Raw genomic sequence first — 213,232 nt, 5'->3', positions numbered from 1 at the left:
GCCCGAGGAAGGCAAGCCTCCCCTTAGCAAGTGTGAGCTGCAACCGGCTCAAGGATTAGCAGCGATGGAGGAAATTAAGCAAGCGTGCAAGAGAAAGGACAGGCCCTGTGTTATTGCTATGACTAATAACTATGAAAACCTGCAGCAGTTTTGTTAAGCTGTTTTTCTTCTGACCTGTGGTAAGCTGGTTATTCCAACTAAGCTGTTTTGAGCTCTGAGATGTGAAAGCAATACATGAGCAAAGCCTCGCGTGCCCTCTAATCAATGCAGAACTAAAGAGCCACTTAGCATAATCTCACCGTCCCCAGTAATAATGATGGCTGGGAGGGCTTTGCTGGTAAAGGAGAGGGTTGGGGGAAGGATGTGTGCGTGTGCGCGAGAAACTTGATTACTACAGCTTTGCGGTAGCCATTAAAGCCATATACTACATTTGTCAAAATTACTTGTAAGCTTTGTCAGCCATCGCATGTCTGTCTAGCTCAGTTTCAGAGCCACCACCTTGGATTTTTTTTTTTTTTGTCATTGCAGTCTTGTGACTTTTAGGATCCATCAGCAGTAGTGTGCCCCCCTACCCCCAGACTAGAAGTGCTTTGCCTTTGGTTCAGAACGGCCAGTGTCTGTCTTTGGCAATTTGTCAGCTGTTTCCTCGGTCCCTTACCCAGCTCTTCCTTAGCATTTTCAAGTCTCGTTTTCCCCCTCCCCTTCCCTCTTTTTTTTCCTTTTGTAAGTGGGCTGGCTGCTTCAGTCTTTTCCAGATCTGCAAACCCCCACCTCTCTAGGACTGTCACAGAGGACTTGCTTGGAGGATGGCACTAATGGTTACTACACAGTTACATCAGGTGCCATGTGATAACAAAGACTCAGTTCTCAGGTCACGCTGGGGAACGTGTCTCCAAGCTGGAGGTACAACCGACTATGTGCGTGTGACGTGCTCGAGCTCTTAACAGGGCCGCGTGCCTGACCAAGCGCGCCCCATGCCTTGCCTGCTGGTGCTGTATGGGCAGGGTGGAGCAGGAACTGTGTGAGTGGGCTCGTTCTTGAAATGTGTATTTCAAAGTAGCAGGACAAAGAGCCACTGGAAAGACTGAAAGAAATCTATTTATCATATGATAAATATTTACGGTGTAAGAAACAGTATCTATTACTTAAATTGCCTTTTTTTTTTTTTTTTTTTCCCCCTAAAATTGTGCAAACACTTCATGCTTCTGACTCTGGACTGCAACAGCAAGAGTCTAAAGGGAAGCATCATTTGACCTGCATACTACTCTTGTGAATGCTGAAGTCTCACCTTAACTGATCTACAAAAGGTGTATTTGCTTTTTAAGCTCATGCCATTAGGGAATGTATGGTCCATGCAGTGCACATGAGGGACAGAAGTGACCAGTCCGCACTGCACCCATCCTGCAGGCTTCCAGTGCACAGCAGTGGAGCACTTACTTTTCTTACACCAAACCGTAGCTTTTCAAGACCATTCTCAAGCCATCAGTCAATTTCAGCTTTATTTATAGAAACAGAAAAGGATACAAAATTATGAAAGATGTATAAAGCACTGAAAAAAACCCAAAATAATTTTAGTTCAAAATAAGCATACTTTAGATGACCTCAAGGTCATTTCCATATTGGAGAAGGAAGTTTTTGCATGCATACAAATTGGAATCTAATCACTTAGTAGCCTCTTGTTTCATGTAATAATGGTAATTGATAAGATAAGAATAGACTCGACTTTTTGCTTTAATGCTAATTCCACTTCATTAGAAAGTTTGAATTAAGTTTAAGAAAGTTCTTGCCCTTAGCTCAGGTCTACTCCAAAATAGAGGCCAATCTCAGATCGTTTTAGTAATTTGGAAGCTGAGAGTAATAAACTTCTTTGTGGCTGAGAGGATCCCTGTAATCATCGTAAGACAATCAGGAGGGCCACGTCTCTGGCCAGGCAGCATTCAAGGTAAGTCTGATTTTTAACAGTCCATGGTATCTCCTAGAAATTACTTCCAGGGGAAATCATGGCTTTCTCATGGCGGGAGGTGGGAATCCTTCCCTAAACTTAAACGGCTGGAGCTTCTGCTCTGAAACAGCAAGAGATGGGCTTCATCTCCAGATGGGTAGAAAGCTGAAACCTCTGCTCTTATTTCTTCAGGAATAAATGAAGGGGAAAAAGGCAGCGGCCATAGTTCTGAGCAGCAGCGACACCAGGAATGCATGCACTAACCTGAAGCCTCTTAAAGGGACTGAATTCCTTGTTGAAGGGATAAACTTTATCAGACTTGGCTGGAGCTGCAGGAGTGATGGGCAGCAGGATGCTAACTGTGCCAACAGGCTGAAATGGCTGCCGCGGGGCAAGGAAGAAGTTTTGACATGAGTCCTGCTTTGGGTGCAGGAAGCTGCTCTGGAAGAAGCCCTCTCCAGCACTGGTGGCCTTTTTCCAGGCCTAGGGGGAATGTCTAACTTTAGAAAGACTAACAGACTTCTGGCTGCTCTTCAACATCAATTTAAAAAAATAATAGCCTGGAAGACACCACTTGGCCAGACAGGAGCAGGGTCTCCCCTTCCCTCAGAAAACTGCGTGCTGAAGCACTCATGCAGCCCTGATGCTGGCAGGCAAGGCAGGACCTTCCCAGCTCTGGGCAGCCCAGTCTTTTGGCCAAAAGGCTGTTGTAACAGGTCTGGCTGATTTGGTGCCACTATATTGGACCATTCAGATTTTTTTAAAGTTCTTAAAATGCCACTGTGTCTTTAATATTGCAGGAGCTGATTGCCTGGACACTGCAGGATGAAGCGGAGTGAACAGATCTGCCATCCAGCCAGACCTGGGTTATCTCCTTTCGTAACATAAAAATACAAGAGGCAGACTGAACAGTTCCCTTGAAGGCGGGATTCACCCCATAATGAAGGTAATATTATATGCTTTAACACAAGGCAGAGAGTGCTTAAAGCCCAAGGAGCTGTAAGATCGTATTTGATCAAAAAGAAAAGCTGTTCCTTAAGAAATGATCTGCCTCCCTAATCCCCCCTTTTAAACAAACAAATAAAACCATTCCCAAGACTAGCAAAAAAGGGTGGTGTTTTAAAGGCAAAATTTTAAATGAAGACATTAAAGAGAAAAAGCAGACTTTTCTACCTACTGTAGCAAAGTAGCTTAAGGCTGAACTACTGCAGTAGTGAGAATAGCAAAAATGTTCTTATATTAGAAAGCAATCAAGAAGAACTGATGAGCATCACACCCTTTATGGAATAGTGTAAGCGCAGGGCACAGCCCTGTGTGCCCCTAGGCAGAGGCTGTGAGAGACTGGGCTTTTTGAATTCTGCAAGGTAGGAAAATTATTTTTGCTCAATGTCTCAAAAGAGGCAGCAAAATATTGGAAGAAACAAAACCAATCTTCAAAGTATATAAAATACCTATTATGAGATGCATGCTTCCAATATACCCAGAGTCACAGAGATGCCATTTTATAAAAAATAACATAATTGAAAATGCTTCATAATTTCTCCCAATCCCCAGCTGCAGCCTGTCAGTGTTTCTGATTCAATTCCTGAATTCACAGTCCAGAATCAACTAAATGAGCTTTTTGTTTTAATACATCCACCAAAGACTTGGTTTGGCACATCCTTCTGCAGATAGGGCATCCAGTGTAGAAAAGCCATCAACCTGTCTTAAAAAAATCATTGGTTTGTGTCACTCCTAATTCACAGCGTACGTTTGCTCCCATTCAATTCCAACGTGAGAATAGCAGTACAGGAAACCAAGAACAGTCAGTGTCGCCCATGGCCAGCCTATAAATAGAAAGACAGACAATCTTAGTCAGAATAATTGATGAGTGCTTCAAGTAGAAATACTCTTGGGATGACCAACTTATGATGCCTCTAATTAATTTTATTAGCAATTCAGTCTCATAAGTATGTAGAGCCAACCCACAAAATCTGAAAGGGGAAATCTGCATTGTCTAATCTTCAGGGCTGCGTGACCCCTGCAGCCCTAGTCTTTTCCATTTTCAGGGAACCGGACCAGATTTATTCCCACTCTGCACCTAAATGATACTCTCCTGTTTCAGTCCTGTCCTTTGTAGTGGGTTGCTCTATCAAGCAGATCCCCGAATGAACCCTGACACTTTAAGATTGCTACAGTGCTTCCTAGGCACAAAGGGATGCATAGTCATAATGCAGGTTATTAAAAATCAGAACAAATCCAGTTAGCTGTTCTGCACAAAGAGTTTAGGGAAACATCTGAGCAAGACTGTTTTGGGTACCCTGCAGCTGGGTGTAAAAATTGCTGTATGTGCTCTACAGCCCCATAACAGCTAATGGGGTCAGAACACCATTGTGCCAGTGCAGAACAGACAGCCCTATTTGCCTTATGTATTCTTGCTAGACTGCTTTTTAACTAAAAAACCTGACTCCTCCAATATATAAAACTTTTTTTGGGGAAATGGCATGTTTTGCTATTACTTCATATTCTTTTTAGTGAAAGTCACCATCTTTTTACTTGAACTTTTAACAGCTAAAAGCAATACGCAGGAGGTCACAAGCCAAAAGGTCTATTGCTTTCCAGTGGAGTTGTGGATCAATTGAAAAAACAAGTAAATGATTTTGCTTTTCTTCATACCTTTTATGTCATCTCTCTTCCCCTTCTCCATCCTCCTCCTCTCCTTAGAATTTATGAAATTAAGAGTTTATAGGTTGAAACCCACAGCATTAGTCCCTAATGTTTTTCAGTGCATTTTGTCTGGGGGAAGGGGGCGGGGAGGAAGGTGTCTGAGGGTTTTTTGGTGTGTTTTTTTATTGCCATTGTTGATGTAAGAATTTCAGTTGTGTATGACTGGTTTTGTGCACACCGTTCTCAAAATACCAGCACCTGCTTTTGAAAGAAAAGCTTCAGTGCTCCCTCTTGGGCAAAATTCTGCTCTGAAGGAACCTGCTGGTAGGCATGAGATGACCCATTGGTCTGGAGAAGGGGAGGAGAGGGGTTGTAACCTCTCCACAACCCGATACTCCTGGAGAAGCGCTTTCTGAAGGTGTGTTTACAAGGTATTTTGCAGGCTGGCTTTGTCCAGGATTCAAGCCAATTCCAGCCTGGAGGCTGCTTAATTGTGCTAATGTCCAGCTGAGCCTTAGCTTAATACCCTGCCCGCAGCAGGGCTCGGGCTTGGTCCTGCGCTTCTGGGGACCGCACGTGCTGCAGCCCCTCCTCTGTGCTCTGGGAGCCTGGGCAGTGTAACACTTCACCCTGGAAAAAGTTATTTTCTTCCCCCTCCCCCCCATAAATAGTGTGTTTGCTCCATGAATCTCTAATTGTTCTGGCCTTGTGTTGTGGTAAAATACAGTCTGGTAACCTGAATGATTTTCATGGAGACATTTACAAATAATAATCACTCCAAACACCCTAAGTGAAAAGTATACTTTCTGTTTAATTATTTGTTTCACAAAAACAAAATTGCTGAGGTATCTCCAAAGGGATTTTTAACAATAAAATAATCTTGTTTGTTCTTCGGTGAAATTAGGCTCCTGTAGATTGGATTTCACCTTCAACAGCAAGCTAAAGCCCAGTTGTGCTTTGTCTCCGATAAAATTGCACGTGAAAGTCTGTCAATAGATGTAATAAAAACATGTGTCTTCTGGCAGCAATATTGTGGTGGCTGCTTTATATAGACAGAAAGTTTAAAAAGGACAGTGTCCAGAATGGCCTTTTTTTTTTTTTTTTTTAAGAGCACTTTTAGAAACTTTGCTAGATACATATTTTGCATTTTTAAATACTTTAAAGCTCTGGTACACAGAAAATGTGCCAACAGTATTCTTTAGTGTGACTTGCTGGTTATCCCCAGCCAGTGTTAAGAGATCTTGTCAGAATACATAGGTATGCACTGGAACTCTTTTCTAGATGCTTTAGATTTACGATAAGATTCCTCCATAGTGTCTGCAGCTTGGGTTCACAGGGCTCTCATGCCCCTGTAATCAGGCTTCTGTTAATCCTCCAGGAACACAGGGAGTCTCTCCTGTACAGTAAGAGGTGTCAGGGGTTGCATTCAGCAGATTACCTCCTCCTGATCTAATTAAGATGAAAAGGAAGGGGGAAGACAAAATGACCTGCTTTGGGAGAGGGAAAAGGGGAATATTTTTAATTTAATCCTGTTACATGTATTCTAGGAAGATCCCAAAGCATTTCTTGCTGCACAGGCGGTAGCCAGCTCCAAGGGAGGCTGAAAGAGAAGGCACCTCGGCCTTGCTGGCCCTTTCCTGCCATACAGGGACCACGTGCACTTCTGCCAGGTGTGGGGAATACATGTAGTGCTTCCACGGCAACTGAGCAAAGCAAAAGCAAAGGTATGTTTTGCATCCTGCTCCTACGCAATCCTCGATTAGCTCCGGTCTACTCAAGGCTGGTGCATTTGCACAAGTGCATTCATACCCGAAAAGTGACCCAAGGACCGCCTGAAGCAAGCAGGGGATCTAGACTGTTTTCACTCATCTCTTCCATTTTAGGATTGGATAGAAAATAAACCTGTTGAAAAGACTGAAGCATTTGGTCTGCAGAAGGTGATGTTGTAGGGAAGGACACATCGAGCAGTGCTAATCCAGCAAGGACACAATTTCAAATTCTGTGTAGCATGTAAATGACCTGCGTATTGTCCTGGTGTGTGACCTCGATAATCAAACAGCAGCACGAGCTTCTCTTGCAAGGTAAGTTCACAGGAGCCTTCTCCTTGCTTAAACACTTTCTCCTTGTAAACCCAAACAATGAAACAGCACTGATGGTCTCAGATCTGCAGTTCCAAGGAAATCCCTCCTTTTGCCCTGGGCCAGCAGTGTAACCTATGGTCTTCTCTTGGCCTTTTGCTGACTCCCATTCTGCTCCTACTCTCAAACACTATTCAAGGGGCTTTTCTTTTTGGTGGCTCCGCAGCTTTACCTTATCACCCTAAAACAGTGTCCTCGCCTGCACTGTACCGTTCCCCAACTTCTGCTTGGAAGGGTATGTGCCTGTGTTCTAGATCAGTAGCTCTCTACAGAGTCAGACACATAAAATGTACTCTTAGAAACATTACTGGGGTTAAATCAAGCACTAAGCTGTTAGGAAATGATTGAGTTAAGTTTGTCTATTCAAAAATGTCACATACCACCTTAAATCTTACAATTTCTTCACCGTCTTCAGTAATTTGATTTTAGTCTTGAAAGCCAAGATTCATGAGACAACTCAGATTTTCATAACTTTTTGTAGTGGAAAGATAAATTAGTATTCATTAACATATATACTATTTGTAAATCCAAGGACAATTTCATATGCTATTTGCAAATCCAGCAATATTTGTGAGCTTTACCTGCACAGATTTCTTTTAAGGCAGCTGGACCTCCCTCTTAACAAAGGAACGCTGGGTGAGAAACATTAAGCAGAGAACTTGGTCACGATTCTATTATACAGGTATGCTGCTCCACAAAAAAATCAAGCACAAACTCCTTTGTGAAGAGGACAGTGAATGCTGTGGTGAGGTAACAGCAGTGCTTTATTCATCCATCCATATGTTAACCTCCTCCCAAAGAAGTCTCCAGTCCCAATTAGGCACGGGGCAACACAGTTGCACACAGATTATCTACTACCCAGTAGCCTTGCTGGTTTAAAACCATGTTTTGCTATGTTATGTACTCAGCTTTCAGCATAGTAAATAGACTTGTTTTCATTACAGAGCCAAGACAGAAGTAATACAAGCTAGCTGCAACAAGAACAGCTTTTGGAGTTACTCCTTCCTTTGGACTTCCTACTCCTCTTCAAGAATGCTTCTGGATACTTCGCAGACACATAGAGAAAGTTGTTTCTGGCACACTCTGGATGTTCAAGCGAGTGGGGTAAAACTAAGCTTTAAACTCAAAAGTAACAGCCTGGATCACAGCTCTCAAAAGACCAGTTATATCCTCATTACCTCAGTTCAAATAATTTGAACCAACATGTATCTATAAGGAAGCTCTTTCAAATTTCCTAATCAGCTATAGAACTGCCCAAAACATTACTTGTATGATTCTTTTTCATATCCAAGTTTCACATCATCATCAAAACAACTAGGAAGTGACCCTATTTTCCTTCCAATGGGTGAGATGTAACAGAAAGGGGCCATAGCTGCATTTTCCAAAACCTCCTTAGCAGCTTTTGGACCTTAATGTTATTCTCAGATGTGATTTGACCACAGCCCTCAGAAGTCTTCAAGTACAGAGCAGTTATTAAATCAACTGATGTCAGAAGAAGTAAACTCTTTGAAAAGCTTGACTTCAGGAGTGTGCATCTTACTCTGACTTTGATTTGGAAGTGCTATAACACTTAGCACTTGGGAAAATTTATCCTTAAACAAAAGTTCACATGTGACGAGGCACTGAAGCAGCTCCCCTGTAAAGTGGAATTAAGGAGACACGATGGCGGGGAGTAACACGCACCAATCCATCAAGCAGAATAAAAAGCCAAAGCAAACCAGCATTTGAAGCTATGACCTCTTTTGCCTACAATTACTAACATCCTTAAAAGACCAGTAAAACCGCTACATTTTCAAGAAAAATAACATGTTCAAAACTAAAGCTCAGTTGAAAGAAACCTATTATCTAGCCCAATGTTTGAAGCGCAGGATAAACTCTGGATTTTTTAGTTTTAATTTCAGGTCTGTTCACTTCCAGGTGGACCCCTGCTGACCGTTACAGCATGTATTACAAACACTGTGCAGTCTGATACCCAATTACTCTTTAAGTATTTGGAAAAAGAAACCCTATTATTTTCAGCTGCGTTAGCATTCAGCCCGCAGATGTGGGACTGGATAACTTCAAAGCACATTAGAGGTGATCTAATTGGTTTACATAAAATTGCTCCATGCGTTGTGCATCAAGTTTTCCAGCTGCTCTGTACACACAGACATGATACGTACAGCCCTGCCTACTGCTGGGTCTGGGTAACGCTGCATTATGCACTGTATTTGCACAGCTGAACAGAAACCTAACATTCATTGTACTATCTTTTCACAGATACCGTTCTTCCAACAGACCAAGCTCAGTGTTGCAACGAAGAGAAATGGAAGAGACTTCTGGTTCTCCCGGAGTTCATTCCTCCTCTGAAGGTACTAAAGCACAGTATGAAAGGAATCATAATTTCCAAACCTTGGTTTAAAAAGTTCTTTCTGAGGGCTATTCTTGTCCTTAGAATACACCCTTCAAAATACAGCACTCAGATGATAAATAGCAAATTCACCTTTTATAGAGGAGAGGCTTCCTAAAACCTCCTTTGACGTGCCTTAGATGCTAATTCCTTCCCATCTGCCTCCCTTTACTCACCTCTAACCAACCCAGACAGGAACCTGGGTATTTTCAATTATCAAGTGAAGAAAAAGAGCCAAGAACAGCCTTCATTTTCTAGCTTAACTAACTTTATCATACATTAAGCCAAACATTTAAGAAATTATATAGTAATTAGTAAATAATTAGTAAAATAAATAGCAAACAACTCTGTTCCCAGGTGTAAAGAAAACAGAAGCAATTATGGAAGCATTAGACCTATTTGGAATTTAGTAAAGTCAGCTTTCATGTTTTCATATGTATCTATGTCTGTCTCTCTACATATATATATACCTATTGTCCACTTCTTCAGTTTCTAATCAAATGCTGCTATTGCTGGACTCACCCTTAGCAAGCTCTGGGGTGGTTTATTAGTGGCTGACAGCATTGCCCTAAGCACTTTAGTGTTACAGCTCATCCAAGAACAAAATTCAGAGATGGGAGATACAAGCAGAGCTAGTACAAAACTGGGAAAAGCTCTTCTATATATTGAATTATACCCTCTCTGTGGTAAAGTAAACTTACTGTATTACTATATAGTAGGGCCAAAAGCAGAGAAGAGTAGTCACGTAAGATAACAAATGAAGACATGTAATTCACTTTTTGTGTGGCTGCAGCATATATGCATTGCTTGCTATACTGAGGTACAGCAGCTTAATCAGATCAACAGAAAATTTATTTATATATCTAAATCACCCAGCTGTACCCCATCCCAATCACATCTGCCCCATCTCCACTGATCTCTGTATACTCTGCTTGAGCTGGCGAGAGTAGGCAGTGATCTAAAGCTGATTTAAAGAATTTTCCCCCAGTTTATCCTCCCACAGCTCTGCAAGCTCTATACCACTTAGAGAATTTGATTAGAAATGCAGTTATTTTCTTGAGCAGTGCTATTAGAAGACTTTTTCTGTGTGCATCAAGTGCTGCAGATACAAGACGTGGCCAAGGAAGCAGTCTTCTAATTATTTAAATTCTTCCTACTCTCCTGGCATTGGTGATCAAATTTTTTCTTTTTCTTCTTTTTTTTTTTTTAAATAATCCATATTTGAGGATAGGCCCTTAAAAATAAAGTGCTTGCAATACTCACTGTAGCTGCTCCTCTTCAAATCCAGCAGAATTTTTAATACTTGAAATCTTAGCCTAATGACTAATTAAGGCTCCCAGTTTCTGGGTTTAAAACATAAAATGAAGGGGCTACAAGTTTGTATTATTCAAGTACTTAAATGCAGCTGGGGTGATTTTCTAAATTAATGACCAACTTAGGCATTACTGTCTGTGAACACCCTGTATCCTTGTGCAGGAGCTTTTACTAATAAGCATTTTATTTTTGCATACTTCTAGTTCAGCTGCTGATACATAAACTTCTGCTGCTAACAAACAGGCCTGGAAAGAAGAGCCAATGTAGAGAATTTAACTTCCACTTTACTGGCTTCTTGGCTGTTGTGTGGGAGCACTCAAACCAAGGATATCAAATCACATCTAGAGAACAAGTCCTGTGAGGAGCAGCTGAGGGAACTGGGGGGTTCAGTCTGGTGAAGAGGAGGCTCAGCTGGGCGGTCCTTATCTCTCTCTACACCTACCTGAAAGGAGGTTGTAGGCAGGTGGGGGTCTGTCTCTTCCCCCAGATAAGAAGCAATAGGACAAGAGGAAGCAGCTTCAGGTTGTGCCAGGGGAGGTGTAGACTTGATAATAGGAAAAATTTCTTCACTGAAAGGGTGGTCAAGCACTGAACAGGCTGCCCACGGAGGTGGTAGAATCACCATCCCTGGGGGTGTTTAAAAAATGCATAATGTGGTGCTTAGCGATATGGTTTAGTGGCAGTCCTGGATGAATGGCTGGACTTGATGATCTCAAAGGTCTTTTCCAACCTAAACAATTCTAGGATTCTACTTCCAGACATTCATTCAGGGATAACTGCAAGGATAGCGAGGCAAGATCCAGTACCTAGAGGATAATGAATTAAATTGCAGAAGAAAACATAGGGCAAGGAAAGCCCTAACCTGAACTGCTGCTACTTTCGGCCTCCTCATTGCACACGTTGCCAAGGACAGGCAATAAAATCTGCCAGCAAATGCACAGCCCTCAAAGTCCCAGCTGGGCATCTCCATCCTCTCACCCCACGTACGGCAGCGCAGATTCACAGGGTCTGTATATTCAAGATGCCACCTTCTCCCACTATTGGCTCCCAGCAAACAGCTCCCACATCTTTCCACTGCATAGCCTGGAAGCAGAGCAGCAGAGTGACGCAACCAAGGGGAACCAGCCTGGGAGACTCCAGACTGACCTTAATGCTGTAGATTTCCAGGTGCTGGAGATACTTAAGCTTCAAGTGTGGGTAAGGTCCAAATATTCGGGAAAAGTATTACTGTACAGTAAGAAGTATTTCAGAGGAAAGCCAGAGAAATGCTGTAAGACTAAAAAAAGCTCTCCCATACAGCATCTGGAAACAAGACTGAAAAGGACAAAATCCTTAGCTGCCAGGTCTAGATCTGAACCTCAGCCAGGTATACCGGCAAAAGCTTCCTCTTCAGTAGACATGAAGTAGTTTCCAGCTAAAGACATTAACAAACGTATAACATAGTAGTCTACTTACGTGAATTTAAAATTATACTGTGCTGGAGAATACTTACAGCTGTGGCTTTCTGAGGAGTACTTACCACTGCTGAGAAAAACTGAAAATGGATCAGTAGCAGTCCAGGACCATCGTTCGCAACACAGGATGACTGAAACTTGCCCCTATCAGCATTACTGAGAGCAGAAAGCTGTAGTCTCTTAGTGTTTTCTCAATGCAAACAGGTTTTATTTAGCAGAAAGAAGTCACAAAAGTTGTGGCTGTGTGGAACCACACTTTATCATATCTAAAGTCATTTTACTTCTGTGCTTGATGGCACTGAAGAAGGTTATGTGCTGACAAGGACTTTCTTAAACAACAGGAAATCAATTCAACCTATGTCAGGGCTAGGGATACCGAACATACTTTTTCCTATTAACTAGCTAAGGTGCAAATAAACAATTTCATAGACAGAGCTCAAAAGATAGGCCTATCCTATAGCTTTCATGAAGCACCTCTCCCCACAATTCAGTGATGATGCCAAAACTATTTGCATTGCATTAGATATGTACATAAATAAATAACCTGCTGTGTTACTTAATAATGCTGGTATCTGCATGCATAGATTCTACATTTTGTCTTTGGAGGCAGAACCTCATTTACTGCTAACTAACCATAATACTAGCACCTCTCCAGGCACTGTACAACATAGATCATTTCCCCTGTATGTATCACAGAATGTGAGCAGGATGATGCTGGTAACTTTATTCTGTATTTCTTGAGGATTTTTTTTGTGGTATTATCTGACCCTATTTCTACCTTAGGCATTTTTACTTCTAAACATTCTATAAAGCACAAAAGACTCATAGGACTTATGCCTTCTGCTTCATGTTTTAAAATAAAGCTCCACCCTCTGCTATTTTTTCCAGCAGAGAGAGTTCGTGGAAAACAGCCTGAGATTTTAGCCAGTAATCCTGGTCTCAAGCATTTCAGGTTGACCCTGGAGTAATTCAACAGAAATCGAAAGAATCAAATTCAGCAGTAGCACAAACATGGATTAAGTGTAAGGAAGACTGCTAAAAACTGCCTGGAAGAATGTTTCTGCCACAACTGCTAATAGGAAAGGAAAACTAAACAAACAGCTTTAGGTTTCAAGATTAAGAAGGGGCGAATCTGTAAATCCAAAGCAACCCTCCTTTTCCCTCCCAGGTCTTTAGTTGAAAGATTACACACAGCTAATGTGAAATCAAAGCCCACAAAATATGAAATCTCAGTGTTGTTCATGTATTTTTAGAACAGAGACAAAAGCTTTGAAAAGCATTATTGTAAATAAAGATGCATTTCTACCTGGAAACAAGGCTAAAGAGCTACCTTTTCAAAGTGTTATGCAAAGAAAACATTTTAGAGTAATACATCTGACTTGGCATGCATAAAGACAGCACTGCCCTTATCAAATGTCTACTCAAGGTGTTCCCAGAACAACCTCCTTAAATACAATGTGAACAATTACAGAAAGATAACACTTGCAAAGATTTTAGGGCATTTTTCACTTGTAATTATTTGCTGAGAGCATTATAGGCGCCAATCAAAACATCAGAGCCACAAGCCTCTTTTTGTCACAGTTGCAAGATGAAACAAGAAAATAGAGCTAACTCCCCAGAAGAATATGAGCATCCCAAAAGCAGAACTGGGAACACTGCTGCTGCCTAGCAGGACCCTGAGGCGAGCCTGTCTCTTACTGAGCAGAGATACTCGTGTTACACACATTATATATATATATATAAAGACATGCTGAGCAGAAGGGTGACAACTTCCTCTCCACTAGAGCTTGAAATTTCAGGAACATTTCTGTATCAATCTAATTGGAGTTCTTGGATTTAGGTTTGTATGCCAGCCTTTTTGCATACAACAAAAACTTCTCTAACCTTTTGGTGCTAGGGAGTTCTTGAGTATTCTCTCAAAAGCAAAGGATTTAAACCAGGGATTCAGACAGGTATCATCAACCATCAGCAAGCAAACATTTGGGTAAAACAGTGAAGTACTGTAATTTATTTCCCAAACCAATTTCTAGCCAAGGTACCCTGGAACAGTCATGAATATAAGATGCTTAAATGATCATAAAATAATTATTTTTTCAATATAAAGAATTACTGAAGGATGAATTATTCACAGTCCCCTTCCTACCTGCAACACACTTTTTAATCTACAATTTTTCCTTGTCATCCTCAAAAACATTTACATTCCCAGACTGTTGCAGCAATTCTATGGCACTGCCTTGTCCCTTCACAGCATTAAGAATAAGAAAAAAATCAGACAGTGTGACAAATTTAACAACTGTTTACAACCACCTACACTAGCAATAAACAAACTGCAACTTCTTATCACAGAGCTCTCTTACCTGAAATGTCCTGCGTAATGAAAATTATATGACTTGCAAGAGCTTAATGCAGTAAGAGAAGGGCTGAGAGCACATTGGTAATTTACAGGAAGACTGCATTTGAGATAATTGCTGTATCAATGTAAAGCTAGCACTACAAGTGAGGTCACTGAACAGAGTTCTCACTTAACCGAAATCCACACATCTTGAGGGATGGAAGTGCACAGATAAGGTAACCAGGCAATCTTGCAGTCGCTCACTGAACCACAGCAATTGATTCAGGACTAAAGCATTTTTAATGCTGCTAGTTGCAGGTTGTACGCAACCTGCTTGTGTCTTGTTTTCACAGCATCACCAAAAGGAAAATGGCTAATGTGGAGTTAAGGCAGGCAGCCCTGGAAGGACAGGGGTGCCTGAAGGCAGTGTTCAGCCAACAGAAAACATTGACAACAACCAATCTCCATCACATTAGTGGCATGTCACATGAAATGTAAAGCTTGCGTGCAGGTTACCTGCAGGAAAAGGGTCACACAGGGCTGACCTCAGTTGACCAGTTTCTAATAAAATAATCGTTTCACTTCTCACCTGCACAAGATGGACCCACGCTGCTGCAGCCCATATAATCATAGCAACTGAACAGAAAAATCACAAGTAAAATAGTTCAATTACAGATAGTTTGTGGGTAAGATTAAATACATTTTAATTTTTGGGAAACAAGTCTGTGTTAGTCCACCCCGAAACCATTTGAAACAAAGAAACTAACTTAAAATTATTTGAAAGATATCAATATTTAAATTGACTTCAGGGTCAAAATTAGACAATATGCTTGTGTCAAGAGTACATCTAGTAAATTTGGGGAGGAAATACCTTATTCCTTGCTCTCTGTGTGAATTAGAAATGCTCTCTGTGACGCAGAGGCCAGGGAGTATCTGAAAATACAGGTCTGCCTATGAGAGATGTGTAAACATGCAGCTTATCTGGAGCAAAAGCTAGCAAACCCATTATCACCTACATCAGGAAACACAGATTAGAAATACCCAGGTAGCTACATCAACATGCTAAATCTGCCAGGGAGCTCATTTCCTATGCCCCACTCTGCTTTCCTGGGATCTGGTCTCAGGCCAGTAAGCAGCCACCCGAGGGGAGGAAGTTTGATTAGCACAAATCTGAGCGGGTTACCTACCAGTGTGGTAGCGGAGATAAAAACGATTCCGCCAGCCTGAGCCCCTTCATCTGCACACTGAGGGTAACAACACTTCATTGCCTTGTAGGTGGCTCAGAGGAATGCACATGGAAAAATTTAAGTGTTGTTATAAGAGCCTAGCTGCTTTCCTAACTTTCCTGTTTTAAGAAAGCTTCCTGAACAGCTGCTGAATGGGGTCACTCACAACGTTCCTTTTGGGTAAAGTGGCTGCACTGGTGGAGCAAAGCATATACAGGAACAAGCCTGCAACTGCAAAAAGATTTTGTAAAAAGAATCCCCCACCTTTTTAAAAAGTTCTATGTTTAGCAGCATATTCCCTTTTCTAGAAGAAAAAAGCCCCTCACAACCACCACCTCTTTTACATCAAACTATTTACATCAAACGTTACATCAAACTATAACCAAGTAAAACAGTATTACTATGCTTTACCAGAAAGTTAGTGCTTATATTTAAATTCATTTAATAAATTGCAGTTTAGTGCAATGAGGTAGACTCCTTCTATGTGCTCCCCTGGCCCACTAAAACTAGCAAGGAGCATGGTCTGATGTATGGCTGTTATATCTCTGTCCCACCTGTGCTCTGCAATTCAATGTAATAAAAGCAGTGCTGCAAACCTTTAACAAGACTGCTGATAGCACTAATATACACATTTTTCTCAAAACAAACACACACATACACATCTCCAGGGGAAACTAGTGAGCCATTTATACACATCAACTTTGTAGTGTTCAACTAGATACTTGTCTCCTTGCCCAGGTGTGCAATGAAGTGACGCTTCAGTGATTCACAGCCTCGATCATGTTTGCTGTTGATGTAAAGCAGGAACAGATTAATTGCAAGTCAGCTGTACAACCCCAGGCTAAGCGACACGACCCTGAGGGCAGCAAGGGGTGAGGGGTGCATTTGCTCCACACCCTCACCAGAAGATGGCTGGCCTTATGTGGCTGTCAGGGACATGACGGCACCAGCAGGGTCTCATTGCCCTGAGCAGACCTAGCAGGGGCCTCCACGTTGCCCCTGTATTTAACTGTATAAAAGTATATTGTTTACGCATATACTGTATGCATATTGTGCCTGACTGCGACTTAACTTTCCAGCTCCACCTCAGCCCTGTCTCATCACCACCGCCTTGCCCAGCCCTCGCTGCCCCCTTGGCCAACCCTGGCTGACCCCAGTGAAGGGCTGGGTCCTGCCGGCCCTGCTGCTCCTGTGCTTCCCCTTCCTGGTGGAGCAGCCTCGACGGCAGAGACTAGGCTTCAGCCACTGTGGGATCTCTCCTAGTGCCAATTTCACATCTCATGGGAGAGAAATATAATGAGAACTGGCTATGAAGCATCATTTCCATTTGTAAATGGGATAGCACAAAGGAAGAAATGAGAACAAATTTCCATATGTACAGTCCCTGCTAAACAATCATCTCTGCAAACCTCTCCACAGCACGCACGGTGCACGTTGCCTTCTTTACAGGATCAGCCACACAACCAGAATAATTAATTAATATAGGCACCATCACATCAGCTCAGAGGATCTGATATAACAAAGCTGGATCTGATCTGTTTTATTTCAAAGATCACAGTTCATGCGAAATGGCGTGGCCACACAGATTAGTCATATTAAATATAATTTGGGGATAATTAATGAATATTGCATCTCAAGTAGGACCAGACCATGATCAGACATCTTTGTTTACAATCACTACATGTCCAGACAACACTTTCTCACGTCCCTCTTTTTAGACTAAAACACTAAGGTGGAGAAGTAACCCACCTGAGGAGGAGAATCCAGTGGCTACAGAGGGCTGGCCAGGCACAGGCGAAGGTGCTGTTGGAGCAGGATGGAGCGCTGGGCTCGCAGGGCAGCACAAAGCCTGGCCATGTGGGCACGCAGTGCCTTGGCACGGGATGGAGCATGCGCTGGGAAGAACAAGACATGAGGAACAGCTCTACAGGTGACAGATCAGTGGTCCTGTTCCTCTGTTAGCATCATGCCTCACGTCACCATTATGGTAAAAAAATGACCCAACGGTAATTGGGCTATGCAGCTAATATTTTTAGCATGGCATAAGAAATGTGAAAATGGTGTATTTTAAAATCTGAGGTGAACAAAGTATCTTATTTGATCTGATCTGGGTGTGGTAAGGTGGCAGAAGGAAAGCCAGCAATGGAAAACAAGCTACTAAGAAAGGCAGCCATGATTTTGTGTAGAGGACGCAGTAAAAACATGAATGGGGTTAATTGGACTGGGAGTGGCTTCATTTTAGTTAGGCTTGCCAAAGCTAGAGGTTGGCAACCCTTGGTAGGCTGGTGAAAGCATACTGCCAAATGAAGATGCCAAGGTGTCCATCATTTACACTGATTAGATGGAGAAGATCCAGAAGATTGCCATTTTGGGAAGGAAGAGACAGGGAATATGAGAGACAGCTCACCCTGCTGAAATAGGCTATCTTTCTTCTGAAGGCACTATTAGTCCTGACCTTGACAAGGAGATTAATGCCAATTTCTTTGGCAACAATTAGGATACCTAATAGAGAGGACAGAGGGTTCATACTCTTCCCTTCCCTTTTATTTTCAGTTGGATCTACTACTGGTTCTACATGAATTATTACTAAAAATCAATGCCTCATGCTGAACTACATATTCTGGATGACATGGAAGAGTTTCTCAAAAATTTATGCATGGTCACTGGATGCAGCTGGTTTTTGCACAGGAAAATGGATATTTAAAAAGTATCCATTTATTTTATTGGTTCTTTACTCTATTTGGAAATTTAAAATGCACAAACTGGTTGTTCGGCCACCATATATTGCCTTACTCATTTCTTTTAAAAAATCTTTTAACTAGATACTGGCGCACCCAGTATAGATTTTGAAAGTTCTGCTTTTTGGATCAATTTTTCTGACAAAGTTTTAGAATCCTTCATGTCTGCTCACACTATACTCATTGTATGGGCCAAGGCTGCTCAGATGACCCTCTGTTTCCCCTTTGAAGAATTATTTTGCACTGGGATTTGTCTCAGTGTTCACTTTGCTACAGAAATGCAAGACAACTATGGTTAAAAGACCTTCCTCTGTCCTTTAGTGTTTCAGTGAGTTCTGGACTCAAGTGAAGAGCTCGGCTGCAGTCAAAAGTTTGTCATAACAAAGAAGTCTGATTAAATAAGAGAAATTTATCATTTGGCAGGATCCTTCAGCCATTCATAAAAGAAAAAGTCAAACACAATAGTTAATGTTTTGATCAGAACGCTTAAGTCTTTGACTTGCATGCTTGATGACCTTTAAATTGCATTTGAATACATTTCAGTTACCAAGGCAGGAAAATTACCCTGGCAGATGGACCAAGGTCATTACCAATTTACTAACAACTCTACCTTCCCTTTTGCTGAAGCCCCTATATCTTCTATGACTTCAGAATAACAAATAATGGAGCTTAATTTGTTTTAAATCCTAATCCAAACTGCAACAGATGTTATAATGGTTGGGTAGAATAATTAAGAGGCTGTAGCATGTCTCTATTTTGATTTGCTATTGGAGGCCTCAAAACACAATGAATAAAAAGTACAGAGGAGGACGGAAGCAGAAAGGTGACTCAAATGTGTTGGCATCACTCTAGATAAAGGCTGAAAAAATAAATATCAAAGGGTTAAAGTGAAGTGCACAGAGTTCAATCCCCACTCCCAGCTAAAAATTGCAGCAGGAGGACTATGACATAGTTGCCATCACAGAAACATGGTGGGATAACACGCATGACTGGAGTGCTGCAACCGATGGATACAAACTCTTCGGAAAGGATAGGCTAGAAGGGCAGGTGGTGGGGTAGCCCCTACGTCAGGGAGTGTTTCGACTGCCTAGAGCTTGGTGACGCTAACAACAAGGTCGAACGTTTACGGGTAAGGATCAGGGGGAAGGTCAACAAGGCAGATATCCTGGTGGGAGTCTATTATAGACCACCCAACCAGGATGAAGAGGCAGATGAAACATTCTGCAAGCAGCTGGGAGAAGTCTCACTATCACTAGCCCTTGTCCTCGCGGGGGACTTCAACTTACCAGATGTCCGCTGGAAATACAACACACTGCTCATGAGCATGCCTCAGCACGGACACTAGCTCAACTTGCCTTGTGCCTTTGGTGTGTGCATGCATCCTGTACATGCAGAATGGATATCGAGGGTCATATAGCAATAGACACCCCTAAAAATCATCGCTTTGTACACTGCAGTTACTACTGACTAGGGTAGCCTTTACCTGGAAAAATGGGCCCAGTCTTTTGAGCCTTCTTTCACAGCTAATCATGCCAATTTTGTTTCAGTCTGAAGACTGAAGTTAGTCAACAGCAAAGAGTTGTAGGCTTGGTACAGGTTGACCAGCAGCTTCATTATAGCTGTAATCTTACTACTGTGGAAAAATTTTATGTCTTCCCTCTTAGAGATGTAAGCGGACTTAACCTTCTATCTCAGTCAAGTTTATCGGAACATTACATACAAATGCTGCCAGTAGCCAACTTCTTTAATGAAGGCAGCAGTACATAAAGCTGAACTGAAATATTAATTACATTACTCCTGCAGAACTCATATGATGGTAGTAAAAAGTGTTTAGTAAACGTTAACTTTTTCTAACAAAATAACCACTATCTTTGATTAATGGAGATCTGATCAGACTATAAATTAATTTTGAATTTTCTATAAATTGTCACGGAAGTAATTCATGTCATCTTTCAAAACCAGTACGAATTTGTCAAAGTACTACATGTAATACAAGGTCTTGATGTAATTAACTTCAGTGACTAAAGTGCTCGTAACACGTCTGTCCTTGGCTAAGTACTGCACTGCCATGGTCTCAGTTTCAAGAGAACTGATGGGTCAGCACTTACTATTGTAACAGAAGTACAGGAGGGTTACTGTAAGCAGTACAGTTGTTTTATATAGTTTTACAGCTATTTTATATACTACTGTGCCTGCACTGAAATGAAATCATAGATATTTTATGTAACACCATAGACAGCGTGAAGATACAGAAAGTGCAGAAGTGTAAGCAGGACAAAAGACCCCCAAATCCACCCTTATTTTTTCACAATCATGCTGAAGACTCAGCATTTTAAGATGTGACACCTGGGTATTCAGTGGGTTTTTTTACTTTGTTAGTGGCCATGCTTATAGTAGTGCCTGCACACCATATGTTGTAGCAACAATACCTATTGCACTTGCTGGGGTGATAATTATATTAGACTAGATTCCCAAAGGGAAACATGCTTTGCCCTGGGAGGCTTCTGCTGGAGGCTCACACTGGAGCTGTTCCTCATGCTGGACTCAGCTCTGCCTCCTTTGGATGCTGCTCTATGGCTCAGAGAGTCACTACATAAAACCCCTAGGATTTTCTGTATCCTTGTGCCTTGCACACTCCACTGTGGCAGAATGGGAGAGGGGTCCACTCCCTGCTTCACAGACTACGTTTTGTTTCTATCCAGTAATTGTTTAAAGTAAATCATACTTTCCATCATGGCCCGAGCAGCAGAAACTAAACCGAACGCATCCTACAGATCTTCCAGCTCATCTTTAGCATTCCCTAGGAGCCATCAAAAGCCCAGACCGTGCAGAGGACTTCTCAGTACTCCACTTACCTGAGCAGTGGGCAGCAAAGGTGAGGGCAGATTTTCGGAGGAATGAAAAAACCCCACAAACACAGACAAGAGGATCATAAAGGATCCCTAATCCATGCATGACAGATACATACACCAAGACAGACAACCCTGGAGGGAAAATGGAGGATGGGACAGAAAAAGCTATTTCATTTCACAAGATACATTTTGCCATTTCTTCTAGACTCTCAACGCAGGTAAATGCTGACTCTCCTAGTTTCTCCTGTCCTCATCTCACAACCTTTCATCAGCAATAATGTTACTTAAAAAAGAAGCATGAGATAAAGCTTGTGTATTTGACTGTAATGCATGAACCAGATTCACTGAGACAGATCAGCAATGCTTACTGCAATGTAGACACCTTCGCATTAGTGCATGATCATGACTTTTTAAACAAGGACTTACCTTTCTAAACTTGACATAGGTCAAACAAATTGAGAGATGGCTAAGTGATGGCAACCCTTTGTATATACAATACAGTGGATTTTGCATGCACTGCTCTCACTGAAGACTTTTTACTTTCAGCTCAAGAAGCCAATGCAGCCCAAGAATCTTCTAACACTCCTGTGTTTCTGCTTCATGATCACTTCTGGTTCTCCCTTCTGTGCTACTGAGCTCCATTCACAAACCTCAAAGAACTTGGTGTCTAAGCAGTGCTGTGAAAAAGCACATCACATGGCGGAATGAGTGCTGACCTATTAGTGACTGACAGCAGGCACGACAGCCAAGATGTATTCCCAGTTCTGCTACTGACTTGCTACTTCTCTCTGTGCCTCTGTTTCCCTTCGGTATTTGTAAAGCAACTGGAATCACAAAATTCTTCAAATGTTTAGGTCATAAATACAATACAGGACAACAAAAGGACACACCTGTCTGTTGTCTTATTTTACTGTTCAGAAGCCTGGCAGCTACTGCAACTTTGAAGTCAGCCAAAGCAGATTCAAATGACTTTAGGAGAAGAAACCATGCTCGCTTTCCTCAGGAGCAGCAATTAGAAACAATGCAGGTTTATAAGAATAGGTGTTTTGGGATGGTTTTGAGCGATTTTGTCCAACGTGTTGCCAGCACAACACAGGGTTTACTGCAATAAAGACAGGTTCTATTTATTTTTTTTTTCCATAAATGGCATCATGATGTAAGATTTGCATCTCATCAAGCAGGTTTGCTCATACAGTGATGTGCACAGAGCTTCACAACGGTGTCACCTTCAGTCAACATCAGGCTCACTGGAAAGGATGCTTTAGCAAAACCAGAATGATCTTGTTGCTGCAAGGAAAGGTCTTTAACCCCAGTGGCTGCAATGGGGCCTGTGATTTTACTGTTCACCATAAGGCAGCAAGATGCTATCAAATGCCCTAGCAAAGCTATATGTCCCTTACAACTAAGCTGCACACATCAGGTAGCTGTATAATAAGGTTCAATCACTGTGTTACATCATTTTGCTGGTAGAAATTACAAGAGTATTCCTGCCGTTATATGCTGTTTCAACCCAGGGAAGAGTTTCACTGAACTGGTACAAAGCATGGATTTATGTGAGATGTCCTACTGGTACAGCCTGTGGGTATTCCTGTACTTGCAGAGGTGCCCTCTGCATAGGTATGGCCCCAAGCATACGAATTGAGAATACAGAACCAAGCATCAGCTAGACAGAAATCCCTTTGTGGTTTTTTCCCTCTTCGAAAAGTAGTCCTCCAAAGAAGTCCCAGACTAACTCCAGACATTCTTTAGGAAGTCGTTAGTCCTTGATAAACTTTGTGTCTTGAAGTTACTCTGCATCCCTCAGGGCTAAACTCTCCTAAATGCAGTGGACCAGAGCTTAACTACTATGGCTCTCACTCTGTCCCTTACACCAAGAGGGAGCCATTAGTAATTTTCCCCCAGGAAGCACAGTTCATTGTATGTCAAGTATAAAATATTTTTTGACTCCTTTAGATTTTTTAGTTTTGTTTTGTTTTGTTTTGCAGCATGACACAGAATAAAAGGCAATGTGCATTGAACTGTTTACGTGATAAAAGACAGGACTGCCGCTACAGAAGTTGAAGCAGCTCAACAGCTGAAAACAGCAGCTTCCTGCAGAGAATTGATGTTACAAAACTTGGACTCATTTTTGGAGTCAGGCAATTGATCTTCAGCCCAGTACAGAGCAGCAAGTGTATCGAACACAGGCTGTGTAAAATTCAGCATTGCAGCTTAACCAAAATTAGTTTCTTGTGAGATGGCCTCACCACTCACTTGGAGAAAATTTCTTAAGAACACCACCTTGATGGTGTTTTCTAAGACTGAAAGTGTATATGAAAGAAATAAGGCTGACTGCAGTAAAGTTTAATGTATCTGGGATAAGCTTCTACTAAAATTTTCATATGACATAATAAGGCTCAGATTTAAATACCCTGGTCTTTGTAGAAAATCAGTTTACCTGAGAAAAGAAGATCCAGACATTTAAATCTGGTACTGACAAAATGGTAAGGATTTTGCCACCAACCTTCAAGGAAATAGGACCTGGTTGCCAGGGCATGATGTTCTTTGTTATATGGTGATGAACACTCCCAGCAACTCAGGCAAAATTTAAAACCACTCAATAATCTGGGGGACTTAGCTTGAAAGCAGCTGAAATATTGATGCCTACCTCACCTTGGAAATACACCGTTTGCTTGCCACAGTTATTGGGGAGCTTCACATCTATGAATACATGACAGGACCGTCTCTCACAATCCACTGGCCCATCTGCCAAACTATCCTCCACACCCTCCCATTTGAAAAAAAGGAGTACATTTAGTATTTTAATAAATAGAAACACTTGAGTATTAAAGTTATGTCTTTCCCTAGCAAAATAGTTGGGAGTAGAGGACAAGAAAATAAACAGAACTTTTTATCTACTTCAGTGAAAAAAAGAAGACACAATTTTGCATAGACAGATCAAAATACTACCGCAAAATGAAACTGTTTAACAAATAACTTCCAGACTTCTGTAAAGTATTAATCTCCTACTCTAACTTTCATGAAAAGCATTTAGAAAACAGAAGGTGACACGTGTGTCTGCTCTGAATCTGTAAATTGCCCTTGAAAAAATTTTGCTATAATTCCTCCATCTACCAGCTTTTTCACGGCAGCATTTGGTTACATTACAGCTACTGACTTAATTTACCTGCACGATCATTCAGTGCATGGAAACTGTCCCACCCTTTCACCATCCCCACTGTTCTTCTCCAAACCCTGTCAGGCTCTGCTACGTGCTTTCTGCTATAGGGAGAAGGCTGCAGGGACTACAGAGCTCAACAGTAGCTTGAATGTAAAAACCAGAGGGTTTAACAGTTGCCTGTATGTCAACCCTGTGGTGTGTAAAAGTCCCATCCAGGACTGATAAATGTGGCCAGGTAAAGCAGAAGAAGGAATTCCAAATAAAGTAATAGGCTGTAAAAGGAACAAATTGTGGCAGCGACAGGAACAAATGCAGGTGGAACTGTCTACAGAGCAGATACCACAAGAGGAACAACTGTCTGAGAAGCAGGCCCATATAGCAAAGCTGTCATGTTGAAATCAGTGAGAAAGACTGGTGCAAAATAACACGACATCAGAGCAGGGGCAGCAGAAGGGCAAAAGCTACTTTCCATATTGTGCAGACAGAAGTCTGCTATGCTGCCTCAGAGCTACGCAATAAATCCATATATGCTTGAGCCTTATGCTTACAACTGATAAATGCTTATATGTGATGCATTTATGAACTTGCATATGGTAGGCTCAAGCACTGCAGGAACCCAGCCTAGAAGAAGATGAGTCTCCAAGCCAGATACCACTTTTGGAGCTTTTTGCACTACTTCCAAATAAAGTCATAGACAAGTTTGCATCTATAAAGATGTGGGCACTGCACGGCCTCCTACCAAGGGAAAATGGCATTCCCAAGAATGGACAATGCTCAGGCTTGCTTTTTTTTTCTGCTGCTGAGCTGATACCTTCATTGGATTGTCACTGAGATAATGCCAGGCTGTCTCCTGGATGGTAATAGTCAGCTGAGAGATAGGAAGACTGGATTTTGTTCATGCAGTTAACATGTTAAGTGAACTGAATTTCATCTGCCATTTTGATGCTATGCCACTGAAGATCCTCATAAGATCCTCCTGCACCTATTCATGCTTGCCCCATACCTTTTTTATTATTAATATTCAGTTACCAGCAAAATTCACCACCTAGCACAGGATGTGAGCGTACATAATGATTAATGTGTGCCTCCCAGGCACCTGGCAAAGATTTCTTTTTCCCCAGAAGCAGAGAGAGAACAGGACAAAATCAGTCACACTTCCTTTATAGTCCAGTTCAGCTCTTGGGGAAGCCCAGTGGTGCCTGCTCTGGGCTGCACCTCTGCCTAGACCAGAGTGCCCAACCAGCAAGCACTAACAAGACAGAAGGATGCAAAGAAGCCACAGCGTATACCAACGTTAAGGCTCTGCCCTGCAGTCCTGACATAGTTTCAGATCAGACTCCATAAATAATTTAAATAACATTTACATATCAAAAAAAGCACAACTGCCCTTGTTAACTTCAGCAGGAATTTCCAAGTAAGAAAAGAGTAACTGGTCAGTTCCCATACAACAAAAGGCTAAATCATGACAGAGGCAGTTCTTCCTCACCTGTGGGGCAAACCTAAGTCCTCCTCATGCTTCCCTTCTCCTTTTCCTCATCTCCGACCAAATGCCAAATCTTGCCTCTAGCCTTTCAAAGAAAACTGCCAACCTGGTTGTAAGTACTTCAGCCCCGCACCTGAAGATGCCTGAAGTGTTTTAGCTGAGTCTTTTCTTCTAGGAATTGGCCTGAGGGAAAGTAGAAATAAAACCTCCAAAAAACACCCAAAAAGCAAGAAAAGAATTAATGGTCTTGTAGTGAGAAACCTGAGGTGCTCCTCACCCTATTTGTAACACATCAATTTAATTTCTTTCAGGATTAATATAATACAGAAATGTTAGTATTAGTCTTCAGTCTCCTAATCTCACCGTTCGAACAGAAGTATGCAGTCTCATTTTAGCACGAATAAGTGCTCAGGATACAAATGTATAGAAACATTTAGGTAGATACTTAAACGTATTCTCTAAAACTTATTCTGCCTCTCAGCTCTTATTCAGTATCTATTTTTAACTAGCAGGTGGGAACACTGCTCACTGTTATCTTCCATCATGTCCCACTGGAACAGATTTGAAAGCCACAGAATTTCTAAGCAGCCTGGTGTGGTGGTGCCCTCCTTCCCCTTCTCTGGGCTGTCCTATGACCTTGGGAGCTGCTGGCTGGGCCTCAGTGCCATGAGTAGTGACTTGGGCAGGTAAGCACCCCTTGGCTGTATCAACAACTCTTGCTCAGCTAAAGCAGAGAACAGCGCTGTCCGTGCTGGGAACTGGCAGCCGGGCCCCAGTGCCTGGAGTGGCGAGTTGGGCGATCAGGCACCCCTTGGCTGAACCAGTAACTCCTACTCGACTGAGACAGAGAATGGCACTGCCTGTGCTGGAACTCCCGTTGACTGGTCAAAGCAGGGAAGAAATATAGAAATAATCAGTTATTCCCCAAAAACCCTGGAATGTTCCCACCAGATCATGGCCTGAGTGGTAACCAAGTGGAACAATATATTGTTCCTGGAATTTCTGAGAAAATTACCAGCTCAGGTTGTGGTCAGGATGGAAAAAAGCCAATCACCTCACAGCCTTATAAACAGTGGTCCTAAAGTGAGACCCTTTGAGCTCTCCTGGACCACAGTGGGCTGCGACCAGCATCTCCCTCTTGAGCGGGACACTGTTCAGACCTCACAAACCACTAACTTTGCAATAATAGGGGAACCATCGTGGTAAGTTGACGACAGGGCCTGGGCCGATTCCCCTGTTCCTTGAGGCTCAACCCTTCACCCGTTGACGAACGCAAAGGCATAAGATGTATTTCCCTGAACTCAAGGGCAAACTTTTAGTAGGTAATATGTATTTGCTGTAATACATATTGCAAGCCTGAAGATGTTAATTATGTAATTTTGTGACTTAAACCAAACCGATTTGCTTCTGAAATCTTGTTAACTCTGAAAAAACTTTCTCTTTCACCCTCTCCCCTTTAGATCTAATCTGCTCTCCAAGTCTCAGACTAGGAATAGATTCACCCACACCTAAACTCTGCGAGAGTTTAGAAAGGGGGTCTATTCTGAACCTCGTGACTCAACAGCAGAACGCCCCTTACCCTTTAGAACGCCCCTTACCTAGATCTAATCCGTTGTGCACGTCTGAGACTAGGAATAGGTCCAGCCACACCTAAACTCTGTGAGTTTAGAAAGCAAGGTGGTCTACTCTGAACCTTGTGACTCAGAGGAAAGGTCTCCTTTGCCCTTTTATATCTTTGATCTTTATAAACTATTTCCAACTCTGTTCTGACTTGATTTCAACTTGATTCATCTCTGTATATTTACTCCATGTGATAAATAATAGAGTGAACAGAATCTTGTATAGTCACATTTCCACATATTCATATTAAATCTATTTCACTTAAATTCTGTGGTGGTAATTCTTTAAGCAACCTGACCTAACCACTCCTTTCGTGACACCTGGTAACTTTTTTCATATGGCAAAAGGGAAGACCGGCCCAGGGTGCCTAAGCAGAATTCACTGAGTCAGTGAGACATGACAGAAGTACGCTCGACTCCATCACTTTGCTGGCCATTTAGGCATCAGCTCACCTGTACATGGGCTTTTGCCTTAGTAAGTATGTTTCAGGCATTTGAGGTACTTTCAATTTGGAAAAAAACAACAAAAATAATTATCTAAGAACCAAAACCTGCAGCTTCTTTGGAATCTTCTTTATAGCTTGTATCACTCACTGATTAGGAAATAGCAGTGCAGAAGATGGGGCAGCCTTGAGAAAACCACCACACACACACTACATATTGTTGTGAACCCAGCTTCCTCTCCATTGTGTGCACAACACACACAACTCCACTAAAAACAACAGAGCGACACAGATTTACTTCTCCAATATGCTCTTGGAATTTCCATTAAGACATATTTCACACACACACACACACACACACACATCTTTCTAATCCTCTTTTTACTTTACAAGATCTCCGGGGGTGGCAGCAGCAATCACCATCAGACTCTCCTAAATGAGCAGCTCCAGACTTTTGAGGTTTTGCTGACCACAGAAATACACCAATACAAACAAGCTGCCCTGGGAACCCAGACAGAACTAAAAGATGGCTCTTAGCAAAGAAAAAAGGGCTTTTCAGGAAATACCACAAAAGTGTACAAAACAACCTCTACCCAACATTGTTTCCAAAGACTTAACATTGCAATAATAATAATGCAACCGTCAACATGGAAAGTGTATTCTCTATACCCAAGGAAAAAGAGGTCACTTCTGTTAGTTTTACGAATTCAGGTATGCATTAGTTCAGCCCCCACCTTGGATGGACTCTGCAACCCGGCATGCAGCATGCTGGTGCAGAGCAAGGAAGGGGAGCTCTCCCAGTTCCATGTTAGGAGGATTTTCCCTCCGTGTGATTTTTATGGTAAGCCCTGATAGTTCATCAGCCGCCTATGGCTAATAGTCACCTTTCCAAAATCCCCTTTAATACTTACTTCTGCACTTTATAATTTTAAGCCAAGTCCATGCAGCAGGAGACCATGTGTGAAGAAGATAAAATGGAAAGCTTAACAAAAACCAGCCTCCCCGTGTCCACAAGAACTGTTAAACTAAAAGACCTGAAACAATAATGCCTGGCATTTAAATACAGCTCCAACATCAAAGTGCTTTACAGACCCCACATACGCTGTAATAAAAGACTCAGGGAATATAAAATACTCCTCTGTCAGGACGACCGTGTCAGTAATTCCGGTTTAAATATACCATGTCAGGAGACTTCCACCAGATTCCCTGAGGGCTTACTCCTAATCTCACAGTCTTCCCTGTAAAAATCTTTCAGACTGTAACTAATTGAGCAACCGATGTGTGTAAAATGTAGCATTGCAAAGATTTAGACAGAGCATCCAAATGGACAATGAGCATGTATAACACATACTGCTGGCAGAAAGAAGCCACAGACTTGCTGAAATTTGCTTCCATGGTAGAAAGGGAAAGAGGAGGCGCGGGCACAAGGTGTAATGCAGCAGGAGATGGAAACAGAGCAGTGGAAGGACACACAAAGGAGGAGCAGTTCAGACAGACTGGAGACACCAATGGAGCAAAACCAGCAGCTATCAGCATATGCTGGTGTAAATGTGTGGCACAGGGCAGGGTTAGACTCGGGAGCTGGTAAAGAGGGAAGATACAGTCCAGCACGCAAAGAAATTTTAATAGTTGCATCCACGATTGATTGGAGATTAAGGAATTTATTTAGAATGATTTTAATGTATGTAATTTACATTTGTATGTAAATTAATTTTCATGCATTTTCCTTTTTAAACAAACTTCTATAAACATTAATAAGAACCAATGATGACTTTCCTGAATATCTGAGGTTTTTGTAATTATTCATATAATTTATATAAGAAATATTGCATTATTGAATCATGCTGTGAAGTTTAATAGGCTAAAAGGTGACGATTTTATATGAATGTAGAAATGGAATAAATAAGAGCTGTAGCTGTGGATGTCTATTCAAGTTCTACAAAAAATGCAGCAAATAATACTGTGACAGAAGCATCTGAGTGAACTTCTGCCCTGTTTTAAATACTTCTCTACTATAAATGCAAGTATTTTTTACTTTGTGCATGAAAATGAGGAAGTTTTGTCCTAACTAATTTTCAATTTCCATTTTCTTAGGAGATATGCAAGAAGATTTTCTTTAAAGTAGCTACAAGTTGGAAACGCAATCTGAATCTAAACCCTGCATTTTTTATCTCCCTCTTCTCACCTACAAACAAAAACTGGCAGACAGTCTAAGAGCTCTGTGCTAAAGGACTCAGTATAGGCCAGACTTTCTGAAGGTCTTAGATATCCAAAGGTGCTGACAGGTTCTTCAGTGCTATTGAAAATCCTCCTACACACCAAGCCTCCTACTGTCATTACATTTTGTTTTGTTTAGGAAGAAAACCATGAATTTTTGTACTGACCATCAGAAATATGTATCTTTTTTTTCTTCTCTATTTTTAGGAAAATAACAAATGCAACAAAAAATTAAGATTGAAATTAATTCCTTCAAGTTTCTTCCTCATCTACTGTAAGCATAAGGTCAAGCAAGGATGTAGAAACTCTAATTTTAATCAATTCACTTTGGACAGAAGCAGACTTTCCATTCTTCCCTTGTTTTCCTACTCTTGTTAAAACCCATGAAAACTTAATGACTATTAGATCTAACAGTACTCTAGAAACATTAACGTTTCAGAGAGTTGTCTCTTTGATTTGTACACTCTTCATCCCAAGTAGAGGCCACTTACCACCCGTTGCTAGCACATGCTTCAAGGCACCTCTGCCTACGCCCTCCTCCCTGCTGAGGTCTTCCCCTTCCTGCCAAGGCTGCAGTGCCTGAGCACATCCTGGTCTTTGCCCAGGTGATTGCCCGTCAAATAAACCAGGATTACAGCAGCCCTGTGCTGCTAAGATGTAGCACTTCTCTTGACTTCCAAGGGGCTGCCTGCAGGCAGCCTTTCCTGCTCCCTGCCTACACGTACAGCCAATGGCCCAAACACTGCTACTGTGGCAACGCAGAGAAACACTAAATCCATTTTAAACCCAGCCTTTAGGGGCTATCCATCCCTCCCTCTTCTTTTTAAATGGGACCTCACTGCTGTCCATACTTTACCTTGTACTAAAAAAAACTTCTCTATCAAACTAGTTCTGCCCAAGACAGTAAACAGCATTATAAAATTGTAATCTACCGATACCGTCTCCCACACTTCAATTAAATCCATTCATAACAGGACACACTAGATCTTCTGCTAAATATAACTCAAAAAGTAATGTAATGAAACCACTGAAAACCAAAGTCAGTATCTGTGTATAGGGAAAGGCAACGTGGTTTTATTTATACCAAGGAACACTGACTCGGATCACAGTATCAGGTTATGTTTAGGGAACAGGCATGAACTGCAGCATTCTGTATGAGGCAGAAAGCTGTACAATTTACATCTGAGTGGAAGATCTGTGCAGCTTGTCAGCACTGAACAGCAGATTTTGGTATTATCCTACGGCATATTTAAAAACGTCAGTTTCCCAATATAACAGTATTCATATGTACATCGTTAAAATATTTGAAGCTTTTCATAGAATTTACCCATACTTCCAAATCTTCCTTGTTGCCATGTGTAAGAACCATAAATGAAATACGAATTGCCTTCCTTACCTTGAAACACTCTGAAAAGCACTTAAATCACAAATTCCCTAAATTTTTAATGCATCCTTTTAATTTCTGGTTTCAAGAAAGAACAGTGAAGCTCTTAGTGTTGACACTAAGTAAAATTCTTGTTTACTTCACAAAATCTGTCTTATGACTTGCATGGGTGTAGTAATCTTTCTATATTCAGATCAGGAGCAAAGTCCAAACATCATTCTAACCTTGAAGCTATGGAAAATCAAAAAGCTCATGTCTTCTTTCCAGTGGTAATGAGTATCTGTCCTACCTCTATCATATTACAAGATGCTAAACAATACAAATCACACTACTTTTAACGACCTCTGCTTATCACTACATTAGAAATACAAGATGGTTTTAGAGAAGGTAAAAAAAAAGATGATCTCAAACTCCTGAACTCTCCTTTCACTGTACAGACCTCTGGCATGAAGAGACAGTAAGATTAACATTATATAAGTAATAATGTAATGAAGGGGATTAGAGGATGGTGAAGATATAGTGTTCAGACTTCACAACATTTACCTAAGTGTTCATAATAATATAAGATGACATAAAACTTCTGCTTTTTTTTTTGCATGATTGCTCGAATTTTCTTACAAAACAGCTTGTTTTTCCATAAAATCATTTCAAAGGGAAGTTCTGTTTCAGTGAGGAGGTATAAATATGACAAAGTACAAACTGTTTATCCATCTTCTATGAGGTGATATGTGATATTTATTAATTCAATTATGGAAGCAAAGTGTACTGTTTAGTTTATTTAAAACTCATAATTAGATTTTGATTAAACAGCCCAAGAATTGAAATAGAGTGCTCAGACACTTACAACTTTTATGAACATTGCTTCAAAATATTTTAAATCAAACTTAGCAAAGACTATTTTCTTCAATAATGAGTGGAACTCCACATCAATGGTTATTGCCTATGTATGTTTGACCAAATTCATATAATTTAATACAGTCTTTGCATGAAATGCATTAAACTGGCTTGCAAGGGAAGTTCAGCTAGAAAGCCGAATCTCAGCATTTCATTTCCAAAAGCCTGAGTTCCCATGTCAGAAGATCTGAAGCAAATCTGGAGAATTTAGTTTATAATAAATGGAGGCAACCAATAAATATTACTGCAACTAGTCAATTGTGTGACTAGAATGTCAAACTTCATAGAATACTGGTAGTTAAATTGCCTCACTGAGCAGAAATTATGTGGATTTGAAAGGATTATAAAAGGATAAATTGTCCCAGCTGTTCTCATTCTCTCAAGGCACTTTTATTAAAATATTTGCTGGAGGCAGCGTTGTCCCAATGCTTGATTTTTCACAGGCACTTTACAGCCACGTATAACAGTAAAGCTCTTATTGAGTAGATACTGTTTACGTATGGCAGCAAATACAGACAATCAGTATTACATTTTTTTTTCTCTTTTTCAGGAATCAAATTAAGGGGTTACTGGTCTTAAAGCTGTTTTGTTTGGTTTTTTGTTTTTTGTTTTTTTTAAATATATATTATCGGTAAATAGGCATGCAATTCATTTCTGTGCCATTTGAGGAGCAATGTAATGTACTGGTGGCTGGTTATTACGCACTTGGAATGTTAAGCTTTTCATTACTTTGGTTTATCTACTTAAACTGAGAGTTTTGTTAATACCATTAGAAATGAACTACTGGAAAAAGGGCAGAAAAAAGGTGAGAGAGGTGCTGATGCTCTGACCTTCAGCACTAGCACACACAGAAGGAAAAAAGGGCAATACCTTGTGATGCAACATACACTTGCATTTCCTCCTTTACACCATTCTCTAGATAAAACTGTGCTCTGGTTTTCTATCACATAAAAAGGAAAAAAAAAAAATGAGGAAAAAAACCCCAAACAGCTGGATCAAGAATTTTTCGTTCTTTCTTTTATTCTCTTATGAGATTGTGCGAAAGCTCATTACCATCTTACCAGCTATTTTTGTAGGGAATAAGCTAGGGATACTCTTGATTTCTTAAAGTCTACCTGGTATTAATCAGTATTGCCTGGAATGAGATCGTATCACAAATAACAGCGGAAAGAACAAAAATGAGCTGCTTTCTCATTAGTATAAAGAAAGCCTCTGCCAGCTGAGTTTGAAACAGGTGAGCATGAGCCTGCACTGTTCCACCTCTTGGGTTGACAAACAGCTTTTCCATCTTCAAATCAGATGCTGCATCTAATGTGCCATAACACCAAATTCATTCGTGTGTGCACACATGTGCATACACCTGCACGTAGAGATGTTCTTTGAAACCTGAACAGCTAGATACACTCCATTATAAGAGATCATTTCACCATATTTACTGATTTTAAAACATGCCCAACAATCCTGAAAAGTAAAATACTTTTCTTTCTCTGATGAGGAAAGACACTATCTTTTAAAGTGAGAACTGTAACAGAAATATTTGGTGTATTCACTACTACATAAGAAAAAAAAACCAAACCACATTAGCAGGGTGAAGTGGTAAGGCAAGAGACAGGATAAGAGCCCTCTCCTTCTCAGTTTAGCTCTTCTGTTATATTAACCACATTCATTACGTATTCAAGGCAATTTTAATCAATGCCAGACCAAGAGAAATAACTTCAATTACTTTAATTAGTTTTCCTTCAAAGCTACATATAAAAATGACAAATAGGAATGATGAAACTGATTTCCATATACTTGCCTCTTAGTCCTCAATGAGTGTGAGTTTCTCCCTCTCTCTCAAATTTCTTTTTCCTTTCAGTTTTATTTTATTTTTTATTAAACCTGCAGCATGGAACAGATTGTCCTGAAAAGAACTATTATTCTTCTATGTCACTGTCAGGGATACTGTATTCTGGTAAACCCAATAGATTAACTAGTGAACTGGCAATCCATTCTCCAAGTATGGCTCTCGTTCACCTGCTGGCAAGTTAATGAATTAGTATATATTTACACTTACTAGGGAACACCTGCTTTTAACTGGGATGCTTCTTATGATCAAAAAACGCAAGATCAAACCAAGATAACGCTGAAGGCTTTTTTCCCCCAATGGTTTCCTCTCCACAGCTGTATATTTTCAATCTTTTCTGTGATAATTACACTAATTTTTTTTTGCGTATAAATACACCGAGTTTTGATTATAACTCAGAGAAAATGGATCTCATTATTAAATAAAAATACACTGTGTTTTTTTAAAATGTCCTACTTCTGAATATCCTGCCTGGATGCTTGTGGGAGGAACAGGTCAAGGAAGCTGTTCCACATCCTTTGCTGAGGCATTTTAATGAGAAAGGCAGCAGTCAATGCAATGCTGTCACCTTAACACACGAAAACTGCTTCTGCTGCACACAAAAGAACTGTAGTTTTTAACTATGGTTTTCAGTGTGCTGCTTTCTGGTAAAGAAAAACTGCACTTTGATGCCAATCAGTACTATGGTGATGATGAGTGTCCTCGTTCATCACAGGGGCCTGGAGGGCAGCTGTGGGCTGCAGCAGAGCTGGTGGACTGATTTTGCCCCCAAAACACTCACTAGTGAGTGCACAGCTCCTCTGCTTTGAGACTCAAGCCTGGCCAGCTTTGCAGCATCTCCAAATTCTTTGTTTCTTTAAAAGCCGGACACCTGCATGAACATTTTGGTCTCCAGCAAGCACAGCTCTGGCTGCTGCTGTGTGACCCTAGGGCAGGCTGCAGCTCGCAGTGCTACCAAATGCACTGATGGACACACGCTGCTTGTGGTCTTTCCTTGATCTGCTGCACAAGCACCTGCTGCCAGCATGGACTTATTGACCAGGTCACTGTTTGTTTTCAGGCATTTTGAAACTACTGTTAAACTGACTCTTTGCATTTGGGTGTGGGGACAACAGCTGCCTCTGAGATGCATTATCACTTCCTATTTTAATTAAACATTTGTATGCAGACAGCAACGAAAGAACATATCTGTCTGCCAGAAAATTAGCGAAGTGAGGATAACAAGATAGAAGAATCACAGAAAGTACAGTGAACTTCAGACCTGCTGAAATCCTCCCTCACTGAATGATCATTTAAAGCCTTAACCAGGTAAGAAATCATCCAGCTACTTGAGTCAGAGCTCACAGAGAGTCAAGGCACACAGTGGAAACACTCACTAGCCATATGCAGCATTCAGAGTATGAGATATTAAGAAGCCAATTATAGACAGATATGTTTATATTACATTGTATGCCTGTAACTGATCCAATTTCTACTCTTGAGTCTTCTACAGAGCTACTACAAATTGGTACGTTTTGCTACAGACTGAATATGACCAGCTGGTAAAACACTGAATTTGTTGCTAATAGTTAGAGGCAAAGATTGCCAAAGGACTGCAGTGGAGGAGGACTACAGGTAACCCATGGTTTTTGCCGTCTCTTGTCTATATCTAGGACTTCTAATTCTTTGTAATCCTGACCAAGCTTGTCTCCTTTTAAAGAATCTGGTGCTGAACTTGCAGGAAGAAATGTTCAAACTTAACATGTACAAGTATGTTGCAGTAGGAGCCCACTGAAATGCCCTGGTTTCAACACAAGTTATTTAGATAGCAGTAGGTGTCTGAGAACTTTTCTGACCCAAAATACACTGTCACGCTGACTATCAACTTCAGACAGGGAAAGCCAAATTTATACAAACATTCTGTGTATGGTTTCTCATTTAAAAAAAAACCCAAACAACAAACCACCAATGAAACAGAATCTTTTCTCATTTCACACAGGAGGGAAAAAGAAAAAAAAAAAAAAAAAAGATCCTTGCCCCAAAAATCTTGGTTTGAAATGCAAGCTAAGATTTTATTTTCCAAGTTAAAAAATTCAAGTCTAAATGAAATTTAAACATAAGTCAACTCCCTGGACCCTATCTGACAGGTAGGAAAAATTACTGGGGTTTTGACTGTCTGTTTTTATCCCATATTATGACAGGAAATTTTTTTGAGACTCAATACCTCCCCAAGACAAGAAAACTATTTCCTGTCCTGCTCTGGTTTCCAAGACTTTGCTGGATAAGGACAAGTCTATCACAGGACACTGGCCAAAGACTGTCCATTTGAACTGAAAGAGTGCCCACTGCCTATCAGGAGGAGGAAAATTCAGGACTGTTACCTCCAGCCTTATGCCATCCCAAAAAGTCCAAATAGTGGCTACAAATCTGGATGCTCTCTGCATCCAGGCCAAAGCATTTGCTATTGCTGCTGAGGTGGCTCCAGGAAGCCAAGCAGTCAGTCCTTGCCAAAGCAGAGAGAATGAAGTGTCGCAACTGTCCTATCTGATTGATCATGCAGCTCTTTCAAAGCTGTTTCTTACTCACTTCTCTTATATCACAGCCCTAACAGGGAAGCTTTCGCAGTGCTTGCTTCCATCAAGGATATAAATAAACGTGACAAGCTTTTAGGAGCAACCTGTTAGCACTGTCCTTGCATTAGCAGACTATCATGAAGAAATGGCCCTCCAGCTTTTAAAGATGAGCTAAGAAGTGCCTCTTCAAAGAACTGAACTGTTCAAATGTAAGAATTTAATTTCTGCTTAGTGACGTTCACAACACTGTGTATTAAGCATGAATTGAAAAAGGCCTTCAGTTTGCAGCTATGCCATTTTTCAGTCCATCCCCCAGCAGAAGCTTGGGAGTGAGGATTCCTTGCAAAGGACTGAAAATCCTTCAAGTTCTTTTACACGGCTCTACCCACAAAAAGAATATTAATAAAGAGAAGCTTTACAACAGGCATGGAGTCTTGCAGCTTTAGCAGGTCTTTTATATTTACAGACCTTTAGACTCCACCACTGTATTTTCAGTGGTAACAAGACTTAGGAGGACTTACTCCCACTAGCTGCAGTGCAGTGACAAAAGCAGAACAACAAGGCAACGCACTAGCTCCCAGCTTTACTTTGTTTCTAGAAAGCGAGAGTGCCTTGTTGGATGGCTTGATTGACTGTATAAGCAATCACCTATGAGCACACTGAAATGAGTTCTGATGAACAGGTGGGTACCGGCACTTTAGGGAACTGCTGATACAGTCCATTATTAAAATGCAGGCCCAGTGTTGCAATCCCCAAGCGTGCAGGTGTGCGCTTGCTCAATGTGCTCATCACCTGAAGCTTCTCTCATTCCTGTCTTGAATACGCATTTTGATCACCTTAACAGAAGAGCTGACCTTAAGAGAAAACAAGAACAGAACTGCTTGAAAGACAGCCACAGGCACACAAAAGCTTCCTGTGCAGCAGTGTTACTCATAACCAGCTGCTTATGACGAGCATCAGCACTCTCATCAGCTCATGAGTCAACAGTACCCGCACCACATCACCTGCCTGGAGATAGGTAACACAGCAGCACCATGCTCAGCAGCCCTCAGCATCCAGCTGTTTGTGGTAGGACCTAGCCCACAGGAGCTATGTGCAGGAGACACTGAGCAGTTATCTCACTAAAGCATCGCATTTAAACAGAATTAGATTTGAACAGAACTAGTAAACTTTGAAGATACCTGAGGAATTTTTAGTTTTTAAGAATTCAGTACATAATACTTTAATCTCTGTGTAGTCCTGAACCATTGTTTCAGTTTAAGCACATCTCTACCAGCATACACAGAAACCACATACAACTCTGCTATTCTAGCCAAAAGTTTCTCTTATTCCTATTGTAAGACCACATGATACTATTGTGTGTGGTGTTCAGTTGAAGCAAAGGGGAATAATTTAAGAATCCCATGTGAGACTTCCACACAATAATAATTCACGTGCATTACAGTTCGTAAGGAGTGCTCTATTCTATACATCAATGGAGGCAACTCTTACAGATGTGAAAAGTCTTGACAGGTAACAGCTTTATTGTATTTTCTGACTACCTCTAGTGATCAGTAAATTACCATCCATCCAGTAAAGTTATGATAAACCTAATGTCCTGTTGCTTATTAATTATCAGCTCAACAAGCCATTTAAGCAGGAAAGAAATGCACAGCAAGCTGCTGCCTGCCATCCTGCTTATTTGCTGTACAAATGACTGCAAAGTTTACAACACACCACCTTGAGCAAAGTGGGCAGGATTCTTGAACACAACGTTGTTCAAAATGCATCCCCACAACTAACCTAAGCATATTTCTTTTGGCACTGTGAAGTCTTCCTTCCTTCACCACAGGAAGCAAGGTGGTCTAAGGAGGTTGCTTTAGGTGACTGAAAGAAAGCCTCCCACCCCTACGCAGCCCTCCCCCAAAGTAATTCCCCTGTCTAGAGTGTACCAACAAAGCCAGAGCTAAGCTCCCAGCCTCAAACAAGAGTAACTTTGCGTTTTCATGGGAACTGAGTCCACTGGAATCACTGTATTCCATAGTGTAGATACTGACATTGAATTCTTTTAAACTGACCTCATATTTGCCTGTCTACTTTGGAGACCATAGTTTTAGGTGGAATCCTGACATCACTGAAAACAGAGAAAACTTCTCTCATGCTCATCATTCAATCTTGTAATTTTAGGTGCCACAGCACAAACCAGGTATCCACCTACCTGACCTGTGGACAGTCAGATAGATACTTGTGTATCCAGTTTGACGTAGACTACACCTGCACAACTTTAAAGCTACATTGAGCTCAAGTAAGTATTGCCTCTCTTAGCTTTATTTGTTTCAAAGTTGCCCTGCAGAATTCCAGAGCTGCAAAGAGGAAAACCAGAACAGGCAATCCATGAACTCTTTCTGGCTCTGCAGCAGCCACACCAAGGAGCAGAAACCTTCTGATACCTTGTTTCCTCTTCTGTGAAATTAAAAATAAAAATGATCCATTTCACCAGATATCGTAAGAATTTCTGCACCAGCTACAAGATTTGTGTTACTGGTGTAGGGAGTGACTGGAAATGTAAGATGTAAACAGCACACTACAGTCAGTCACATATGCTGCAGTTCGTATACAGATTTCTGTTCCTGCAAGACTTCCCAAGTTACCATTGCTCCTAATCACTTTGACAGCTCTAATTTGATTTTTGTTCTGGAGCTCTCTTTCTAGAGTAGAAAATGGCTATGATCCCAAAACACTTTCCCCACTCTCTAAGAAGCCATTCTTTCACAGATGTGGTCTTTACTTGACAAGCAGGGGCATGAGATCAAGCAAAGCAGACCAGAGTTGACTTTCAATTCAACTCAACAGCTTTTCTTGATTCATGTTGGATTTGACTCCAAGCATAAGACATCTGGCACAAGCTTTGGATGGTAGGATGTCATGTTTACTTATTTCTTTCCTTTGAATTCACACAGATATACACATATGGAAGTGGCACGAGAGAATTTTGTTAAACCCCCATTTATTTATTTAGTGCATTCCCTTCCCACCATTCATTACTGCTGCTTAAAGTACTTCATCTCAGGGAAAACCTTATTAGAGCTCAATGATATAACATATGGTCATGTTGCTGCTCTGTACACAGACTACTTTGACAAAAGAGCAGAATCATCACAAGATATAAAAAGCACAGGTTCAGAAGGTGAGTTTTGTTATGCATGTATGAGAATCTGGGTGTGTGTGGGGGGTGGTTTATACTCACCCTGTACAGAATATTTTGCTCAGAATGACTGTGGCTTGTGCCATAACTGTATCACACATTTTCTAGCATAATATAGCTATGCAACCAAAGCCAAGGGATGAATGCAGGGTAGTTTCCATCTTACATGTGACAATGACAGCCCCTAACGTTCTGCATGAGCCTATTTTCTATCACTTTTATATAAAGTTCCCTGCAGTTTAGGGACCACAAGATAGGTCTGGGGGAGCAAAGTCCCTCCCACTGTAAAATTATCAGGTTCATAAACACCTGAGAAACGTGAACATACATAAGTCTATGGGACCTGAGGAGATGCATCCCAGAGTCCTGAGGGAATTGGCTGATGTAGTTGCCAAGCCACTCTCCGTGATATTTGAAAAGTCATGGCAGTCAGGTGCCTGGAAAAAGGGAATCATTGCACCCATTTTTAAAATGGGTAGAAAGGAGGACCCTGGGACTGACAGGACTGACCTGTCAGCCTCACCTCTGTGCTGGGGAAGATCATGGAACATATCCTCCCAGAAACTATGCTAAAGCACGTGGAGGACAGGGAAGTGATTCAAGACAGCCAGCATGGCTTCACCAAGGGCAAGTCCTGCCTGACCAACCTCGTGGCCTTCTATGATGAAGTGACTACATCAGTGGACAACAGAAAAGCTATGGATGCCATCTATCTGGACTTCTATAAGGTCTTTGACACGGTCCCCACAACATCCTTCTCTCTAAATAGCAGAGAGATGAATCTGATGGGCGAACTGTTTGGTGGATGAGGAGTTGGTTGGATGGTCACATCCATAGGGTAGTGGTCAATGGCTCAATGTCCAGGTGGAGACAGGTGACAAGTGGTGTCCCTCAGGGGTCCATACTGGGACCAGTACTGCTTCATATCTTGATCAATGACTTAGCAGGATCGAGCGCACCCTCAGCAAGTTTGCAGATGACACCAAGCTGAGTGGTGTGGTCGACACATCTGAGGGATGGGATGCCATCCAGAGAGACCTGGACAAGCTTGAGAAGTGGGCCCATGTAAACCTCATGAGGTTCAGTAAGGCCAAGTGCAAGGTCCTGCACCAGGGTTGGGGCAACATCCATTATCAAGACAGGCTGGGGGATGAAGGGATTGAGAACAGCCATGCAGAGAAGGACTTGGGGATACCGGTGGATGAAAAGCTGGATACAACCTGGCAACGTGCAGTCGCAGCCCAGAAAGCCAACCATATCCTGGGCTGCATCAAAAGAAGCGTGGCCAGCAGGTCAAGGGAGGTGAATCTCCCTCTCTACTCTGCTCTCATGAGATCCCACCTAGAGTACTGCATCCAGCTCTGGGGCCCCCAACATAAGAACATAGATCTGTTGGAGTGGGTCCACAGGAGGGCCACAAAGATGATCAGAGGGACAGAACACCTCTCCTGTGCAGACAGGCTGAGTTGGGGTTCTTCAGCCTGGAAAGAGGGGGCTCTGGGAAGACCTTTCAGTACCCCTTCAGTACTTAAAGGGGGCTTATAAGAAAGATGGGGACAGACTTTTTAGTAGGGCCTGTAGCAATAGGACATGGGGTAATGGTTTTAAACTAAAAGAGGGTAGATTAGACCACTTGTAGGGAAGAAACTTTTTATGATGAGGGTGGTGAAACACTAAGGTTGCCCAGAGAGGTGGTAGACGCTCCATCCCTGGAAACATTCATGGTCAGGCTGGATGAGGCTCTGAGCAACCTGCTCTAGTTGAAGATGCCCCTGCGCATTCCAGGATGGGTTGGACCAGGTGATATTTAAAGATCCCTTCCAACCCAAACCATTCTATGGTTCTATAACAAAGTTTCATCAGAATCAACAGCTTATACGATCAGCAAAAGCTTTTGTGCTTTTCTGTGCACGTACTACTTTAACTGCAAAATCCAAACCAGGGTAAAAGCATGGAACATTAGACCAGAATCACAGAATCTGATTTCCATTTGTGGCTCCACTACAGTCTCAAAAGGCGACACAAGAAAGATCATTCACCTCTGCGTGAAGTCTACTGAAAGCAGGACTTCTCTGCAGGAGTGGAAAAAAACAGAAAGTTCATGTAAAGTAACATCTGCAAAACACAGGAAGGTAATACGTTAAAGGCTCTCAGCCTTTCAAATAAATAAAGGTGATGGCCAGAGCCCACCTTCATTAAATATTTTACCGTGTCTCATGAAATGACCAGACTGAAAATATTCAAACACTTTCGGCAAAGCAAAAATTTGCAGGTCATATCTGTCCATAAAAAAAACAAACAAAGAAACCCTACTGCTCTTAAAATAGCAGTAGGAATCAACTGAAAAATTATGTACTTAGGAATGAGAGAACTTAACACTGGCCCATAGAAAGGAGTACATTTCCCCTATGGCCTCTGCAAGTCAATTTGCATGTTCCTGATATGATTACTCCCACCATCAACTTCGTATTTTCTGTCTTTCTTTCTTTCTTGAGCTGGAAATTGCATTCAAGATAGAGTAAAAAAGAAATAGTATTGCTCAAATTCTAGCTGAAGCTATTGGAACCAAAATTCCTATCTTGGGAAAACAAGTTAATTTTTTTTTTAAAAAAAAAGCGCCCCAGATGCTGTAGTTGCATAAAAATTTCAGCTCTTCCTTAAAACTAGAGTTTGTATTCAGCCTTCATATTTGTTGAAAGCTACCTGAAACACAATTGGACTGTAGCCAAAGGCCAAGAAATCAAAATTATGACAGAAAACATAAATGAAACAAAAGCTGTAAAATTATTTTTAAGGCACAGATAATTTTTTTTGCGATCAGACTTCTAATATTTCGATATTCACATTTGGCAACACCACGGAGGAGATCCACAGTGACACCAGTTCACAGTCCACTGTAAAAACAGACTGTCTTAATCTGTGGCCAAATTAGTTATTTCATGACATTTTTCTCTTTCACGTTTAATAGTACTTACTTATGTAAGGAGAGGAAGGTTGATGGGGACTGCCTCAGCCATTTGAAATAATCCCTGCAATTTTAGTCTATTTTGAATCACCGCTCTGCAAATTCAAGGTAGCTACTTCAGAAGGTTAATACAACAAAAAAAGGAGAGGCTGTTCTTCAGGAAAACCAGGCTAGTACATTTAGCAGGCAAAACACTTAACAACAACAACAGAGGAAGAGGAATTGTATAATTTTGTTTTACATCACATCATGTTTCCAGTTGCATTTATAATTAGCTACAATTTATTCAAATTTGGCCTTTACTGGATTTAATAAACTACAATGTTCCCTACTACCTTTTAACAAAACTGTATGGCAACAAGAAGTAATGGAGTTAATGAGAGACATCATGAAGATAGTTCTAGACAAACTGACAAACTCACCTGTTCATCATAATACAGCTATTTTTTTCCCAACACTTGATTTTGCTCAATTAGAGAAGAAATGAGAGATGTGCTGAATGTTATTGGAAAGCCACTGCCAAACAGTATAAAACAAGATACAAAGTTTGGCTCACTAATACAATTTGCATCCAAAAATCAAATGCCAGGGAAGCAAGGGTTTCAGCAGGGTCAACTGCTACACCTGAGCTGGCAGAGGCACTAGGACAGCAGTCACTGCTTCCTAAGCTCCAGTTCTGCTAAGTGGCATGGCCACCTGCCCATCGCTGCCTGCCAAATGTATGCTGCTACCAATTATGACTAGTTCAAATACGAGTGAGTGAAGACAAGCAGGGAGCCCATCATTGCAGAGAAATACTACAAAGCACGGCCTTATTTTACCTACATAAAAGGTAGAGTTTTGTCACTCGATAGCAGCATGAGCAGAATCCCACTAATTTCCATGTAGCAAATCCAGTTACTCTCAGCAACAAAATTGCTGCGGTTCCTGCACTTTCTCTCAGATTAGATTATTAGGTGCTACAGTGAAGTCTCCTATTCTTTTTATCTTTTTATCACTATAATTTGGGTTCCATATCCTGAATATTGGGTGTACTGGGTGGCCTTGTTCTGTTTTACCCAGTAACTTGCTGAATTCTGTAATAAATACATCTTTGCATTCTGAATTTTATGGATCTAAATCTTCTACCTAGGTGCCAGCCACTGAAACACTCACCAGTGTTTCCAGGTATTCAGTTTCCCCTCATCTGTAGCTTCTGCACTCTGAGTCTCATTTGAGGATGACAGTGCCAGACCCCTGTCTCTAGGGACAGAAAAGGAAGACAATGTGCTGCGTGCACATTGTCAATACATGTTTTTGTTTGCTTTTCTACAAAGAAGGAACAATTTCTAACAAGGCTCATTTCCTCCATCACACTCAGAACCACAGAGCTGCCCTTATGTCCTTGCAATTGTATCCTGTGGGCAAGACACAATCGAGACAGGGACAAAGTGCTTCTCAAAGAAATGTTTCCAGCAGTACAGTCCGTTCTGCTGAGTCTTAAGCACAGAAACACAGCATTCCCACCAATTACTTACAACAGTACAGACATAACAGTGTTGAGACACTCTGTCTCACTGCTTTTCCCTAGCTCCTTCCTTTATAGGAGGGGCCACCTTCCTGCTCAGCACCTTCTACTACGTCACCATTTCCCTCCATGTCCTCAGCACTTGACTTGATAGGACCATCGGAAGCTGGCGCTGCCTGTCGTAACAGGACCTGCATTTAGCTCACCCCCTGTCTCTCACAACTTCTTACCACTACTTTAGCCCTTACAGCAAGACTGCACAAGCCTAGGATGAAAACCCAAGATGTATGTACTGGGTTTGTGAGGCAAGGTTTGGTGGCAGGGGAGCTGCAGGGGTGGCTTCTGTGAGAAGCTGCTAGAAGCTTCCTCTGTGTCTGATAGAGCCAATGCCAGCCAGCTCCAAGGCCAAGCCCATCAGTGACAGCGGTAGTGGCTCTGAGATAATGTATTTAAGAAAGGGGGAGGCAGTGGGGTTGGGGGAAACCCCTGCACAACTGCAGTTGGAGAGAGGAGTCAGACTATGTGAGAGCAACCGCTCTGCAGCCCCCCAGGTCGGTGCAGGACGGGGGGCAGGAGGGGCTCCAGGCACCGGCGCAGAGATGCCCCGGCAGCCCGCGGTGGAGCCCACGGTGGGGCAGGCTGTGCCCTCAGCCCATGGAGGTCAGCGGGAGCAGATCCCCACCTGCAGCCGGGGAGGACCCCACGCCAGGGCAGGGGGTGCCCAAAGGAGGCTGCGACCCCGTGGGAAGCCCACGCTGGAGCAGGCTCCTGGCAGGACCCGTGGCCCCATGGAGAGAGGAGCCCAGGCTGGAGCAGGGTTGCTGGCAGGGCTTGTGACCCTGCAGGGACCCACGCTGGAGCGGTCTGCTCCTGAAGGACGGCACCCCGCGGGAGGGACCCACGTGGGGCAGTTTGTGAAGAACCGTGGCCCCTGGGAAGGACCCATGTAGGAGAAGTTCATGGAGGACTGTCTCCTGGGGGAGGGACCCCAGGCTGGAGCAGGGGCAGAGTGTGAGGACCCTCCCCCTGAGGAGGAAGGTGCAGCAGAGACAGCGTGTGATGAACTGACTGCAGCCCCTGCTCTCCATCCCTCTGCACCGCCGGAGGGGAGGATGTAGAGAATTCAGGAGTAAATCTGAGCCTGGGAAGGAGGAAGAGGTGGAGGAAGGTGGTTTTAAGTTTAGTTTTATTTCTCATTATCCTATTCTGATTTGATTGGTAATAAATTAAATTAATTTTCCCCCAAGTCAAGTTTGTCTTGCCTGTGCCAGTAATTGCTGTGTGATCTCCCTGTCCTTATCTCAACCCACAAGCCTTTCAATACATTTTTCTCTCCCCTGTCCAACTGAGATTTGCGGCACCTGGTGTCCAGCCAGGGTCAACCCACCACAGCGTACAGCTTATTTTCTTCCCTAGAACCCTGTCTGTGCAACACACCCCAGGAATACACACCAACACTGATCAATACCCATCAATGAGACGGGCCATTTCTTTAGCAGCAGAGCTCTGGAGGTACCCTCTCTCACCATGAGCTGGCTGCATGTTAGCAGAAGCTGCTCTCCATTTCATCCCCTGTAACTTGATACATCTTGGCAGACGACACATGAAAGGGGCAAGTAGACTGTGTTCATACCATCACCAAATTTACTACTAAAAAAAGGCAACTTGGAAAATGAAACATTTCCTCAATTTCTCCTTTTAATATGTGAAATTCAAGTCAAAAGCTAGAAGGTTTTCTAGCATCGAAGCCATATAACTCAAAATGAAGATGGCAAGCACTGTTGATGATAGGACTCTGGCACCTTTCAATATCACTGTATGGGCAGTGACTTAGCCCATACCACAGCTGAAGCTACAGCCAGTAAAACCAGGAGCTGAACACACTATGCTTCTCTGCTTCCACCTTTCTAAGTACCAGGTTCAGGAGCCAAAGCCATAACTCATTTAAGCTCTACCACTGGCCTGTCATTTAGATGACTGTGCCAAGCAAAGAGTATCAGATAATGAAAATTTGTGGAGGTGAAGCAGTGATCTATAGAACTAAGTCAATGTGCAGAAATCAAGTGGAAAAACTAAACTTTAAAAAGGCTGCCATTGATCAGAGTCAATCAGTGGCAGTCAGAAGAGCAAATACACACCTTTTTCTGGCTAATCGGAGGTGACAAAGAAGAGAAACCTGCCTTGGAAAGGACTCCTGGAACAGGTCACCCTTGACAGCCACAAGAGAAAGCATACAGTCATCAGCACAGCACTTTTCTGCATACAAGGGCATGCTCAGGAAAGCTCAGCAACACAAACCTCACAGGTAATTCCTTGCTCCAAAGACCCCTCGATCTCTGCAGACCACCAGGACCTGCACCCAGTTACACACTTATCGCTATTTCAGTACTATTCTGGAGTTGGGAGGCCTGAGGTCTGTGTGATGATTACTGTTAGCAAACAGCCATTTCAGTGGACTGCTGGGGATTTAACTTCTCTGCAGAAGCAACATCATATCCTTGCATTCTTGAAAATGGAATAAAGAAGAGAATACACAATTGTACAACAATAACTAAGGGTACAAATGGAACTGGGGTGGTGCACAGGTAAGGCTGATGATTGTTAAAAAAACTGGCAGAAGAGGTATCAGGAAAAAGGTAGCAAAAAAGAAATAAAAAAGGGAAAGGAGGAAAGACCCACAGGATAAGCAGATAAGGACACAACAAAACAGAAGTTCTGGGGACATGGCATGAGATAATAGTATGTGCAAAGGGAAAAGGAAAATGGGAATCAAAATAGAAAAGGATACAAAAAAAAAAAAAAAAAGCAGATATTTGGGCCAGAATAAAAAGAAACATTGACCTGTGTGTCAGCATCCTTACATTGCACCCATCTTTGAGATATCTTAAACAATAAGTTTCAGCCTGGATGCCTCTGCATCTCGTTTGCACTGTTGTGTTGCATTTTTAAAGACAAAGCTAAACCTCTCTGTATTGTTCCCATTTGAAATTAGAGCAAGTTTTTAAAACGTTGAACAATACAGTAGGAGAGAGATAAGTGTTTTACCTGCCATAGTCAGCTGCAAGCCTCACCAAAGAACACAGCTGAAGCAAATCTAAAAGCTAAACTGAAATCTCCGAAACCAAAAATATATAACAGTACCAGGGAGCATGAAAATGTATGCGTATGGGAAGCAAGCTGGAGTTTTTCCAATCTGCTGCAGACTGCTGACTCTTCCAGACTGTTACACAGAGTGGTTCTGCAACAACAGTTTTTCACCTGTGATTCATTTTAAACAATAGAACTGATCCTAAGTAAGTGTTACTTACCTAGTTCATGCTAGATGTTCCTGACACAGTGCATTAGGGAGAGTTTAAAAAACCATAATAGTAAAAAAATAACTTTAAAAAGGAAAAGATGGACTTTGGAAGTGAATCCTCTGATTACCCCTGCTTGCAGTACTTTGATCTGCATCACAGAGCTACATGATCTGCCTGAACCAGATTCGTCTCTGCTGAAATTAAAACCTTAAAATGCTACCCAACTAACCCAGTCTGAAGTAACCTCTTCTCTTCGTGAAGCACACCGTGTACGGATGTGTGGATGTAGGCTAGGACTATAGATTAATTTAAATCAGAAGGGACCTCTAGAGGTCATCTGCTTCAGATGCCAGCAGCACCGGCTTAGGTTGCTCACGGCTTTGTTCATCTAAGCTCCACAACGTCTCTGGCCAATCTGTTACAGTGTTTAAATATCCTAATTCTGAAACATTTTTCCATAATATTTAATTGGTTATTCCTTTGTTGCAACTTATGACTGCTGCCTCTCGTCCTGTTACCATGCAACTCTAAGATGACTCGGTTCCTGTCTTCTCCATACCCTCCCCTTAGAATAGCTGAAAAGAGCAGAAAGATCTCACTCCTTCAGCCTTCACTCCTTAAGCCTGAGATTTTTAACATGCACCTAAGTTACAGTATCCACTCCAAGACTGTTACACCATGTTAACATTTTCATTTTTCTTGTCAAAAGCATTTTGTAATCAGGAGACCCTCAGCATCTACTGCTGCTTGTACAGATCGGCTCCTGCCACACAAAGCTACGTGCTGGCACAGATACAACCATACCTTGCCGGTCTGCATACAGTGAGTGCAAGGACAGCATGCCCAGGAGCACTGCAGTGTACTTAAACAGGTATCTTTTGGCTTGGCTATAAGCCATAAGAAGCTTAATTACATTAGCCCAAATAAGTCATTCAGCAAAACCTTTCCAGCAGATGGCCAGTAAACACACCCTTGAATACAAACTCATCCCTCCAGTATTGGTTCTGGATAGGAATTAAGGCGAATTAAAAATATTTCAGCTCATACAAATGTCAGTCTGAAAAAGCTGAAAAGTCTAGATGGCTGGTGGGATTTTGCCACCGTCAATTTAATGGTCATTCTCAACCGCAACACTATTATAAAGCTAATACGACACAGTTCTGAGTCATCACTACTTTTTTATACGTTTAAAATCTCAGTTGCTTCCAGCAGCGACTAATTGTTTATTAATTCCACCACAGAAGATGCTGTAAGGGATTTACAGTAATTAATAGAAGCTAATCTGCTTTCTGCCCTGAACTGTCAGTCCTGCACATGAACTAATGAAGCAGTGACTAACCCTCAAGCTCCAGAGTTGCAAATACAAAGCTGAGGTCGTGCTATCTTTTCCCTGGTACTCAGGAAAGGTATTGGCTTTGTGCAAGACGGTAATATAAAACAATTCTTTTCCTCTTTTTTAAAAAAAAACCGAGAGATGACAATTACATCCATCCACTCTCCATGCATCACCTTCCTGTCATCTTTGAATTTATTTCTGTCACTCTTTGCGGGAGGAAAGGTGTGTAAATGCAGCTTGCAATCACGAACCCTGGCGACTATTCATAACCACAACCCACTGCATTGCTAATTCTTTACAATGCCTGTTCTGGACTTACTTACCTCAGCGATAAAGCTAAGAGATTCACAGAATTGGCTGCATTTGCAAGGCATTCTTTACTCTGTACTGATAAATCTCATGAGCAGAGTGATATATGGGGAAAACCTCTTGTAAATCAGAAAGTCTGAAATAGCTCAACTTTACATTTTAGGTATGCAGACAACATACATCCCACCATTCATCAGATACTGCATCACTGAGATGCACTCATGGTTAGTAAGACAGGAAACAGTAAAAAGAAGCCCTCCTTTCTCTGCTTGACCCAGCCTGTCATCCAACAGGCATACCTTTGTTAGCATACCCAAATGCTTCTCCATCGACACTAGCTCAGAGTTTCCAAAGACCTGGATGATACACTTGCTAGGGTGCCAAGTGAGTTGATCCCCCTTCCAAGTTACAAACCAATTTTTCTTAAATGATGAAAAGGTAGTTGCAGAGCAGTTAGGCTCATTTTAACGGAAAGCAGCTGTAAATGCCGACATGTATAATTAGTAAAAGAATGCTGCAAATATTTAGATAACAAAAACTAAAAACAACCTCTGTGATGACAAAGTAAGAGTGATAAGCAGCCATGATTTAAAACAAACTAATTACATCCAATAAATCTATTCTCTTTCTGGATAAAGAACATAGGAAATTTACTAAATCTGGTCATGAGCAAAACATAGTGGGATGGAGTGCAGCTGCAAAAATGTCAAACTATCCTCACAAGGTTATACTTGACATTCTGGGAGAAATGCAAACAACACAAACTTGGAAGATGAATTCCTAAGTGTCCTTAAAGAACTGTAATTAGTTATTGCAGGTCAAAACTATACCAAACAACAGGATGCTGACCAAATTTGCAGGATAGAGAACAAAAGGAAAGCGGATCTTGCCTCTTAAAACTTTACCATTAAGTAAAGGCAATAAGTAACAGACACCCCAAAATTCAGATGCTAATACAGTATTCTAGAGCAATCCTAACGTGGTAATGATCATATTGGTATGCAAAGCCATACAACTGATTTTTGCTTCTTCTTTTAAGTAACGGAATGAAATCTTGTTCTTAAATGCAAATTCTACTTCAGCTTCAATTCAATGCCATGTACGCATTTTAATTTGAATTGCCAGGAAAAAAACACAGATTTTTTACATAGTAACATTTTAATAGTCTAACAGTAATTGTTGCCTGCTTTAAAAGTAAAAAAAATACCAAACAAAAAACCAAACAAAAAAACACCCAATCCCAAAAAACTCGCAGCAAAACCCCCAACAAAACAACCAAAAAAGTATTATTTTTGCTATGAGCTTCCTGCTTTTTTTTTTTTTTTTTGCAGCAACACAGACTGGATTTCAAATACAAAGACACCATGAAAGTACAGCCTCAGAACGACTTCCACATACCACACTTGTGTACAGTCATTTGTTTAACATACATTTAGAATAATGACAAAAATGCATTTTCCCATCCCTTACCAAGTTTTTCTTTCTGCACTACAAGGAAAGACAGTATGTGAAGTTCAAACCACAGCTAGTGGGGAGCAGTTCCAATGCCTTAAAGCTCCGCTGTCAACTGTCTACATGCCTGACAGATGTACGACAGGTAAACAGAAACTGTTTTAAAAAAAACAAACCGTTTGTAATTATTTTGATGTTAAACTCCTATTTCAAAAATAATTACTGTATACTTGCAAATCTAGGAGGGAAAAAAACCCAAACCAAACCAACCTGCTTCATTACCACAGACACCTATTTGTGATGTAGCTATAGGGTTGCTTCAATATTACTCCAAAAGTCAGAATAGAACTTTGTTTTACAAGAAAAATGTACTTGTCCTCTATCTGAAGTGACAAAGAGGACAATATTTCTAATGAAATATATTTTAAAATGTTTTTTAGCAGAAAGAACTCACTCCAGAGTCCCCACAAGTTTCCAATCACCTGCCCCTCGCTCACATCTAACACTGTCAAGCTATTTTTTCGCTTGCCATAATCCAAGTTGTCTAAGACATCAGTTCTATATGTCCTTCCGAACTCTTTACTGGGATAAAAAGCTCCATGCTGTGTCGCCACCAAGCTGTTTTTCCCTCCTTTTTCAAGGGAGGAATGCCACGCTATTAGAACTAGATTGAAAAAAGCCAGAGCTGAATTGCCAGACAAGTACTTCATATTTAAGATGTGGAAGCCAAACAGTGTCTGTGCTTCACTTGAAATATAATAAAGAATACAGAGGCTGTCTGCTCAGTAGCATTGACCAGGAATATGCTATTCTGTAGTAACTCTGGCACTTCAAATTGAGAACTCCTTAGTTTGGAATTTTGTCACTACTTTTTTACACAGACAAGCTGTAAGAACCACTGACATTAAAAACATTGCAACAGAATTATTATTTTAAGAAACAGAAACTGGTAGCGTGAAAAATTAAGAGATAAACACAGAAAACTAATTACTCTCATAAAGGAAAAAGATGAAATCCTGGAGTATGCCTGTAACACTTCAAATAGGTAGAAACAGCAAGAAGAAGAGTGAATTCACCATTGGCCACTACTCCCTGTGAGATCTGGAGACTAGTAATAAGAGGTTACAGCTACCAAAAGAAACCAAACACAAAAACTACAACGTAGAAAGTGCAATGCCAACACATCAAATCCAAACAAAGTTACGTATAAGAAAGTTTCCTCAGGGCATCTCATAAAGTACATTTAGCATTTTAACACTCCTTTTCTCTGTTTGAAAATGTGAACATTAAGAAATTTGTCAGACAATAGTCAATGCAAACTTCTACCCAACCTAAGCACAGAGGTAATCTCAGACACACCATCAGCCCCTAAAAGCTGCTGTGTCTAAATTAGCGTGTGATAGTTATCTCATGAGTTTTCCCTCAGTTTATGCAGAGCCATTTTAGTTTAATGTTTTGTGTTTTTATAAACATATGTATCTATTTGCATCATAGTTACATCAGTGCTAAAATTGAATGCCTATTTAATGTTCTGCTTTTACCTAAACAAAACTGTAGCTTAATATTACTCTAATGAAAATGTGTATTTTCAGCTCATTTTAATCAAGCAAATGCAGTAATGACTATGTGAGCACTCCTACTCTAGCCCAGTAAAACTGATGCTAACAACAGCATTAGCAAACCTGTTTCTGATCTGTTCAGGGCAAACTGAAATAGCCTCTCTTTACAACAGCTCTGGGACAGTGATTAAAGCTTCTTCAAAACCAAGCACCTGACTGCACTCATAAAATAAATCTCGTTTATCTTCACTACCTAAAATCAGCTTATGGTAAAATGATGCCACCTAAGCATTTTAACTTTCTCCTTTAGTCAACAGGAAGACAGCTGCATACAAACCAGTTCTGTGTGGATAGATATTTCAATGAATTTGAAATTGAAACTCTGAACTTGAAATTACTCCATTGTAACTGGAGCCAGAGCGTATCACTGAGATTTTAAGGAAATATAAATACTGCCTTTCTGCAGCATCACTAGGTTTGCCTAACCTGAGCACAATGGAAAGCATCCAGTAAGAATTATAAGAGACCTAGAGACAACAAAAAAGAAAGAGTGATGGAAAAAATGGAGGGGTGCAGCTGAATCTGTACAAAGCCACTTAAAAACAGAAGGAAAAAATGTGTCCCATCAGCTTGTAGTGGTCAGGGAAGGAGAAGAATTCTTCATGTCAGCAAAGCTCGGGTTGCCTGACAGGACTGCCAAGGAAGGGCAGGCTCTGGCAGCTTGAAGAGCAGCCTGGAAGCACAGCGCTGGAGGGCTGTGGGAGTACCTTGTACGAGTACCAGTGCCAAGTTACCTAGGTATAGGATGCGTATGCTGCCCGGGGGCAGCAGGTACCAAGAACATCTGCTTGAAGGTCTTGCCTGGGCCTGTTTAGCCAACTCCACCTGTGACACAGAGAGTACACACAGTTACAACCATCTACTCAATGTATATTTTCAATTACACTTTCCGGTGTATGATGGAGTGTCTGCAGTCAGTTCAGTTCTACCTCTCCTTGCCCAGCACATTCATGTATAACAAGGAGGAAAATAACACATGTACAATCTGCAGAGTCACAAAAATCAACCCTATGTTTGTACCCAGCGAACGAGTGAAATGATCCTATTGGTTCACTGTTTTCCAGATATTTTCAATTAGTAGGGCAGCGTAGTTTCATATAGGAAAATTGTTGTAATTATTACAACACCAAGACAGTAAATGAAGGAAATGCAATTACCATACTTCATGTGTATAGGCTTCCAGAAGTCTTTTAATAAGGTAATTCACAAGAAGGTACTGCAGAACACCAAGTAGTCCAGTAGAAAACCAAAATATTTTGAAAACAGAAAGAACTGTCCAGAGACAGAATGCAAAGAGGGAAGATCTACCCCTTTCTGTGAAAACTAGCAAGTTGTGGGGCTTGAACATTTCACATTGGTGGTGTTTGCTTCAATAAAACAATCTGGAAATTTGGTGAGGAGTGAGACAGATTATTTCAGGTGCCATGAAGTTATCAGCTTCTTCCTGGAGCCAGCAAAGCACTAGTGAAGATCTCTTACTTCTTACAGTGTGGGAAAACCTGTTCAGTTCCCTAAAGGAGTAGGGTGAATGATGAAAATAATGCAAAGTACCAATGCCATCTTCAACAGATACTGTACCAATACAATGCTCAACAGTTAAAAGTCTGAGTACGCTGTTTGCAGTTCACACAAAAATCCACCCTGCTGCTGTAGTATCTATAGACATTTGGTAACAACTTTGTGAATGTAATTGATTATGCTGAGATCTCCTTCTGTGCTTCTTAAATCCCATTATGGATTTACTTCCTCCTGAATACATTGTCCAAAAAATAACGCTAGTAGTGCCAAATGCATCATTTCATTTGTCATTTGTATGCTACTCAGTCTCCTCAGGCAGTTGTCTGCTCTTTGATGTCCTCAAACCATTCTTACTCTCCTATATCAAACATGTTTATGCTGGTACTGGCACCGGGAGGGGCACAACCCACAAAATCCATGATATCCTAAATGGTCACTGATCTGTGACAGTTATTGCAGAGCTACTGTCAGTCTGCTAGTCAGCCAAGAGTGACAGGCCACCCTCAACATGTACTCTAGCCCAGAGTGAATTCTGATGTCTTTCAGTGACCGCCAGGAAAAATCTGAAACTGTCAAAAGAACAATCTGACAAAGAATCAACAGCTAAAAGCAATCACTAAAATAGTCAAGTATTTAATTCTTCTCTGGAAAAGACTAAAAAAAGGATTTAAAAGGATTAAAATATGAACAAAAGAACAAAATAAGGGCAACGTGCCTCCTTTCATGCCTTGCAAGTACACTATCTGCTAAACACAAAGCCTTACTAAGTCTTGTGGTATTTCAGTAAAACGTGAGTGTTGATGAAGTCAGACTGGTGAATGTTTTCCTGGAGCCAGATCTGCTACTAATAATGATAATAAAGGCTCATCCCACTGGTTGGTTGGTTTGTTGAGGGAATTAGGGAAAAAACATACAGAAAGGGATATTGCCAGGGACAGTACGTATCTGTAAAAATTTGAGATGACAATACAGTTTGGGTTTTATTCCAGATTACATATTTTGTAGGAATTTACATACTTTTTGATCCTTTCTAAGGGTTTTGTATCTTTTTAAGGTAAATGAAGGAGAAATACAGCCAAACGGTGTTCTACTTTATGATGTTTCACTTCGAAATGGTGAACACATTCTCAACACAGCAGAGAAACAAGTCACCCTATATGTAATAAGTAGGTATTTTTTGGTTTAGAAATGAAGTAAAAGAGTAAAAGAAAAAATGGTCAGGGTAGCACAGCTAGAGCCTGCAGGCTTTACATCTTTGCTAGATCTTAGCTGGACTTCATTAAACTACAGTAGTCTACTGCATTCTGCAGTCTACAGCCTGATGACCGCTGTTGTAGGTTACCAGTTTCAGCAGAAACTGGGAAAGCTTTACAGGTGCTCTAACCTCTACTAGCAATGAAAAAGTTGTCTTCATTACTGGAGAGCCCAAAGAGCTGTTTCTCTCCTGTCCACCAAACTTCTTTTCAGCAAATCAACACTGACAAGAAAAAACCCGATCTGTTTCCAGCTGTAACAGACATGAGAGTTTTGATAGCTGAAGCAACTTTCACAGGCTATGTTTCTCTATGTGACATTAACAATGATCACAAAAGATTTAGTTTACACCTCAAATCAGCATGTGTGTAATTCACAAGCTGCATCAATGCACCCTGTGCTGTGGCCTCTCTGTACAAACCAACAAAGGTGTTGCCTCTACAACACCAACAAAGGCTGTGGTCCAACACAAAACCCAGTATTAACCCAAATCAAAGTTTTTACCACAAAAAAGTGATCTTAAAAACAAAGTGTTCTTGGATATCTACTGGATTTGTTAACTGGCATTCATGGTTATGTGCTGTTATACATATTGAAAAGGATTAAATCATGAACTGCCTTGATGCACTTCCTCAATACTGGCTCCACAATCCTGCAGCCTTGGGAGACGGCCTTTGCAGCTGACTCAACTATGGAGAGCTGCCAGCAAAGCCAGTCAGAACAGCAATGATTGAAAGTGTTGAAGAAGAAAAAGAAAAAAGAATAATTTTAAAACTTGAAGGAAAGGGGATGAACAAGAATTTGGTCAAAGTCAGAATAGCACTTCCTTGGATGTATTAGTATCTCAGATAGCAGATGCCAGTAATTTCACAGATTTAGATCTTCACCAGAAGCTCTGAACCACCCCTGGTGCTACAGAAGGCGATCTGCACCTACCCTTTTACAAAGCATTAAGAAAACCCCAACAAAACAAAACAAAAAAGCAGAAAGAAAGAAAAATGCCCCTAACTACAATTTGTACTAGCTGCATTACAGTGCCAAGGCCAGTTACCTTGCTGAGGTTATCCCTGGCAGCTGTGTCAGTGCCAGCCATGCAAGCTGAAGCAGCTACCCGTGAGATGTGAATCTGCACTCTGCTTTTATAGATTTAAAGTGTTGGTCCATATTACATTTTTAAGTAGTTATAACTTATTCATTCAATGGAATGTGCTCTTGCAGCAAGCTGCTGATCCCTCTGGTATCTTGTGCTGCACAATACAGCATCCATGTTCCTTGTGCTACTTTGCAGTGTGACTGTCTGCTCCACAAACCAGTGAAATAAAAGGAAATGGGCAACAGCTTTTCTCCACGCAAAGAAAGAGTGAAAAGCTTATGCAAAAGCCATGGAGGAAATATGTGAAGACAATGCACGTCTCTCTTCAAGGTTTATTCTGCATGAATTTGCAGTGTGGAGAAATGCTTAGGCCAGACCTTTTGGCTGGATCTGTGTTTCCATTTATTTTTTTCTGTCCTCCTTCATAGGCATCATCATCTTTTAATCTCCACTGGAGCTTTAGGAGGAACTGAGAATACAGCTCCATTCCTTCAGAGCAGCAGTCAAAACAATACTAATTAGCTTATGTCTTTTGTTGTTCTCATGCTTTAGTTGTTAAGTCAAAATATCTGACTCCTCTGTCAATAGTAGAGTGCAGAAACTAAACCCATATTTGTAAGATAAAGAAATAATGACTGCTTCCTCAGTTCCATTACATCCATCACAGGAATTAAATCCTGCTGTTCCAGAGAGGTGTAACATTATGTACTACCCTATGCAATTATGCAGTACTGCCCAGAAATTATGTCTTGCCCTATGCATGAGGGTATTCACCATAGTCAAAGTCAGCAACAAATTAACTGATCAGATTTGTATCTGAATGAGGCCCAGGAAGCTTTCATTCCTGCCAAGAACTTCCCCAGTCCTGCTAAAAGAGAAGCAAAAGGACCGTATTTACACAACCTTGCCCCTTCTAGCTTGCACTGCTCAGACTGAGGTGTACTGGTTCTCACTGTAACAAAAGCTTTTGCATTCCTGCACAATCCAGACCTGCCCTGCTCCTTACACATTTTTTCCCCAAGCATCTGGTACTGAGTGCTAGCATGATACATGATACCACATAAGACAGCCCTTTGAGTGTGCCAGAGCTGGCCAACGTGCTAAAACTCGGTCCACATGACAGTCTGCCACAATGCTGAAAGAATATTTGCACTTTTTTAAAAGACCTTTGAGGGTCTTCAGCCACAGCTTACTTGTAAGAACTGAATTAGTCCCAGCTAACTAACCAATACTGTTTCCTCTGTTTCTCCTGCATGCCCATCCAAGTAAAATGCAGACAGACCCTCAATGTCTGGCGTGAAACCCCTCCTCTCCACTGGTAAGGTTAGCCATTATCAGTGTATCGTACGGCTGCCTGCAACAAGAAATTAATTCGGGAGCTCAAGTTATAACCATTATGTTTTCATGGAAGGAGGATTTAGTGAATAGGACTCACGATTCCTGATTTTGCCATCTAATTGTGCCCCTGACTTAATATGCAACACTGGCCAAATCACATTATGAGGGTTGTATTAAACTGGGCACAATACCATTTACACACCTCAGTGTGGTTTCTGGCATGTGGACAAAACCCAGCTGCTAAATACAGTAATCTGCTCTCATAGAATTATGAGTCAATTAATGTTAAAAGGCTCTTTGGGGAATACTGATGGTTTTCCATCAGGGCTCTAGTGATGGTTTTCCCCTGAGGGTCTCAATTGATCCTTCTTTGGGCTCTACATGCCAACTCACAGGGGCACTTCCCGTATTAGTCATGCAGATGTCATGTTATTTCTGATGAAGCTGTAACCAGTCTCTGTAAGAAAATACTGGAACAGAGAATCTCATTCTGTTAGGATATCTTTAGTAAGGGATCAGAATAGGGATAAGGAATAAGATCAGCTAGAGTGAGACTGCTTTGGCTACTGGAAATAATATCCAAACCACCATGTGAATGCTGCTTCAGGCACATCTGGCACATGACAAAAACTGAATCCCTAACTTTTTTCATAGCTTTTATGCAAGAGCTCTGGTTTCAAATGACCAAACTATTGACAAGAGCGAGAGTTCAGTCTCCAAGCTTATTCCACTGCTAAAGCAGCCTGCAGACCTACCTGAATACTGCTGAATTCCTGCTAAACAACAGCAATTCTATGTGAACACTTCTTCCCAGTTTGTATACCAGAGGCACAGAAAAAACTATCGGGTGGTACAAACCCTCAGTTGCTCCTGACCTGGAAAAAAATTGAACTTAAGCTAAAGTGGAAGAGTGTACATGCCATTAGTAATTCTCTAGTTTTTCAGCCATTTAATTTTCCATGTACAGGCAGAATGTTCTTAAACATTTAAATATGCTATTTAGGCAAGAATGAGCAAGTTTTCTCCTGTCTCGATACTGGAGTAAAAAGTAAGATATCCACACACTGGACTTCATCTGTAACTAATGGTGCCCATGTCTTGAAGACTATATTGTTCCACATGTATGTTTTAATTTCTGATTTGCTACACTAAAAACATAACTGAAGCAGTTTTTATACACAGAAATGAAGGAATATAAAAACTTTCTCAGCTCCGTGCAACAGACATGCTAGAATAAGGATCACCATTTTAAGCATTTAAAATTAAAGGTAATAGCAACTGGGATAGCATCAAGAATATCTGATAAGATGGTTTTCAACTATTTATGTACAAATCATGAAACAGAAGATGCCTTCACTATAAATATTACTAACAGACAGAAGGGCTGGCAAAGCATCACAATCACAAGGTACAAGTTTGAAATATTTTCAGTTATTTGCAAACTATTCCTCACTGCAGGATGCATATTAACCTGCAGGTAATAAACCAACACGCTTACACTTTTCTTTCAATGTTAAGAAATACTAAAGATGATGGCTTTCCTTCTGAACGATGCAACTACTTCAATAACACTTTACTACTATTTCTAAAGAGACAAACAACCCTCTCCCACAACACACCAAGGTTTGAAGGTTTCTCCAATCTAGATGCAAGATAAATCTTTATGCAGACATAGAAGTCCCATCATCAGAAGAATTTTTATTGATACTTTGTATTACAATACAGAAGTCACTCTTCTCCCAGGACTGCTTCAAAGCCTAAGTTAGCATTTACAGAAGGATTATTATATTTGATAGAAGGCTTACCTGTGGGTCTAACAAAAACCACATGAAAGAGGACAGAAGTAATAAAAGCCAATAGTCCAATGTTATTATATGATTAGGAGCGTGAATTTTAACAATACAATAAACCTATGATGTTTTTTTATCGGGTTTTGCATGCAAGCTGCAAAAATAAAGAAGCAGCTTGAAAAAAAGGTATCAAAACAAATCAGTTGTTAGAGCATGTTTTCTACTTAAGACACTTAAATACTGGTGTGTTACTCCTTAACTACAAATGACTCACACCATTTATTGCTAACTAGTAGAATGGGCAAGAATACATGGGTCTGGCAGCTTGACAGTGATTTGTGGAAAATAAACTCGGGTATCTATCTCAACAACTCTCAGAAATAAAACGGATCTTGTTAAAGCATGGAGGACTCAGATATTTGTATCAGGCTTTTAAGCTAACCTACTAACAATGAAAATTCAACACCTAGGCAGATATCCCCAACCTAATGAGTCACAACTGGGTTTCAGTGCATGCTGTCCTTGTATTAGGAAATTTAGAAATGAGAAAAGGGAAAGATAAAATGGAAGACACTTTATTAAATAAAAACTACCCTAATATTAGAAGTCCATTACTTTCTTGGAAGAAACATTCTTGAAGGAATTTCCCTGCTCTGAAGTTTATAACTATTTCACTACAGAGTGAACAGCAAGCATCAGATGTCATCTGTAACAATAACTGGAAATACTTACAATGACCTCCAACTTTACAACTGCATTTAAGACATCACTATGTTTTGCTTTTATTTAGCCTAGTATCTCAGCTGCATTCTGTTACTTACACACACACATACACGCACTAAACAGAAAAATGTAATCTTTCTGGAATTATTGAACTTGACTCTGGGAACTGGGCCATTTAGTACTCCAAATCCAACTGGCCTCACAGAGCTTAGGCAGTCCTGGCCCGTGCATTTCAAAACCGTGTATTCAAATGGTCACTGGAAGTCACACACATGATAGCACTGGAGAGCACCGTATACCAGGGATGCAGGCAGCCTCTGCAGCCCACAGAACTGAGGTTTTAGGTTAAGAGACAGATATTTCTCCATTTTCTCAGAGGAAGACAGTGCCCAAAGAGATCAAAAAAAGTAGTAGAGACTCATGTTTCCCTGCTTATCCATCCTTTACAGGTGCCACACTGAACAGCAAGATCAAAAAATCTCAGCTGTTTAGGGGGAAGACACACTTCTGCCCTCCTGGTGCTTCCTTTAGGACATCAGAGCTCAGTTTGCTCCACTGTATGGTGCCGTTTGCCAAAGGGTTTGATCAAGTCCACATAAAGTTTGATATATTCCATGTTGGGCATGAACTTAAATCCCAACTCTGCACAGTTTCAGAGCCTTGTAGACCTGGACCAAGTGCACTAAAAAACCATGCCACAGCATGCCATTTAGTAAGAAACCTAATGATGTGAGCTAGTTTCACAGAATTGCCAGCATTTATGCAGGGGTAAGTATATAAATCTTATCAGATATGGGTACAATGTTTTGCTCTCTCCCTCTCAAAAAAACACCAACACCCAACCCAAAACTCTACACAAAAAATGAACAGCCAAGACAGTGAGACACAACCTAATCAAATCAGTCCGTTTTTGCAGGATTCTTGTACTTTTAGTTCTTCTATTCTTTAAAGCAGTGGCTATTTAAGGATAGTTGAAATGAATTCATACAGAGATGAAAAGAAAGATGCTAAAATAGTATGAAACAACTATCTTTGCTTGTGAACCCAGAACAGAATCATAGACAAAACAGCATTAGTGTAAAAAAGTTGCCTATTTATGCAGCAGAACTCCACTATAGCGTAGCAAAAACTCCTGTCAAGCTTCCTTGCTGAGAAAGATAAGCTCTTAACTGCTTTTCATTCCTGTTGCACAGGCAATGCAACTTTTAGAAGAGGATCAGCCTTCTCTGTGGCCCATGCACCTTCACAACAGAATTGTTAAGAGCATCTCAGACTTTGCTGCTAGACATGCAAGAGCCACAATGAACACAGCTTGAATTTCCAACCTCAAGCTGATATGCAGGGCTGGCATTTGGAAAAAAAAGTGTCTTTTTTTCCTGTAAGCTGAGAAAATTTGATCTAGCAGGCTCCAAGTGGCAGTAATTGTGGAACCCCACAATGCTGTGTTAACACCACTTTTCAGGAAATAAACAATTTAGAAAGTTGTCATGAAAGTCTCAATGACTGTAAAGTTAAATACAGCTGAAGTTCCAGTTCCTGCTGTTAGATAGTTACTTTCTGTATTTGGGAACTGTTCTCTCAATAAGCATTTGAAAAAAGTGAAAGAGTCAGGACTAGTTCACATTTGAAGACAGATGAAAGAAGCTGACAGAAGAAAGAAATAGGATTCAACAATGGGATAGAAGTAGCAGCTACAAGACTGCTCAAAATTTCTGAACAAGGGAAAAGAAAAAGATTGCATCATTCTTCAGAGAACTTCTCTCAATGGTTGCAAGTCTTAGCTGAAATTATAGCTCTTATTAATCAGTTACATACGTGCCACCACATCCATGAGTTAATTTACGTTCAAATTTCCCAATAAGCATAGTGATAGAGTAAGTACAAAACAGCAATTCAAGTATTTTATACCAGGCTATGTTAGTGAGACTTTTTCTGTGTATGGCAAAAATACAGGGGAATGAGAAGGCAAAACTGTGAGCATCCTCTGCCCTCCTAAGGCTGTTGGCTGGGCTATTTTTCATGGCTCTTAAGTGCAATGGCAGGGAAGACAAACAGCCATCACTACTTCCTCTGCAATATATGGCCAAAATTGTATCTCTCCCCTTAACAATGAGGACGAGCAGGACCTGGAGTGGAAAATAAAGCTAACTATCCTCAAAAATTACTCTTGATGGTAATTGTAGCAAAAAAGAGATGACATATCCACAGCCACATTCCCATCTTCCACTGCTGCTTCTGGAAGCAACAACACTGCTCCCTCTGGCAGCCCTCAGCCCCAGTCCCTCCTGTGTAATCTACAACTCACAGGGGGAATGAGGAGTCCTATTGCTGTCTTGTTAGCAATTCCCAAAGAACAGTTGCAAGAAAACGTGGTTCCAAGGGTATTCTTACATGGCCCTTTGACACATCTGTCATTGTATATTATACGCATAAGGACCCCAAAGAGAAAGACATTTTAGAGGTGTTACAAGGTATTTTTTAAAAACACCCCAAACCCCATTCTCCCATGAATTTTAAAACCATTCCCATCCTCTCACTTCTTTGCTGAGATCTGCTATAGGAATTACAAGCTGAATTACATGTTGACAAGCAGTCATGAAGTCATGGCAATTTTAAGCTTTTTAAGACAAAAACTAGTTTTATATTTTATGTTCATGCTGTGTTTAAAGACATGAAGAGTCTACACATTCAAGCAGCTAAAGAGTATGCTAAAACAGCGCATACTGATCTACTACACCAGCAGAACAGGCATGTTTGGCAGTATCATTCATTCCAGCTTCCACACAAAACATTGCTACCAGCAAGGTTACAGCTGTATGATGGACTTGGCCAACCCACTACACCAGCTCATCATACCATCCTACACTTCACTGGCATCATTACAATGATAAGAAAAAGGTTGTACAAACCTTGCCCAAGTCATTGAAGATCTGGGGATGTTTGGACTGTGAACAGGAAAGCTCATTAAGTAGCAAACTTATCTTTTATAAAAAGAGCTGCAGATTGCCAAAGAGGCATTGCAATGTAGGAACAACTCCTTATTTTCTGTGTGCGTTGTAGTTTACTTAGTTCTCCAAGTCACACACAACATAATGCACAACGCTGAACATGCAGTCACAGTGTAGACTCCCCTGCATTTTTGTACTTGGAAATGCCATAATTAAAATAAAAGCTTTTAACATGGTATATGGGAAGTTTATTCTTTGTGACTGATTCTGACCCTGCAATCATATTGATCCTAGCAGACGTGTCTGCACATGTTCTGGGACTTTCTAGATAGATGGATCTTTCTGCATCGGTACGATTGCACAATCAGGTCCTAAGACTGTAAAGATAAATGGTAAACTACAGAGATTGAACAGCAACAGCTGAATTTAAACATAGCAATGCTCCAACAGTTTTCACATAGAATAGAGGCTCAAATTGACATGATTCAACAGAAAATGGCAGAACATGCTTTATTGTTTCAACTCTAATGAAAATCCCCCCAAAATCATGTGAATATTTGCTTTTATACAGCTCCCATCCTTTGGGAGGTGAAAGAGAAAAAAAAATAAAAATCACTGCCTCCTTATTACTGCAGACCAAAATTCATTTTTCTTGGTATTTTGCCAGTTCAGTTCACAATGAACTGCACCCACCAAGCAAGGTCATATAAATGATTGTAAAAACAAGTTTCCTTTGTGCATGAAAAGGAATGAATCATTTGGAAAAATGTGACAACTTCAGTACTATTCCTGCCACTATGTATTATTTTTCTAAATTATGCAATCCATCAATATAGCATTCATAAATGTATTTTTGGGAAATATGACCTTAAGTAAGTTTCTGCATAACAGCACTGAGTGGGATTTTTCAGTGAAAGAGAAAGTCTGGAGGAACAGGAATGCTGGAAGTCCATATGCCTGCTACTCTACAGCAGAAGCTTCCAAACCAAAACAAGGGCCACATGAAAAACAAATGATGACAACTCTGCACAACCATTAAGTAGCCCTCTTTTTTCTTTCAGCTGCAAAGAAATCTGAATGAAGGCTTTGCAAGAGATGCACAGAATGGACAGCAAAGTATCACACAGTCACAGGGATGTCTCAGCTGACAGGTCTTGTGGCCTCCTTTGAGGTTCTTCAATACATGATTTCATTCTTCCTGCACGTTTAAGCCCCTTCATAGCTAGATGTTTACAGATATTGCTGCTACCAACCTCAGAAGTTGTTGAAGTGCAATATTGCTCCTAATACATCATTATACATAACCTGGAAACACCTCAGAGTCAAAAAGTCCAACAAATCCCTGTTTAGTAACAAGTTCTAACTACTTTGCTCCAACTCCTTTTGTTAGCTTCCTTCAGCTCTTAAAATGTGTCAAACCTGTTAACTAAGTCAACTAGCAATATTCAGATATTCTGAAGGGAGAAACGGTGTTGTATGAACTGCTGATCATTCTGAGCTGTTTTTCCTACACTCATTATTGCAACAAATGAGGCATATGATCAGCAACATACCTAATGTGTAGACATGACCTTACATGAGCCAGACAAGAGCATATAGCAACTGATACAGGAGTCTCATCTTTTTTTGTTATTGGCATCTCATACAGCGCTGGAACTACACAATAAGTAACTCATGGTTTCTAAATAATTTAGTTGTTGAGCATAGAAAGGCATCTCAACCACTAGTATACAAGTGACTTCTTGTAAAAAAAGGACTTAATTTCAGAGTCTTCAAAATCAAGGGCAATACTTCTAAATGTAACAGCAGCCCAGGATGATGCCTTGAAGGATCCTGAGATAACCTTTCCACTCTCAATTCCATTCACTAAATTATTTACATAAAATAAATATAAATCCTGAGAATAATCTTCAGCAGTGTGATATACTGTCATTAGCAAACAGCATCATTTTAATTTGATGTCGTAAGATAATGGTCTAGTGGTTCTGCCAAAGCAAGCCAAAAATTACACATTTATGCATGTTACACCAAATGTGTTACACCAAACTCTTTGGTTCACTCAAAACTCTGAATCTTGTATGCCATTATAATGGAAATTTCCACATGTAAATCCATGTCTTAAGATGTTCTGTGAAATAGAGTTTGAGATAGTGCTGCCCAGCTGTGAAGAAGTCCAAAGGCTTTCTGCCTCCATAAAGTAGGTCAGGTAATCACGCAGTAGTATATGAGAAAGTCTTTTCTTTTCCCTGTGAATTAACCAAATAACTGAATTCTGATCAGCATAAAACCTGATTTTGCTTCAAAGCAAGCCAAAAGGGAAAACTGGAGGCAAAATAAAGGCTTTACCATCCTCAATTAGTGCACAAATATTGGACACTGAGAAATAAGCTTTAGTTTTGCATAGTACAGTTGGCTTTAAATGCTCTCAGAAATTTATCTAATGAAATATTCATATACAACACGATGCATTTAATCCTAAATGCTAGAAGAAAAGAGCAAGAAACTGCAAATAATTTCAGACATCTCCATGACAGTATTTGTTGGTAGTTTAAAACTGCACCGTGATTTCCACTAAGCTGCACCTCAGCCGCAGCACTATGGGCTTTTTTTTCCTCATTCAATCATCGAACTTCAAAAAGAAACTGTTACAAAATGTTACTGAAACTGCATTTTTGCACATTACCATGGTCCTTAACTTACTGAAGAAATACATAAATCTAAAGAAAAATCCTGCTGTGCTGTATGCAGATTTCTCTTCTACATAAACAGCTGTATCTGTTGACAAACCACCTAAAGAAAACAGATCTTGGAACAGGTCTAGAGGCCCATCAGAGGTTCCTCCTACACCACGATGAAATCAGTATTTTCTACATTGCTTGACAGATTTTGTCTACCTGGAGACTGTCCTCCGAAGATGACAATCCAACAGCTTACCTAGGTAACGTTTATCAATACTTTCCACGCCTTATGGTTTGAAAGTTTCTCCCACCTCAACTAAAGCTTTCTTGCTACAATTTACAGGGATTTTCTTCTCCTGACCTCCCCAGCAATACAGAACAGCTTGTTAACATTTTCTTTGTAGAAGCTTCTGTGTACCTATTTCTCCCCTCAATACTTTCAAAACAAAACAAAACAATGCCAGGGTCATGGCTCCTATGCTTCCAATCACTTTGGCTGTACATCCTTCTCCCTGTCAGATGATCATTATTTTTTTAATATGCAATAACCAAAACCAGGCATATTTTAACTTTAACCTTCAGGACATCACGTAGGAGAAGAGGTTATTTTATGCATTTTACACTGCTGTCAATGCATCTTAGCGTATGGTCTATTTTTGTTTTAAGTGGTATGACACTGTTGATGCACAAAGACTGCAGTCTGGTAGGACAGTCAGATACCCTTCATTGCAAGACTTCTGCCCAGCCAGCCATTCTGTACTCCTGCGGTAAATAATTTCTAACCAAGGGTGAAATTCACTCTTAGCTGGATAGCTACTAAAGGACACTCAATCTAATCTAAACTACCTGGTACAAAATGCCTCTGAGTTCAGGGAGGAGTGACAATGCATCTCATCCCGTGCTAAGACAGATGTATGTGGGATGCACTGTCCTCAAGAGAGGCATTCCTCACAATTTAGCAAGGTAAATCAGAAAGCTAAAAGTACTGGTTTATAATTAACTTAAATGATGGCTGTCCAACTTCCAGACAGCTTTACGAAGTACAACACACCTGACATGCACTGTGTGCTTTCCTCGTTGATCTGGGCTCTGTTCCTTGCAAACCAGAGAAAGGGCAGGAAGCATTTTATACTTTTATCACCCAATATACTTGTATCCCCGGCCCAGCTTAATGCCTTTGGCCATGCTTGCTAGGATAATTCAGCCTCTTAACTAAAAGCACTGCACAGTGCTGGTCCCAGGAGAAAGCCCAGCCAAAGAGAACCTCCCTCATTGGAGTCTCTCATTTTGAAGTGAAGTATCACTTGGAATACAGGATTAAAACCAGTTTGTTACACAGAAGATATTTCTCCCGCTTTCTTATTAGAATGACACTGTCTCATATGAGAAAAGCCTTAATAAAAAAGTCAAAGCAAATGCTTGCTGTGGGAACTTTTCTCTTTGTAAATGGCTTATGGGGCCAAGTTAAGTTTTAGAAACAAACACTAAGGCTGGTCTGAACAGTTTGAGAGCAAATTTAAAAAACAAATACTCGTGCATGTAAGACACACATACCCTGCTCTCATTTTAAAGGCAAATAGATTTAATTTCTTTTTCACAAGAGTAGAGCAAATGCTAAAAATTCTACCTGGCATATTCAAATATAAACTCTCATTGTCAGTGGGAGTCGGAAGCTGTGGAAAGCACTGCCAAGGCACTGCAGAAGAGTTCAAGTACCAGTCAAGCAAGAACTCTGGGAAAAAAGAAGGGATAACTATGGCATAGCAAGTGGCATTGCAGCATCCAAAGCTTACCACATATGAGAAACCACCTTATCTAAATCCTGTTCCTAGAAAGCAATCCACAAAGCTTTGATAACAAAGGTAGCTCACTTGCACGGTCCTCCTTGCACTTACTGTGCTGTCCTGGGATTTAACCGCTGTCATACCCACGTCCTCTACTCCCCACCCTCGGACACCTGTATAGGTTTTTGGTAACACTCAGTCTTTGCAAAAGAACACAGCAGAACCTCTTCAGTAACCAAAGAGCAAAACTAGAAGTGCATCGTGTACATCTTCAGCTTCAGCAAAAAAAAAATCCCTTGCCAGATTTCTTGACTACTCTTGACAAGACACTGATGGGAGGTTGTCATGGGTTTGCATGGCAACGGTTTGGTAGCAAGGGGGCTACAGGTGTGGCTTCTGTGAGAAGATGCCAGAAGCTTCCCCCATGTCCAATGGAGCCCATGCCAGCTGGCTCAAAGATGGACCCACTGCTGGCCAAGGCCAAGACCATCAGCAATGGTGGTAGCACCTCTGGGATAACATATTAGGAAGGAAAATAAATAAATAAATCTGTGCCAGCAGAAGAGAGGAGTGAGACTATGCGAGAGCAACCGCTCTGCAGCCCCCCAGGTCGGTGCAGGACGGGGGGCAGGAGGGGCTCCAGGCACCGGCGCAGAGATGCCCCGGCAGCCCGCGGTGGAGCCCACGGTGGGGCAGGCTGTGCCCTCAGCCCATGGAGGTCAGCGGGAGCAGATCCCCACCTGCAGCCGGGGAGGACCCCACGCCAGGGCAGGGGGTGCCCAAAGGAGGCTGTGACCCCATGGGAAGCCCACGCTGGAGCAGGCTCCTGGCAGGACCCGTGGCCCCATGGAGAGAGGAGCCCAGGCTGGAGCAGGGTTGCTGGCAGGGCTTGTGACCCTGCAGGGACCCACGCTGGAGCGGTCTGCTCCTGAAGGACGGCACCCCGCGGGAGGGACCCACGTGGGGCAGTTTGTGAAGAACCGTGGCCCCTGGGAAGGACCCATGTAGGAGAAGTTCATGGAGGACTGTCTCCTGGGGGAGGGACCCCAGGCTGGAGCAGGGGAAGAGTATAAGGAGGAAGGAGCGGCAGTAACAACATGTGAACTGACCACAACTCCCATTCCCTGTTCCCCTGTGCTGCTCAGGGGGAGGACGTAGAGAAATCAGGAATTATGTTAAGCCCGGGAAGGAGGGAGGAGTAGAGGGAAGGTGGTTTTTTGTTCTGATTTGAATGGTAATAATTAACTAATTTCCCCAAGTCGAGTCTGTTTTGCCTGCGATGGTAATTGCTGAGTGATCTCCCTGTCCTTTTCTTCTCTCCCTGGTCCAGTTGAGGAGGGGAGTGATAGAGTATTAAGTCAGGGTCAAACCACCACAGAGGTCAACATCTGTGCTTATCAAAGTTCTTCAATATCATAGTGCACAAGAGAAAATCTTCATGCATGGGAACTTTGTATTGCTTGCATCACACCAGAAAGTGTAAAAATAAAAACTCAAATGAAACATCCCCTGCCCCACAGAACTTACCCAGTACCACCACCCTTACTTCTTCAAACAAGTCAAGCAAATCCACATTTATTTTTTAATGAGGGTAATGATAAAAACTTGAGTTAAAAGCAAGCAACTAGATCATTTCATCTGTCCTTGGGCTGACAAAAGAATGACCAAGGAGTATATATTGTAGTATTTAGTTTGGTCTGAATATATTGCTGAATTGGATTCACCAAAACAGTGCAGACTATACACAAATTTATCTTTATCTTCTAGCACTGCACTCTCCAAATATATGTGTAGATTTTTGTTGCATTTCCTACAGACCAGCACTTAAATTTACTTTAAATTTAAGGCCATAGTTCTGGATAGTCCTTCTGGATTTGACTAGCCCTCAAATCTCAGCATTTGTTCCACAGCAGAAAAAACACGATGGAGCAGGCGTGCTGATGCAATAAGATCTTAAAGGATATTTAAGTTTGTACACTTGCGTTGTCAGAACCATAATGCAGTAATAGAATATGCTCACAGTCATTTGTGTGATCTAAGGATACAGGCATATAAAGCTTAACACTGAGATTTCTACTAGTAGAGTATAAGCTGCACTAAGCAAAAGCTTTTACATTCTTAAAATAATTTGATTAACATCTCATGGAAACAAAGTTGCAAATAACTAAACTAATTTGCTATTCCCATCATTGACAACCTGTTACCTAATACCGAAGTAACTATAAGTACTCAAGCCATATGCAGAGCAATAGACCAAAGAACTATTAAAAAACCTCCACCAAACCAAATCTAGAAAAACAATCAATAATTGATCTGGTTTAATTAAATACTGTTCTACTTGATGAAACATTGTCCTTCATCAGACACAAACCCCAGCATTCTGTCAACTGCTAATCCTTCCAAAAAGGAAGGCGTGCTTTCTCCATTTATAATACACAAATTGCATTAAGAAAATAATATGCATGAAGCTATAAACCTGAAATGGACAATTTCACTAGTGCTTTTTTTTTAATAGATAAGAAGTGATGTCTAACTTTACTTCTAAAGTTAATCCTGCTGCAATTTTTTTCTACTGAAACTATTAGCCAACTAATTGGGAGGAAACAATTTAAGAGAAAATGAAGACTTTTTAAGAGAACAGAAAATAAATCTCACACTTTTTAAAACCCAAACATTAGCAAGTATTTTACCCCATCTCTGTTTAGTATTAACAAAAAGCTTCACTATATTTTATGCTGAAAATGTATCTTTCTTAGGGCTGTTTGTATGGGGTTTTTTGCTTGAACTCAGAAGATAAATCATTCAATTTATGTACATAACTTCCTCTTAAAGAGTTTAATTATTTTAGGTTGCTTAAGTAGGACCTTGGAACTCCAGAGCTAATCTCCAAACCCTTGCAAGAAAGAAGAGGAAAAAACACTGCATGAAGGAGCAATAGACGAACGGTGGTCTTTGTAGGACAGTACTTCTGTGCACAGAAACCTATTAGTACCTCCCTCATGAGCAAGAAACACACCTTTACAAGATCTTTATTTGACAAGGTGGGGCTCTGGCAGCAACAAGAACCTAAGAAGAAAACTGGTCCTGCTTACACTGAGCTCTGACAAAAATACCAAAGCTGGATTTGTCTCCTGAGTCAGCTCACAGCACAATGCTGCATACTGCTTATTCAGAAACACCACAGACTGATATTGGCAGCAAAGTTCCCCTGTCCTCAAATCTCATCCTCAAGTTAGGAGGTCCCTACACCCTTACAAAAAATCCACTACAAAAAAACCCCTTAATTGCTCACCTATGCCGTAGTATGCAGAACTCATTCACTAACCTTCCACAGAATCTATGGGGTTGGCTTTAACACACCTGTTCTTACAGTTGTACATGAAATGCAGAGCAGGAAGAAAAATAAGAAATTCAAGCTGACTAACTTGTCACACACTTATTTGATCTTTGGTGATTTCACTGACAGAGAAGCCTGATAACTCTCTTTATAGACTCGATGGGAGAAAGGCAATGTTTCTTTGTAGTCACGCAGCCTGCACAGTTATTTAGATTTTGTCCAACATATTTTTGATGGTTTTGAACAGGAACAGAAAAAAGGTTACTCCCGGTTAGTGCACTGGGAGAAGAACCTGGCTCAGCCCACTCAAGGTAACATTTTCAAAGTTCTGTTACCTAAAAAGCACATAAAAATAAACTTGCCTTCCATAAAGATCCTGTTCCAGTAGATTTTTCCAACATGATTTCCTCCAAGAAATATTAGATTTGATAAAATCAACATTGAAGTGCTAACAGATGCTAGGACAGCATGAAGTCGACGACGAATTCTTGGCGAGAAGAAACGCTCCTGAGGGGCAAAACAAAAGCTGCAGATGAAGTTAACAACCCCTACAATTTTTCAAGCAATGTTAGAAAAAGACATTGTAGTTACAACAAACAACATTTACACAGAAGTGCAAAACCTTATAGAAGAGACCCCAAAGATTTTAGAATATCTACCAGAACTCCTAACAATGCCACTGAAGTTTTGGTAAGACTACATGATAAAAAGTGATGTTGAATCATAGCTGAGGTTGGAAGGGACCTCTGGAGGTTACCTAGGAAGGTCATCAGAACAGGGCCAGCTAGAGCAGGCTGCTCAGGACTGTGTCCAGTCAGGTTTTGAATATCTCCAATGATGGAGGCTGCACAACCTTGCTGGGCAACCTGTGCCAGTGTTTAACTACCCTCATAACAAAAGATTCTCTTACATTTAAACAGAATTTCTTGTCTTTCAGTTTGTGCCCATTGCCTTTTGTCCTGTCAGTAACTACCACTGAGAAGAGTCTGGCTTTACCTTCTTCACCCCTACAATTAGGTAATTATGCACATGGATAAGATCCCTGCCTGAGCCTTCTCTTCTCTGGGCTGAACAGTTCCAGCTCTCTCAGCCTCTCCTCTTATGGCAGATGCTTCAGTGCCTTCACCATTTTTGTGGCCCTTTGCTGCACTCACTCCAGCAAGACCATGTGTATCCAGTTCTGGACTCCCCACTACGAGACACAGTTCTATATATTCTATGTCTTAACTCTTTTCTTATTAAATGTACTCCTTGATGAATATTTGCTGATGGACATAAACAGTAACAACATGCTTCTGGGGTGAATAATACCATCCAATAGGTTTCAAGATGGAGCAAAGCACTTCAGTACAAAACAAACAGCATCAAACAACTTAATGCTTTGGTTGATTAATAAGACGTTACTGAAAGATTCTAGAATCAGATCAGAACTGGTTATAGCAATAAATCTTAATAAATAGATACCTCCATATACAAAAAGATTTAAATAAACATGCAATCCCAAATTTATTTCGGTGCAAATATTACTGTTCATGTTCAAGAAGCGTCAATACCTGTTGTAAAGTTTTTGGTATGGTTATTCTAATGATACAAATAAAGTAGGTCTCTCTCCACTATTTACTAGTTTACATTTTTCTGAATCTATATTTTGCATTATCACCTGAGGCAGGACTGCAGCACGGAGACTGCAAAAAGATGGTGAAAGAAGGATGAGAAAATTTTAGCTTCCTCTAGTATTCAGTTGTTAGAACAAATTTTAAAGAACGTTATAGCACATCACAAGGAAATACTGTCTCATTACTGCATAAGGACAAATAACTTGTTCATCATGTCCCCAGGCTGAAAGCCTCTTTACATAGTGCCTGAATCTGCAAAAGACCGAAAGCTTTGTGTGAAGTGATAAGCATTTGCCAGGGCACAGGAACTAAGGAAAACACCAGGAGCTGCTCAGCCTTCATGTCATAAACAGTGATGTTGCAGAAAACAATGTCTTGTGATGGCAGCATCAAAAAAAAAAAAAAAAAAAGAAAAAAGAAAAAAAAGCAGCAATTAATCCTTAATAGCTGCAGCCAGAACCAGAATTCATGTTCACATACCTGAAACAACATAAACACATGCTCAAAACAGACCTACAAAGGCATTCCTAGACAATTAAATTGCTAGCTTTGTAAGCATCAAAACAAATGTTTCCACTGCTAGGTTGTAAAGTGACAAATCTTCAAATACATGACAGCTACAAGCATAAAAATGTAATTTTAACATATTACAGCAAAGTAGATATCTGGTAAATTTAATGTTAGCCCCAGTCAGAACTATATCTATTGTATGATTCAGTCTGAGTCAGCACAAAAATGGGGATAGATAAGCTTCAAGGAAAAGTACTCTGTATCAGGCTGTATGCACAATACAGCAACAGCCAATCTTCCATACATTATGGAAAACATTCATGTATGAAAAGAGAGAGATTTTTCTCTGAAAATTCTGGATGAAAACTAGGGCATCATAGGAGAAGGGTAGATAATATAATTACAAAAATATTCACAGACACTGACAGTTACTTAGTGAAACAACTTTTTCCCTTTCTAATACTTTGCATCTCCAAAGCTGCCCAAGGACTTCCAAAACATTCTTCTTCAGTTCACACACAGGTAGAGGATATCTTGTCTCCTCCAGAAATGCACATGCAGGAATGTGTGGTCCAATATATGAAAAACATAAGCCTTTTCAGAATGTTTAAGTGTATGTGCACAGAGAAAACGTTCAAAATCTTGCTGCTGCATCCATGTTAACAGCCAAGTTTAATAAGGAGCAGTTATGATCATGCTAGCTTGAACTTCTGTGTTAAGTCACCAAACTTACCCTCTTCTTACACCATGTTCATTAATTCTAATTGAGCTGTAGCTTATCTACAGGGAAGTCTCATCAGATCTACCTTTCACTCTTCCTCTGTCTACCAAACTTATTTGTCAACTCTATAGAGGACCAGTTTTAATTAGGAAGGGGTGGAATAATCTTCTGGTAAAGCTGTAGAAAGTGTTAGAGATGGACAACCCATCAGACCGGGTGAGTTTGTGAGGTCTGCCTGGTTTACAACCCAAAGCAGTATGACTAAGACAAACAATATGAAGAGCTGAAAGAGCTCTGCCACTTTTTTTTTAAAAAATGAATACAGTTACTAACTAAATAAATAAAACTGTCACATAGAATACATCATCCTCTACAAAAGTTCTGTATGTTAAACAATACAAGTTAACTGTAGTACAGACCATAAAAGCCTTTAGTCATTTATAAGGTATAAGGGAGCAGTTTAAGACAGAAACAGCTTAGACAAACACTGAACCCTTTCTGGATTTTGCTGTAGCTAATTTCCATTAACTTTGCTAGGCACGGATCCAAAAAACTGTACACATTTTCCTGAGGGTCTTTGATATCTACACAGCTTTTACCCAGATGCAACTGAGGTAAAAAAACCCAACCATTCTTCAAATATCTTGTCATCCAAAAAAAGCTAACTATGAAAATACCTGAGCAGCTATTGTGCTCAAATTAATACACTGGAAGCATTAATTTACCCATGAAAAAGGAATGAGGCTGGTCTAGATAATCCATAATAACATTTGTGATTTAAATATCTACCAGCATGTGGATTTTTCTGAATATACAGCAAGTTGTTTTCATCAAAGCAGACAAAATTAAAAAAAAACCTCCACGCCCACAACTCTTCATTATGCTATTTAATGCTTTTAACAGTATGTTCCATTGCAACAATACAAGCAGCTGCTATGGATTTGTGGTGTTTCTCTGGATTTTACTGCTGCCTCTTTCTCGTCTTTTCCTGTTGGAAATACAGCCAGAAGATAGAGTGACAAAAGAGCACCTAGTGTTAAAATTACAACGAAGCTGTGGCTGCCTGGCCGAAACCCTTACATTTGCATCCTTCCTCAATGCTCCATCTTACTTGTAATCTGGCATCAATTCTTCGTCGTGGTTTACTTTTAGTAATCACCGCCACCTCCATCTCCCCACACACTGTGAAATAAATGGACTGTAGCATTTAAACTACAAAGAAAAAAATAGACATATTGTCAGGATACTCAGTCCAAAGGCATGCGGCATGACGTAGGAGGTGACTTATCAAAGGTTGGCTCAGGCTACCTTTCCTGAAACTGAATGAAGTTTGGGTTATTATTCCAATCCAATTCCTGCTGTAAATGAAGATTAGCCTCAGACATTTTTGCTAGACATTGGGAAAAACCTCTCTCTGCACACTATTGGGTCTAGCAAACCTTGGTGCCATCAGATCTCTCTCAACTGGGCCTTCTCAGTCATCTTACAAAAGTAAGTGATACTACCATGTAGCGGGCTACCTTGAAAAATAAATCTGTGTATGTGTTTGAGAGGGGTAGATGATGACAGGTGTGAAGAGGATTTGCATGGTCCAAACATTCCCATTCCTAAATCCATTTCCAGTTACACATGCATGCCACATTTAGCCTCTGAGTGAAAACCAAGCCAGAAATAGGAAGCTTGTATAATGGCTGTTTCTTGAGAAAGATAGCTTGTGAGAACAACATGCACCAGAAGAGATCATTCAGGTTAGAATTAAGAGTCAAATTAAAGGACATGATGGAATTTTGAGTTCAGAAAGGTTGAGAGAAAATACTTATTTCGTTTACTTTGCAAGGTAATTACAATACTACTAAGTGCAAAACCAACAAACGTGACAGAAGAAGTGGCTTCAGATAGCAAGCATCATTTAAAAGAACTTCCCTCTAAGGTGAGTTGGAGCTAATCAAAATAAATTTGCCTTTTCTCTTATTTACAGGACCATGTACAATGTTATTACTGAATGGCATAGAAAGATGAAATAGAGGGTCCAGAAGTGTTTTTCCTAAATGCCTTTACATCTCCTAGCTAGACAGAAATACTACAGTGCTACAGAAAATACATTGGGGAATACTAACGAGAATAAGTCATCCACCCCACTACATGGAAGTTGAGGTGGCACCCAAGACCGAATTCTGTACAGCAGTCAAAACTAGGCAGTCTTATACAAAATACCGCACTGAAGTCTTTTTTTTACAGAAATATATTCCCTAGTATTTTATCAGGGACCCAATCCCACATCTTCCCACAGCTACCATTCTTAAACTTCTTCTAGCAACAGTGGCAGCATGGCGATTTGGCATGTCCCAAATGCTTGTTGTTGAGAGGGCTGATTAATACATTTGCAGTAGCTTGTTCTGGGAGCAGGTCACATGTGTCACACTGTTTTAGAGAGGGCTCAGGAACTGGGGTGCATATTTTCCACATACTGCAAACCCAGCATAATGGCAGAATGACATGTGTCAAGAAGCCTCCCCTGACAAACAGTAGCTGCTACATTCCTGGCAAGTGCTCAGAAGATGGGAAATATCTGTGTGTGCTGCATTTGCAACACATCTCACTTACATAGCTGCTCTGGGACAGATTAAAGAAAACTTCTACATAAAGTCATTGACATTATCAAGCTTGCTCATACTAAAAATACTTTAACAAGTCCCATGCAAGGGAATTAAATTTGCTGCAACTTCAACAAGCGTCCATTATCGTGGAATAAAATAGAGATTCACAAGATTTATTCCTTTTTGAACTACCTTTCCAGACTTGACAACCCAAGCACATGGCAAAATAAAAACGTATGGTGAAATTGGAGAAGCAGCTAAATATTTCTTATGGGAACATATGCATCGTAGAATAAGACTGTCAGATACTATGGCCAGTGACATGAAACATGTGCTTGATACTACAAACTGCAACACTACAGGTTACATTATTTATTTCCATCTGCCTTTGGCTTTTGAAGGGTCAAAATAATCCAGTAAAATTTTTAGAAGCATTGTCTTTTTTTAAACATATAATATTTAATTACTACCTGTTCTGCAGATTTCAACCTCCCCCCACCCTTAAACATATCAGCCAACTTATCCAGACTATATACAAACTGCACTACTTCCTGTGTTGAAGAAATCAAGAAAGTTAATGAATATAACACCTAGCCCTACATTATCTTTCACTGTCTCTCCTAGTGTATGAGAGGACATTAAGCATGCTTTCTACCCTTACTAAAGCTCCATCTTTTCAATTTCCTGAAGGTTTTTACTAAGGAAGCAATACTTAAAAGCTAATGTAATGTTGACACCCATTTACACCACAAAATCTAAATGAACTATTTTTTGCAACGGTCTGTTACATAGAATTTGCAAGAATTGGGGGGGGGGGGGAGGGGACAAGTGTGTAAAATATTTGTGGGTAAAGTTGCTACACTACAGAACGGACATAGGTGGTGCCATTATGCGAATCAGGAAGATGCGTGGAAAAAAACTCAAGTTGTTTGCTGGGGTTTCTTTTACCAGAGCAATTTAAGGATCTGAACTTTGATTTTCACCCCGTTACATCACTACTGGAGAGTAAGGGCTGAATTAGTTTACTTCTCTACAGAAGCCACAGACACCACCTAATCTTGTGCTTCTAAGTGCTTTCTTTTAGAAAAATGTTCTTAGGTAAATGACAGGCCAACTCTTCAATGTCTATCCCTGAAACCTGGTAATCATCCCATTACTGCAAGGGTGAACACCTCAATGCATGCCTTGAATCTGGGTCATCCGCAATGCAGCCATTTGCCAAAAATAACGGGACAGCATAAAAACAAGAGCACGGGTGAAATGCTGAAAGACAGCGAGGAGCAGATGGGACGGTGGGAAGGGAAGCAACACATCCTGACTAACAGTTACTGGCTATTTTATCTATCTGCAGTTAGGCACACTGAAAATGGAGGGCAGGGTGTGACTGAGCAGCTGGGGGAGCAGATGGGATGGAGGAAAGGCTGAAAATTGTGACAAAGCTCTGCCAAACAGAATGTCAATTCATTTCATTTTTAAAGTGAGCAGTAGAAATTAAGATGGGTTGGGTCCAAGCAGTGGGGCAACTTCTAAAAATGTTTGTTAATAAACATGGTCAATGGGTAATAGTGACAAAAACGTGTTTGAGAGTGCAGAAATGAAGGGAGGGACTACATGTGCTAACTAATGTTGGTAGAAGTTAGGGTCAAAGAGCAGCAGGAGCAAGGGAAAGGCAGCTGAGAGGCTGACATGTCAATATAATACCTACACCTGCACTCTGAAGCTCAGGGGCAGATGATGAATAGAGTACAAACTGTACCACAGAACAAAAAAAAAATCAACAGAAATAAAGAATTCTGGTTGAATGCACATGCAAAATATCCATTTATTAAATAATCCAAAAGAAATTGTGGAATCCCCAGAGCTGTAACAGTAACAAAATAAGGAACACGCTGGCAAGCAGAAAGTGAACAAGATGTGCTACCAGATCTTATCCATCAACAACTGTCACACCAAATGGAAGAATAAATTTAACTTCCTATCAACACATACTATACTCTTCAGTAATCACGGCTATCATTCCCGTTTGCTCCGTTCTTCAACTAGCTCTAATAGCTCTAACCCAGAATCAGTCCCCTTTACTTTGCTCTATTTTTCTGGCGTTTTATTTTGCTTGCAGTTGCTCCTTCCCTTCTCCCCAAGTTAACCTATGGCCTGAGATCATCTTCTGTTTCTTTTCAAAGTATATACTTCTCTTCCAAAGCAAAGGTAAAAATTAGCTCCTGGAAGGTTCACACAAGAAGGTGGGAACTGACATTTTTCCAAGAAACAGGATGATGCAAATGACCTGTAATTCCCTAAATCCCTCCTATAAAAAGAGGACCACACTAGTAAAATCAAGCAGCTGTCAGTTAAGAAGTATTTTCACAAGTAGAATTTGTGTCTGAATTTAGGAATAAATGCTATATATAGTGTTTGAGAAGATACTCATCTTCTCTATTGATGTCTTACTAAACATTCACTCAACAGAACACTGTCTTGCACTAGCACCAGTTCATTTTTAGATTTTCTAAAAGTTCTACATTTAGAGCATCTCTCAGCAAACAGCCAACCCCGCCCTTCTGTTTGAAGAAAGCCTCCTACCAGCTCGTATGTATGCACTACACTTACAGATGCATGTGTCAAAGTTTGACATACACAGAAGTAAATTTCTGTACTTGCTCCTACACTTACTCTTCACCCTCAAAGAACCTGCACAAACATTTTTTTTTTAAAGTGGCAGCTTGTGCAAAGTGCAAAATGAACAGCATTGGAATGCACCATCCTCTCTTCCGTTTTATGTTTATAGCTGAGAATTTAACCAAGTAATGGTAGTGTATGTACTCCCTTCAACGCATCTCAGCTCTCACCAAGGAGGATATGCTGAGAGTGCCATGCGCTGTGTCCAGGTCCTTGACATCCTTATTTTTGTTCTTCTGATTCCTATTCTCCCCATTCTGGTTGTCTCAGTTCCCTCATTCACATTTTAACATTTTTACCTTTTAAAAGGACCTAACTTCACCAGTCATTAGTGCTGCATTTTGGTCCTGCCCTTACGGGCCTCCCACACTGTCACTGCGAAACTGTTGACAAGTAAATAATACACAGTTATAATCCTCATGGAGACATCTGATAAACACTCTCAGCAAATAGAGACCTCGCTTTCCCTGTGGCGAGCTTCTGTAGCTCAAGGCATGGCAGAAAGACAAGAGTACACCACTCCTCAGTACTTATAACTTGTATTTCCATAACTGCTGACATCTATTGTCTGAGCTAATTCTTGGGGTGAACAGAGGGAGACTGTATTCATGTACCAGCAACAAAGTGCATAATCAGCACCACTGTGCCTTGTTTTCATTGTGTAGTGTGACTTACTTTCTTTTCAAACTGTATTATGGCCTGAGCACCAGAATACTGCCTGATGTCTCCAGAACAGAAGAGGAAGTAAATAATGCTGGTAGGTGGGAGAAACTTTTTTTGTTATGACAAATGAGCAGCTATGCAAGGGGGTTCCCAGCTGACACTGTGGTCTGAAGCAGAGCAGCAATCATCTGGTTAAAAACAGATGGGAAAATCACAACAGTTTCTTCACTGCTGTCATCAAAAATAATACTTCTTGCACAGATTTGACAAAAAAGAGATGCCTGTACTCAAGAGGTATGAAACAATAGAACATTATCTCTGAAATCTTACTGCAGCCACTTTTGTCATTCACTGTATAATAAACCTGGATCATGTTTGTCCATCACACAAAACACCACCTACTAGATTTTTCAGTCTTTGTTACTGAGCCTGAGGAAAGAAGATCCCCCAGTTAAGAAAACCAGAGCCTGAGTGCAAGTCTGTGTCCGTGTGTGTACATGTGTGTGCATTTTTAGCACAGCTCTCAAAACGTTTAGGGATATACTTCCATGAAGACAAATGAACCCTGAAAAGAGGGTGAAGAAGAGAAAAAAATAAAATCAAACAAAAGCTGAAACATGTAAAAAATTATGTGAGTCAGAATTATTGCTGGAAAAGCTAAAAGTCAGAGGAAAAAAACCTAAGATGCATCAGCCAGCCCATATTCACCCTTGATGGTCATTCAGCAGCTCCGTACAAACAGCACCTCAATACTCAGCTTGCTGCTCCTAGGTACCATGCACCCAGACCAGTTGTCACAAGTCTGCCCTGGCTAACATCCACATCTAGGGAAAGGGGTATTCATTGATTTTGGGTCAGAGTACACCTACTTTCGATAGTAGAGATTTCTGGTGAGAGCAATAATATGGCTGAGCTCACGGCTGGGGATGGAGTCAAGCTCCCATCCACTGGTCTGGGTTTTGACATTATGGGTGATAACCTATATCTCAAAAACCAATTCTGCACTCTGGAAGAGTCTGATTAAAGGACTTTGTTCAACTACCCCAGCTTACATTCTTACAGATTCTCAGTGGAGTGACAAACCCAACAGAAGTCTACAGCAAGCACATAAAGAGGTTATGAAGAAAGCATCATTGGCAATTCTTGACACTTAATTGAATCAGCATGTTGAAATAAAAATACATATGAATTACACAAAACTAAGGGTAAAAAAGAAAAGGCCAGACAGGCTTGACATTAGTAGATCAGTGATACAAATATTCTTTCCACTAAATAAAGAAAAATTAAGATCAAAGACAAGTGTGTGCTGAAGAACAGCTGAGAAGGGTCTTTATTTATAAATACAAGGATCTTATGAAAGATCTAATCTTGCAAGGGAAGTATGTTTGTTGACCACCTTGCACAAGTTCCTAATGTTTGGTCAGATATTGCCTCAGTCAGCTGCAGAAGGAAGCTTTACAGTTATCTCATGACAGTTTAAGTTATACTTGCAAAAATAAATTCTGCCATTAAAGGAGATAATTATATATTTGTTCAACATACATAAGATGTGGCTGTGAAATTCACAGGAATCTTTATCTGGCTAGGCTGAATTTGGGCCCTAACATAGGGCTGAGGAATTACTGCAGCAGAACACAGCTGGTTTCTTTTTCCCACTGAGTTTAAATATGGAGGGTCTGCCTCCATTTTATATATATATTTAATATAATTTTATATAAAGATTATAATATGAATATAAAATTATATAATAAAAATGCTGTATTGCTTATGTACATTTGCAAGGGGGAGGAGGTTCTAAATAGTCAAGCTCCTCCTCTTCCACTTCCTTTCCTTGGCTTTTTTCTCTTACATGGTACTGCTTTGGGTGCTTTTCAGATTCCTCTCCATGAGACAAATCATCTAGCAATAAAATAACCAGAGGAAGTAATGCTTTCTGCTGGGGTGAAGAGCTAGGTCAGCTCAGCAAAGATTCCAGCAGCAAGGCACGCAGAGGAGGAAGTGGTGAGACTCAAGGAAGGGAGGAAAGAGAAATGAAACTTTGACCCTTTCAATAGCAGTGAGCTCTTAGCTCTTAATTCTCTGTCAAACCACAGCCCAGAGGTCAGGCTCACCATTCAATACCTTTCCATGCTCCACACCAGCTGTCTGCAGGATCACTGCATAATACACAACCTATTATGAGTAACTAGTAACTTTAATGCACACAGCAGACGAAACAGAGCAGACAAACGAGGGAAGAAAACAGACCAAAAGCCCCTTACCACACCTAGCTTTTTGAAAATTCTGTTCTCTGTGAAGCTATGCCAGTTGTCACTGAACACATCTCTGGTACCTAAAACAATGGTGAGTTTTAACTACAGACATAAATGTATGGAGTTCATTCTTTTGGGGAAAACAAAAATAACCTAACACACTAACCTAAAACATGGTCATCATACAAAACAGTTCCGCTTTCGCAAAGGGGGCTCGAAAAAGCAATTATAGTGTACTGAAATGGACTTAATTAGTGCACCTCATTTCAGTCATAAATGAAAATGTAGAAATCAAAGTATTTCATACTTCAAAAAAAATCAAAACACTTACAAGGATAGGACAAATCACTTTAAAAAAAGCCGTGCTTAAAATTAGCCGGTTTGTCAAATTGAATTGTTTATGGTATACTTAGTTTCTTACTAAATAAAGCTAGAAATAACATCTTAAACTAGAAATCCATCATAACATGACTTTTAGAAGAGAGATCTTTGTCTCAATTTAGAAGATTCATACTAGACTGAATAAGATCTTTTCACTTTACGAAAGAACGAAGATGATAAATGTTGCTGTTTCAATTTATATTAGAATATTAATTTTAACAGTCTTCCAACTTCACCCCCTTTGCTACATCTTCTTTTGGATGATTTCCAAATACTTATATTTTTAAAAATCCATTAATTTAAAGATGTTGTCAGGTATTCTAAGGTTTAAATCATTCTAAATCTATTTTTATACCAAGATCTAATTTCTTATATAGATCTGTATCTCATTTTCAAGAAGGAAAAAAAAAAAAAAATCACTGGAAGAATGATAGCCATTAGCATTTTCTTTCAAAAATCTTACACATTATTTATTAAAAGTCAATACAAATTCTGTCATTGATTTTGACCAAGTTACTACTGGAGTCTCTGTTCATGTGTAAGAAATTGATACAGAATCAGTGGTACAAAGCACCACTATGGGTCTAATGTCTCTGAAAAAGTTTTTAAAAAAACGCCACCAAAACTGATAAAAACACAAAGAACCTTCTCCACTTTAATATAAAGTTCCCAGATATACCCTAGCTTATGTTGGTTTATATACAATGTTTTAATGAAAAGACAATGTTACTTAATTCAGATTTAACCTACTGATATCTACAAGTAATCTCTAGGGGAACAAAGATATGCAGGTAACTTCTCACAACATGACTCACTGAAACATTCCAGTTCAGAGCAGCATGAGCTGAGAAGAATGTAGGAAGGAGCATCAGCTCTTTTAGATCTGAAATCAGGAAGCCAGACATGGATTTGCAACCAGTACAAATGAGGTTTCAGATCCATTTTTTTTTTTTGGTCAGGAAATACACTATTTTCAGTAAATATTTGTTTACATGCTGATTTTACGTTTCACAAAAAATGCCCAGGCTTCATTGTGCATTCTAGTTCAATATGCCTGAGATGACATTTAAAACCTGTCAGACTGCTACAAAAGTGTTATTTACCCATACTGAGCTATGTTTCAAATGCTGAGGTTTAAACTACTATCAAATAGGCATAAATACAGGGTCCAATTCTTTTTATATATATTCTTAGTCAGTACAAGGATTCAGTGAAAGACTCAAGCATACTTTATTTAGATTTCTAAATCTTTCTTTTGCAAGAGAATTGAGGCAATACAGTGAGGGGGGAAGGGATGCAGTTTTGAAGTTGATATAATCCTTGTTTTTCTTTGTGAGCCATTTTAAAAACAGAGCAGAATTAGAACTCAATTTATTCTTTGAGATTCTTTTTATACTCTACTAATTAAATGCCTCCTGCTCAACTGAATTATGTAACTCAACTTTAACAACAATATATGAGGAAGTTTGGTAAATAGAATGGGTTAAAAAAAAAGGATGAACCTGTGCTTTGTATTTTTTCAGAAACTCATCTGCTATTCTGGAGACAAAAATAAACTTTCCTTTTCAAAAATAGCCTTCAAGAGCCAACACAGCAAGTGAGTGAAGCACAAGAATGCAAAGGATTTCAGCTTGTCAACAGATGACAGTTAAGTGAAAAACCTATCTCCCCAGAATGGGGTTCTCAACCCCACAGTGACTAGGCTTGCAGCACACCTCTCACTGGGATAAGATTGTGGGAATGCTTCCAAAAGCCAGATTACAAGGGAAAAAAAATGAAATTTATAAAGGGCATTAGGGAATTTGCAGTTCATTTTAAAGGTAACTGATAGTTCTCATAGAATGTCACATCACTCCACCCCTTGATAAGAAGGGTCAAAGTCCAACTACTCATCTGCTCCCCAGTCTCAACATTCAAGAAGAAAATTAGTATTTGTTAGAAGAGTGAAGAGCAAGCAATGAGGGGCAGTTTGCAAAGACTGTAGCTCATGTTGTAGAGAAACCTTCAAGGCACAAGGCAAAGCATGACTCAGACATAACCAAATGTAGCAAGATCTGCATAATGCACTAATTCTGATGCCAAAACTATTCATATTAAAAATGCTGGCTTCAGAAAAATTTCAGGGAAAGATGTGAAAGTGTCTTCTAAGGAAGGTCTGCAGTCATGTTTCCAAACAGAAATGGAGAAGAGGGCAGACATGGAAGACATTGGATAGGCCTTTAAAAACACTGCATGAAAACAAAGAGGAAGGAAAGGGGTAAAATGCACGTGGTTCATTGTTAGCAAGTTAATTTATAAAAAGAACACCACTACTGCCAGCATCAGTTAACTCTACTTATAACTACTTGTTAGAAATTGATCCACATATAACCCCATATTCATAATGCCACAACCTTGTCATTTCTATGTTATTTAACCACTTAATTCCTTAAGAGTTGCTTTAAAATTTTTGATACAGCCCCTACATTTGTATTTCCTCATACAGCTCTATGCCTAAAAAACTGTCGTCTTCCAGCCCAGAGACAAACATATGCAGCCGGTCAGATGGCAAAGCTCAGTTTCACCCTAGAGGGAGGATTAATGGATCTGATAAACTCATTCTCTAGGAAGGAAAAAAGCTGCAGCCAGACTGTTACTGAGTTTGCAGTGATGGACAGTTGGATGATACAAGGTAGCACTGACTGTTATTGGCTGCTAAATTACTTAGCTGTATCATTTGCCACACATGGGATGCCACAACAGTGAAAACTGAGATGGGTGGGATGGAGAACAAGCATAATTACTTGAGCATCAGGACTTCATCAGGCTGCAGAGTGAGTCACCACCACCACATTATATAGGAGTACAAATTTTGTGTACTTATCACTACTAAGGAAGCAAAACTTAGGCATTGTTCATTCTTACAAACAGTGATTAAAAGATTTGGGATTTAATATTGAGCAAACCTGCAGAGTAAAATGACCATCAAAATTAAAACAGTACTTTTTGCATATGATTGCATGTCAAAGAATTTTTTCCTTTGGAAATGACAGTATAAAGAACAAAAGAATAAGTAAAGTGAAAATATCAGAGGTCTTCAAAGCAAAATAATATTTTCTTTACTTGGCTCTTCAGTGGCATAAGATTTCCCAGTGCAAGCTTGTTTCCAGATGCAAGCAACTGCTATACAAGCATTTGTCTAGGAAACAAATGGCTAGAAATGTACACTCCTAATTTTAGTGAAGATTAATATTTTAAGGCCATCCTGAGTGAAATCAGAACACAAACGTTAAAACTGGCTTCTGTTCAGCCATATAGACGACAAGCAGTTGCTTACGCTAGGACTGCAGAGGAAGACCATGCATATTGCAGAGTTTGCTTTGCTGGTATTTTGCAATATTCTATTTATATGGCTTACCTCAAATACTGGAGTGTAAGCAAGGGAATGCTAACTCTTTTAACTGTTATCCACAACTTTTAATCTAGATTAAAACAAACTAGTAACCAGGAACTTCAGAAGGGCATGCTGCCAGGAAACAAGAAAGTCAAATGAAGAGAGATTCAACTTACAATTAGATCTTGAATAAATGAAATAGAAAGTATCCTCTTGACGCCATTTTCCACAATTACTCCAAGCCAATTAAGTGCACCCCAGTACCATAGGTAACTCTGTCCTCCATGCCAATAGCTTACAAAGGCAAACGTGAGCGCTGTGGAAAAGAGTGTTCCCAGCAGACTGGACTGAGATCCTCCCATCGGAACATAAATGTACCTGTAGGTGAAACAACAGATAACAATGCTATTAAATAGTTCACAGAATTCTCAGAAGAACATCCACTACAGAACTAATCTGTTATTTTGTGGCATCGAAAAAAATAATTTGAATAATTGCCTGACATTCTCTATTTACAGAGCTTGCCCTAGTTTCGGGAAAGCTGTAGACAACTTCACGAAATATGTGCATGCCACCATTCTGCAAAAAGACTATTTTGTGGTCACAGGAATTCTGCATTAGCCAAATGTATAGCACAAACTATATTCTCAGAATTGCAAAAGACAAGTGGTTCAGGCTTTTTAAACTCCAGCAGTTCTAAGCCAACTTACATACATAGAAATTACATGAATCTTCATGTGAATTTAATTTTAGGAATCTTAAAAAAATTTAAAACATTATATAAAGTCATACATATAGTCATTGCCCATAGAATGTTTTCCGTTTGTCAGAAACGTAGACATATATAAGCTTATTTTTAAAACCTTGTAATTTCTTTCTTTTTAAATCTTCCATTAAAAATTATATGAGCTGAAAATATTTTCTATCTGGTTCTCGTATTATACTCTCAGGATCATGCCTGCCTAATAAACTTCAGAGCGCATGTACCAAAAAAAACCCTCAAAACCTATATGAAGCATCCTGCATGCAATTATATTCTGTATTTAAACTGAATCCAGGAGTCAGAACCTTAGTCTTTAACTGATGCTTACAGATGTCCAGAAAGCAGCGCTTGTTCAGTAAAAATACCAGAAGCAATGGGATTCTGAAAGCTGGCACTGTTTTGTGGGTCACTTCCTGCCTGCCTGGAGAGCTACTTCCACTCCTCGTATTTTCCAAGTAGGTTTGGCCACTGGCTAGCCTTTATCTGAAAAAGTCAAATGTTTCTGTCAACACTTAGAAGAAGCTCATCAGAGAATGTAGTCACCATCCAGCTCATTGGTACCAGCAAGTAGATGCAATATACAAGAACTGCCAGTGACAGCTCTCCTCAGCTGTCATTCCTTTGGCACAATGCACTGTACTTATATTTGAGACTATTCCTACTTGCTAAGATAATTAAAGGTAATCTTTTTGCAGTGAAATTTTTATCTCTGGTTGTCAGTTTTTGCAGAAATAAATACTACCTTAAAAAATTAAAAGGGAAATTAACATAGTGCTTTATTTCTGATCTTAGGAAGTAAGAAAATACAGTAACAAGGTAAAATAAAGTAATGAGAGTATTTAAAAGGTAAACAGAAAAGTAATTAAAAAAACAACAGTCAAATGCTCCAAATTCTCTCTAGAGCATGACATCAATGCACCTTTTTAATTCAAACTGCTACAGGGAACATCTGATTACATTTATAGTGATTTTCAGTATAAGTGTGCTTTTTACTAAGCATATGAAAGTAAATAGAAATTAAGATCAATAGTTTTTATTTATGTTGTGCTTTTCTTCTCTTTCCCCTTCCTGTGTTTTTCTTGAGTCTAGTCTTTTCTCATTACATATATAAAGAAACAGTGTGGCAATAATAGACACTTGGATTTGCAATCAATTTGTCTTACAGCAGAGAAGTATGTCTTAGCAGTCTGTAACTCTGGCATGGAAGGTAACGTGAGCAGAGCCATAGATTTTGCTGCTTTAGCCAAATTCCTCCTATGCAAAGGACTATAGAAATTAAAGACCAAAACAGCTCATCCCCTCTTAGGACATACTTTCCCAATATCTTCCCTCTCTCTTTTAAAAGCCTGATAGTTTTATCCTTTAGGCAGGGCCCATTGCCATTACCAGTTCCTCTTGCAGGCTGGCCAGAGGAGGGCTGGCAGCCCCGCTCTGCAGCCAAGAAGCCACCATCCCAAGCACCGCAGCTCTGTGCCCTTGCGGCCCTGCAAGCACGGCAGTACCTTGTTTCACAGAGCTTCACCCCAGAGGAGCCTGAAACGGGAGACTGCTGGCCCTGCCACTCTCAGATAAGCTCACTCTCCGTTGTGCATTTACTGAAACACAGCATTTCAGAGTAGCCCAGACACCATCAAAGAGACACAACCCTCTGAGACAGAGACCTTACTCTAAGCCCTAAGGAAACCCTTCTGATGACCTCATAGGGTTCTGGGTTAAATCCATGGCACAAGGTAGCTTTTTTACTGCAGAAGCAGCTCTGGGTTTCTGTACAGTCCCTTTCTCCGCACTGAGACAGAGGTATTGTGTAGGCACCAGCCACCCTGTCAGCACTGGCAGCCCCTGCTGGCACTGGCACTGCCAGGAACAGCCCCGCAGCACCAGCTCCATCTGCAATCGCAGCTTAGTTTAGGTTGGCCTAAATGGCTTTCATATTACTGTGCAGATAAAAAGTTATTTTCTGATTTTTAGTATTTAACAACAGCAGCTAGATAATTGAGCTCCAATAACTCTTAATTCTGATGAATGTTCAAGGTCAATGAAGTTTTAACTCCTAGTGAGGCCCATGGAAAATGTGCAACTGAAAATTCATTTGTGCTATCTTTTTGAAGACCCCTATGAAGAGGAAGCCGAAAGGAGTCACATAACTCTTTCATTAAGACTTCAACCTTCCCCTCCAGAACTGCGGAGGATCTGCTTCCTTGCCCAGAGAAGAAATGCAAAGCAGAAAGCAACGCCTCTCTCCTTCCCTGCTAGCTACCATAATGCAGCTGGCTGCCATTTCTTGTCACAGGGTCACTAGCTGCTCTCAGACTGCATAGTCTTACTTCCCTTGCCAGGGTATTCCCGCTAGCAATTCTAAAGAAGATATACAGGACTGATGGATGCTGAGTCATTTCTAACAGCTGTGAAGACAAATCTGTATGCTCCCATGTTTTTTACGAATTAAAAACCATGAAAAATCCATTATTACATTACAGAACACATCAAGAAAAAAAGTATTTGCTACCTCATCATCCATGCACATGACGCATCCACATCATCTACTTGCACATACACGCTTACATTGGCAGGGATGCATACAAGTAATGGGCAACTCGGACAGCACACAGCCGGGGCAGATCCTGGCTCCATGCCAGGCACTTTGTGCTCTCTGATAACACCAAAACTGTCTTGCAAAAGTACCACTGCAAGAGCCTTCATCATTACAAAAATGCACTTTGTTTGTTTTACAGCATCATGGTAGTTCAAAATCTAATTTCTCAGTCTGTATGAGGGGATCGAGTGCACCCTCAGTAAATCTGCAGATGACGCCAAGTTCAGGGGAGTGCTGATCTGCCTGAGGGCAGGCAGGCTCTGTCAGGGGGTCTGGGCAGGCTGGACCGATGGGACGAGGCCAGTTGTAGGAGGCTCAACAAGAAGTGCTGGGTCCTGCCCGTGGGTCACAACAACGCCACGCAGTGCTGAAGGCCTGGGGAAGAGTGGCTGGAAAGTGCCTGGTGGGGAAGGGCCTGGGGTGCTGGTTGAAGGCTGGCTGGACATGAGCCAGCAGTGTGCCCAGGTGGCCAAGGCGGCCAACAGCATCCTGGTTTGTATCAGAAATACTGTGGCCAGCAGGACCAGGGCGGTGACCGTCCCCCTGTACTCAGCACTGGTGAGGCTGCACCTCGAATCCTGTGTTCAGTTTTGGGCCACTCACTTCAAGAGGGACGTTGAGGTGCTGGAGTGTGTCTAGAGATGGGCAGCGATGCTGGTGAAGGGTCTAGGGAACAAGTCTTATGAGGAGCGGATGAGGGAACTGGGGAGAAGATTCAGGGTGGACCTTATTATGCTTTACAGCTATCTGAAAGGAAGTTGTAGCAAGGTGGCTGTCAATCTCTTCTCCCAGATAACAAGCGACAGGAGAAGAGGAAACAGCCTTGAGTTGCACCAGGGGCGGTTTAGATTGGGTATTAGGAAAAACTGCTTCATCGAAATGGTTGTCAAGCATTGGAACAGGCTGCCCAGGGAGGTGTTTAAAAAATGCATAGATGTGGTGCTTGGAGACATGGTTTAGTGGTGGACTTGGCAGTCCTGGGTTAATGGTTGGACTTGATGATCTTAAAAGTTTTTTTCCAACCCAAATGATTCTAGAACTCTCAATACTTTCCCTGTGTGTTTACACAGAAGAGTACTCATTTGATTACAGAAAATTATGTTTACACTAAAGTGTGAGGGAGAATAAACCAAAGAATAGTATTATTGAACCAGATGACTGAAGAAATACATTACTTCTGTATTATCATTTACAACACACATGTACTTTGTAATGTAACAGTTTGTTGCAGTTTAACCTCAGCCAGCAGCTAAGCCCCTCTCAGCCCCTCACTCACTCCCCGCAGCAGGATGGGGAAGAAAAGGAGCTTCTTGCAGTACATGAGGAAAGTTTTTCTGGCCTCCAGTTCATTAACAAAATCCCTCAGGAGGGAAGAAGGGAGGCAGGGCAAGAGATATTACAGGGCAATGGCTACTACACTTTGATGTCTTACATATCTGCATGCTTTCCAACTTTTTTCCTTCTTACCAATACTGTCTACCTACAATCTATCCTGCAGTTCCTCTGTACTGAGATTAGAAACTCGGGGGGTTACACAGAGAGCTTGCTGTAGAGTATGCTGATCTGCTGTGCCATATGCAGAATAGCATTACATAAATATCTCATTTTAAGCATCCACACAGCTTTTAAGACTATTCCCATCTCTAATCACTGAAAATCCATGGAGAAGCTCAAAATCCCCAGTTCAGGGACTGTTAGCACATAAAAGTAATCATGGGTCCTCATGGCAGACTAACAAAACTCAAAGAAACACCCTCTTAGCAGAATGTCTTAACAGCTCATAAGTAGATTACACATTTACTGTTGATGTGCAAGGAAGGCAGACTAAGCAGAAAAATGTGGTGTCCAACAACTTATCTTAATGTGCATACAGAAAAAGAAAACTCAACAGTTATTTGGTGGTCAGTGAGCCAAAGACAGATACATGAAGGAAAGCAACACAGCATTCTGCAAGGAGAAAAGGATGTTAAGGCAAGTAGATTTGAGGATAGTAATTGGTCATGTACCTCCAGGTTATTTTAGAGGAATAGGTAACACTGGTGCCCCTTAAGATCCATGAAATTACAGACAGGAAGATTAGACCTGTGGAAGACGCTTAGTATCAAAAAATGCAGGCCAGTATTTAAAAATAAAACATCAATTTCAGAGATCAAAAGTCAATCCCTGACAAAACTTCAGAGGTAAAATTTGAAGGTAAAAGAACAAAAGAATTCTAGGCAGGCCGTCAGAGAGGAACTTGTGAATGCCACAGGCCAGGCTCTGCCAACCATTCCTAGGCTGGGTAGACCTCCCTTAAGGACAACAAGTAACAACACTTCATGTTGTTAAGAAGAAAAAGTTGTGCATAGTAGGTTAAGAGAAGGGGGAAGAGAATTCCATATAGATTAAATATCTCAAAACATCTGGGGGGCATCTAAGGCACATAAATACAAACCAATATCGAGAGAACATTATACAGTAAAAATTATTTGGACACACACACCTGCCATGACCAAAACATACATTCTTAGCCTTCCCTTCCCAAGGCAAAGATGCTCTCAGTTTTAAACACGTTTCTATAGACTCTGCTTTGATTTCAAACTAAAACTTACATGCTATTAAACGTGTTACTTTCACAAGCAAAGCATAACTGTGTATGTCTTCTGAATAACCAAGTGCCTTACTTATAGTCATACTTATGGTAACTTAAATCAGTTTATCCACAGCCAGCAAGCTGTTCCATATACACAACTTAATCTTAATTTTAACTCACTTAGTGAACATTAGAGAATTAGATAAAATATGTAAATGGTAGCATTTAAATCCCTAAAGTAACATAAAGACAAACACAGTAGCTGAGGTATTCAAAAGTGACATTTACTTACAGAGAAAAACTTTTAAATCCAATAACTTACATTTTGTTAGTTTTCTTGAAGTGGTAATCTACACAACAATCATAAGAGATCTGACAATCGTTCCACTGGAAAATGCATAGCTTCTTTTCTTTCAGTGGCATATACATTATAAAGTTTTTATTCTGATAGCTTCATAAAACCACTAAGAGGAGCATTTTATAACCAGTTAAGAATCGCTCTGAAGGGCTTTTATTCCTTAAGGCCTCTCAATACGCTGCTCTTACATCCACATGGATGTAATTTTAAACATATTTAAATCTTGAAGAAAGTGCACCCTTTTAAATGCTGTTCTGGGGCTTTCTTCACCAAATGTTTAAATTTCTTCCTGAAGTAAGGACATACAGCAAGAAGCATGTTATCCATTATTCTTCTTCCCCTTTCCTTAGCTATTGTCTTGGAATGTCTTATCCAGAATGAGGTGAAATGTAAATTAAAAAAAAAAAAATATGTTGATTTGCTTGTAATGGCAAACTTCTTGTAAATAAATTTATGAGCTTTTTGTGGTTTATTTCAGGGAACATTTGATTCTCAAAATTCCAATGCCTCTCTAAATTTCAAAGCACTCAAGGGTTAACTAGTCATACTGTTTTGAGTTGGACAGTTAAACAGCCAACACAATAACAGTTAAAAAAGTAGTAATAAATCTTGCATCTTACATTCTGACAACACAAATCACTTGAGGTTCTGTACAGTGATGGTGTCCATTTGTGGACATGTACACAAAGTTTCGTTGAGGCATCATTATGCCTGGAGAATTTGACCCTTTAAGTCAATAAAAAGTCCATCATTAGTTACGAAAACGGTGCTCAACATCAGCCTAAATAATTTTGAGGATAAACTTAATATCCAAGTCACCATTCATTGTGCTTCTAAATTATCCCAAGAATTGTCACCACAAAAGAGATTTGAGAGGGGAATTCCACGTAGAACTGGAGTTGGGCTTCCTTTATTTATTTCAAACTCTTTCTTTACTGCATAATAAAAAGATTTAAGGCCCAGTTCTGCAAATTCTTACTTCTGGGTGAGCTGTTACAATTCCTGTTTTGCCGGTTCAAGCTGTCACTGACTTGACGGAGCTATGCAGAGTACGTAATTAAAGCACATCAGTAAATCTTTGCAAGACTGGGTCCTAGGTGAATATATCTGTTTTAAATCACAGAAATATATGCTGTAAACATGACTTTGAAGACTGAGCCCCACATATTTGCACCTGAAATAATAATAATAATAAAGAAAACCCCACAGTGTCATTTGGAATACCATTTGACAAAATTTCCATTAGGAGGGCTAAGCCTTGCTCTTGCTGTGAAACCCAAGTTTCTTAGGCCGTCCGAATAATTTTGCTGGGCTGTTAGCATAGTTGTTTAAGCTCTGTAAGATTCTCTCACCTCACCAGCTTAATGTAATGTTTAGAGAGACCTTGACAAATGCAGGTCCTTTAAAATGTTTAAGCTAATGTTGGATCCAGGCAAGCCTTGTTAAATTACCACAAAAATGTTTAATGAGATATTAAGTCCATTTGGGTTACAAAGCATTAATGAGAACATTCATATGCAAGAACATTTGTTTATACAAATATGACCTGAATTTTGGCTCACTTTCCACTTGTTAGCATGTTGCCCAGCAAAGACTGAGTGTGCAGTTTCCTACTAAAAAACTGAGAAGTGTTTGATGTATTTTTCTTCCCTTGCATTCAACACAAAAAAGATCTGACTTAAATCCATATGTCAATATGCAGGTACTGGAGAATATTGAACAAATCATATAGAATTCACTTTTCCAAGGAAGCTCATGTTTTTTAAAAAAATCATTTATTTCAAATGAAATTTTCCTCTAAATCATAGTATTTCCTTTTAACAGAGAAACTTTCATTACCGATGGACTGCTGTGTTTAGTTTTCTCCTAGCTGCATCTAGGAAAGAAAGAAATCCTGAGTACCAACACCTGTTTGCAGTCAAATGCAAAACTAGCAGTCAACTACATTTGATCGCAATGGAAATGGAAGAGGTTCCAGATGACCAAAGCGCCAAAAGACTGGTTAAATCACTAAGCCCAAACCAGAGCCCCAAACATTTTGCTGACAGTAGGAAACTCTATTTTATTGCCAAATCTGCCCTAGAGTTAAGTGCCTATAGCTCGGCTACTGGGCAGGAGGGGGCTGTGTCTGCAGCTGGCTGACAGAGCCAGGAAGCAGGTACCTCCTGCCTGCTGCCTTGTAGAGCCTGCAGAGCTCCCTGAAGCTGTTCCGAACTGAACTCGCCTCAGGGGCCCAATTCATTCCTGATACTCACAATACACCTACCATGTGCTGATAATATCTACGCTCAGCAGCACAGCAATCAGGCTATACTCCTTTGAAAAGCCGGCTGGAGGAGGGATCTATTAATAGCACTGTCACTCTTCGCTTATAAAATGGTAGAGGTCAGGCTCTTTGCCAAGGAGACTGACATATCTTGTCTCCCAGAGGAGTGCTCCAGCTGTCTGTTACCAAACTGCCACCAGGCAGAAAAGAAAACTAGATTCAATGAGTGAATATGCAAGAAAAAACAAGTCTGTGGCTAGGGCATTACCCTGAGACACACAAGAGAGCCCAGTCCTGCTCTCTGCACCAGGAATTCCTCAGAGTGCCCTAAAGAATCATCAGATAAAATGCATAAGCAACACCATGAATAAAAGAACTAATTCTTCATCCTCATTTTCTTTACTTCTGACTCATATTGGAGGGCACAGCTCAAAATTCAGAGATCTGCATATCTGCATCAGAGCCTGCATAGGCATCGTTTTCCCACACAAATAAACCCTTTGCAGCAAACCTCTTCCCTTGCCATCTCCCCTCTCAGATGCAGCATGCATTCACAACAGCACATTTTACAATAGTTTTCAACTACAGCTAAAGCAGCAGAGATCAATTCTTCCTGTGTGTGTAAGCACACATATTGAACTATTTGTGGTTCAGTTCGTGAAAAACTGTTAAGTATGTGTCATTTGTTGCTTTGACTGTGCCAAGAAGAAAGCGCTACATTTTCTCCCTGCTCTTAGAAAGCCACTTCAAATTCCATAGGTGCAAGCACAAGTTATTTAGCCATCCTGCTAATCTTAGTATGTCAGGTACATCAGACAAAATGCAGATCCATCTGCATCTGTGAATTCAGATGTTTAAAATACACTCATCACCATGTACTTAACAGCTACCTTTACAGCATATCTCTGCCAAAGGAGCGCATTAAATGTACTTACTACAATAGAACCTATATTATTTTCCTAATTAAAATATTTTTGCTTAGAGACAAGGTGATAAAGCTAAACAGTCCTCTGCAATTTGCTAGGTAACAGAAAAGATTGCTTAATCTTAACAGATTACTTTGCAGAGAGCTTGATAATTCTTTTGCACTTATGTATCACTTCGTACACATGCATGTCAAGGGGCTTTGTTAGTATCCACAGACCACACAGCAGTTTCACCAAACCATGCAATACCTTTGCCTCACTGGGCTGTATATTCTATAGACAAGCAGAAACCAAAGCGTCAGAAGACTTTCACCTGGGTACATCAGAAATACAAATTTTTGTGAGACCAGAATAACGTTCAAGATACAAAGTTCCAAAGTCAGTGAAGACTCAGTCAACATTACAACCTTCAGATTATAAACCAATGTCAACAAAATGTAATTCAAATGCATCTCTTAAACAAAGTGAAGGCATGTAATTAAGGAAAAGCAGAAATATGGAACAAAGTGAAGGCATGTAATTAAGGAAAAGCAGAAATATGGAAGAGACATTGCTTAAATACTGCAGGGAACTTGATGAATATCAATGTATCTGCTTAAGTACTGAATAGCATATTTCTCCAAATTACATGTGCATTAAATTTGAAGAGTTAACTTCTGACGCTACTCCAAGCTGTGTAATTCACTCACCTCTCCTAAATTCACACTTCTTAGAAAATACTGTCTGCAGTTCTGGGAAAAGACTTTATAAAATGCAGCCAAGGCATAGACATGCCTAGGCAAAGCTGGAATGACTTAAGATCATACAGCACTTTCCACACTAAAAAACTTCTATGCACTCTCCAGCCTGCGTCAAAAACCCTTCACACACCAGCAGAGTTAAATCCCCTCTGATACAGAGTACAATCCCTATTTATCAGACAAAATCTACGTTGTCTAATTGTTATAAAAATGAGAAAGGATATCAAATTAAGCAGAGTGAAGCAAAATATTTACTTTTCTTGAAGCGACAGCCTTAAATAACAATGGTCTCATTTTTTCCCTCATTTATAGAGAAAGCATAGACACACTCTCCTAACACCAGTTGGGAACAAATTTTTATCTGGATTGAACCAGAAGTAGGAAATGTCAGTTCCTGTAAAGTCAGCATCACCAGGGGACCAGAGCTACAATAAACCAATCAGCTTTAAACATACAGCAACAAATTATCCCAATATAAAGGTAATACTTGAGAAAGAAATGCTGTGGCTACAGCTAGAAATTTAAATGTAAATGTAAGAAGGGCAAAGAAATGGGGGACAAAAAAGGGTGCATGCTTAAGGAAAAAGGAACTGTAACAGCCTGTCAGGGGAAAAAAAATCATTTAGAATATCACAGAAAGGCAAGTAGAAAATGTACTATAAATCATCCTATCCTCCTACAACACTTAGCCATATATCTGTCCAGTTGTCTAAGGGTAGTTTGTTAGAAAGAAAACAAATAATGATTGATAAAAGAACAACTTCACATTGATTTTCACAAAAAGCCCCAAGACAATTAATCAACAAAAATAGTTTTAACTGGTAAGTACAAATATAGGCCAGAAAAGGTAGAAAATAAGTTAAAGACCATCAAGACTGTCAGCGGCATTCCAGTCTGTGTCCCTTCATGAAACTCTCTGAAAGGTATTCAAGGAAGCATCTGGTTTACACACTGGGTCACCAGTGACCGTTTTTTCCTGTTTTCTGCTTCTTGATATTTCAACAGACTGTAAAAACCAAACAGACACCTCTTCTTTCTTCAAAAGTGGGGGGAACCAAGCAGGAGGAAGAAAACTCCACCCAGCTAGGGAACTAGGAACTGCCTAACAAATTCCTGGTAGTGCTTGGGAACAGACTATGAAACAGCAGCTTGCATTCACATCACCCTTAGTACTCAGGGTTAATCAGCCAAGAAATAGCCATGTAGCTTCAAGGAGTTAAATAGAAACAGCAACACCAAACTGGCATGTTTTCCCTGAAAAACCTCAACTAAAACCAATTCTGTCAGTTAAAGTATAAACAGTAATCTAAAGAAAATCATGGTAGGATAGCTACATTTTAGCTTTGAAACTGCTTGAATTATTCACCAAATACTGAATGAAACATTTAAACTGCTTCAGTTTAAATAACTCATATCCCTCAGCAACAGGGTGTGAGTACCTTCCCAGGGCTGTAAGCTCCACAGATGGAAGAGTATCAGACAGGTCAAAAATACCTCCACCCTACTGTAGTTTTGCCATGAAGGCAGTGGAGACAAAAAAAAAAAGGAAGCACATGCGCAGACAACATCCCACCACACTGAATGCAACCATGAGACTCTGCACCCACAAACCACCACTTGCGCAGGTATCACTCGACTTGGAGAGCTGCAAGAGAACACCAATGTCCAATGCTTTCTGTCTCCAAGCTGAGACAGACCCCTGCCTCCAGGAGCACTCTTTCTTTCCATAGATGGGTTACTTCAAAAAGAAGGACGAGGGGGGTACAGCATTTACACAGCTCCTCAGCATCCATTAACTCCTGGCTGTGATCAAAAGCTGAGAGGCAATGAAAAGGAACGCGAATGTCAGGTGCACCCTTACCAGTGATTTGACTGTTTGCCCTGAAGTAGACTAGAAATGCTCAGCCAGATTAAGGAGTCGTCTCCCGTTTTCCCCCAGCTTTTACCTAAAACTCGATCCTCAATTATGAGCTCATACAGTGGCAGAGCATAGCCATAGGGACAGAATTCACATATACCAAAAAGTCCAATATAATTATCTGCAGTCAAGTGTGTTGATGACATCCTGGAACATCCGTTTAGATTTTAAATTTTTTGTTTAACAGCATCACTGCAGAGATTGATAATGATGATCCATCTCTACAGTACTGTTAAGTAATATTCAATGAGAACCGATGTGAAGTTGAGTGTGCATAAAGTTATACTTTCTCACTTTTACTTGCTCACCTATTTGATTAGTAGTGATGCTAGCCTTCTTCGTTTGTATTTCTCACCTTTTTCTATAAACTAGAGAGCCCCAAGCCCCACAACAGCAGCCCTGTCTTCACGACCATCTGACAATTCTATGATTGCCTCAGGCTCCATTCTATCCTGTACACTTTAACACCATTGAAAAGAAATTAAATACAGTAATGTGACAGTTTAGGGCAGATCCACTAGCATAGAGACAGTAACAGGCTGAAACTGCTGGCCAAAAAACCATGAATGATGATTGATGGCTACGAACACTTCACCAGACACCCAAATCATTAGTTCAGTTTTCTAGGTTATTCCCAAGACAAAGGGAAAACACAAGTGCTCTGTTGATGCACATGCACCAAATTATTGCCAAGGTGAGCACTCAATTTCTTAGGCAGTGATAACTAAGATCAGTTTATTTGCTCCTGAGAGAAGAGGCCAAACCATATTTTCTTTTATTGACAGAAAGATTTTTTCATCAGTTTCAGATGGATAAGGATCCGAGTTCTGTGCTCGTTTTCATTGCCAAGGACCTCTTGCACCAAGCCTCCTCTGCTCTACCCCTGAAATTAGCAGAAACAAACCTTTTCAAAATTTGAGAACCGAAGAATCAGAAAGATTTCTTGACCCTTCCATAGCTACAGAGATGATGCTACAACTCATTGCTATTTTAAGAGGAAAAAAAAAGAACTGAATAATTGTGTGTTTATATTTTTTTCCTGTGTGTATTCACACAAATGCTTTGGCTGGATGCTTGCATGTTCTGTGGGTTTTGTGGATGCAGGGGTAGGGTTCATTAAGCAGAGCATGCATTTAGCAGAGCAGCAAGACAAAAATTCTTTCACCACTAGCAGTCTTAGATCAGATTTAGCAGAGTGAACTTGACAGATACTTCTTCCAATTTTAATGTTATTTCAGTTTCTTCAGTTTCTGGAGTATACACATTAAAGGATTTCCATTTTAATGTTAAAAACAATGTTTCCTACATTAAAAGTTCTTTATTATAAAAACCTGATACCACATGCAAAATGCAATGATTTTCTTGTCTTACATGCTAGGCAGAATAGCTGTACATTTACAGTTATGACCTGGCTGTCCAGTTTTAATTATCTAAGCTTTCTTGTATGAAATCTTACTATGCTTCCACGATCTATTGATACTTTTACTTGTATATTGATTGAGAAGTAAGTATCTCAATAAGATAGAGAAATCATCAAGAAAATATAGCGCAAACTAAACCGCAGTCCTTAACATCAAGCTTGCCAGTTAATTCTTTTTCTGAGCACATGCACAGTACTAACTTTCAGCTAAGCTGTGAGGTGTCAGCATTAAGCTCAAATTTTATTTGAGGAACAAACATACACACACTGTTCTCTGTACCTCTGACTCTCTTCTGTGCCTTTATGGGATAAGCTGAGTGTATGAAACAGCCTCTTGAGGTAATCCCTCTTGGGCAGCTGTTGTTCCCTCACTCCCTCATCACCTCTCCTCTGAGCTGGAAAGCACATGCTGCTGGTGCTCCTCCTGAGATACCAATAAGTAATGGCTTTTCTGCTCCTGCCTGGCATTGATGAGAAAGCAGTAAGGTTGGAAGTCAAAGGATCTGATCAGAGACTCATTTAAGAAAGCTCCACCATCCGCTTAAAGCTACAGGGAACAGCATAAAGCTGACTGTAACAGTTGGTGTTAAAATCTTTAAAGCATCTACTGCTGGCAGAAATTGGAGGATTTTAGGTGGGGCTGCTGCCATTCAGAACAGAAGGTGTTTTAGCTCCTAATGTAGTAAGAACAAGGAGTGGACAAAAATGAATACAAGCAAAATTCAAATTGTAAATTAAGGTTTAGACCTAATTCTAGTTCAGTAATACACATTTCTTAACAATCGCAACCCCTGTGATCAACAGGATAAATATTTTTCTTTGCTTACTGTATCTGAGCAAGAAAATCTGGTCTTAGTTATCATACAGCATTTTTTAACCTCATTAATATGAGTTCAATATTAAATATGAGTACATTCTGCAAAGGAAGCCAAGCTGTGATTCTTGTGACACTTGTTTTGCTGAGTAATAGAGTTTAAATTAATAGCAAGGGCATTCTTCTCCATCTTCAGCCACCTTTGATGCCCTTTTTCACTTTGTAAAGGAGAGCAACAATACAAAAAACCACCATGCTGCTCCATTTTAACTCAGAATTTTTGAAGGGTAAGATTATCAATAAAATGTCTTTATGACCAATCTTTGGTTTTGTGAACAAAACATGTATCAAATACTTTTTGCATGCTTCAAAGACAAAGAAAGTAGGGGCTGAGTCCACTGTTCAAGAAAGAGAGAGAGAAGAAAAACAGAAGTAGCAACCACTGGTGCTTGACAAACTAACACCACTTAGACCATTGCAGGGAAGAGTCAGGTTGGCAGTAAGACAAAATATTTTGCTTATTTTATGCTGTCTGCTGGAAAAGAGGCAGAGAAGACTTATACCATGCAGGTTTGATTCCTGCAACTTGGTGCGTTTTGCACTGGGTTCAAACAAGATAAAGCAGCAGACTGCATCACCTGTTTACTGTAATCTATTAACAGCAACTGATCCACTCCAGTACTGTTTTAGTTAAAATTCAAGTGCAATACAAAGAAAATTAACATTCCATGCACTATTTCAGTACCACATCTAGTCATTGAGATTCAGTAATTAAGAAACTGTTCTCTTTCCATGTTCCTTATAGCAAGAAATAAAGCAGCAAAGAACCATTTTCTGAATCCAAGTATTTTATCTTTTCTGGCCATACCCATGCAAGGATCAATGACACCACACAGCCATGTCAGACAGAGGAAGGCTGGCTGCAGATAGCATCCAAAGTCAGGCAGCAGCCTGTACAGCGTGCTTGACACGTAAGACAAGCCTGTCCTGTCCAGGTTTCACAATTTTGCAGCTGATAATGCTACTTAGATTTAACATTTTGTCAGTTCAGACAACATCATTAGAGTACAAACACTGTTCTGCTGTTACTGGCTCTGAAAGCCATTAGGTGAATGAACAAGACAAATTACATAATTACACAGCAATGGCATATTTAAACTCTACTGATCCCATGTTAGGCATAGACCTACTGTCTTACTTAATTGGGACAGTATGCACATGCTAACATGTACTTAAATAGCATGTAGAACCCAAACCTTTTGAAGTGATCCAAAAAGCCTTCCATTACATATTCATCTTCTTTTCAAATGAGTAGTAACTAACACTCACCATTTTTTTCCTGTTCATCACAGGCTCCTGGATTACACATAGTATTTTTTCCAACATTTTCCATGCCACAAATGTGTCTCTTAGTTACAGTACCTACAGGATTCTCTCAAAAACCAACGCTGCTCTCAGATTACTGGTCACCAAATCTAAAGCATGCAGACTGATCCAGCTCTTAGTGCAAAGTATTCAAACATCACATCTTTGCCTCTCGAAAAGGTCACAAACTAGGACAATATTGTGACTTGCACAAGTGCAGCTATACCATCCTCAACACAATATCCAGCGTCCCTGCCTCAACACTCACCGTATCTCATGCTTTGGCAGGAAATCAGTAAGCCCTGGGCAGGATTTTACAACAGCATCCTGGTTTCATTTCTGAGGAAGGCTTAATAACTTACTGCCAGGTAATGCTGTACTGGGCTTATTAGAACACCTAGGAGCACAGCAAGGCCTGCATCCACGCAGCTAACTCCATGTGACTTTCTGACGTGCAAGAGGAAGAAAGGGCCAAGAGAAAAGATTAGAATGCTTTACTGACAGCACTTGACCAGTCCAAAGGAAGGCATGAATCAGTATCTCTCATTTTTGTTTGCTGTTCACAAGATATGAAAATATTCAAGTTGTCAAAAATGACCAAATGATCACCATAAGAAAATAACATGTTCACCTTCAAAGCCTAGGCTTTCTTAAATTGTTGTGATTCCAACATTAACAACAGACAAAACATGATTAAAAAAACTCCGAACACCATATTACATACACTCAAAGTTTTAACCCCTACTACACTGCATTGGGATCAACTTTATCTAATAACTGATTGAATACATATGCTTCAAAGCAAACACAGATAAGGATCTAGCTAACTGTGCTGGCATCATTTGCAAGCACCCTACTACTTGTTTTGATCAGTAGGTTTGCAGAAGTGGAGTAAAGATCATGAAAAGAATTCTATGTGGAAATGAACTGCATAATGAACATCATGCTTTTTGTTCCTATTCAGCATCTTTTTATTCCTATGCAACTAAAATACAAGACTCAATTTATGAAAATCAAAGCAGAAAATAAGAAGAAATGAGACACAGAAGTTAAGTGTATCTTAGAACTTTGCCATTTGACCAGTAATGATGGAAATGGTTTAATGCCCAGATGGCAATTACATTTTCAAATTATATTATAATTATTCAAATGCAAGTGACCTTGCCATGTGTAAGTCTTAAAAACTGCTTGTACACTAGAAAGAACAGATTTTAGACTGTTTGCAAGCCGAGTGTTGATTATGCTGAAACATTGCATACTGAGGAATAATGTTTTCTGACTTGGTGAGAATGAGCTGACTGAAAAATCTGTGCAGTACCCGGAAATTAGAAAGGGATTTAAGTATAAAGTGTCATTACTATCAATGTACGAATATGTGTCTCTTCAAGGGTGAAAGAACACAGCTAGTAGTCCTTTAGTCTCTAGATCCTTCAGCTTACATATACTCTATACTGATGTGTCTGATGCTAAAGATTATTTTAAATAAGTTTCTCATGACTTTTCTAAAAAGATACTATTTCCTCCTGCATACTTGGGAAGGGAGAGTTGCTTTCAAGGTAGATAAATTTACCATGTCGCAATCACTCTTAAAATGCATAGAAAAATACCTTTAAAATATGCAATCTAATAGGGTTCAGCTGGTCCACATTCTCTCAACAAGGTTCAGTAAAGCTTCTCATACATCGTCTGCATGAAATAGATACATGGAAAGCCATATTAAGTCAGATAAAAGGTAAACAAAAAAAGATTTGTAACAATTGTAATGGTTAAAAATGCAGATTCCATTCTTCCTACTTCCCTTGCTGAAAGTTTCACTGAACGTCTCCTCAACATACTATTTATTCTCTGCATGTCATGTGTGATCCAGGATAGTATATCTATTCAAAACAATATTCAAAAGATTTCTGTTTGTTCCAAAGTTATTTTCAGGCACTGGTAAGTGTTCTGTATTTTATTTGAAACCGTCTGCTTGTCAAACCACATTCTTGCTTGTTCTATAAAAACTCATCTAATCTCCATCACTACAGTATCTAAATGCATTCTGGTACTGTGTTAAAAAAGAAACTAAACACAAACAAACCCACCATACTCTGTGGTTTATTCACTCACCAGAGAGGGAAGAATGTGTGTGCAATAAAGCATAGCAGTATGGCACAGAGGGAGACCATGAATACATTTTTCAAAGTGCATATGGAAATGAAGTAAGGTTTGAGAACCCTGCTCTGTCTATGGACTACGAGGTGATACCATGGCCTTTAGTCTGGGTGCTCACGACAAAACTGTGGGCTATATTACCAGGTAAACTCCCAAAAAAATCATCTTTAACCTGCATGTAGAAAGATGTGTTACATTTGAGAATTAGGGTTACTGACCCTGGTCTGCCTTCTAGATCTTTACAATGAAATCTTTTGGGTCTCTGTGCCCCGAAAACCTTTAACTTGATTAATACCTAGCAGGGGGAGAATTCTAAAGAATGCAGATTAGCTTTCATGTGTTTCCACATTTCAGTAGTAGCCCATGGCAATGAAAAAAAAAAAAAAATGCACCAGAGTATTCAGTGCCAAGTGGACCGTTTGATGTACATCGTCACACTGTGGCACTATCTAGGAACAACAGAAGTTTCTCAGCAACAAAAGTTACAAAAGACAGCACTCTCTGAACACAATACTGTTTCAAGGGCACACTACATTGTGTTGCTGAAGATAGCTAAGCTAGAAACTATCTGCACAATCCAGAAAGCAATCGGGGGTGGGGGGGGTGGATGGACGGGGTGGACCAAACTATATAAAATCAGGCAACGTTGCCCTAGAATGCAGTTCCAAATCCTGTCCTGTCCTCCAGTGACACTTGAGTTGTATGAGCTGTACTTAACTGCACCAAAGAAGGAAACTGCTTATTATATTACCCATTATACTTCTGTAACTGTGTATGAAAATAGGGATGCCATCTATAGATATGAAACATTGCACAATGACAGCCTACAAACATACTATGTCACCAAAGGAAAAAAAACCAAAGATGACAAGAAGGTTGTAAACAACCTAAATCAATCCATTGCAGGGATAACAAGAATCATCTTCAAAGTCACCCTTCAGGGGTAAAGCCAATGGTTCGTAATTTGTAACTTAATCTAAAACACTTACCCTGGAGGCAGGGAAACAAGTGAAACACCTTCTGCTCACAAAACAATCAGAGCTTGCCCCTATTATCCCACCCAAACAAGCCCCTGCAATGAGTAACAGTGAACAACATGCACAAACTATATGGAGCCTAGTTTACGTTTTCAATGTTTGTGTGTGCACTGGATGTATTTGTATGTATGTTGGTCAACACAGATACTTTTAAAGAAACCTTGAACTGTTTATCATAATACAGGAACTCTTCCCATAGGACATCACGGAAATGCAGGGATATGACAAATACTTCCAGGACAGCCACAATATGCTGTCCATCAGTGCTATGGCTGTTCCAGCTACCCACATGGAAATTAATGAGACAGACTTTTGGAAGGTAAGAAAACAGACTAGGGAGAATGCAGGGTAGGGTGATTGACAGGGAGCAGACACTGTAATTAGCTGGAATTACTGGTCATTGTTGCTACTTTTTTTTTATCATCATCTATTTTGAACTATTTTGAGACGGCAGCTTGGTAAGGGCACCACAGCACTAAGCAGGCTAGCTGAAGGGGCAAAACCAAAAGTTAAGAGTGGCAGAAATTATAAAGGCTAGCAAAAAAATCAGCTGAGAAAAAAAGAAAGGCAGTGATAACATGAATAGACATTTTAAGAAGAATCATAGCAAAATTTACGCATCACCCCAAAATTCCAAACCCTTAAATGCACTGGGTGGCAAAGGTTATGCTAAAGAATTGAAATTGATTTAGAGGTAGAGAGAGACAGCAGCTAGCAGAAGAACACAAGCTACAGAGATAACTTAGGCATAGCCCTGCAAGATGCAATGTGCATCAGGTGCAATGATACAAAAGCTAATTTTCAGTAATTTTCCTGAGCATTTTTCATTTTTTAGGCAAAAAGCCTCAAAACCTGTCAAAAATCTCAGGTGTATTTTGGGATTGACAACAAAAAGGCATAAGATGATAATGCTTTGCTATCTACATTTCTCTATCACATATCATGTAAATGCGGTATATTTTTTTTTTCCACAATCAAAACCTACTGCATTTTCTACAATTCCATTCATTAGATATATATGCTGCAGATAAGATGTTAGAAAATGTTGGTGCTGTACCAGAAAAATGTGATTGAGACAAAATTTTATGTAACTAGTAATAAGTGAAAACAGCCTACCTATTTTAATGTTAAGTATTTCAGATATTTACTTATTTATATTATAAAAACATCAAGATGCAGGCTATTGAACCTACAGTTCCTAAACCCAGGTTAAGGTATTTAATACGTATCTCCACCATTTACAGTATGTATATGGTTTTTGGAGAAGTCTAAGAAAGGAAAGGATAATTACAAAAACCCATATACCAAATCTACATACACACTTCACAACACAGTCACATTTAAAACATCCTTCACCTTAAAGATAAGTGTCTTTCATCACAGTCTTTGATATATACCATAAAAACTTCAAAGGCTAAGCCACAGCAATCTGAGCTTGAATTCAGTGTAATTATGTAGGGAGCTGGCAAAGATCATGTTACCGATTTCTTCACCTTTTCTCACAGTGGTTGCTGCACTGTGGTGACTGGACTTCCCTTTTTGTGCAAGTTGCTGGGCCAACAAGGAGAGGGTGCACAGATGACCAAAGGAAAATTGGTCATTGGAGGTCTTCCCAGATAATTTAAGGCAAATGGCTGTAAAGGAACTGAAAGACAACAAAAGTTTCACTGTCAGCTTCAGCTAGCTTATAGCAAAAGTGACTGGTATGAACACTGAGTTAATGTGGGCTAATGCAGTAATCTGCTTAGAAGCTACCTTCTTTAGGATACAGTGAGAGGTTTTAAATGAGTAATGTTACAAGTAATTAATGGATTGAGATCCTAACACTAAAAATAACGAAGTAATACAAGACCTGTACAAAAAATCCTAAATCAACTTATGAATCCTATATGATTCGTGGTGCATCCACAGTAGCTGTAGTAGGAAATGCAGTAACAAAGAGACTCCATCGGCTTTTCATGTTTCTTTGTCCAGAAGATAGTTACATGGACCAGTGCACTGGCCTCATCATATAGGAATTCTGGCTCAAAATAAGGGTTTAGGGAGGAGACACCCAAGATGGCCTAAAGAGCAATCATAATGTATAGGATAAATTAAGCACCAGGAAGGAAGGATGAACAGAATTTTAACAGCCAGACTGGTGAAAAATGGACACCAGAGCCAAATATTCCTGACACAAAACTGTCTCATGACACTTATTTGAGACAAGGATTCACAGCCAAAAACTTGTTTTAGATTCAGATGCAAAGTCATGGCCTTCAATGTGTTGTGTTATAAAAAAGAACACCTATAAGAAACTAAGTAAAGCAGATATTCATCTACAGGCACATATTACAGAGCATTTTTACCTTCACACAGAGACATCTATTACTGCAATACTCCGGAGGCCCATCAGTTTGGGTAATATGTAGATAATGCACCCAGGAACACAGACAGCTAGGACTCAGCACACAGTGCTTAACCCACTGGTTTTGTAAGATAAAAGCAACACATGTCTCTTTATATAGTGCTTTATTGGCCAGCCTGTACGATTTACCAGGACTGCAGAATCCAGACATGAGCAAAATAATGACAACAAAATACGTGAACATCATTCTTAGGAAGTGGAGTTTTTTTTTCTTTAAGGACCAGGAAAATAGATGGCCCTGCTAGAACAGCAAACGGTGCAAAGATGCTGGACATCACTTTGAGGAAGAATATTCTCATGTAAAAAGATCAATGGGAACCTATCTCAGAACAGCTCGAGTAACTTGGAAAGAGACTTTCTGGAGACCTTTTCCATGCAAAGAAGGTTTTTATTTCCCAGTTCAGAAAGGCAGGATTGGAAAATTCATTCATTTCTGTCATTAAGTAATTGAGAGTCTGTTAACTAAAGTGGTTGTAGCAGTCTCCTGCCAGGGCTGAAAGACAGGGCGATAAGCCTAACACAGCTAATTACAGCAGCAACCGTCCTAAATCCTCTCAGAATCTGTTTCATAGAAATATCACTTTTCTGTGGAATAATTACCTCTTACATGCCCAATCCTATTCCTGACATGCATATTTTAATGCTCTGACATTTTAATGCCATCTGCCACTAAGAAGCCCAGCCTGCTGTGCTGTCAGAACCCAATCCACGCACGATCTTCCTACTCCCCATCATTTCAGTCTTCCCCTGAATACAAGAGAATTGCTTCTCCAATGCCTGGTGTTATGATTTACTCTTTGGCAGCATGGGTAGGAGACACTACCAAAACCAAACCACAGCAATTTTCAGCCTATTTGTACATGTTCTGGCTATGGTTTGTGTAAAGCAAAGAGCTTTACATTGCTCTTGGAAGCACCAACTGCCTTTAGATCATGTCTTCTGAGGCATTTGTGTATGCAATAGAAATAACAAACAGTTCCAGTTCCTCCTCCTCAACCCATGGCAATAGAGGAAAACACCTCCTCTAGTATCATTTACCTCAAATCAGTGAAGGGGCAGGTACAATGAAATTATAAAGTGCCTTCAATCAGACGGGATTAGTTGAGGCTCTTATCTTTACTTTCCAGTATCTTAAACACTGGCAACATTACCTTACAGCAAAGCAAAGAGAAACAAATACATACACCACAGAGACACAAAGTTTTGTCTCTGACAACTTGCATAGTAGGAACAGATTTTATTTTCTTTTTCCCCTCTGATTTGATAAGTCTAAACAGCATGGCTTTACATTTCAGATTAAACCAATAATGCACTAATAGTATTTAGGAATGAGTTACAGCCACTAAATATTTTCCCCTATATTTGTGCATCTCAGTAGAGCCGAGACTGTGCGCATACAGGTAAATATGCGGAATACAAGGAGGAACAATGTTTATGTCCCTGTGCGTGGTAAACTAGTTATAAAACCAATAGACTTAATTCTAATTCTAGTTACATCAGTTGTGAGATAAGAGCGCTTCTACAAAGCGCTTCTACAAAGGAGGAAGACTGTAAGTAATCCTTAATCACTAAGTGATTGAAAATACAGAAGCATTTTCCAACACAACTATATCGCAAATACTACATATGAGACAAGTAAAATTGAACTACTGTCCTCTGTTCGTTCTACCTTTGTGCTCCCCCATTATGTATTCCATACTTCCTTTTCTAGGTCTAGTGATTGACATGTATTATCCATTCCTATCAGGACTGAAAGATCATTGGCACTGCCATGTCAGAGCTCCCCTCCTTGCACACTGCCACTAACAACTCTTCTGACCTGAGATTTCCCACAAAGTCAGCAAAACTGCACAACTGGTTGCCAGGTGCTCATGTATAAATATTTCATTGATACCTTTTTGTTTAGCAGCAACAACTCTAAGAAGTGCAGATGGAATCATATTAAACCCAGAATAAACTAATACAGATCGCAAACTGGTTTATTACATATAAAAGAATGCAAATAAACCATCTCTCTTTAGAGCTCCCTTTTGTTTCTTTGTATTAAATAAAAATGTTGATTAGACATCTTTTTAAAAAAATCTGCTCTCTGGAAATTACAGCCAAGATAAACCAACAAAAGAGAGGAAGCCATGTTCATTGTCCAATGTATATGTAAATGAAGCAATCTGGGAGCTTCCTTCATTAACATAATTTCCTCATGGTGAGTACTAAATTGATTACATAGAGAAAGAACCCCACACCCCCTTAATGCTGACCATAAATTAAAACCAAATCAAAATGTAGGAAAACCAGACATGCCCAACAGAGTATATTGGCTTTAAACACTTTTGTAATTTGTTTCAGCACTATTAAAGTACATCTCTGTATACCTTACAGTACATTTTGTCCACAAGACAACAATAAAAACATGGAATGTTCTTATGGGGAAAGCTCTCAAGCCTGCTCTGGGGATCCAGCATGCTTGGACGGCTCTCCAAAACACCTCTGCACTAATGCAGGCAGCATGGGGAACGAAGTCCCTGTGCAGCTACATGACTGGAGCGCTGTCTTCACATACAGATACAGGCTCTTCAGGAAGGACAGGATAGGAAGGCCAGAAGAGGGACTTGCCCACTATGTGCGAGAGCAGCTGGAATGCCTGGAGCTCTGCCTAAGGATGGGTGCCACTATACTGGGTATCTGCTAGAGACCTGATCCTGAAGAAGATAAACCAGAATAAGCCTCATGTTCACAGACCATGGTCCTCATGGGGGACTTCAACCACCCCAGTATCTGCTAGAAGGACAATACAGCAGCCCTCAAAGAATCTAGCAGACTTCTGGAGTGCACTGATGACAAGTTCCCAACACAGACTATCAAAGAACCAACAAGGACAGGCGCTCTGCTGGACCTCATACTCACCAACAACAAAGAACTGGCTAGGGATGGGAAAGTCAGAGGCAGCTTTGGCTGCAGTAACCATGAGATGATGGGCTTCAGGATCCTCAAAGGAGGGAGCAGGGCAGAAAGTAGGTCCACAGCCTTGGATTTCAAGAGAGTAGACACCACCCTGTTCAGAGATTTGTTTAAAAGAACCCCAAGGAATATGGATCTGGAGAGAAAAGAGGTCCAGGAAAGCTGGTTGATATTCAGGGATCACCTCCTCAAAGCTCAAGAAAGGTCCATCCTGACAAATCAGAAATCAAGAAAAGGTAGCAAGAAGCCTGCATGGATGAGCAAGCAGCTCCTAAACCTACAAGAGATGGAATTACTAATTTCACTGTTAGTCTTCGGAGGCCTTATGAGTCTGAATTATGGGATGTTTTGATTGTGGATTTATTTTCAAGTGATCCTTCTGAGAAGACTAGGATCTACTGCATGCACCTCAGGGCAGACTTTTGCATCAGCAGTTCTTGGGGACAGCATCAGGAGCTAAAGTCACATAATCCTTCAGAGAAAAACAAAATCTTTATTTCTATATAACACAGAAACAGAAAAAAAAAAAGAAGTCTGTTGATCTCAACAGAAACACAAGGATCTTCTTGAAGAAAATTGTATGTATTTTCAAAGTCTGAAACTGTATGTCACGTAGACACAAACAACAAACCACAAAATGCTGACACAACATCATGTCATTAAAAACTTTGTTTAATAATGAGGAGGAGAAAAATCACTTTACTCCTGTGGAAAGTGGCCTAACACTTATTCATACATATGCAGTTATTCACATACTACTACACTTTAAAAAAAGTTCTCTTCTTACTATAAGCTGGCATAAAATATCAAGTCAGCAATTCTGTGGACCGATATAAATATTTAACATCTACAAAATAAGTCACAACAATATGCTTCCATTGTACTGCCCTCAAGAGATTCCATAGGATACATGAGACAGTCAGCATGCTGTGACCACTCTGGCACAGGTTCTGGAGAGTCTATGCTACTTCAGTAAAGTGATAATCATCACCCAGTCAAGATGTATGCTGCCTCTGAGACACTGATTATAATCAGCACAAAGAAATGTCAGCTTTCTGTGATGAAGCGATTTGTCAGTCTGATCCTAAATACAATTAGTGTATCTACAGCTCTAGCAAAAGCATGTAACTCCAACACATTTGCTTCCACAGCTGAAACATCTTAATGAAAGCAGTCATAATTTTTGTAATTTACTTCTGAACTCTTCAGAGACACTGTTAGCTGAAGCGAGACACTTCTGCCTGAGTATTGCTTTCTGAGCCTTTTGTTTTAAGCCATGCTTAAAGTCAAATATATTTGAGAAAAATAATTTCAGGTCTTCCCCATTTATTTGGTCAGTGCACTTGACAGCACTTCATAAAACATTGTGTCATTGCTGCTTGTTTGAGATGGATCAAGTTTTCATTTTCATCCGTTCAACATGAGGAAGAAAAAAACATCTAAAACAGCAATGTAAAGCACAAAAGAAAATTTGGAGAGGAACTAATGTCACGCATGGTACTAGACACTCACTTTTTGAAACTCACTTTTGAGCACTATGCCTCTGACCTGCACACTCTTCTCTAAGCACTGTCCAAAAAGCAACAAAGGTTAGTGTTCTGTAATAGATACTTGCCTCCTAGCACCAAAATATCTTTTAACTTGGCAACATCATAAGCAAATAAGACCATGCCTACTTAGAGCAATCTATGTATCACTGTATCACATTTGCAGTTTTTTTACAGAACTTGCCATAACTCTTCTTTACAGATTGTGCCCAGAAATTCAACCATGGACAATTCAATCACAACTTTTCACTTAGTTATAGCTATGCTAACTTGCCAATATTAATTTTTGAGAATCAAAAATCAGAAGAGCGAGCTTGACATCACATCTAGAGGAGAGTACAAATAACAGAAGACTGGCCTGAAGAAGCCATTTCTGCCTGGTGTATTCAGCACTTAGTCCCTATTAAGGCTATTCTTTTTTATACAGAATTGAAATACTGATGGCTTCTATACAATTTCTTTACTTTAAGTCTGGGCTTAATTCCTACCTTGTTACAACAACTCCTGTAGGCAACTGGAAACGTGCACAAGACAGAATGCCCTGCAGTACCACAAACCAAAACCGAGGCAAAATGATTAGAAAATGGCAAAACTATTCATTATAACTTTTGCTCCTTAATCACTACTAGAATCATGCAAAGCTCTGATCAGTCTGTTCAAAACGCCAACAAATCTTCACTTCTGGAGTCAGGAATCAGAATTCAGGGAAAATCTTGCAAAGGTAGGTAGCTCAATGAACTAGAACTGTTGCCCATAAAAGTTGGGATAAAAAGTGATGGAAATCCTGGCAACAGAAATTCTTAAAACCAGATTGAATGCAGCATGACCAGTACTGTAATAAACAGCAGAGTAATGCTCCAGACCACCGGAGGACCACTAAGAAGTTATTCTCCAACTCCAAATTACAGAAACCAAGGGACAATAAAAGCATTTATTTCTCATTGTATGTAATCACTGCAACTAAGTTAATCCAAGAGACAAAATGTGGTTTTATATTACCGAAATCAATTGTTCATCTGACAAAAATTAAAGACCACTAACCCTTCCTGCTAAGCCTAAGCTTAATTACTTAACGTCATGCCAACATACAGAGAATCATCTTGAAATAACAGTCCAGATTTAAAATATTAATCTGAAGCACTATCATCAAATTCTAGCATGCTTAGGTGTTTCTTAAAATTGTCTCAGACTATGCAAAGTATGTATTTTGTATTTGCAATTGTTACTTTGTGAGGAATTAATTGGAAAAGTACATTATACTTAATATTGGTGGTCTGTCTTCCAGCACTTCTAATGCTAAATAAAGCCTAATGATCTCTAAATGTAAGTATTATCTCCTTTCACATTCCTTTTTGTCAGTTCCATAGATTCAGGGATGATTAGCTCTATGAAACCTGTCTGTATTTTAACAATAGGCTATATGATCTAAAAAGCAAGCAACACTCCCCCATTTTAAAAACTGCTATGTGACTGCAAGTGCCATGAGTGAGAGTCTGGCTCCTACTCATCGTTCAAAAAGAGCAAAGTGCTGCAGGTAGCCCCTTCCTCAGAGGGCATTTCACCTACACAGTAGTAATTCCAACCCAAACCCACAGAGTCCAAAAGCTAGTGCACACTGCAAACCATCACACATGAAGATGTCACTCCTGACCCCAAAAGTTCATGAACTATAAATTGCTCAAGACAGTTTGCCAACAAGGCTTGACCCAGCTGTACACACCTCCTCACTAGCTACTCTCTGCTGACCACCAGCAAAGACAGAGAGTGCTTGGCCAGGGTGACCTCTGCTCTAATCACTCACAGCTACTCTTATCTTAAATTTAAGTCTTGCCCTAAACTACCAGGTCCCCAAAGAAAGGTCTCCCAAAATCTGAGGAACTAAACATGACTTCAGGTGAGCTTCATTTCTTCGAAGCGGACACGCTGTCTCCAATTTAAGAATCTCACCCCTGAAAGCTATAATTCTGTCTAACAATGCTTTGATCTTGTGCAAGTTAGCACTCATATACTTGAAATATTAATTAAAAAGTCAAGTGATTACCTATTTTCCTCATCCAGTACTTAGAATGAAAAAAAGCCATTGCAAATTTGAAGATCCCATTCTTCAGAAACATATTTTGTCCAGTCATGGCTTGCAACTAGTATTACATACAGTTCTTTGGTACCACTTACTGTATTCTTGCAGCACTACCCCAAATAAAGAGTATAAATGCAAATTCTCTCTTTACACTGATCATACAAATATCAGTCTGTTGGTTGTGACTAGATAACAAACAACTTAAAATACAATTTTTGGGGGTTATTTTGTTGGTTCGGTTCAAATTACAGCGAGGGAAAGAAATCATAAATGTAATAAAAAAAAACATTTCCACAGAGAGGGAGAGAAAGAGGATAAAGCATGTTTCCATGGTTACTTTGTTAACCATCTCCATTTTGGTGTTTACATAGTTTTAAAACTAAAAGACACTATAAACAAGAAATGAAATATTTATTAATATCTATGTTACAGAAAGCTCCCACCATATATCATGTCTGTTTCAACAGCTGACTGTCCGATTAAGCTCTAAGAGATGCACTGACATCTACTAGTTGCTGGTGCTATCAAGTACGTTATAAGGGACAAACCCTTACTCAACATGCACAGAGGAAGCCCTTGACTCAAGCTCATTTACTAATATTTCATCTGTAATTTATTTGCAATAAAATATGATGCCCTGCTTTGAGACCAATGATAAAATTGCAGGTGTCTCACTCATAAGTGAAAGCTCTTGCTTGGCTGTCAGGAAAAACTGACTGACCACCAAATGCTGCTCTCAAGCTCTATTTGCTTGAACAGCTGCAGTTTTAATCACTTCTGAGGCAAAAGAAGTTCCTCTTATCTTGTGTCATCACCCTAAATGAAAGGTTAATTCTATGTAACAGCACTTTCCAGCAGAATTGTCATATAAATCAAGTAGTTTGGGGTGGGGTTTTTTTCATTTCCTGGAAACTTTTATTTTAGCTATGCTTCTTATTGCTTGGGTGAGGAATGACAAGCAACTCTGTGACACCACTAGTACTAGGAAGACTCCATACTTGCACTTTAAAGCCCAGAAGTTCTATAAGGAGTCCCCAGCACAGGGAATTCTGGAGGTATTTTGGAGTCCTTGGTATTTGGAGATCAACTTCATTCAGTTAAGAGGCAAAACAGCCTCAAGTTCTGTATGCATAGTCATCACACAATGAAGCTAATTCCAATATTGAAAGCAGTCCTGCAGTACTGACTTCAGTAAAAGGTGCTAAGTAGAATCATAGAATCATTTAGGTTGGAAAAGACCCTTAAGATCATCAAGTCAAACCGTTAACCTAGCACTGCCAAGCCCACCACTAAACCATGTCCCCAAGCACCACATCTACATGTCTTTTAAATACCTCCAGGGATGGTGACTCAAGTAGTACAGTACAGTCTATTTAAGTACCACACAGTGACTGAGAGAGACATATTTTTCTAAGCAGCAAAATTTTTCCTGCTGCGTACTACCCAAAGTGTCCTGGAAACTGTTGTGCAGCTTGAACACTGTCAGCCTGTCTACCATCCTACAGGCATACTTCTGCGTTTCAGTGGTGCTTTTGAAAACATTTCTATCGGTGAACACATTTGTTATTCTTTTGGACAACCTGTGAATCTTGTAGAGGGTCAGCTAATCTCTCCTCCACAGCAGGATCAACTCTACTTAGGTCACTCTTGAACAGCATTTGCTCCTGAGTTGTTGCTATGCCCTGAAAGCATTCAAATGAGAAAATTTACCTGAGCACCTCATGGCCTATATTTTGGCTTCCTTTTCCCATCCATCCATCCATCCAAGATATTTTATATATATAAATAATATAATTATTATATTTTTTTAAGTCTGGCAGAACTCAAAAAACTACTGGAATTTACATTCTAATGCTAGCTCCCTATTGCTGGTCAAAAAATTAAGTTCAGTATTTAAAACCACTCTGTCTCACTACCAAGTTGTAAATGTCTAATATTTAATATTTTCAGAGCAATAGTCTAATCCAGATTTGAAAAGTAATTCATTCTACCAAAATACTAGATATATTTTGAAATAATCTCTAAATCTACTAGAACTGTCTCTGAAAAGCACTAGCACGTGGAATGCCATTATCCTTATAGCTAGAGAAGATAACATTCATTATATAACATCAATATTGACAAAAGATAGCAGAGCAATACTTTTTACTTACACATCCTGATTCTCTTTACATTAGTCAAGTGGAATTCTGCTTTATTTAATGCTTTTTAAGTTTGGGGTAACATCACATAACTCAGGCAAGCAAACTGCATTTTGCTATTCACATAGAACAGAACAGCAGAGTCTGGCTGGAAAGTGGAGTTACTTTTCAATCAAGTGTCCAGCTATGTTGCTTGCAAGAAAATGCTAAATCTTCTCCAGGAGAAAACAAACAAGAATTGTATGACAGCTGATAAAAAAATATTATCCTTTGATTGCCATGACCTTAGCTTGTTCTTCAGCACTGCATGGAGGTACTGCAATTACATTTTTGGGCTATACTAGGAAGCCTACAGCATGTTACTTTACTTTCTTACTTCAGACAGTAAGGTAAATAGAAGTCTGAAGGTTCTGACCCCTTCAAAAATATGAGTACTGCCCAATTATTTTTTTTTGGGGGGGGGTGACCTTTAAGACAGAAGTCTGCATGAGATTTTGACTCACACAGCCAAATTTCTTTAGGAGTGTTTCCCCTTAAACAGCATATCATAAACAACATATATTTGCAAAGATGTTAACTGACAAGAGTGTACACATGCTGTATTGATTTTACCTTAACTGCTTAAAAGATCACATTTTACTACAGTTCCCTATTTACATTTATAACCTGACCAAGTAAATGCAATTAAGAGCACATACAGACCACAATTATTTTTTTTACCCTAAATTTGTATCTGTAATAGAACGATTCCAAATCCAATAGTTACTCCCTGTCCTGTTTTATCATCTGTTCTTGGTGTTACGTAAAGAGCTTACACTAAATATCAACATTGAGCTCTTATATAGCATTCTTAATCCATAGATCTCAAAGTATTTTACAAAGGATGATCATCATCCTGCTTCATCTATGAAAAGAAAAAACACGGAGATCTTCAGGTTGAAATTCGGATCTCGTTGAATTCCCACAGTCCACGGTGAAGCTACAATTGCACTTTACATCACAGTACCACCAGTCAGCCAGAACAGCATTCGTATCCACAGACAGACCCCAGAGCCTTCAGTAACACTGGTGGCCTGTGATTTGCAATAAGGAAATCCACACACCACTTAGGCATCAATCCAGAGAGAATATGGCTTTCAATATGGTATCTTATTCAGCTTGACATTCACTAAAACGCCTCCCACCCCACATAGGCAGCACTTTCAAAAAGTGTACTCTACCTTCTCCCGCGTATCCTGCTTACAGCTATAAACAACTAACATTGCCATCAGTGCTGTAAATAACTACAGTCAAGTCCTCTACTCCGGCTTTGCTACTGAAATCAATACTGCTGCACACACACAGATACCAAAGTCTAATGTCACCATTCGGGTGTCTCAAAGTATTTTCACCTGCACACTGTAACCCCCAAATCACCTGATCTGTGGGTAACTAGATATGAGTTAGGAAGCCTCCTGCCTTCATCCTTTCCTCTCCTCTTCGAGATTTGTTTCTCATGTCCACCCTTTGCACCTTGCTCTAAGGTAGATGTTTAAACTCAGACTTCCTTAACTCTATAAACTCCCTTAGACCATTCAGAAAACCTGGAACCAAGTATTGGAGCTTGGAGGGACAAGGACTGGAAATAGACTGCCTACTAACAACCACACAGGTTACTGGGGTGCCAATCTGATTGAACCTTCTCCATGCTACCGCATGGCCATAAAATAAGCAGTAATGCTATCTACTTCTGTAACGCATCTGATAATGTACTACCTAGATGTGATGATCTGAGAAAACTTTGTCATTTATGACTTTAGATTGAAGTTATGGGGTTATTGTTTTGACATGTTATATCACAGCCACCTCAAAAACACTTTGGACCCAGACAAAGTCAAGCAAGACCCTCAGCACAAAGATGAGCTGAAGAGCTGTGACCTTCAGGAGAGGATATGGCACACCTCAGTCCCCAGAACACTCCACACCACAAAGTAACCAAGGAAGAGAAGTGCATGCCAGCTTTCCTGCCTACGGGGACAAAGGCAGTCATTCTGTATTCCACCGTGCTAACCCCGATGGGTCATTCTGAGGAGCTGTTCCTGGAATCCCATATGTTACATGAACTACTACTCTCTGAACTGGTGTTTTGAGGAAGACAGGGCACAACAGCAGAGAAGGTCTTAGAATAGATTGCTTCCTCTGGGACGCACGTTTCCTAGAACGGGACTGTCTTCCAAAAAACATAAAGGCAGCCTTATGGACTCCCATGCCATTCCCTGGAACATTTGCCACGCAGAGCAAGACGTTCTAGAGAAAGCACAGCTTAAACACGCAGTTTCCCTCATCGCTAGGTGCGGAAAGCCCACCTGCAGCTCCGCGGCTGGCGCCAGGCGGCTCCCGGTGCCCGCCTTTCGGCTGTCAGGCCAGGGGCCTGGCTGTGAGGGCCCGGCCGTGAGGGGCCGGCGCGGCGCTGAGGCAGCGCAAGCCCCCGCAGCCGGGCAGCGGCCCCGCCGGCGGGCAGCACCGGGGCAAGGCCGCCCCCTAGCGGCAGCGAGCGGCCGCCAGCCCGGCTCGCCGGGGGCCGGGACACTTGGGTGCCCTTCTGGAAGCACGGCTGCTGCCAGGGCTCGCCCTCGGACTGAGGCACCCAGAAATAAAGCCATTGTCATTTAAAGGCTTTATTTTCTCCTGCACGAAAAACAGGGCGGGAGGTTGATGACACGTTTCTTTTTAAGGGGAAGGATGACAGGTAACCTCAGAGCAGCAGCAATTCAGATTACAAAGGTTTAGCCTGAATCACATGCTGGCTAAAATGTAATTTACGGCAGCTGTGCCGCATACAACTAATTTACCAGAAGATGGGAGTAGAAAAGAATGCTCCTTTCATCCTATTTATTTTTCCCACATTTTTTCACAGCACTGGCCTGCATCTTAACAGTTTCAACAGACTAAAATAGCATGTGGCTTTCCAAAACACATCTAAAACATAAAACATAAAACAATTTTGAGACTGAAGTTTATGCCAACCACATCCTACTATTTGGAAGCTATAATTGTGTCTCAGCATGACAAAGTAAAAATAAGAACCACAACACGTGGAATAAAAACAAAAAGAGACAACATGAAAAGTGAGAAAGAAGAATTAATAAAAAAAGAACAATGTTAAGCAAAAACCTGTAAATGCATACTCTAGGTCATATGAAACCTTTATACGTTTAGCTTCAACTACAATTTCTTGGTGGAACTAGAAATATTACATAAATAATATTTTCACATAAATGTTTCTTGTGTGTTCAGTTCTGTGACTGAAATACAAGTTGCTTCAGTTCTAAAAGATGCAGTTACCCAGACTAAAATCACATGTGAACTCCAGCCAAATTCTGGACCTTATATCAGAGTCAGGGACAAAAATGTTCCCATGATACAGTTTCCTGGACTTCACAAAGAATAAATTCAGAATCCTTCCAAGCTCAGGTGGTTCAAGACTGCTGAGCACATACTTTCTTCTATTATACTGAAATACAACCTTTGATCCAGCTCCATTAAACTACTCAGTAAAATTATTTAATAGCAGCCTGCACTGAATCTCAAAATACTTTACGTTCCACACAGTGTATTTCTTGCTTATAGATAGTAACTCAAACATCCTACAACAAAACCAGCTGTTTTAATTCACAGCTGCAACACATAAACATGGTAAGATCTGTACCTTGTTAATCTTGACTTCCCCACTCCAACAGTTTAAGTGAAATGTCACATTTACATAACATTTACATAAAGATTCAGTTTTGTTTATACAAACCCCAGCCTTATTTTTGCAACATGCTCTATGCTAATTCATTATGTAACAACAGATTGTTTGCTCTATTAAAAAAAAAAGGGTTTAATTCTGAGAAGGTGTTTGAGAGACTGTAGTTGCTCTGAAGTAATTTAGCATGATTCTTCACTACTCCTTGATCAAGTTTTTGCAGGTTGTTTTTTGGGTTGTTTTGGTTTTTTTTTTAAACAAACGAGTTTATTGGACACTCTAAGTGAGACACTTAGAGTTTTTATGGTTTTATACATCATGATCACTTGGTATAGTTCATATTTACACCCAGTACACACACAGCAGAACATTCACAGCACCTCCCACTGCAATCCACAGGAGTTTAGCTATGGACTTCACAGTGGTTAACAGTGGTAAGGCTGGATCTTGTAGTTGGGAACATTTCAGAAGCTTCCAAGCACTATCCAGTTTGATTATTTTTTTTAAATATCACTTCAACATTATCACTGCTTTCCAGAGGAACACAATTAGACTGATGCTAACCCATTCAGAAATTCCCAACACCAGCAAACATTGCAAAACTTCCAGCATGTCTGAAAGCAGAGCTCACAGGAGTCTGCAACGTGGCCAGACATAACTGCAATATTTTCTAGAAAGAGCTATAACTTTCAGCTCCTCTGTGCTGGGGTCTCTACGGATAGATTGATTGTTGTTATCTTCTGTATTTGAGAACTTTAAAACAATTTTTGCAGAATCCTTGAGGCCATGTATTGAAAGTACATCTAAACAAGAAATAATTACTAAGCTAATACTACTACCTCTTCACAGTAATAAACGCTTTAACCTTAAAACTACTTAAGTTACACACAAAGCCATTCAATCACATCTAGTAATTACTACAATTGCTTTTATTAGCAACAAGACTACATGCTTGGGTTTTCAATGTGCTAACTTAACCACAAAATTTTAAAAGTCTCTACAACGGCTGTCTCCAGCACCATCACACCTGCATCACAAGACGTACAAAAGATGGCAAGAAATCACCTTTTGTTCTTCTTAGGTCCCTGGCTAAGGAGGTATTGTTAGTGGGGCTTTTTGGTCCAAAAAGATGGTTTTGTAATGTAACTTGGAAACTGCCTGTTTCTGTGTTAGCCTGCTCTAGAAGCTTGTTTCACAGCTGGACAATCTTTGACTGAAAATAACTGCTTCTGCTACTTCCACTGGCTTTATCTGCACTGCTCCAGAAGAGCACAGGGATCCAAGGGAGTCAAGACTAGTGAACACTTGCTACAGTCATGTGCCCTACTAGTCCTCACAGTTTAAAGGCTAGATTAGAGGCAGAAAGAACCCAAAAGAGAATGTAAGTACAGTAGCTACAGGTATCCTACACACAAGTGGTCTCACCTGTATATGACAGACTAAGTACCAGCATCACTGGATCTTTCCCCAGGAAGCCTACTGGCAGATTGAAGTGGATAGATGGAGTGCACCACTTGCATCTTTGGCAGTTTTTACCCTGTATGTTACTTTGATGATTACAGATCGATATAAATTGCTTACCATCATCCCCATGCGTTGCTGCTTCATCAATACAGCACCTTTGGGCCAGCACTGATGCAAGTGAGAAGAATGAGATGGGGATAAAATTGTCAGAGATGCCACAGGTAACACTAAAAAAAGGGAGTATTGCTTATTCAGTGGGTGTCCCATAGACACACAGGCTACATATAAAAGTTAAACACATATGCTCCAACTAGCCACCCAGGACTCCCGGGCAAAGCAGTACAAAGATTTGGCAAAATTGGTTAGGATTAAACCTCATTTAGAATAGATCTGCCAAATCCACACAATGCAGAAATTGCCCCTTAGGTGATGTGCTCTTCTCAAGGTGCCTGAAGGAATGTGAGGGCAGTGCTGTAGCTGTTTTTTATGGCAAAAGACTAAGGTTACATGCTGACTAAAAGCACAGCCTGAAAAGAGGAGGGAAGTCCCGAGGTTAAAAGCTACTGGTGAAATACTAGGGGACAGCATAGGGCACAGGAAGGCAAGGCTGATGTACCTGTCACCCACATCACCTATCAGAAAGGGCCCCAGAACCCCACTCAAAATTTTGTTCTTGAGGAAATTATTTGGTTAGCTCCAGGAGACAGCTTGAGCATACATTGTTCTAATAATTGGGGTTGTTTAGCTTGGAGAATAGAAGGCTGTGGGGAGACCCTGTTACAGTTTATGTACTTAAAGGGGGCTTATAAGAAAGATGGGGACAAAATTTTAGTAGGGCCTGTAGCAATAGGACATGGGGTAATGGTTTTAAACTAAAAGAGGGTAGATTAGACCAGATTAAGGAAGAAATTTTTTACAATGAGGGTGGTGAAACACTGAAACAGGTTGCCCAGAGAGGTGGCAGATGCTCCATCCCTGGAAACATTCAAGGACAGGCTGGATGGGGCTCTGAGCAACCTGCTCTGGTTGAAGATGCCCCTGCGCATTCCAGAGCCAGCTGGACTAGGTGATCTTTAAAGGTCCCTCCCAACCCAAACTATTCTGTAATTCTTGCACATGTAGTAAAGATTAGGCGCCTAAGACACAGTGTGAACCAAAAAGTCAAACTTCTTGGCAGAGGAAAAAGGATTCATCCTTGTAGGACTTTACATCTCACAATTTGAAAGGCAGAGGTAGTTATCCAAATACCTCTATCAATCCTGTTCCAAGAAAAGTGGAATCTCTTTAATACTGTGCTGCCTAGCCCAGCTACATTATATTAGATCATCAATAGCATTTTATGGGCAGCCACATTCAAAGCAGCAGCAGAGACTGTATAGCATTAGCGCTAGTATTTGGCTCCCAAAAGAGAGCCATGCTTTACACTGCATCCCATGTGGCACCCCATCAGGGAATCTGTCTGCAGCTGTTGGACCCCAGAATCACCTCTGATCTCACCTAGCAATGGAGTTAGAAGAGGGATACAATACAGAGGGAAAGGAACAGTTGCATCAGATGACTTTCCAAGACTTGGGTGCATTAGAGAGAAGGGGAAAGTTCAGAAGTGTTGGTTTCTGTTGTTGGGAATTTTTTGGTTTGTGGTGGGGTTTTTGTTTGGCTCTTTTTTTTTTTTGACAGAAACAGTGATAAGTGCATGTTTTTTTTAAGCAGGGGCATAGATCTCTTCAGCTTGGAACAACTTGAATATTGTTGAGCTTTTCAGCAAGTCTACGCTTCTCACAGAGGTTGTTACTCTTAGTGACTTCTCACCATCTCAGTGAAGAGTTGTGACGTCTTTTGGGAGGAGATATCTGCACTTTAGAAGAAGTGTGACCTCACAGGAACTTACCTCAGTGGTACCTTTCTGATCAGAGTAGAATCAGAAGGGAAAACCCTGACTTTTTTAAACATTTACTTAAACCAGTTATCAGATAGTTCATTAACATAATTATTCTGTTATTCTTTTGGATAATATGAAAATATGTGGAGTTCTACAGGATTCCAGAAATGAAAACAGGAGTTGAGCAAGCTGATGAACAGGTTTTTCCTTATCTCCTTTCAGAAATACATCTTGTTTAGAAGCATAATCTCTCTTTCACCATGGGACCATTCTGCCCTTACACAGAGACGCCTTGTTTTTAACTAAAAAACCCCAAATAATAATGAAAAGAGGTGGCAACACATAGTAAATTTTGATCCCAGAGCTAAACTATACCTTGCCTTACCTGAGAAAAGTAGAAAAGGGGATAATTTTCAAGTTTTCTATTTGGAGAACCTTTGTACTAGATAATAAGCTAAACCTAAATAGCCTACAACTCTAAACAAGCTAAAGTAATTGCAAACCATGGGGTGAGCTGTGAGCACTACTAACAAACACCTTTGGGAGAAACTGGGGGGATGTGGTCCTGCAGCTCTTTTCAGAGCCATACAAATGAGTAAGTTTCACACTTTTTCAAAGGCAGTACTGAAAGTGTGGAGATCTTTCAAAAGGATCATGCCTCCAGGAACTCTCATTCTTCTCCACTGCCCTCACCAGCGTTGCCCTAAAGGAAGCACTGTTTGGCATTAGGACAGTATATGTTCTTATGCGTTCACTATTCTATTTCATTCAATGCCCTGTTCCCGACACTGGATGAAATGCCTGGATAAAACAGCTTCAGTGAGCAAACGGCACGAGGCAGCCTTCTCTCTTGCTCCTTCCCATCTAAACTGCTACCACAAAAGCTATTTTTATGCATTTTGAAATCTGAAAATACACTCATTGCTCCATTCTGATAATGCTTAGATTTAAAAGAAACAGGGTTGTTTTTTTCAGTAGTTACAGTGAAAAAAAAAATTACTATGTTTGTATAGTACTTGTGTGTTTTAAATAACTGATTAATTTTGCTGATCCTAAAAGTATCAACAAATACTTTCTTTTATACTATTGTGTCAAAAGACTCAGCAAATGACCTTCCAAGTACAGTAGTATATTTGTAATGGGTAGTATCAAAACCAGTTTCCATCATGAAATTGCTGACCTTTCCCCCACAAATTTATGGGGTCCCTGCTTCAAACACTGCAGTGTAGTTAACAAATGTTCAAGGCCAAGACCCTGATGTACTTAATTGCACTCTAATTTCACAAATAGTAATTCCATGATGCCACCATATTTCAGCAAGTGATTAGAAATCTAGTCCTACAATCCAATTCAGCCCAAGCCAGTAAACACCACATAAATAGCCATTTCATTGAAAAGTGTATATTACACTAACAAATCCATTTTTAAAAGACTTTTAAACCTTTTCTGAGCTATCTTAAAAGTCGTATTAGAAGCATAGTTCAAAACACACCTAGAGAGATGGACAGAAATTATTTTTTTGCGAAGAATACAGAAGAAGCTGTGTAGCTGTAATTCTGTCATACTTTGTATCGTGCATCACTTGAGCAAGCCATTGACTCTGTATGCCAGGCTACATACAGCCCTAGTCCCTTCAAATCAGCATTTTAATAAGTAATTAGGCACAGACTGTTCTTTTAGCAGAGACTGGTTTTAATGTTGTTGGCCCCACATTTTATATTTGAAAGCATCATACTGGGTTCTCTGTTCCACTGTGGCATCCGTATATTTAAAACAACATAGTATCTCTTGAACATTTCAAATCTTAATTTATAGATTTTCAACACTTCCTGCAACTCTGGTTTGTTTGGGTGTGATTTTTTTCCTCCCCACTGTTTGTATTTCACACTAGAAACCCAAACTGTGAAGAGGACCGTTTATGAGATACTATATGAACACAGAACATCTGCAAGTTCTCAGGAGCAGAGATCGTCTAAATAGGCAAAACCAAAGGCAGTAACTTTCTAAAGGTCACATGGCAGACCAACAGCAGAGATGTAACACCAAGTCCTCTGTTTCCTAGTCCAAAATTCATCTACTAAACAAATGATTGTTGTTTTTTTCTAGTTAAGGAAACCCAAGCAAAACTCATGCTGCTACAACAGAAGGGAACAGTATCTCCTCCTTAGCAGTACAGTTACAGAGAAAGTACCCGATGGCTCCCCAAGTTGTTAAGCATGGGTAGATTGACAGACTGAGAATGAAGTATTAAAGCTGTCTAAGGTTAGAAATAGAACCCACAGTTGGCTTTGAAGATATGACACATTAGTTAAAATTGACCCTCAAATCATTCACATTCAATGGCTATTTGCAGTCCAGGGATTGCATGAGCATACAACTCCAGTACCACATCTCCACAGGATGTAAAGCAATGCAGTATAAGAGAATAATATCTGATTACATCCTTTATATGAAACAAGTGAAAGCATATTTTATGGCAGAAGCAATACCAGGGGCTCAAACTTAGAACACCAATGCTGACCCATGATTCTATCCTTGGTTAAGTAGCTGTCAGCATTCCCAGGAGACCTTCTTGTGCACTGTATTCCCTTTACAACAGCAGCATATTTTTAAACCATTTATAAGCATGATGATTTCCATTTCTTATATTATTTGAGAAAAACAATCTACTGGTCAAAATACAGATGTGACTAATTTTGTAGAACTAATACCAGAACTTAAATACATTCAGCAGTCTAAAACCTGTATCTACACACTGAAATACATATATCTTCAGCAATACTGACACTGTGGCTTTAGTGAAGACAGCTATCCATTAAAAGCTGTCGTGTTACATGCAAAGAAATACATAAAATAACCCTAATGTTACAAAGCCTACTACTCAAATGTTACAAGATGGCAGGACAGGGGTTTGCCTGGGCAACCTTAAACCAAACCTGATTTCCCCTGTGATATAGGCTTTGTGTGATGTCTTGTCTTTCATGGTTTTTGTATTTAGTTTAAATCACAAAAGCATGGCATTCAATATGATATTACCCAGTATTCTTTCCTTTAAGATATACCTTTTGTATTGTTGTCCAACTGGCACCCAAGACCTTGGACAAAGAATTACCATTTTTTCTTGGATTTAGCCACAGTACTGATAACTAGAGAACCTGAATCTGGAAGGGGTATCTTGGATACTTCAGAGGACAAAGTGAAAAGAACGCTTACAAGTGATGCTGTGCCTAAGGCAGGGAAATGCTTCCAAGCATTTATCATGCTGTCTGTAGCTATATGCTTCTTTTAGTAGCTAAAGAGCAATTAGCAGGCTTCTGTAATGAGTTCAGTAGCAAGGCCAAATCAAGGGAAGCCTAACATCACCTGATCCTTATGGTGGGACCCAACCAGTATGCTCTGGCTCACATACTGGGTTCATTCTTCCAAGATAAAGTTCTTCACAGATGAATACTGCAACATTTCAGGGGATGAAACAACTGAGAAATTGAAATCTCTAAGGGTCTGAAGATCATAGCAAACTTCATGGTATGCATCACACTTCTTTGTAAAGATCAGTAAATAGTGATAGGTATGTTATTAAAAATGAATGCAAACACATTCTTAGTGAACGCTTGTGACTTTGCTCACACAAAAGAACTCCAAACAACAAAACCAGTTCCTCAGTGTAGCATTCAAATACATTAACCTCCCTTTTCTTGTTGGAAGTGCCCTGCTTTAATCACTGCATTCCTCTAAATGTCAGCAAAATGCACAGCAATTATCCCACTTTATTCATCTTCAGAACATAGTCCATCCCATGCATTGAACCAATCAAGTTCTCTATCAAGAAAATACAACTGTCCTCTACAGTCACAGTTTTCTATAAAATTCAAGCCCTTATTAGAAGATATGAAGGTACTTGAGTTGCTTGTGTTACCAGTGAAAAAACTTCCTTCAGTTTTTTCTGAAGAAGAAAAAAAAAATAAGAAAACGTTTTTGTCAGTACAAGAAAAAATTTCCTCAGCAGCAAGTGGGACGCTGCCACTGAAATTTCCCAAGTCAAAGTTTTACTTAAGGACACCTGAAGAGGTTCCTTAGAGTGACATTGGGTAGATATTCAAGCCAAAAAATTAAAAGTTTCTCAAACTAATATACAAATGGAAGACAAGAGGATCTTGCTATAGAAAAATATCTATTGATTAGTAGTGAGTTCACATAGCCATCTCTACTTAAAACAAAAATGCTTTTTAATATGAAATTGCAATCCAAAATAAGTATTGGCTTACCTGACCAGAAAGCGATGTAGTCCAACATCAAAACTTCTGTAAGAAAAAAGATTCACCATATTTTAATAATTAAAAAAAAATAAAATACTACTCTGTTAGGTATTGTACAAACACTGCATTTCAAAACAATCAATAATACCAAAAATAAATATAAAACTGCTGGAATTGATAAAAGAGAAGCAAAAGTGTAATATTCAAATTCCCAGCCGTAATGACATGTGAAATTTAAGATTATCATCATATGGAAAGATTTAGATGCATGTTAAAAAGCTCACAAATCCCTTGTTTGGTTATTTCTTCAGTAAAGCAGTAACATTCAGAGTGGTATAACCCACACAAAGCATAAATTGTTTATATTCTGTATAATTTTGGAAGCATCCTGATAACCAGCGAGTCTGCATGTTTCCTGTCACATACACAATGATCCTCTACGCAAAACTACTGTGCCATCCCTCCTTTCCCCTTTTGTGCTCTGTACTGCACTAACGGATCACTGTGAATTCTCTCCATGATAAAGAATAGTCAAAGAACCCCCTTAAGTCTCCTTCAGATACACAGAATATACTGAGAAGTGGGCCTTACAAGCGTGTTCCACTCAGCTCTGGTGAGGAAAATAACTTTGAAGATTTATGACAATAAGTACAAGTTAGATCACACTAAATTACAAGAACCACGCCTAAAAACTTCAGCATTAACAACATACATTAGCCATAAGCATCAGTGTTTGTTTTCCTTTTCTCAGCTGTCCCTCAGCTAGCTCAGCAGAATCAAGTTCACGAACAATATACTAGCAAATCCTTGATACTACAGGAAGGTATCCACTGATTTCAGACATTTACTCAGTATCTGAAGTACGTGCCAGTTTTATGATACTATCAGTGTAATCCCAGATTAACTGTGTGCATAACAGCACAATTGGAAAAACCAAATGTCTTGTTTGTAGTGCTGGACTTGCTCTGAAATGGGCTTCATTCTGTGCACAGAAAACGTTTTTGCATATACTAAACTCAAGAACCCTGTTAAAAAAAAACCAACTGATTGGTCATTTGGGTACAACATGGTTTTATTTTAACAGTATTGCTTGCAGTGTGCTGCCTCCTACCTGGAACAAGAGAAGTCATCAGATAGTTAATGGCATCCTGGTAACAACAGATAATGAGCAGTAGAAATTCTAGGAGTTAAAAAGGGAGGGAAACACTGGTTCAGCAGGGTGATGATGAGGGGAACAAATTTCCCACTTAAAAGCTGCCTTGCAAACAGAAAAAAATATTCTGCCAGGAACATGCACATGGCCACCATTAAACCTATATTTTCACATTCCTAAAATCATTCCCCATTTTACATTATTGTTTTATTACTGTGTAATTATACTGCATGAAGTGTATCCAGTTATCTTTCCGCGTTCCTCTTGCCTGAACACATACTGTAATTTGGCTCCCCCTCTTCACCAAAATATTCTGTGTTGTACAGCCAGTTGTTTGTATCAGAGCTGCCCACAGTCTGCATTTATACCTCTGAAAACCTTTTCTTCCTAGGACCAAGCACTTCAGTATGCTTGTGCTGGGATGGGGAAAAGAAACTCATAGAATTCCAGGGAACAGATATATGCTAAATAGTCGTCTTGTGTATCTTCAGCCAAGCTCATCTTTTCAGGTTCTCCTAGCTATCCTGCAATGGCAATGACCACATCTGCTATCGTCTCTGAAGGGACACAACAACTGAGCTTCTTGTGGACAGCAATGTGGCGCACAACAGTACCACCACTCTTGACAACGAACGAAAAGCCAAAGGGCTTTGGCCTACAACGAACATGGAAACTGAATGATCCTGCTAAGCTGAGATGATCAGAGCTGAAGGAAGTTGAGTGGACAAAGTTGAGGCAGAGTGGGCTCAGACAGGGAGGGAAAATTAGACCTTTGCTGTGGACTTCAATGCCATCTTTTCTCTCATTTTTCACCGTTACCAAAACATAATGCACTTGTTATTAAAAAAAAGCTTTATACTTTATTTCATGCAGGCTTTACTGATGGAAATATTTCCACAAAGTATTCAATAAGTATTAAAAATGAACATGCATAGAACCAATTTATTAGAATAAATGAAAAGAAGGAAAAAAGATGAAAGCCTCACTAGGTCCATTATTCCTAAGATGGATGCTGTACTGATACTACCTAAGATCCTGAATTCTCAGTGTAAGCAGCCAGTTAAAAAAATTAACTACACTATGACCAACAGAATTTTGAGAATATACAGTAGAATCAAAGTGTGCACCTAGATCTTAAAATCACCTTAGGATAGTGTAATTGATTAGTTCTAAAAGCAAGAACAAGGCAAAACAAATTCAAACTGTAAATGAAAAAAAATAGTTGGGATTGCTTAAGGCTATGGATATTGGGTACATACATTTTTAAGCACCTAGGATAACGAATAGAGAGTGTGCAAGGCAAAAATACTGAAAAGCTAGAGGCTGGTTTTGACAAAACACTATCACAGACTCTTTCAGCTGTTCTACTTGTTCATATTTAAATACGTACTGTATTTAAGTCTACAAGTGAAGTTAAAGTACAGTGAAGTAGCAATGGAAACAGATCTGGTAGTTGTAATTAATCCTTCTGTTCTCAGATGGAAATATAAAGGGGTAAAAAGGGTTTGTATAGCAATGTTCAGACTGCAACTCAGGGTGGAGTAAGCAACTTCATTAAATGAAAAAAGAACAAGTTATCACATTGCATTTCTACTAAACATTTCATAACGATCCCCTTCAACATCACAGGAATCCACCTATCAGGCACAACAGGGTGTCGCCACAATTAACTCAATTACACCTGCCACAATTATACACCACACAGACATGATTATCTAAGTACACCCATATTTACTTGACATAGCAATATGGTTTATAATCAACTTCAAACAGTGTATTTGATCCTGAGCTTCTCTGCAAAATACAGGATTTATCTGGTAGCCCCTGCAATTTAGGATGCCTCAGTTACATAAAAGTTTCACAAATGCTTTTTGAAATCCTATAACGAGCACAATTTTCTGAAATAAAGGTTTTAATTAAAATCTAAAATAACAAGGGAAAGGATATCCATAGCAATACAAGTAAAAAATGCTCTGCCAGTTAAATTCCTTACACTGCTAAAATGTCAGTAGCAAAATAATACTTAAATTTTTGGAGAAATAATGGGTAAAATCTAGTTTTTCAAAATAGTAATGCAGTCTTTGAAGAGAGCAAAATCTTGACTAGTCAGTGGAACAATAAAGGGGAGATATATTTAACCTCCATTTCATAATCATGTTGCTCATTACAGACAATTCAATAGCTATTTACTTTATAAAAACAACTCTAATTGCATTCCTCTGAAGGGCAGTTTTCAATCAGTTCTGTACACAACTAATGCTTTTGTTAAGCATGAAGTTCTACTTTCTGATACATTTCAACAAAAGATTATACATATAATCTTTCCTAATCAAATTCGTCTTTTCCCAGTACATCAACTAGAAATGGGTGACCAACAATATACATACACTAAACTAACAAGGACCTTTTCCAAAATATAATCTTTGAAATATCTGCCTGCAAGCACACATATCTCTCCTCAAGGTACATTTTCAGAATTATTTTAGACATGTGGTTTCTGCTTTGAAAGCTAAATGCATAATGCAACGAGGTGCCTCCAAATTTGCATTCAGCACAAAGCTGATGGGAGAGAAGTAAAGAGTCCTTTTATATAGAAAAGATATGAAAAGGCAGAAACATGCTGGTATGAACCATAGTCAGTAGCAATAGCACATGCACTGAAATTGTCAATCTGATGATTTCCAGGGAAAAAAAGGTACAAAAACCTTTTTGTCCCCAGGATACAAAAAGGCATATATACGTATCTGAAAGACAAATGAGTAAAACTGTGGTAAGTTGCTGTTCATGCTGCAATTAGGGTATCAGTGAAGCCAATCATCTGTTTCCCTCTTGTGTCATAGGTACTTTAGACTCACTCTGAGATTTCCATCTGTTCAATTTCTTTATAGTTGGACCTTATTTTGAAGTCCTGTGCTCACCACTTGCCACTTAAAGAGTGCATGGTTCTTCAAGTGTATCTGCCTATTGCAAGCTGGTGCATGCTGATATATATCAGGATCAAAAACTGGTCAGGACCTTCTAGGACCTTGTTCACACTTTCCTGGACAGATGCCCTGAGCTCAGCACAGGTCAGCAGACACGGTGGCTCCTAGTGGAGCTACAGATTGACACACAGCAACAGACTTGCTCCCGAGCATTTTCATCCAAATGCCCACCCCGGTCAGCACTCTTTACAAGCATGTTATCCGATGGATTGCGTATGGGTCCCACTTTCCACAAGGCTGTGTGTTCCTTTAGCTGAGTTCTAAACTCCAATTCCTCAGCAGAGGAGTTGTTTGAACCTTCAGTATACAACTTTTAAATTCAATGATGTTTTGCCAACCAATGTGATTCAAGGACCTGATGCCACACCTACCTAGATGAAAACTGCTACTCATTAGCAGCATTAGGGACTACAATTCGTAATTCCAGTATGATGGCTAAAGGACCCCCAAATCACAAGGTTTGACTGTGAGACCTCATTCCCAATAACTTACAGCCAAAAAAACTTAAGTGCCAAGCACCTGTCAGGATCATATGAATCAATTTAAACTCATTACTAGAACCATTTTTTATGAAACTAATTGCAGTAATTGGAGTTGCCAAACCCTGATTTTCCATATCCATATTTTGAAACCATGTGCTGAAGAGAAAGCAGCACAGCTTTGTTTTCTGTCAGTTCCTCCTGAAGGACTGCTGGGCTGCACACTATTCCTGGAAACAAAACACAACAAATCATGCAACATTTAGCATAATCTGGGAAGTATTTGGCTAACCATGCACTTCAGCAAAGATACCCACTGCAAGCAGATGGCATACCACCACTCTGAAAAAGCAGATAGCGGCACGACTCTAACTTTGGGCCCTTCCTTATGGGGAATAGATCTAGGTAGATAGCTTGCCATTTTAAAGAGTTCGAAATCAGTAACATATACGGAGACAGGTAAATGTGATACTGTGTGCCCACAGACCGTACTGCATTGCAGACAGAAACATCCTAGATGCGTTAAAAACAGTCATGTTGCTGCTGGAACATGAACACTTTTGAATGCAGGAAGGAATGGTGTAGTTTCTGTAAGCAGAGGAGGAGTTCAAGCAGCAGCACTACCCTACATTTCACTGAGGCAAACAATAATTGCACTTAAATCTCTTAAAATCAGCTAGACTAGTTGCCATCTATGGTGATGATCCAGCAAGTGGATTATTTGTTATAGCTTCAGCACTCTACCCTGTGGGTATTTAACATCTCTCAAAAGAAGTATTGTAGTCGCTGCAACATTTCAAGAATGGCCCTCCACACTTCCTTTTACAAATATGGCTAAACTTGACATTAGAAAGTGTAACTCATTCACATATCCTCAGGGTAGCCCGTCCTATTTAACCACAGAACAGTGTTTGCAAGACCAGCACTTCCATTAGCAGCCTTTGCAAATGTATCTGGCATTTTGCCGGTGAGCTGCTGACTAAGAGTCTCTCACATCAGGACATTTTGCACTGGAGACAGAGAGGTCACTGAATGACAGTTGCCTTCACTGGCACAATGCTTTTAAGTTGCTTCATTGTTCCTCCTTGTCAAGCAATATCTTGGAGGCAGAATGCCCAAGAGACTGTGTAAATGACAGAATTCCCCTGACAGATGCCCCACCATTTATTTCTGGATCCTCCTACTTCTGCTCATCTGTCTTCCAATGCTGCCCGTGGCAACCTCCCCAACTGGCAAGCCCTCAAAGATGAAAGCTTCCAAGTTACAAGTAATTACAAGTGTGCAACATAAGTCTCAAACATGTTTTAGAGTCTTGCTGAAGATAAGATTACTACAGGGAAAGCAGATAGCAAAGTCTATATGCAGGTTTTGTAACTGCTATTATTTAATGTCTCAGTGAACTATAAAATTTACTGAAGCAAATTCCCTAGAGGGGGTACGCCTAGTAGACTAAGTATTTTTCAGGTAGTGACTGCTACCAATTGCTTCATCATCATCTTCATTATTAAAGATCTGGGAAAGCCATCCATATTTTTAAGACACTTTTGCCTGTCTACAACTTGCATGGATTCAGACATACTGTTTTCTGCAAGTTTACTTGAAACCTACACCTTCACAGCAAAGCTTGTCTCTTCAGTGACAATCAGCACACTTCCTCTTAACTGCCACCACACTAGGATACACTATTTAGAAAACCTAAAACAGAAAAACAAAAATCAAGTTGCCACAAGATATTTTACAGTAGAAATAAAATATAGCAAGCAAACTGAAAATATTCATCTAAAAAGCCCAGACTGTTTAGTCTTGTTTGTTTTTAAAATGAAGATGGGAAGATGCATGATAAAAAAAAAAAAAAAAAAAAAAAAAAAAAAGAGATCCACTACAATACAACCACTCATTTGGATCTGCTACCTAAACTATAGAATATACTTTTGGACACTGAACCTTGAAAGTCACATCACATTTTCTGGGGACTCTTGCCACATACAAGCATGTTCTTGGAGTTCTCATTTTTACTTTGGTCTTTTAATTAGTGCAAGACACTTGGTGAATTTCACCCACATAGATTTTCCAGTATTCCCACTGATATGGCATTGGAATCAGAAACAAACACATAATATGGAGCTCTTTTGGCTTTCCTATCATTTCCTATGTAAAACCAAAACATCACCATTCTTACCACGCAACATACAATGAAGCAAATCCTGGCTCAATCCAATGAGAAAACTCCTGTTTAATGAAACGCAACATTCTTTTAAACATCAAGATTTTAAGAACTACTTAAGCCTAGACCTCAAGCTTCAATAGACTGTCTTTTCTTTGCAAGCTTTGATTTTAAGTTTTAACCACCTGCAATGCAGCAAACTAGTAGTAGCTCTCTTTTGTCTCAATGTAAAAATGCAGTTAAAAGTAAAAAAGATAAATCTGTTATTTTAAAGAAAAAATATGAAGACTGTCAAATGCTTTTATATCATGTCTTTGACAAGCAATTTCTTGTTACATTATAATAATATAATGTATATATATGTATATATGTATATAATATAAAAATATAATACATTATAATAATAAGCAGGACTTGTATATACATGAAGATATCTATCAAATTCTCTGACACTTACTTAAGTATATGCTAGAATTCTAACACTACATACTTAGATAAAACACTTTGAACTTCTGTTCTGTTTCTTCCTGGAATGATTCAGCAGTACCAGGTTGCCTTTTGGTTTCCCCCATTATTAGAAAAACCAAAGCTGCCACTGCATTCAGCTTGTGCTACGTGCCTCCATCCAGAGTTCCCACTCACTGCTGTGGAGCTCTTCAGGACCAATACAGCCAATGTGTAAATATTCACCTTACCTCACAAAAACAGTACTTTGTAAATATGTGATTAATTTAAGGGTAAACAGAACAAACCCTAGACATTTTACTTGTGAAGGATTTCCTGCATAGCATTGCAGGGAGAAGCTAGGGCTTCCTGTACCTATGAGAAGTGGAAATCCACAGTGAAATACTGACCCAGTCAAAATCAGCAGCAAAACCCTCACCGATTTCAACAGAGGCAGAAATACCTGGACTGACTCTGGCAGCCTGTATAACACAGGATACAGTCAAACTTTGGTATACACTTTGTTAAAGGCACCTTCACCTCCGAGTAGAAAATATCAGTAAGTCCCAAATCTGTAGTTTCAGTTATTAGTTGGAACCCCAGGCTGCAGACCTGCACAGCAAAAATTATCTACAGTAAGATAGCTGCAAGAAGAAAGTTCTTTTGTGGACCACATAAGGAGACTACACAAACTGCTCGTGGTCTCAAGCCTAAAAATTGTATCCATAATCTAAGATGTTTTGTTGTTTCATTTTAATTTAAACACACAATCTGTATTATACCAGAAAGTCTGAGGAAAGTTTTAATGATCTAACACAGCAACTTCCCCCCACCCCTGCAATCTCCTGACCAGAGAGACAAGCAGAATTTTAAGCAGACATCAGTCATTGCCGATGTTCATGTAAGATTACGCACAGGTTTGCCCACTTAGGAGGCTTTAAGACAAATTAGTTCTGTTTCTCACAGATCCATCACATTGGATCTTGGTGATACAGTTCAGCAGATACTTTTCTTAAAAAGAGCAAATCTTCTTTGTATTCCGTTACTTCTGTATTCTCTCCTAGAACCTTTCAAAAGAAATATTACTTTAATTTTATACCTTCCCTGATTCTTCAAAAGCCTGTGGTAGCTCACGGAGAGTGATGAAACCTAATGCCCTTTATTAGCGGCAAACTCCCATAGGGTAAGTTCTTCAGTCTTCCTCAAGACTCTTGCAATGCAGTGCGATTGTCCAATTATTATGAGTTCCCTATCTTTACTGCAAATGGAACAATGAAGTTTATTAATAGTCATTACTCATTTTCTACAGTGGTAGTGAGCAGCAGTAATAGTTCGCATCTATGCAGAGCTCATGTCAAATACTGTGAAGAATGGGCTTCTTGGGTGATCAGCAGTAGGTGGGCTTAGCTTGTTTGTTAAAAAAATTCAAGTTACAGTAACAAACCAGTCACTATGCAAATAAGTTTCCAATAATTATGCAATTTAGACCCAAGAAGGATTAGTATGCTTCATTATTGTCTCTTTTTACACTCCAAAGAGACAATTTTTTTTTTCTCTACAGAAGAGATTTAAGGAGCCTTTTAAAGCTTTAATATAACCAGCAAAATGAGCTGTACAGTAGGTAAGAACTGTAGCATGCACTAATTTGGCTGACATCAGAAGCAGTTAATTTTTTTGTCTCTATCGGCAAAAGAATGACTAACCAGTCCAGGACTAAAGTGTCTATCATCTATTTAGGTGACATTAGCTAAAAATAATGAGTCACAGATCAATGTTCGGTTTTAAGCATCCCAACAGTTACTGAAAAATATAACAAGTCAGTAAGTCAGGAAAAGGGTTAATTTTCAACTTGGAAACAAGTTATTCCACTACCAAAACTGTGCACTAATTCTGCAATTAAATACCCAACTTTGGGGCAAACAGCTTAAGTATTCTGATATTGGTAAGCAGATGTAACATTTAAGTTACACATAACTCCACAGACTTTCTAAGGAGGGTTCTCTTCAAAAGACCCCCCTGACTCCAGCTGTTACTCTGCATAGCAGCTGTGTATTTCACACAAGAGCATACTGCTTACAAGTACCACAGGGGTTGTAGGTGGCCAGAACATACAGAGAGATGTGCCTTACATTAAACCCTGGTCCTTACACACCAGCAGAAGGAAAAAAGAACCCTTTTCTGTCTGAGACTCTCACCCAGCATCTTCAAAGACCCTGTAAAAACTTCTCAAGAATGAAATATAGTATTCTTTAAGCTTTTTAAGGCACATCATCCACAAATCTATGCAAACACAAGCTTTCCATGAAAAACTGTTCTTATACATGTTATTTTTACTACCGATTTGGGATCCAATTTGGTGTACTTGTCCACACAGGACACACAAACCAGATCTTATGACTTCAGGGTGTTACAGTTTGCCAAAGGAGGCTTAACATGGCTCATGGGCATTGATGTATTTGGACTTCTGCACACTTTGGAAATACTGATTTCTTCTTAAGGTTTCAGTACAATTTCCTCTTAGTCACGAGCACCAGGCCACTTCAAAACTGTGGGTGTAATTTATTTAATCAAACTATGCTTTTAAATATTTTTTTTCATAATTCAAGATCACTTTTAAAAATATTGGGTGGGGAAAAGGTGCCTTTTGATTTTTAAATAGAAATGCTGCAGCACTAACATTTTTAAGATTAAAATCAGTGAGAAACTAGATCATCAAAAGCCATTTTTGTTTTACCTGATACACAGTCTAAAACACACTGAACAACTTTCTCTTTGAAAAAATCTAAGGTTGCAAATATACCAGAAGTGACACTCCCAATCTCCAAGAGAAAGGGAAATACGCATAAACCTGTCCTTCCTTTTCTTGTCTCAGTTTCAGCTGCTGGGTAAGTCCCATCAGAGGCATGGTAGTAGAAAGCTTTCAGAAACAGCTGTCTAGAATACAGGATAGATAAAAAACAAACCACCTCAAAATAACTGATCCTCTTGAAGCTGCCTGCTAGGGCTTTCTTTTATAGCACTTAAAACATCATTCTCTGTTCATAGCACAAGTAGGCTTGGCCCAGCATCCCTGCTCTGATCCCCAGACAGCATCCCCTCCCAAGGTGCAGAACCCCAGTGAAGGTCCTCTGGCAGTTTTGGGAAGCAGCTGCTGCTGCTGCTGCAACTCCTGCTACAGCAAGGTGGGCAAGAGGTCTGAGCCACAGGTCTGGGTGTGCCATTCAAGCTTCTACCATGCTCTGGGTGATTCCTGCTGAGTCCCTTCTCCATGCTACCGTGGAGATGTGGAGTTCTTATTCACTGCCTACCTCTCCTTCCCTCATGAAAACTGTTAGGGATTTGCAACTTAAATGACTCTTACCTGCCATGGGAAGGAGTCTGACCCATCATTTAGCTCCTTCCTTTTTACCTGTAATTACCTCTGAATGACAGGTTGCATGACAGCTATTTGCTGTCATTACTAGCATATAATCACAGAACAACACTCATAGGAAGGAGAATCTTAGGGAGAAAACCTGCTATCTCAAATTTCAGACAATCTATCAATTTATCCAGAAACACCACAGCAAAGGAGCCCTACGATACTCAAACAGAAAGCAAGAGCTTCCCACAGGAATTTGGTAGAATACAAGCCCCTTGTAAAGGCACCTTTTTCTGAGCCCAGAGGCAGGGATGTCATCCAGACTGCACATGGCTGTAGCAAAGTGACAGCTGGACAGCTATGTTTGTGTTAACTTGTGCCAGACATCGGCTATTTGGGAATTTCAGGAGGCAAGCCTCCCAAATCAAGCACTGACAGAAACACCATTTCTGATCTTATTTAAATTTCTTTAATGATATCTTATAACATAAAGCCTTTCAGTCACTTGTCTTGATATATTTAAGAATTAACTCCCAAAATAATTTATTCTAATACAAAAGTCAGAAGCCCAAAGAAGGGAAGTACATGATAAACTGGGCTGAGACCATGAGAAGCACAGGTGAAAAGAGACTAAAAATCACTTCTTCCCTGCCCCCTCCAGGTCAGAAAATCAATTTTCCATGTTTAAAAGTCTATTCCGATCCTCACCACAAACTAAGAATAGGCAAATAGATGTAAATATTATCAAGTGTTTAAGCCAGAAGTAAGAGATGGTAAATTTTTGCTTGCGTTCAGCATTCCAAAATTACTGCATATGGTCACAGTGATCTCTTGTGCTCACACTCACACATAACACCAGTAGCAGACTTACCCAGAAACGAACCTGAAAAGAAGGGAAAATACCCTGTATGGCCCTTTCTGATAGACATACAGAAGGAACTGTTTCCAGAGCAGGGAAGGTTTCAAGAACAACAGTGAAGATAGACAAAAGGTATCAGGATGAGAAAGAAAAAGGCAGATGAGGTATTTTCATTTGTAGATCCATTTTCTATGGCATGGTTATAGCAGAGAATATGATGAGCCTACAGCAAAATTCTAATCCATAATTTGGAGCAATTCACTGAAACCTTGCATATAGACCACTTTTCTCATATAAGGCAAGCAATGCTTTTGCAATAATGATGCACGTAAACCAGACTGAATTCCTGACAGTTTCTTTCAAATCATAACCCAGATGCCATTTTTGGATGTCACCAAAACATCTGTGTGAACATAAACATATGTTCATATAAAAGTGTGTATGTGTCTGTACATGCAAAATACAGCCCTCCTAGTCCACCCATTAGCACACAAGAAAATGGAGGGGCTGACTTATGTCAGACTCCGGTCTGGTCAAGAATCGGGGTATTAAATACAAGGTGGAGTCTAGAACTTTCAGTATAGTAGTTGAAAATGGCCAGATCTTTCTCCATCATTGCATTATTTTATTTTTTATCTGGAAGCATTTCTTCAACTCCATTCTCTTTATACTGGGTGAAATTCTGCTTCCTGTGAAATCTACCTTTCAAATTCTACTTCTTAATGTCTTCTTGAAGAACCTCTACCCTTGCTGAGGCTAACCTATATTAAACATGCAAAAAGTCTTAGCACAATTTGTCCCCAACAAATTTGCCTCTATTATTTTGGGATAAGATACTTGGTAATGTGCAAATTTTAAGGTGGAAAGGCAGAAGAGTTGTGCTTCTGCGCGTTTTGTGTCAGTCTATGACCAGAAATAACTGGTTTCTTATGCCATGCTGTTCCCATAGCATGTCAAAATACATCTGATCAATGTGTCCAACATCTTTGCAAAAAAGCACTTGCCACACTCAGTAACACAAGTATGGAAACATAAAAATGGAAGCATGGTTTTTCCACACACAGCATCTGTGCTAAATCTTGTCCTGATTTACAAACTAAGTTTCTTTGTGGAATATATTGCCAGTCATTTACCAGTGTGTCAAAAGCGATACAGGATTTAGTTACGTGCTACCTATTGTTTCTGTAGTTTCCACACCTTTACTCTTTCACTAGGATATTTTTCCAGATTGGTCTGATTTGCAAGTGTCAGCAGTAGCACAGCTTTTTCTAGCTACCCTACACAATTCAACCCCACACCACTCCTCCACGCCCCCACCTAAGAGGTTGTATGGCAGGCATCAGCCTTGACCAATTCTTTAAAAGCAGTCACGTTTCCAACACCACTGGTTGCTCTCACATGATTAATGACCTTGCTTTTAACCTTGGTAAAAAACAAAAGTTTTAATTCCTCATGGCTTAAGATAAAGCAGACATTAAAAACTTTTAAGTTGGTATGTCACTGAACTGCTGCCCTATCTGGAAATCAGGAGCTCAGAAACTCCTTTTCACAGCTATAATCAAGCTTTTGAATAGTAATAAATTTATCATGCATTTATTAGCTATATAGCTGCATATTTAGCAAGATAATGATAATACTGGTAAAATGAAACCACAATAACACATTGAACACCTGTATTTGTCTTGAGATGATAAACAGGATTGCTGATTTTTTGATGCTGGGATTGTCTTGATGAAATACAATGCAAATTAGGCAGATTCTACTATAAAGTTGATAACTCCTTTTTAATTAAATTCTTTTGGTTTTAAGTTTGAATGGACACAATGTGTTTTGTTGTTTAGTACCATAAATAGGGAGGCAAAGTACCCAATTTGGTTTACTAATACCTGCTTTGCTTTTCAGCTCCAGAAATTTTAGACATACTATGGTATCTTTCTTACCTTCCTGACTGAAAGCTCTTCCACCTGCTGTATTGCAGAGCAAATTATGTCAGCATGTACTGATTATAAGTGACCCTGGTCTTGATGTGTAAGATCAAAAGCTTTGTTGTTATGCTCAAAGGACACCAGGTGGTGGTGGAAGACTCCTTATTAGTGTATTTGCATTCCTTAACATTGTTATGCTCCTTTTGTGTTTCTCCTCAGGCTACCTTCTCTCCTTCAAAATCTGCACTGCTAATAGCTTTGAGAGATAAAAATAGCAATACGGGATCTTCCAAAAGCCTAGCTAGCATAATACCCTGTTTCTGACAGTACCCTAAAGTGGACACCAGCAAGAAGTGCAAGAGCAAGCCAAGCATACACACACACTTTTCTCTGAGCAGCCTCCCAGATGCCAGCCAGCAGGTAACAGTGGTGCACTCCATGTCATCTGGCTCATTCCACCCCACTCCATTTCCCAGCCTGGTCCTGGGAGTCTTTAATGAGTTTTACCAGGCTACTATTTTATGAAAATGGTCTGGTACAAACCTCCTAACTCTACCAGCTTAAAACTAGGCACTATGTTATTAACATTTAAGTACATTTAAGTTTGACCCACTCTGATAAAGTTGTTAGGAACATTCACATAAAAGCCCACATAGTCACAAACTACAAAAAAGTATTTAGCACTTTAAGGAAACACAGTGTCACTGTTCATAAAGCTTTACAACACAAGGTATTTGCTTTCATCAGTTTTTGCTAGCTTTTATGCTAAGCCCATCATTTCCACAATTCCTGTCCAGTTCAGACAGTCATTTTAAAAACAAAGGCTATTCCCACTTCTAACACTGACATTCCTTTATAACATACCAAAACACATAAGAAGACTGCAAAGCCTCTAGGTACTAGTGATTGAAAAGTTTAACTGTAAAGGCATGAGGGCATCGTAATTCACAGATTCAGAGGGTAAGCTACATGAGATTTCTTAGATAATTGAAAATGACCCATAAATCACTAGCAGCCATAGGAAATTCTACTATCCACCCTGCTGGTGGGACTGATTTTTTCAGCCTTCAAAGCCAACAAAAAAATAAAATTATCTCATAGACGGGATTATTTCTGGCAGTGAATGTTGATACACATATGAATGCAATACTTGGGCAAATGGTAAATACCAGCAGTTGGCACTTTTTCCTTTAAAAAAAATAATTAAACTTTCTACTTAGAAACTAGTTTCAATTTTCTTCTGAGTGTTATGAATATTTTTCAAAGAATACACAATGCTTTTACTGTGATACATCACACATCTTCACAGGCAGAAAGTACCTTTTCACGGTCTGTTACAACTACCTGACACAGCAGTGTCATTAGTATTTGTGCTGAAGTTCAGTTTCATTTGGCACCTCCAGAGCAATACACAGATTCCCTGGAATAATAACTGGGAGACAGGGGAAAAAAAACCACTGCTGTTTGCAACTCAGCTTGCGAGGGCCGTCAGGCCAAGTGATGCTGCTCTCAGGAGAGTGCCTGGTAAGAACCACAGATTTCTGTATTAACTCTGTAGGTCATAAATTCAGTTCAAACCCTGAAAGAGAATTTAAACTAAGGCATTTGCTAGTATATCAAATAATTTTTAACAGTTCATCTGTTTTCTGCACTCTATTTCTGCTGCATTTCTTTGAATACCACATACCTACAGTTGCCAACTATTATAAACTACAAAACCTTCTCATTACATCTAGCTTCAAGCCTGAAACAAAATTAAAATCTCATCCAATAAAGCTCTGATAATAGCAGGCCCGCTGTTTTTATGACTAAAATGAAAAAGCTTTATTCGTATTACAAAGCAGTCAGAGACCAAACAGGGTAAGCACCGTTGTACTAGGCTCTGCACTAACACAAAACAAGAGAAATCTCTGCACTAAAAAGCTGACAAGTCTAAGTCATTTCAGGAAATGTTTCTAGAATTCTGGGGCACAGCATCCCACTGACTGAAGGAACTACAGACACAGTGCAGAGGAAAACAAGGGAAAGAAGTGAATCCACTGATATACACAGGCCAAGCAGCAAGCAGAATCCACCTGGGAGAGTTTTCAGCAGAAGTACTTCAGTGAACACTGATTTAAAGCAACAGTAAGATTCAAAACTGGTAAATTTTTTTGTGAAATATTGTGCTGAAACTCTTTAAAAGCAAAGGGGATCCAGAAATTCATCCTACATTATAAATAATTCCCATTTTTCATAGTACTTACTTTCAATGTGTTGAAGACTTTCTCTGCTGCATGAGTCTAGCATGACTACACGCTAGAGTGTTATAACTACAGCTTTCCTCATAGGGTGATTAATCAAGCATTTCTTTCCTTCTCCATACAAATATCTAGCTGAAATGTGGGGTTTAGACCAAGACTGAAAAATGAACCATTTAATAGATATCTGGAAAGAATAATTGCTATGTTAGTGAAGCTAAGTAGGCTGAGCAATTCTAATAATTAAGAGGATGAAAAAGCTGAAAGGGATGCTTGCCCCTGCCCTCTGCAGTGTGAAAAAAGTAACCATCAAATTGAAGTTCATTTACAAAGCACTAAAAATGAATCATGGGGGTGAGGGAAAAAACCACAAGGACACGAAAGCAAACGTGTATGTGACCACAAACACACATATGCATGTTCTTACACACTGACTGCCATATATCAATAATAAACCATCTGAAAAGCAATAATGACTAACCTCCACATTTTAGTGAAACTGTGCATCAGGCTCACACAGCAAGGCAGAGCTGGAGGTTTGAGTCCATCCATTTGAAGAATGAGGGCAGGAACACCATACAGAACGAGGTATTTCACATAAAAAAATAGTACTTGAGCTAAAGCCAGGCCACCTAAAAGAAAAAAAATATTACAAAAATCATACCTTAAATGACTCCTGAAATATTTTAAAAACCTGGTAACGTTGCTTACTTCCAAACAGCCATTATTCAAAAGACTAAAGCAAGCATCATCAGTTGATGGGATGTACAATACCTGCTTTTGCAACAGCTATAGGACACAAGCACATGCAATTATGACTTTAGGCACGCACACACAGACTAGTACCACCATTCCAATATGAAGGCATAAGTAAGCATCTGTAGTTTCACTTTCAAAAATCATTGGATTGTGGGTACTGACTGCTATGAAAGACAAATACTGACTTACCCTGAGCTAAAAATCAGAACACACTGATATAAGGACTGAACATGTACCACAGGGACAATAAATGTTATCTTTGACAAAAATCCCAAACAAACACTCTTCACTTGTTCCTCCAGAACAGGTATAATAAATGGTTATCTTTGCAGCTTATCCTGACAGCTCCACAAACATCCCATGTACTGTCAGATTATTTGTGTTCCCCAAACCACCACCTACAAGATCCCTCCTGCTGCAGCTGAGGCATAGAAGACTGAACTCCACTTGGTATAACTCTCAAGGCATATTTCAGTTTTGAAACACAAAGGAAAAAGGCCTCCTTAAGGTGCTTTAGCTGCCTGATTTCCAAAGGAAAAATTCCAGCAGTGTGTTGGCTCACAGCTTAACCCTAGGGTATGGCACAAAACACAGCATCTTTCACAGATGTGAGATGGAAATCATACTGGCTATTTTTAGAGTTATTACTCATGCAAGTAACAATCTAAGAATGCATTATAGATAAAGCAAGATTATTCTATTAATATTCTGAATGCTTTCTGCTGAATAAAATGGTATTTGACCAATAATCATAAGAAGAAAAAAATCAGTAAAAAGCAGAGGCCAAACTTTGCAGAAACTGGTGAGAGTTAACCCTGAAGTTCCACGAACTTTGGTGAATTTTCCCACTTGACTGACACCTGACATAAGTAAAATCTAATCCCAAATGAGGGAAAGTAAATTTATTAGAATTTGGAAGAGTAAAACAAATTATAAAATGTAGTTGTTGCATCTCCTTCCTTTCCAGATATTCAATGTAATTTTAAAACCTTACAGCAGACTTCCCTTGGAGACAAACTTTTCAGCAGTACAAGTCCATGAACATTTAAATAATCTGCTTTTTTTCTTTTTAGCAAAACATTCCTTTTGCATTCTGCTAACAAGTATACCGTGCATGACAACCAAAAGTTCAACATTAAAAATTAAACCCAAATATATAACAAGCTAGGCTGAAATTCTAGCATTAACAATGTAAATTGCAAAACTCCTACTGGCCTACACGTGGCCAGCTTTTTGCTTCTACAATCCAACATTTTTAGTTTTAATATCATAATCCACGTGCATAATATAAGTAACAGTTGTGCCATACAAGATAAAAATCGATGTTAGAACCAAACACCTAGACATGAATCTTTTCCTTCAGGGAAGCAGTCATCTAGTATTCAATAACATTCTTCTCCAGAGGAAAAACAAACAATCAGAAGCCCAATTTGGATACTAGCCAATTAGCTACACACTAGATTACTGCTAAATCATCTATACAGCCAACTTTCTGCTTTAATTCCCATCTCATTCAGTTTCTCATTTCTTTTCTGAAAAATTTCATTGGAGAGCTGAATGCTGACACCCACACAAACCAATTAGGAAGATCACAGCTGTCTGCACACTGGTAAAATTCAAAATCCTTTGGCTGCACATGATGGAAAGAGATTGAGAGACACAGACTACCACTCTCGAGACCCAAAACCAACACATTTGATTTTAAATACAGCGATGAAAGATTCCAAGTTCTTGGATACAAAGTTATGATATGCAAGTGTCAGGGGGGGAAAAAAGCATTTTCACCATCTCCAATAACATACCTCTAAGCTGTACTTACTGTTAACTAGTAGACAGCTCAATAGCACTGGTATCTCAAAGAAACATAGACATCACATAACATCACCAATCATTACCTGGCATGCACTAGCTACTCTACATACGGCAACTCTCAGACTCACAATACCAGCAATGTGAAGGTCCCTAGCAAAACACGTAGATCAAGTTCTCATTAGTCTTCAACTCATGCCAGCTGTGTCAGAGTTCTGGCCACACATGGAAAATTAAGGGCAAGATTCACAGCCACACAACAGCTGGGCTGCATTAGCAACAGCACAAGCTTTAAACCTTCTTGCATACCTGAGACATTCCAGCTGCTTTGCATTTGCTCCATTTAGCACAAAGCAGCCAGAAGCACACTGCTTCACCTGATTTAAAACATGAAATAAAAAAGAAATTTAAGATCAAAGATAATTTTTTAAAATTCATTAGCAATATCACATAATTTGTTCTGTAATTTTCAACTTATAGCTTAAAAAGAACTCACACACAAGCACTATTTTAAATTGGAAACAAGCTGTATCAAGTGTATATTAAAAATGCACCTAAGCAAAAAAGTATTGCATAAATGCTATCTTTCCCCCAAAATAAATTAATTCAAAGGATTCTGTTAAAGTTACAGTTTTTAAAACTGAAACGTGTTAAGGGATAAAAAAATGCAAAGTTGAAGTAAAAACACAATCTTAAACCCAAGCACTTCAACAGTCAAGCTGTTTGAAGTCCCAGATTAAATTAACTTACATAGAAATTGGTATTTTCAATTTATTAAACACTCCAAGTTTCCCTATGCTTTAAAAATGCATTTATAGACCTTCAAATATTTTCCTTCCTTAAATTTACTGCAAAACTGCATTTCTGAAGTTTCATAAAGCTTTGTTTCAAGGATAATTAGAAATTAGAATATTCAGATTTTCTTGTATTTTTCATAGTCTCAAAAATCTGCCTGATATTTTTTGATAGAAGTTAAATAGAACATTTTCATAAGTAAATGACAAAAGATTTGGATCCAGGTATTAGAAACCACACTTAGCATTTTTCTGTCCATAAACCATCACCAAAACTCATAGTCAAGAATTGTAACTTTGCAGGCAATTTTATTAGGAGCACAACAGCACAAATTTACCCTTTCTGCAGCTACACTGACCCTATGGCATTAATTGTAGATGCTTGTTTCTGTGAAGTTACCAGGGCAGGTTCAATTAGAAAACACATATCAGAGATAAATATGCAGTCATATTTCAAAAGGGTTACTGACACATGGCACAAGCCTAATAGGAAACAGACATTTAAAATAGCTCAGAATTTGGGGCCAAGTCACAAACATCAGGCTTTAGGAGTTCATGTACCCTTTCTCTTTATTTTTTGTGTGCCTCTTCTACAGAAAAAAAAAAATATGCAGGGATTCCCTCAAATTAAGATCTCCATGAAAGAATATGGCTCCACACTGGAGCAGACAGGCTACAGATGTATCTCAGCAATAACGCCAGCAATCGTAAGAGGCATCAAGAGTTTCCAGCTCCATTAATCAGTAAAAGTAAGATTATTGACAAGCTTTACACACAGCTACAGTATTTTCTTCACAGCAGGACACTCCTCCCTGACAAGAGCCCCAGTACTCGATCTACTATGACCTCCTTAGTTCAGAACTGACTGAAGCTTCGCTGCCCTTCTCTAGACACACTCCAGCACCTCAACGTCCCTCTTGAAGTGAGTGGCCCAAAACTGAACACAGGATTCGAGGTGCAGCCTCACCAGTGCTGAGTACAGGGGGACGGTCACCGCCCTGGTCCTGCTGGCCACAGTATTTCTGATACAAACCAGGATGCTGTTGGCCGCCTTGGCCACCTGGGCACACTGCTGGCTCATGTCCAGCCAGCCTTCAACCAGCACCCCAGGCCCTTCCCCACCAGGCACTTTCCAGCCACTCTTCCCCAGGCCTTCAGCACTGCGTGGGGTTGTTGTGACCCACGGGCAGGACCCAGTACTGAGCCTTGTTGAGCCTCCTACAACTGGCCTTGTCCCATCAGTCCAGCCTGCCCAGACCCCCCCCTGCAGAGCCCTTCCACACTCAAGCAGATCAACACTCCCCCCCAGCCTGGCGTCACCTGCACACTTACTAAGGGTGCACTCAATCCCCTTGTTCAGATCCTCGATAAAGACATTAAACAGGACTGACCCCAGTACTGAGCCCTAGGGAACACCACTTGTGACCAGACACCAGCCAGACGTAACTCCATTCACCACCACTCTTTGGGCACGGGTGTCTAGCCAGCTTGTAACCCAAGTGAAGAGTTCACCCATTCAAGCCATGAGCAGCCAGTTTCTCCAGCAGATGCCGTGGGAGAGTGTCAAAGGCTTTACTAAGGTCCAGGTAAGACAATATCCACAGCCTTTCCCCCATCCACTAGGCGGGCTGTAGAGGAATGGAGGCAGTGGGTTGATTAGCATTGATAACATGCAGCTGTGACCTTGCCTCGAAGGCAGTGGGTTGATTGACAAGGACGATGTGCAGCTGTAGCTCGTTCCCACCAAGTAGTTAAATAGCACTGAGGATGGAGGAGGAGCAGTGTGGCCTGACCTCTGGAGGAAGGAGAAACAGCACAGACAGTAGACAGTAAAAGCCTTGTTGCAGCCTACTAGTTTTTGTGTGCTACAACAGCAGGCCATCTTATCGGATGTTTATCAGAGACAGGTTTGTCAAGCAGGACCTGCCTTTCACAAGCCCAGGCTGGCTGGGCCTAATCTCCTGACTGTGCTGCACGTGCCCTGTGATGGCACTTGGGTGATCTGCTCCATAACCTTCCCCAGCACCAAGATCAGGCTGACAGGCCTGTAGTTCCCTGGATCCTCCGTCCTGCCCTTTTTGTAGATGTGCATCACACTGGGTACCCCCAGTCTTCTGAGACCTCCCCAGTGAGCGAGGGCTGCTGATAAAACAATGGAGTGGCTTGGTGAGCTCCTCCAGTAGCTCCCTCAGTACTCTTGGGCACAGAGATCAACATTTCTTCTTGGAGGTTATACTTGCACAAAACACAGGCCAGTGAGGAAACTGAATACAACTGCATACTCAGCATGAAATTACACTTTTTCAGAGGCATACGATGCAGCTTTTTGTTAATACATATGGGATTTGGTCTCCAGTGACACTGCTTGCAGCAATTTAAGCATGCAAGTTTAATAAAGTACATGCAGAATGCCAAAGGAAACTAGTGAGGAGAAATACATGTGAGAAGAAACTGACATTTATGTGGCATGTGGAGACTGTAGTAGTGAGGAGGGGATACAAAAGAAAAATATTATGGATCTGTATTTAGTCCATGGAAGACATGGATACAATCAGCTCTTTCTCATATCACAGACAGAAAACAAACTAAAAATCTTCAACATGGAAAAAACCTAAATTAAACAACAAGATTTTTATGCCATCTAGCTGAAGAGCTTAAATAATGAATGTCCATTTTCTTTTTTACTAGAGAAGTTCTTCTAAATAATATGAAGAAGAGTTTTAAGAAGCTACACTTCTTCAGAAGCCCTTCAGCTTGGGCTCCAACCATTTTTCATTTAAACCCCAAAAAAATTCAGGAGCCATAGTGCAACAAGACACTCCTGCTCATTAAGGGGTTGGGTGCACAGAGGATGGGACCTGTTCGCCCTGAGGAGGTTGACTATGTACTTCCATAGCTCACTGTAGGCATGTAAGCTGCCTCCACTGGCAGCCGCCAGGCACAAGTTAAGAAATGCAGGGAGAGTAGTAACAGGAAAATAGGAGTGACCAGGAGAGAACTGAAGGTTTTACTTTTATATGAATTATACACACAATGTCTTTGGTCTTCTGCTCACAATGCCCAGTACTCTTATCACCCAGTTAACAACCCTGAAAGCTGCCCTGCCAGTTACATAAAACCTGCATATAACAGCAATTAAAGAGATAGCTTAAATACTTCAGTTACAGCAGTTCTTCCATCCATAGTATAACAACACAGGAAAGCACGTGCCACATCATAGTTTATTCAACACACAGGCTTTATCTACACAGATTACACAGCCAATGCAAACTGCAGGCTATTCAACAAGCAAAGGGTGAAACAAGGCTACAACGCCCTCTGAGCCTTTAAGGCACTACAGTAACACAGCACAAGAAACACACAGCCCAGCTGGGTTATCACAGAATAGTCAGGGCTGGAAGGAACCTCTGGAGATCACCTACTCCAACCCACTGTAACACATTGCAGAGGATCATGTGCAGGCAGGATTTGAATACCTCCAGAGAAGGCAACTCCACAGCCTCTCTGGGCAGCCTGTGCACTCAAAAAAACCCAGCTGTTCTTCCCCACATTCAAATGGAACTTCCTGTGTTGCAGCTTGCGCCCACTGCCCCTTGACCTGTTGCTGGGCACCACTGAAAAAAGCCTGGCCCCGTCCTCTTGACACTCACCCCTAAGGTATCTCTATGAATTGGTAAGATCCCTTCCCAGTCTTCTCTTCTCCAGGCTAAACAGGTCCAGCTCTCTCAGCCTTTCCTCACCAGCGAGATGCTCCAGCCCATTCATCACCTTCGTAGCCTTCCACTGCACCCTCTCCAGTAGCTCCCTGTCTCTCTTGAACTGGGGAGCCCGGCACTGCACACAGCACTCCACATGCTGCCTCATCAGAGCAGAGCAGAGGGCAGGATCACCTCCCTCGACCTGCTGCCCACGCTCCTCCCAAAGCACCCCAGGATCCCATTGGCCTTCTTGGCCACAGGGCACACTGCCGGCCCGCGGGCAACTTGCTGCCCACCAGAACCCCCAGGTCCTTCTCTGCAGAGCTGCCTTCCAGCAGGTCAAGCCCTCGCCTGTACCGGTGCAGGGGCTGTTCCTCGCCAGGTGCAGGACCTTACAGTGCCTTTATTGAACTCCATCAGGTTCCTCTCTGCCCACCTCTCCAGCCTGCCCAGGTCCCTCTGAATGGCAGCGCAGCCTCTGGTGTATCAGCCGCTCCTCCCAGCTCCGTATCGCCAGCAAACCCGCTGAGGGTACGCTCTGTCCCTCCATCCAGGGCACTGATGAGCGAGTTGAACAGGACCGGACCCAGCACTCACCCCTGGGGAACAGCACGAGCTACAGGCCCCCAGGCAGCCTCTGTGCCGCTGGTCACAGTCCTCTGAGCTCTGCCATTCAGCCACTTCTCAATCCACCTCACCGTCCACTCACCTGACCCACACTGCCTGAGCGCACCCATGAGGCTATTACAGGAGACAGTGGCAAAAGCCCTGCTGAGGTCAGGGTAGACAACATTCACTGCTCTCTCCGGTCTACCCAGCCAGCTGTTCCATCATAGAAGGCTGTCAGATTGGTCAGGCATGATTTCCCCTTGGTGAATCCATGTTGACTACTCCTGACAACCTTCTTTTCCTCCATGTGCTTCGAGATGACCTCCAGGATGAGCTGTTCCACCACCTTTCCGGGGATGGAGATGAGGCTGAATGGCCTGTAGCTTTCTGGGTCCTTCTCACCCTTTTTGAAGGCTGGGGTGACACTGGCTTTCCTCCAGTCCTCAGGCACCACTCCTGTCCTCCGTGGCCCTTCAAAGATGATGGACAGAGGCCTAGGAATAACATCTGCCAGCTCCCTCATCACTCACGGGTGCAGCCCATCAGGGCCCATGGATTTGTGGGTGTTAAGTCTGCTAAAGTGATCTCTAACATGGTCCTCCTTGACCAGGGGAAAGTCTTCCTTTCTCCAGACTTCCTCTCTTGCCTCCAGGATTTGGGAAGCCAGAGGGCTGGCCTTGGTGGTGACGACTGAAGCAAAGGCAGCATTTAGGAACTCCTCCCTCTCGGTGTCCTTTGCCACCAGGGCACTCACCTCATCCAGCAGTGGGCCCACGTTTTCCCTAGTCGCCCTTTTCCTGCTATGTACTTGAAGAAGCCCTTCTTGTTCTCCTTGACCTCCCTTGCCAGATTTAATTCCAAATAGACCTTGGCCTTCCTCATTGCATCCCTGCATGTTCCAACCATGCCCCTAATACTCCTCCCAAGTTGCCTGTCACTGGTACCTGGGACAGAAAATGGCTTCCTCTAGAAAGGGAAAAACTGTGCTGATTTTGACATGTTCACATTGAGAAGAGCAGAACACACACAACTAGGCATTTGGAAGTGAAATGGGAGGAATGAGATAACGTAAGTTGAGTGCTGTTACAGTAATGCAGGTACTAGCTTGTAAAGGGCATGGAGAAGATAAGGTGACATTTGACATAAAAAGACCTTTCACTGAGTTGCAAAACGACAGAAGTTTAAAAATTTTAAAAGTTTGAAAAACCATACAATTCACAGAAAGTACTAATAGTAGCTAATGCACAAACAGGAATACTGAAGGCACCTTGCAACTTTGTTAGTTAAACACACAGGCACCAAAACAATACATGCACCATTTTGTATATTGCTGGTTCTAGAACCGTATTTGCCTAACTGCTTCCAGACAAGGGAAAATACTTCTCTTACTGCTGAGTAACACATTCTCCCAGGTACTATCTTTTCTTTATTTTATACCTGTGTGTACTCAGTAGTGTTACTTTAGATAGCTTTGTCATTTATGGCCATGGAAGTAGAAATACTAATGCTGTACACTGGCATTTTTAAACAAGCACTGCAACTCAAAGTCAGGGTTTGTTTTGGGGTTAGTGGTTTTTTTATTATTTCTTTGCTGTCTCACCTCACAGGAACACCACGTGAAGTGATGCAGAACACAGCATAGCTTCACACTTCTGAGGTGTAGACTGACCATTATCATTGCCCTTAAGGTCCCAAGAGCAAAATCTCAACACTGTTGTCCTTACCTGCTGCACTGCTGGCATTTATTACCCACCATTCAAAGATATCCCAGAAGAAAAACAGAGCAGTACTTATAATCTCCCTAGTTAGAGCTGATTGCAAGATAGCCTCACAGCCTTTCCCCTAAATTCACCAGGCTATTGAGGCAGCCAGGCACCACAGTGTAAGTAGATGCTTCATGCTGCTCTAAAGCTGCTGCAGTTAAATAGGAAACAAAACTAACAAAAAAATCCAGCAGTGCAGAACAGCTAATATACCACGTGGTTAATCCTCCCAAGTCAACAACAAGCTGCTTCCTTGGTCCCAAGACTCAGTTATCTGATGTAACTGGTTTTAATGGCACAGAATATGCAATGAGGGGAGTGTTTGGCTGTGTACAGTAACTGGTGTAGAAGCACAGTAAGACCCATAAGGATCAACAGAAAAATATTACCAGTACCCTTACTCATCTATCAATGGCTGCCTAAAGTAAGTCACAACAGTGGCCTGCCACTGGTCTGAGTCTAAGGAGACCTACATAACCATGGTGATAAAGCCTGCAGAGAAAACATTGTAGTGAAAGACTTCTGCCTCAGTCTCATTTGCAGTATATTTTATAAACCTGCTTTCATTACTGCAAAGACAAAGCTCAATAGAGTAGGTTTACACTTTGAACACACTTCTCAAAAGCAGGATCTCCACAGGGGACTTAATTCAAATGATCATATTTTAATCAGGCAGCTTTACAGTCCAAACTTGCTTTAACACTGGCTTTCATCACCTGTTGCTTTAAGGCATTTTAGCCTTTTCTAATCCTCTGTTCAAAATGTATTTTAATTCTTAAGATAGAACTCTTTATTTCATCAAGCACATAGTCTACTCAGCTTTCTGTGGAAGCAACTTGTTTTCCCCTCTTTTTTAAAATCAGCATCAGTAGTATTGAAGGGAGGGAGGAATCTGCCACTAACACCAAAGCCCAAATATTTCATCCCTACTTCTGTAGCCTTGCCTGCCTTATCCACTGGCCAGCTTTTTGTCAAACACACACATATCAGGAGCTAACAGATTTAATTCATCAATGAACTAGCATTTAGAACAGGAGATAAAAACTAAAAATCCTCTTTTTAAGCCATGACTGAGTGAGAAGTGGTAGAATGAACCATGGAGGCAAACCTCTTGCTCTTTATTTATATATAAAATTATAAATTGAAATACATATTAAGTGTGTATATATGTATATGCATATATATACATACAGAGACAGAGTGCACACATTGCCCTCTGCTGACCAGAGTCCTATATAGGAGCGTCCTGCAACACACACACACTGGTCATTGCTTGACAGGACCACATTCCTGTTACTTGATGGTACAGTAAAAGACACCACTTTCAATTCAGCACTCACGGTTTTTTAAGAACCCAGTTTTATGGCCTGGGGTTTCTCTGCTTTCATTCTTCCTACTGGGTGATTCACATAGCAGGACAGCGCTGAGGGGCAAATCAAACCAACCACACTGGCCAGTTGCTTACAGGTTAGCCTTTATCTACCTATATACCAGCACCCAAAGCTCTTGCTGTTTTATGCTACATGCATCAGTGCTCATTTTCCACCCCCGACCCCCTCCTCCCAAATGGTCATTTTAATGCAATAGCAGGGGGCTGGGAGGGGGCAGAAGAAGAAGTCAAGCAAGAAAACAGGGCTAAGACATTGACTGCTACTTTCAGGCCACCTTGTTTGCAAGTCCTTCCCTCTGGTCTTTTCATAAGTATTGTTAATTTACTTTTCAACATGAATACAAACTAGAAACATCAAATGCAGGAGATGAATAAACACTATTTCTTAACATCTCCCCTCCTCCATCCCTACACTAAACAATTTTTGTTTTAAGTCTCCACTTCTGTGGCTTGGGTGGGGGGACAATTTTAGATGAAAGTTTAGACACACTTTAGATTGGAAAAAATACAGAATATTTTTTAATTTAGGAAGCAGCTCAGTAAGTTCAACTGTAACCTGCTTGGAGGATCTATGTGTCATATTAAGAGTCTGTAGACCACCGTTCTGACAGTGACTGGCCGTAACTTATGCCTCAGAAGTGTCTACAGATGGACATAAAAGTAGTAGACTGGGGTTCTTGAAGTGGGGGGGAGAAGGCTGCTGTTCCTATACTCACCCAAGGCCCAGTAGGATGCAGCTTCTAAAGGTGGAGCACTGCTGTAGAGAGCATGGATATACATGAGATGAATCATCAATTCAGCCAGGCACCACCAAAATAAAATACGAATTATGCCCACGATTAAGATGATGAGATTGGTCTTCAAACTGAAGGCTTCTTGTCTCTTCATCTAAAGAAGAAATTTAAAAAGGTTACATTCCACATAAATGACTGGTTTACTCAAAAAATTCATCCTGAGAACTTTTTTTAGGTTGCATTTACTATTCATTACTATTATTAAGGGGACCATTTGACCACATCTTTTGGAAATTCCTGACAGACTCTTGAGGGAGACTGGTTTCTCCATTCTTAATCTCAGTAAGCTGCAGAAATCAACGAGAGACCAGATGTGACCATACACTGGACCAAACCACTGTAGAAAAGGCCAAGTGTTAACCTGAACAGAATCCAGGCATGAGACACTTAATTGCTGTAACTTGATCAAGCTCTAGATATAAAGAAATTTAAAGAACTATGAAGGTTTTCCAGTCAGCAACTCTACCAAACACAGAAACAACTGCTTGCTCTTAAAATTTCTTCAACTTCTACCAGCTGCATGTGATTGATTATTTGAGGACAGTTCTTAATTTTTCTCCTGTAGCTTTGCCAAGGTCAGCAAGACCTACCTGACATGCTGAGCAAATGGCAGTTAAGTGCAAGTAAAATACCAGATAAAACAAGGTTTTCAGCTGACAGGCTTCTCAAGATGCCCCAAACTTTTACGCTGGTAACTATAGTAAACACACTGGTATGCTGTAATTTTACCTTCTTTCTGTAGTAAAAGAGAATATGATCAAGTAACAGAAACACAGGATTGCCTAAAAATTTAGTCGTGTTTTGTACATCTGTGTATGTGCAGCATTCCCTTCTTCAGTATCCAAATGGCCACTGAAAAACGCATATACAAGGTAAAGAACCAACCCATCTGCATGGACAAAACCCCCTCATAATTGCAAGCACACAGTACAGCTAACATGCAGTTATCTCCACCTACTCACAAATGAAGAAGGACACCCATTTTGGAGATTAATTTGTACCAGCTATATGAAAGCTCAGAGACTACCATTTAATCACAGGAATTTGCACAACAGACCTTCAAACTCATGACTAGAACCCGCTATGCCCCGCTTCAATTCAGAAATTCAACAAGACCATTGATGAAGTGTCAGTCTCATTTTCGCCTGGAAAGGATGCCAACTACCAGCACAGGTATTATGCTCTTTAGGCCATACAACAGTTTGTCTCCATCTCCAGAATTTCTGCTTTCCAGTGTGCTCAGCAGGAGCCATTGTCTCAGTCTCAGCTTCAGTGAAGGGGTTCTGGAGGTGGTCTTTTATAGCAGCAATAAACATGCTCTCTGTATTGTGCACATTGAATCAACTGATAGGTACTGCAGATTTTTAAACCCTTCTCCAACCTCGCTTGTCAAGGCGGTAGCCTCTGCTCAGGTAAGAGCTCTGACAATGGCCTTCAGCAACACCAACAAGAAACATGTTAAGGTTGTTGAGTTCATTCCATCTTCCTTATGGCTTTAAACAAACAGGTCCGTGCGTTTGAGAAACTACTGCAGATACAGGTATACCATTCTCGGTCTTCCTTTTTCTCCTCACACCAAGAACACAGGTGGTCTTGCCACATGTCTTTGCTGAGCCACATTAGATGACCTTAGTTTCAATGCAAGATCCCCCCACCACCAATTTTTCCTACCAGCTATTCCCAAGCTTCTCTCAGCTTGGAGTCTTACAGGCCTTCTGAAACATTCCATGAAAGAAAAACTCTCCCCCTGCCAGGGATACAAGAACATAGGTGGAACTTAACACACTTCAGAAGCTACAAAGAAATAAACAGTGAAAAACATAAGTTACCTCAGTTTCTATGCACATCTATGGAGATTTTTCCTACAACACCCAGCCCAGGATAACATTCAGCTTTGCATCTTCCAAAGTTACTGAAGACAAACGATCATAGGACTTGTCACTCAGGTGTCCACCAGAATCTCAGTTTTCCCTTTCATAAAGCCCAGTTTATTAGCTGTGGTTTCAACAGAAATTTCCAAATATAAAGAGAAGCAAGCAATGCCAAGCATTTTCATGGTTTGAAATGTCCACTCATCCACTGAGATAAAGCAATGTTAACTACAGACATCATGGGTGTAATTTCACCTCTTGCTCAAGTGTGCAAGAAAATAAGGAAAATTAAGCATGGAAACATGGGGGTTTTCCCTGACATGTAGAAGCAGGCTTGAAAAGCAGCCTGCAAGGCACCACGAAAAACATTCAGTAAGGTAGGCAGGTCTTCCACATCAAAGAAGCTGCTCAGCTTGCTGAAGTCTGAATGAAAGTGTTCCAAGTAAACCATCAGCTGTTTTCACACCAATGTGAGGGGAAACTAGAGCCTTCAGGAATTCCCAATACAACCCAGCAGCTTTCTGTGACTCTGAAATCTGTTTAATAGCCAGCTGCAGCTGAAAATGTTACTTTGTTCTGCCTGATGGAGGAAAGAAAAACAAACAAAAACCCAGTTCACCAGCTGCACACTAACATTATAAACATTCTTCAAATGTAATGTGTCATTGGTTCCTTGGTTGAAGGGATGAATCTGATACCAGACAAAAAAAACCCCATCCTGTGAAGCAGAAGAATTTGGGAAGGAAGATTTGTCTTAAAGTTGATACTCAGGACATTGTCAAGTTCCCAATGCTACGCTCAAAATTGTCCAGTCTTCACATCCCTGTATCATTTGATATTTTCCAAATTATGCAGAAGATAGCTTTAGAAACCCAAATAATTCTTAATCTCCAAGGAGAATAAGTAAAAATTGAAGTCCTTCAAATCACTAGCAAGGAAGAAAAATATTATAGAATCAGCTACAGATGCTTTTACTAAAGTCAAAACATGCATGAATGAAAACTCCTTTTCTGTAGGTTTTTCCCCCTAATGTACTTCATCAAGGGAAAAATATTTATTCAAGGAGGAAACAGATCAGAGTCTGATAAAGGAGACTAATCATTCAGCCTTCAAGAACTATTTTGCTTTCTTTCCACCCTCTCTGACACTGGAGTCTAATCAACCCATCTCCACCCAAGCACTAAAAACTGACTTTGACTAAATATATTCTCAATGTTAGCTACCAACCTTACGCGAGTTCAGTATTATGCCATGGCTGGCATACAAGCACAAATACCAGAGACTGATTTCTAACTACAGCCTTCCTGCTCACACACAGTGTACGTCAACACTCAGAGAGAAGGACAATTGATAGAGACTCACATTAGGAGGCTTTCAAACAGAAGGTGTTCATCAGTACCAGTTTTTGTCAAGTAGGTAACTAGAAAATAAGCAGAAACTCAGGCTTATCTGTAAGCTACACTATGAAACACCATTAAAAGAGCATCTCAAGGAAAACTGGATGAAATCATGTACCTGACATGTTCTCATGATTGGTATTAAAATACCTCAAGATGAAGAAAAAAAAATCAACTTATCATACTTAAATCTATTGCTCAAAGTACAGGGCCTGTGCCTAGATTTGACAGCTGAAAGATCCCCACCCTTCAATAGTTCTTCACCCAAATCACCTGAGGCACAGATGCACTGAAAAATCTGTAACTGCACAACCTTAAAAAAGTTACCTGCTTACTGAATTCATCAAAATTCATAAGGGGTCCATTGTGGAACATGGGATAATAAAACACGTATGCCAGCATCCACAGGAACGAGTGGGATGACTTCTGGGCAGGTCCATGCCAGCAGTACTCCAGGCTGAAGCTAGTGCAGAAGAGGCAGCGGACAGACACAGTGAAAAGCAGCAGATAATACTCATTTTCTGTGTCATACCACTTTCTCTGCAAGACAAAACAAAGCCAGATCACCATGGTGCAATGCTGTTTTCCATATGACTGGACAGTAATGCCCACTCAGATCCTAACTTTCAGGGTCACCAGCAGCAGGAAACAACTAAAAAGCAGCTGGAATGAGCATCTGAAATGAACAGCACTACTTAACACACGAACAACAAGCACTGGCTGTTGATGGAGAAAGGACCTCCAGAGCTCCTGCAACCAGCATAAAGAGACAACAGCTTGATTTCAGAAACATATTAGGTAAAGAACTATGACAGCAGGAGAGCTTTTCTTACAGCAATGCCATTATCTCCCTCAGATTTGGTATAATACTACAATATCTAAACCAGCTAGCAACACTACTGACAGCTGAGGGACTGCTAGGGCTGAAGCCAAGGCTACAGTTCAGATCTGAAAAGAATCACCACTCCTGAGAAAGCTCAAGGGTGGAAAGATGTTACTAAGCCTTTATCAAGTTTGACACTCACTGTCATACCCATTTCCAACAAAAAACACATCACAAAAAATTTGCAAGCATCAGCAAAGAGTTCGGCTGGTTACATTTGTATTGCAGCGGGCCCTTTCCTCCACTCAGGAAGGCACAAACCTGTCTATATCCCATGCAGACCCTACCTGTTCATCTCCCCTCCCCCTGAACATCAGGACAACAAGCCTTAAAACATATGCCCAGTTTTCCCCTTTAGTCCTAGTAAATTCAGCAAGGACATTTCCTAACAGCTGAGCAGCAGTTTCTCTAAAATCTGTATTGCCCAGCAAAAGCCATTAGAAAACCTGAGCTTGCACCAATCAGTTGTGAGCAACTTGTTTGGCACAAATCAAAGCATTGGAGAAACAGTCCCCCCCTTTCCATGCAGGCATCCGCAGACACTAGTAAGGTACTGTCAGGCTTGACTAAGCAACTCCTGGATATGAACCCAGGAATCAGCACCTTAAGTTGGTACAATTACAGCTCCAAAAAACAAGATATGTTTTCTAGAATAATACTCCAGCTTTACTGCATATCACTTATACATTAAGGCACATTTCAACTCAATGCACTGGCCAGCATGATTGATAAATATGACTTTTTCTAACTGGAGAAGCTGCAGCATGAGTCACTGCAGAATTACTGTCTAAGGTTTTCCAAGCCAGCCCCTGCTTACATCAACTGAAAGGATAGTAGTCTGACAAAGAGAGCTGTCATAATGGACAACCACCACCCTGATTAATTTGATGCTTAATTAGTTCTGCTCACATTACCTTGGCTTCTTCCACAGCTGGTATGCGTAAAGTGGATAGCAGGATAAGGGAGCACAGCCATGTCAAGAGTGACAGCTGAAACTGAGCCACAGCAAATGAAATAGTTGCATGTAACAAGATGACGATAAAGCCCTTTATTCCCAGTAACAACCAGCAGGCAGCCATTCCATAAACCATCAAGCACCATGGTTTATACTGTTAGAAAGAGAAAAACAATTTTTAGTTTGATAATTTCTAAAGAAAAAAAAGCACTTAACAGCTGTGCTGTCCCACTTAGGGTCTACAGTTGCAGTCAACAAGGTTAAGAACACATATGAAGCAATCCAGGGAAACCCAACTGTATCCATAAAGACAGAAGGGAAGGTGTTTCTGTAGCAGCACGTGTGAAATCCAGAGCCTCCCTGATTTGGGGGAGAACAAAACTTCCTCCTTCCCTTCCCCAAACTAGCAGGTGTGATGGCACATACCAGTCATTTCCCACAATCATGCAGTTGTGGCAAAACCCAAGCAGTCATCACTTCAATCTTGGAAAGGAACAACTACACCATCTTTTGTGTACAGGTCAAATGACACTGGTTAATGGTTCAAAACAAAGCACAGGATTTCATGGATTAGACAGAGGCTGAAGTCTCCAAACACTAAGGCAGCTGACCTACTTGCTCTCACATGTGCACAGTTACAGACCCACTCACACAACTCACCCCACAGAATCAGCTCCATGCCAAGTTTCCCATACCCAGAGTAAAGAGAAACCCACAGAAACTCCCATCTGTGAAGAAAATCCATCCATACCTTCTCCACCAAGAGCCTGGACACTTGTGATACCAGCAGGTGACCAGCCAGAAGCCACAGTATACGTTCCCTTCCCCATTCAATCCAGTAGCTCCACTCAAAGTCCATGGGGTCCTGAGGCATCAAGAGAATTGGTCACTATGTGTATCTGGCCATAAAAGCATGTTCTTATGGAACAAGAAAACATCTCTAACACACTAGGTCTGTTACCCAACACCACAGAACTCTGCATATGAGGAATATAATTTCAGCAATCCAGTCAGATCACTTACAGCTGTGAACTCAGACAGCACCATTTTGATTTCCAATGGTGTGAAATTCAGAAGAGCTTTAGATCACATCATGACTCCTAAACCCCACACTGGTGCTAAACGTGACTGAGCAGCAATAACTGCCTTCCCTCACAAACACTAGGGAGGGTTTTCTAGTCACAAAGCAGGTAGGGAGGCACACACACACCCCCTCCTCCCTGGGACACGGGGAACAGCTGGTCACTACACAGAGATGCAGCCTGGAACAAGGGTCCCACTTCTCAGGGTTCCCCAGACAAACACATCCTTGCTTTGGTTCCCTGTCAGGAAGCTCCTCAGTGAAACAAATTAATCTGCTACTACTGTTCCTGACCATGTCTTCAGACCCAACAGATTCATACCTCTGTTTACCCTGTTCCTTTTGATTTTAGGATTTTTTTTTCCTTTAGAAAGGAAAAAATAAAAAACAAAAAACCAAATTTAGGACAGAACTTAACCCATGCAAGGTTTAGCCAGGAATTTCTTTTTTCAACTTATGTCAGCATTTCAAGAAAAAGCTTTTAAGAAAGGTAACAGAGGCAGAGCACTGCCTTCCTTGTGCATGTCCCTCACCTCTCATGAGGGATACGAACAGCAACTCCACTTTGCCTTGGAATACAAAGGGCCTGGATGAAAAGGAAGAGAAGTTTCACTCCCTGTTTCAACAAAGCCTAGATGAGATCAGATGAAGTCAGGTGTGCTGGAAATACTTGTGACATGGCTTTTAATTTAAATTATTTGAGATCAGCTGGTAGCCTTGTGTCCCATACAGAGCCCCACTAAAAGTTCATGTCCACAAGCGCTTTATGGCTTTCTTGAAAACATGTCAAGAGTCCCTTAGCTGTGATGGTGGGCCTAACCACCAAAATACTTCCACAGACACACATTCCTGGCCTTGTGTAAATCATCCTCAGTATTAGATGCATTAGTTGCACTTCAAAGGATGTGACATCAAAAGCAAGCAAGGTGGGGGCGTTGGTTGGTTTTTTTGGTTTAAGATAGAGGAGTACTAGTTTTCTTGTTAGTTTTTTAATACCAGCCATGTTTCTTTAAGTCCTTATGCCTCAAAAAATCTGTTCTGCTCCATGCTGGACTACAGGCCAACCAAGAGAAAAACATGTGTTGTCTGATGTTAAGCACTAACCAAACCACCTCAGGACAGGCAAGAGTGGAAAAAGGCTGCAGGAAATGTCAAGGGTGATCACAGCTTTTAAGGCCAAACAGTAAAACAAAAGATTAATAAATGATGTAATGAAGGAGGTAAAGGATATAACACTTAAGCTAGGGATCAAGAAAAACAAAACTTTGGTTATGATTATTAGATATAGACACACTCATCAAGTCCTCCTTCCTCATCAGACTAAAATTAACTACGAATATCCAAATCTGTAAAGTTACTACAAACCTCTGAAGCTAGATCAGAAGTTTGGGTGAGCAAAAGGCATAAAGACATAATGTTCACATTAGTGCCACAAAATAAAAGATGCTGGTACCAGTCACCCAACCTACCTTTTTCAGGCCCCAAAAGAGAGTCCCTGGTTCCAGCCCAAACCTTCTGTCCATCGCAGCTTCATACTCTGTAAAGAAGAGCAAAACTTTGCTAAGGACATGACAGCCAGAGCAGGGAGAGTCAGGGATGCGACCTCTGCTGCTCAAGAGCAACATGTTCCTGCACTGCCTCTGCCAACAGGGACACTGGGAGCCAGGAAAGGGCGCATCATCATGTCACTGCTCACCAGGCAAGCTACCCAACCAGACCACAGCTCTGCCCCACAGCAAAGACAAAGACACTGAACTGCCCAGAACCTATGCTTTGATTTCCCCCTTGCAACAGGGGCAGTAGCAGACAGCAATCAACCTTTTACCACACAAAACCTGCACTAATCCTCATTTCCCCTCTTTCAGGGCTGCCTGGTTTCTACCACTTGAGCAGAAGGGTCACAGACGTGACAATGACCACCAGTACAGCCTGAGCAGGACAACACCACTCAGAGAAGCCGCCTCCAGAACCTGCTCCCATACCACCGTCTCTGTAGAAGACATGCTGTACGCATGGGTACACAACTCTGTACCCATTCAGCCAGCACTTCCTTCACTGCCCTGCAAGTGCCTTTCCATTACTCTTGTTCTTCCCTTAAGCTCTCTGAGAGTCAGCTAGGGTCATTAATGTAGAACATTGCTGATTAAAGCTTAATAACATGCAATATTTATCTCCCTAACAAGCCTCTCTAGCTATACTTTTATTAGATAATAGCACCTTCATTTCCCTTAAAGTATCAGTGTGCTAGAACACAGCTTTTTTTTCATCTACAAGTTGTATTTTGGTTTAAAAGCCCACCCCTCAGCGCTACACAGTCCCATTGAACCGAAACCAAGCCGTAGTGGCTACCAAAAGGTTACACAAGGCACAAGCAGGTGTTTTGAAACTGACATCAAAGCCGTACAGACTAGCCAACCACTGCTCCAAGCCCGCAGCCCAGCACAGGAGCTTGAGAACTCCAGAGAGCACAGCGCTCATCTGCCCTGGGACCTCCCCAGGTCCAGTCCCCGGCACGTACCATCAGGAGACATAGATGCTTCCAAATCACCCACTTCCAAGCTGCTGCACGGGACTAGCCAGGAAAAAAAAAAAACAATTCAAAGCCAACTTTCTTAACTTCCCTCATCTGAGCTTCAGAGGTCTCTTCCCTGACAGCAGAGTGCCAGGACACCATTGCCGAGGGACTTCCCAGCACTCAAGGCAGAAAAGTCTTGGGGCAAATCTTTCTGCTCAGCTGGCACCTGGCTACTGCTTCCTTGCACAGGGCTGGTTTGCAGCCAGGAAGAGCACAGGCGCTTTTTGCAGAGGAGAAAAGCAGAAAACAACCCAGAGAAAAAAGTGGAAACCAACTGAACCCGAGCAGCCTCGCCAGTCACGGACGGGAAGCACTGCGGGCACAAGCACACCCGTGTCACAGACTTACTTCGAGACACTCGGTGCGCTTCGTAGAAAGCGTAGAGGTGAGATCCCACGGCGAGAAGCCCGTAGAGACGCATTTCCCAAGCCGGCAGCAGCATTGGTCTGGGAGCTGCTCCCCCGCAGACCCCGCCGGCTCCCTCCCTGCGCGGAAAGACAACGGGAGAGGTTGCCCCGCGGCAGACGGACGGGCACCCCTCACCGGGCACTGCAGCTGCCGCAGCCGGGCCCTCGCACGGATCCCCGGCGGGCCGGGCACGGCCACCCAGCGCGCTTCAGGCCCCGCGCTGCCGGGGCCCTGCGGCGGGGCGGGCTCGGGGCAGGGAGGCGGCCGTGCTCCGCCCGCAGCTGCCGGGAGGGCAGGCGAGTCCTGCCCGGCCGCAACGGCTGCGGAGGCGGCGGGGCCGACGGCCCGACGGGGCCCTCAGTACCGAGCCAGGGCCAGAGCCGGACCCCGGCCGCTCTCACCGGCCGGGGACTGAGGGGAGCGGAGGGGGACCCCGCTCCCCGCCTTACCTGAGGAGGGCTCCGCCGCCGGCAGCGGGAGGCGCAGCATCCGCGGCCCCAGGCGAGCCGAGCCGAGGCTCCAGCCCCACAGACAGGCAGGCGGGGCGGCCGGCGAGGGGCAGCTCCGCGCCAAGGCACCCCCGCCGCTCCACACAACGCCCGGCCCTGGCGCCGCCCGCCCCGTTACGAGCCGCCACCACCTCCGCGGACGGAGGGCGGGAGCGGGGCGGTGCTCCCCGCCTCTGCGCGCCCTCTCCTGGCCGCCGGGCGGCGCCGCAGCCCTCCCGCCGCGGCGGAGCGGGCCCCGCGGCTTGCGCGGCCCCGCCGTGGCTGCGGCTGCGGCTCCGGCTGCGAGGCTGTGGCGCCGCGCGGCCCCGCTGGGTTCCCCGTGGAGCGGGGCTTGGGCCGGCCCTGCTCCCGTGTCCTCGCTCGCCGCGGCCCGGCCGACGCGTGCCCGAGAGCAGCAGCAGGGCTCGTTTACAGAGCAGCACCCTTGTCTTTGGGCATGAAACGCGCTATGCAGGTCGGCTTAGACCTGCTGAGATCTGTCAGCTGGCTTGTATCAAACACACGAGCTGGTATCAGACTTGTATCAAACACACGAGCTGGTATCAGACTTGTATCAAACACACAAGCTGTCTGGGTTAAGAAGTTGCCGTTCTGGTCTATGTTGCTGTAGCAGTTTTTCATGCGACTGTGGATGCGGGCATCCTCACAGCTGAGGGATCACAGGAGAGTATCACTTGTATAAAGGTGTCCCGGGAAGAGAGTGCCAGCTTGCGTGTTCCACAGAGCCTGGAATGAGCCAGGGGGGTGGCACTGGGAGACAGGTGCTGCAAGTCAGCGTGAAAACACAGGCATCTTCTTCATCATATCGGCTCTGAAAAGTTGTTCCAAGAGTTGTCATGTAAATTAACGCTGAACTGAAAATGAAGGATTGAATTCAGATCAAAAGGGTGGCCGTAACAGCCTCTCAGAGACTTTTCCCCCCCTGCTGAGGTGCAAGGTACACAGGGACACAGCTGTTACAGCCATCACAACACAACGTGAAAAATGAGGCAGTGTGAAGAGCACCACCAAAGCAGGAACGTAGGGCTGGAAGTGCTGGTGCTGACAACCAGCATGGATCAACCTGCATTTTAGCAAGGGTTCCCTCCTCCTGGCACTATGGACACAGCTACGGAACCACAGTGGTTCTAGTGTTAAAAACACACTGACTTCCCAGTTCAAAAGATTTGGGCAATTTATGCCCATCTGAGCTTGCACCATGTGACTTTTATCCCTCTCCGTTGTTGACATCAGCGATGACATTTTTTAATGGGGGAAACATTTCATACCCTTTTGGCTATTGTCTTGCTGGATCTTTAAGTTCCTCTTATAAAACAGCATTTCAGTTCCCCTAATCACCTTGAGGCTTTCTTTGTGTATTCAAATTCCTGTTTCCTGATCTTTGAAAGCCAGGCTTGTGTCTGATACTCCAGGTGAAGTCCTCAGTACAAGGGGTTGTTTTCCCTAACTAAATGAGGCATGCATCTCCTGGTGTCTCCAAGAATCACATCTGTCTGCCTGAGCCACGTTGTAATCTTAATAATTTTGCTTTTTGCCTTCAGTTTTTCTTTCTGTCTCTCTTTGCCAGAGAATGACTCACCTTCAGTTTATGGTGTCAATTTTAATAGCCCCTAGATGTAAGATACTGTATTTGCTCTGTGCAATTGCCGTAAATTCTCAAGGTCGGGTATATTCCTGTCTATGATTCAAGATCCTCTTCTCTGCTGACATTGCTTTCCCAGTTTTTGCCCTCAACAGGTTAGTCGGTACCTTCTGCCCGCCCCCCGGAAAAAAAAATAAAAAAAAGGGAAAAAAAAAAGAACGCCTGCATTACAGCACCAGATCAGCAGTCCTGAATTTGTAAAACATACCCACAGCACTGAAACCAAGTTATGGCCGCTAAGGGTCAGCAGAGCTTGTATTTTCCTGCAGTTTCTTGGTTCCTGGTCAACACAGAGTGAAGTCGGTACAGGCAGCAGGCCCTCTAGGTGGCTGCAGAACACAAACAGTATGCATGCAGAGCACTACTGCAGCTTCAAGAAGAGAAGAGATATATAACACGTTACAGCTTTTACATCTGCTTACACTGAAAAGGACTCTTTGTCATTAGTTATATGGTGACATCCAGGAGCCCATGTACACCGGGTGCGCAGCTACCCTTCCACAAAGGTCACTGCCAAGCTCATGGAGCAGGAACACTGACAAACTGGCAACAGTACCAGCTGGAAGATCTCCCTGCCTGGACTTCTACATTAGATGCCCCCCTTTATTCAAAGGATTTTATATGGTAAAACATGACAATAATCTCAATTAATGACTTTGCAAGACTAGCTATAAACTATGCTGCTGAACATTGCTGGCACAAACACCTACACATCAACACAGCCCTCACCATTTTAGGTGGCACAAGCAAAAAGCAAGTTCTGCTGCTGCTACAGTCACTGACAGGCAGCGGAGGAACCTAAGAGCAAAAAACCTAGAAAAGCAGCAGCAGAAAGCCCCACTTCTCATTTGATCAGCAAGGAGGTAAAGTTTTTGAAACACCTCTTGCCCTGCGTCCCAGCAGCTGCACAGGCCTGACAGCCTTTTCAAGACACCTGTCCTTTAGGAAGAAAGTGGTATGATTCTGTGTACATGCGGCAGGTTTCTCCAAGGCCACAAAAAGGCAATCCAGCTTGAACAGAAAGATGATTTGTCATGGTAGAGGTGTTTCTCTGGGACAAATTTGGAGCATTGCTTCTGCATGAAGGTTTGCACCACTCTCACCACCAGAATATCTACAGAGTGCAGAGGCAACAACCTGCCAAGGAAGCCCATGTCCATCTTCACTACTGGGAGCCAGCAGGAAGGCATCCAGTCCCCACCACAGCCTTGATGAACAGTGGAGGGTGCAGTGTCTCTTGCAGATTGGTTCAAGCATCACTAGAAGGGAGTCTGTCGCTAGCAGATATTCATGTCCCTTTTTATTTATTTCTATCTCTCAGCTGGTGTAGCACCTGAATTGGAAGTGTTGGGTTTTGACTATACAGTGCAAACACTGTTTGGTGAGAGTCTCCCTTTTGTGTGTGATCAGCTATAGATGTGATCATCAGAAACTTAAGCAAATAATTCCAGAATCAAGGAGAACAAAGGTAGCAGAGGCCTTATTAAAAGGGCCCTTACTATTGGCTTTCTGTGCAAGTTCTTCTGAGGTGAGCTTGTTACAGAGCTCTTCATTTCTAGGGCCTCATCATGGCCACAGGGACAAGGCAGGGTGGGGGCATAAAAGGCAATGAGGTGGGCACCTCAGGCATTTTGCAGCTGGGGAAGTAAACTGAAGATTCCATTTTAGAGGAAACCCTTTTTTTCAACTTGTCATTGGCTTCCCATGTGGTTAAGAAGTCAAAATCAGTATGAATTTATGAATCCAGCAGTAGAGTCCTCAGGCAGGCTAAAGCATAACACCTCCCACTGCTTTTCTGAATATCAAGTCCCCCTGGGAGTTACAAGCAGTGCCCTAGAGCTTTCTCTCACAGGTTGGTATCTCACAGCATTGAACCAAGTCTCTTGTTCTCATTCACCCTCTGGAAATCACACAGTAATGCCCGCTGTGTGCAACATCTGAATGATGGGATATGATCAGCACCCACTGAGAGTCTGCAGATTAGAAGTCCAGCAGCACACAGGGGGATGAGCCGTGTATATTTAGGAGAAGTCACAAGTATGACAAGAAATCTCCACATAGTAAAATAGCAGTATTAAAATGGGGAGAGTCAGAAATATAAAAGGTGTGGTATTTATGAAGAGAGCCAAGTGAGTCTTACAATAGCCAAGTTAAATATGACACAACCACAGTTAATGCGAACCCTCCCTCTGGAGATCTCAGGCACAGAGTTATGGACTCTAGGGAAACAACATGCAAGTTTGCCCTTCTAGTCTTGTTTGGCTTGGCTTAATGAAAAGTGAAAATTACACCAAGCTGGTCAGCATTGCAGATAACCCCATCTTCACAGGTTCCTCTCTCCTCGGCCCCCTAAGCCCTGAAACTGGTTCTTTGTGAAGTGCCAAGCATTTTTTTCCCCAGCACCTTTAGCTGTATGTATATAGACATTGTTTATAAAGAGATCCTTGCAATCACAAAGTCAGTATTTCTGTGCATGCAGATATAAAAATTTTCCTGGCTTCCTTTTAATGAATCCCTTGCATCTTTGAGAACTTGTTTCATGCTCTGAGGCTGGAAAACTACCATCCTGCTTCAGACTGGGGATTCATAAAATTACTTTGGGAAAAAATACAGTAAGTTAATACAGTATCGTAACTGAACAGCTCACTGTTGGAGTCATGCTGAACATCTCAGAGGCTTCCTCATCAATACACTACCTGCTTTACTTAACTAAAGGCCTGAAAACCATGCCTCCTGGTCAGAGCCTTTTAATGGGTTTCTTTACTGATTACCCATTCTTCCTTCCAATGAAAGCAGTATCGCAAGCGAAGTCATACAGCTTTGCTCTCAGCATGGGTGTAGAGTCCACTTGTGTACAGTTACCATAGCTGGGGTGAGGCTTAACTGTGCTACCTTGATCGTACCTGAGTCTTAGTTAATCATGCTTGAGTCTTAGTTTCTAAGTAGCCAGCTATTAAACACAAAGTTTTTTTATTTTTATTTTTCCCACAACACTTCTTAGAAGTTTTCTAGCTTTAAGTGTGAAGTGATGGGAGTTAAGGGGATGGTGAGTCAAGTCCTACACACCTTAGTCATCATATTGAAACCTCCGTGATTCCTAGCAAGGAAGTGGATAATCTGCTACTGGAGTATTTAAACACCTCAGAATTTCAGTATCTCAGTCATCCCAGAACAGAATAGATGGTCTAGTCCAAACCTGGGAGAAGCAATTCTTAAAAAAAATTCCCTACTTCAGGTATTACTTTTCTTATCATTTTTAAGTAATAGTAGAATGAAATTCAGAAAAAATGCCAGATCATAATCAGTTTACTCAATTATAATTTACATTATTAAAAATGATAGCAAGACTCCCACCTGACCTCCAATAGGGCAAGTAGCTGACAAAATGTAAGTAATCCAAAAAGTGTTTTAAATTTAGTTATACTGAGGCTGTAAATCAGATGCAAATCTCATTCTATTACACCACATTATACACATCTTTTTCAGTGGCATAAGAAATTACTCCTATCTGTGCACACCTAGATTTAATCCATAGCTATATTCCTGAAAACGTTGACTTTTTAATCAGTTCAGTGAATGGAATAAATGTAGCAAAAAAATACATCTTAGATTACTATATGATAATTGACAAAAAATATTCAGACAGAATAGCCTCTCTCACTGCCTAGTGAGCAAATTTCTAAACTCTCCATCTCCTCACATCGCTTCGCTATATGAACAACTAGTAAAGGATCATTTCATTTACCACAACCACCTGTACTTTACTGATTTATCCCTTAATTCCTATTGTTTGCCATATCCTTGTGAAAGAGGGAGAATACATTACAGGTTGATTATTTTTATTTGGCAGAATGTTTTTCTTTTGTCTTTTTAAGGTCTGTGAAACTAAGAGGACTCAGTGGACCTGGCTGTTCACAACATGACAAATAGTTAAATCACAACTCCTCTTTTCAGAAACTGTCTTTTTGTTCCATGAGTGCGTGAGACCTAGTCAATGATGCTTTAATTGCCAGTCTTTCCTTCTATACACAACACGTATATTAAAATGTATTACAAATCCACTGAATACTCAAGTCAATGGGATTGTATTCGTGGCCACAGTCATGTATGCTCCCTGGCTACCTGGTGCATTTGTGCCATTATGGCTGCAGGGTCCCATTCCCTTCACACGTATGCGCACTTAGATCAGTCTGCACCTGCCTCTAAATTGTGTTGTAAATAAAAACCTTATAGCTGGTTTCCCACCTGAGTACACGGATGACATCTTAGGAACTAAGGTAACATGGTCAGGGGGAGCCTTCCTCTAAGGATATTTCAAAAACCAAAAGTTTTTGTATGTTTTATCTGAGAAGCTTTCTTGCTTTGTGCATTGACTTCCTTCTAATTTGTCTCTATTTTATGTTTCACCTTTCCATGAAGAGAGGGTAGTACGCCAGCATGGGCTTCTAAGTGATAAAAACCCTGACTTTAGAATGTAGACACCTATTTTGCCTCTGTGCTTATGTAACAGATAATAAATGTATGTAAATGAGAAGAAGTGCTCTGTCATACTTGAAGCATTTTTTAGATTGTTCTTGAGATTATGGTTTTCAATAGGAAAAAGAATTCAAAAGCTCTTTTGGTGCCTGTGCAAAATGCCAGCAACATCTCACCCTTTGAGGATAATCTCTTCATATAACGGTGCTAAAATATTAGCAAAAATTGCATTTAACTCATAAATATTTACAGCTATTTGAAATGCCAAAATTTTGCTCTGCCACTAGCATAAATCAACTGAGTAACATTGTATACAATAAAAAAGTGGGTCATTTCCAACTGTGGCTTATAACTGCAACATGATTTGCAAATACATCGAATTGCTGCCTCAGGACAAGGTGCTGCTTGCAGTGCACAACGTCTTCCTTGACTACTGTAGATTTGGAATAGGTTTCAAACCTCACATCCACCATGAACTGCCATAATCTTCCTGCCTTATTTAGTCCGAGTTGATAGCTTTTTACTGGAAGAGAAGAAGAGGATTCACCTCTTTAAAACAGCACCTTGACATGGAAAATGAACTGAGTAAGGACCAGCTCATCCAAATAATGGAAGCCCTACAAGACAGATCATCCTCTAGGCTGCCTGGAGGAGACAACTGAGAGTCGTCCTCTCTGGGCAGTGGTTTACACAGTTGAGTCGATGGAGGTTTAGTGCAAAATGCAAAGGCAATTCCATGGAAGACTGAAAACCAGAAAAATCTTTTTCCTCTTGAGTGTCCCAGATGCTAGGTACAGCACCACACCTGCATTTTTTTCACTTTTTAGCCCCAGATATCCTACATTCTTTTTTGTCAGGTGATAACCTTCCATGGAAAAGTGGAGAGCTCTCTTTCCCAATCACACTGTTTTTCATGAGCTCACTTCTGTTACGGAGACAAGTGGAAATTCTGAGGCTGAAGAGAATACAAGATCTGTCACTCACACCCTGAGGCTTGCTTTAAGCTTTAGGTTATGCCAAAGGGGCCTAACCATTTGTATTTTAAATAGAAAGTGGTGATGGCTGTTTCAAGGGTGTGGAGAGCAGGACCTGCTCTGGCTGCTGGGGCAAGTATACTTCTAGCAGACCTTGGGGAGCACAGAGGGACTGCCACCAAACTCAGAGACATGCTACAAGTTTTCACAGCACTCCCTGGGACACAGAGAGTCTGCACAAGAAATACAGCAGAGCTCCAGGTCCCTAAACAGGGAAATGCTAGAGCATCACCAGCATTAAGTGTTTTTAAGTGGCAGTGTTCAGTTAGGTACCTCCAGTTTACCCAAGTTCTGCTTCAGATGCCTGTTCTTCTTTGGAATTAGTCCATCTTTCACCTGGCTGTTCACAGCCTTTTCTCCAGAAGAGAGTTTCTAGAGGAAGGGTCAGAAAATAGACCTGTCTCAACTACCCTCATCATTCAGAGTTGCAGCCCATACATACAGAACAAGGCTAAAAAATAAAGATCTTCCATTCTACTCATGGTTGAAATTGGTTTTTGTTTTCAAGTGTGGTCTTTGAGAAAGCTTTGCCTTCTAATGCCATTTTTTGCTGCTCACATGGTCTCCCATGTTCTGCTCCAGGCTGGCTGGCACCTCATCTATGGCTACTTTGCAACAGAAAAGAAAGAAACGAGCAGCAGAACTGCTGCTGACCTACACTCAGAGGAACTGCATGCCCAGTACATTCTCCACAGAATTGTTAGTTTGTTTTCACCTGAAACACTCTGTGGACATTTTGAGTAACACATTCTGAACAATATCTCTCTTCACCATTTCTATTGCAGCATTCTTACAACAAGGAAACAGTGGGGAGCATTTTTTGGTTTCCACTTCCTATAGCTTTTTCTAAGGAAATGCTATTGTGAATTGCTCTAAAAACACAGTTGTAGGTACTGCAGTATGACTTAAGCATTTAATCTGTCCCAATTACTTTATAACAGAGTGCAGAAAACAATTCTTATGAGCTGTTTGTATTAAATCTCACATTTAAAATGCACTTTCTATCATCAAAGTGTTTTCCAAGCATCAATTTTCCAACATATTGTAAAATTATTCAGCAAAAGGTTGAGGGCAGCCTTGGCTACAGTGACCATGAGATGGTGGAGTTCAGGATCCTGCATGGAGGAAGCAAGGCAATAAGTAGGACTGCAACCCTGGTCTCCAGGAAAGCTAACTTTGGCCTCTTCAAGGACCTACTTGGAGAAATCCCATGGGTTAGGGCTCTAGAAGGGAGAGGGGTCCAAAAGAGCTGCCTGATATTCAAACACCACTTTCTCTGAGCTTAAGATGGGTGCATCCCTATGAGTAAGAAATCAAGCAAAGGGGGCAGAAGACCTGCCAGGATGAGCAAGGAGCTTCAGGCAAAACTCAAAGACAAGAAGGAAGTTTACAGGATGTGAAAAAAGGTACAGACCATTTGGGAGGAATACAGGAACATTGTCAGAACATGCAGGGATGCAATGAGGAAGGCCAAGGTCCATTTGGAATTAAATCTAGTGAGGGAGGTCAAGGACAACAAGAAGGGCTTCTTCAAGTACATCAGCAGGAAAAGGGTGACTAGGGAAAACGTGGGCCCACTGCTGGATGAGGTGAGTGCCCTGGTGGCAAAGGACACCGAGAGGGAGGAGTTCCTAAATGCTGCCTTTGCTTCAGTCGTCACCACCAAGGCCAGCCCTCTGGCTTCCCAAATCCTGGAGGCAAGAGAGGAAGTCTGGAGAAAGGAAGACTTTCCCCTGGTCAAGGAGGACCATGTTAGAGATCACTTTAGCAGACTTAACACCCACAAATCCATGGGCCCCGATGGGCTGCACCCGTGAGTGACGAGGGAGCTGGCAGATGTTATTCCTAGGCCTCTGTCCATCATCTTTGAAGGGCCACGGAGGACAGGAGTGGTGCCTGAGGACTGGAGGAAAGCCAGTGTCACCCCAGCCTTCAAAAAGGGTGAGGAGGACCCAGAAAGCTACAGGCCATTCAGCCTCATCTCCATCCCCGGAAAGGTGGTGGAACAGCTCATCCTGGAGGTCATCTCGAAGCACATGGAGGAAAAGAAGGTTGTCAGGAGTAGTCAACATGGATTCACCAACGGGAAATCATGCCTGACCAATCTGACAGCCTTCTATGATGGAACAGCTGGCTGGGTAGACCAGGGGAGAGCAGTGAATGTTGTCTACCCTGACCTCAGCAGGGCTTTTGCCACTGTCTCCTGTAATAGCCTCATGGGTGCGCTCAGGCAGTGTGGGTCAGGTGAGTGGACGGTGAGGTGGATTGAGAAGTGGCTGAATGGCAGAGCTCAGAGGACTGTGACCAGCGGCACAGAGGCTGCCTGGGGGCCTGTAGCTCGTGCTGTTCCCCAGGGGTGAGTGCTGGGTCCGGTCCTGTTCAACTCGCTCATCAGTGCCCTGGATGGAGGGACAGAGCGTACCCTCAGCGGGTTTGCTGGCGATACGGAGCTGGGAGGAGCGGCTGATACACCAGAGGCTGCGCTGCCATTCAGAGGGACCTGGGCAGGCTGGAGAGGTGGGCAGAGAGGAACCTGATGGAGTTCAATAAAGGCACTGTAAGGTCCTGCACCTGGCGAGGAACAGCCCCTGCACCGGTACAGGCGAGGGCTTGACCTGCTGGAAGGCAGCTCTGCAGAGAAGGACCTGGGGGTTCTGGTGGGCAGCAAGTTGCCCGCGGGCCGGCAGTGTGCCCTGTGGCCAAGAAGGCCAATGGGATCCTGGGGTGCTTTGGGAGGAGCGTGGGCAGCAGGTCGAGGGAGGTGATCCTGCCCTCTGCTCTGCTCTGATGAGGCAGCATGTGGAGTGCTGTGTGCAGTGCCGGGCTCCCCAGTTCAAGAGAGACAGGGAGCTACTGGAGAGGGTGCAGTGGAAGGCTACGAAGGTGATGAATGGGCTGGAGCATCTCGCTGGTGAGGAAAGGCTGAGAGAGCTGGACCTGTTTAGCCTGGAGAAGAGAAGACTGGGAAGGGATCTTACCAATTCATAGAGATATCTTAGGGGTGAGTGTCAAGAGGACGGGGCCAGGCTTTTTTCAGTGGTGCCCAGCAACAGGACAAGGGGCACAAACTGCAACACAGGTAGTTCCATTCGAATACGAGGAAGAACTACTTTTTTTTGAGGATGACAGAGCACTGGAATAGGCTGCCCAGAAAGGCTGTGGTCTCCTTTGGAGTTATTCAAAGCCTTTCTGGATGTGATACTGTGCAACCTGTATTAATAAGGTGTTGGACTATATGATCTCCAGAGGTCTCTTCCAACCCTGACCATTCTGTGGTTTTGTGAAAACAAAGTTATATTATCACCATTTTACAGATAAAGAAACTGAGGTGAAGAGAGCAAGTGATTTACCCAGAGCCTTGGAGAGAATCATAGTCAGAGCCAGGACCAAGAGTTTCAGGTTTTGTCTTTTGCTCAGAACAATACTTCATGCTTCCCCTCTAAAGACTAACTATTGCCAACAATAGTCTGACTTTATCATCCTTTAGGGCATGCTGCAAGGCACATTTACTTTCCTGAACTGAGAGAATTTGGAGAATGGCTCTGATAAGAAAGAACAAGCCTTCAGCTACAGGGTTATTAATGCCCAGGCAATGCCAGCTTTTGGAGTAGTCTGTTTGGATAATTGTGTTTTAAGAATGTGCTGGGAATTGCTTTGAGAAAAGCATTCCTTTTTAACTAATGAATGTTTACAGGGAATAAATATGTTAAAATAATGCATCAATATTCTTCACATCAGTAGGTGCTCTCATTTATGTCCATTTTCTGAAGCAGGGGGAATCAATAGAAAAGAAGCAGATGAAACTGTGAGTGTGATATATACCTTGAAGGGCATAAATGAAGAAAATGCTAAGTTATTATAGCTTGAAAGCAAGTAAATTTTGGGGTGTTTTCTGAAGAGGAAGAAAATAGGTAGAGAAGTATGATATGATGGTAAAAACTGCTTTGGGAGGGTACTTATGTTCCCCTTCTGAGATGCCTGCTATCTGTGATTCCTCAAACATTATTGTAGAGATTAAAAACATTCACTACAGCCTCAGAAGAACTTAAAATTTTGCACAATGTTTCAAGAGAATAAATGTGACCTATTAGCTAAGAATACTTTTCAACAGTAATTTTCGATAAATTGGTTTGTTTTCCACTACTGTATAACATCAGCATCTTTTCTTTTTCATTAGAACTAGCTGCTTTTTGAGGCTTTGAGTGGAGAGGGAAAAAAACCACCAAAAACAAAGAACAACATAATTGTTAAAAGCAGCTTAAGTGCACACAGCACAAATTTTGTTTCTTTTCTACTCTGTTACCATTTTTTTCCTGGTATTGCCATTTCTGTGGAAGAAACCAGCAAAATCTTGTTTACTACTAATACTTTCTTCTAGTGTCCTCTGTGAGTCCCAGATGTTTAGTCACAAACTGTGCAGGAGCAAATGTTGTCCGTTTCCAAATGACCTTTTTTGATTCTGATTCAAAAATCTGCAGTCACTTAAACCTCGCCTGCTTGACAGTGCACACACCCACACAAACAGGACATTGTTCTCTATTCATCATGCTTGAAAACCATGTCTGAACTTGTGTGTTAAAAAAAATATCATGTGGACTTAGCTGTGGGATACATATTTCTTTGGCATGGCTCGCAGCATATTTTTTGTTAACAGCACACAGAATAGTTGCAGTGTAGTTTTAATTATTAGGACAGGATAATGCCACTTTCTCAGGGCAATGTAGTTCTTTCCTAATATTGTTTTAGGAGTTGGCTGGCAGCATGTATTGGCCACATAGTGATTCCAGTGTCTGAATTGGAGAATCTCAAAGTGCCAGAGTCTCCAATACCTTACTTACGCTAGACAGTAGCTGTATTAGAAAATTAGATAGAAATTCAGCCTGGAAAAAGAATGTATATCAAAAGGAAAAGCAATTATTCCAGTTTTGATGGATACACTAGCTGTAACAGAACAACTCACAGAGGACACAGCGGCAACCCATGAATCCAGATCAGGTGCCCACAGAAACAAACTCCAGGGCCAGGAGTAGAATGATTTACTGAGAAGTCCTGCAGCTGCGGGAGAGCAGATAGCAGGAGCTAGCAGCAGCAGGGTAGGGAAGCACATTTAAAACACTGACATGCTGTTCAGGTGGCTTCAGTCAAACTGGTACAAGCACCATTTAGTCTTACAGCTTCCCTCATTTAACTGGCATAAGCCTACAAGTACAGTACCATCAAATTTGTCTGTGATCTTCACTGGGACATTTCTGCCCCTCAGTAACACTCTGGGAGGCAAACAGGCCTGAAGTACATAACCATTCCCTAATTCAGACTACACTTCTCCAAATTAATTACTTGGCAGTTAAGACAAGTTTTTCCTAGGTATGAGAGGGAAGTGTGTTTTTTTCATGTGTTCAGGTAGGAGCATCATACAGGTCCAAATTACAGTTTCATGTATATAAATAGATCTGCTAAGTGTGGAGCTGCTTTCCTTCATTTGGACAGACACTCCTTAACTAGGGAAAAGTATTTCTTCACCTGGCAGCCAAGAGATGTGTTTCATCAGGCATGCTTATATGATGAGCTTCCAGGAATAATGAAATTACTTTGAGAGAAAAAGTCTAGGTTCATAACTGTCCACAGGAGCCTCATTTGACCATGTCTACCTTCTTAAGGGAGTTCACTTTTGAATTGGCTTAGTACCAGAACAATTTGATTTTGAAGGTGTTAAGCTGCTCTCTGTCCTCTGTAAGAGGTAACTCTCGTTCACCTGACAATCCATTCTCCCATGGATATCAACACACACTGCTCTCACAGGGAAATTGGAACTGTGTGTACATAGCTACCAAACAGAGCATTCCCATCCAGTTTCACCCCAACACACACACTGAACCTAAAATATCTCATCCTACTGCAAAGAATGAGAGCAAAAGCCTTGTGGGGCTACCAGGGACCCTTTAGTCTCCAGGTCAGAAAATCATTTGAATTAATGGAACTTGAGAGCATGCTCAAGGAGTTTGCTGAATAGGACTGATTTGCTCAGCTCAGACTTCTGTCTTTGAGGAAAGAGTCAATGCTACCAGCCCAGCTCTCCCAGGCAGCCTTACAATAACAAAACACAGAGGGTGTTCATTAAGTACGAACATGAAAATACCACCAGGTGAGTAAGCAGATTGCAGTTTCAATAGTGTTTTCATCACAAACATTGTGATTTTTTTTAATTATTATGAAAAGCTCTTTGACAGTGTAATTTTAAGTAAATCATTCTCTACAAAGCTTTTTTATTTATTCTTTACGATTTCCATCATCAGATATTAGCCTCTTCAAAGCAAGAGCAACTTGTCAGAAAAAAAATGCCCGCTTCAGAATTTAATGAGAACACTTATTCTTTCTTTTCTCTGAAGAGGATTATAATGTGATGGGTGAAATATAGAGAATAATTAGTCCCATTGGAGAGTAAAATCCAAACAATGTTTTCTCTTTTCACAATCTGAACTGGGTGAGCAGGATTTGGTTTTGGTTCACCAGCCAAGGAAATTATTAATTAACTCTAATTGCAAAATCTTTATCCTGGTAGACGTGCAAACCTTAAAACATCCAGCTTGACTTTCAGATCCTCCAATCTGCTTCTAAGAAATGGGTTATAAAATTTCTCCTTTCACTGTTGGGTTCTGGATATTGCTGTTATTTTACAGCCAAAATATTCAGGGCTGAGACCAGCTGTACAGCTGGACAGGCAAGTTACTCCCTCCGTATGTGAAATGTCACTTGATTAGTCTGCAGAAGGGTTTTTAGCGCACACAGATTCAGATGTTCAGCTGGTATAAAGCTGCACAGAACTACAGACATGAACTAGCTAACACTTTTGTCCTTTAATCTCAGAATCCCTAAATTAGACATAATATGGCAAGGGTATCACAACAGACCAAGGATGAAAAAAGATGCAGTTAGACAAAGAAGAAAAAAGCAGAAGAGAGGCTCCTCACACTGTTTGTTTCAGTATGTTTCCATTTTTCATTAAGAGCAAATCATTTAAAGTACTGAGGGGTTTTTTTTCAAGGCACAATCTATGGAAATGGGTGGAGCTGCTCAGGAGAAGGAACAGAGTGAAAGACTGATGCTAACGTGGTCAAGCATCACTGGCACCATGGGCAAGAGAGGAAGAAGACATGGCTGACAGCATAAAACGAATTGGTGGGGGCTGGAAAACCACCTGATCAGCTCTGCAAGGGAACTGATCTCCATATCAGGGCTGTCACATTATCTCTACTTACAGCTACATTTGGCCTTCGAGGCCTCTGGTAAAGCATCTAGTGTAATCAAGTGGGATTGCAGATATGCTCTCCCACTGTTCAGCATACCGATGAGGCTAACATGACACAAGCAGCACACAGACATAGATAACCTGTGACACTACCCAGAGTCCTTCCATGCAGGCCTTTAGGAAAGGGCTGGAGAAACTACACAGGAATTTCTGAGTCTCATTGTCCTGATTCACAGTCCAGGACTCAGCGCCAGACTTCCAGGCTTGTCTGGCTCCCAGAGAAGCTTCTGACATCCTTGGTATATGTTGAAGTAATCTACAAGGAAATGCAGTGATAGATTTTTTTCCAGAGTGGGTATTAATGTGGAAAAATATCTGGGTAGGGCATTAATCCACTAGGAAATTATATTCCAGACATTGTATTCCTGACATGATCCCATTTCATTATCAGATTCTGGGCCCTTTGCCTTAAGCCTGTGGAGGCTGGTTACAACATAAGAAAAGATGACTTGGGATGGTGGTGAGACATAAAAATCAGAAAACAAACTTTCTACTCCCAGTTGTAAAGGACAGGGGGCTGGGAAAGTGAGTGAGTTTCAAGATAGCTGCTTATTTCCCTCTGTGACTGGAAACTAATTGCTGCAACCACAGAATACAAAATGAAAGGGAAGCAAGACATAAAAACGCAGGCAGTAACAGTCCTGGCTGCTAAATCAACAGAATTACATTAGCTGCCTCTGAGACCATGCTGAAAACTTGCTGTATTCCAAATCATATTCTTTTTTATGATGAGTTGAGGCAGCATCTTGCTTTAGTTTTTCACCACAAATGTCAAAAAATAAATGATTTAAACCAGACGTATGATATTTGTGCACATTTTAGGGCAGCTCCAATTCAGCAGATGCTTTGTATTAATAATATACAGTTGTGACAGGAAATGTGGTTTAGGTTCCTGGAAAAACATAAAAGCTAATTCCATTACTCCATTTCATGGTGCTTTTCCTCAAATGCTAAACTGGTTTTGATTATACTGAAACCTTATAGTGAGAAAACTTTGTCAAGAGTATTAACTTATCGGTGCTTATCCTCCTTCTAACACATCTCCTCCTGCTGACCTACATTCTGAGCTACCTGTGAACAAGCCTAAAACACAGACAAAATTGTCCTACAAGACCTTGTAATGTTGCAGAGCCCTTTTACTAAGAGTATTTCAATAATTATTTTTCCTTAGAGATACTGTGTTCTGCTTCCCATTCTCTTTTTATTCTGCCTGAATAAAAGCATTCAAGATTCTTTCAGTTTAACAAAACATTTCAACAACAGCCACCCCCCAAAACCTCTTATCCATAGTAACTAGACAAATCATGGTAATTGATCTCTAGAGGGAGTTTATTAAAAGCCTAAGCACAAACATTTTCCAGACACTGCTGTAATAAGCATGAACTCAAACAAATGCTTAGTTTGCTATCTGCAGTTCATCACTTGATACATTTTGAGAAACTGACTTGAAAAGGGCTTTTTCCAGAAAAAGGGAAGCACATTCTAGTGGATTAAGAAATAATACCAAAGTGAATTCCCTTCAGCTAGTTTGTCTCCAATGCCAGAAAACTTACACAGCTTATGGATCATTGTACATAAACAAGTTATAATAAGAACGTTACTTCCAATGGATATAGATACATATATTTTTCACCAGTAAACCTCAATTAAGTTCTGAATTTAAGAGCACTAGTCTGATTAATTAGAAAGCTATTTTATAGCCAAAGAAGGATCAAATATTTAATTGATACCTAACATTAGAAAAGGATAATCCAGACAACAACAAGCAATGAAACAACCCACACGGCAAACACAGACAAACATCTACAGCTAATATTGTGTTTGGAGCAAAAGCAAATGTCTGGAGGTGAATTATAAAATTAGAAAAAGCTGCGTTTAATAAGAATTTAACTGAGCTGCCCACAATGGAAAGAAAGTGCTTTGAGGTTTCACAGGGCTCAACCCCTCCCCTCCAAAAATCTCTCCACCAGGGTATCAGATGACAGCACATTTAACCAATGAAAAGACTAATCAGAAGCATTACATCAAGCTTTCATTATTTCATCATGGTACAGCGACACAACACTGGGGTCTTCTGAAAACTAGTGTGTAATTCCCACCCCCCACTGAGGTATCACATCCATGTGTGGGTTTATCTTACCCTCTCAGCATTACAGTATTTGTCATGGCACAGCTGATTCCTGTCAGTCGAAGTGTTTGTTGTGGCTTGTGGAATCTTAAAAGGTTCCAGTATTGTAGCCTTGGGTTTGACTTACACCTTAGCTTAGGTGTGAGGTGAACAAATGTATGAGATGATACCCTCAATGAGCCTATGGTTATCTTTAGAAATCTGGAGATGAATCTCCTGTGCAGCTGACCAGTTTTCATCTATGGCCATGGCAGTCCTCACAACAGTAATATTTGGGAATATCATTTGAATTGCACCAGGAATTATGTTTCCATATATTTTGGTTCAGGTAGATTAAGAAATGCCACAAAAAAGATCCCCTCTCTGAAGTGGTTGAAAAATATCTATTTATCATTCTTAAATGTTTACCATTACTTTTATTGCATACTTTTACGGATCTATAATAATCAATAATAGTTTTCCGAATTGCTCTGAAGATTTTCCTCTGCAAACTGCACTTAATATCTGTCTTGCAGCACCTGAAAGGGCAGTAAGTGATTTCCTAAGCAAACAAGAATCATGTTGTCTGCCGTGAAGATTTTCCAGCCTAAAAGGAAATGTCAATAGCTGCAGAGTACAGTTCAATTTTGCTCAGTTTGGGTGGTAGAAAATGAACTAAACTGGTGATTTGTTCTGAAGAATGTATCCTGAAGTCCCTGCTGAGGCCACAGCTGTTTAAAAAAAATAAATAAAAATATATATATAAATGCTTTTTCAGAATATTGCTTTACTGCTTCATTACCAGAGCAGTAGACATAAACAATGTACCTTAACTATCCTTCTGCAGGCCTGCATCAATACAGACCATAACAGATCCCTGGATCCTGTACCCAACTTAAAACCGTATGGTAAAAAAGGAGAAGATTCTTATAATAAGAAATTAATGGGATTAAATGTACTAAACAATGTCTTAATTCTCAGTGTAAACATTACAGAGGAAGATTATATCAGATACTGGAGAAACAAATGCACAAAATTTGAAACTGGAAAAATTCAGGTTACAAACTGCAAATTAGCAGCTGTAAGAGTAGTTATCTCTTGGGTCAACCCTCTGCATTACTGGGGCATGCACTAGCACCCAAAAAACTTAAAGCAAGACTGAGTCTCTTCCTTAAAGTGCACACTGTCAGTTGGCTACCAGACAGCTTTCACCAGGAAATGCTGGTAAAGTTCCGATACCTGTGCAATTCAGATGATTAGACTAAATTATTGCACTAATCAAGTCTGGTCTTAAACTACATAAAATATGAAAAATGATGGTACATAAACATAAGGGGAAGAGCGAAGTATTTTGCATAAGAAAAGAGAAAACACCAGTGGAAGGGAAAGCAGTATTTCAGCAGAGCCATGGCTTTGTCTAATCAAGTCTTGAAGAGTTTCAAGTAAGCAGATTTCAGCACCTCTCTGGGTAACCTGTTCCAGAGATACAATACATTGCTAACGGAGTTTTCCTAATGTCCTGTCTGAAAAATGATATTCCAAATACCAACAAATTTAATTAATTCACTAATCAAAACCTCCAAGAAAGAAGCTAGGAAAATCTATATGAGTGTTTCATAGTGTGTAAAGACCATCTAGGGAGGCTGAATGGCTCACAGGGATCTACAATGTATGCACACATTCCCATGGTTGACTTGTGACAAATTGCAGTGAGAAATTTCTGAGGATTTTTGAACTTACATTCCATCCCAGTACTTTTCAGAGTATGGTCTTCTGGGGAAAGAGATGTCAAATGGACTTCTACATTATCATTCTGATCACTATATACATTAATGAATACTTTCATACACTTATATACAACCTCTCCAACATACAGACATAAATATTTTCAGTAGCAAGAAAATGTCTATCTAAGCAGTGTAGTTCTCTGATGATAATATAAATAATTTAACTGAAACATTTTATTTTGAGTACTTTGTACATTTTGATAGCCCTTAATACACTATATTTTGCATAACAAGAATTAAACAAACCATTATGGAAATACCGATTTGTATGTATTTGAGTGCATGGTCATGTGGCTATAGCCAGTTTTTTAATATATGCAAAGGTATTCTTACAACTTCAGACAGTGTTACTAAGGGAAATAATATCCTGAAAAGGAACCATAAGCAATTTGATAGGTAAGTGTTCATAATAAACATGTCAATGCAACTAAAGGTTTGAATAGTTGTGTTTGATGTGACATCAGATATTTTTCTTGGATTCCCACTCCATACTCCCCTTTATGTGGAAAGATACATGTCCACCATAAGACTGCAACTGGATAAAGACTTCCTAAATGTTGTAGTCATGTTTCCATAGCTGCATTGCTCTAGTAATATAGCTGGAGAAAACCAGATACCCTCCTGGGCCTGACTACAGCTGCTTTTGGTATGACATTGAAAGCACGGAAGCAAGCAGAAAAGTATATAATGAAGACCTCACTCATATTTCCTTTGATGCAAGAAACTCCCATAGCAGGCTTACTGCAATAAGCATATGAGCACCACTAAATCTCTGAGGTGAGCATCCATCTGCACTACAACCATAGCACAGTACAGAGATGGCTAAGCTGGCTTTAAATGAGCTTGCTCAAATGTTTGACATAGTCAAACTGCAGAACAGCCCGCCAATAACTTGGGTAAGCCCTCTGCTCATCTCCAAGCCACTGCAATTAAACCAATCCCAGTATCTGAGTCAGCTCAGGTATTTCCACAACTCACTGCAGACTGAAGTGCGAACATGTCCTTTGAAGTGAAGAACCAATCAAGGCTAAAAGAAGCTGAGAACCTCATCAGGGCAAACAGGGAAAAGAGCTGACTTGGCTAATTTATGTACAGTTGTACTAATGAAAGTCTAATTAAATCTAACACTTTGGAAAGGTCAATAAACACTGTTGCAGTTGGTGGATTTCCATCCATGACTACTGAGATTTATTAAGAAGCTTAGTTTTTCCGAGAAAGGCTTACCAGAGAGAGAATACTGCCAATTTTTTATGTTTTACAAAAATAGTGAGTCTAAATCATTAGATCATAGAATTAAATTTCTTCTGAAAATTCTGTTTTTCTATAAAGGCCCAAATTATATTTCAAACCTGAACAGAGTTTATGCTAATACAGAGGCTGAGGATTTTCAATGGGATCTGATCACACAATCTGATTTGAAAGGAAATCTCTGGGAATCTGGCAAGAGTACAAGCACAGCGAGCTCCTGTACCATAATAATGACAGCATACAAGCAGTCCCCTAAGAGTCACCTGAAGAGTTTATGAAATGGAAAAGACCCGGGGGGGGGGGGTGGTGGGGGTGGGAGGGCGGGTGGCGCTTGGGGCATGTGTAGGATTATCTGAATATTTTTGCTGGACATGTACAGAACTATGTATAACATGCAGCCAAAAGGAAAGTTTGCACAATTGAAGTATATAAAATGTTGCTTCTCATTGTATTTGGCTTGATGGAATTATTTGACTATTCCATCAAAATTGGTTAGAGTCCCTCCCTTTAGAAAGGGTAAATGAACTAAGAGCTATACTTCTCGTAAGTCTTGTACGTGCATATCCAGTACCTTGGATACTCCTATGAAGTGTTGTTTCCTTTGCAGGTTTTTGCTTCCATTGAATCCTTGGTCAGAAGAAGTACCAGAAGCTGCCATTTAGAAAGTGATGCAAAGTGCACTTCATCCTCATTTCATGCCAATTACAGACTTCATATGCAGTTTTCAGGAGCTTTTAATTTTAATTTAGTTTCCAAAAAAAGTTATGGTTAACAGCTTCTGATGAAAAAACAGCATATGCTAAATCTAAAGGTCTTGCTGTGTGCACAGGCATTACCTGTTAATCAATATGCAATATTCTGAAAACTCCCAATTCCCTTCTTGCATCTGTAGGAGTCATGAGTAACACTGGAGGAGAGTCATGAGTAACACCAAAGAAGTGAAACTCATTTCCACAACAGAGAGCTGGTAAGTACCAGCTCTTGGTGGACTGGTCATTCTTATTTCTACAGCTTTTTCACATCCCACCCTCAAAAGCAAAGACAGCTCTGTGAAAGAGGCAAGTTTGAGCCTCACAAAACCCCATGAAAAACTATTCATGCATGGAGATGTGGATACAATCTCTAGTTGAAGAAACCCCTAGCTGCAGATTTCCAGAAACTGGAAGGGTGCACTGAGAGAAAAAAGACTGTGTATTTGTCTAGTATTTAAACATTTTACCCAGGGCTCTGCTATTAGCACATAACATGCACAAGACATTGGAACAGGCAAATCTCTGATCTGACTCACTACAGCTGTTCTTAGGTTAAAAGGGAGAGAACATGGCCTGTCTTTTTCTCAACTGGATTTGCAGCAAACATGAGAAAATGTGCAACAGCCTTTCATCTGGTTTCATCAACCATTTCAATCCTTCATTCTTCTGCCTGTACAAAGCTTAATTAATTCTGTTATAGAAGCAAAGTGAATGTTACATTAATGCCACTGACCTTGCTCCCCTGGACACACATTCACTATTTAGGTTCCTAAATCTAAGGTTTTGGACAAAAGAACAGTCACAGTCTGCCACAGCACGCAGCTCTGAAATTAAAGGCGCAACTTAGCAATAATGTAATTTTGTATGTTAGTTTTGCACTGTTCATTTAGTTTAACTTCCTGGAGTTAAGCAATGAGACATGAAGGAGTATTATGTCCTGGGAAACAAGAGAACGGAAAAGTGCAGGGAGCTCCTTGTATAAAGTCGATGGTGAAGATCTCACCATAAATCCTAGGCAGACTGGGTGCTCTCTAGCCACATCTCCCTTCTGGATATTGGTGGATGAGTACCTCAGAGCATTATGCCACACAGATATAAACAGTCTGTGCTTTAATATGAGGCCTCATGGCATAGGTACATCCCCAAACACAGCAGTACGAAGCTAGGAGCAAGATCCTGCATACACATGCTGTGCCTCCCAGGTCTCTGCTCTCCCCACAAAGTCCCAGTACAAAAGGAGTGTGCACATAGTCCACTTTATTTAGCCCCATGCCTTGCAGTCACTGTCACTTCATAAGATTTTGTCCTACACCAACTTCCAACCTCTCATCTGAAATGGAGCAGGCACTCAACCAGCTGACAATGGGAAGAAAAAGCTTTGATATACTGACTTTGTAAAACCCGATGTCCTGGATGCAAATCCACTGTAATCCCATGTTATCAGAAGGAATTCCCACTTGTTTGAGAATCAGGAAGCTTTCTGCTATGCTATTATCCTCCCTAACATGCACACTTCCCCTGCTGCTTTGCTATCCTTGCACAGTACTGCAGCGCATGGAAAACCATGAAACTGAATTGCCGATAACATCACACCTTTAACAAATATGCCAACTGACGGATTCCTACCAGAGTCTGTGTTCACTGAGCAAGCTTTAAATTTAGAAAGGCAAGCATGTAGCTTGACTGAAAGGAATGTCATCCAAGAACTGATGATATTGTTAGATAAATGCCTGAAAGGACCAACTGTAATAAAGAATAAGCTCTCAACATCTTTGCTAATGGAGTGTGGTTCTTTCTAAGAAAGAAAAAAAAAAAAAAAGTGGTTTTATTATTCCAGTCTATTACCAGAATGTGCTATCATAGAATATCATCAGGATATGCATGAAGAAACAGGAAAAGCATATGCATGGCAGGATACACATACGCAAGGCAATGTCACTTTTAGATATAGGGGGGAAATACTTCTAGGATTTTAAACATGTCCATTAAGTTAAAGTATCATCTGATATTTGAATAAAACTCTGCTGGAGTGAAACTGTACAATTGCCATAGATTACAAACCCTTAAATGCAGCACATAGCAATGGAAACTGTAACCCCACTGGGAAAAACAAATGAAGAAACACATGGCACCATAAATGTTTTTAGAGGTCTCTCTCCCTGCAAATTTTGTACAGTCTCCTGATCTCCAGAAAAATGGAAATGGCGTTTTCTTTACACAAGGCTCTTCAGTGCTCGGGTCTGCAGAGAAAAAAGACCGGATCTCTGAGGAGAATCAAAGTTTGCCAGCCAGACTTCTGGTTTGGATTTACTCTCTTTCATCGCACCCTTGTCCCAGCTGCTTGTTCAGTAAAAGTGACTCCCTCCTCTCTCATTACACTACCCATTTTCACAGGAGACATTCTCTCAGCCTAGATTCCCTCAATTTTGCACCAAACATCTCTTTTTTCCTTCCTCTCTTATTTCTCCATTCTAGTCTTCAAAGTAGACTTCCCCACCCCCTGGCATGGCATGCCCCCTCAGGCAGCCTCTCTCAGTAGTGCTGCCATGGGGGGGCCCTCACTACACTGTTCCCTCTGGGTGCTGCCAAATACAACCCTGCTGTTTCATTCCTGCCACAGCCACTGGCAGCAATGCAAGAGGAAACAGTGCCCAAAAGGATGCCAGGTTCCCTCCCTCTCTCTCCCCTGCTAGCAACCGTCCTGGCCAGAGGCTAGGAGGGGGTGGGAGTAACGTCAAGCAGCCCAGTATGCCCCCACTACCTCTGCCATAGCCTGCAAGCACCAGTGGTGGGCAGGTCTCCATGCTATGGGAGGTGCCATCCAGGCTCTACATAGACATTTCTGTGAGCCACACCTTGCATCGCATGGAGCTGCAACTGTTGTCATCTGAAAGTGCCATCTTTGTGGCTATGGGGGTGACTCTGCTGGGGGCCACTGGGCACCCTCACCCTGGGCTGCCCCTCTCGCGTGGGTGTGCAGGGCAAGGCAAGACATCTGTTGCCCGGATCATCACCACCAACTGCACTATTCTCTTTCTCCCATGACTTTCAATTTCTCTGGGAGACGTCTGGAAGTATATTTGTACTTAGGGAAATTCCTGCTCTGCTAAGTGGCCCACAGTTTTATCATGCTTATTCTAAAGAGGAATTAACACAAAATTCCCAAGCCCATTGTATTTCACGTTGCCTGTGGAGAGAACCCCCAAGCAAGCTTATTTGAAGCACTTGTTTTGTCTATTACTTATTTAGCTGCCAGTGACACAGAGAAGTCTCCAGGGAAATTGGTATTTTGCAGGAGCTTGCATTTTACTTTAGCCAGTTGTGACAAAATGTCTGAGTGAATTTTAGCCTATTGAGAGTTTTGGGTCTCCCTTCCATATAAAAAGAAGTAAGCTTATTAAAAGAAAATGGTTTGGAAGTATGGTCACATAAAAATTCATATATAAAGACTGTATAAAAAAAAATCCAGACATCCTTTAGTTGTAGTGGTTTAATTTCTGGAAATTTTTTGTTGTTGTTTCTAGTTACAAGCCAAAAATCCACATTTCCACACTCAGGATATAACAAAGGCCCCTGAAATTGAAACAAAGGGACAAAAGTGACTTTCTTTTTAAGGATCTGTTAGTTGACAGGGAACTACTGTGGGAAACAGATGAGAAACACAGGCTCCAACTGAGCTGTGTGAAACAGCCAGTCCCTGTTTGTTACTAGACAAAATGGCAGGCACGTAGAGCTTCTCTTTATTTTTGCTAGGTTTTCTGCTATGCTCTATTTTATGTTTCTGTTATGAATTGCAAGGAATTTTGTTGTCTGGGAGGGCTATCCTGTCCATACCTACCCAAGGTCCACACACCCCTAGGAGAAGCATGACAGGCCTCCCAGCTGGGCAGAGCTAATGGCCACACAGCCCCATGTCCAGCCCAAATGCATGGGAGGGAGGAAGCAGGCAGCTTAGTGGCAACCTGTGTGCAAGACAGCACAAGCACACAAGGGAGGTTGGTTGCATGATATGAAAAATAAGCTGGCCCATGGAAAAGTTAAAAGAGTCATTGACAACCAGCCGGTCACTGCAAGCTGGGTGAGACCTGTTCCCACAGAGTTCCTGAACAGTTTTTTTAACAGGAAAGCAAAGTTAAATACCTATTTTTGCCAAACAGTTTAATTGAAAAAGTAAGAAACATCAGTTTTACAGATTGTTCATCCAAATATGTTCTTCCCTGAAAAGCACGTATTATCTGCATGCTTTAAGATGAATCACCAGTGTCCTGCTATGTCTGGAGAGCGAACAAATTGAAGAGCCAAACCTGTTTCAGAGCAGTGAGGAGCAGGCACTTGCTGAAGAGATAGCTTAGTACTGGCACAGGTCACAAAGCATTGTGTGCAATTCTCAGCCTTGTAGATTTTTAGGAACAAATTAGACAAACAGCTGCCAGAAATGATGGGTGGGTGTAAATCAGGGGGGAAGGACCATATATCACTATCTCTTGCGGTTCTACGTAGCTATGAAGAGACCCTTCAAAGACACTTCGCATTTCGTTATCAGCCAAAAGTGAAAGGAAAAAAACCCAACACTATTATTTCACTATCAGTCAGAGCACACAGCAATAACTCTGACTTTGTGTAATTATTTCTGCTGTCACCCAGAAATTACATTCATGGAACAAGTTTACATTCAGGATTTGCTTACATTAGAGTATGCTGCTACCTGCCTGTGTAGTAACTCACTCTGATGGAGGAACATAACATATCTTAGTAGACCTGGCCTCCATCTAGTCTAGAGTTTAGCATTTGAGGGCTCTGGGTAATTACAGCAATTCAAATAGAAAAGAGAAAAGAAAAAAAAAAAAGGATCCTTGAGAGCCTAATTGATAAGGATTATTACCTGGTATGAACAGGTATGAAGATTTACCTTCTGTACAGAAAAAGGTCCTTGGTTTTGTTAATTGGGTAATGATGCAGCAAAGCCTTTGGACCTTGGCCTATTTATGTAGTAGCTGGAGAGTTACAACATCAAGGATTTTGATTAAATATTTGCAGAATCACATGACCTACAGATGTTGTTAATATTCAAGTGCTGTAATTATAAACTAGCTGATGTTTAAGCAATGGAATAAAATGCCCCAGTGCATGTGGGATGTATGACCATATATGACTTACAGTAACTAAAGTAGCTTGAGTTATAAACAGCTTGTTTAAGGAATTGTTCTTTGGAACTTAGCCCCAATTTTTTTTTTTTTTTTCATTTCTTGGTTGCCTGTTTCTGCCAGGATAAGGAAATTATGCAAAAATAATGTGATGAGCTGCTAGAAAGGTGTTGCTTTGCATAAAGATTTTAGCAATAAAAGATTATTGATGTTCCACCCTGGCTTCTGCACAAGTAAACCAGTGGAGTTTTTCATCATAACTTCTGTAATAACTTAAATGTGAGTAGCAAGAGATGAAACTAGCAAAAAGTCACAATTATTATTTGGGTTTTATGTAGTCTTAGTCTAATCTGAGAGTCCACATGGTGGGTCAATGGCTTCTAACAGAGACCAACACTGCATTTTTCCTGAAGGAGTTGTAAGAACAACTGATACTCTGTTGTAGTTCAGAACTGGGTGGCGGCGGATATGCCTAGAAAGCATAGTTGGAGAAGTCTTCATATGGACTGGGCTTGTTCTGTTGACCTACTTACCAGCTTGCTGTGGAAATGCTGTGACCTGCTTCAGAATTTGTACTATGCTTACTGAATAAATTCGCACTTTGCAATACAGGAAAAGCCCGCGCAGCATGATATAGTGTATAATAGGTAACTGATGAAATTTAACAGGAAGTCTACAGGAGGACCTGCAAGCCAGATGGGAAGGAACAGAGACATCCAAGAAGACAGCTAGATTGCTGAGATAGCTTAGTGGCACAAAAGAATAACCTTAGTTCACTTCTTTCCTCATCGCCATGAGTCTTCACATTGCTTGGCTTTGAGAAACCCTCATTCCCAGTCTTTGAACCTCTTCACAGTATGTGGCATATGTTTTTTTAAGCAGAGGTATATGATTTCTGTTACGGGATACTGTAAGTTTTTTGTCACTGGAGGAGTGGCAAGTTGGAGGTGCAGGGGACCATACTATCGCCAGGGTAAAGAAAAAAGCTAAAAGATCTCATCCATCCTATGGCTCCTGCCCTAGAAAATATCCTCTCAAGGGAGAAGCCAGGAGACTGAAATGGTCCAACTAAACAAAGAGTAGTGTCGTGAGTAAAAGCTGAAAGAGTTGGTGTGTTTGCCAAGCATTGCTGACCTAAAGATAGAAGGCTTTGCTTATGCATTGACCCAGAAGATCTGAATACATGAAAAGAAGGCATTTTCCACTGTCTACAAATGGAGACATTCTGGAAGAAGGGCTTGATGCCGAATATTTTTCTAAGCTTGGTGTGTCAGAAGGGCTCTGGCAAGTGCCTTTAGAAAAACAGCTCATGTTTGCACATACTCACCAACCTTTTTGGGAGACAGTTTCTTCACACTGCCAGTTGGGTTGTGCTTGGCACCTGAGATGTTTTACTGGAAAATACAACATGTTTTTGTTGCTGTAGAAGTAGTAAGTTTACAAAGCTTATGTTTTGGACTTCAAGTAGAAAGAGCTGACGTTTCTGGCTAAAGCTAAACAAGCAAAAGTATATACTCTCTCTAATGAAAATAACATAGCTGGGAGAAAAATTAACACAGTGAGGAATACAAGCAGACCACAGTACAGCTGAGGGCATCACAAACTTGCCTGGTCCAACTAACAAGGAAATGGAATAAAGATTTAATGGAATAATGAACCATGTAAGAATATTTGTGTGTAATTTAGCTAAAACCCCCCACGTTTCTGATTCTCTCAGGAATACACCTCTTGCAGCTTTGGTATCAGGACTTCAGGTAGCTACACAAGACTGGCCCACAGCAATTTTTGAAAAGGTAGGGTTGTTTGCCTGTGACTATGTGAATATTGCTCTACCAGGCTGCAACTTTGCACTAGGAAAGGGTGGGGTTTTTTTTAGAAATTAGAAGTTGTAAAGCAGTACAAACATCAGTCTGCTTTGACTGTAAGCAATAATCTCAAGTATGCCTTTCAGCAGCACAATGGCTTTAAGGTCATCACACGATGTCCTTCCTAGTCCTTGCGGCGTGCACAGTTACTTCACATATCTCCGGGGTGGATCATGCCCTTGAGCTGTGACTTTGTGTCAGCAGGTTCTACCTGTTGCTGTAATTTTTTTGGTGGGCTGCTTAGATTTAAGGAATACGCTAGCTGACAAAGCCTTGTTATGCATGATGAGGCCTTGTTATGAGAGCTGCTTGGATTTGGACAGTAAGAAAGCTCATGGCTATTGCATTAGAACAGGAGAAGCAGGAAAAGTCAACAGAAGGGAAAGTTCTCCTCTATTGACATCACTATAAGGATCTATTGTCACGTGAAACTCAGTCTAACCAAGTTGCAGATTTTTATACATAATGCAGCATCTGTCTTCACTGATCTCCTCATTTCCAATTTTACTTAAAAACACATGTCTAATCAGTTTGAATTCTCAGTTGCACAATCCCTGTGATCTGTCTGGTAGACTGCTCCTAAGAAAGCCAACAGCCCAAGTATTGCCTATACGGCGCCTGCCTGTTCCTCACGTGGTGCCCAAGGACAGTGCCATGGACATCACCAAAGCAAATAGCTATGGAAAGGCTTTGACATTCTTTTATAGATCAGCAACAGATCTTTTGGTATAATTTGCTGTGGTCAAAACTGCAACATTCTTTTTTTATGCAACTGTAACACAATCAATCTTTTGAATTTCAGGCTGCTGAGGAGGGATCCCCTCACAAGCAATGGGGGAGATAACTGTGCAGACACTGAATTGCAGAGGAATGAGTCAGTGGCAATTTTTCATGTAAACTAAGTTATAGTGAAAACTTGAATTGGATGTCTGATATCTATGTTTTCTAAAATGGGTTCCTTTCCCTAAGGAGGGAAAAACCCTAAATGGGAGGAGCAAATCTTTCACAATCATATGTTTAACAGCAGGAATCAAATCTACATACATGAGTATATACATTGTGCGTCAGTGATACTTATTGCCTATCTCTCCAAGTTCAGCACACAAAACAATACCCAGTCATCAGATATTTCAAGACCTGGGCTCTCATCCCCAAGACTAGATTAGAAATATGCACTGTTAAATAAAAGACATTTACATGTCCCGTAGACAAAAAAGGCTTACCATTAAAAGCAGACCATGTATAGGACCAAGGCTATCGAACAGTATGGAAACAAGCATAAACTGAGAATCATGGTCCAAGAGCAGAAGGCTGCAGCTGTCTGCTGTAAGACTTAGTCTCCAGCAGTTCTTAGCCGTCTGTAATGACTGGGAAGCTCCAGAGCTTTTCAGAGTTTCTCCAGTACGTGATTTTTCCTACATCATCATCATCATCATAAGCTGATCGTCACAGGTACTGCATTAACATCAAGTTCTTAATGGAGAAATCAGATGGTTGAAATGAGCCAAACCCTAGGGACTTTGCCCACTGCCCAACCCTCCACCTTGGCTGTGAAAAGCCTTGGTTTTGCTTCCCAGCCTGCCCAACCACTGCCACCCCAGGTACATGGGAGCAATTTGTACAACAGGTACACAAACAGGTCCTCACCACGCAACTGACTTCAAAGACCTTGTCATAATATTGATCTGATAGTAAAATCTCACCAACAAAGGTAGGATTTCTGGCCTTCAGATCACAGCTGAGAATAGAACTGTACTAACAGGATTCTCTTGAGGTTTTCCTTGCTAAAGCTGAGGTCAGCCTACAAGACCTGCCTTGACACCTGCTCTAACAAGTGCACCTGTGAGGCTAGCTAGCACCTCTAAAATAGGCTCTTCAGTGGGAGGCATGCTTCTTTGCCTGACAGCAAATACTTGCAGAGCTTTCCTCCCAACCTTCAAAATGTAACACACCACTCACACTGAAGTGCCACATTTTCCATTTCTTTACATTTGGAGATCCTCCTATGTTTTTTTTAAACATGGCCTTTGTTTGCTGTACCTCAGTGTTAACAATTTTGTAAGTGTTGCTATAACACAACAACATCCCCAAAATTAATATGTCTTCTTGTTCTCAGATTCTTCCTGTGCCCTGTAATCCTACTCATAATCACTTTTTTTTTTCCTATATAAGGATCTTTAGGCTTTAATAGATATTGCATGCTTTGCCCATGAGTAATTTTGTAAGGCAATTTGAAAATCTGGGGACAAACTGTTCTCCATTAGTGGATGTTACTATGATGCATTCTTTATCAAAGGTACATTTCCAGTGTCATCTTAGTAAATTATCAGATTCTGTTCAAGGAATTCTTCTGAAAAAAGGTGTATGTAGTTCAGTCCTGCAGCTTTCTGCTCAAAGTGGTAGGTAAAATACATCAATGGAGATAGTAAATGCATAGTTTACTTTTTCATAGTCTTTTCCCTTATAACATAAGAGCAAAAATTTCACACCATTTCGGTCAGCATTTCTCACAGGGCCAAAACACAATTCTGAAAATTATGTGAATTGCTGAGGATATTAAACACTGAAGATAAGATTACAGAGAAACAATGCAGCCATTTTGAATTGAGCTTTCCCACAGCGAAAGGTTCAGCGAGGCCCAGCTGGTTGTTTTGACTTCAGACACTGACTCAGGGATTGGAAAGTTGGACACCAAGGGTGGAGTAGAGAAATGATTTGGCAGGCAAAAGGGGAAAATTAACCTTTTTCAGTCCACATGCTGCGTACTGCACCTAACAGCCACTGCAGGGTCTAAAACCAGCCTAGCTTCTGTATGTGTCTGGGTTTAATAGCATACCAGTGATTAAAATTCTTCATTTTTCTCCTCCTTCGTTTGTATTCTGTCTTAAACTGGAGGTCCAGAAGCAGCTTATGTACACTGTGTATCTTAGAGGGGCCCAATCCTGTCTAAATGTCTCCATAGCGCCATGACACAAACAACTGCAAGTTATGACTACAGAATAAAATTGCAGAAAGCCATCAGAGGTTCTAAAAATTCATCTTCCATTTTCAAAAGCCTTTTCCTTATTTCCTTGCATTTGAAGTTTATTTGAAATGTATTTATTTTTATTTAAGAAAAGTGAACATGCTTTCTGCTGGTACCTTAACAGAAGAACAGCTATTTTCATTGTTTTCTTCTTTACACAGCGTTAACATTTGCTCACTTCTGCTGCTTTCCCGAACAATGCATGTTTGATAACGTATACAGAGATGCATTCAGAAATGCAGGCACACTCCTTGCAGATAATGTGAATATTGCTTCTGACTTGCTCTGGAGTGAGAGAGACGGGGGTGTGAGGGGAAGTGCCCCCGCCGGGGAGGGCTGCGATGGCAGGGCTGGTGTGCAGCAGGGAGCCCTGGCAGCCGTCAAGAGAGTGGGGCGGCTGCTCCAGCTCGGCTGGGTCTGTCGGGTCAGGCTGCTGCGAAGGCGAGCCGGCAAACTCCTCCATGCCCTCTCGCTGGCTAGAGAGCAGCTGGGTTTTACAGCTGCGTGCAGGGCTGCTGTTATATCCACAGCACATACCAGTAAGCAGGAGCCGAGCAGACACCTTGTCACTGATTTATAGGCATCACATTCCTGCTGCCTGTAGGACTCTGCTGACTTTACACTTGCTTAACTCCCAGTAAGATCAGCAGCAACTTTGGCTTCATTGAGATCATAATTCCGGAGCCTCCAAGAGGCAATATCGACAGACAGTGCCAAACCACTTGGTATTCTGCGTTTAGAAGGCTGTGCAGGCTGTGGATACAGCAGAGTAATTCAGGGTGTATTTATTGCTGTAGGGTGACTCTGACAGGACCATGTAACCTCTCAGTACATCAGCTTGCCCAGCTGGGGAACACAGGCTATGATGGGTGTGAATTCTCATTTGGAAAGTGTGTTGAGATGCTTCAGAGAGGCAAACAATTGTTTCTACAGAGTTACTGCTCTCTGAAGAGAACTATTACGACTGAGAACTATCAGCTTTAAACAGAGACTTCTGTCTTAGCCTCTCTCTTCTTGCAAGTGAAGTATTTTTTTATACTGAGGGAGCCTCAAAGGCATTATTAGTAACATGTTCTCTTTCCTTTTTCTAAAATCCCACTTTTCAGTTTTCTTTCACTATCCAGTCTCAGGTTAGTGAGTACTGACAAATACTATCAACACAGCTCGACAAAGAATAAAGTTCAGTCTAGAGCCATTTCACTCCCTCAAACATGTTGAACTAAGAAAGCTAAAGAAGCGGGGGTGGGGGAAGAAAGAGAGAAATGAGAAACATTTCCAAACATAACATAAAAGGTCTTGCCTTAAGACCATGGATTTCCTTTTTGGTACTTTCAAAGAATGCGTCTTTAGTTCTCTTTGGCTGTGTGACCAACAGTTGTGGGGTGTGTCTGTGGTTTTCTTCTCTTCACAGTAACTCTATTGTTCAGAAACTGCAGCCAATTTATGGAAAGAGGTGGAATGTTTATGTAACTTACTTTGCTTTAGACAAGAAATTTAAAAAAAAAAAAAACTGGTGGAGGAAGGCCAGTCAAAACAGGATTTTTCTTCCTTTCTGGACACAGATGTTGGGAGGGAAAAAAAGCCAGTTCTGTCTTCACGTTAAGCTAAACAGCATTTCCATTTTTAGACACTTTTTTAATTAAGTAGGTCAGAAAAACAAAATCAACCATTAGATTAGTGCTATAATTTACTTGTTTCAAAATGTGCCATGTTTGAGAGCTGCTCTGTTGACATGCTTACAACACCATAAACTGCGAAATAGATATATTAAGGTCAGATGATACCACTTTTGCCTAGACTGCTGTGTCCCAAACATATAGTTGGCAAGTACTGCTAGACTGCAGATGGCAAGTGTTTCTTCATAACTAGACTGGAGTTTCCTGCCATTTCCAAATTAGCTGAGCTACAAATACGATTTGCAAATTTCAAACCTAAACAAGGTAGCCAAAAGAACAAACCTTCTTACATATGTGTCCCTGCCGCCTGTATTGCAAAAGCAGAAAAGTTAGGATCACTGAATTTCTGCCTTATCTATCCAATGCCCTAATGCCTTGCTTGAACTCTCCTTTAGCTGCAGTACCTTTCTAAAAACTTTAGGTCAAATTCAGCTTTTCTAATTGGACAACACTTTGATTTACTGCAAAGTTTTTGATTAAATAAGAAGGAGGATCTTTAAAGCTTTGGGTATCCTCAGATGGGCTCTCATGAGCATGCGTTTGTTAGGTTGGACCTGACTTGAACTAAGCAGGTGCAACTCACCTGGAGCCAGCACATTTGCACCAAAAATATCTCAAAATGAGGCTCTGAATGTAAGAAACAATTTCCAGCCATTACTCAACACCATCACAAAACATACCCTCCTCATATCGCAGTGCCACCAGCATGAAACCAAGTGGGCGTGGAGCCAGGCCATGCAGACACCAGCACTTGCAAGACTGGGTTGCAGAGTCTAAGTTCAAATTTTGGTCTTTGTTTCAGACGTACACACAGAAGTCTCACAAAAAGCAACATGGAAAATATTATAAATAAAAACCAGAATGGAGTTAGGTGGTTTAAAACCCTGAGTGGATGCAGTGTTCTCTTAAGCCACAAAAAATACAGAGCTTGAGAGACACTGAGGAAGCTGTCTCTGCCAAAATATTTCAGCCTTGACAAGGAGAACAGTTTCTGGAGGGAGATTCTGTTTCTATAATTATCTGGTCCTTCACCTCACTAAGACCACCATTTTACTGCATTGGGCCAATAAATGCTTCTCAGGTGCCAGGAATATCCAAGAGTTTCTACCCTAGCCCAGTGCTCAGGTGGCAGAAAATTCTTAACCTATTAGTGAACCTGTAAGCCTTTCAAGTGCTCTAAAAGGCAGGGCTGCACCAGCATGAGTGAGGGCTGGAAATTGTTCCAGCAACATTATTCAGCTTGAAACCCCTACTCAAATGTGCAGAGAGTTTATTTGACCCAACGGGCCAGACTGAGCTGTGATTGCCTTACCTCCTCGCCAACTGCAACACAATTGCACAAGCATGAGCAGAGTCTGGTCCAATAACAAGTAATTTGCCATATGGAAGCTACTGAGCAGACATCTGCAGGACACTGAAACTGCTTTTCTATATACAGTGCTGAGTGCTACAGTTGTGCATTCCACAGAGACTCAGTTTGCAAAGGGATAGAAATGAAACATTATTTAGGGTTTTGGTTTCTTGGCCTTGAAAACTGAAATCTGAAAACAATTAAAGCCCAGTGCCATACCAAATCAGTTATGCAGTCATTCCTGGATTTTCCCATGGAATTTTTACATAAGAATTAGGCTGTATTTGATGCAAACTAACACGCACACAAAGATTTGTGCTGGTCAGAGGCAGACCAGCTTATAGATGAGTTTTAGGAATTTTTGCAAATGCATGTAAAAATCAGTCAGAAGCATACTGGAACACACTGCTAAAGATTACTAGAAATTTGATGACAGCTCACCTATTAAAAGTTCTGTCACGCCTTACATCTTGCCCCTGAGAGATGGTTTTCCACACCCTCCCATTCTGGCATTGTTATCTCTTCTGTCACTGTAGATTTCCCTCTCCAGCCCAACTTGTACACTGTACCACAAACTGGGACACTGGAAATACCCTTCCCATCTCTCTTCAGACACCTTTCAGTCATGGCATTGCTGGGGGATGGAGCAAGCCCTGCGCTTTTTCAAGGAATGAGCAACTTTTGATGGTAGGTTGGCTGCTGTCCAGGAAGACACAACGAAGAGGCTCCCTGCAGCTTTCTCAGCTCTTTGTGTATCGTGGAGCAGCTGGGCAAAATCTGGCCTCACAATGGTGTCTGTAAATGACACAACCAAATCAAGTCCTAGCATGGATGGAAACACCATCCAACTGGAGGTCAAGCTTTGAATTATAATGGTGCCCTCCAGACTCCAGATATCTGAATCAGCTGCTTCCCCCTTCACTCAGAGCACTGTAGCTAATGTTTCTTTATCCCATTAAAAGTCCAATTGCCTTGAGAGGAAGGGATTTCTGTGATTCTTTCAGAAAAGTGAAACTTTCACTCATGGAAAAGAATGAAAAAGACAGCATAATGACCAGGCAGGAGAGTCAAGCAATTAAGTCTCTTTAGTTTGCCTTCATTGCAGGAGAGCTGGTGCAAATTTCTAGAGAGCACATCTGTGCAGGAGTAGGTCTCTGATTATTTTCTAGTACAGTGTTAATGCATTTGACCTAGTCCATTCACAAGTACCAAACCCAGTATAAAACTCACTTGATTTAGTGACGGGTATTACAACTGACCTGTAGAAGAGTCCTGGAGGCAGCCTTACCCAGATCTGAGATGTGGACACAATGGGATGGAACAGAGAGTCACTGTGGTGGTCTGGCAGGAGGAAAAGGAAAAAAAAAAAAAAAAGCTTTCCATTTTGAGCCTTTTATGGTTAACTCAAAGCTTTTCTTTCATTGAGCCAAATGTTGTCATAATTTTCACTGCATTAACCTCTAGAGTTCAAATCCCTTTTTTAACATGACACTTTGGATGTGAGATGACAAGTGTTAATATTCATTATTCTACAAAGCTATAAATATTCTAAGGTATAGCAACTCACTGGAAAGGACACGACCAAAATGATTTCCTCAGCCCTGTGCTTACATTCAGATCTTCATCACAGATACTGTTTTTCACATACTGAAATGCTTTTGTTGCACTTATTTTGGCACTAAAGCTCACTCACATACTTTTATTTTAATGGATACTATAAAGTTAAATTAAAATATTCAGTCAAACTTTCCAGTTCACAGTAGGCAACTTGCACACACACATTGACATTCAGCCTATACACCATCATCCTGTTGCAGTGCATGAAGAAAAGCAGTCATTTCAGAAGCTACTGGAGTTTCCCTACTGAATTTTTCCTACAGATGCTTTTTCTAGCAAGATCTTACTTGCAGAGTGTTTTCCCATCAGAGGCTTGCCAGATTTTTGGGGCAATGCAGAACAAAGGTCTTACCACCTTTGTAACACTAAACAGCATTTAGTCTCTTTCATAAACTTGATAGCCTGTAAATCTGAGATGGTCCACACCCTCTGCATTCCTATGTCGAATACTAACAGCCTCTTCTTTAATTACAAGGTGTGGCATTTCTGGACAAGAGACAGCTAATCCTCCAGACGTGTGTGTGTGAGTGTGTGTGTGTTATTTACATTTACCCTAGAATTTCTCCTTTATGCAAAGCTTTGACTCTGAAAATGCAAAGGTTAAACTTCACCGACAAAATCTCTAGCTCATGGCCACACTTGGATGCCATTTAACATTCTGGTTTACTAACGAGTAAGTAGAAGTGTTTAGAACATACAGGATTCAGATCTAAAAGATGGGAGATATTTGGATCTAGGAGTTTGGTTCGTGCCAGTATCTGAAAACGCAACCATCTGCAAAACAAAAACTTCAACCAGAGCCCATACTAAGCATGTCACTATAAACCATGCTCAGCTGCAGTTGTCTTGATGAATTCTTGACTAGAAAGAAAAAGAGCTAAAGCTCTGGGTTCCTTACATAAAACAGAGTCAGAAGACATGCTTGCAACAGTTAGTGGCTTCAGCTCCTGCAGCTGTGAAAGCAGCACTGCCCGGGTCTGCACGCTAACCCCAGGCTGCAGAGCCCCCCAGGGCTCCCTGGCAGGTCGGGAGCCCCCAGCTCTGCAGGCCAGGCTGCACTGGGCTGCAAACAAGGGATGGGAGGCTGCCAGGGCCCTGCTGTGTGGGAATGATGGGACCAGCCCTGAAAAGCCAGCAGAGCTTGGCGCTAGCTTTGCCAGATGTGGTAGCTGAAGCACACCTCACCCGTGACTGCCCAGCACAGGGGAGGACTGCAGAAGGGTGGCCAACGCTCATCCTGGGCCAGTGCCTGCTATGTGCTGGGCCATTTCCTCACCTCCATCCAAGTCTGTCACCCACGGTGCTTCCCACATCCCACAGCTTCAGGAAATCCAAAAACCCTCAGCCCCAGCCGCACACGCCTCCTCCCTGCCTTCCCCTGAAATACTTCTGTTCAAGAGCTTCTCTCTGGCTGCCATCTTTTCAACCCAGGAAAAAAAAAAAAACACCCTCACCTCCTTCCTCTCAGCTCTGAGAAATCCCTGCTGAGCGCCACCAGTGTGGGCCATGTTTGACCAAGAGCCAGTGCCAGAGAGCGACTGACTTGGCGGCAAGTTGTGACTTCTAAAGGAGGAAGATTGCTGACCCTGTCCACACACACAAGTGCAAAGGTCCCAAGTCTGTAACAAAGCCTTAAAAGGCAAAAAACCCCCTCAGGACTGAGACACTCTGCAGCCAAGGCAACGATTTTGCCATGGCATATAGCACATGCTGCATGCTTGGGCGTCCACACCTCAGCGTGCCCTGGGCAGCAGCACCCACACCACAAGGGAGATGCAGCCTCGGGATTTATGTCACCGACAGCCCACCGCTGCCCCCCTCAAACATCTCTCTCCCTCCCCCAGAGACACCCTGCTGCCATACCTCTGGATGCCCCTGCCACAAGCCCGGCTTGGTGGCATGTGCCCTGGCTCATGCCCACGCGCCATGCTTGGTGCCTCTGAGCTCCCTCAGCAGCACGCGCTGCAGGCAGCAGCAGACAGCCCTAGGCACCCACCACACATCACCGTTGGCTGGCAGAGAGAAAAAACTTGTCTTCAGACTCTCAGAAAGGATTTTCTGACCACCTGAGCGAAAGTGATTGTGCAGGGTGTTCATGACCAGGCCCTGGCAGGGAAGGCTGCAGGGGCAGCGTCTGTGAGGAGAAGCCAGGGCTGCTCCGTGCCGGACACAGCCGGTTCCAGCCGGCTTCAGCAGACCCGTCGCAGGGCACGGCTGAGCCCCGCTGCCAAGATGGCAGCACCTCAGGGAAAGCGTGTGAGGTAAAATCTAAGAAAGAGCCCTGCAGACACGCTGGTCAGAGAATGAGGAGGTGCTGCAGGCACCAAAGCAGATTCCCCTGGAGAAGACCGTGGTGTCCCCTGCAGCCTGCAGAGAGACCACGGTGGAGAAGTTCATGAGGGACTGGAGCTCATGAAGAGGACTCATGCTGGAGCAGAGGAACAGTGTGAGGAGGAAGGAGTGACAGAGAGGAGCTGTTACAGACTGACCACAACCCCTATTTCCCATCCCCTGCATCACTCAGCTGGGGATGAGGTAGAGGACTTGGGAATGAGGTTGTGACTGAAAAGATGGAGGGAGGGAAGGTGCCGTTTTTCTTTTTTTCCTCACTATCTAATCTGCTTTAATTGGTTATAAATCAGTTTTCCCCAAGCTGAGTCTGCTTTGCCCCTAACAGTAATTGGTAAGTGATCTCCCTGTCTTTATCCTGACCTGTGAGCTTTTCTTCATCTTATTTTCTCCCCAGACCTGTTAAGGAGGGGGAGTGAGAGCACAGCTGGGTGGGCAGCTGGCAGCTGGCCACGGTCAACTGACCACAATCATAAATTGGACTAGCCACGGGAGAGAAAGAAGAGAGCAGTTACCCTGACATTGCAGTCCAGACCTGGTGGTCATGATGCTTCCTGATGAACTGGGCCATTATCTGTGGATTGCCCTGGACACAGAGCACCACTTCAACATGTGCTCATCACGAGGCTGAATTTGTGAGTTTGGAAGTTAGTTATGTGCAAGGACAAAGCTATCCCTGCCTCCTGACCAGAGACAATGTTCTTAAATAGGACAAGATCTTTCCTGAAGAAGTCCAGTAAAAGTCCACTGAAGGGAAAGATCATGAAAAAAATCAGGAAAGGCACAGATCAGTGATCTGCAACATAACTAGGAAGATGGTGAAAAGACATCCCTTTTTGAGGCTGCTAAGAAAGCCAGTTAAAAATATTGGGGTGGTTTTCGTTCATAACTTTTGTTAACCAGTGTATCTGTTGGCAGATGCTGCATTACTAACACGCTGCTATACCCTTTCTACCTAGGACTGCTTTAGCCTGACTTCCAACTCCACTGCTTAAGAATGCCAGGCAAGCACATAAACTGCCTCTGCTCCGTGGCTGAAGGCAGCAGAGAATTTATTAAAGACATGCAAAAGGAAGATCATCTCTGGATATAGCCCATGCAAAAAGTAACTTGCCATAACACAGCCCTGAAAAGCACTGCTACCAAAATACTCTGGTATGTTACAGCATCCTTCAAACTTGTACAAAAGCTGCTTTATTGCTAATCTCAGTTTACTCTATTCCCAGACATAACTGAATTGTGGTTTTTTTACGGGTTGTCCAGCCTCCTCAGTAGGTGTTCTGGGCCATCATTATGGCTGGGTAAGGCAGAGCTCTTAATTTTTTTTCTTTTTTTTTTTTTGCAGAGCTTCTTTCTAGACTTTTATCAGCTGATCTGCAGAAGATGCAGAATGATATGCAGTCCCTCTCCTGAAGCAGTCCGTGGATAACCATCCACTTCCTCCTGCAGCCACCAGCAATGCGTCAGGGGCTGGGGAGGCTGGACAGTATTACTAGCATTGCACTGTCTCCCAAGACCCAACTGCCTCCAAGCCTCCCCCTTTACACCTTAAAAGCAACATTGGGAAGAAAATGAATTCACATAGAAAACCCACTTGCAATCTTCAGATGATGAGGTTGTTTCTGGGTGAAAAAAAACCATCCAAACTCAGAATGACAGACTTTGTAAGCAAAACTGCTTCCTTCTGGTTCCTCCAGCTTTGACTGCTTCCCATGCTCAACACAGCAAAAAATCCCATGAGAAGCTCATCCATTCATACCCAGAAATTGCTCGTGTTACTAATGTGCATAATCTGGATGCAAAAAATCATCAAGACATTAGTGCATTCTTGAACCATATCCTGTCATATTCATTGAGGCAAGCACAGAAAAAAACTACCAACTTTTCTGCAAAAAAATCACTGCTTTTGTCTGTGCTGCATGTAGTGAGCATGGAATACTAAATTTGCAAGGGAAGTCAGACTTACCCAATTTTTTTCTCAGGACCCTTTGGTAATGTGCAAAGAAAGGGGAATTATTAATAAAAATGTTCAGAAAGTTGGAGTTAAGATAAGAATAGGGCAGGCCTCTCAGCTTCTGACTAGTCCATATGTATGGAAAAACACCATCATGGAGAAGACCAGTTTAAAGAAAACCAAAGGAAGAGTGATGTGAAACTGGTGGTGAAATAAAAGTGAGAGTGAAATTAAAATATGGAAACCCTAATGAGAAGCTGCTTGTCCATGTCAGAGGAGGGAGGCAGAAAGTTTCAGAGAAATAGGTTTGAATTCATGACCCATTTACGGCACATTTCTCTCCCCTTTCTGCGTTCTTCCAGTCTGCTGTTGGTGGCCCTTCTGCCAGTCACCATGTTCTCCAGTTTACATCCACCAACAAGCCTCTGATCAGAGAGGAAGGACACCAGTGCTATTTGCTTTCTTTGCACCTGCTCCACAAGTGAGGAAGAATAACAGGCCACAGCTCATCTGATGGCTCATTGCTTGGGAACCCATCAGACCAAACCTCAGTATTATTTCTGGGATATCCTTACAGTTTACAACCAGCAGGGTGATGCCGACGCAACTGCAGAAGTAATTGCTGTGCAAGCCTACACAGTGCCAGGGGGTTGCTAACAGATCTATAATTGTTCTTCAGAGTGACAAATCCGAATTTCTGAACTGCAGCTGCCTCTGCCACCTCAACGCTTTGTAGCTCATAAACCAGAGGAAGTGCTTCCTATCGCTCCAGGAAGGCAGCCTTATCAGCAGCTTGATCTCTTCTGACCAACTCGGTCTTCATCGCACCCACGTCCCAACTTCTGCACTTGTAAAGAAATGGCAGGGGAGGATGCAAGGGAAAAATAGTGTAAGGAAAAATCAGCCTCTGTTCACACCCTTACATTCCAAAGGTCCGAAGCTATTTGTAATTGCTAGTCACTGTCACTGCTCTGGAAAAGAACCTGTCTGAATCACTATCTCTGTCTCTTGGCAGCAGCTTCTACAGTGGCACAAGGCAGAAACAAAGCAGCTGCATTTCAGATCTGTGCATTGTAGAGATACAAAGTTTGGACCCAGACCCAAATTTCTGCCTGAAAAATCATGGCTCCAAGCCCACTGGCAGGTGTAATTTTGGATTAAAAATCCTAGGTTTGTCCTCCTCTAGAGAACATAAAATTTCACTAGTTAGAAGCTTAACAAATGGTCTGAGCAGAGATTTCACAATGAATATGTGATGATTAATTGCAGGATCACAGAGATTAAAGGTGGGAAAGAGCTATTGGATCATTGTAGCCCTATGGCAATTGCTGAGTTGTTCTCTGTAGAGTATCTCACCCAGCACCTTGTCCAGGCTAGTTTTGAGTGGCTCAAGCAAAGGCTCTCCTGGTTTCTTTCTGGAGACTGTTCCACACTGAAGTGTATCTTGGTGATATTTACTTGGTATTTCACCTTGCTCCATTCTGTAACCAAAAGCCATCTTAAGTAGTCTTCTTTCCCACTGGTGTCTTTGTGTTGCTGTTTTCTGTCCTTACGTCGCTTTGTAAAGTCACATCTATTTTTCTGTTTGCTATCATTTCCCATGATCAAGATCAGCAGAGATTAAATAGCATACTTTCACATATGCTATGCCCTTTCCAACCTCCATTAAACCAGTCTAGTCTTTCTTTGGACAAATGACCTTGAATTTCTGTGGTTTGACTCATCATATGATTTCCTGCTCCCGGTTTTGACTCTTCATGAGGTGCCAGCAAGACAGAGAGCAGGACCCACCAATAAATGAGATGCAAAGATACAAGAAAGGCTTTCTCAAGATAATATTTTTGTTATGGCTTAGTACGACAGGCAATAGATGCAGACTTGACCTGAGGCTCATGGACGGCTTCAGGTCAGTTCCTGCTCTGACATGGATCCCTAGGTTTTTTACTCTGCGCCCTGGGTTTAGGTATAAAGCGCTGCAGCTGGTGCCGATGAAAGGAAGTTTGATTCGGTCGTAATGTACAAAGCAGCACGCTGCAACTAACTTCACAGACAGAGGCCAGGAAAAATATGTTCCTCTCTTCAAGTCACGTTAATGGAATATTTTCTGCTGGATCAGGATCAAACATTGTAAGGTAGACATTGTCTAATACAGAGAAGGATGTGGGATGAACAAGTGCCAGAGCGAACAGTCCTAATGACCCTTGCTTTAAAGAGCCCAGGGAACAAGACAGAACAAGGCCAGGACTCCAGGAAACAGCCCAGTGAATGTGCTTGCACATGTGTGTGTCATCCGACAGGCTACACCCAGCTCAGCTCCCTCTGGCATGCCAAACAGGGCCTACTGCTGCCTGCAGGCAGCGACCTCTGAGAGGTTTCACGTTCCCGTTCAGAGAAAATGACAGCGTAGCAGCTACACGGCTACACACACAGTTTTAACTCTAAGAGCTATCACAAATGCAAGCGCCTGGTGTTCATCCCAGCACTTCTAAATTTTCTGAATTCCCTGCTTACTGAAGGGTGAAATTAGACTCACGCTCACAACTTCCAGCTTGTGGAAAGCAGCTCGGAGCAGGTAGCAGAGGGTATGGTGCGCAGAGGATAAAAAAAGATGATTGTGGGTGCAGAGAAATATATTCCAGCAACAGACTTCGTTGTTGCAAAGTTCAGGCTGGGAATTTGCATATGGAAATTCTTTATGAAGGTACTCATATTAACAACCTGAATTGCACTCTTTAAGAGATTACAGCAGTTAGGGAGAGGTAAATGAGCTCTGTCAAAACAGGAACAGCTAAGTGATTCCCCAAAGCAGGATTGGGGCATGCACCGTGGCAGACTTCCTCCATATTCTGGCACTGGCTAGGGAAATTATAGAGGTGTTTCTCCTCTGCTTCAAAGCAGAGGGTCTGGCAGAAGCTCTTGTCCAAAGATGTGGAGTTTGAAAGAATTTGAGTCAAAGCTGTGTTGATGCAAATTATTTAAAAAAAAAAAAAAAAGTTAAGGCTTTAGTTCAGACACCACCGAACCACCTCCAGTTTCCCAGGTTCAAAGGCAGGGCAGATGTCCTTTCAACAGCCTCTGAGCATCAGAGAGACTTTAGGAGGAGCAGAGCGTGGGGGGCAGGAGGGCTGACCCATGGGGTCACCTGCAGCAGAGGGCTTGTGCCCAAGATGCATCTTCCTGTCAAAGCAGCTACCTCTGTGCCATGTAGCCACATTTCTGGGAGCCTCAGCAAGACTGTGGCTCTTCTCCAAACAAACATGTTGCCATAAGGCAGCTGTTTCTTCCCCATTCAAGCAGAATCTGCATGTCCCACAGACGTCAGGTCCCAGTACAAATACAAGGACAAATGGACAGTCAGAGAAGACCATTTAGCTACACACAGGGTTGGGCATGGAGGTCCTTTGTACTGTGCAGATTTGGCTGTCACCAAACAGTTCCAAATATTTGCCGTTCCTTGTAGGTATCAGAAGCTGCATACAGATTTACCTACAGAAGGTTCACACACAGAACTCTGTGATCATTCTAATCTTCTCCCATTTTCATGGAAGGTTACATCTTGCAGACCTCTGCAGCACTGGCCTGAAAGAAGTACAGTGGGTCTGGCAAGCATCAATGGTTTAAAGCACTGCAGACAGCTGCTCTCACTGACCCCAAAACCTTTTCAATCCCACTTGATTTCTGTTTCTTCAGTTCAGCACTGTGAGGAAGATAAAATAACGACTCCATAGGTGTCCTGGTATGGTAATGGGCCATACCATAATGATCTCCTCTCATGAGCCTTGCCCAGGGGTCTGCCCCCATGCTGGGTTACTGATCTCACTGGAGGTATACCAGGGTGGGTTAGGTGCCCATCCTCTGCTCAGTCTGGCATGCTTTGCTTAAATTGACCATACTTCTTATGAAAGAGTGAAATTAGGATAAGAGAAGTCATAGAGCTTGTTTTTCCATGTAAGTAGTGTGAGCTGTAGAAAATGAACACTGGCAATGGATACAGTCAGTGAAGCTATATGGTCGTTATAGAAAGGAACAGCCCATTTTCTGGAGTTGTAGAAACAGGCTCAGAAAGAAAAGACCTGATGGTGCCCCTGCAAGACCTAGAGTAAGTGCCGTTGCAGATGCTAGGAAAGAGATTTTTCACGCACAGGACACACCATATTTATTACAGACAGAGCAGACTGTCCCAGGGGGTGTGACTGCACTCTAAGGACAGGCCTAAAGCACTGTGGGCTGGCACTGCCCCACACTCCCAAACCTGCAGGGAGCTTACCTGAGATTCTTGCTTTTTCAACTCCTGCTTTTAAAAATTTCACCAGTGCTCTTGTGTGGTGTTTTATGCTCTAGGGCTGCAAAGAAGCATTCTCTGCTGTAAAAAAAGACCAGTCTGTTTAAATCTCTCCCACTCCCCAAAATGAATGAATATAAAGCATCACCAAATGACACTCCCTACTGCTGAATCCATCAGCACCCTTTGTGTTTCCACGGACATATTTTCCTTATAAAAACCAGTTCTGTCTTCTCCGCTGCTACATGAAAGGCTCAAACAAATGTCAGAAAACTGACTGACAGACTGTACAGGCAAAGCAGAGAACCTGAGTGTGTTCAGGGGCTGTCAAATGCACAAAGTAAACAAAAGAATAGATCTATGTAATTTTTCTTCACAAATCTCTTTCAACTACAACTCTTATTTTAGATGTTACCTGTGAAGGAAAGTGCAGCACAGTGTCAGTGTGTTTTAAGTGTAAAAAGTCCCATTAGTTTTTGACAAATATGTTTCTCTGATAAACTTTATTATAACTATCAGAGGCACAAAGCCTAAACAACACTGTGTTTTTAGTAAATGAAAGTCACGGCTTCCTGAAACTACCACAACCATTTAACAACCATAACATGTTATTGTAATTCCCTGGTTTTGTCCTTCCTCAAAGCCTATCTCTGGGTCTTCCACCGAGTTCTCTGTTAGAGGCTCAGCAGCCTCTCTATCCCATGCACAACCAGGACAGAGCATTAGGATCTTCTGTGCTCTTTGCTCAGCTGCCATCTTCCTGCTTGGTGAGGTTGTGCTCACCAGATACAAATCTCTGGGTGAAGCGTATTCAGGTTTTGAAGAAATCACCACCACCATGGATGACAAAGTTTACACAGCTCCCTGCTGCAACACAGGCTGCCTGCAGGGCTGACAGAGCCATCCTCCTAAACTGGGATTTACTCTCCTGCCCTGCCAGGGACTCTCAATCCAAGGGAGCAAGAGAAAGAGTTGCATATGCAGGTTAGATTTTAAATCTCTCTTTATGACAGCATGATGCAGCTGCGTGCTGCAAGCACGCCTGACAGACGTTGGACCCACGGGAGGATCAGCTGTGAAAAGCCTTTCCTGGGATATTTTTGCTCCTTTTACTTCATTCTCTGCATTTCTTCTAACTCCTGGCGAGGGTAATTTTCCTCAGCCAAAAAGCAGACAAAAGAGGGAAATAAATGGAAGACAGAGGCACGCTGCAGCGAGTGGGCAGCCTGACCACAGGTGGGCACAGGGCATGTAAGCAGCACAAAGCAGCTTATTTCACAAGAGGCAGGGAAGGGAGAACAGGTTTTGCAAACGTCACAGGCCATAGCAGGCTCTGTCCAACCTCTGCCATGGGGCAGCTTTGCAGCAATCAAGCCAGGCAGGAGAGGAGCGCACCACACCTGGAAGCACCCAAGGGAAGGCACCCAGGCAGGGCGAGCAGCTTTCCACAGGGTTTGTAACCTCCTGTGCAACTAATCCAATACAAATCACCAATGCCCCCGCAGCGCGGCTTTGCCATTTGCAAATGAGGAAAATGGAGTATAACATGAAGTGTTTGCACCCACAACCTTTTCCTTGGTAACCCACTGCCCACATGTGGCCCATACATCTCTGAGCTGAAAGAGGCAGAAAGCAGCTGCTGGGGAGGCTGGGCCATCCAGCCCCTGTCTGCTGGCACAAGCCCACATGCCCCACACACCCCAGTCCATCAGCCCATCAGCCCCTGTATGCCAGGGAGAAATGGCCCTGCTTCCCCCTCGGACCCTCCCGCCAGCCGGCGAGAACAGCGCTCCTTGGCCATGCGTGCCAGACAGCCACACTGATGGCCACCAGCACCTGGGTTTAGATGACTGCACTTGCAGCCCAGCTACGCTCAAAACATTGAGGTTTTCTATATTTGCAATTGGAGTATTCAAATTGTTTTCACTTTAAAGGTGAGGAGATCTACCTATTTTCATTTTATTTTGTGTTTTTCCGGTTCTACCTGGAATTGAGATTTATGTAACATGCAATCGAATATGTCAAGGTATCTGAAGGCTCAAAATGCACAATGCAATACTATAATATAGTTCTTTGTTATGCTAATTATTTCTTCCCAGCTGCTCCTGCAAGGAGTGCCAGCCCGACCTATCAAAGGGGAACAAAACCTCTAGGCGAGCTTTCTGCTGCAAGGTCCCTTACCTCTGTGCTCAAGGGGCTGGGGCTGCATCTCTTCCGGCACCTGTAAACCAAGCTAAGAGCTAAACCAAAACAATTTCATATTGCAGCTCCACTACCACTGGGAATATAAGCTAGGAATTAAAAAGTGATACCCTCTTGACAGTCAGGTTGCTATGATTTACATTTTTCTCTCAGGTCCCCTCCCCCTCCACATGCATCTTCTCAGCACTTCTGAGCAAAGGGGAAAAATGAGGCAGTGTGGGAAAACATCCAGTCAAACCTCAGAGGCTCCAACGAGGTTCTGATTTTGGCACCCACCAGGGCAGCGCTGTGTGATCAGGAAGGATTTTAGTGTGCGGGTGTCAGATTCATGACAGCCAGAAAATGCTGTGGTTGCATTATTTAAATTAAAATTAAGTTCCCAAATAATAACATTTTTTTAAAAGGTTTAATATATTTGAAACTAAAAGAATAAAATTATCGGCCTAGCTGCCTTTCTATTATTTATGTTGCTATTCAGTTAAAAAAGACTTTGTCTTGTCCCTGTGTTTCGAGAGCCTAGAAAGATATTTTATTGATAGCACATGGAAATATTCAAAGGGAAAAAGGAGCTTTGGCAGCTGGAAACATACTACTGGGGGCCACCGGCAGCTTGAGAGGCTCAGAAGACCACTGGGAATGTGGGACAAGCTCGTTAGCTGAATTCCTTATTTATAATGGTCACTAGTGAAATACCTCAAAAGCTGACATTACACTGTCATCTTTAAGCCTCAGAATTAGCAAACAGGCACTTCAACGTGTGGATAAATTCGTACAATAAAAATCCTTGTCTCAGCCTGCATGCCGAATAAGGAAAATGATCTGACAGTAGCTTATGCCCTACTCATATTTTAAGATTTTCTTCATGACTGTGATGACTATACAGGTTATTTTAAGGTTTCAGTATTGGAGCAATTCTTCAGTGAAGGTACGTTTCAGGATTGCATTAACACTACACACCTTGCTTCTCACAGCAAACACAAAATGAAATTTGCCACTATTACACTAATTAGCCTGCTGGTAAACCAGAATCCAATCTGTCACACAGAGGAAGGGGTCAAAGAGGAAAAAATATGTATCCAGCCTCCGCAGGTAGAATGTAGGCTGCTCAAGATTTAAAACTTAGTCAAAATGTATTTTCAGGATGATGATAATAATAATAATTATTATAATATTAATAGAAACTGAGAAATGTAGGTCACTTTGGTCATACTTGTTGAGACTCACAGAAGATAAATTTGAGGAAAACATAATACTGAAAGTACATTACATTTTCAGGGTAGCAACACTTAATGTATGTGCATTGTCTGATGATTTGTAATATAAAGGGCAATTGCATTTTGAGCCAAACCCACACTACTTTATTCAAAGGAATAAATGGCCCCATGGCAGCCATATGGCTAAGAGGATGTGGCTGGTAAGTGGGGTCTACTCACAGAAATAAGCACAGAGGATTTCACCCTGAAAGAGCAATGGATGGAGGCAAATAAAGAAAAAAAATTACAAGGGCTTTTAGGGTCAATGAAGGAATGGAGCACAGGTTTGACATATATACTGAGAGATGGAAACAATTTTGGAGTCAAGAATAAAATGGGATTTGAAAATAATCTGCTGCTCGACTCCAACTCCCACTGACAGAGGCTTTCCCTAACTAAATGGGTAAATACAGAGTAGCCGGTCCCACATGGCATCAGGTGGAGGAGTTAGATTACCATTTGAAACTTGTTCTGATTAAGAAAATGAGGCAACCAACAATAACCAAAGGTGCAGATAGTCAGCTGATATAACCAGGCACAACTTCTCCAAGAATCAATGCCACAGCAGCATCTCATGCCAGCTGAGGGTCTGATCACCCGTCATCCAGCTGCAAAGCTTCTGAAATATCAGCCAGCAAACTGCCAGAGGGCATTTGGCACCAGTCATAATCCACAAGTGAAAACGCTGTATTAGAAACATAAGGCAGGGAGAGGACAGTGGAAGTGATGTTGTGGGGTCCCTCTGAGCTTGCTGGGGCCGTGCAGCTGTGACAGTTTCTAGTGGAGGAGGCACAGTCACCAACTGCTGCCATGCTGTCACCCTCCTTTGCAATGGCCAGGGCCTTTATTTGTTTCAGGAGGCAGACACAGCCCCCAGTACAGAAAGATGAGCCTGAAGGGGGTATTCCACAGGGAAAATAGCATTGCAGGAGGTAGCACTAAATGGACCGACCTTGAGCAGACAGACCATTTATCTCCTTTCTGCAATCCCAGTATGACAGATTAGATGCTCTCTGCAGTAAATTGGAAAATGATGCTGCGTTAATTGAGAATAATTACTAGCCATAGAAGACAAGTTATTTGTCAAATTCAGTATCTCCCTGTTTTGGGGTTTGTGTTGGGGTTTAGATTTTCTTGCTCGTCACACGTACTTCTGAGTGCACACAGACCACCCATCTGTGACTTCTCCTCACGCTCCCTGCATTCCTCAGAGGGGGAACTTGAACACAGAGATTAGAAGAAGTTAATGCACTTGCCTACCTGGCCTTTCAGCTGGATCTGGTGAGAAAGCTTTGCATACCCTTCAGTCTGCACAACATTTGCAAAGCTGAGGAACTGAAACTCCACCTTCCCCAATCTGCATTCACTTCCTTGCTATGACTTAAAGACTAGGGAGAGGAACAAGGGGCCAACTACAGCCCCAAGGGCAAATGTTTTCACATGATTACTCCCCTGGAGTTTAACCTAACCCTCCACACCTGACCCCGGGCCCCCTGACATGGAAAGCCACTGACCCTCGATGGTGAATTCAGTCTGGTCTTACAGCCACAGCTTCTTTGCTTCATGCTTTCTGTGGAGAGCCTACAGGAGTGAAGGTCTTGTCCTAACAGCCCTCAGCCCCAGGGCTGGTTTGCATTCAGTTCCCCAGTGCAGACCCGGCTGGCCGGGTACACCTCATATTAGCAGCCTTAAACTGCGCAGGATTAACTGCTGCAAAGGCACTCGGCGCCCTGCCACGGCTGTGTTTACATTAGAGAAAACGGACCTCACAGAGACAGTTTGCAAACACCACAAGACGAACTTTTGTAAACTCCCTTGGTTTAGTCATCTTTCCCCATCTGTCAGAGAAGTTAAAGCGAGATTGAAAAAACACAGGAAATTACTGTGTATTCCAAGTAGTCGTGACTGAGCGGCTTGGCTGTTACATGGGATGCCTTGTGGAAGATTCACATTGCCTAACATTTCCAGCAAGATCCTCTGCAGCACTTCCCTGGCTACGATCTTTTAGCAGGCTCTGCACACCCTGCCAGGAAAAGCCTCTGGGGTGCCTTGTGCAGCTGCAGAAAAACTCATCCCAGCACTGAGGAGCCCAGAAGGTTACCTCCAGGAAGCAAGGGCAGCCCCTTTCTTCGAGGTTGCAAAGCCAAGTGACAGGCAATGAAAAAGCTTAGGTCCCTTTGGGAGGCTTCCATGTGAGAGTTACGGTCACTGACTAAAACGCCAGATGCAATCCTTTACCCCACAGCAGCCTAAACCTTTATCTGATGTGACTGACTGGCTCTTTTTGTGATAAAACTTAAGAAACTTCTTTTATCAAGGTTCCT

At 41.2% G+C, this 213,232-nt stretch overlaps 1 protein-coding gene across 1 annotated transcript; it reads right to left on the bottom strand.

Annotated features, from left to right (window-relative positions):
- Positions 1-2,035: 2,035 nt before the first annotated feature.
- On the bottom strand, positions 2,036-163,949 carry HHAT (hedgehog acyltransferase). Its single transcript, XM_037405739.1, has 12 exons — positions 163,779-163,949; positions 163,270-163,406; positions 161,816-161,883; positions 160,017-160,130; positions 159,225-159,419; positions 157,755-157,967; positions 154,082-154,253; positions 143,025-143,175; positions 126,944-126,979; positions 85,729-85,930; positions 71,126-71,270; positions 2,036-3,768 (listed from the first exon to the last, which is right to left on the bottom strand). The coding sequence occupies exons 2-12, from the start codon at positions 163,361-163,363 to the stop codon at positions 3,677-3,679; spliced, it is 1,482 nt and encodes a 493-aa protein (XP_037261636.1). The 5' UTR covers positions 163,364-163,406; positions 163,779-163,949; the 3' UTR covers positions 2,036-3,676.
- Positions 163,950-213,232: the final 49,283 nt, after the last annotated feature.

This window comes from Falco rusticolus, chromosome 12 (assembly GCF_015220075.1).
Source record: "Falco rusticolus isolate bFalRus1 chromosome 12, bFalRus1.pri, whole genome shotgun sequence".
Classification (NCBI taxonomy): domain Eukaryota; kingdom Metazoa; phylum Chordata; class Aves; order Falconiformes; family Falconidae; genus Falco; species Falco rusticolus.
The sequence above is the reverse complement of the archived record's forward strand: the minus strand, read 5'-3'. Positions and strand labels throughout refer to the sequence as shown.

What these genes read in the sequence shown, in the direction of transcription:
- HHAT (XM_037405739.1), bottom strand. Translation starts at nt 163,363, where the DNA reads ATGCTGCTGCCGGCTTGGGAAATGCGTCTCTACGGGCTTCTCGCCGTG. An exon ending in TCTTTTGGGGCCTGAAAAAG is followed by an intron (nt 160,131 to 161,815) that starts GTAGGTTGGGTG and finishes TTGATGCCTCAG; the next exon opens with GACCCCATGGACTTTGAGTG. An exon ending in AGTTTCACTAAAATGTGGAG is followed by an intron (nt 126,980 to 143,024) that starts GTTAGTCATTAT and finishes TTTTTCTTACAG; the next exon opens with AAGTTTTGATGTTGGACTAC.